The sequence below is a fragment of the Ammospiza nelsoni genome, chromosome 13, assembly GCF_027579445.1.
Source record: "Ammospiza nelsoni isolate bAmmNel1 chromosome 13, bAmmNel1.pri, whole genome shotgun sequence".
Classification (NCBI taxonomy): Eukaryota; Metazoa; Chordata; class Aves; order Passeriformes; family Passerellidae; genus Ammospiza; species Ammospiza nelsoni.
In genome coordinates, this window is record NC_080645.1 from 17,578,598 (window position 1) to 17,818,569 (window position 239,972).

General features: G+C 42.9%; 3 protein-coding genes across 5 annotated transcripts; all 3 read left to right on the forward strand.

The window, feature by feature from the left end:
- The first annotated feature begins 3,280 nt into the window (after positions 1-3,280).
- BCO1 (beta-carotene oxygenase 1) lies at positions 3,281-18,552 on the forward strand. Its single transcript, XM_059481598.1, has 11 exons — positions 3,281-3,396; positions 6,125-6,253; positions 7,543-7,672; positions 8,891-9,038; positions 9,910-10,057; positions 11,004-11,224; positions 12,078-12,335; positions 13,441-13,543; positions 14,150-14,244; positions 15,880-15,991; positions 16,168-18,552. The coding sequence occupies exons 1-11, from the start codon at positions 3,333-3,335 to the stop codon at positions 16,338-16,340; spliced, it is 1,581 nt and encodes a 526-aa protein (XP_059337581.1). The 5' UTR covers positions 3,281-3,332; the 3' UTR covers positions 16,341-18,552.
- A 3,042-nt stretch (positions 18,553-21,594) lies between these two features.
- On the forward strand, positions 21,595-61,761 carry GAN (gigaxonin). Its single transcript, XM_059481449.1, has 12 exons — positions 21,595-21,761; positions 35,180-35,294; positions 36,133-36,483; positions 36,931-37,148; positions 38,015-38,136; positions 38,642-38,754; positions 39,811-39,960; positions 40,307-40,443; positions 40,938-41,066; positions 46,936-47,045; positions 47,779-50,154; positions 61,622-61,761. The coding sequence occupies exons 1-11, from the start codon at positions 21,595-21,597 to the stop codon at positions 47,958-47,960; spliced, it is 1,794 nt and encodes a 597-aa protein (XP_059337432.1). The 3' UTR covers positions 47,961-50,154; positions 61,622-61,761.
- A 21,365-nt stretch (positions 61,762-83,126) lies between these two features.
- On the forward strand, positions 83,127-214,451 carry CMIP (c-Maf inducing protein). Of its 3 annotated transcripts, XM_059481403.1 has the most exons (21): positions 83,127-84,083; positions 151,694-151,819; positions 160,718-160,768; positions 178,909-179,070; positions 180,200-180,241; positions 182,848-182,910; positions 184,285-184,365; positions 187,581-187,684; positions 188,219-188,323; positions 189,081-189,434; positions 196,795-196,860; positions 197,930-197,956; positions 198,406-198,454; positions 199,869-199,976; positions 202,828-202,944; positions 204,377-204,517; positions 205,413-205,460; positions 206,189-206,335; positions 208,403-208,508; positions 209,563-209,633; positions 212,464-214,451. In XM_059481403.1, exons 1-21 carry the CDS (start codon positions 83,787-83,789, stop codon positions 212,515-212,517), a joined length of 2,319 nt encoding a protein of 772 aa, XP_059337386.1. In that variant the 5' UTR covers positions 83,127-83,786; the 3' UTR covers positions 212,518-214,451. The 3 variants fall into 3 exon arrangements, with proteins under 3 accessions (XP_059337386.1, XP_059337387.1, XP_059337388.1); XM_059481404.1 differs by lacking the exons at positions 83,127-84,083; positions 151,694-151,819; positions 160,718-160,768 and adding an exon at positions 169,288-169,433; XM_059481405.1 differs by lacking the exons at positions 83,127-84,083; positions 151,694-151,819; positions 160,718-160,768 and adding an exon at positions 172,270-172,326.
- Positions 214,452-239,972: the final 25,521 nt, after the last annotated feature.

Below are 239,972 nucleotides of genomic sequence, written 5' to 3' on the forward strand. Positions count from 1 at the left end.
TAAGTTGCTTTATGTATTTATTTTAATGAACAATTTGAAATTTCTTGTGGTAGGTATTAAAACTATGACTGCAAAAAGGAAAGCAATACTTTTGTTTATCAAAGAAATGGTGAAATCCCACAAAAAAACTCCCCAAATATAAAATCTTATAAAGGAAATTAAAATCTTACACAACCAATTATTTTTGTCCAAATAATGAGCAAAACAGTGTATGATAAACCAGTTTTGACCCAAATAATATCTAGTCAAAATAATAAAGGGAAACTATTGTTATTTAAATTTGAACAAACTACATAAGTAATCTGTGTTTGCAGTTATATCTGGACAGTGTAAGAGACGTGGTTCTAAACAGTCTGGTGGCAGTTTTGTGAAATGAGATCATGCCAATAAAAGAGTATTTAACAAAGATAAGAACTTGTGTTTCTAGAAAGTGAGATAGCAATCAGTGTGATTTCAGCAAAAACAACTCCTAAGTTCATATCAGTTTTGCTATTGGAGTTTTATTTCTCAGTAATAGATAACTGTTGATAGCTGAAAGTTCTTAGCACAGCTTAAAGTCATATATGTCAAGTCAATTTGACCTTTGTTAATGAGTTTTAATTAGAACTTAATTTCTACAAGCAAAAGACTGAGATTAAAATAAATTAAGAACAATGGAGATAAGGAATTTTATTGGTCTCTTTGTGATTTGTAAGGCAATAACTTGCTTCTTGCTAAATGAACCAAAAGTACAAAGGTAGGCACAAGTCAATGACATTACTGTTGTACTAGAAATGCTGTTAACAGGCTCTGCTGCCTTGGGAGGCTTTGTTTAGATTATTCACAGACATCACATCCAAAATGCAACCTCCAGCCTCCAAAAATGTCTTCATGGCCCTTTTAAATTCTGGGAGAGAAGCTCAGGGCAGGCAGAGACTGGAGGGAAGTGAAAGTGAGAGAGAGCCCAAGAGGAAACTGCTTGTGGCCTTCACCACAGCTGTTTAGAGCAGAGAGAAATCCAGAGAAGCAAATCTGCACGTGGTGGGGAGCTGGGGACTTCAAAAATGTTGTCATGGAGGGTGAATAGAGAGAGGAAATTGTGGAGACAAATGTGAGATTTGGTTGGGGGAAGATTTATATTTGAAGGGTTTTGCCACAAGGAGAAACATTGTGAAATAAAAAAATTAGAAAAGTCACCTAATCCACATCCTCTACTGCTGATAATTACACATTATAATTGTAAATCAATGCTTTGATATTTTGCCATTTCAATGTAAAAAGGGGGGAAAATCACACAGTTGGCAAGAAAATTAATCTCCATGTACTATACTAAACTGCTTATTTCTCATTAGTGTGAGGAAAACAACAAAAAATTATTTTGCTGGTAAATTAAGTATTTTTTACTGACAAGCAGGAAGAACTAACTTCATAAAGCTTTTTTATTTAAGTTTTTATTTTTGTCCAACACATGTGACAAAACTTTCAGTCACAGACACCTAAAATTAGCGACCAGACACATTTAGTTTGATTTCAGAAGCTGTTGGATGTCTGCAGCTCCTTGTTCTTCCATTCAGACAACTTTTTACACAGTTTCCAACTATCTCATCATGGCTGAACCTTAACCTACATGAACACTTGGTGTGGAGGAGGCAAAAGAGGTTTGAATTAATCTTTCTATTGCTTGCTTGCTCAATGGAAATCTTAATGGCACTACAGATTAGACATTTCACAGGTCAGGTAATTAAAACTGCAGCATTAAGAGTGAAGACAAATGGATGAGGATACCCTGAAACAAACATATTAAAGCAAACCAGAACATTGTGGAGAGAGAAATAGTCCCCATGGCTTAGTGAGGGTAGAGTTGGGCAGCTTTGGTTTTATGCCAGATCCTTTTCAGTCCCTAACATTGCTGAAAAATCCCTTCCTTGCTTTGTGTAGGAAGTGAATCAACATCTGAATGCACACACACACTCTCACATATACACAAGGACCCACATGCATATGTACAGTGGATGTGCCTGTCTATGTGTTTGTATCTCCAGATATTTGTGGATTTTGATCCCCTTCATCTCCTACAGCCTTCTGGCTCAATCCTGCTGTTTATTAGTATTACTAATTCAAACCAAGACCTTGTATTTTCTCTTCTAATCTGGCTTTTTATTTTGTTATCATCTGCTTCAGTCAGTGCTTTCCAAAAAGAGACCAAGGCCCGCTGTCCTGATGATCTCCTGGAGTGAAGATCAGCCATCAAACAGACAGGAGGTTTGGAGAAGAGGAACAATATATAATAAATATGTAAGAAGAGTCTGTAGCACAAATTATGTTTTGAATAAAATAGCTGTTATAGTTCTGAGAGATCAGTCAGTCTTAAGAAATGATGTTAAACATTTTGGGAACAATGGTGATTCAGCTGAAAAAAATCGGATTTTAGGGTAACCCCATATGAAATTGCATAATATATAATTGTGCAAAGATTTTCTTTATCCTTCATGGTCAATGGAGCCTAAGATTTACTCTGCAATCACATGCTTTATATTGAAGTAATTCTCTTTCCAGAGGATTTTAAAATTAACAACATTGAACTCAGTTAAGTACCTTATCTAGAAACAAAAGCATGAAGTTAAAAATCTGCCTTAGTCTTATGGAATCCTGCCATACTTTCATGGGTGGATTTGGGTCACATATGGGAGAATATGGTAGAGTGAAAAGATATTTAGTTCAAAGATGTGCCACTCACTTGACTCTGGAACAGCTTGTACATAAAGAAATACATCCCATGATTATTCAGTGGTGATAATTTGTTAATTTACAGAACAGCCCAGTTTAAAACCACAGAATGAAAAGAAAAGGATCATCCCCCTGCTCTGAAGTGTTTGTCATTCCCAAAGTGCTAAATGCAGAACGGTGAGCAGAGATTTCTTTTCTTTTCCTCTCCCTACCAGAAATGGTACAAGCATCCCCAGCAGTGTCTAACCCTGACCGGGAAAGCTTCGGGAGATGTTTCAGGCACTCCCGGTGATGTTTCAGCCACAGCTGTCCCCTGGCTGTGCCTGCCTCCCTCTGCCACGCTCCCCAGGAGCAAACAGCAGAGGCAACGCATTTCTTACTCCCCCTTCGAGCCAGCGAAAGAGTTAATTTTAATACGAATGTGCAAGAATTAGAGTGTATGTTCTAGGGATTAAAGATCAGCTATTATAAATAGTCAATCTATAAGCCAGCGGCCACCAGCTCCCGCTGCACTTTGACCTTATCTTTATATGTAACAGCAAAGAGCCGCTCCGAGCCCAGCCTGGGGGGGACCAGGGCGCTGCGGGAGCGGCCGGCAGAGCGCAGGCACCGGGGCTCCATCGGACATGGACACGCTTTATGGCAGGAATAAGGAAGAGCACCCAGAGCCCATAAAAGCTGAGGTGCAGGGTAAGTGACGGAAAATCTGCTGTAAAGCCACCCGCTATTTTGGTGTTTTCTGATGCGTCAAAATCGTGACTCTTCTTCACCCGAGGCAGCGCTGGAAAGGGAAACTGAGAGAGAGGCGCAAGGGAAATTTGTTTAAAGGACTGATCTCAGATAATATTTGTGCCCCTACTGGGGGATTTTTCTCACTCCATGAGCATTTCTGTGTACTTTTCGACAGTCTGTTTGAACAGGACTCACTGAAGTTGGTGATGAGGGAGAGCCCGGGATTCCATCTCGGCCCCCCCCTCCCCCATGGCTCCGCTCCCACTTTCGCTTTCTCCCCTGTAACCCTTCCCTGCCCTCCGCTCCCCCGGGGCTCCGCAATCATCGGGGCTCTTCACCCCGGGCACTCCTCAGTGCCGAAGCACCACGACAGGATGCCTTAAAAAGAAAATAACCCAGGAGAAACTGCGGAGTATCCACAGTTTAAAGCGGCTCTCTGGGCTAGGGATGACACCCGACCAACCCGTTATTTTTTCCGGTTTCTTTTACTTTACAGAAGACTTTTTTTCCCTACAGCTACAGGAGAGGTTTGTTGCTGGGAACCCCTGCTTAGTAAATCTTGGCCGTGTTGTTCATGATATGTAGTCCAAGAAATGGTAGGAATCTGCCATTCCCAAGTACAAAACTTAAAACTTGCAGGGCTTTGTTGCTGTTCAGTTTCGTAGCTGAATTAGAAAAGATTTTGTGTCAAGTCAGACAAAGTGTTTTGTTTTAATGCCTTTGAATTATTTCATGCTTTTATGGGTTTATACCTTCCAATTGTTTTGTTGGTTTTTTTTTTTCTCAAGATAACAACTTATCAAAACATTTGAAGTGATTTGCAAACAAACAACTTATCAGGCCTGATCTGTATTATGCAATAGTTTATTTGAACAAAGACTGCGTATTTCAGAAGTTAACATTATTATACATACAAGACATTACTTCTTTGATAAAGAAAATAAAAGAGAACCATGACCCCTTTAAGTATTTTGTTAGTCCTGAATTCTGCTAGTATTTTGGCTCCTTATTACTCAATATGTACACTGTAAATATGTGTCACACTTCTAAAATCATCTGCCATTTAACCCATGCTCTGCTACAGGCGTGTGAATTTCTGAGATGCTGTTGCTACCATAGTTAATAAACGTCCAAATATTTGAGGATTTCACTGTGTCACTGATGTGTCCTCACCCATTACAGAAAAGAATAAGGTCCACATTTTTAAAGCTGTATAAGCATTCTTGATTTGGTGCACAGTGTGATTTACAGAAATGCTTAATTCCAGCTAAGATGAATTATCTGAAAACCTCACTAGTTGACCCTTTGCTCCTTGTTTTTCATACTGAAATTATGTCAGAAATTACAAGGAATTGCACCAGAAATTTCAGAAACTAAATTAAGTCCACAATGCTTTAAAAAGATCTTTTTTCCTTTTGTATCTTTCCCAGCAAAATTATCATATATAAAAATATACTAAAGTTATTTCCTTGGAGTTTCTTGTGTTAGAAAGGAAAGTAAGGTTTAGTTTTCTGGGCTCTTCTAGAAAATAACAACAACAATAATGATGCTGGTAATGAAAGTTCCGCCATTGTGTCAGTTTTTTATGTACCTCATGTATTCCAGAGCTGTAACCCTGATGGAGTTATGCCCTAATGATGGTGCCCCATCTCTGGAATTGCTCAGGGCCAGGTTGGATGGGATTTTGAGCAAACTGCTCTCGTGGACCTGCCCACAGCAGGGGTTGGAATGAGTTAATTTTTAAGGTCCATAGGAGAACATTTCTAGCTGTTGTAAAGGGGTTTCAGCAAGAAGCATAATCAATGTGGGATCCCAAACTAAATGATAAGGAGAAATATAAGTTCTGAAGAGCTTTTTATGCAAAGGCAATACCCAGAGCAGGAAATGTGTGGAGAAGAAGTATGTGATCCTAAATGTTCCCTCAGGATTCACAGACACAAAGATGCGAGTCAATGTTTTTATTTAATATCTGATATGCCTTTGTTAATCTCTTTAAACCTATTGACATTCTTTAATTGTTATTATTCTGTGAGTTAAGTGGTAGGTGGTGCATTTCTTGCAAGGATTTGATGAGGAACATTTATGATTCAAGTCTCAACAGCACTTACACCTTTTCAGTACAATATTCATATACTTTATTTGTGTACAAAACACTATATTATGACTAGTGTCACAAAAGCATTTACCAAATTACACTATATTATGCTGTGTAATCTAATTAATGACATTTTAGTGGAATTAATTTAGCCTGAAGTCTAAGCTGATGTGCTGAAAGCCAATGCAAATCATATAACCTATAAAATATGTTTATTTCTGATAAGCTCGAGCTTTTTCTGGCACAAGTAGAAGGGTTTAAATGGATCACTAAATGGAAGGGTTTAAAATATGAATGCAGGAAGGAAAGGTCCAATTTTATTTGCTTCCTGATAATTAACAAATTACATTCCAGCAGTCTCATTTAGTTATAGTAATCCCTGATAGCAATAGTCATGCAGATTGTCACTAGTGCCACATTTTTGAGTAGGGGAAATTTTAGTTAACCCAAACTCCAATATAATTATATGGTACTGCAAATCTCAACACACCTACAGTCTGTGTGACTGCATGAACCCTCTGCCTTTAGGAGAACTATCCTGGAACATTCTCCTTGCCTAAATGAATACTGATAACTCCTTTTTGGTTATAGGGCAGCTGCCTACTTGGTTGCAAGGGATACTGCTCCGAAATGGCCCAGGGATGCACACCATAGGGGACAGCAAGTACAACCACTGGTTTGATGGCCTGGCTCTGCTGCACAGCTTTACATTTAAAAATGGTAAGTTGTTGCACATTGGATTGAAAGGAACTCAACAAGCCACATTTTGGTGCCTTATATTGCTAATTCTGTTTGGAGTTGGGTTGGGGTGCTGTGGGTTTTGTCTGCAGAGTGGTCTGTGAGGGGGGAGCTGCTGTGGGGGAGGTCTCTCCGCACACCCCCTGACACCCCACCCTTGACAGCAGCAGCTGGAATGTCTCTGCAGGGCTGATCCTTCCTTCTGCAGTGCTGAAGTTCAGTGCTGCTGTCAGCCCAGCCCAGCACACACCCAGCCCTGGGCAGGTCACTGCAGGGCAGCCTTCGCCTCCCGCCCCAAGAAAACCTCAGTGGGTTCCAGTGGCTCAGCCACAGGGACTGTGGTGCCCAGAGGCTCTTCTGCTGTGCATGAGCAGCCCAGTTTCAGGGAGGACCAGCACTCCCCTTGTGGGATTTAGTTGCAGCTATAACAGCTGCCAGGAGAGAAACTGGGCCACTGTGTCAAACCTCACTTAGAATATTTGACACCCTACAGTCCCTCCTCCTGCCTGTCATCCTTATGGAGGAAAGACAGGCAGCTCTCCACCCTAAACAATTATATTTCTTTTTTCTTTCAGTTAAAACATTTTTCACCCATTCAGCTGTTACACAGTGAGAGACAGGATGGTTTACACCTGGATTCTTGTGGCAAAAAATATGTATCTATTTTAAAAAATGGGATTTACTCCTGTTATCCTCTAATCCTGGTATTTACTTTTTAGTTCCCATTTCTGTGATTGGAAGCATTTAATGCCATTGCAGGATCTCTAGCCTGTCCAGCTCTACATCCTTAACAAAATAACCTATAAAGAAACAGTCAGTGTTTTTAAAATTGCCAATATATCTTACTTACCTAAAGCAAACAGAGCTCAGTTAGTTCAAGTATCCATTAAACTGTTGATTCCTTCAAGCAATCTGTTACTCCCATAACTCAATTTTGCCAATACAGGAGATTTTTCACCACCTGTAAATTGATTGTATAATTAATCATTTTTGCACACATTGTTTTATCTTCTGGAACAGTTTATCCAAATCCCTTCTTTCCCCTCAAAATTTCCCCAGTATAAGTAGTGGAAGTCAGGAAATCTTGACAAATTCTTACCAATCTCAACAGCCATAAAGCCTTTAAAACAGGCAGTTGGGGACATTTTTGGTTTTATTCCAAATTATAATTGGTTAAAGGACAGCTGCTTGAGAAAACTTGGCTCTACCTGTGCTAATTTTTTGAAGGACTGAGTATAAAATGTGATTGAGATCTGTTTGTTTCTTCTCAGGTGAAGTTTACTACAGAAGTAAATATCTCCGAAGCGACACGTACAACTGTAACATAGAAGCAAACAGAATCATGGTGTCTGAGTTTGGGACTATGGCTTATCCAGATCCATGCAAAAACATATTTGCCAAGTAAGCAATGCTTTTCCCAACAAGATTCTTCTATCTACTTCTCTCTTCAGCACAGATGTCTTTCTGTTTACCTTTGACACATATGTACAAATACAGCAGTTGATTTGTAAATTTACAATTGCTAAATATTGAAAAGGCCAAGAGATATGAACTGCCTATGGGTTAGTCTAAGGCAAATATCTTAAATTCATTTTATCACCAATATTTGCTGCTTTATTCAGTAACACAAGTAGATTATATAAAAAACAAGCATTTTCTTTCTCCAGTTAGTGGAACATTTTGATACTCTGTAAGGAGAAAAAGAAAAACATTTAAAGATGGAGAAGGTATTAATACAAAGTCTATTTAACAAAAAAAAAAAAAAAGAGAAGCATCAATATCTACAAAAAAATTAGAAAAACTTTTTGATTAAAGATGGTTTAACAGAAAGGTGAGGTGTAGGCCATCATGTTATCCTTGGTCTTGTAAAATTGGCTGTAGGGATTCACTAAGAAGTACAAATAGGTCACCCTTCTCTCCTTGCCACTGAGCTTTCTCTGGTGACCTCAAACCTAATGTCTGGTAAGGACACATACACAGACAGTTATTGCAAAAGAGCTGATATGTTGTAAGTTGTTCCCCTGAGATGAGATTTTCTTCCCTCTTCCAATAGCAATAGAGGAACTCTGGCATTTGAGGTTCACAAGGGTTATAGCAACTTTGTCTTGGCTTCTAGTGACTGTGATGAAATCATAGACTGATAAAGGAAACTGTCAAGCCTACATGATGTCCAGTCTTCTTTGAAATCATAACTGTGATATGGAACAACACTGGTAACAAAAATATTCCATTGGGGAGTATATGAATCTGTCTATTTAATAAAGCTGAAAAACCTACCAGCTTTTAGGTAGGAACTGGTAGGCCAAATTTTCCCAAGATAGAACAGGAGAGTGTGTAATTAATCCATGCTGATAAACCAGTGCCTGTCCTAGAGCTGACAGTGAGAATGGGCCTGGATGCCCATTTGTGTGTCTAAACCATTTATTTGCATGTCCTTAACCCTCCCCCAGGCCATGGGCATTGGAGAAGTCCATCTCCTCTGCTTTCCCCCTTTCCAGGGAGCTGGGGGCAGCAGGGACAGGCAGCCCCAGGGCTGTGGCACTGCAGGGTCACTCGTGCTCCAGGTGGGGGAAAGGCAGCTCCAGCTTCTGTGGCTCTAATGAAATTTCCTCTGGACAGGGCATTCTCCTATTTGTCTCACACCATTCCTGAGTTCACAGACAACTGTCTCATCAACATTATGAAAGCTGGGGATGATTTTTATGCTACTGGTGAGACTAACTTCATCAGGAAAATTAATCCACAGACTCTGGAGACATTGGAGAAGGTACAAACCACCATCTGTCATTCTGGTTCTTTGTCTGCTGATGAATAAATTTCAGGCTGACTCATGAGGATGCTTTAACATGTTCAGGACACAAAATGCTTTTCTTCTACTGTTGCCTTATTTTTGAAATCGTGGTAAAGTGAAATAGTGAAGATACCAAAAGATAAAAGAGATCTTTTAAGAACTCCTGAGTTAAAATTTAAATCTCATTTAGTTTGGGAAAAGCTGGGCTTTGAGCAATTTCACTTGCACATAATCTAGGAAGGTTGCAGGAGTAATAGCACAGTTACATGATTATTTTGGGTGATTGCCATTATTATGTATCTGTAGTTATAAAATTATTTACGTCATTAAAAAATCAGTAGGTCAGTTATATGACTACTTTTCAAGGACCTTATGTAAGATTTTATTTAATTATTAAAATGAGAACTTGAAATATTGAAATATATACAATGATTTTTTTTTTCTAGCCCACACTACTAGTTTGAGTCCAATTTCCAAACTTTAGATAAAATAGAAATCTTTTAGCTCCAGCAGATTGCCAGAGAGCTCTGTTAAATAAAGTGCTTTCAGGGTGAAATGGGCATTTGCAGAATAACTTGCTTAGCTAATCCTCCCTGATGTTATGTGGCTTCAAGGGAGAGGTGGCTCTAATTCAGATTCTGTAACTTGATTTAGCCTTGAATAAGGAGCTCATTTGGATACTTACAGAAGTGTTTTGGTTTAATTATTTAAATTTCAAAGCCATTTGTAAATGGAGTGCCAATATAGGGCTGCCAGGGCTAAAAATCTGGTGGGTTTGTGCTGTTAGCTGAGATCAATTTTCATTCTCTTACACATCTCTCAAATCTCTTACTGTATAATTTTCCAGGTTGACTACAACAAATATGTGGCTGTAAATTTGGCAACTTCTCACCCCCACTATGACAGTGCTGGAAATGTTCTCAACATGGGCACTTCAATAGTTGATAAAGGGAAGACAAAATACCTTCTATTTAAGATTCCTTCCACTGTACCAGGTAAGAATAATGTGTTATTGGTATTTTCTAGAAACTTGTTAGCAATTTCTTTTCTTCAAAGGGCAAGGGTGGTGATACAGCTGTTCTAATAACCAATGGTGTTCATTTTCTTAATTTCAACTTATTGTGAACTTCATATTAACTGCTTAGCCTGTCTGGGCAAGTGCTGTTACAAAGGCTCTTCTTGAGTACTGTGTAAACAGGGTGTTTCAGTGGGAACAAACTTACTTTTAGATGAAGATTCTAAAACAATTTTCTCTATAAGGCAGTACATATAATTTGAAGTTGTAAATTTTAATTTCTTTGTAAATGAAAATTCTCTGCAAATGCTCATACTATGATTGCAGTGGAAACATAATACCAAATAAAACCTAATATAGAGTTAATTCCTCTCTAACCTGGCCAATGCTGGCCCTTGCTGAAATGCTGCCCATTGTTCACAGAGCAAATCCCATGCTCTTTTTCCTTCAAGATCTTTTTGTGGTGTGTGTTGTTGAAAGTCAGCTGCTATTGTGTTGCCTGTCCCTTCTTGTACAATTGAGAGGCTTTCCAGAGCCTCCCCAGTTTGCAATTTCTAGCTGGGGCTCAAATTTGGAAACATGTCCTTAGAAGTTAAAAAACACAGGCACATTTGAACCCCTTTGAAAAGCTTCTGATTTAATTAAACTTATTTCTCCTCCATGCTGGAACTTCTGAAGACAGAAATCAGTGGAACCAATCAGGACAAGGGGGCTGCATGAATGGATCCAGCAGTGACTTCACTCCATTGCTTCCTGCATGCAAAGTCCTGTGTTAATTATACAGCAGTAAACAAACACTTTCTTAACAGGAAAATGCAAATAAAACTGAAAGGAACCAGTTCTTCCCTGCCTGGGAGAAATCCAAGCACAAGTTTGGAATGGAATTTATTAGGAATATGATTTTAATTTTTATCATTTAATTTCAGAACACGAGAAGAAGAAATCTTGTTTCAAGCACCTGGAAGTGGTTTGCTCTGTCCCTTCTCGCTCTCTGCTCCACCCCAGCTACTACCACAGCTTTGGAATCACAGAGAACTACATTATCTTCATAGAGCAGCCCTTCAGACTGGATATTCTCAAAATGGCAACTGCTTACATGCGAGGTGTGAGCTGGGCTTCCTGTCTTGCCTTTAACAAGGATGATAAGGTACTTTTCTTACTGCTGAGCAATGGAATCAGGATACCAGTGACCTCTTCCACACTGTTCTGTTTTTCATCTGGTTCATTCATTTCAATAGTCATTTGTTGGGTTTTTTTCAAACCTTGACTTTCACAGTTGCGCAATTTTTTTAGAAGCTGTATGTTTTGGAATATTGTCTCTCATTTCTAGAAATTTCTCAAATAAATATCTGATGCTGAAGCTCTTGAGAGAGATGATAGTTTGGCATTGCTAGAAATATTGTGTGCTAGCAGAGAAATTCCAATCTGGACTAGCATCTGAGACAGATCCAGTTGCTCCTGGTCCAAACAAAATTCTGTCTGTGGTGGGTGAGATCTGCTCCAGGTGCATTGCATGTGCTGGAGAGCCCCACTGGTGGAAAAGCCTGCACTGAACAAAAGAAAAGTCTTTCACTGTGGAAACTGAGGGGAAAACTGTTTTCTGAGGATCTTATTTCCATGTGCTCTGGGCATAAACACATGAAAGTTGTTTAGATACAGGGCACCAGCACCACAGAAACTCTCAACCAAGGCATATTTATTTAACTTAAAAAGAGAGCAGAGGATTTTCCAGATTTTTCTGGAAAACTTCAATTCTCAGCCTAGCCCAAATAGTAATTTGCAACAGTAAAATGAGCTTAAAGCTGTTCCACACTCATTTTACTGCTGTATTTTCTTCAAGTTGGAACCCCTTGTCTGCTAGCAGCAAACCCTGAGTTCTTAATATCCTTCAGTACAAACCCACAGGGATTAGAATGTTGATGGCTGCCATTAGAAAACAGTTTTCTTAATAACTCTTTGCTGATTCTGAATGGCTTTAAATAATGTTTTCTCTCTTTCAGACTTGGTTTCACTTTATAGACAGGAAGACTAAAAAAGAAGTGTCCACCAAGTTTTACACCGATGCTATGGTGTTTTTTCACCATGTAAATGCTTATGAAGAGGATGGCCACATTATTTTTGATGTTATTGCCTATACAGACAATAGCTTGTATGACATGTTTTATTTAAAAAACCTGACTAAAGACTTTGAAGAGAATGTCAAACTTACCTCCATACCAACCTGCAGAAGATTTGTGGTTCCTCTGCAGTGTGACAAGGTAGAAAGAAAATTACTTTTAAACCTGGTTTCTGATTGGTAATTTAAAATACATCAGTGAATAATTGGTGTATTATTAGTTGGTGTATTTTTGGTTGCCAGCCCTTGTGTGTAAATTTCTGATTCTGTGAAACCCAGAGCTTGCAGGAGGTTTGGTTTTTGGATGTCCTGTGGGAAATGGCAGTGGGCAGCTGGACATGGTTCTGTGGGTTGGATCCTGGTGCTGACACCATCCACTCTGGAGAACAGGGCTCTGAAGAACATGTCATTTTCTTCCCAATGAGATTAATTGTTCAATGCCATCAAACAGAAGCAGACAGACCCAGTTGGCTGTTAGCTGCAAGGGCATGCATGAGGTTTTGCACAATCTGTTTCTTACACTTCACTGGAAGCCCACATACAATATACAATACATGCATGCTCCCAACTGGTGCAATGGTTCAATTAAAACTAGAAGGTTTCATTTAAGTGTGATATATAGCAGGAAGAGAAAAGATTTTATCTTTTAGTTTAATTTAAAGCATCACTTTACATCATTGTTTGCAGGGAAGATTTTATACTGCCCAGCAACCTGGGCAAGTTTCTGCCTGACATCTTTGGAATGGATATTACTTTTTCTTTCTACATCCTAGAACATTGCTGCTCTGTTCTTTTCTCAGAAACAGCTCTGCAGCAATGACAAAGGATGTGATGGATCACACCAGCTGTTCTGCAATCTTAAGAATTCAGCAGTAGAACATTATAGAGTATATCACGCCTATTTTTGCACTTGATTTTTAGCAGGTGCAAAATCCTAACCTTGGTGACTTGCAGTGAAAATTTGACACCTTGTTCCTTGACACCCATCTTCATTCATTAAATTCTCAAATTTAGGGTACTTCTGGACCATAGCCATGTGCATCTAAACATTTCTAAGGACTCAGTGTGATTCAAAATAATTATTCTATGTTATAATAAAATACTCTGAGTGTAACAAGATTTCTAATGAAAACCTCAGAATCTAAAATGCCATAAATTGTTAATATTAATACCAAACCTGATGAAAAATCTAACTTAGAAGGATATTTTTAGAGACCCATGACATTTCCAGCATTTTTCTCTTTCAGGATGCTGTAGTGGATTCTAATTTAGTCACACTTCCCTCTACTGCAACTGCTGTAAAGGAGAAAGATGGAAGCATCTATTGCCAGCCTGAAATACTATGTGAAGGTGAGATACATCCTTTAAATATCTGGTGCTATATCAGTTTGTTTATTTATTTATCATTGTATTAATACAGGATTCCAAGTCTCATCTTGCAACTATTAATATGGCTTGCAAATCCACTTGTTAAAAGAGTAATATTAGTTAAATAAGTCTGTTATAAGTAGTACTTCAAGTTTAGCTACATTCTATAAAGATTTCATTTGAAAGAGGATTTTTAACCTTTTATCAGGGGATAATAGCAGGAATATGTAAATACAAAATTACCTAAGGTGAAAGTCATTTCTTAGAATGTTAGCCTCCAATTCTAGCCCAGTTATAAAGAAAGAATAAAAACCCCAAACCAGAAAAACCCTCATAAATTCCAGTCTAATGAATTCCTAAGAATAAAAAATTGTTGCCTTTTGAACTAACATCCCTGGCTTAATTATGGTAGTACCCATCTTCAGATTCTTAGAAATTCAGACATTCAAAGTCTATACAACACCTTTTTCAAGTAGTTCCAAGGTTTTTTGCAGGGCAAAAGTTCCTGAAGATTGGTGTGTCTATATAGATGTACATTTGAGGTTTTCTCTTGTCTTGTTTCTAAGTCTTGAACTTTGTTTTATGCAGGGATAGAACTGCCTCGCATCAACTATGACTACAATGGCAAAAAATACAAATATGTCTTTGCAACACGAGTCCAGTGGAGTCCAGTTCCCACAAAGGTATAATTAACATTTATAAAGTCAGTGTTTTCCTGTTGGTGGGCCATTCACATGCAAAAAAACATGAAATGCCTAAATTCTCCTAAGTTCATGTTGTACCATTTCCTTCATAAAGTATTCATAAACTCAGGCTTCTTACTCCAGCTTTATGTTCCATGAAGTCTCTTGAATAGCTACTGAGACCCTCAGTTTTCTGCTAAATTGGGCTGAACCTTCTGTGATGTGCCAGGAACTAAAAAGAAGAGAGTAGGAAAAAGAAGTATTATTTACATGTATATATTTTTTTTTTTCCCTTTAGGAAACTTAGCAGAAAAATAAGATATTGCAATACTACCTAATACATTTTAAATATTAAAACAATATCTAATTTTTATATTTTGCTGGCTAGTTCTCTATTAGAGGTAGCAAATGCTTTATTTACATATGCATGATTGCCAGGAGACAGCCTGGAGTACAAATATATTTACAGGGAAAGTATTTAATTAAGATTTAAGGATTAAATAAAATTAAGATAAATTAAAGATTTAAATGCATGAGTATTATGTGGACAGACTCACTCTTTATAATTCTTGTTCTGTGACTATAAAGCAGCACACATTGAAGTCATTGTTGGTTCTTGCATATAATTACCACAACTGATTACAAAATAGAGCTGGATTTCTGCATGGTGCAAGAAAATTTATTACAGCACATCTGACAATAACTCAAACAAATCTGCAAGTTCATTATTTACAGTGTAGATAATCTCTGCTTGACTCAAATATAATAAAAAACACTGGTAGGAAGATCTTTTTTCACATCAGTTGCACTTTAATGAATGCAAGCACAACAACTTAATCCTTAGGTAAAGTCTGTCAGTGAAAGTGCTGTCATCTTGGCTAGTAGAGAGAATTCTTTCTAATTCTTCCTCCTGTAATTTGAATAGTTTCACTTTTGTGTAAACATATTTTTTGGTTCAAGATCAAAATGGAAAAGAATAGAACTGCATCTCTATGGGTAGAGAAAAGGTCTTAATGGAATTGAACTGAAAATGCCAGGCATCCCCTCTGGCCACTCAGTGGGATGAAAATCCACACTCTGCTCCTTCAGAAAACACCAGTGTCTGCCTCACTGCTTTGATCTTTACACCTCACTAGGAACAGCCTTTCTTCTGGCATATGTACCCTACTGCACAACAGAAGGCCTTGAGCAATATGGAAGTAGCAACAAAAGGAAAATAACTCACAGGATTAGAAAATGGGAATTTTAAATCCTATTTCCTACTTTACTACAGAATCTCAGTGATTTGGAACAAATCACTTAAATATTCTGTGTCTTGGACTCTCTGCAGTGAGGGCCATTACTTACAGTGAAGGCTCTCTTGTGGCCTGTTAGCATTTGTGAACTATTAAACACCCATAAATGAAAGGTGCAATTGTAATCTAGTGAAATGACATTAAAAGAACATTGTGTGATTATGCAGCCATAAAATGTCACTCCAAAATATAACATTTTCCTGATGTTTTTTCTTGTGATGATACCTGCCTTAACTCTGAGCATTGGTCCCCCCTGCCAGCAGTCTGTTCATGTTGTACCTTTGGAAAAAGCCACTGCCAGGGTCACTGACATTTTTCTTTTCTTGTCACAACCATGTAGATTGCAAAATTTAATACCCAGACAAAGGAAATGCTCCAGTGGGGACAGGATGACTGCTGGCCATCTGAGCCTGTTTTTGTTCCCAGCCCTGATGCAAAAGAAGAGGATGATGGTAAAATAATGACAACCTTCTGAAAGCTGGGGTTACATGAATTTTGTATTAAATCTTACAAGATTCAATATTCTTAGTCAAGAAAGTTGGGTTGATGCTTCCACTTTGAGATGGGGTTATCTTTTCTGCTTAGTGAAACTTCTTTACATTTCTAATTCTTCATTTGTGTGTCACAGGTGTTGTTCTCACCTGTGTTGTGAAGACTGATCCAAAGGATCCACCCTTCCTACTTGTCTTGGATGCTAAAACATTCACAGAGCTGGGTCGAGCCATAGTGAATGTGGAAATGCACATGGACCTGCATGGGGTGTTTATACCACAGCAAGACATGAAAACTGAGACTGAGTAAAATCCATTTGTTGTATTGCACAGACTGACATAACCTTCTACTGAATGTGGGATAATATCCTCCAGGAACAGCCTTCTCTTATTATAAGAAATGACTAATTATAACCACCTCAATATCTACATATAATCTCTTAAAAGAGACAGAAATGACTTTATTACAAATCCTTGTGTGCACAACTGGTGTATCACTATTCCAAAAGAAGAATTATCAATATGAAGTGCTAATGTTGAATACAGCTTATGGGGCAAGGAATAGGAGAGAAAGGTAACAAGAAATGTTTTATTTGAGTACAACAAAGCTTTCTGAGCAAATGAAGTACTGTATTCACAGGGTGACACATGGCATGAGTCACTCATGTCTGCAGGTCATGTAACTTCCATGGGCTGTTGCAAGACTGCAGCTGACAATGAAAGTTGTCTCCTGCCAGAAAAACCTCATGTTAAACTATCTACCATGATACCAATAATTCATGGCAATATAGTCTCTTGGTGCTTGATTTCTTAAACTCTGTCATAACCAAAGTATTATCCTGAGGTGCTACATTTTTCTTGTCCAGAACCTAACCCCTCCCCACAGCTTTTCTAATCATTTCATGGTGTATTTTTAGCTTTTATGTTGACAAAACCAAGTAACTTTATTGAAATAGAGTACATGGTTATTTGTAGCATTCAATTATACTTTAGTTACATTCAATCTTAAGCTGTATTTAAATCAGTTTTCCTTGGCAGAATATCTGCCATGGCATTTCATGTAACTAAATGATTACATTGTGTAAAAAATAAGAATTGTTTGTTATTGCCACTATTCTCTGTTAATAGCAGTATGTATGTGAATGAGGGCAGTGTATTCCTAGCAGAACTCAGACACACGTGTGCAAAAAACAGTTTAGGGAAGAGTGAAAGATCTAATTTAGGCCTCATCTGAACCCCACAGTGGCTGAAACTAGGAGCTGTTATTGCCATAAATAAGCATTTCCTTTATGTCTGCTTAGGAGCACCCATGTTCTCACATGTGTTTATCCTTGCCTGTAGCAGATGCTTCCTAATCAAAGTGCACAACTCTGACTCACAGTCACAATTAAAATGCACATTTCAACATGAAGTTCAAGGTCCAAGCACAGTGTGTCTGGTTGTGTTACAGAAATGGCATTTCTTACCCCCCATTGTATTCCTGATTTGAGTTATTGACGTTTCTTTAAGTGAGAGATTCTTTTGAGTTTTATTTTCTCATTGTGGATATCTTTGCTGTTGGAGGCATCTTTACTGATGGAGAAAACCAGGTGCCCATCCATCCATTTTGGGTGTTCCTCTGGTCTGTCTGTATCACCACACAGCTCAGGTACCTCTCACTTTGACACACACATCCCCTCAGTGCTGCTCACAGTGTTTCACAGGAAGGAAACAGAATGAAATTGTCATTTATTACCTCCCCACCACATGAGAATCTGTGCTTGGTGACCTTTTTGTGATTACTTCATGTGTTTGTGGCAGAGCAGGAACTGAACCAACATCATCCACAGTTCCTATAACAACCAGACCTCTGTTCCTCTGCCTAAGTCTTTGCACTTTGTTAGGATGAAGACATACAGGCTATTTTTAATGTAAAAAAACCCCAACACTGTGGTCAGACCTAGTTAATATATGCAGGTTTGGGCATTCAAATGTTTACTTGTTCCATGAAATGGAAATAAACACTTAGTAAGGTGTGTGCAGAAATAGTCACTTTTAGTGTTTCCAAGGCATATTACCATTAATATTTAATAGCACTTTATCTTCTAAAGAAGAAATTTAATTCCATTTTTGTAAATAATATGGAACCAGTACTGGAAGAGAAGACTAACTTGTGATATTGGCAAAAGACATCAGCTCTGGGGTTGTTTCTTTTAATATTAAAAAGTTTGGATTTAACAAAAGTCCACAAATACATTTCTAGAATTAAAAGGTGGCAATGAATCAAAAGTCTAACCATTGTTATATATTTTCTTCTGAGAGTTTGTCTCTAGAATTTCTTCTGTAGTACTCACAGGGTTGTTTTTGGGTAATCATAGGTTTGGATACAGGAGTTACTTGACTTCTGAGGAGATAATTTTTACTGGTAGAGATGACAGGATAGGGGACACACTCAGCATAAAAACAACCTGTAGTCTAAGCAAGCAAATGTGTTATTTACATTCATGTAGAAATAATGCAGAAAATAAATGATAAGAAATTTTCTTGGGTATGATTTTTTAAATGAGATGTGCCCTATTCCCTTGGTCAGTACTACACAGGATTTGATTAGCATTAAGTTTGCAGTTAACCTGAGGAGAAAACCAGTGATGTAAATCTGCATTTGCTAATCCCAGTATCCTCCTGCAGCAGAGACAATAGGAATAAAACCATACAGCTAATCACAAATTTGTTCAAGAATGTGTTTAGTGGTTGCAATACCAATCTGATGAAACATTTGCCCTGAATATGGTAACACACTATCATTTCAGGCTGACAGAAGCCAGGGGAAATGCAGATATGCTTTGCCAAGTGGCTGCAAGGCTCGTGGGTTTTTTTTGATGTGGTAACGTGGCACGTGGTAATGAGTGTCATTTGGTTTGCTTCTGACACCCTTTGCAGTGAATGGAATCTCAAGGGCCAGAAAGGTTTGATTCTTCTTTTGCATCAATTTAAGTCATAAATTACCCCAACAAAATTAATGGAATGATTATAATAATGGCTTAACAGAAATCTAGATGGAGTGACTGCAAATAAAAATAGTAAAGATAAGTATCTTCATTAAAAGAAAAATACATAGTTGAGTGAGAGAACCAGGCCACGGGTATGCATACATATAATTAATTACCTCAGAGATGCTACAAATGGACCTTGATAGAGTGGTTTGGTTTGTTGTTGTTTTGGTTTGGTGGGGTTTTTTTTGATAATGGTTTCATTAAATGGAACAAATAACAAGGTATAACAATGAATTTGTTCTCTGGAACTGGATATTATCTGTTACACCTTGTCCCATTGCCCCACATGGGCAGCAGGAGGAAGCAGAAACAGTGTTTACGAGGACAGGTTAAAAACCAGAAATGCAACAATGTTTTCCTCTGTACCAATCTGTGCAGGTGCCAGGGAAACACACCAGTGTCTTTCTTTTCAAATAACCAGGCCACTCAATGACATCTTTTGCAATAATTTAAACCACTGCTCCCTTGAGTCTGCAATTACCTGAGCATTAATGACAAGCAAAATACATCTTTCCCCTGCAGCCAAGAAGCAGTGTGCTCTCTGCCTTCATTACCCTCAAAGAGAGCTGAGAATGTGTCCTGTGCATCCTCAACCTACACCTGACATCCTGCATAATTACACCCAAGCAAGAAAAAAAAAGGGGCCTTCTAATATTTGTAAATGGGCATGTATGACAACAAGTGTTGCAGAGCCATTGGTGTTTCATGCACATTGCTGTGGGTTTGGCCTTCTGTCCCACATCCTCTGCTCCTAAACTCCTGCTCAGAGCTGCACAACAGAGCTGCAGCTCAGTGCTGCTCCCTGTGACCCCTCTCCAGTCAGGGAGCACTTCAGCAAGGGCTCAGCTCTAAAGCCTGGCTTTAGTCTGACATGGCAGTATATTTTACAGACCAACTGTGATAAAACTTATCTTTGATCAACAATTCTGAAAACACTGGCCCTTGGCCAGACTCATCTGTTTCTTCAGTTTGAGCTCAATTAGAAGACTCTACTTTTTCATGAACTCTGTCATGAAACAACCCCACAAGCCTTGCAGCCACTTGGCAAAACATATCTGCATTTTCCCTGGCTCCAACAGGGCTGAGCACACTCTTCACCCAGGCCCTGGGTGCAGGCTTTGGAGCTGGGTGATGTGTGAGGATGTCCCAGCTGCAGTCTCCATCTGCACAACAAACCAGCATTGTGAAAGAACAAGGCTGCCTTTGTGAAGGCATTCATTTCCTACAGGGTCCTTTCCAGATACCCTGCTTCATTTTCTGAGTGGAAAAATTATTTGGGGACACCATCAAACTGAGTGAATGATAGAATTTTGTTACATTTCACTGAAATGCAAGTAATAAAAGTAATAAAAGCATGTGACCCACCACAGCTGTAGTAGATCAAACCCTCTGAAGATGCTGTTTTCCCAGTGAAGGAATGGGCAGCAGGACATCCATTTGGGTGTTCCAGAGGCTGGGAGATCCCAGTGCCTGTCAGCACAGGGAGCACAGGGAGCTGCTGTGCTGGTCCCTCCCAGCAGCATCAGCTGGGTGTCTGTTTTACAGCAGATCACAGTTTGTGAAACACTTTCACTCAGTGCAAATAGTTTCACTACTTTAATGTTGGATGCTGTTAAGAAAGCAGATGGAGTCAAGTAATCTCTTAATTTGCAATTGAGCACGATAATAAACAGCCTAAAATTTATCATGTGAACTGTTGTAAAGAAGATCTTTTTTTGCTGGAGAAGGCCGCATTTCCAGTGGGCAGCTGTGGAAAGGGACACTGCCACAATGAGTCTTGCTGTATTTAATTTTCATTCTCTTATTTTTCTTTGTGCCTACACCTGCAACATTCACCTTCAGCTCATATTAGAGAACAAATAAATAAATAAATAAAAGACCAGTTTTACGGGATCACAGAATCAATTAGATTGGAAAAAAACCTCTGGGATCACCGAGTCAAACCTATGACCAAACACCACCGTGTCACCCATGGAGTGCCACTTCCAGCCTTTTCCTTGGACATCTCCACGGGTGGTCATTTCACCACCCCCCTGGGCAGCCCGTTCCGATGTCTGATCACCCTTTCTGGGAAGAAATTTCTCCGAATGTCCACCCTAAACTTCCCCAGGTGCAGCTTAGCGCTGTTTCCTCTTGTCCTGTGTCTCGTTGCCTGGACAAGACTCTGCTCCCCCCGCGGCTCCCTCCTGCTGCCCAGGAGCTGTGCAGAGCCAGAAGGTGCCTCCTGAGCCTCCTTTTCTCCAGGCTGAGCCCCCCCCAGCCCCTTCCCCGGCTCCGTTCCCTTCTCTGGACCTCCTTTAGCGACATTCCAAAGCCGTGAGGAGACCAAGCCGAGATTTCCGCGGGCCGTCCCCGCCCCGCCCGCGGAGGGGCCGCGGTGCCCGAGGCCGCCGGGCCGGGCCGCCCCCGCGGGGCGGCGCGGGGAGATGATGCCGGGAGATGATGTCAGCGGCGGGCGGGCGCTCAGCCATGGTGTGAGGGCAGGGACTGAGCCGGCCCGGCCCGGCCCGGCTCGGCGGCGGCAGCAGCACCATGTCGGGCCCGAGCGCCGTGTCGGACCCGCAGCACCCGGCGCGGCTGCTGCGGGCGCTCAGCTCGTTCCGAGAGGAGACGCGGTTCTGCGACGCGCACCTGGTGCTGGAGGGCGAGGAGATCCCGGTGCAGAAGAACATCCTGGCGGCCGCCAGCCCCTACATCAGGTACGGCCGGGCCCGCGGCCCCCGGGCGGCCGCTCGGAGGGGCCGCGCTGCGGGGAGCGGGGCCGGGGTTATGTAAGGAGCGGGATCCGCCGCGGGTGAGGGCGGAGGAGCCGGGGAGGGCCGGCGGGGCGGTCTGCGGACCCCGGCTGCGCCTCGGCCCGGAGTTGGCCCGGGCGCTCAGGGAGGGTGTGGAGTCTCCCTCACCGGAGGCATTCAGACCCCGGCTGGACGCGTTCCTGTGTCACCTGCTCCAGGTGGGAGCTCCTGTCCTGAGGCAGAGGAGCTGGGCTGGGTGATCTCCAGAGCTCCCTTCCAACACCCGCTGTTCTGTGGGAGCAGCTACTGGGCCACCTCCTCCCCACCTTCCCTCCTTCTTTCCCTCCTTGCTTCCCTCCTTCCTTCCCTCCTTCCCGTGCCGCCGAGTCCCTCCGCAGGAGCTGTCGTGTTCTCGGCATCACAACGCTGCTTTTCCAGCTCTGAGAGGCTGTGTCACCCACCAGGGAAAAAATCCCCCCCCAAACTTCATTGCTGCCAAGCGCCTGGTGTGAAGTAGTGACCCCTAAAGAGAGAAGTGTGAGGATGGTGAGGGAGGTGTCCGGCCGAGGGGCAGCATCCCAGGGGCATTGTGAGGCGCTGGGCTCTGTGTGTCCCTCGGCCGCACCGAGTCAGCACTTCAGCATCATTTTTTTCCTCCTTAATGTCTTTTAGCAAGACAGGGCTCCAGGTGGTGGTCATGGGTTCTGAAGTACACGGGCTTCTAAATTAAAAAAATAAAAATACAGGATTGTCTTCCCATCGCTTGTGCCCCCACAACATCCAAGAGCATCGCTCGGAAATTGCCAGAGGGACAAAGCCTGGCGGTGCCAGGATCGTTGGCAGCTCTTGGCAGGGCTGTCACCAGCATGTGCAGTCAGAACTGTGCCACTGACAGCCAGTGCTGGGGAGGATGAGCTGCATTAGCACAGTCATGGTTTCAGCCTGGCAGGCAGCTGCTCCTGGGCTGTGTGTGCAGGGAAACCCAGGTCATGGAGAGTCCTGCTGACACCGGCCTGAACCCCATCACACTCGGTGCTGACAAGTCCAGTGACAGCAGGTGAAAAGAATATACCCTCCACGAGGTGTTATGGTACATGTCTGCATGTCAGAGCAGGTAAACAAAACATACAAGTGGTTAATTTCAATGGGTTTTAAGTCCACTCATTTGTAGTAATAAAGGCATTTGTTTTGTCTTCATGTGTAAAGTAGGAGCAGACCTTCAGTACCATTTAAACACAGGATTAACATAAATATGTAGCAGACTTTGTGTACTGTTTGGACATTTCTTTCAGCTGCTGCTTCCTGTGAAGTTGTCATAAAATTTGCATTTTTTTGCTAGGTAAGGATGGGAATTCTTTATGCTACAGTCTGAAAAAATTCAGCCTTCTGCAGTGTCATATCATCTGCTTTTAGGCAATACATTATTTTGGGTGACCACTGAAGTACAGTGTAAACATTCTCAAGTACAAAAATAAACTAAAAATAAATAGAATATGAGGCTGGTGAAGAACTTTTAAATAGCAGTGATCATGCACAGACTTAAGTAAACAGTTTTCTGCATCATCTGAGCTAGCAGAGCTGAGATATGAAATAAAATGCACATAGAAGGAAGATCATCGAGAATTTGCAAAAAGGACATGGTGGTGCCTATGTACTACTAATAATTTTTGTCACTGTTTGTCTAGAGAAGCAGGTTTGGAAGACTGTGGTGAAAGAAATCAAAGATGTGAAATAGAAATGAGGCATTGATTCATACTCTTCAAAATGCCTGAATGCTTTTTAGGTCATTGGACATCATATTTTAGATGACCATATGCCTGACATTAGGTTTCAGAAGAGTTGCTGTAGGTGGTAAGAGGTCATGTCCTTGGAAAAACTGCTGTTCTACTGCTACAGCAGGATGAGTTTACAGAAAATGTCAATTTTTTTACTGTGAAGAAAAAATCTTAACTAAAAGATACTGTAGATTATCCTATGGAGAAGTACATTTTCACAGAATTTCATCTTCAAGTTTTGCATTTTGTCAGTCTCTGAAAAGTGTGCTGGGGAAACATGGGTTAATTGTGAGTGAGGAATAAGAGCTCCAGACACAACTACATTAGCAACAAAACTTGTAGTCATTAGAGTTGTGGTTTTTTTAAACTCAGAATTGTTCGGGTTCAAATCTCATGAAGGAACTCATTAGCTATGTGTGAAAGTAGGTTACATGCACTAATATATAAATATGATTAAGTGTGAGCTTTGTGTTTTGTTTTTTTTTTTAAGCTTACTCATGTCTTCTCAGGCTTTCAAGATGTAAAGAACCAAAAATACGTGTACCTAGTTCTTGAATGGCACATTAGGAAACACATCTGTATTACCCACCTCTGCAGAGCCTAATTTTTTCTTGCTGTCTGTCTCTCTTCTTTTTATCACTCCAGGATCAGTCTCTTAGTCCAGCTGGTCCTCACATTGGGTAGGATTGGTCAGGTAGGTTGCCAATGTTGGAGCATTGTGTTTCCAGCCAAGGAAACACAGTGGCTTTTTTGGGAGTTGAAGTTAATCTCCACCTTGTACCTAGTCTGTGCAACTCCTATTTATTTGGAGTGTTGGTTTTTCAAAGAAAATCAGTTTAGGCCTCTAAATAAACAGTTATTGCAGGAGACACAAGAATTTCCTGCCCTGTATTTTAAGGGTAGCTGACTCCAAAGCTCTGGTACCACAGGCTGTTACAGTCTCCAAATGCCAATTGATTCAGATTGCTCTCATTTGAAAAATTCCAATATAAAGCTCTGAAAAATCCATTAAGTACTTTCAGAAGTAAAACTTGGAATAAAAAGAATCGTTTATGTGAACCTTGAAGTGAAGCAGTGGAAGGATGAGTTGATGTGGTGTTTTCAGTGTCTGGCTGTCTCATTGTGTGCTGTGGCTGTGGGCAAGTTGGTGGGCGAGTTCAGAAACTGTAGGGTTTGCATGAATACTTAGTTTAGGGTGTGAGTAGGAAAATAAGTAGGCATGGACTTTGTGAGGGGGTGGTTGGGTGTGAGCAGTCTGTGTGTGCTGAAGGATTTGTGCAGCCATGGAGAGAGGAGCGTTACCTGTTTTTTAGTTTTGCATGGAAGCTGTTTGGCTGACTGGTTATGAGTAGGACTCTTGTAAATTATAGTGATGTGTTTTCCCCCTAGTTATTTGGCAACTGGATTATCCATGCAGCTCAAAGATAGCAGCTTCAGTGGGGAGAGGAAAAAAGGCATGAAGGAGCGCAGAGACACACTGGAAGTGTTATTGGTGTCATGGGCCCCACCTGCCTGTCTGATCCATAGGGTGGCTTCTGCAAGTACAGAAAAATAAAAAAAAAACTGTTTAATTTAAAAATTTTCAGTCTGTGGGACCAGTAAGAATTTTAGTTTTTGTGGTAGTTTCATTCTTGAGGTTTTGCCTCAACTGCTTAATGCCAAGTGGTTTGTAGCTCTCTCAGACCAGAGAGGTCTGGGGTGGTTGTGTGAATTCCTACAGAATTCCTTTATAGGTACAGGCTTATCTAATCCCTCTGTGTGCCCCTGGAGCAAATCCTGCCATGTACAAAGCACAGAAGTCTCCCTGCATATCTCTAACATCTTGTGGTATGTTCCTGAGCCTGAGAAAAGGAGGGTTCCTCAGGAAGAAACCGCCACAGGACAAAGTGTGGTTTGGCTCAAGGTGATGCTGCTGTGCATCCCAGAGCGGTTATATTCAAGCCAGGTTAGCTCTTGGTTTTCTCTTCTGTAACAAATCAGCCAGAAACCTGCCCTTTTTTTTTTAGTAGCACTCTTTGTCCTGGCAATTGCCTTAGTGTAGATCCTTGCCCTTGTTTAATTTATTTCGTTTGAGAGCTTGATGTAAATCACAGTGGCGTGAGAGGGCTTTTCCCTGAGCAAACCATGCTTGCACTAGTAAGTTTGGCCTGACTTGTGGCATAGATCTGCCAACCTTTTATAGGCTAGATTTGGTCCAAGCATTCCTGGTATCCTCAGCAGTAGCAGCAGATGTTCCCGTCCCAACAGATCTGTCACTGTCTGGCATGAGTCGTTCCTGGCCAGCTGAAACTTGCAACTCTTTATATTTTGCTCACCTACTGTCTGCTTGCCTGGAACACAGGGAGCACATGGGAACTACCTCAACAAAGAGGATATTTAAGCCCTTATTCTTGGACAAATTTAATGGTGTTACGCAGGGATTGTGCTGCTGCATTACAAATTGAATTAAGACATTTTTGTTACCTCAGCAAGTTTTTGTCTTTGATTTTCACGCATCTGCGTGAGCAGATTTCAGATGGCTGTATGTGTTCTATACTGTTCCCCAAGGCTTTTGAAACTCAGTAATGGACCAGTAATCATATTTAAATCTTTTTTCAGAGGAGCAGAATATAACTAAACAAGAATGTAAATGTAAGGTTAAGTTCATATTATTTTTATGTACTTATAAATAGCTGCACTGCTTGTAAATGGGTTTTGGTCAGAAATAACCTGACAGCCTTTGCATCTTCTCACTTGTCCTGTTCAACCTTCTGACATCCCTAAAACACTGCAGACCTTGTAGGACCCTGCAGAGCCACAGGCAATGCTGAAATAGATTTCCATGAAGATGTGGGGGGACGTGCCCCCATCACTGACCTGCTGCCCTTTCCTCTGTGTGCTGGCACTTGGAGCATTTGCAGTTGTCACAAGGGGAGCCTGCTGAGGCTCCATCCCTGTGTGAGTGTGTCTGGGAGCATCTGTGAGTGCTGCTGTGGGAGGTGGGCTGGGATGTGCCTCCTGCACCCTGGAGGTGCCACTGGACACTTCTTGTTACACCTGTTGGACAGTGAATATTATAGAGCAGGGTCAAGTAGGAGCCAACACATGCCAGGAGTTTCTGCTGCTTATTTCCTGGTACCTGTTTGGTCTTTAGCGACATTTATAGATATATTTTATAGTGTTTTAAAACTTTCTTCAATTTGAGATGACTATTGAGGTCAGAAACACAAATGGCAGCTGGAGCTGGGAGCTGTTTGGCTGTCAGAACGCCGTGCTCCCAAGTTCTGCTTTAGCCAGATCATGCTGTAATTGTGCCAGGGCTTGTTCCCTCTTCACTGGGTGTGCAGGGTGGTGTTGTGGTAACTGCACTGTCAAGGAGGGCTCTGAAGCCATTGTTGTCTTCAGGATTTCTTTTGAGAAGTTTGTTTCTGGCAGTCTCCTGGGAGCTTTGGAGGCTGCCCTGGCAGTAGGAAGTCAGGAACAGATCAGGCCAGAATTTGCTTGCAGGCTTTTTTTTTTTTTTTTAATTTGACATAATTTTGTTTTGGTTTTGATTTAAAAAAAATAAATTGAAATGCAGCCTGTTATGTTTTAGTGGTAGCTGAGTTGTAAAGTCTCTGTGACTTTGAGATGCTATAAATCAAAATAGTTGCCTTGGCCAGAAACTCTGCCTGGCACAACTCAGAAGTGCCTACATGCATGTTATGTTTGGATAAGTAGTTGAGGGGCAACAGTGATAGAGGTATGTTAAAAGTTTATGGTTTAAAAAGGGATTTAGAAGTCACTATACCAGGCTTGAATGGGGAGTTGTTAATTATATTCCTGCTCTGACAGGCCCCTAGAGATCGCCTGAAGGGAAGAAGCCATAAGGCTTTTACCCAGCCCAAAATAGTAAAAAAAATACAGTTGGGCTGCTGCTACACGTCAGGCAGAGGGAGAACTGGGAATCAGAGCATCTTGTTTACCCAGGAGAAGCAGAGATGAAATTTCTTGTCCTTTCTTTGTACCTGCAGACGCGCAGCTCATCTGCGTGCCTGACGTAAGAGGCGAGCTGGGACAGAAGGTGTGGCAGGATGGGCTGCTTGGGATGTCTGGGTAATTTATACTCTGTGGCTCACCTTTACACTTGTATTAATTGCCTTGTTTGGCAAAACTTTTATTATTAAAAGAACCTTTTTTCTTCTTCTTTTTTCCCCTTGATTTACAATGTATTTTGTGGCTGGAACATGCTGATGTGTCTGGAGCTGATGAGTCAGAAATGCTTCACTTCTGTTTTGGTTTTTTTGGTGGGTTCTTTTTTAATTCTTTGAACCTGTTTTGTTTGTGTTGGTCTCATCTGTAGTTACTAAAGGAACTTTTTTTCTGGCATGGACTGACAAATATGAACAGTAATGAATGGTTTGAAAGGATTTGTTTCCTCCCTCTGTTCAGACTCTTATTCTGCATATTGTACAGAAGTTTCTCTCTGTGCTGGTACTGAGTACCAATGTAGTGCTACCCATGCACAGAGTCTCCACTCCTGTCTTTGCCTTCCATATTTTATGTTTGCCATAGCTTAATATGTCCAAAAAACCAAAATAAATCACTGCTTATGCACAGCCCTGAAAGTCCTGGTCCCTATCAAGGAAGTATGTCCCTAATACCATGTGGTTGGTGGCTGGTTTATGTCCCCAGGCATGTTGGTTTACATCCCCTGGATGATGTGGGCTGCCTGCTGCAGCTCTTGTTTATGGACATGAGGAGTGCTCTGTGTTGGAGACTCCTGTGCTGATGAAATCCATGTTCCTGGTTCCTTTTCCATCTGGCTGTGGCATTGCTTTCCGGGAAAGTCTTGCAGATCTGTGTTTTCCAGCTCTGGGCATATCCAGAATTCCGGTGCTTCCCTCAGTTGGATTCCAAACACATTCCAGCTGTTCCACAACACTACTCATGCACTTATAATTTTGTCCATTTGACTTCATACTTACCATCAATTATGAAAATCTTTCTCCAGCTCTGTTGCTTATTGCTCCCATGTGCTGTAAGGATAAGTGAGGTATAAAAACTTGGTTAATCCAAGTTTTCCCAGCAGATCTATTGGTATTTGTTAAATAATAATATTTACAGGAATAAAATGAAATAAAATTAAATTAATTGAATAATAATAATCAGGAATATTTGGGTTATTAGACACATACATGCTGCACAGCATTGTGTTTCTTAAATATATTTAACAGCAAATTTAGCAGCATGGGTACTGTATAACACTGTACTTGTTTCTTCTAAAAAAGCATTTTTAACAGGTTTAAAAGTGGAGTTAATCTGAAAGAAGACATATTTCAAGTAAGACACTCTTAATTTCTTGGCTTAAAACTCTATTTCAAAAATGTCTTCTCTTGTTTTTCTGAGGAAGTCCTGGTTGTAAACTGCTTCCTAAAAAGTGTGACAGTGCTGGGAATCTGTTCAGTGAGCGGACTTGAGTGTCAGGTGGAGCAGAAGAAAACCAAACCCAAGCCACCTCTCTAAACCCAGCAGGTGTTTCTGTCACAGATGAGCAGTGACTGCTGAACCAGGTGAGCTCCACCACATCAGAGATGAGCCTGAGCTGTGCTTTGTGGCATGCACAGGGTGCAGAACCACAGGTGCCCAGCAGCTGATCTGCACTGCCTGTGTGTCACTTGTTGGCAAGCTCAGCTGGTGCAGTTGCTTGGTTGTTTTCTGTGCTGGCTAAAGAAACCCAAAGTGAAATGAAGCATCAGGTCCTTGGTGCTGCTGAGAGCTGCCAGGGTCCATCCTTGGGCACAGTTTGTTGAGTGTGTGTTCTGTCTACTTAGGGCTAACTCACATGTTTAGGCAAGACACTCTGGTTGAGGGTAGATTTCCAATTTAGATTACAATCTAGCTCTGGATGAGCTCAGTGTAATCAGGGTAATTTCAGATTTTCATGGTAAACAAGCTCTTCATTGAGCAAAGCCCATGAGCCCTGTACAGGTCCCTTGTGCTGCTGTTGAAGGAATTGCCTTGTTCCTTTTCTTATGGAAAGGGAGGAAGCCACATTTTTGCCTGACTTAAACTTTTAAATAGTTGAAAAAAATAAGTTATATATCACAGTTTTTGTTTCTCTTAAAGCAAACAAAGCAACTTTGCAAATTTTTGTGCTGAGCTGTTAAATGGACTCGTTTGCCTTGAGATCTGAAGTTGGACTTGGAGATAATCTTAAGGAGAGAGACACAGGAGAGGCATAGCCAAAATCTTCTGAGAGCTGGCACCCTTTGCAGGGTGTGGTGAAGACTGACTTTTATGTGTGGTGCTAAAGGCCAGGGTGCGACCTCAAAGGAAACCTTCTGATTTGGTTGTAAAATATCTTTTTAGGGGATGGTGGTGGGTGGAGTGAACTGCTGCATCATGTTTTTATGTCTGACCTGTTTAATAATGTGATTATTAAGGAGTTTTTTTGCACGTAGAAGGACCAGCCTGTATGGGAGAAAACATTGCAAGGAGAAAGGCAGACAAATGAAAAACTTCACCATTAAAATGGTCAGTCTTAACTGGGACTTAATTAGATTGACCATGGAAAGCTTGTACTTGAAAGACTAAAACCTACATAAGGAAGCCCAGACCAGGAGACTAAATTGACCTTATGTTTGCATCAAAAGCAGATTTTTTGTTTTCTCCTTACTGATGCAAAATCTCCAAGTACTCACTTGTCATTTTTGGGACTGAGTCATCCTTGTGAGCATGTTTTAGGTTTGGTGCATGTCTTTGCTGGAACAGTTTGTTGGAGGTCCAACTTCATTTTAAAATGCTGATGCTCTCTGGAGAAGGCCAAAACACTAGTGCAGGTAAAGGATAAATCATCAAACCCCAATTTTATTGCCCTTTGGTTTCGAAGGACAGCTTTGCTACGTGAATATTAAAGTTTGCTAGTGTGGCAATACTGGCAAAGCATGTGTAGACCAGCCCTTAATGGCTAATCTGGAGCAAAATCATTAATTTGGGAAGACAGCTCCTTTCCAAAAGAACAAGTGTCTCCCTCTTGTCTGGTTCCTGACACCCTGCAGTGTAAGTAGGTCAGCAAACTGTGTTTGCACCGTGGTGACGTGAGAGCAGGTAAAAGTTTTGTGTTGCAAAGCATTAAACCCAAAGTGTCTGTCTCTTGTTTCCCAGATTTTCTGATGGCTGTTCACTGTAAATATCAACAACCTGCTTGTGGTAGATGTGGTCTGGAGCATTCTGGTAGGCACAGTCTTTGCAGACAGGTGTTTTCTTTGTTTGTTTAGGTTCCAATATACCAGCACTCCAAGGATTAAAGCTTTCCAAGAGTTGTGCTCTTGTTCTCTGTATAACTTATGTGACCATTCTAAAAACACATCAGATTTCTTTTCTTAGTAGTTTACAGATAAGGCAGAGATTTCAAAGATGAAAATATTCCCACACAATTATGTCTGACTCAGGAAAGAAAGTGGTGTTGGTGGTGGCCAAGTTCTGAGTTTGAATTTTCATATTGTTTGTTGTCTTGTCTAGTTGAGTATTTAAAAGTGATTATTCCCCTCCTATAAACTTTCAACTGTAAAATGTAAGAAAACCAAGTTTTCAGACATATGGATTTTTTTTTCAATCTGCATCTTATAAATCTTAACTGTCCCACAACAGTGCTTTCACAGGGGTTGGCTGTAAGGTCAGCAGTATTGGTTGTGCTTTGATTTGTTCTGCTCTTTTAAAATAACAGTAAGTTGGAAGTTCCATCCTAATTTTAATAAGAGCTGTGGACACTCTTATTTTCCTGTTTTGCTTTTTGCTTGTGTTTTTTTTTTTAATTATTTGAATCTGTTTTATGTCATTAGATGTAAATTGTTGTTCCTAGCAGCATCAATATCAGTTCTTGAGCCTGTGTTTTCATTTTGAGGATTCACCTTGCTTGTACTGCTTACCTACACAGAAGAGGTACTGGAGTTTTTATCCTCATTCTGCCTCATGTAGAGCGTTTCAGATGACTCATTAGGATTGTATTCCTTAAGTGATGTGGAACAGCAAATTCTAAATTTGTCACACAGAAAACATCAAAACACAACATCAACCCATTTGTTCTTATGCCACTGGCTCAAGGTGTTGTGTGTGCCAGCAGTTTTCCTGATGAGGCACAGGATGTTGGGGTGGATGCTGAGCATTTATGGAACAGTTTAATGTTACTGGAAGCAATTTCAACTTACAATCATGGTCTTAATTAAAAAATGGAAATTATTGTTTTAAAACATGTATGGAGTTAAGTTGCTCAAAATTAAATTACTTGAGAAAACAGGATGAAGAAGTTGCCTTGTTTCATTTCCTCCAGCTCTGTCTTGCCTGCGCTCTGCTCCCAGCTCATGGGGGTTTTGGTTGGCTGGGAGGGTTATTTCCTTCTAGATCTCGATGTTCTGGTCTTCCATCTGAATTAAGGAAGACTGAGGCAGCCTTTTCAGCTGTAGTTTGGCAGCTTGGAGTGCTTTTAAAGTAATTAGAAATGTTGTCCTCAGTAGGAAGCTGTCACATGCCTGTGTTAGGAGCAGCTGTGCTGCAGCTGGCCCATCTCTGCACCTTGGGCTGCTGGTTGCCACTTCCAGCTCTCAGCCACACAAATCACAGGCTGAATAAATCACCCTGAGGAGGAGCATGGCAGCAAGAAGGCATCCTCCTTCTGGGATGACAGATTGGAAAGCCTCTGCTTAAGCATAGCTGCTAACTTACTTTCTAAAGTGAAATTTGATAGTAGGCAAGGGTTAAGTATTTCTCCATGTGCTGCCCATTGTTTTCTGAGCTGGGAACAAATTTGTTTGGAAACTTTCTCGTTCTGTCTCTGGTGTTATGACAGGGATGCCCAGGCCTCAGTTTGCAGGCGAGGTGTGGGTGCAGGTCACAGCTGGTGCTGGGTGATGCAAGAGGAGATGTGGCTCCTTGCCCTTTGCTCGCACACCTCCTACTTTTCTCTCCTCCTTCAGCTTTCTTTCCATTTGGACTCATGATTTTTTTTTTTAAACTTTTCCAGCCCCAAACCTGGTTATAACATGTCCTTGCATCATATTTTTCCTCCCCTCTTCCCAACAGGCAGTTGCTGTCCTGCAGTTTTGATGTGAGTTACAAGGAGTACCTCCAGCTGCCTTTGGGAATTGCTGTCTTGGCATAGCTCAGAAGTACTTGTACTGAAATAAATAACCTTATATTTTATTAACCAACAAATTAAAATCATGTGACAGATGCATCACTATTGCTTCCCATGACAGATGATAGGAACAAAACTTAATCTGAACTGGGAAGCATTTGCATAAGGTGAATGTTTGCCTAGATACAAGTGTCTGTAACTTTGAAGTAATTTGATTTGTTCTCAAGGCTATTTTTCTGCTTTGGCTTTGTGTTTTGGCTTTGCATTAGGGCCTAGGTAGTTTCTTTAAAGGTCACGAGCTGTTGATGCCTGAAAAAGTACACAGTAATTAGAACATCTACCCTGATAAGACCCAAAAACTCTGAACAACACTTTCTTATTGCTAGGAGGCGTCAGTGTAAAGTCCACGCAATGAGGTGATTTAGCTTGGGTGTGTACAGGTGATGCTAAGATGAAAGTTAGTGATAAATAGCACAAGGCCTTTCCCTAATCTCCCCATTAGTGCTGGCATCAACATGCTTATTATATGCCTTGGACTTGTTTCAAGCCCCTCAGTGTGTTGGACACCCCAGGTTCTGTGTGGATAGTGCTGTGTATTGGATCATAACAGCTACGTACAGGTACCTGACTCTTGTGGGATCCAGAGATCACCCAACTGTCTTTTCTGCTGAAGGAAGCCAGACTCTGTGAAACTTGATACATTTTATGTTAAATTAAAAGAATACACAGTTTCATCCTAGGAATCCAGAAGTGCCTTTTGTTACAAACCAAGAATCCCCGAAATCAGGTGTAAATGGAGGTAGTTTGGATAGATTTGAAAATGTGTGTAAAGAAGCCTTTGCTCTGTTAGAAGTATAAAGGCACGTTGCCCTGTTTGTATATGCTCTGTTTGGAGCTTGTAGACATGGAAAATGCACACTGCACATGGGCAAGGATGGCTCAGGTTGAGGTACAAGTTGTATGTTCTGCTGGAAATGTACATTTGGGGCAGGAGTTTTCAGCTGACAAGCTGTAAATCAGTGCCTGCTATTACAGCATGAGCTTTAATGGGAGTCACATAACTTTCCTAATTTCCTTCCAGGTGTTAGGAAATAAACAATTTCCTAACCCACGCCACGCTGCTGTTGTTATTTGTATTGTGACCTGTGCCAGGGGGAAGCAGCTCCAGCCCTGGTGCATGGGCACCGCTATCTCTGAGTGCTCTGCAGAGTAGAAAAGGAATGTGAAGGCAGGACCACAAGGATGATGAACTAAAGGGCTAAAATTACTGCCCTTATTCACACTTAAAAATAGCTCCTTACAGACTAAGGTTTTATTTGATGTGAGTTACAGCTCAATTTGTGAGAAACTTAATTTATTCCGATATGAGTAAGTGAGGCAGAATCTGCCCTTAGCTAAGACCTATTTATGTATTTGCTTAGCATGAGTATGGATAGCAGGAGGCTGGACACTTTCAGCTTAGCAGAGCCACAGCTTTTCACATTAAGAAACTGATTCTATCTAAGGATATATTCAAATGAATGTTTAAAAGTTGTAAGAGCGTTTATTTTAGAGTGCTGTGGTATAGATGTAGGTCACTATATATACACAGAAGTGGGGAAACAAACTTTCTTGTCTTTATATAATGTATTCTTCATTGACCAAAATGTGGAAAAATATGTTAAAAACTGGTCTTTTATTAGCTCTTGTGTCTGTTTGCACCAAACTGGTGGATGCTGCTCCCTTTTGAACATTAAAGTTGTCTCTCCTGTAAGAAGTGTTTGCACTGACAGCTGGTGGAAAGCAAAGTGTCTGCTGTGCTATTATTACTTCCTCACCTTTTCCCCTAGCCTCCACCATTCTCTTCACAGGCACATCACAGTGCTCCTGGTATGTTTAAAGAAATGGCTTGTAAGTGAAGTGTCCACTGATGTAAATGAATATTTAAAGCTCTGCTGAGCAGCACATGGGCTGTTCCCTTCAACTGTGAGTGCATGGCTTGGTTACAGCCAGGCACAGCATTAGGCTGATAACATCATAAACTACACAAAATGGTAATGCAATCCAAATGTTTGTGCTGCCAGTGAATATTCTGATCACATCTGCTAACTCTAATTATTTCTTCCTTGGTAAAAAAAGTTTTGGTTTTGTTTTGCTTTGGGTTTTTTCCCACCTTTATCAAAGCAAATTCTCGTGTTTCATCTGTCAGCAGAGCTGCTGTTCTGTTGGAAGTCTGAGTGAAGTTTTTGAATGCTTGTGATGAATGAGCTGGGATAAAACATACTTTGGCTCTTTGATGGCCTGGGTAGTTTGCAAGGCTGACAGATTTGTTCAGTTTGGAAAAGTGATGAGCAGTATCAGAGGCCATGCCTATGTGGTAATTCGAGGGACAGTTTTTCCATCACATTGAAAGGTTTTAACATCTCTGTTGTGGCTCAAGACATCCATATTCTGAGATTTCAGATTCTTCAGAAACTGACAGCAACCAGTGCCCAGATTTTGAACTTTGCTCTTTTCCTTTTCTCTTCTCTTAGAACAAAATTGAATTACAATCCTCCAAAGGATGATGGCTCAACGTACAAGATTGAACTCGAAGGGATATCTGTTGATATCATGAAAGAGATATTAGACTACATCTTCAGTGGGCAGGTATGGTGTTCAAACCCCCTAAACCTCACTTGGACTATTTGCCAAAATAACTGGAGTTTTAACACTGCTATCCTGAAAGAAGTTTAAAGCTTTGTGATAAAACTTCTGCAGAGTGGGACTGTGCATATGAAGTAGAGGCAGTAGTCTCTGCAGGAGTTGTCTCCTCTTCTTGTGTAGCAGGGGAGGACTTTAAAATTTAGAGTCAATGTCAAATCCTTGTATTAAAATTGGTGGCTACCTTCAGTAATCTGCTTTAAAACAGGCAGTGTTTGTCAGCTGTGACAGAGGACTGCTTTGGTAGCCACAGAGATGGAGACCCCATCACTGAGGGTTACAGTACACCAGGCACCCTCCCTCCCTGCCCCTTGTTCCCACCTCTGTGGCTCTTGTCACATCTGCCTGCCAGGAGCCTTAGCAGGAATTAAAGTTGGTATGTCCAGTTTATTTGTAACCACACTGAGATTGCTGAACAAGGTTAGCTTTTAGCAGAAAAAAGAAAGGCAGATTTGGCTTGAAATTCATTCCTCATGTGTGTTTAAAAGAATGTATTTATTTATTACAGCAACACTCATTTTAGGTTCCTGGATGAGATGAGCAATTTTATGGTTGGTTACTTCAGGAACTTATCAAAATTTCTGCTCCACACCTTCTGTCAAGCAAATGCCTTTCCAACCCTGTGTTAATTAATTAATGGTTAGCAGTCATATCAGTTTCTCCTGATCCTTACACTGGCATTAATACTCCATTTTTCAGCCACTGAGAATGAGTGTAATGATTGCGGGCATGTCATGGAACAAATGAGTGATAGTAGCTATAACTTCTAAATTAATTCTTGCAGATCAGGCTAAATGAAGAAACTATCCAAGATGTGGTACAGGCAGCTGATCTCCTGCTGCTTACAGACTTAAAAACTCTCTGCTGTGAGTTTTTAGAAGGTTGCATAGCTGCTGAGAACTGTATTGGTATTCGGGACTTTGCACTGCACTATTGTTTGCATCATGTTCACTACCTTGCCTCAGAGTATCTGGAAACTCACTTTCGAGATGTCAGCAGCACAGAGGAATTCTTGGAACTGACTCCTCAAAAACTGAAAGAAGTGCTGTCCATGGAAAAGCTCAATGTTGGAAATGAAAGATACGTCTTTGAAGCGGTGATTAGGTGGATTTCTCATGATTCGGAATCCAGAAAGGTCAGGACATCCAAATGTTTGTATTTTGAGCATGTCACAAATTGGAGTGTTCATTCTAATCAGTGGGAACTTGAAATCTGTTTCTTTCAGGACTAATCTTACAGAATTTATTGAATTTTGCCTGAAATCCAGACCACAGCATTGCAGTAAAAGAGTGAATGCTGTGTAGTTGATATATTATCTGCTGCCTTCATTATTTAATAGGCATTAAGAATAAAAGGCACCATTTTGACGTTTGATTATATAATCTTGTTTAGATGATGAGAAAGCAAGTAGCATGTTTACAGAGAAACTTCGAGGACTTGATGCATTTCCTTACTAACACTCTCTTGTTTAGTTTATTACTCACCAGTATCAAAAACTCTCAAGTATTTACTAAGCACAGAAGCATCTGCATGTCCAGGTGCCTCCGTGCTGGGGGTGACTTTGTGTCTGTCCTGTCCCCAGGTCCACATGAAGGATGTGATGTCGGCAGTGTGGGTGTCGGGGCTGGACGCGGCGTATCTGCGCGAGCAGATGATGAGCGAGCCGCTGGTGCGCGAGATCGTCAAGGAGTGCAACAACATCCCCCTGACACCCCCGCAGCAGGGAGAGGCCATGCTGGCCTCCTTCAAGCCCCGGGGCTACTCCGAGTGCATCGTGACTGTTGGGGGAGAAGAGAGAGTGTAAGTGTGCAGTGGTGTGACAGCTGGTCCCAGTGCCTGCGCTCACCGCTCTGAAAACACAGATGTGGGCACCTATTGCTTGTTACTCTATCATTTGGGTTTGTTTTAGGTTGGTCAGACACACCTGAAATACCTTTGGGGGTGATTCAGCAATAAATAGTTATTTTGTTTCTGACATTCAACATGTAGTAAACTTTGAGTAGGGTTGTTTGTTCAGTAAGTGTTGGTTAGATTTTTTTAAACTGAATAGACTTAAAAACAGAATCCTTTCTGATGATCTGAAAAGCATGTCTAACATAACTTAGGGGTAATGAACATGTGATTTAAACTGTTTTGTTTATAATAGATGTGGTTCCAAAAAATAAAATAGTCATTATTGGTGCATCTGAGATAAGGCGAAAATTCCTGTTCCACACTATAATCCCTTCCTTCTCTAGAGTACCCCCTGCAGCAGAAGGGAGGGTTCAGTCCTGTTTAAATAAATTTAGCATTTAGATGTTAGCTTTTTATAGAAGTGTAGTAAACCACTCAGATAACATTTTGCATGTCAGTTTGTGAATCATTTTACTCAGACATTACTAATACTGTCTATCAGTTCTTCTCAGCTCATTCAAAGTTCATAAAAAAAGTTACAGGCAGATACAGTAGGAATGAAGTGAATCAGCTTTTTTTTGTCTCCAAGTCTGTAAAATACAAACTCAATTGTTTGGTTTGGGGATCTTCTCCTTACCAGGGAAATGCCACGTGATGAATATACAGGAAAACAAGAACAAGCCAGCTTTGGACACGAGCTGTTAACAGTGAACTCGTAAAACTCTGTCTTTGTCTTTCTGTTTCTGTTTGTTCCCTCCCCACCCTGTGTTCAGATCACGGAAACCAACCTCAGTGATGCGGTGTATGTGTCCTCTTTATGATCCCAATAGACAGCTCTGGATTGAACTTGCTCCTATGAGTATTCCAAGGATCAATCATGGAGTATTGTCAGCAGGTAAAGGGGAACTTCATCTTTGTAAAGTCCATGCTATCAAAACTTACCAGTGCCTCAAAATCTGACATACAGTTTATAATAATGTATCTTCTTCAAGACTGACTGCACTGGGGTTATTTCTTGCTTCCCCTTTGTCTGCCCAAAACTGTACTTGATTCTGTGAAAATCCCTGTCATCTAAGTGTCTTAAAATCACTATTCCTGCAACATTTTGTGGGAATCTGCTACGTCTGTCTCTCCAGGAGTATTTCATGTTTTAAGTAAATTGTAGTTGCTGCATCACTGAATTTGTTGAAGGGTATCTGCAGGGGCAGACTTGAGTCAGATGTAAGTATGTGCTTTACCTTCTCCAGTCCAGAGTCTGACCTGTGACTGGTCTGGGGTCTGGATCTCTTGGTGAATTTCAGAATACAGCTCACCAGTCATGTTGTTTTACTCAGTGTGCAGGTGTGAGTCCTCTTCTTGAGAGTCCTTTTCTTAAGATCATGTTACATTTTGTTTTACAGAAGGATTTTTATTTGTGCTTGGTGGTCAGGATGAAAACAAGGGAACGCTAAGCTCTGGAGAGAAATATGATCCAGACACCAATTCATGGAGTTCCTTACCACCAATGCATGAGGCAAGATCTCTATCTAACTGTTGGGATTTAAGTTTTTACTTTGGCAAAATGTTCCTTTTCTTCTGCAAAATTTTATTCTGAATCTCCAGTCGCTTGCATCTTACACATTCAAAATCATGCTGCAGACTGACTTCTGTTTATATCCTGTTGTTCTTGTGGTCTGATGCTGACTGCTGGATCTGGAAAAACTAAACAATTGGTGAAGAGCTTACTATAAGATGAACTACAAAATTTCAGGAATTTCATAATGAATCAGTCCTATAGTATACTTAATGTTCTGCGTGTACTGGCCTTCTAAAACAAGAGACCTCTGAGATGGACAAAGGGATCGGACTGTGCAGAAAAGATGGACAGAGGACTGGCCAACATACAGAACTTGGCTTGCACAGACATATTTAGGTTTGGTTTGAGTTAATGCTTCCTTCTTCATAATTACATTCCATCAAAAAGTAACAGTTTGTTATTTGTAAACATATATCCTCAATACACCTGTGTTTTTATCTTTGTAAATCAGCACAGGGTGTTTATTAAGAAGTTGTTTACCACAGATTTTTCCTCTTTGCAATCTCTGGTTGACAAAGGCATGTAGATTTGACTACAATTTTAGTTATGATGCATTAAATTTCCTGCTTGTGATATGTTTGCTATGAGACTGAGGGGTAGCTGGGCTCATACATACAAAATAGAAGAGCTGCCTTTGCACAGAGAATGAGTTCAGGCTTTGCTGCTAGAGAGACCTGAAAGCAACAGCTTCATTGTAGAGACCACCACTATGGAACTGAAATATGGCCAAGCTCTCTTCCTAGATTTCTCTGTGGTCTCTTTGGCTTGTGCTACTCTGCTTTTTTTTTTTTTCTCCTTTTGATACCCTTTGTTTTGTTTAGTTGATTAAATTAATAATTTTATGCTTATGAAGTTTAGGACTTCACCATTAAAAAAAACCAGGCATAATACCAATAGCACTTCGCAGACACTTAGTCTGAAAAATAAGATTGTGTTCATTTATTCCCAATGGCAGTTATATTTTTCAATGTTGTTTTTATTGATGTTCCTTAGGCACGACATAATTTTGGTGTGGTAGAGATTGATGGGATTCTGTATATTCTGGGAGGTGAGGATGGTGAAAGGGAGCTGATCTCTATGGAGAGCTATGATATTTATAGCCGGACCTGGACCAAGCAGCCAGACTTGACCATGGTTAGAAAGGTAAAAACTATATCTTATATTATTGTATTGCTTCTTGTTAAATAGTCAATGCAGATATATGTATGTGTGTGTGTATGTATATATGTATAAAAATATGTATTTTAATCTTTTGCTTCAAGTAGAAGCTGTAGCAAAAAGTCTCAAAATGAAATGAGAGTGAGCAGCTTCTTCTCTTTTTATACTCCAAAACAAAACTGTGCCTGAGCATTTTTATGCCTCACATTGTTTGCCATGGGGTATAGGCAATCCAAATGCCTCTGTGTGTGTGTACAGACAGCTTTGAGCTCTCAATACTGTGCATTTGTGTGTCATTTCAGATATATTTTTCCCTTTTTTTTCCCATAAGATTGGCTGCTATGCAGCTATGAAGAAGAAAATCTATGCAATGGGTGGAGGCTCCTATGGAAAACTCTTTGAATCTGTGGAGTGTTATGACCCCAGGACTCAGCAGTGGACAGCAATCTGTCCTCTCAAAGAGAGGAGGTGAGGGAAAATGGAAGTGGGGGGACTAGGTTGCTTTTCCAAACCTCTGATGGGAGGAAAGTGTCCTTTTTCTGATGAATCTGAGAAGATGGCCTATGAATCTCACCAGGTCTTTTTGAGTTGTGGTGGCCTGTAGTTAACATGTGGCTGAGTAAAGACAAGAATCCAAGCAATAAATACAAATTTTGTAGAAACATAGCCCTGATGTTACAAGCACTACTTCCCTGATGCAAAGTGAAAGCAAGAAATTACAGTATAGTTCAATTGGAACTTCACAGTATTTTTAGACAGAAATATTTTTACTGTTTTGGGTTTTTTTTTTGTGATCTGAATTAGGTGCTTACAATTAATATCCATGACTCATCTTGTTGGATATTTAAGGCATCTGTGTGTATAAATAAATAAAAGAGTAAAAGATGAAGAAAGTTCAGAGGGGTATGCAAAAGGGTTTTGATACATGGCATTAATATTTTTTTCCTTGTTTGGATTTTCAGATTTGGGGCAGTGGCCTGTGGAGTTGCCTCTGAGCTTTATGTATTTGGTGGGGTCAGGAGTCGTGACGACAGCCAAGCCAGTGAGATGGTGACGTGCAAATCAGAATTTTATCATGATGAGTTTAAAAGGTAACTGCTGCAGCTCTAAACTCAGACAATAACTTGCCATCCAGTCATCTGCCTGCTGCCTCACCCATTGTTCCTGCACTCTGATTCACATGAGGTCTGTGCCATGTGCCTGTGGCTCATTTCACACCCGGTTTGGCTGTTACTGAAGGCCCATCCACTCCACTTTTCCCTCTAACAAGCCCTGGAGCCTCCAGGTCCTGAGTGCCCCTGGACAGGAGAAGCACCTTGGTCACACAGGGAGTTTGTGGTTCTTCCCCTGCAATCTGCAATGCCCCAAGTGCAGGGTCTGCTGCCCCCACCCCTCCTCGTGCCCACAGCTCCCCGTTGAGTGCTCATTACAGGTCTTTTCCAACCTAAATGATGCCATGGTTCTATAGAGGAATGTGTGTATGTACAGGGATATTTCTTCACGATCCAACCCTATCTCCAAAGATTTGTAACTTAGGGAATTCCTAAACTAGAGATAAGAAATTTGATGCATTTCTGTTTCAAGTGTTTATAGTTGATGATCCATGTAGGCTTTTGTCATAGGAAGGACACTAGGGATGCTATACATCCCACAGGCACCTCCCCACACTGCATGGCTCATCTCCTTCTGTTTCTTTTGAATTTGCATCCAATTACTTCATTTCTTATCTCTTGGTTCTGGTAGTGGAATCCACCTTACTATATGTGGTAACCATTCAAAATGTTACCTTACATTGAATTTTTTGTGTAGTCACCTTGTTCTCCAGTCATAACTGGCAAGCTTGGTTCCTCCAGTGACTTTTGTCTTGCATATAATGGTAAATTGAATTATTCTTCTTTCATAAATTAAATTTTAAAAAGACTTTGTGGTCAGATGTTTCAAGGCTTGTTGACAAGTGAAGGAGATTAGCATGTCTTTATTAGAAGATCAAGACTGATTTATGACAGTGACCTGTATAAAAGGACACAAAAATAGAACAGTAGATGTAAATTCATTATATAATTTTCTTGCAAGATATGGCTGTAAAGATACTTTAATTTCTGTATGAAGAGGTCTTCTCTGTTGTTCAAAGTGATGTCTAAACTAGCTATAATCAAATGAAGCTGAAGAAAAACATCCTTTAAATTGGTTAAAAGAAGCAGACAGATCAGAGGGGCTGCTGCTGCTCCCTTAGTGTTTGCTAGCCTTCTGGAGGCTGGGGAAATGGCAGAAATTTATTAATGTTTTGCAAGAGGTCTTTGAAAGGGAAAGAACTGTGGAAAGAAGTGCTCCCCTCTCTCCTACTTGCTATTTTCAGCTGATTTGCTTGAAATATTTCCAGCCTGATTCTGTTCTTCTGAAGGTTCTAGCTCATGGTTCCTCCTGCAGCAGTGGCTGCAGACCTGTTTCACAGGTTGATGCAGGTTGAGTTTCCATGCAGTGAGTGGAGTTTGGGGAGCTGGGAGGGCCCAGCCTGGGTGCTGCCATGGTGCCACCTGCTGACTGTGCCATGGCTTTGTGTCCTTGCTTGGTGGCATCCCCAAGCCTTGCAGGATCCCAGTGGAGCAGTGATGAAGCTGCAGCTGCCCCACTGCTCTGAGTGCTGGCTGTGTGGTGTGAGGCTGTGCTGGCACGGGGCAGGGCAGGCAGCACAGCTGACTGATGGAGATGATGGAGGGGGCACATGGGGAGGGCAGCTGAGATACAGACTTTGCTTTTCTGCTCTGCCACTGCCCAGTCTGAGCTTGGAAATGTAGCTCAGCATGAACCTGCAGGCAGGGCACAGGTTTGGGGTGTTTCTCTGGAGACTGGGGACCAGGGAAGGCTGGGATGGTGGCAGCTGCTCCCAGGGTTTAAAAGGCCCCAGCTCAGGCCAGGGGTGCTGTAGCCAGAAGAGGGTGCAGTGTCTCTGTGTCATGTTCCAGCACTCAGCTCCAGGGTCTGTCAGTTATCCCTGGTTTCAGTACCCTCAGAGCTCTGTGTAGCAGATCAATTCTTGCAGTCTCAAACCAAAATTCACAGTGACTTTTTAAAAAGTTACTTGCCAATACTTTGTAATGAGCTGTGGGCTTTTCCGGCTGTTTTTAAGTAAGTGGAGAGCTCCATTGTGTTCACTTTCTGTGTGGATGCAGAGAACTTTCTGGGCTGTGAGCTCAGCTGTGGATGGTGCTGGTTCTGGGGTACGTGCAGCACGGCACACCTGTGTCATCTGCACAAATTTCCATGTGTGCCTCAGGCCTCATTGCCAGAGGCCAGGCTGCAGCATCCTGCCAGGCACCCAGAGCCCGAGTGTCTGAGTTACAGCTTTTACCCAGAGTGAATGTCTAAGGATGTACTCACATCAGTATATAAACATATTAATTCATGTAAGCTGCCATAATTCTGGCTTGAATTGGATTAAAGGACTGGACTTGTTTAATATTGTTTACTTTGACAGCAACTTACTCTAAAATAACTCACAGTGCAGAGTCTTTCAGAATTGTTATTCTTAACCATTACGCAGACTTTTCAAAGACTGGGGATGTGCTGAGATCTTCACACTAGCAAAAAAATAAACATTGAGACTCCTGTTAAGCTGTGCTGTATAAACAAGTAATAGAATAAATGAAGTGAGACAAAATAGTAGCATCCACATGAAATGTGAGCAGGGTAATGTAGGAAATAATTCTCATACTTGAAGCACTGCTGTAACTGAGATTTTCCAATTAATAAATGTTTTGTCAGGCTGTCTTTAGAGTCATGTGCATGAGTGGATTTAAGTGAACCCAAAGATAGAAAAAGCTGTATGTCAGACTGCAGGGTTTTTGCAGGATGCAGATTTTTTTTCAAAGTCTATAGATTGAGCTTTGTGTCCATTGTATCCTGTTTTTTTAAATATCGATCAAGCTAAAAACAGATTTAATGAATGTGAAAATGGAAGATGGAAATGTGAAGGTATCCTTCACTCAGTGACCCAGTGTTGGTCTACTCCATAAAAAGCAGAAAGTCTTAAATACATCAGGACCTTGATGGGTCAGACTTTCTATCAGAGTTCATAATTTATAATACACTTTTTGCACTGTATAGGTGAGTGGAGAATTGCATGACGTCTGTACTCACTCAGTTTTTTCTTTTCTATGTGGATGGCTGGAAATATTTAATACAGCCCAAGCTGACTTCAGGATTCTTTGCAATATCTGCTGGTGTATGGCCACTGCTGCCTTTTCCTGGTGGTCTGTAAGTGGGGTAGGATTTCTTCCTTCTTCTCATGATTCAAAAAAGAATTATGAAAATTTGCAGGTACTAAGGGGGATAAAAACGAGAGAGAATTTTCAGCAGCAGTACTTTGGTAAAATATCCTTTACAATGTTCTTTTTGCTACTGGACCATCATGGAAATAAGGAAGAGCTTTCAGCAGCATATAACTAGTGAACTAAACAGTCTTGTAACATAGTATGTGTAATTAGCAACGTTCTTCCAGTCAGTGTGCAGGAATTTCATTAAAAGCAAGTGCTTATGCAAATGTAATGAGAACACTGATTGACAGCACTGTCAGATGAGAGGAATGTGGATTTTCATTCATTTCCAAGCTTCCTTTCTCAGCTGGGGTGATCTTGAGGTGACGTGTCTGGAATATGTTGGCTCTGTATCACATCTTTATTTACTTCCCACTTGGAAATAAAGCAGTTACCCCCATCCCACTCGTTATCTACAGCAGCGTGGATGGATCATTTTGTTTCTCTCTCTTTAAGACTGAAAGAAATTAGGCTTCCTTCCCTTCTTTTTTTAAATTGGGTGGAATCCTGTTCCAGTTTCAGAGCCATCACTTCTGCCCCTGGTTGCAGCAGGATTTGCCTCCCCCCTGCTCCTCTTGGACTGGGTTTGAGTGGAGCCAACCCAGGGAAGTACGCAAGAGTTCTGTTCCAAGGACTGTTTTCAGATTCTTGAAGATTGTGAATTTTTGGTCATGGTGTTTTTTCCATACTGTTCAAACAGCAGGCACAACCCACATTAGTTGGAGCTTAGTCAAATTCTGATGAAACGTGACCCCATGCCCTTCCTGTCTTTGTTCCTTCCTAGTTTTAACTGCTAAAGCTGCTGTGAGTGTTCCTGAAAAGTGCTGCCTGTTTTTTAAAGCATACATGTTGAGAAAGCCTGAGGATGAATTTTCACAAGCAGCTACAGAAACTTTAATACTGTCCTTTGGTGATGCACAGTAGGAAAATGCTTGGGTCTCACCCTGTGAGTTTAGGTTTTTTATTTGAACTCCAAAACCCAGAGTATCTAGTGTAGATACTAGATTTGAGTTTTTTCCTTTCCTTAATCTTGTCCTATAGTGAGAATTTAAAAATAATAATAATAATAATCCAGTCTTCCTTCTGCATTTCTCTGCTACTTACTCAGTTTTCAGAATGTTAGGTCACTTGCTGCTAAAAAGCAATGAAAATACTGTGTCCTCCTCCTACAGTAAGGGAAGGAAGCTAATGAAATATGGTGCAAGTTGTTTTGATCTGTGAGAGTTTCTAAACCAGTGTAGAGAACTTCTCCTTTTCTCTTGTTAGTCCATCTATCCTCCTCTGTGACAGCTACAAACCATTTCCTTGCTTTGTGCAGAACGTTAATCCTTCAGTGTACAGCACAGACAAAATAATGGACAGCCAATCCTTTCATTTGCCCTTTAAAAATTGATTTCTGTCTCCAAGATAATTCATATGGAGCAGCATCTCCTTCAGGGCCAGAAGAGTGGTTTACTTCTGAATCAGGAGTTCAAATGATGCAGAATTTTCAAAGATCAGCAGTATCTGGGAGGGCATTTTCTAACTTTTTCCTTCAAATTAACCTGGTATGGCCATGAAAATATATGGGATGATTTTCAGAGGTTTCTCAGACCTTTATGTTCTCTGTAAATCCTTTAATAAGAAGTGTAGGAGCAGTCTCCTGAAATGCCTGGATTTGTACATGTCAGGGTCTGTGTGTGGTAACTGTGACAGCATCTGCAAGGGTGCAGCAGCATTTTGTAGGAATTTGTTCAGAACCACAGAGAGGATGCTGATAACTCTTGGGACCTCTTTATAAACCAGCATCCCACGTGGATGAGGAGTACATCCCTGCCTGTTTTCCAAAGGCTTCAACAAGAAAAACTGCTTTTCACATGGTGGAAAGATCAGGCTGATGTAGTGTTGAAATGAGCCTGAGCTTACAGTGAACACAGGGGAATTGTAAGATTACTGTAGGAGCTGGAAAGGGATTGAAAAGAGCCTGATATGAGATTGGGAAGATCTGTGGCAATTCCAGATAAAGGACATTTCTTTTCCAAATTCCATTACCTCTTTGATTTCCAGTCTTTTATCCCTTGTTTGAAGTTAAGCATTGCCAAGTGCTTCATTCTTCATAGCTGGCAAGGATTTGTTGTCCCTGATAAAGAACTGTTAAAGAAGTTGAAGAATTATATGGGAGAGACACTGCTTAATAACAAGGTTCTGCTATAGCAATTGTTTTTTTCCCTTACTATGGATCATTAAAATTTATATGTGTTTATTTTAAAGACAATTTAAAGACTATTTTTAAGACAAAACTGCCTAAAATTTTCTCTGTAGGGAAGACTGACTGGCATTGCTGTTGTTGGCTCTCTAACATGCCTGCTCCCTTCCAGAAGGTCACACTGTGTGGCTGCAAGAAGAATTTATTAGAGGTAGATTATACAGATGAGTGGAGCAATTCTGAAATTGAGCAACTTTAGGATACAGCAGTCAGCAGTACTAGCTGCTTTTCCTGGCTGGGAGAAACCAGGACTATCCCAAACTATACAATGTTCCCTTTACATAACAAATATGTACACTCTACTTTTGAGTCAAAGATTACAGCTGCAAAAAGACTCAGGATTATTTTTTTAAATGTGTTCACTAAAAATCAAATCCTGTTTTTGAATTGTTATTTTTACAGGTGGATTTATCTAAATGACCAGAACCTATGTATCCCAACTAGCTCTTCTTTTGTGTATGGAGCTGTGCCCATCGGAGCCAGCATATACGTGATTGGAGATCTCGATACAGGTCAGAACCAGACTAAAAACCTCTTTATGCTCATTTCCTTCCAATATTTTCAATACTTGGTATGAAGACTGAATATTTTAAAAATAAGAAGCTGGGATACTTCTGTCACTGTGGCTCAAGGGGATTATGCTGGACATACAAAAACACACAGGTTGGCTTTCGACTCTTCAGTAACAAGTTCAGTGCCATGAACATTGGCTTGATTTGGTTGATTAGTTTGAAGACCACAAGAGGTCAAGACTAAGAGTGTGTTACTGCTTTTATCTAAGTGTAAGAAGACCTGTTAGTGCCTGAGGTTGTAACTCCTGTCTTTGCAGTGGGAAACAGGCAATTCTGCATTCTAGGGGCATCGTCCAGTGGTTCATAAGGATGTGATAGTGACTCTTGGCTCTCAATCCCAACCAAATTGATGTATGCTATCAGACACTCAGTTCGGAGCCACCAGCATCTGGCCACACTCTGTAAAAGAGATTTGGAAGACTTTTGTGGCCATGTGTATGTATATGAGTGTGTAGCAGGGCTTTCTCCAAAATATAAGCAAACAAAATTCCAAGTTTGATGGGTTTAAGTAGATCAGAAATGTCATAGTAGTTCCTTTTTGACAATAATTTCAACCACCCATGCAGACACTGGTTTGTGTTTCTGTGCCTGCTCTCGTTCACATATTTGCCTTACTAATGGTGGCAGGTGCAGTGAGTTTTAAGCATTCCATCTCTTTCTTTCGTTAATTCAGGTACAAACTATGACTATGTTAGGGAATTTAAGAGGAGCACAGGCACCTGGCAGCGCACCAAGCCGCTGTTCCCCTCGGACCTGCGCCGGACGGGCTGCGCGGCGCTGCGCATCGCCAACTGCAAACTCTTCCGGCTGCAGCTGCAGCAGGGATTGTTCCGCATCCGCGTACCTTCTCCGTGAGCCCGTGCTGCCAGGGGACAAGACTGGAAGAGTTCTGTGCAGTCCACCATAATCTAGCTCTATTTAAAGGAAAAGCTGAGAAATTACAGCTGAAAATTACACTGTATGCTGTGCTTTGGTATGGTAACTGTTTTTGTTTTAAATGCTTACAAAGCTTGAGTCTCAGTACTTGTTTCGGGAACAAATAACTTAAGTACACATTAAAGAGAAGGGAAGGGGGAAAATAGAAGGGGGAGATCAAGGAAACACCTTCAGTCGTAACCATTTGGAGTTTAAACCTTGTTATTGAAGGAGGATTTTGGGTCTGAAACTGGTGGGAATCTGTTTCCTTTGGCGAAGCTTATTGAAAAGCAAAAAACAAAAAAAGCTTTCAGGTGCGTTTCCCCTGCGGGGAACTGATACGAATCCATGTGCTATCTGGAACTGGATAGCTGTAATACACAGAAGCTACATGACAACCAACCTCCCTGGTGTGCTGCTGTTGGAGCATGAGGCCACAGGAGTTGTTGGTCATTGCACCTTTTATTTCTAGTCCTTTCTCAAAAGATAAGGTCTGTGCCTAAAAAATGGTGGAGGTATGTACATACGGTTTTTCATTGATTTGCAACAGTTTCATTCTGACAAATATTTTTAATATATATAAAATGGACTAATCTGAAATGGATACACCCCAGAAAATGGATACAGTACACCACAAAGAAGTAAACAGTTTTTTCCTATGCTGTCATTCGAGTAGCCTGATGAACTGGTCTGCAGGTGGGTGGCGTGTGCTTCTGGGTGGGCTTTGGTGGCTGTTTTCCTTCAAGTGAAAAGGAAAGACATGTTTGGAACAGTTAGTGATGATTGCTGCTTTTGGTAAGAGCAAAAGGACAAACTAAATAATGTTCCTTTTTACTTCAGATTGCTTGCAAGCTAAGAATGGTTTTTAAGACTGGGGATTGTAGAAAGGTGTATTTTATGTCTCTTAGAACAAAGGTGAAATATGACAAGGATATATTTATTTTGCAGAAAACATGGGGTTTGGACAAGAGTTAAGAAAAATTTGTACAATGACTTTAAATTGGGATCAAAAGTTGGTTTACTAATGATTACTGTGCTGCAGTACAGTCTTGTTTACTGCTGTCTGACTTTGAAAGCTGGGTTTTATGGTGTGGTTATAGTGAAGAACTTAGTATCTTACGTTTTATTTCTTACTAAGCCTTGTTCACATCAGTAGTGATATTTAATTGACTTTTTATTTGTAGTCAAGATTAGCTGGTAGAACAGTTTTACCTCAATTTTTGATTTTTTTGTTGTTGTGATGGGTGGGACATACCCTGTATTTATTTAAAAGGAATAAAATGGGAGAGATGGAAAATAGAAACAATACCTCCTGCCCTTCAGAAAAAGAGACTTTGTACAACCAGTATTATAACTACATACAAGACTTTCCACTCTGCAACTCTGTGGACCTCAGACAAGCCAAACTCTGCCCTCAGTTGTGTTAGTGTAAACCTTTGTCATCTTTATTGAAATCATCTTACATACGTTGAAATATGATCCCAAGCTAATTCAAAATATTGGTATTTCACTAAATAGTCCTTGAAGAGCCATTCTGAAACTTATTTCTGGTCTGTCCTTCCATAACACTGATGTGGGGTTAGAATTACTCTGATTCCTGAGCAGAGGAGTGTGGGAGAGTGGGGAAAAGGGCAGCAGCCAATCCATTGACCTTTTTTATTTTTATTTTTTACAATGCTGAAGTGCTGCAAAACTTGAAGTATATACATCGATTTTCTGACCTATATTAGTTGGCATATTAAAAAGTTTATATATTTATGCATTGCAGTAACTTGGTGTGTGTATATATATGTCTTTGGATTTTAAATTTATATATAATGCTTTACCACAGAAATGTGAACCACTATTTCCATCCTTGGCTGGCTTGTGAAATAAATCAAGTGCTGTTAGTTTATCTGTTAAACTTCCCTTTTTTAAAAAATCTTACATGGATCAATTTTTTTTTCCTCAGACAAAGTGCCAAGATCCCATATTCAAAAGTGATGAATGTTTCTAAGTATCTGTTTCACTTTGAGCTCAGTTTTCTAAGTGGCTTGGAAAACTTGAGAAAATGTTATTGAGAATATTGCAGCTGCTATCTCCCGAGTCCCTGTAGCTTCCCAGTACACTTGAGGGCATTCAGCATCCAGAAAACGTAAGTGATAAATGCACATGATAAACCCAAGTAAATACTCTAGCAGTGTTTTGCAGTTCAAGTTACTGAACCAAATGTTTACACTTAGAGTAGGATTAACACTAGGCGTTCTTAGTTTGTTTTTTTATTAAAGAAAATATAAATAAAAGAAACAAATCTGCTGGTGATTGGAACATGTTGTGAATGCACTCAGTGAGATTTGACCAAGAAGTTTAAGCCTCTGTACCTGAACCAGTCACAAACTGAATTTCTGAGCACATTGTACTTGTTCAATGTGGCTGGGACCAATTCTCCAGGGATGCTTTCTGGGGTGCTCAAGATTTAGGCACTCCTGAGATCTCAAAACTGGCTTCCTTGGCCTTGCCTAAGGGGATGGGACCATTCCCCTTCTGCATTGTCTGTGGGACTGATCCAGGAGCTGTTCTAGCCTCTGTGTGTTCAGGAGGGAAGGGATGTGTCTTCCTGTCTGTCTGTCTGTCCAGCTCTGATCTGTGAGTGTGTCCCTTGGATTGTGCAATAACCAGGTTCGATTTCCCTCAGAATTTGGAGCAAGGCTTATGGTGTGGTTATAGTGAAGAACTGTAACCGCACCATAAGTGTGGTTTGAAACCAAGGCTCTCCTTTCTGCAGGGATTGTACCAGTGGTGGTGTAGGGGTGAAGAGGCAGAGCTCACCCCTGGCTTCTCTTTCTCTTTTCCAAGGGGTGGTTGCCTTCAGAAGGGAGGCTGTGATGGTACCAGAGGTGCTGAGAGGAGGGAGGTCACCAGTTTGCTGAGTGTTGAATGTGCAAACAGCTCTAGATTGAACTGGGTTCACTGGTAAATGCCACCACTCAGCTGTCCCTGCTCTCCTGGCGCTGTGTATCTCTGCACATGATAGCTGAACAACTCAGGAGTTTTTCTGAGTTGCAGTCCAGGGGTTTAAGGTGATTTGGCAGCTTAGAACCTTGTTTAAGTTGTTCTTGCTTAGCACAGTGGCCTTAATTCCTCCCAGCTCATTGTTGGCACTGACATTGAGCCAGGTCCTCAACAGGTGACAGTTTGAATGTGTGTCCTGGCCAGCTGTTCATGCAGGATGGGGACTGGCTGGGCCACCTTGAGCTTGAGGCACTTGGGCTGGGCCTCTGCATCCATTTTCCTTTCCCTGCTGAGGAACTGGACCAACTTCAGCTACTGAAATCAGAAAATCACCAAATACAGGTAGGAATTGTGGAAGATGGGATGAGTGGTGGCTTTTTTCTTCTCTTATTCCATCCCTTCCCACAATTCCCCCAAGAAAAGTTTCTTCCTTTTTTTCATGTGCCACAGATAATTTTGGAAAAATTTTGGAATTGTCAATTTTAGGGGGAAAAGTGGGGGGAAAATATACTACTGTAAGCACACAGCAGTGTCCTCTGTGCTTGTTTTACACTTGTAGCCTTGTGGCTGCTCTGCACAGCAGAGAGAGATTACAGAAGCAAAGGTGTAAAGTGCTGTTGCTCTCATAAAATAAATCCCTTGAGTTTCTGAGGGAGGCACATGCCTGGCCTGGCTCTGTTCCTTACCTGGCCTTGACAGATGCTCATGTTCCTAAAGAGTCAGGGCTGGATTTCAGATCCTCTCCCTTGCTGGTTTTATAACTTGAATAAGAGGCATTCTGAAAAGTCTTCTGTTTTGCTGTACCATAGCAAGGTCTAGTTGTCCTTAAATATTTTGTCAGCTAATCCTTAAATTTTAGTTATTGTGAAAGTGTCAACCCAGCTGCTTTTGGTCAAGTGAATTTCTGTAGCTTTGAGGGTACTTCATCTTTAAATTGAAGGCAAATTAATACAAAATTACACAAGAGGACAGAGGTGAATCTGAAACCAAAGGAAGCTCAAAATCAGCTCACTGATAGCTGTGGGCAGGCTGTGTCCCTGGTGTTTGCACAGCACGTGCCAGGCACACAGCCTGCCTTCAGGAGCACAGATCTTGATATGAAAATAAGGATTTTATCAAAGCTACTGAACCGCCTGGCTTCTGAGCTCCCCCTCCAGAACACACCAGGCAGCTTGGGTTGCTTTGCAATATTTCTGGTGCCTGCATGACTCAGTAAATGCACAAGTACAGAAAGAGGGGTCTGGGGAGGTTTTCCCCTGTTTTAACTGCAGTTTCTCAGTTTGTTCTGTAAATGCTGTGCAGGGGCTCTGCTACCATGCACGTGCCATGCAGGGTGGAGGATGCAATAACAAATCCAAATTGTTACAAGTGCCAAACTTTTGGGTTCTTCTGTGTATAACAATAATTCAACTGTTCTACTAAAATACAGATATGCTTAAAATTCACTGTGTTCCAAAAAAGAGCAGTGGTTCTTTTTTTTTAAATGAATGCTATTGGAAGCAATGTAAATCTTCTTTTTTTTTTTTTTAATACTGTTCTGCAGGTTTGTGTTACTCTTCACAGCTGCCTTGAGTATCACTCCATGTGATGCAAATGGACACTTTGCTCTTTATTAGAGCACTGGTGCCATGCAAATATATAATAAAAGGCAGCTGACAACAGGCTTTAGTATTTAAAATTATAACTGTTCAGATTAAGTACAATTTGTTTGCATTTATCGACCTGCAGAATGAAACTGTGCCTCGGGAAATGTGGCTGTGCCCAGGGACACGGGCAGACAGCATTGTAACTGAAGTGTGGTTTGGTGCCACTCACAGCAATGCTTTCCAAGGAATTATATTTAATTTAGTGTTAAATGGATCTTTTCTGCCTCTAATTTAGCACTGAGGATTTGGGGGTTGTGTTCTCTTTAGCTCTTTGGAGTACTTAAATGGCTCCTTCAGGTGGGTGGGAGGGGTGTTAATTGCATCCGTGTTTGTAGAAGCTGCTATTTCCATCTTCCCAAAGGAGTATTTCCTGTTCCCGTTCAGGACTGAGTACAGGCCTGTGTTTCAGTCGTCACTGCTGCAGCCTTTTGACATTTGCCATTTTCTGATGCTCTTCCTTGGTTTTTTTTTGAGCTGTGTTTCCAGGGCACATGGTCTGTGAGAGGAAAGCACAGGGCTTGGGAAGGTGAGCCAGTAAAAGCTAAAGGCAGTGGGGTTTGGGGAAACTCTGCTCATTTTCTGTGGGGGTCACCTCTGTGTGCTCTGAAGTTCTTTAATAAGTTTGGCACCTGCTCTCCATCATCCCTATGGGTTTTGGTGTGGGTTTTTTTTTTCTTTTTTTTTTTTCTTTTTTTTTTTTTTCCCGGGGAAATTCCTTGCTGTAGGAAGGATTGCAGCCAGGGTTTAAGGTGACACCTCTGACCAGCCATGCCCAGTGTGACTCTGCAGTCTGACTGCTGCTGTGCTCCAGCAATCAGTTCTCCCAAAATTTTGATTAACATGTTACCTAAAAACAGAGACTAAAGCCATTCATAGTGCCCAGCTTGATAAACATCTGTTTAAAAGGATTAAGGGTAATAAGAGTATTAAACTATGAGCTACCACCAACAGGTGATTATGTTGAAAATTAATTGGTGATACCAAATCTGAATAATATTTTTTAATTACTTATTCTAGGTAGCTGTTTTTTAGTTATAAAACTATTTGCAATACATAAAGGACTGGTATAGAATAATATCTGGAGGTTGTTTGAAATAATCTATTGGAATATCTTGAAAAGTGAGCTGGAAGATTGGAGCTTTTCAATGGAAAAAGGCTAAATCTTGATGCCCAGTAGTTTTGCAGGGTTTGTGAGCAGAGAACACCTGCCAGAGCACTTCAGTCCATGAAGCTGCTCAATGCCACTGCCTACCTGTGCCCTTGAATTTGCATAATGAAGTGAGGTGGTTCTGAGCCCTGGTAAAAGCTGACAGGTCTGATTGCAATAATAGAAAAAAGCATCCCCTGTGTGTAATCAGTGTTATTTTATTGATAAAACATAATTTTTTTTTTTTTTTTAATACTAGGGGTTTTGAATTACCACCTGAGGCACTAATTTAATTTTTTTTTTTCTTAATTTATTTGACTTTCTTCCATTTCTTTTGAGTTTCTTGCTGAGACAACCTCAGTTTTTGTCGAGGTCAAGTTTCTTTCATCTGTAGCTCTAAACCCTGTCAGAGCCTGACTGACCTCCTGCCACCAGCTGTGCACTTGTTTCTCAAGTGTCATTTCTGTGCATTCTGTTATTGGGCTGCCAATTTCAGAACAGGAAAAAAAAGCCCTGTGGAACAAATTTGTACCTGATGAAAGCAAAAGCCATTTTGGAAAGTTTAAATTTCCATCTGCAAAAGGCAGTGTGCTATAAAAACCTGATCCTTGGCTGGGCTTGAGGTTCTCTCCTGAACAACCTCACATGCAAAAGCTTTGGGTTTTATTAATCTGCTTTATTAATTTACACATGATAGCGGGAAAGCTTTATCATCCCTGTCACTTGTTTCGCTGTTTTTATGTATTAAAAAGCAAAGCCTGTTTATTTGTTAGAGTGAATAAAGCAGTGCACAGGGGTATCTGCTGAGGTGATCAAGTTAAACACAGCTGACATTCTGTAAAGCTCTTGCTATAGTTTCTTTCTGAAGGGAAGCCAGGGAGTGCCCTCTTAAGAAATACTTTCAGACCCTTTCAGAGCTGGTCTTAAACTAGTGCAAAGGACTCCTCTGGGTTGCTTAGAGAACATGAAGTCTGTTCTAGCTTTTGTTTGCTTGGGGAAACACCTGCTAAGTCAATTTTTAGCTTGCCTTTTTTTTTTTTTTTTTTTTTTTTTTTTTTTTTTTAAATTCTTGACTTCCAAAACCTGAAGTTTGCTTCTTGCAATTGAAACATGTTAGTGTTTAAGGGTCTGCCTTTTGCAATGCATGGTGAGTATTCTGTCCTATCTTGGCTACATGATGTAGACAGCAAGCTGTGTTCTGGGGGGCTCCTGGATGCTCCTTTGCAGTGCTGAGGGGTGGAGAAGGTTCAGTACAAAATTCTCCTTATACTGCACAAGCCTTGCTGTGAGTGTCAGGGGGGCAAGAGGCTGGGTTTGGTACAGAATCCATGGAATTGCCACCACTGACTGCCCTCAGTGTTTGGACCCCAAAGCCCATCAGGGGCAGGTCCTGGCTGTTCCATGCACACTGTTTCCTCTGGCCTCAGGTGTTTTGCTGTTATTAACAAGATTTTGCTTTCACTCTCCCTCTGAACAGCCAGCCTGTGCCCATGGGCCTGGGAGCACAGCTCCTGTGGGTCAGAGCAGGGTGGCCACACCAACTTGCTCCCTGTGAGAACTCACCCAGGCTTTGCACATCTCTGCACATCAGTGTGTGTGGGGACAGTGCTTAGTACACAATGCAATGACTTTTCATGGAGCTTGTAAAACTGCTGCCAGCAGGTCAGAGATCAGCTGAACCCCTGTGAGCAGAGCTGCAGGCAGAGCAGGTGTAGCCCAGTCCCTCGTGTGTGTCACTGTGGTGGAAGCCTGGCACCCTTGTCCTGGGGGGAAAAGCCCCTATGCCCAGCTACCTCATTTTTTCTTTCTTTGCACTTTGTCAAATATTTTTTGTTTTGTTTTAAATCACATTTTGTCCTTCAATTAAAAAAACCTAAAAGCAGACAAGAAGCAGGACAGAATGGTATCATTGCCCAAGGACAGTTTAATTTCATTTTAAATTAATGTTTCTGTACAAAAAGACCAAGGTTGACCTGCAGCTGCTGTAAAAAGTAAATAAAAATTTCTATTACTTGATAGTAACTATTATACTTGGAAATGAGAGTAGCAATTGAAAGGCTGTCCTGATGATTTCTAAATAGGAAGAGATCTGTTTAAAAAATAGAAGTCTCTGCTCCTTTAAGGAAAGATCAAAAAGTTTTCTCTCTTCCTCTACTCTGTTTTGCCTGTGAACTTGATACATTATCTCAACAGAGAGATTCACTGATTTTTCTGTAATGTCTAATTAGATATTTTTCTGTGGAGTTCCCCATTTAATCATCTGCAGGGGAAAAACTGTTCAAATCAATACCCACCTTCCATACCTGAACTTATGTCATTGCCCATTTCTTTGTGGTCTTCAGGTATGTGGGGTTTTGCTTAGATTGAAAAAGTTTTTTAAAAGATGTCTTTTCTTCTGCTTCTAAAGGTGCTATTTTGACATAGATTTGAATTCCTGACACTGTGCTTGACTTCTAAAAGTACCAATATAAGCTGGTAATCAGCTTGTGTTTGTTCTGTGGAGTTTTTCTTTGAGTATTCAATCTCTATTTTGAAAAGCATCCCTTTTCATAAAGATGGCTTCCAAACTGTCAAAGGCCTTAATAATACAAAATGTAATGGGAAAATGCTACCTTTTTCCTTTCTTTGTAAAAGCAAAGCCAAGAAATGCTTCATGGAGAACATCTTCCTCTAAAATTCTGAGGAGCAGCTCATACTAACTTTGACTTCAATGTAGCAAACATTTTAGTGGCCATGCACAAATAGTAGGGGTGAAACAAGGAGCTATTCATAACTCTGCAGACTGTACCAATTAGCTGCTAATTCCAGAGCCTTCCATTAGCATCATGGTGGCTATTCCATAAATATTAATCTTGCCAGGACGTGGCTGTGTGTCTGGGACAGGCTGACCCATGTGGCTGGCACAGCTGGGATGCTGGGCCTGGAGTGGGGTTTGTCTCAGACCCCTCCTGCTCAGCCCCCAGGGTTTGGGTGCCACAGGTGCTCAAGGAAGGAGGAGGGAAGCTCCAAGTGCTGCCATTGCAGTGACATTGGGCACTCTGAGGAGTGGCTCTTGCAGACACAAGTCATGGAGGAGAGAGCTGAATCTTAGTCCTGCATAGGAGCTGTCTTTATTTTTGTTTGATCTGTATCATCAGTTTGGTTTAGGCATTTGGTTACACTGCTACAGGAAGGTTTTTCTTTCTCTGAAGCACATAAAGTCCTACTCCTGCCCTGTCTGAAGCAGCAGGAAGGATCAAGGGTTGATGTTTGAATTTGTCCCATCTCAGACAGCAGGTTATTTATTGCCTTCTCCTGGGCTCTGCAGTCCCAGTGCTGTAGCATTTCTCAGTTGTGTTACTCTAAGAGCCCTTTAGCCTTTTGAAAAGAGTCCAGAGACTGCCTTGTCCTTCCCCTCCTTCTCACATTGGGTGCTGCCCTCTGGACCATCCAAACTCATCCAGGCTGTCACTGCAGAGGAGCCACCAGTTGGTGGCCTCACAGGAGTATCTGTGTTACCTGCAGTGCTTCTGAAAAACAGCTGATAAATGAGGGGCCATGGAGAAACCTACTGAGCTTGCAAATTCTTGATCCTCTCATTCTAGGGAAGGCTGAGGAGCAGCATCATTCCTTGCCTTGCAGCTGCTCCCTGCTGCACAGGTAAGGATGAGTCCACACTGTTCCTTATGATATAAACATTTATGGGCTGTTATAGGAGATCTACTATTTTGCATTTGTTGTATTTAAATCTGAAACTTCTGGAGCTATGTCTGCAGTGTGGAACCACAGGTACTGGCCTATAGAGCTGGGGAGCTTCTGGCCATCTGTTTTTCCACTGCACTTTTTTCTTTTTTTGAGAAACCAGAGATGTGAAACTGCATCCCACTTTGTATGCCCACTGCTTCATAGTCCAGAGTGGGACCCTGATAAGCTGGAATTGTTTTACCTTCAGGAGGAAAAACTAAAATTTCTTCACATTAGATGCTCTATCTTCAGAGTTTTCCCTTGGTAAATCATATTTATTGAGTCTCATGAATCTTGTGGGATTGGGTTAAAGAATATGAATATGTATTATAAGAATAATAACTAGTGTGCTTAGTCTGACTTTGTACAGTACAAATAGTCTCTTATATCTTAAGAGAATGAAACAGCTATTGAATAATCCAATTATGATATCTGTATTCTATGAACCAAGTAATAGGAGGGTGTTGGAATGTGATGTCACATTGCTGCCACTCTCCTAAAGGTTCAATGTTCTGTCAAATCTAAGGTCTTGATAATTACCAGGATATTGTCAGAATATATTGCCACCTTTTCTACAAAAGGCACATTGGTGTGGTGAGGTAAAAGCACTCACCTTTTCTTTACCATCTGTGGCATGCAGCTGGACAGCAAGGGTTACCCCATCATCCAGCTGTCCTGCTCCGACTCCTCTATTACAGATGTGGTTACTGTTACAGGCTTTTTATGTGTGTACCTGTTCTGTGGGTCCTTCTGTGCTTTGTGTGGGAATGGAGTTTTGCCTTTTATCTGTCCACCCCAAAATCTTTAGAAATTAATTGATTAATCACTCGGGGGCAGGGTTTGGAATGCTCTGATCGGAGTACGTTGAGTTACTTCTGTTTAAAACAGGGAAAAATAAGACATAAATGCTCTTTGACCTCAATCAAACTATGCAATACAGCACACCAGAGAGCTGAATTCCTTGTGGTACAGAAGTGCAGCTCCTGTGTCCTTCCAAACCCAGTCCTTGGTCCAAGGTTAGGAGAGCTTGTACTCAATGGCTGCCCAAGAATCTCGTATCCAGATCAACTCTAGTTCACTGCTTTTGCTCCTGTCCCCTTGCCTGGCCCAGCAGTTTAGCTGGGTCAGGTTGTTGGGTGTTTTGGCTCGGGATGATGTGATCTCCATGTGTGTCCCTCCTGTTGTCCCATGGTGTTGTCAGCTGGAGCTTGTCCTGTAACCCCCCCAGTGCCGCTTTACCACATTTGCACCTCCCGGCCCTAGAGCATGGCAGGTGTTTGGGGTTTGCTGTGCCCCCTGGGTTGGTGTTGTCTTGTTTTCCCTGTGTCAGTCAGTTGTGGATCTGGTGCTTACAGTAAAGAATCCCTGTGATGTCTCCAATCAGTCCAAGTACGTTTTCATTTCTGCTGCTTCTGTGTGAATTTGGTTTTTTTGCTTCTGTGGCAATTCAGTGATAAATGCCCATGTGGTCAGGACTGCTGGTAAAGGTTCTTTGTTCTCCCATTGCTTCGTTTTTCCAATGAAATTTGTTCCTTGTGTTCCTCTTCTCCCCCTGTTAAAAACGGGTACAGTTTTTCCTGGTTCTGCCTCCCGTGAGGAGCTCTCCTCTCCCAGGTGATCCTGAATTCTTCATTTACTTAACCCACCCAGGACCTCGTACAGTTTCTGCCTCCTAACTCCCTTTTCTATTTTGTCTTTCTTTAATTCAGATTGACCTCGATTTCTTTCTCTGATTCCAAGCAGGGATTTTGGTGCATAGCCTGGGAGACCAGCAGGAAAGCTCTCTCTGTGTACATCCATTCCCTCCCCAGCACGTGCAGTGTAAGGGGCTCAGCCTGTTCCATTCCTTCCCCCAGGTTTTTCCTAGTGCTAAGCAGACCACAGGCTGAACCATTTCTTATTTCTTTTGGTAACTGAAAATATTAGGAGATTTTCTTCTTCAGAAATAGCCACTGCAGATGGGCAGCTGGCATGAGAGAGGGTTGTTATGCTTCCATATTCAGTATTTTTAATTGAGGAACAAAGAATTTATTTTGGGGAAAAATGTAAATTTTTTTGTATTTGTACGTCAAAGTGGCCTTTATAGAAAAGCACATAAAATATTTAGATTAAAATTGCTTAGTTGTGTAATTTCAGTGGGGATTTTTGTATTGACAGGCTTTCTATGCATTTTTCAAAATATACTTGCTGTTTTGTGTTAGAATTATTGGAAATCTTTTAAAAAACATATATTACCACATTTTCCATGTTGATCCCTTTACTATCATTCCTTTTGAATACTAAAAAGATTTTAATTAACCCTGTAAATTAATTTTCCCCACAAATATTTGCATTAAGTCAATATAATGAGTTATAGCATGGGTATGTAGCTTTAAGGGAATAAGCCTAGTAGTGCAGCTATATTCTGGAGAGATGTGTTTGCAGAAGGGTGGTACAGCAGCGTTTCAATTGCACTTAAAACACTAAATTAGGAAATTAAGTTTTTGCTGTACTTCACTAGGGTTTTATTAAACATGTCCATCCTGTATTGTTTACACTTGAGCATTATTTAACTATGTATTATTTGTGCAGTTTGCAGTTCTCTGTTCTGTCAGGATTATGTGAACATTAACAGGTAGGAAAAGTTCTGGAGTGTGTGGTGTCCTCATGGGTTTGGTGTGAGTTTGGGGAGGGAGGAGAGAGGAAAGTTAGATACATTAGTGTGCTTTTCCATTTAATTATGTACACATTTTCACATTAGATGAGACTGAATAACTGAAGTTACAATTGAACTGTGAGTAAAATCAGTGGTTTGGGGGTGGGGGAAATGAAGGGGTTGCAGAACTTCAGGCAAAACCCCTTCAGTTGCACTGTGGTACAACTGCCCTGACTGCCTGTGCAAAGCACAGCCCGAGGGGACACATCAGACCCATCCATTTTTCTGGTTTTACTTTCTCTTCTCGAGGTGTTGCTGCAAGGTTTGCTAAGTAGGACCTTCCCAGAAATGTCTATCAACTGAGACTTGAGTTTTATCATTTTATGTTTGTAGTTTTAATTTTTGTTCTTGTTTCTGTTTCATAGGAGATCCCACACGTTCACAGGTTAGTGTAAGTGCAGGCTTTCAGGTGTAGCACCAAACGAGCGTTTCATGCAACCATGCATTCTGTAATTAAAGAAAAATGTGCAATTCTAATGGCACTTTGACCCATTGCTGAAACACTGGGTTTTGCAATTGAACAAACTCAAAATTTGAAAACACTCTGTGTCTTTATTAGATGTCTTGAAGGTGAAGCAAAAGGCAGTTACTCCAGTTGTACCCATGATAATTTGGTATTATTTGTTTTTTTTTTTAAATATAGATTTATGGTCTGTTTTTAGAAAAACACTCATTTCTTGGTTTACTTTAGTTGCCATAAATTGCCCAGTGCAGAGTCTGGTCCACCTCCATTCGTTTATTTTCATGGAATAGTTGCACAAAAACTGGTAACAGCAAAGTAGGAAAGCTCTTTGGTTACTCACCAGTAGCTTCCCTTGCAGAATTGCTTTGTGGCTCACACATGGTATGAAAAGGGACACGGGAATTTTCCTGGATTCAGTAGCACTCGCTTTGTTTACGTTTAGAACATTGGGTGACTAAAAGGAGGCTCCCTTTTTAAAGTATTTGACTTGTGCTTTGAGGACTTAGTTGCCACTGTGCAAATTGTGCTGTAATATTGTACCAAGGATCAGTGAAAGTGTTTTATCTTTTTTAATGTTGTTTGTATTTGACCGGGTTTTATAAATGTAAGAGAACAGAGTGTTGTATTTTGATCTGAAATTTGCGTATGGTAAAAGTAACTTTGCTTTATGTATTGGAGGTTTGTTCAGAACTTGAATCATTTTATAGAAGGGTACAGACCAAAATTAATTGTCTTAAAGGTGTTTAATAAATTAACCAAATAAAACATTGATTGTTTGAAAACTTGTTAACTGCACCTTCGGGTTTTTTTTTTTTTAATTTTAAAAGGAAGAACGTAGATTTCTCTCAAGGTCTTACAAAAAGTAAAAAAAAAAAGAAGTAGATTTTATAAATATCATCTCCCATGAGTTATCTGTTTTATTATTAAACATTTCAGCATGCCAGAAGTTTAATGAAAGGGGAAAACCCAAAGGAAATAAATGGAGGAGGAAAGGCAATGAGGAAATGAGGGGAGGCGGGCTCAGTCCCTCCCTGGCTCTGCCCAGGCAGTAAATGCTCCTCGTTTCTGGGCTGTGGATGTTGTCAACGGCCAGGCCAGGAAAAATGGGAGTGGGAAGGAGCTTCTGCTCACTTGGAAAAGCTCTCATGGTTGTTTCAAGGTGTCCATTCTCCCCAGCAGTCACCTTCACAAATACTGCTCTTCCATGTGACCTTTCAAAGCAGAGGAGAAAAATATGTGAAGCATAACCTCTCCCAAGGGCAGGTACAAACAGCTCCTTCCAGGGCTGCCTGATATCCCGACCCTTGGCTGTGTCACAGCGTGCAGACACAACCCCTGCAAGTTCAGAGACCTGCACATTTTTCAGATGCCAAGCAGCTGCAACTCCAGTTGAGCAATGTTCTACCTCTGTGCTGTGCTGCTCCCTGCACTGGGGTACCGGCCCTTGCCTCTGCTGGGGCTGCCTCCCCTGGGTTTGATCTTCAGGAAAACACCCAGAGCTCTTTCTACCTTCTCCTAAACAAAAGGACTGAGGCAAGGCCAAATGGGAGGTAGGAGTCAAGGAAAAGCTGAGGTTTGGGGCAGCTTGGGCAAGGGGAGTGAGGGGGAAGGCAGTAGCACGGCTTCAAAGCAGAGTGCAGAAACCAGGTGCTGTAAATACATGTTCTGAAAGAGATGGTGGTAACTAGGACAGAAAAATTTACATTTGTCCCATAAATCCCTTTCCTTACTTAGTTCCACAGCCATACCAAGGTCCGGGACTGCCAGCCAGGTTGTTGCAGGGAGCTAGAGGCTTCCAGTGTAAACACAGACTGATGATAGGGAATCTCGTGTTGATTTACCCTTGTTGCTGGTGTTCCTATGGTTATGGCTGTGTAGATGGGCTCTGCCATATCTCCCCTGTCTTACTAAGTCTTGGAAACAAAGACAGGAGGGTGAACTTGGATTTATCTTTATTCCACAGCCTGGAATCCTAACAGAAAAGGAAGAGGGCTGCTGCCTGGTTTCCTTTACCTCTTGTGCACAGAGGTGATATAACTTTTGAAGTTCCCATTTCTGTCTCTTTTTAACCCCTCAATTTTTTTTTTTTTTCCTTAAGTCTCACAGGTAGAATCCAGAACTGGTTTTTCAAACAGGATTTTCAGCTGAAGCTCTTGATGCCTGGGAGCAAGGCCTCTCTGTGCCTCCTTAACTGCAAGATGCTTGCCAAGGAGGCAAAGTTTTAAGTTTACGCAACCTGGACTTGTGACTCTGGTGATTTCTGTTTCACAGGGAGTCACAGTTGTTCACCAGCTTCTACCTCAGCCTGAGAGAGGAGTGTCCCATCAGCTTTCTCCTGGCAGGAATTTGCTAGGAGAGGCATGCAGCTGGCAAAGGATCCCTGCAGGTAGAGGCATCTGGGTGTGTGAGCAGCCCCAGCTTTGCTGAGCCAGGCTCCTCCCAGGGCTGGTGCCTCCTTGGGAAGAGGTGGCATCTGTGTCCTTTGCATAGCCCAAGTTTTGGAGCCATCTTTCAACAGGCCGAGTTTTCCAGGTGGAGAACAGGCTTCTGGCCTTCAGAATCTCAAATCAAGCAGCCAGACCCTGCTGTTCACTAAGGTCCATTTTGCTGAGTTGTCCCTTTGCACAATGATCACTGGAAACAGTAAAATTAACAGAAGAATTTACTGCTGTCCAGAATTCAATACAACCCATAACTTTTTGTCTGGAAGCAGCTGTAAAGTTACAAAATTAATGTGGAGTCCATGGGGTCTTGGTAAAAGCCATTTGAGCTGACTGTTTTTGCCACTCCACAGATTTCTCTGCTCCAGGTGAAGGCAATGGCAGCAGAATCAGAGCTGTTACTTTTGCTTTTTCCTGAGCGCGTTTGGGCGCACATGCCAAGTTCTGTCACGTGTGGCCTCTAAGGAATCGTCAACCCCAACACTGTGGGCTGGGCTGAAGGAGTTGCCTAATGGAGAATTTACGGTAAGAGCAAAATGTATTTTTAACCACCAGGATATGCTTATCGTCAGGAAAGGGCAAGCAGCACTCCTATCTCTCCAGGGAAGGGGAAGTGTTGAGCGTGGCTTTATTTTTTTCCAACTTCTTTTCAGACTCTGAAAGGTTTTTGTTCTTGCTGAGACATGTCGTTGGATTAAATCAGGGAGTTACACAGACATCAATCCTGGGTCACAGGTGAAAAATATTAAATGCCAGGCATGCAGTGTTTTTCCATTGCATGTGATGTACATTCAGGAAAAACCTTTGGAAAGAGTGCTTTGAAACGAGTCAGTTTTGCGTTTTAAAATACACCAAGAGCCCGTCTAGAAGCTTTTAATTTTTTAGGACAGCTTTGATGTTCTCTGTGTCGAAGAGGAAAGCAGATTCCCCTCCTTGTACCCCACCCTGTACCTCTGGAACAAGCAGCACATCAGGTGCCTGCGACCGTGGGCTGCTTTTGGCTCGGGCTGCTTTGCTCAGGAGGGGGCTGGACGGTGTCCCCGTGTTTGTCACTGTGCGTGCCTGGACTCTGCCACTCAGGGGAGCACCCAGAGATGCCTGTCCCCGTGTTTGTCACTGTGCCTGTTCCTTGGACTCTGCCACCCAGGAGAGCACCCAGGGATGCCTGTCCCCGTGTTTGTCACTGTGCCTGTTCCTCGGATTTTGCCACCCAGGAAGGCCTGTCCCCGTGTTTGTCACCGTGCCTCTTTGGACCCTGCCACCCAGGAGAGCACTCAGGGACGCCTCCCGAAGCGAGTCCAGGGTTCACCTTACCAGCAGCAGCAGCAGGGCCCTGACATTTCCCATTTCCCACAGCCGGCGCTGCTCTCTCCCTTTCCATAATCCTGCCCGGCACCAGGAAAGCCTTGGATCAGACACCGCGATTTGCTTGCAGGACACAGCAGCGATGCCTTTTAGGCCACCTAGGCAGGAGGGGCTTGGCTGATCCTGTAAATACCTGCTTGCCTGTTTTAGTCAGCGGTTGGAGTCACAAAGGAAAGAGACGCTTTGAAATGCTAAAAGCTGCCTGACCAAAGAGACGGGCTGAGGGTGTTCCCACCCTGCCTCGTTCCATTCCCACCCCCTCCCAACCAGTCTCGCCTGTCCTCCCGCTGTGTCCTCATCACTGCCGGGCCTCCCTCTCCCCCTTCTCCCGGCTCCCCCCGTGCCCTTCCTCGGGGAAGGTGTTAGGAGTCCCTAGAGCTCAGATTTAAAAGCCCAGGCACAGAAACCATGGCGCAGAGCGACGTGGCCGGGCAGTGGCTCACCACGGGCCCTCCTTGCACCCGCCTCAGTTTTTCCCTCAGCGCTGGAGGAAGGGCCCGGCAGGATGGGGAGGGGAGGCCGGGCTGTGCTGCTGCTCCCCGCGGAGGGGCTGGGTGGGTTTGTGCCGCATTTCTTCCCTTGTGTGGCTGTGTGTGTACGGGTGAATCACGGCAGCCTGGGCACAGCGAGGCGCTCCCGGGCACTGCGCCCTCAGAGCCCTGGGAAGGGCCGCTCTCATCCTCGCCATCAGCAGCCATGGAGCTGAGGGCAGCGCTCTGCTCTGCGGAGGGCTCGGGCCTCAGGTGGGGCGATTCTTTGCCGCGTGCTATCTGTGCTTCAGCAGGTTTCGCTGATTTGCAATTAAATCTCCTTTCATGTTGGTTTTAATTGCCTTCTCAGTTCCCCATACTACAGAGTAATGCTGAAGAATCCATTTTTAGCCTTTCAATTAATCTCCTCCTCATTTCAGCTGCGTCTGTGCTTTTCTGCTTGCTGTAGTAGTGTGAAATATTCAGGGAGAAATGTGAAATTCCCTCATCTGAAAGTCATGTACCACATCTTACAGCTTGGCATGAGGCACGGGAATGTTCCTGGCTCTACCTGCTTTGAAGAGCAAACAAAGGAAAGCTGCAAGCACCACAGTGTCTGGTCTTGGCAGATGCTTTGGAGACCAGCCCGTTTTCATGGAAATTAGGTTGTTGCTATTAGTTTGTTTTTTTTTGTCCGGACCTGAGTGATTCCTCTGAGTGATTCCTCGATCACTTTTCCATTTTCATGAAGCACTTTGTGAATCACATACGTGTAAAATGAAGGAGTTAGCAAATGCTGCTTCCCTTTGATGTATGGTAATCCTGCCTTCTCCTTCTTAACTGCTCCCTGGAATTTTCCATCTTAGTATGAATATTTCAATGAAAGGTAACAAAGAAACCCCCTCACTACCTTGTACTTGTCTAAAGACAACATGAAGGTTGTGAAAGCTAAAATGAAAACAAAACTGGTTTGCAGCTGAATGGTTGTGCAACCCCCATGTTAAGAAATGAGAGAGCAAAGGGCTGAGGAAGAATATTCAGAGACAAACCCTTCAGGTGAAGGTTAACCAGTCCCTGTTTAGAGAGGTGTGCTGGACTCACTCCTTGGTACAGGTGTGACACTGTGCCATTGTAGCAATCTCCTGTGCTGGAAAAGTGGCTTTAAACACAGTCATGTTCCATTTGTCTCCATTCAGAGATGTAGCATCAGGATCAAGTGCACCACAACTCAGTTCAATATTTACACCTTTCCCAACTTTTTTCCTTTATGCTGAATGTATTTTGTATCCTTGAGATGTTAGTCTGGTGGTTGGCATAACCCAAAATCTAACAATTTACCTGCCATCAACTGCTCCAGCTTTCTGGGCTCCTTTTTTCTTTTCCTTAACCTAATCTGTTCCTTGGAGCTGATGTAATTAAAATGGCACCACCCTCAGACCCTGGTCTGAGATGACAGATACTCCTTGGATTTGCTTTTCTTTGTACAAACACATTGTTATAAGGGTCCTAAAGAGTAACTTTTTCTTGCCTAAATAGATGCTGGGAATAACTTGAGTGTAGCACAGCTGTTGCCTACTTTATCCTTGAGTTTGAAAAGAAAGGTATAATATTATTCCAAATTTTTTCATATCTGTAGAAGTGAATTTGAACGAGAAGTCTTCTCTGTTTCCACTTTTTCAGTCTCATTGGTGGTGTGGTGAGAGAACATCTTCCTACAGGATTTCCCTGGTACATTCAGTTCTCTGGATGTGCTTTGAATTTGTGGTTAAATGGTGAGATGTCCTCTCTTTCTCTATGACTCCATTTAACCATTGGGAAAAGACAGTTACTGGGTTGGAGAATGCTAGAATGATGTTGTTTACTAGAGGAAACAGCCACAGGCATCTCTATCCCTTTGTTGGTTTCAGAGAAATTGAGAAGGAATATTCCAGAAGATTTCTTGGGCTCAATCAACACGGTGTTTCCAATGTGCAATGTCAGTGTCACTCTTGGGGCAGACCCTGGATTATGAGCAGCACTAAGATCTCAAAGTAAGGCCCCAATCCAACAAATATTTAGAGCTCTCCTTAGGCTTTTATTTGCAAAGTCTGTGCTCTGACATTGTGAGGCACCTGTGAATGTAGCAGACTGCTAGACAGGGAAGTGTTGCTTGGACCTAGAATGGTGAGTGGTTGAAAGCAGAACAGATTGGGAAATCTGAAAATTCAGAGGACCAAGGGAGTGTGTTCTCAGCAGAGCTTCTCACAGAGTCTTCCTCCACTCCCCCATGGTACCAGCTTATTAAAGAGACCTGAAAAAAAAAATCCCTAGTTTGTGCCAGCCTGGGCGACTCCTATCAGAGCTATGACAGGTTTATTCCATTTGCAAGTCAGAACAAGTTTCTCCTCTCTTTTGAAGGTACATAATTATCAAGATCATCCTTATTGCTACACCCGTTACCATTGCCTGTAATCTTTGAGTGTTTGCACTTTCCTAGCACAGTCCTGATAGGCAAAACAAAGCTTGCATGTGTGATAAGTTTAGTGTAAGAGACTCTTCTCATTAGTCCTGGAAGCCATGAATCAGAGTGATTTAGTGATTTGTCCAAAGCTCAAAGCAGATTTAGTGTTTCTGCGCTGCAGTCCTATTAAATCATGAATGTTATCAAATTTGCAATATTACCCAAAAATACTAAGTCCTTATCTTGTAAATGTGGTCTGTTTCTGTTTATACTGGAGGCCTCAGACCTTAACCATTTGTTTCTTCCTTTTTAAAAAAGAGGTCCTAGTAACTTGAAATTATGATAGTTTAAATTTTCTTCATGCTGAAAAACTTGTTTGGTATCAGAAAAGTGCCTAAAATTTTATCTGTTTCCCTCAGTTAGTGTCCTTGCTTGGCTAGCTGGGGTAACAGTGAGTGAGCTGCAAGTGAGAGTGCTGGAGAGCTGCTGTGAGAAGCTCAGCAGAGGTGAAGACAAATGGTCCAGCAGGAGGATGGAGAATTGGTCCCTGGTGACTCCAGTTCTTGCCCTTTGCACATCTGTGTGACTGGCAGGTGAGAAAGGCAGATCTTTGAATATGCCAGCAAGTTGTTCAGGCTGAGCCTCTGAGCTCTTGGCTTCCAAGTCAGGTCATGCCTTGGAGGAGCTGCTCCTGTCAGGGGAGCACAGAACTGTCCCTCAGTGCTGGCCCTTGGTGACCAAGGCTCTCACCCCTCCTGAACGAGGCTGTTAGAACTCCTGCAGTGGCTCCAGAGGTTTTTTGGGGAGCAGAACCATCTCAATGGTGTGTAGACCAGGGGAAGGGAGAAAAGGCTGCTCAGGGATGTGGCTGACACCATCATGGTTGGGAGGACTTTGCTTGGAGCTTCTGCTGTCAGCTGCCTGTGAGATAAGTGTGATTTTTTGCACCACTCTTGCTCTGAAACTCCCCCACAGCTGCAGGGACAGACGGGTGTCTCCTTTGCCACAGGGCCCAGGATGATGCAAAGAGATCTCACCTTTATTGCCTCAGTGCACAGCAGTACTGCTGGAGGAGGAACAAGAAACTACTCCTGCACCTTTTGGCCTCCCTGCCCACTTTCTTTGCTTTTTTGGTCATCTTAATCCTCTTCAGAAACTTTATTCTCCAGGAAATAGGTTTTTTTCACAGGCATTCTCCTGTGAATGCCCCTGCACTTCTGATGGCAAGAGGAATGAGTTCCTCCCCTTTCTAGGAAAGCCTCTTCAGTAGATTCACATTTCAATTTGCCTTCATGAAGCTGCTTGGTGACAAGTGGCACCATATCCTTCTCTGAGGCTCCCCACCCAACGTTTTATGCAAATTGTATGTAAACTTACTCTCACCATGAGTGGTAACCATGAGATAGGTCGTGCTAGAATGCCATTTTGTTCATGACTGTCCTGGGGCTCACCAGTGCCTACAGTCCTAGCAGGGGCCCCCTGAGGTGTGCACCAAACCTGGAAAATCCCCAAGGGGTAGGGAATGTAGGAGCAGTGGTGATTCATGAAACTTCCTGGGTTCCAGCTTACACTCCCCAAGTCCTCCTGCTGCAGCATCCAGCCCTCCCATGTGGCAGTGGAGCTGTTCTGCCACATCAGCATTATTGTGACTTTTCAGAAAGGAGCTGCCTGCACCCACAGGGAAATGAACCCACAGCGGCCACTCAGTGCAAAGAACTCTGTATGTGGCTGCTGTTCCAGGCAGAAGTGGCCTGGCTCCCAAAATGAGAATGTGGGGTGACTTGGTGAGCAGTGCCAGAGAATCCCACATGCCCCTTCCCTCTGGTGCTGCAGGTGGTGCTGGCCAAGCCCAGCCTGCACCCAGAGCTGACAGAGCCAGGGCCACAGCTTCCCAGAGGTGCCAAGGTGTTAAAAGCACACATGGACTGGGCTATGCACTATGGACTGAGCTCCCCACTGTGCACACAGAGCCAGATCCCACTTCCTCCGCGCTCTTTCAGTATTAGCAAGTCAGGGCCTGTGTCTGATGGGTAAAGGACAGGGAAGTCTGATCAGGGCCTTTAGCTCTGGGTACATCTGGTGGGGTCTGCTCCCTTTCTGTGGCTCCTCCTGGGTGCTATTGTGGTATTTTCTTCTTTCTTTCTTTTTTTTTTCCCTCTTAAAAGGGAGTTGTACCTGCAAACAATAAGCACCCCTGGGACTGCCTCTCTCTTTGCTTTCCCCATGTTTGTGTTGCCATGCTGGAGGAGCAGACTGGGGTGTCACCCAGACACATGACTTTTGGGAATGGTTGGTTGTGATTTGTAGCCTGAGCCCTAAATAATAATGCCTGAATTCATGCTTCATTTGCACCTAGTGGCTTACACAGAGAGATCTGTGCAGGCTTACTTTTGTCTTGCTTTTCCATCCCAGCTTTGGTGTAGCTTTCACACCACTGCGTGTGGTTACACCAGCACAGAGGGGCTGGGGGGTGTGAAGAGCTGAGGAAGGTTGGCTTTTCTACTTCCTGTTACAGAGGCAGTAACTTCTGCAATGAGTGAGGGATCAGGCAATTCTCCAGTCCCTGTGCAAAGTCAGGGTGTCAGGCCACAGGCAGAAGAAAGAAGCAGCTGTGTCACCAAAAAATCACAGGCATTTCTCATGCACTACCCTGAGAAAACCTGGACTATTTGCACCACCATTTTCTGGAAGGGGTTTCCATGCCATGCATTCAAACTTTAGTTTGCTTTGTCTCAACTTCCCTGGGCAGGCAATCCCTAAGTAACCACGTTGGCCAAAATTACTTGCCCACTTGAATTTGGATAAGTACACGTTTTCCCAGCTGGCTCATTGTTCTGCTGCTAAATATTGCTCAGATACCCTAGCCATGCCAAGCCCGATTTTTATCTGTGGATTCTGCAAGGCAAGCTGTGCAATGCAAATTATTCCAGTTTATTTGCAGGTCTGTACTGAGGAGGAGATCCCTGGAGCTTGATCCTTCTGTTTCCCAGTGAGTCATTATTGTTATGGAGGTTGTATTGCCACACCGCTGTGAGATATGAAACGCTGGGGTTTTGCAGGTCACTTGTCTTTTGTAAAAGAACACAGGGTCACAAAATCTCTGTGTGTCTAGCAGGAAACCAGCGTTCCAGTGGTGATCACATTGCTACTTGTATGCAAACCATTCTTCCAAAATCTCACCCAAAATCTCTCTCTAGGCAAAGGCGGGGGTCCCCTCAAGGCTTCACAGTGCTCAAGTGCTTAAGGAAGGAACTCTGAGTGCAGACAGGGACTGTTAGCATAGCAAAGTCTAAGGACAGGCAGCAGCTTTCTGCAGGCCCTTTTGTCTCAGGGAGCACTTTAAACCTTTGCTTTCACTTAATAACCACAACAACCAAGAAAAGCTGGGGGAATCTTTTGATAATTATATGTTCATTTCATAGAGTGCACATAAATCTGCTTGAAAATTTTATTAACTCTTGCAGTTAACATTCCAGTTGCTCTGGTTAGGTGTCCTTTCTAGACAGAGGAGAGAACTTTATCAGCTGCCTCTGTGTGAGAGAGTTTGTGGCTTCCTAACACGGAACAAGGCAAGAACAGGTTAAAAACTCTTCCCCCACATAGTACTCAGCTATCTCTCTGCAGTCAGGCTGGGTGGATTAGCTGCTGTGCCAGGAAAGAATGATGATCCTCCTGCACCCACTCGCCTGTGGGGAGGGCTGACCCAGAAGGGAGCTGTGAGAGGGTGCGGAGTGCTCAGTGAGAGGAGGCACTTCTGCCTTGGGAGCAAATTAGAGCGTGTTTGATCACCCAGTGGATGTAGGACATCTCCACAGCTCAGTTCTGCCTGAGAGGTCTTATGGATTAAATGAATGTCTGGATCCAGAGATCTGAATGCTTATGGCTGCCTCTTGCTTGTTTTGAGTTTGCTCTGAGCTGACACACACTGTCACAGTGACATCTGGGCCTGTTTTGTCACAGGCTTGGGTTTTTGCAAGGAAAGCCCTGAGTTTCCTCTGTTTGCCCCTGCCTTGTGCAACTTGCCCTGTCCACAGCTGCTGCAGTGGGGATGATGTGGGCACTGATAAGGCACAGCAGGATGTGTGCTGTGCCACAGCTGCAGTGAGCTGGCAGGACAACGGACACAGGTTTGGAGTTTGCCATGAATAATCCATTGCATTGGGTGAGGGGTTTCCAGGCTGTTCTGGAGATCCAAACCAGGCCCTTTAAGTGATTTCAGCAGAATGTGGGCCAAGATTTGACTTTAAGTACCTTTCCTTGTATTTAAAACTAGTTTAAAAAACATGCTGGCAATAAACAGAAAAATGTTGCTCACTTTAGCAAATGCAAGAATACAGACTCTTCTATTTTCTCTATTTTTGTGCTTTATTTGACAGTGGTTTTTGACTTGACTTCCAGCAAGGCAATAGTCAACCTGACTAGTATTTGTCACCTCCTATGAGCTAAATATAATTTGGATTTTATTTACCTCATAGTATTTCTTTAACAAGATGTGTAACTCATTCTCTGATGTGAGTTTTTCCTGGAAAAAAGAACTCACCACATTGCTGTCCTGTAAAATCTTTCTGTCTTCTTGCCACATTTAGATCTATATATATCCCTGGTACACAGAGGAGATATCAGCTTGGGAATTGGCACACCAAGGGAAAATAAATGAATTTACAGTAAGGCCTGGTTATTGTTTTTAAAGACCTATTGAAAGGAGAAGACTGTTCTTAATTTTCTCTTATAATCTCATTTCAAGATGTTTAGCTCATAAAGTTCTGTCAGAACCTGGGGCCTGGCCTTTTATCTTTGCTCTCCAGTTGAAAGCCTGGAGGACACTCTGGTTTTTCACTCCTGCCTGTGGTCACGAGGAGAAGCCATAGCCAATACGGGACAGGATCCTGTGGGCCACCAATTCCTTGTCCAGAAGTGAAAAGAGCTCTTAATCCTGCCTTGTTTGCTTTGCACACCACACCCCTGCTTATTGCCTACAATCTAAATTACAGAGGCGGCCAAACTTGCTTCCTGTTCCAAACAATGGCCCTGGCTGACACATCCCCTGTAGTGCAGGGAGCAAAGTGCTGGAACGGCCTGGGCTTGGTGGGCTGGGGCTGTGGGCACAGCTGGACCCTGCAGAAGGGCCACCACCTGCACCCCAGACAGGATGGAGAAAAACCTAGGGGCTGGAGAAAAGTGTAGGGGCTGCTGTAGTGTGCTCTGGAAAGAAATTACTTCATGGAAGATAAAGAGGAAAGATGACTGGAAATATGGGGAAAACTTCCTGGAAAGAACAAGTGTGAACAAGATTGTCAAAGGCTTATGAATTTAGTAGGAATTCCTTTTATGAATTTAGTAGGACTTCCTCTTATGAATTTAGTAGGAACTCCTATTATTAATTTAGTAGGAATTAATTTTGCAAGTGTCCAAGTGTCTCACGGTCTGAGTCATGCTTTTCTCTGTAAGAAAGATATTATTTTGTTGCAGATAATATTTTCATTTGGTAGTTTTTGTTTGAAGGATCATACATGGGAATGTAAGTTCTAATTTCCTCAGTTTGTTTTACCTCTTCTAGGAAATGTATGCAACAATCAGAGCTGATGCTACTCATGTTTAACAGCACTACAGGGAAGAGTTGTGCTGTGTGGGAGGGCCTCTGCAAACAAAAGATATATAGAGAACTTCCCAGCTATTTCTCAGGAACTGTACTGGATCACAGCCAGATGTCATTGAGAACATAGGTAACAATCCCAGTATTGTCATGTACAAAAATGTTGTGTTCACAGTGTCTTCCTGACAAAGGCCACTCCAAGGTGGCATGGGCACGTTGCTGTCCTCTGAATACCTGGCTACCAATGCTGAAAACTTCTCATTCTGGTGTATCATGATGGTATCTGTGGTCTTGGGTGTGTAACAGCTTCCAAAACAGGAATTACCTTCCTCTTGCTTGAAACAGAGAATGTCACAGTGCGTGGACAGGGCCACTGCTGCTTCCCTGTGTTTTCCCATGTGAGGTGCTGCTGGTTCAGTTGTTTACACTGCAGCTGAACTGGGAGAATAGTGAATAGTGCAGAGAAGGGCTGGTGAGTCAGGCCATGATTAAGTGCAGGAAAACAAGCTGTGTGTGCAAAGTGATCTGGGCACCGGAGCTGGAAAATCCATCCAACCCCTTGTGCTGCTGCTTTGAGGAGACTCCTGTTATGAAAGTGTTCCTGGGCCATTATTCAGACTTTTTTTTTCAGGGGATGTTGGCATGTTGGGAAACTTTGCATTTACTTCCATTTTAATGTTCTTTTGTTCTGTGTTCTGACTCAGAATAATACCTTGCCCTGTGAGCAGGAATTACAGCTGGAACCAGGGTACAGGATACCAGATACCTTAATCTGCTATCTTAGAAATCTGCCTTACTGATAGCAGTTAGAAATCATTTTCCCTGTCTCTACCCACAGTTTCTCAGGGAATCCTGGGCAAATCTTGTGGAGGTTCTCTCTCCCTGCTTTTATCCTTGCTGGGATCAGATGACGTCTGGCTCCATTGCTTTCTGAGCCTTTGGATAATTTAGTCTTTCCATTTCTCTTCCAGCATGATCTATACGATCCTCCCCTGAGACATTTTAATGTCTGGAATGAACTCCCCCATCTCCTCCAGAGAAGACTGAGGCAGATGATTAACTGTAGCCAAATCTGCCCCTGTTTCTCTCTGAATTATCCCTTACTGTCTCCTCCTTCCTTCCCTTGATTTTAACGAACAACTTCATGAAACATCTGACTTCTTGTTTTTTCTAGGGAAAAATTTTAAACAAAACCACATTCAGACACACAGACACACACACACAAGGCAGACAATGAATGCTCAGAGACAACCAGCAGCATGCTCACAGAGGCAGGCTTATATACAGATACAATGACGTAAATCAACACCCAGAAGCATTTATTAAATTACCCAGATATATACACAGAGGGACAGGCAGATGGGTTAAGGCTGTGTTTTTATTGGTGGATAAATGAAAACATCACTTTAATGCCCACAGGAGAGTATTTTGGAAAAGCAGTGGCAGCAGCAGCAGATTTTAAAGGTGATAATATCTCTTTATTCACTCTTGCAGACTAATTGGCTTGTCCTAGGAAAGGTCAACTACTGCTGCATAGCAAGTGTGAGCCCATTCACATTCATAATCAAAAATCACTGTGAAAACAGCATAGCAGTCAATCCCCAAATCATCTCCTGTTTCCAGGCAAGGAATGGTTCCTGGAATTTACATCCCCAAACTCCCACTTTTAATTGTTCTGGACAGCCATGACTTCCTTTTCTCTTGCTCAATGATATGAGAACAAACTGAATCCCTGTGCACAGTCACGGGAAGGATTACTCCCAGAACCCAGAACCCAGCTTCACAGCTCTTAATGTATTAAATGCACTTTTCCCTGAATTCCCATCATCCTCCAGGTATGGAGCATAAGCTCCCACACCCAATTAAGGAGGCATTTTAGCCACAGATGTAAGTTAACTGAAACTGCTGCATGAATTAAAGTGGACAAATATCTCTCTTTTCAGGTTCACATGCAGGATTTCTCATTAAACACTACTGCTGAGCTAACTGTAATTTCCCGAGATGACCTTGAACCAAGGGACTCACCTGTGTCTCCATTATGGTTACAGTGAGGTGTAAGTTATTTACTATGAGGCCTCTAAACATGACAATTCAGCCCCATCATCCCTGCTTACATCTTCCTAACCACTGTCCCAGTCCTGCTAACTTCACCCAACATTTTCTGTGGTTCTTGTTTCTCTGTTTAATTCAGAAAGTGTTTAGGACTGTCATGATCTTTGCTCTTGACTGCAGGACAAACAAGAGGCCAAACCCCAGCTGCCTGCACTCACAAACAAGGCCTGGAACACACAGAATGCCTTTATTCTCCTGCTGTTGATAATGATAACCCAACCCTGCTCCACACTGCCCACGTTGCATCCACTCCCTTTGCTCCCATCACCTGTGTGGCTGTGGTAAACAGATGTAAATTGATATCTGCTCTGGTGCAATTTGCTGGTGGAGTTAACCAATCCACAAGATGTTTTGCAGCAACAGCTGTACCATCCCTAATGCTCTCAAGGTCCTAGTAAAGGCTCAAGAGCTGGTGCTGGATAGCTGGTGTTTCCCTGCAATGTCTCATTCTGCAGTTTTATCTTAAAGCTTTCTATAGCATTAGTGAAGAGCTTAATCCAAATGTACTCTTTTCAGCTTATCTTTTTCATGTTCTGAAAAAAATAGTCTTATATACTGGAAGAAATTTATATATCATAGAAAACACCTCCATAATGCACGGTTGTAGTAGCTCAGAAACTCTGATTTTAATGGTCAGCTTCAGCCTTGGATGCTATTAAAGTTACAGGCATAAATTGTTTCTTTTTTAATGATTTTTTCTTTGCTTATGATGTGTGATACATTCCTTCTATGCATATGGTACAGTCTGTCTATTACTGACCACCTGTTCTTTTCAGAGAATTCACTTGATTTATCATCTTGTTCCTCTGTTGCATTTCATCTTGGAACTGTCCTAAGCAAATTACTTTATTTTTCTATTTTCTGTTGCCTTTTTTAAGGCCTTCAAGGATATTATACTTTCAAGAAATAATCTATGCTGTGCTGATGGGCAGGTAAAAATGACAAGGTATGTAATGACAAAGTGTTCCTTTAGCTGTATCTGTGAGTCCATAACCATGAAAGATAACCACATGAAATTGATGCACCTCCCTGTCCTTTGTATCTGTTTGTTTAGACTTCTTGGTCCAGGGTCTGTGTTAGATGTATTTACAATGTTCTTAGAACAACAAAGCCTCAGCACTGGATGATGTGCATTATCATCAGATGGGAGGTGACTTTACAGCCCAGCTCATATTAAGGTGAGGAAAGCACTGTGGAAAGGAAGGAGAGTTTCAGCTGCCTTTTGTGTAACGTTGTTTTGAAGGGATTGTAACACACAAATTTCATTATAAAAGCATCAATTAAGGATGTTTTATCTTCTCTTTCTATGGCACCTCTTCACTGGAGAACCTGTGATACTAACCTTGCTAATACTTGATGCTTTTTCTCTATTCTGCTTTTTTTCCTCCCCTTGGTCTTTAAAAAAATAATCCAAGCCTTTCAGCGGTTCATCCACTTCTAATTTCACTTCCCCATTTATTGCTTCAGTGAGAGAAGATACACTTCCCTAATCTGGGGACTACATTTTTCTTTCTTAGCTGTTCTTCCTCTGTTTTGGGGAAACTTCACCTTATTGTGACAAGCTTAGAGCTCTGCATCATACCCCATACTTCCCTTTGAATTTTTATGCTTGGTTGTCTTACTGTGATGTTTTATGTGTGTCAAGAGCTAATAGAGCATTTCAAACTGATTAGCACCTGCAGCTTGGAATGACTAGTAGGGTGTAATGTATTGATGAAATAGGAAATGTTAGCTGGAGGTGGGAACAGTAATGCAGTGTAATGGAAATGGTGACTTTTCACTGCATCCTGCCAAATGATAATTTTTATACACATCCTGATGGCAGTAAGCATGAAAGTAAATGGAGATGGCAGCCTGATGAGAGCTCACCTTTTCCAGGGATTTTTTCATGCCTGGACATGTGGGTGGCCCTGGAAGAAGGCCATAAGGGAGTTTAGAACTGCTGTAAGTTGGAAGGGTGAAGGTGAGGGATACCTTAGCTGTACTGCCTGTTTGGGAGAAGCAAAGCAAGAAAAGAAATTTCAGGCTCTTTCCTCTCTGTATCTTTATCTCTTTCCTACTGACTAATTGGTTTTATTTGCCTCTTTATTTCTATTTGTCCAATTCAGATTTAGATCTGATATTGTAAGAGTTGGGACTTCCTCTTTCCACTTAAATGAATCCCTTTACCACAGAAACTCTGTTAATTCTGCTTCATTTCAGATATATTTAACCTACTTTGTACAGTGCTTCATCCCACTAAATCAGATCTGGGAAAAGTCAGACTGGAGTGCTGCTCAGATCAGCAGATGGCAGGCTCCTTCTAGCAATTGGTACCACCAGCTTCATCCTACATCCCCCTACTTCAGAGCATCTGATGATGACAGCAGAAAAAAAAGTAATTCTGCATCATGCACTCAAGAGTGTGCTTTATGTCAGTGAGGAATCACAGATATATTTGTCCCCAGGGTCTGCACTGCTCACAGTCAGCCCTGTGCTGTAATGTGCATCCACTGGGAAAGCAAGAACCCAGAGACTGAGTAATTTGGAGAAGAGTAGAAATGTGAATGCCAGAGATGTCAGAGAATTGCAAGCTCACAGCAGAGTCTGATTTCCCACTTACTACTCCTCTGTGAGGTGTCTTTCAGAATTACTGTTAGTCTCAGGAGTGGGTAAGGAGAAATTTGGGAAAAAGAAAGAGCTCCTTGCAAATGTAATCTTTATTTTATGCACCTGTGATCAATGGTGCCCTAATCTAGGCCTTCCTTTCCTCAGGGGCAGCTACTTCTTGCAGGGTGGGTTCCTTTAATCTTTATCTATTTAGGTTTAAATGTCGGTCACCCCTTTTGGGAAGCAATTCAGTTGCCCAGAGTTTTATGACTTACTGAATCCTCTTAACACCATCACACTGATTAATTTAAACACACTTCAAATGCAGGACTTCTGGCATTACTGAGACTTCATCTCTTTGATGTTTTAGGCATTTGCTTGAATGTGTTGTATTCCCCAGTTTCTCTAAAGAGTGGCTTAAAAGTATTTTTTAACAATACAGCATTGTTATGAAAATGAGCTGACTAGTGAGTCCATAGCAGGAATTTGCTCTGAGTCAACAGTGGCAATTTGCAAGCATTGACTAATGAATTCCATAATCCAGGCAGCACCTCTGTGAATAAGGGAAGAAAGCTCCATTATCTCTAATATGCATCAAGGATCCAAACATGAGAGGAGCAGCTGCTGTGTAAGAGTCTAAACGGATATTGAATACAATTTGGGAATTCCTGCTCCTTGTTGCTCTGCTTGGAAAAGCCATAATCTCACATCTTTGAACAGACAACTCCCAGGGATGTGCTCAGCAAACAAGGGAAGTGGGTTTTTATTTGTTACAGAAAGCATGACTGTGGTAGGCCCTTACAGCCTCTGACAGAAAATTTCAGTGAGAGACAGTAAAAGGAGATTGATCTTTTCTTCCCTCTTTGAGAAAAGAGTTTGCCAAGTCATGTATTAATGTTGCAACAATGTCAAAGGAACCAGGAGTAATTAATAGTGTAGTAAGTGATTATGATTCCTTTTTCTTGTTTTCTCTTTTAGAACATACAACAAACCTGCAGAGCCCCTGTGGGGACAGTGGTCAGCACGTCCCCTGTTGAGGTATCTAATTGTGTGTATCTGGCCCTTGCCACAGCTGCTCTGTCACAGCTTGACAGGTATCCACTGCATGGGTTTACACTCAGACGAGGTGACTTTAGTCAATATATTTTTTCTGCAAAGGTTTTGGCATCTCAAGTGTTTTTTCATGAATGTTCCAAGCCCCTCACCACTCTGAAACCTGTGCTAGTGGCACTGAGCACTTGACACAAATTGCTGCTTTCTTTTCCTTCAGAATATCACATTTCTTTTGTTTCTAAGACATGGTTGTAGGTGGGTGTTACTAAGCTTAAGAAGGTATTTCAGGAGACTGCTTCTGTGTGAGCAACCAGAAATGACCTGTGCAGAACACCTGATGGAACTGGGTGTAGATCTCCAAAACACCAAATGCTGGAACTGCATAAAAAGTAGCAGTTTTTTCCTAAGACTAGAATCCCAGGTATTTGCAAATGATTGTGTTAATGCTCTTTCCTGGCTTTACAGACATACAACTGAGCAGAAGAATATTCTGAATAATATATGTCACAACTGAATTGGTTTTGGAAAAGGGGGGAAAAAAGTCTGTTGCTGACCCAGAAGCCTTATCTGCTCTGACCTGGTAGGTTTAGCTCCAGTGGGTGTATCCATGGTGGATATCCCAGGTTTCCAGGCTACAGTGTCTTTCAGGAAGCCATGCTTCTGTTTACAAAGCCTATTATGAAATGGCAGTGAATAATAAAAAGAGGGCAAGATACAAAGAAGTGCAAATGAAAGGGCAGAGTCCAGGAGTAGGGTACAGAACTGGCAGGTGGGTCTGAATTGCCCTTCTGTCAATCTCCTGTCTTCTGGAGAAAATCTTTATCTCTGCTCACTTCCTTGCCAGCCCCACTTTTTACTTTTGGTCCAATTGCCCTGATATTTCTGCAGAGTAGAACAAATCTCTCTCTATCTCCTTCCCTATTCAAATCTGATCTGTACCTAGAGGCCCTGACTTAAAGTAGCTGCTACTTGGTAGTAGTATCAAAAATAATGAATAAACTATTCAATTTTCACTTTCAGAGGTTGTGTTTCCCTTGTAGCAGAGAAATGAAGTATTTCATTGAAAACCTCACAAATTCTTGAATTATTCAAAACTGGTATCATGCCCAGAAGCACCTTATGAGTAGCTAGAAGTATATTTTCACTGATATGCTTTTTATTGTGAATTATTTGCTCAGTGTTTATTATTTAAATGAATGATTGTCTCATATTCACAAGAAATTTCTGGTTTGATTTGCACATTTGGGGGGAAAAAAAACCCACACAGCAATTCCCCAAACACCACCTTGAAATACTGCCAAGCATGTATACCTGAGATGTCTGTTGTGCTGCATGGAGCCAGAAGAGGAAGTCTGGAAGAACAAAAAAGCCAGGATTGCAACTGATCCAACTTCTGTTTGCTATAATTGATAGGAGAGATGAGGAAGGGTGTTAATTTTAACGTGCTCAGCCCTGGGTCACACACTGGCTATTTATTGCAGGTTGGATGGCTGATGTGCATTTTGGTGAGCTGGGCAGCCAGCAGCCTGTTTCAATTTCACCTGTCTAGACAGGGTTTTGGGTTGCCCTGTTCTGGCAGGCAATGTGAGATTTCGTGCCTTGATCTTATCGTGCTGTGCTGAGTTTACTTCAGAGAGAAGAACACCTGCAGCCTGAGAGTGGGGACTCAGGGGGAGCTGCAAATGCACACCATTTGGATCTCTGTCCTTGACAGGTGTTTCTAGGAGTCGCTTTTGCAGTGTCTCAGTGGGTTTCAACACTTTGGAATGGTGGATTTCCAGACTTGGATCCTTTCAGGTAACTCGTGGGTCGATCGCTACAGACCAGCCTTTATTTTTCGCTGCTTTCTGTGGAACACAAGTGGAAAACAACTGCTCTAATTTGCCAGGAAATTCACTTAAGGACACCAGACTCTTACATAATGTCCTCCCATTGTTGAGCAGCTCTCAGAGAGGACAACTGTGGTAGATTCAAAGCAGTGGCTTGAGCAGGTGGCTCATTTGCACAGACTCTCACTGGAATAGTCCCACTGGTTTTATTTCTGAGTGAGGTGCTGGTGCAGGTGAGTGGATGAGAACAGTCCTACTATCAACACGATTATCATTTGTACCAGAACAGTGCCTGGGGTCAAACAAGAACAGGTCTCCCTTGTACCAGGCGCCCTATGAACTCCTGGAAACAGACAGTTCCTGCACTGAAAACTTGCATCTAAACAAAGCTTAGATGTCCTTTTCTACTTTGGTTGCAAGTATTTTTTATTATGGTTTTTATGGCATACATATTTATAGGTATGAGTAGGTCTGGGTTTGTTTCATGGTAAATGCCTGTGTCATTCACCCCTTGCAGTATATGGTGTACAGAGCTCTGTGGGAACTGCCTGTGATGTTTGCTGCACAATGACCAGTCACTTTGTTTAAGTTCAGGAGGTAGGTGGTTACCAGGACTATGAGATACTGATAATTTGAACCTCTATAAAAGAGATTTTTGTCTTCCTGTTGGTTGTATTATGTCATTAAATGAGTAGCTTTCTTCTAACCTTTGCCAAGTTGCATAATTCTGCATTGTTTTATCAACTGGTACTTGGGAGTACTCTGGATACTTCCTTGGTTTTTATAAATAATTTTGATGCTGACATGCAACAAAAGCCTCCCTCAAATTTGCTAGTAATTGATAGGTTAAAAAACCTTCCTTTCTGAAAGTGTTTAGGCAGCAATTCTCCTGTCAGATGCAATCCTATTTCAACAGAACAGCGCTGTAACAACACACATGATGGACACGCTCGCTGTAATTGTGTCCAGCCAGTCATGTATTGTCTTTGACAGCAGCCACTACAAAAGGTTTTATGGCAAAGGCTCCCAAGCCCTTCCAGTAGCAGCTTGCCTGTCCAACAGATAATCCGTGTGTGACTCGTGATGCAAATGGATCAGATGAAAGAGCTTTCTCTGGGGTGGGCTGGTGACACTGCCCGCAACTGCTGGCACCTCTCTTGCCATGGTGACCTATCTGAGAGCTATTGCACGGGGACATGCCACTAGACACAAAGTCAGGGCACACACACACTGGAAAAATTGTCTCACCACAGAGCAAACCCTCTCTCAACCTCCCTCAGTCAGAAGTGAGCTTATACTTTTCAGTATTTCAAGTATAAAGGTTTATACTTTCTCTGAATATGTCGCAAGCACAATCTAAAACAGCCCTGTAAATTCCTTCTACATTCTGGAGCTTGGTAATACTCATTGTGAGGGGTCCTGCAGTTCAATGGCATCTGCATGTGTTAGATAAAATGTATTTTTCTTAAATTGGTCCCAACCTGGTTGTGCAAATGAGGATATTGGAAACAAGATCTGAGTTCTACCACTGAGAAAAAAAAAGCAAGAACCGATGGTATCATTTCTCTGGGCACAGCATCCATATTGCACACAGCATCCCTCAGCTGTTAAGCCGTTTGGAGGGGCTTAGAAGGGAGTTGGATTTTTCAATGCCCTTTTTTTCTTTTTAAATAAAGGATTGTGCTGCTTTGCCGACGATCAGAGGACACTCCACACCCTGATCAGCACAGAGAAGGTGCTGCTCTCTCCGGGCTTCCCAGGGCTGCTGCACTGGGGAGCGCAGCCGTTCCCAGTTTCCCCACAAAGGCAGAGGAAAGGGAATGTCACTGCTGAAGTGCCAGCAGCCTGGCACGGGCTTCCTTGGCCGTTCTCTGCAGGGGTTGTACAAGAGCTTAACGCTGGAGCGAGGATGCTCAAAACTCAGCCTGCGATGATTTGTCACCCTCAAGGAGAGGTGGTGACAACCCCTGCTCCCTGCCCGGCTCCTGCGGGGGCTGCGGGAAGGGGACACGGACCGCACGGAGTCTCCCCCTTCCCGCAGCTTCCACCGGGGCTTCCCCGCAGGATGGAGGGGCCTGGGGTGCCGCGCACCTCCAGTCCTGCCCAGCCTCATGCCCCGCGCTAGGCGAGGTTTAGCTTGGACCTTAGAAGGGATTTCTTCACAAAAAGGGTGACTGGGCATCGGAACGGGCTGCCCAGGGAGCTGCTGGCACCACCGTCCCTGGAGGTGTTTAAGGAAAAGACAGGACACGGCGCTCGGGCTGACGAGGCGGCGTTCGCTCGCAGGTCGGAGCCGATGATCTCAGAGGTCTTTTCCAGCCCGAACGATCCCGCGGCTCCGTGAGGGGCGCGGCGCTTCCCGCGCACCTCCCGCGGCCGCCGCTGCCCGGAGCGGCTCCGCGGCCATTGACGTCAGGCAGGGCGGCACGTGACGGCGGCGGGGCCAATCGCGGCGCGCGGAGCCGCTCCGGCAGAGGGGCTGTGTCGGCAGCGCCCGCCGCTCCCGCCGCCTCCTCCTCCTCCTCCTCCTGCCGCGGCGGCGGCGGCGCGCGTGGGGACCCGCACACACAGACACGCACACACAGAGGCAGGCACGCTCACACACACACACACACACACACACACACACACACACACTCACACCCGCTCTCACGGGCGCGCACCCGCACACACATACATACATACATACATGCACGCGCGCCGCCGCACGCTCCCGCGCACACGCCCCGGGGGGAAGGAAGGAGCCGCTGCCGGACGCCCCGCAGCCCCCATCGCCGCCACCGCCGCCGTCAGGAGCCCCCCGCGCCGCCACCGCCGCCACCACCGCCGGCTTTTGTCCGCCGCCCCCGCGGGAGCCGACCCTCCGCTCGGCCGGCGCCCGCCCGGCAGCATGGACACGGCGCTGTGACCCGCCGGGGGCGGATTGGGAAGTTTGAATAAGGATTTTATCGCTTCCCTTTCCCCCTTCTCGCCTCGGTGCGGCTCAGTCCCTACCCCCATCTTCCCCGACAGATTTTGTTGTTTTGTTTTTATTTTTTTCTTCAGCGTGCATTTTTTTTTTTCCATCGACCGCGTGGGGTTGGATTTTTTTTTTGTTTTAGTTTTTTTTTTAATTTTATTTTCTTTGGTCGTACCCGTCTCTACCCGCCGTAGAGACCGTTCCCCGCGGGCGGCCGAGCGCCACCCCCGACCCGGCCCGCGGGGCTGCCATGGATCGCACCGGCGGCTCCGGCGGGGGCAGCGACCGCAGGCAGCCCGAGGAGAGCAAGCCGCTGCTGGGCGAGATGTCCGCTCCCGAGGGGAATAAAATGGGTGCCGCGCCGTGCCGGAGAGCCCTGCTCCACTGCAACGGCATGAGGTACAAGCTGCTGCAGGAGGGGGACATCCAGGTGTGTGTCATCCGGCACCCCCGGACGTTTCTCAGCAAGATCCTCACCTCCAAGTTCCTGCGGCGGTGGGAGCCGCACCACTTGACCCTGGCGGACAACAGCGTCGCCTCGGCCACGGTAAGAGCCCGCCCGGCTCCGGCGGCCCCGCCGCGGGGCATCCGCGGGGCCCGGGGGATGCCCGAGCCCTCAGTCCCCGGGCGGCCGGGCCGGGCTGGAACCGCCGGTGGGCGAGGGGGGGATCGGCCCCACTGGGTTCCGGAATGCCGGCGAAAATCCTGAAAGGATTTTTTTTTCTCCTTGTTCGTAAGCCTGTGGATGTTTATTTTTTGCAGTTTCGGTGTTGGGTTTTTTTTGTTATTATTTTCAGAGCAAGGCTACTATTGCTGTTATTATTGTTGTTGAATTTTTGCTCATTTATTAAAAAAAAAAAAATCCTTCCCTCTCAACACGACCCCAACATACAGTCACCATTCCGAGCCCTTTGTATCCGAAACCAAAGTCGGCAGATACCTGCTGGCACCTTGGCCAAGTTGGAGGTGAGGGAGGTGGAGGATGCTTTAAATTCGAGAGCCGAGGCTCGGGTTGTGCGCGGACTTTGCTGTGGTTCAGGCCTGCTCTGGGGACTCTGCTTTGGCGGTCACATAACCTGCCCGGATACAGGCAGTGTGATTGGAAAATATGGAGATTCCTTCAGGGTTTTTCTTCCTGCTGGAAAATGATGCAAGAGAAAAAATGCGAGGTGGTGATAGCAGCGTTACAGAAGATGTACTATAGACGGATGCAGTCTTGAAAAATATGATTTATATTTTCATATCCGACTTTAAATTTAATGGCCAATGTTATTTGAATATTTGTGGAGTATATAGAGTGATTACACAGATTTTATCTAATAAGCGATTAACAAAATATATTTTACACTGATCTTTAATCAGTCGGCACTTGGATTCTGTCTTTTTTTGATTTATATGTAAATGTCTCATTTTTCTCAATGGCTTCATTCTGGCCTTCCTATAGGACACTGATAGGAGAGAGTGGATTGGCTTTTGTGTAGATTTCTGTTAATGGTGAATTTCAATGGATTTCATCCAGCCTGTGCTGTGCTCGGAGGTTGGGTTTTTTCACACCTTGGTACACAGACATAGTGTGTGTAAATGTCTCTTCTGCATCATGCTCTGCTCTGAAGTATTCAGAGCAGGTTTTCAGTGGGAGCTACTTTAACCTTCAGGTAGGCCAGCTGCCTGTTCTCACAGAGCTCTCCTTTGTGCCACAATGACATCTCTGCTTGCTGTTTCCACTGGGCTCTCGAGGATGTTTCAAAGGGAATATTTTCTTTCTTTGATAGAACTGCTGCTTAAAGGGAGAAGTGAGATTTGGTCGAGCGCTGTTGGAGAAAGCTCCTGAGAGACGCAAGCACGAGGAGTTTTTGCAGTTCTTCATTTTGTTGAGATACCATCATTGTGGAGGGGGAGTTGAATATTAGTGGGGATGAGGCATTTTCCTGGCAGTATCCATAGCTGATTATTTCCAAGCCGAGGAGGAGGATAGGGGTAGAGAGAGGCATGATCACACTTCAGATGTTGTTCTCTGCAATGTGGCAGTACCAGGCATGAAGTTGTGTTTTTACAGGACACGTCAAACTCTGCTCGCTGGCAAAGCTGTCACCAGAGAAACCATCTCTGAAAAGATTTCTGAAGTCCTGTGGAGCTGTGCTTTAATTAATGTTGAGGTGTTCTCATTCCTAATTATTTTATGTGTATAAATAGCAGGAAGATAGCAAAGCATTGTGCGTAGCATTGCAGGCTCCATTTTGTTGAGCAGTGCTCTTCGTGCTTGGTCTTGTGCCTTATCATTTTTTCCCAGTGCTAACTCACCCTACAAATAGGGTTGATCACAGAAATACCTGTGCTTTATTGTTTAAAGTAGTGTCTTTGGTTTCCAGGGGGTAATTAGGGCACAAGGATAAGATCTGCATTCACTTGTTGCCTGACTGTGGGTAGGTTTAGCAGGTATCTTTCAGACCTTGGTTCTGTGATACACCTACATTTTAATCTTTTTCATTTCAAGCTGGAAATGCGTGATTTAAGCAAAATCTCTGGTAGTTTAACACCCACCCCCTACAGAAGTGGGGTACAGGCACAATGCCAAAACCTCCTCAAACTGGAGGTAGATATTTGAATGCAACTAATTTGGTTTTCAAGAGCTGCAGAAAAATATCCATTCTGCCCATTGAGAGTGGCCGTTGGGAGCACTCAACAGCTTTGATAACAAGGTCATTTTTACACATGGGGCTTTCGACAGGCAGGATGCTTTATGAGCAGCCAGTAATTAACCTTCACATCATCCCTTTGCAAATCCTCTGGCATGACGAGTTTTACTGCATTCTATATAACACGAATAAAATTGAACAGGAAAATAACATCACTTTGTTTTGCATTTGAAAGCAAAAGTTGTAATGACAGCTAAATCCAGATCTGGCAAATTATGTCCTTGAGTACAGAGGATAAGTTATTTGTTGATTCTAGGCACTTTATGTCCTTTTTATTGTCACTTGAGACATACATTAGAATTAAATTCTTCTCCCCACAAGCTCTTACTTGTCAGTCCCTGGGCTGCAATATAGAAGTTAGCATTAGTTTGTGTATGGATTATTCATCTATAGTTTATTCCATGAGTAGACATGGTATGTGCCCACATATATAAGTCTGAATAATGATACTCAACCTACTTTTTTTTGAGAGATAACCAGTTTTGTTGTTTATTTAGGCAGCTACAATTTTTGTGCTGACAAGATAGTTTTTGGTAGCAAAAGTGCTATGTAAGAATGCAATGGAGCAACTGTTAGGCCATCTTACTTTAGCAAAAGTGGCTGGAAAAAAATGATGTTCTCTATAAAGTGCATTTTTTGACATGATGACAAGTGACTGTTACAATTAAAATAATGTTAATAAAATAATAATAATAAAATTAGTGTATTCTGAATTGGCATATACACCCAGTTAACAAATGTAGAAAGGTATTAATTGTGGGCAGTCCCATAACTGTAGGTGTTAGGACTTCATCTGATTTGTGTGTGTTTCCATTGTTTGTGCCATGTTTTCATTTCTCAAAGAATTGCTTAAATATAGCACAGTGTCACCATTACAGTTTCACTCGCATCATGTCCAGGGTTTCATTCTGGTTAAAGGTTTTTTGGAGAAAGTGAATACAGATCTGTAGCTTTTTTTCTGTTATGTTTTGTTACTGTAAATGCTAAAGTCCCAGTAGGAAATTTTGACACTTAAAAACTTTGTTTGTCAGACAGCAGCTTGCCTGGGGATGAATTTGACTTTCTCCCCCATGGGAGGAATAATGTTTATTTTATAAACACCTACCAAACTCAAATGTAGCACCCTTACTAATTTTTTTTTTCACCAGTGAGACCTGTCCTTGCACAGCTTGAGGGGCAGTGATAGTAAAAACAAATACAGAAACAAAGTGAAATGTAATATTTCTTACTTTTTTTCTTTTTTGGGAGGGGCAGGGTGGGGTTAGGAGTAACCCTTCCTTCAGGAGAAATGTGCAGTTTGATTTTCAGTAGTTTAAACATAGGTGTCGTGACTGTTCTGTCTCTTTCATGTCCCTTTCATTCTTTCCCTTGCGCAGGTGGGTTGTAGATGTTGAGGGCAGTGAGTTTTAAAGTCCTGGGCTGCAGGCAGGACTTGTGATACATATGTATGTGCAGCAGACAGGGAAAGAATAAATAAGTGATTCATTGTCTCTGCCTAGGGATGACCTCTCTAATTCCCATCTGGGAAGATAAGGCTTTATTGAAACCTTGAAGTTACTCATTAATATCCCTCAAGGAGGTGGAAGCTTTGTCTTTTCATGCCCATTTCACATTTCTCGGTGTTGCCTTGGCAGGTGGGTTGGGTGTAATGTAAATGTTTTGTTCAAAGCTGGTGGCAATCCTGAACAGACTTGAGTTTCTTTTAAACATTTTGCTGTACAGACATGATGTGTGAGGACAGTGGTTTATTGACAGGCTGGCTAATTGTAAATGCATTTGAAACAAGAATGTAAGTGGATTAGGGAACTGCATTTGTGTTTTCTTCTAGAGACAAGAACATATCCAGTTAATATTAAATGAGGCAGGGCAGAATGATCTGTTTCAAAGAGGAGAAGTGGAGTAGAAAATTGTCTTCTAATTGTTTTTTAAAATTCAACAATTCTGCTACTGCATTTGTTTCAGCATGCTATTACATGTCTTTCCTTCCTTATTTTGGTAAAGATAGAGCAAAAATTCCTATCAAGCTGGACTCATTGTTTACTTTAGCACAGATTCCCATTAGTTAGAAAAACACACTTTTAAAAATTAAATTTCCCTTTAAAAACAATTAGCTCAAGTGGGAGGTATTATGCAGAGCTCAAAAGTTTCAAAACAATCTCACAAGAAAAATTTTTTAAAGCTTTCCTGAAAAAGGAGTATTGTGGTATTATCCAGATTGCAAGTAGAATTAATATGAATTTATAATAGTAATAAACAATTCAGTAAACCAAGTGCTGTCTTCAAGTCCTGCACTATTGATGAGGCTCTGCATATGTGACTTCAAACTAGATTGGTGTGTCTGCCATCATTACATGTATAAATAATATGTATAAATAACAAATTTTAGATTTTTAAATTTGTTATAATAATGGAAGGATAAATTAACATTTATATTGAATATATTTTATGGTTTACTGTTACAGGTGCTGGCTTTCATTTCATGAGAAGTGGCACCTATAGGTTTTGTGTGTACATATATTTGCTTGTTCTGGGTTGCTGCTGTCTCCCAGGTATTTGGCTCAAGTGCATCAGAAAGAGCACTGAGTGCCATAATTTGCATAAAAGCCATGACAATTTAGAATTCTCTGCAAATTGAGAACAAATTGCTCCATGTTATCCGTACTGATGAAATTGAGATTCTCTTTCACAAGTGAAGGCAGGCCTGTGCCTGCATTAACAAACCCCAAATTTTTCTGAAGACCTGGTGATTTAATGGAATATTGCTTTGCTGTGACAAACTTATTTTATTGCTGTATTAGTTAGCAGTTCGACATATGAAAACCTAAAATGATATTTCTTTAAAGTTGTTTAATGCCTATCAAACATACCTTTGCATATATAGTTCCTGCAGTGGTTAAAAAGCATATTTATAAGTCAGTAGCGTTAAGGTATGTGTTTATGTGTCACAGAGCATATATAAAATATGAAAACAGAAGCTATATTCATTGACAGAGTGAGAGCTCTCAGGGCTATTAGTGTTAGCAGCCAGCCAGTAAATTTTACATGTTCAGGAACATAAATAAAAAGGATACTCAGAAATACTTGTGCCTCATTTTTCCTTTTGGCTGGGGAGTAAAGATGTGGTGCTAGTAACTAGGTGGTGGTAATAGTCCCCATGGGAGAGGCTCTAAATTGCCTCTGCTCCTCACTGGGACCTGATCCTGCAGCAAAGCAGGGCCTGCAGGAGCTCACATCCCTCACGGGGCTGGGCCTTTCTGGAGCTCTGAGTAATACTTTATGTATTTTTTTGTAGCGGAACATCATAACTGTGGTTATAGTAGTGATGGGAAGAGTCTGCTGGATCCTCCAAGGTGGGGTGAAGTCCTTCTAGGAAGGGCTGTGCTGCCCAGAGAGGCTGGGCTGCCCCTGGGTCCCCGGCAGTGTGCAAGGCCAGCTTGGACAGGGCTTGGAACAACCTGGACTTGTGGAAGGTGTCCCTGCCCGTGGCAGGGCATGGAATCCTTAAAGGATTCTTGAAGGTCCCTTCCAACCCAAACCACTTCATGATTCTGTGAAGCTCAACAAGATTGTTTGGTTTTTCAGAGGTAAAAGGCTGAGTCCCATCTGCATCGATGTTCCAGTGTGCTGGGTTGGGTTTGCTTTGTTAGCTGCTCTGGGAGAACAGAGGCTGAAGGTCTCGCCAAAAATCATTCACAGAATTGTGTGCACTGAGGGGCCTTTTTGGAGGAAAAAGCTGTTAGATTTAGTACGTAGAAAAGAGTGATTGTTGGGGAACTGTTCAATTTATTGCATATGATTTGTTGATACTTTTGAAGTTCCTAGGTAACAGATGAGTTTAACATGATACAATTTCCTTCTACGTTAATAAGTGTGGCTAACCTAATAGGGTTTTAGTCATCTCCTCATATAGGATTTATGAGAAAAGAGACCTACCTCAAATAGTTCAAGCCTTTTGGAGTCTTTAGAAGTAATTAGATTGTGGCTTGCATGGGTAGATTGTGGCTTGTCTGTTGGTGTTTTGAGCAGTGCTAGTTGCATCAGTTTGGTTCTGTGTGTTCACAGATAACATAGTGCTTGATTCCACAAACAGCCAGGTGTTGGAGGATGATTGATACTTCAGCATGTATAATCCATTCAGAGAGCTTGTGCATGTATGTGCACTCAATAAAATAACTTTTTTTGCACCGTCTGCCGATGCAGTGTCATTGGCAGCAGTGCTGGCTGAGTCAGCCCTGGCCTGTGCCGTTCATTTCTCCATCTGTGCCATACCCTGTCAATCCATCCTTGGTAAATGCTTAACAGTTTGCAGGGTCAGGTTGAGAAAAATCTCTGTGAGCTGGCTGGGGAGCACTCTCTCTGTTTGAACCTTTTGCAGGTTTGTTGTGTGCCTTTTCACTGGATCAGGCAGGTGATGTGTTTCAGTGCACAGCCCGCCAGACTGCTGAGGAAGAGGAGAGCGGGAAACATGGCAGGCTGGAATCTGTGCCAAAAAAAATGTATTATTAAATCATTGCGTAAAATTTTCCTGTTTTGCACAATATGTAATAATGCAGGGACAACACCAGGAAAGGGAAAAGACAATTGAAAAGCATACATTATAACTGATCACGTCAGTGGTGAATGAAGTTTTAGCTCTTGTGGTTGTGGAGGAAAACACGAAGTCAGATGCTAAGTTAAAAGGCCTTTACTTCATAGGCTTAAAAATCAGGAGCTTTAACAATACTCTCTAGGTTTTGGGAGAGGGGGACTCGTGTTCCAGGATTTGTGGTGTTACCAGTGCTGCCATTTCCAGTACTTAAAGTGATTTGTTGACTTTGCCCCTTGGGCTGTCCCATGACTGATGGGACAGGGCCGATAGAATGGGAAATACAAGCAGGTAACCTGCCAGGCACAGACTGTGGTGTCCAGGCCACGAGGGTATGGTGAAGGCTGTGTTCTTCTGCTTTAATCTGAGTTTTTAGTAAGCTTTTAAATAACATTAAGTATTTTTCCTTTTTTGAGAAACTTAATAAAAAGGCATATGTTTTTTCTGGATTTGAGTGCTTCTGCTAGATGTGTGCCATTACTAACTGAGCTTAAGAAACTCGTCAAGTTGCAATTACTTAAATCTGAACTGGAAGTACACTCAGTCACGTACATTCTTGGTCTCGCTCTGCTGAAATCAGGAGGGTAATTTGAGGAGAGGGATTACCATTCATTGCCTGTGCTGTGAATGGCAGGATGTGCTGTTCAGAGAGCCAGGAAGGTTCAGGGAGGGATCACGGTGCAGCTCACTCTTGGCTGCTGGCTGGGGGCATGGCTGACTCTCCTCTCAGCCTTGTCCAGCTCTCAGAGCCCCATTTTCTCCCTCTGCTTGGCAGATCTCAAGGTGCTGAGTGACCTGCAGTGGCTGGAATGGCTCTGCCATGAGCCAGAGGGTTGCTGGAAAATTCCCTCTTATTCCTGGTTAGAACTGGTAGAGAAGCTGTTGCTCTGTCACCCGTTTTATGCCAACGCTGTCCTGGTGGAAAGTGAGTTTGTGACATTCATCTATGGGGGAAAAAAAACCTCACTCAGAATCCTCCAGCCATCACTGCTGCTCTGTGCCAGCTCTGTCCTGTCTCCCTTCCTCAGACAATAGAGTTTTATTAAGGAAAAAATGCTGCTTGCTGCAAGTAGCTCTCTTTTCCCCCATTTGGACTCAAAATTTGCTGAAGTGCTGCTGTGGTCTGTGGTTGTGGCTGGAGTTTGCAGGAGGGTGGATCCTCTGCAGGAGCAGCTGCTCCCAATTCCTGGAAGGGGTAGGAAGATGGTGCTGCTGCCTCTGCTGTTACCTTGCTGGATATTTGCACCTGTGGCCATTTTCACTTCTGAGGCCGTGGCAAAGTGAGAGGTTTAAAATGGAGCAAGGCTCTCCCATGTCTGCTCAGAATATCAGCTTGTTTCAGGGGTAAGAGTTCTTGTAATATTCAAAATATGCTGCAGCTTCCCTAAAGTTTTATTCCTGTGTCTGAAGGATTGCGTGATTTTCTCAATGGAAGAAAAATTTTAAAGGAATCATTGCTTTCATTGATTAAAAGAGTAATTACCAGGACTTCAGAAAAGATGACTGAAAAATGGTTATCTAATGATTCTTAAACTCCAGATCACTAATTTCTTGATGTTAAGAATAGGAATGTCGAATGCTTGGCACTGTCACTAAAGAACTTTTCTTTCTTGGATTTCTAGTGCTTAAAGAAAGGCTAAATAAAATATTTTTCTCCTTTTGAAAAATTTAAAGCTCAGACCTTATTAGCACACAGAAATGGATTTAGGTTTTGTAAGGTTTTGTTTTCAAAGATGCCACATGTGGTACAGTAAGTGTTGCCTTAGAAGAAAGCTGAGATGAAGCTAAATCAGAGAGCTTTGTTCAGAATGCAACATTGTATTCCCAAATACAATTATTTTACATTTATATTTTGCATAATGTCTTTCTTAGACCTAAAGAGAAACTGTATCAGCAGATCAGAATCAGAGATAGTATTTTTTTCTTAGAAATAAGTTCTACATCTTTTGAAGTGTATGAATGTCCATGCATATTTTATGGATAAGATTTCTGATGATGTAAGGCATCAGAAGGTAAGGCAAGAATTGTGAAAACAAAAAAGTGGCCTCATTTTTGATTTATGTAGGGACAATTAACATCAACTGAGCAACATTAGGTAATTGCATTTGCAGTGAGAGATTTCTAACAATTTTTTAAAGAACACCTTTTATTACCCAAAAAATCTAAAGATTCCCCATGGTGTGTTCCCTGCAGTACATTTCAAACAATACTGAGCAGGTGTTTCTCAATGGTGAAGCTGTGATATTGCTTTTTTTGTTTCTTCCCAGTGTTTTGGCTATTTGTTTTGGCTATTTGAATATAAGTGTTTGGGATTGGCAGGTGTCTCTTACCATGCTGTTCCTGCTGTAGTGGAAATCTGTTGTACCACCAGAGTTTCTTGTTTGCTACTGTAATAAAACTAGTGAGTATTGTGAGCAGTCTGGTTTTGCTGTCTGGAATAAAACTGAATGACTCTGTTATCCATTTCTAGGGATGGGCATTATTAACAGTAAAGTAGAGACTGCTTTAAAAAAAAGGTTTTGAAACTTGCCAAGTGGACTCCAACTTTTTAATCAAAATACTAAGGGTGTGTAGATTTTTTCCATAAATATAAATGTCTGTTTGACCTGTGAACAAAAAAGAACAGGGATTATTTTTGGCCTTTAAAACAGGGATAAGAAATTATTTTTGGATGACAGTGTATCTTCATTCTAGTAATCTTTGGGTTTCAACCATCTCCAAGTGCTTTATGGTCAGTGTTTTTGTATGTGGGGAAAACAAAGAAATAAATGTAGATCTGACATGTTTGCCACTGTTGGTTCACATTTACTTTGCAGTTTCTTAGTTGGTGTATGGATCTGTGGTTCACCTGGGAGGCCCCTAAGGTTGGACACCAAGGACCAGCAGGGCCTTGCCCTAATACTCCTGATAAATCACTGGTGGGAGCTGGAGCAGAAATGATTTTCCTTTGCTTTGTCTGCTAGGCTGCATCTTCCCTCCTGATTTTGATGGCTATTAATTTTGTTAATGGTTGTAAATGTCATTAAAAATGAGTGGAAGCGTGGGAGAGTGAGTGACAGCAGAGCGTGGCCCAGAGCGTCGCGCTCTTCTCGCTACCCTTCAATCTTCCTGCACAGAAAATACCTGCCAGGGAGCCAGGTGCCAATCAGTTCAAGTCTCTGCTTTCTGCAGCATGTGTGCTTTGTGTGTTCTCCTAATAGTCACTTCTGACAGCCTACCACTTTGCTCTTGCTTCAGAGGCTGTTAAGACTGAATTCGGAAATAAAGAGTAAGTCAGGGAAACCTTGACTGCACTGAAATGTTCAGGATGAGAATGAGCTTGCAAAATTGTTAAAGAAAAGCAGGATGCTGTGATTCCTCTTGGTGGAAAGATTGACAGTTCTCTCTCCCTTCTCAAACCTTGGATTTACTATACAGACTTCTTGATGTTGAGCTCATAAATTTAGGAATCCCTTGAGAAGATTATGACTGCAGAGGCATCTTAAAACACCTTGTTTCTCTCTGGTACAACGTGAGCTGTAAGAAGGTAGGAAACTGAAAGTAGAACTTCACATGGACCCTTAAATCGAGGATCTGTGTGAGATGATGCAGTTCTTCAGCTGTTTTTTCCTGGTGGCCCTGCAGTAGCTGTGGCTGGGGATGTGAGTGGTGTTTGCTGCTGGCAGCTCCCAGGGGTGCTTGCACATTGAGAGGTTTCTGGGTGTCACTGATGGGAGCGTGAGCCTGCCTGCCTCCAAAGGCTCTGGGGATGGCTCTGGTGTTCTGTCATCTGAGCACTTTGCTCAGTAACCTGGCTCTGAGAAAAAGGTGGGAGGAGGGAAACGAAACTGTGAAAGGCCCAGTGGTTCTTGAAGAACAGCATTTACTTTCTCAGCAGAGATTTGCATCTCCTTCCATGGACTGTGTGGAATGAGGTCTGTCTGTGTCCTTGTCTTGCTGCTCAGCAGTGAAATGCATGCCTGTAGTTTGGGTACCTGTTGATTCCTTGTGGAAGATTAATCATTTTCCATGGAGCAGTTGTGTTCCTTATCCACAGGAGCGTGGAACAGAGAGGTTTATTTGGGTGTCTGGAGGAAGAGAAAACAACGTCATGTCACAGATGTCATTCAGTCATCGTTTAAACCAGAAGAAAATCTATGTAATTGCTGTAAACTTCTGCCTTTAGTAAATAGGTTATAGTAGCACAATTATTGAATTTGAAATGGAGCTTCAGCTTATTCTTTCAGTGCAGGAACACAAATAATTCTTCAGATATTCCATACTAAAGGAATAGCCACAGCAGCTGTGTAATGAGGGCTTGAAGAAGTATTCCCTATCATGTTTGGTATGAAAATGCAACCCCTATATGGAAGGGAAGAGCATTGATGAAAGATAGTATTCAAGTGCAAATTATGCAGCATTATTTTAGTTTTTATTTCTGTTCCTTGTGTTTCTTTCAGTTCCTCTAAGTTTTTTCTTTCTTGTTTGTTTTGGTGTTTTTGCTTTTCTTTCTTCAATGCTGACTTTTGAGGAAAGATTTTAAATTTTTAACTAAAAATTAGCCTGACATCCAGAGCCATGGAACAGGCTCATCCTCTCCCAGAGGAGCAAATGGTTGGAGTGGAGTCTTGGCACTGAAAATCCTGTCTGCTTTGCAATCAAATAATGTGGACATTGAAGCAAAAATAAAACTTGTGTTGGCACACAACTTTGTTACTGAAGGTGAAAGCAGAGACACGGTCAACATGTCTTGTCTGAATGGAAACACATTTCCTAAGGTTGGGTAATTAATCTTTTGTGATTGCTGTGAACGAAACAGGAAATAAGTCTGGAAAATCTTGAAATTAAATGAAATGTGCAGGACCAGACATGCACTTTGGTATTAAATATTGACATACCCCTTCCAGGTAACCACTTTGCCTTTGCAGCCCAGCATTTGCCCTGAAGACTGCAATGTCTTCTTTCTGTGATGTTTATAGTGAAAAATTTGTTGACACTGGGAGATGTTTCTAGTGGCTTCTTGACTAAACCAGTATATACTTCTTTTGCTGTCTCTGCCTCCCTTGATATTAATCTCCTGATTTATTGTAAGTGATTTCAAATGTCCCTGGTGACTTGTGTTGACTAATTTACTTTAAATATGGTGAAATCATATCATCTGTTGTGGGAGTTGATTGTGGATCAGGCTGCTCCCTCTGGCAGACAGACAGCATGGGAAACCACCCAGCCCTTGGTGGTGCTTACCCAAAACCAGGAGCAGGTCCCTGATGCCCTGTGCCTGTGGGCTGGAGTGTAGGTTGGTCAGTTTTAAACCTGGGATGGGTTGGGATTGAGGCAGCACTAATTATCTGCATTATCTGTGTATTGCTCATGGTACTCTAGCATAGCCTGAGTGGGCTTGAAGGAGGGGGGGAAAGGAAGGATGTGATGGAAGGAAAGAATTAAAGCAGCTTCAGGGTAGGGGTTGGATGGATCTGTGTGCTCCAGCTGGAAAGGGATCTCTCTGGGTTGGTGGCTGCAGCGTGCCTGTGACTGGAGCATTTTTGGCTCATCTCCAAGGGATGTTGTGCCCAGGGCAGCTTCTTCACACGGGCAGTGCCAGCCCACAGTGTGTGAGGCCTGAGCCTTTGTACCTTCCCTTGTGAGTACAGCTGAAAAATGGAGGGAATGTTTACATTTGGTGGCTTGTGTGTTTCCTAATGCCTCTTCATTTATCATGCCCTCTTTAATTGAGATAAAGATGCAGTGCTGTGTGGCATTATCTGGGTTTAACGTCAACCCTTCGGGAGGTTGTGTCTCTGCTTGTTAGATTTTCTTAGCAGGAATAAGAGAACAAACCCTGTGCATCTTCTTGCTGTACAGTCTGTACCTGGAGATCTTCAGAGTGCTTCTGTCTTGAGACCTTTGTGTCTGATCTAAGGCTCTTGCTGTGCTCAGATTTCACGTTACCCGTTTTGTTATTTTGGAATTGTAAGAAAAACGTGTGCAAACAATGCTCTGCTGTTTCCAAACACTGTGAAGTTTCCCCCCTTGGCTTCCTGTTTTTGTAGCCTGTTTGTGAAAAGACCTTGTCTGCTTTGCACTGGAGTTAGGATTAATGTGAATGCATTCTGCATCAGCTACTGTGTGTTCCAGCATGCAGGGACCCGAGCTGCTCTTCTGCAAGCGTCATTACTCTTTATTTATGGGAAGAATAGATTAAAAAAGACTGGTGCATGTAAAAGTGAAAGCAGAGGCACTGTTAAATTGTGCAGTCATGAGCTTATTTCCCTTCCCCCCCAGTATGCAAGCCAGTTAGTAACCTAGTGATCTATACATGAGGCTTTAATTGGATATATGCCCAGAGTGCAGATTAATATGGAAAAGCTGTAAAGGCATGGGTTCACAAACTTTGTTTGACCACATGAGCACTGTCTGTGTGATCCCATGTGGAATGTGTGAGGGATTCTCAAAACAAAGAAATACCTCAATGTATTTGGGCAGATCTGTGTGTAAACCACGGGATACAAAGGTGATATCTCTGCCTTAAAGTCAGTGGACTGTTCATTAAATAGGACTTCTGCAGCCTTAGGTGGGGCTTAGTTGCCTCTGTGGCCTCTGTGTTACTTGACTGCTTAAATTTTAGTTTTGATAATTGCTGGAGGTTTCTCTTTACAATTGGATATAATCTTGGCTGCCTTTGGAGATAAGGGGGGGTGTGAATCTCTCTGTAGTGAAATAAAAACAAGCAGATGTCTGACTGCAGCTGGCTAGAGATAAATTATTTCATATAAACTTGCCTGGAGAACATGATTTTACTCTTCTATAAACCTACACTCTAGAGGGAAGGGAGAACCCCCATTAGTCAATGACACCCTCCTGGCCTAAAATTCCAGTGTTTCTAGTTTGCAAATCACATGAAACACAGACTACTAGCTGTATTCAGCAAAGGCTTTCTCAATTTTGAAAACACTTGTAACACAGATTTTGTGTCTCTTCTGGGGATTTTTTTTTTATTTTTAATTAAAATTGCAGTATTCCTAAATGTGTAAAACCAGCCACAGTCGTGTCCCTGTATTCTCCAAGCTAGTTTAGTATTGGTAAAATATCTTTTACATTGGCATGGTATTGCTGTAAAGAGTTTGGTGGCTTGGGAGAGCCAGTGAAGAGTTGCAGATGAAGCTGATTTTCCGGACCCATCATATCATGGGGAGCAGTAAGGCATTCCACCTATCTCAGAACTCTGTTTTTCCTCTCTACCCTGCTCTGCATGGCTGTTTGGCACATTATTCAGTTGCTCCCTGAAGGTGATGGGTGGAAGTGTTACCTCCTGTAGCATGAGCCCTAATCAGCATGAGGAGAGGGGAGCTGGTGGTAAATATACCCCCATAGTTTCAGAAAATCTGGTAACCTTAATTAAAGTTCTGTGCAAGTGGTTTCAGCGTTTGAGTCCAGCCATTTGCCTGAGGAAGGCAGGGAATAGTCCTGAGCTCTCTGCCTGCAGCAAGAATGTGGGAATTGCAGTGACTCATTCCCAGGGACGCAGCGATGGGAATGAGGCACTGCTGTGGCTGCAGATAATTCCCTGGAAGTCTCCGTTGTGCAGAATGCATTAATTGAAGAGATTCATGAGCTGCTTAATGTCACATCACTTCATTTCCTCATCAGGGAACTGAAAGTCTCATCTGTGTAGGAAAAAAACCAGGATCTCTCTGGTTGTCAGTAAATCTTGACCTTTGTAGAAGGAGTTTGTTTGTGTTGCCCATCATGTTTGCCCTGTTGCTGTGTAGCTCGAATTTTCTCTTGCCCTATTACCTATCAGCTCTGGGGACAAAGTCAGCTGTGTAAAAATGTTCATTTCTGAGTGCCCAGAAATGTGAGCAGTGGAGGTGAGGAGGGAGCTGCTGGGCTCTTGAGTGCAGTGCAGCAGGAGGATGGGTGGTTCCTGCTTGTAGCTGATCACCATCTGCAGCCATTGCATTGGCCACAGCAGCAGGAGGACATATTTCTATTTAATAGAGAGAGGGTGTATCATAGGATAGCCCTGCAGAGACCTGGAAATACAATGATTTTGTGTGGTCTGTTCTGGAATGGATGGGTGCTCGTCTCCTGCAGACAGTGATGTGTTCCCAGTGGGTACATCTGATGCCATGTGTAGGCAGCAGAACATAAACACTGCAGCCCGCCATCTGCAGATTTAAACTGGAGAAGAGAATGTGCTACACTTATGGAAATCAGTCTTGCTGTGTGTGATAGATATCACACAGAATCGGCTGTACTGTGATTCTGGTTTTGCCCAAGTGCCTGTTTTTCTGACTCTTTTGCCCACTGCAGGCTTAGGTGAGAGCTAGCACAGAGTGGGTCCTGTCGTATTTACCATAATTTATCATATGACCTCTTAGGCTGTGCTTCAGACTGAGTTTTTCTTGGTTTTATGGCATGGCAAACACTGCACAGAAAAATACAGTTTGCCACTTACATAGCTGCTTGTTGAAAAGAAAGGATGCACTTTTCTTTTGACTAGAAATTAGCCAAAATCAAGAGTACTGCATCTTTGTTGAATTTTTAAATCTTAAGGTTGTATCTTACATCTTTTGATTTGATCGTTGGCCAAGCAGAGCTGGTCAGTGAAAGGAAATGCCCATTTTTGTGGCTTTATGTGCCACTGCTATCTAGGGTTTTGGTAGTTTCAGTGAGACCTTAGGGCTGGACTTAGACATTTTCTGTCTCTCTACCATCTAATGCCACCAGGAACTCTGAGAGGTTTCATTGCATGACTCAAGCTCACACCTGCCATGAACAGCCATAACCTGATAGCTGTGCTCTTCTTCTGTGCCAGGTACCTTTTATATCCACTAATCACTGAGTTTTCATTCATCTGTGCCTTTGGGAACATTTCAGTACTTTGCCTGGCAGTGTATCTCTGCTCTGAATTGTGTGTGGAAAAATGTCTGAAGCAAATTAAACAAGATGACTTGTGAGTAAAAGATCAAGTCAAAACACTGCAGAGATGAAAATCATTGAGTTGATGAGTACAGTCTAGCTGTGACTGGGAAACCTTGAAGGATGCCAGGAGGAAGGACTGACCATAGTAGACAAAGTTGCACTTGAGGTTTCTATGACCCAAAAAAAGAAAAATCAGTCTCTTTATTCCTGTAATTTATTATTTCTGTGATCACATAGCTCTAGGTGTTGCAAACAGGTGGGGTCTTAGCAGAAGCCACAGAAGGTTCCCTATCTCAACAAAGTCCAGCCTGAGACTGAATCTCAAAAAATTAAGGTGGAGTGAAGGAGAGGAAAAAAAAAGGAATTATTTTTTTGGCATTATATTTGTGGCTTGGCATGTCTAGATCCTGGGAGCCCATTCCATTGTTTTTACTCATAACCTCTTTCTCTCTTGTTGGGAATCACTGAGAGTGATTTGGCATCTGTGCCATACTAGTAAAAACAATCCTGACTACTTACAATTAATGAATTGTGTAAGCTGCCAGTGAGAGATTTGAGGGGATGCAATAACAACCATAAAGACAATATGAATTCTGCATGGCAGCATGTATCAGAGAAAGTGCTGCTTTATTCTTCTGACACTGAGTTAGTTTAGTGTGTGGACTTCTAAATAAGTTTTGCTTTAAGAAAGTGTATTAGCAGCTTGAGCTGAAGCCCATGTCTAGGATGGCTTAAAGCAAAAAGCCATATTGAGGTCCAGCAAGGGAAAAGAGCATGTTTTTCAAATGGTGAAGCTTGTTCTTCTAGGAGAGAAAATGGTACTTCTAATTTTTCTTATCAAGAGTTAACCCAAAGCTGGAGATTTAAACAAAACAAGCTACTTGGACTCATTATTAAAGAGGTGATTTTTTGGGGGGAAACATTTTTACAGGCTTTTAGGTCCTTCTTTGAACTGTGTCTTTAGAATGTATTTGAATGTCTAGCTCAGTTGAGAACTGATAGGACAGTACTTCCTTTGCTTTGATTCTTTTATTCTTTGAGCATTCCTCCTCACATGGAAATCTTACAAAATGCTTCTGTTTCCCTATGGAAAGAGGCCCAGTTTAGGGGAGGGTGGATGTTCTGGGCATTATGTCCAAGATAGCTATAGGTGCTAGAGGAAAAGAAAGCAGCCTCAGGAACAATAGGATTTTAAAAAGATGTTTAATTTGTGCCAAGCTGGTGGTGTTTTTGGTTTTTTTTTTTTTTTTTTTTGGGTTTTTTTTTTTTTTTTTTTGGCTTTTTTTTTTTTGGGTTGTCATAGAAATGTGCCAGCCCGTGTCTCTCAGAGATGAGCTCACTAAATGAATGGCTGTGCAGGATGAGTCTGGTTTCAATGAAGATGTTTATACTTGAGGAACACAGATGGACTTAAACCACAGCCCAGAATCTAAACACCCCTGAGCTCCTGGGGGAGGGGAGCGATAGGAAATGAAATCTGGATTTTATAGCTCAGGCCTGCATCTGTCCTCCTTGATTTGGCTTTATGAGTTATTACGGGGAAGAAGGAGAGGAATATTATCTGCAGCAAAAAGGGTTTGTTTGTTGTTGGATGATGGGGGAAGATGATTTTGTATTTGGCCCAACTCCATTGGGTTGGAAGGGCTTTTCTGCCTTGGTGTTGTTGCATGACCATCGCAGCTGGGGTTAATTGGTAGCAGAGATGAGATGTTACTCTAAAGTACAATCTTTAGCAGGTATTTGTTTCTGTTCTTTCTGTACTCCTGTTCTTTCTGTGCTCCTGTACTTTATCTTTTGAAATAAAATGTTTTGAATGAGAGCTGCCAATTCTGTCTCCTGTCCTGCATGTGAAATGCTGTGGTATGGGTTTGGTGGGAGTTTAGAAGTTGGTGCAAATGACAAATGATAGGAGCAACATCAGAGCCATCAAATACCAAAGAATTTGCAGATGACACAACTGATAGTCTTCAGTGAGGTGTGTCATTGAGCACTGAACAAAGGGGGTGCAGTCATCAAACAGAGTGTGTTGTGTTGAATGGGGCAGTTTTCAGTGTGGGCAGAAATATCCTTTGCAGGATTTAGTCTCTGGATTGTTTGCTTTGCTTACAAGCACAATTCTGTGAATTCTTTTCGCTTCCAAGAAGCCCATTAATTCTTTACTTTCATCTACATTTGGCACTGTCAGAATGCCTCAGAGGAGCTTGGGTGTAAATGACAATAGCTACAGTATCTCCAGGGTTTTCAGGTATCCCAGTGATTTGTTTATCTGCCTGTCTTGCTTCCCTTGGTTTTCTATTCCTGGAGCTGGGCTGCCGGAAATGATGCACGGTGCTGAATGCAGAATAGTCCTTGCTCTGCCAAGGCATGTACTTGGAAGAATGGGATACCATGTCCTATTAATTGGTAAAAATAATCAAGAATATGGCATAAATGAAGTGCTGGCTGATTTAAAAAAAAAAAAAATTAAAGTGTATCCCTGACAAGTGGTAGGTACTATGTTTTTAGATTAAATCCACCCTTACCAGAAGTTTTCACTATTGGAGAATAATTTAAGGACCTGCCACTCAAACCTGCTTGAGTAATACTTGAGCCTCAGCTTTGGTCGTAGTCCTGAATTCAGCTGTGCACACTCTTCTCTTGGTACTCTGGTTTTGCTTGTTATTTGCTCATAACTGTCCTGCTTGAACTTGCATTGGAAGACAGGTTAGGCTAGAATTGCCTTGCCTTTTAAGGAGAATTATTTTTTTAAGCTAAAATGGATTCTTCGCATGCTGCAAGCTTTGGGAAATGCCATTTCTGTGCAGAGAAATTCCTTTTCTGCCGGCCTGACCCGTGTTTTGTGAGATCTTCAAAGGTCTCGGGGTTGTTAAAGACCTTGGTCTGTCAAAAGTCATTCTCAGAGAGGGAAAAGGGAAAAAGGGACTCTGCAGAGAGTGCACATCATGTGCTGTGGACCCCAGCACCTCACTGGCACTGCTGTCAGGCAGCTCCACTTGGGGACAGCTGCAGGTGAGGAAAGTGTTGAATAAAAGCAAAATAGTTGATTATTTACCTGGGGCCAGGGCTGCAGTGTGGGGACTCCTGTGCTCCTCCAGCCCCCCAGGCAAAGGGCTGGGGAGCCCTGTCTGCTCCCACTCGGAGATTTATTTCAAGGCTTAATCAATTAGGCAGCATCAATTGGAATTTTTGAGACAAATCCATTTATAAAACCACTTGGCTTTCTGATAAAGCTCTGTGAATGATTTGTGCTGTATTTCTCCTACTACCAAACATTGACAATAGCTGTTTCTTTTCCCAAATGCATCTCCTTCCATTCATTTTTGTAAGGGCCTTCCTGGAAAGGGAGTGCACAACTGATTCCATTGCATTTAAGGAACTATGAAGTGATCAGCATGACTGCTGCCAAATACGTGAAATTAAGATGGAAACAATTAAATGACCATTGAAAAATATTTTTCCCAGTTACATCCCAGAACCCAGACCACAAGAAGATTTTTGGGTAATGCCACTGTTTTCAGTGTGCCTTGGATAGGCTAAAATAGTGTCAAAGCAGAAATATTAAATAATCAGAGAGGCTGTGTTTTTATAGGACACATTTGCTGTCCTACTTGCGTGAGAAGTTTGCAGTGATGCAATAATATTGAAAATTATCACTTTCACTGTAGGAGCATTGATGCACTGCTATTGGGAATTACTGCTTTCACTGCAGGAGTGTTCATTTTTCTTCTGAGGTCATTAAAATAATCTTGTTTTTACTTTTGTAATTGGCTTATTTTGCTCTTCGTGGGGGAGGGGAGGCTTTGGGTTTTTGTTGGTGTTGTTTGGGGGTTTTTTTTCCCTTTTAATTTGAAACACAGTTTTAACATTTGAATTGTTTGAAACAAAAACAAGAGTAGTCCCAACATGAGCAGTGAATATTTTTAAGGGACTTTATGGCTCTAAGTTTCTAACACAGTCCAGATGTCTCCTATCTCTGCTCTTTCCGTAGCATTTTCTGGCACGGTGTCATTGGGTTTTGAGCTTGGTCCAAGCTGTGTGCCAAGTCCTGAAATAAAGTAAATCAGTGAGTTGTTCTTGGACATTTCTCCTTAATCCAAACCAACCCAAATCAAACTTCAGCTCTGACCTCAGGACTGCACATTCAAATATTTTCCTTTGCCTCCTCAGTTTCAAAGTAGCAAAAGCAGGAGATTACCACTTTGCAGTATTTAAACAGAGGCTTGTGTGACATCCGTGCAGCTGAAGCAACTGCTTTCCTTGGGCCCTGGTGCCTGTTAAAACACCAGGGATGTTCTCCAGCACTGGGATTCTTCTCTGGGATTCCTTTTGTTGGGTCAGGATGCACAACCACGCTGGAGCAGGATTTATTTGGTAGCAACCAAAGGAAATATTCCATGGTGCTTTTCTGCAAATACTTCTGCCTAGATGTCTTGGAGAAATTATTGATAGGACAAACCTGGTAGCCCCAAAACCAGCATCAGGACTAAGTTTTGGGATAAAGGACTGTCTTTTGTCTTTCCTTATGCCAGCACTGGTCTCCTTTGTCTTGAAGCACTCCATTGAAGCTGGACCCCTGTCACTGGATGGGCAACCCACCTCTTGTCATTGGGCATTCTGATGGCACTACAGCTTAGGTGGGGAGAAAAGTATTATCAAGGTGGTGTTATTTTTAACAACAGTTTATTTGCTGGACCAAGGGAGACTCAGTGGTATGTGACACAAATTCTTTGCAGAATATCAGTGGGTTTGAGGCCTGCTGGTTGAATTTTTTTGACTGGCCAAGTTCAGATAAGTTTAATTAAACTGTATCTGTTGTCCAACCCTTCTTTAGACCAACTTCCACGAAATTGATATGAAGCTTTCCTTTGGCTTATCAGGCTTTGCAGTGGGCCCTTGAAATGTGTGATCTGGGTGTTCTGGTGTAGCTGATCACCCTTGGCACAGACAGTGACCAAAGCAGGTGGGATGCCTGAGTCTGGAGGCATTTCAGGCAGTGCTGCCTTACAGAGGGGAGTGGGAGTTTTCAGTGTGCTCTGTGTTGGCCTCAGTTCAGGTTTTTGGGATCCCCACTGCAGTTGTATGTGCATATTTGCCCACCCAGGGAGTACTTTTCTGTAGAGTAAAAGAAAGCTCCTTTTTAAACTAGGGAGTAGCATATTGCCTCTTATCAAGGCTGGTAGGATTATTTTATTTTCATTAATCACTTTTGTTTCCCTCTGGTCTTTCAGCCAGTGTGTGTCTTTCTGTCTGGATTCTATATAAACATGAAATGGGTAACTAATGGATCCTGCCCTGGGGCCAGAGAGCAGAAAATTTACCTTTCAGAAGTAGCCAAAACATGAAGCCATGTGCATAAAATTAACTTCAGTTTTCATATTGAATTCTCTCACTTGAGCTGGTTGTTTACCGGCACATTCATGCGCTCTGGTAGCAGTGGGACATGCAATTACCAAGTTGTTATGCAGCAGTGAATACCAGGGGCATCAAGTAAATGAGTTCTTTTGCAGAGAAATGCCATTAAATAAAGATTTCAGCCCTTGTTTTGTAACTCTTTCATTGCTTAACAGAGCTTTGGTGTACAGATGACTGATGCCTCCTGTGAGAGGTTGTGTTTGTGGGTGTTCAGGGATGTTTTGCTCTGTGTGGAACACCAGGCCAGGACTGAGCAGTCACCCTGAGCTCCCCTTGCTTGTGCTCTGGCCAGGGCTGTTTCCCCCAAGCCTGGACCTGGTCTGAGCTCCATGACAGAGTCTCCCAGCTCTGTCTGTTGGCTCCTTGCACAAGGGCTGCACCTGGTTTTTGTATAGAGTGACCTTTCCATCACGGCTGACCTGCTGAGCTCGCTGGCATGGGTTCAGAAAACCAATTTCTGACTCACTCTGGTCTTCTGCTGCTGAATTGTTGTAACACCCTCACCCTTAAACATTGAGCTCTCCACCATATACCCCACACCAGAAATCACTGGATATAACAGAGTTCCCTTCTTTGTCGTGTCAGGAAGGACCTGAAGCTGTTCTCTGCCTTGGAGGAGCTGGGAGTGAGTTTGCCAGAGCAGGAGGTATTTGTAGGTTGTGGGAGGTTTTCTTTCTATCAGTGCTACTCAGAGCTTGTCACTGGAAACAGTTCAGCCAAGGTGCTGGGAGAAAGGCTGCAGTGGGCACAGCCTTCGTGTGTGTGTTTGCAGATAGATAAAAACTGCTCAGGAGATCTTATGGCTTTCACAAAGGGATGATTTGAGATAAAGCTCTGTCAGGGAGCTATGATAAAAGAACTGAAGCTGAAAATGAAAGAGCTGTTGGGTGATAAGAGGAAACTCCTGTGTTTTGAAAGCTGGTCTTCAGTTAGATAAAAATCTTAAAAGCCCTATGCAGATCAGCAGAGTATTGGTCTTGCCCAGGTTTTGCTTAATTTTCTGTCAGCCGCCCAGCCTGGAGGAAGCAGTTTTCATGCTTCCCTGGCAGCAAGATTTTTTGAATGTGGGAAACCTGATAGCGTGTCTGCTTAACTACCAGACTTTGGCCTGGTGCCCTTTCTGGTTTCCTTATGGAGTCAGTGCAGTGATGGGAAGAATGTGCTTCTTACACATGCAGTCATCGTGGTGATAGTAAACTGTGACACCGATACCCCGTTAGCCTCCCCTGCCTGCAGAGCCACTGCCACGGGCTGGGGTCACTGGCAGCATAGCAGCAGCTCTGCTGTGGGTTTGGAGTGCAAAACAGAAACTGGAAGTGAAATTTTATTATCTTTTTTTTGGTCTGATTTGTTTTTTTGAGAAACCGTAGAGGTTTGTTCTAAACTGTCAAACGAACGCACGTTAAATCGAATTTGCTCCGTTGAGACTTTAGCAGTGACTGCTGATGTGCGAACAGAAAGTGTTCAATGTGTGCTAGCAGCAGTTTTCTCAAATTAGTCCATTTTAGCTGTACTTAATATGGCCAGGGTCCCATATTGAGTACATAAAATAAAAATATTTAAATAAAAAATAAAATATTTGCTTGGGTGTTTAAAAAGCTCTGCTACAACCATTTGAATATCTCTGAGTAGATACAAAAAGACCTTTGTGAATTTTGGCTGGTTCTCCTTATAATTTTACATCTGTAAAATGGCTTTAGTATCATTTTGTGTGATGTTCAGGTCAGTGGAAGGGAATCTAAGTAATGCAAGCAGGAACAGCCACCCTCCAGGAAGCCCCAGCCTGGATGTGACTGATGGCTTGCTGAATTGCACGTGTAAAGCTTGCCAAACAAAAGCAACATGTTTTGAATTATAAAAATGTAAACTGAAAATATTAAGGCGATTAATTTGTCCTGCAGACAGAAGGCTCCTAAGATTATGAGAAAATAGTTTTATTAGTTTATTTGAATTGTAGTGTTTGCATTTTGTTTGTTTTTATTTGGGGTATGTGTTTAGAAAATCAGCTTGCTGAGGATGTCGCTCATTTCAGACTTTGCTTTCTGGCAGTCCCAAGTGGAAATGAAACTGTAGGTGTCACGCACATTAAAAATGAATTTAAGATCCTGGGAAATCAACAGCCAGGGCTTGTAGATCTTGATGCTGCAAAATACTGCATACCCTGAAATGCTGCTGGCAGTGGAGTGCTCTGCAGTGGGCAGGGTGGGAGCCAAAAAGCAATCAGGGCAGGTAGATGTGCACTGGGAGGTGATTTGGCAAACACTCATTTCATCATGTCAGAGCTGTCTGTGGTGGGAAATGCTCACAGGATCCTTAGGAGCTGGTGCTGAGCTGCAGCCACACACAACTGCAGTGCAGGAGCTGGATGCAATCCTAATTAAAGTGGGGGATGTTTGGATTTGCCACAGTGGCCTTTGGATTAAACTGTAAGACTTTAGGACTTGTACTTGGTGTGTAAGTGATGTGTACTGAGGAGCATGATTTCTAAAAGTTGTTATTATTGGAGAGGGCTTTGTTTTTCTGCTGGGAAGTGTAAGTTACAAGGAAGAATATTTCTGGAGTATTTTAGAAGCTTTGTATATATTACGTGTCAGATGGCACATTGTTTATTGGTATGGGGTCACACAAAGGGGCATTTCCTAGCACTCATTATGACTGTCTGGTACAGTTCTGCCACTCCTTGAGTTACCTGTTGTGGACTGTGATCCCAGTAAAGCTGATAAATCATGGTGTGGTTTCTCATTATACACTTTTTAATTAGTCAGTATTATCTGTGTATCTTTGGTGGGGAAGTGGAGCCATGTACTGTTATCCAAAACCAAATCCAAACTCTCTGTCTGATGAAGAAGAACTTCAGAAGTTCAAGTTAAACAAAGGAACTGAATGAATATTTAAAAAATATGTTTTGAATACAGACATTTCTAACCCTGATACCACTTTCTCTTAAAATAGCAAGCTAGTTGTTACAGACACTTTTGGCAATTAAAGGTTTTTCAAATCAAATTGTGTTCAAGTCATACAAAGATTTAAAGAGAGAAGTAACTGATGAGCTGTTCTTAAAGGCATATTCCCTTATGGAAGTGCTCAAGAAATTGGACACCCCCTACATCATTAAGGTTTTTTGAGAAATAATGTTTCTAATACTTGGTGACAGGTTTATATCTTTAGATCCTTGTACAAACATGGAATAAAGCATTTAACTATGTGCTACTGGAAAATAAGGTTTAATGTTCAACTGTAGTGCCTCATTCAGCTTTTTCTCTTTTCAGTTTCATTCACCAAGAAATTTCTAATGAAAGGATATTTCTTAAGTTATGAGTGAAGGTGTTTTTGGTCCCCTGTCTGTCTCTTACATGTCATTATTAATCTGTTTTCCTAGTCACATGTAAATGGATAATAAAGGCCAGGAAACCAGGTCAGCATCAGTCAGCATCTCTATCTCCTGTGCTGCTAAAACACCTCACTTGTCAGACCTGTGTTTTACTATTTTCTTGTTGCTGCTTGTTTGTAGTGTCTGTCTTTGAAGGTCAGAGGATTTTAGAAAGCAGGTTTTCAGCTTGTCTGATGAATGTGTTGTTAATTTCCATATGGTACCACACAAGTGTCTTTTCCATTTCATGAGCGTTGTTATAGGCAGTTTCCTAAAGAGTTGTATGGGTAGGTTTCCGTTTCTGCAGGGGAATTACTTGGAAACTCCCTAGTTACAGCTATGGAAAAATTAATAGTGCACCTTCCAATGTCAGAGGGAGGCTAAGAAAGCAAGATTTACCTGAAATTACCTGGTTAGGAAGGACCTCCACTGAGAATGAAAACAGTAATTCTGGTGGGAAAAGTTCCTTTAACTCATGGGATGAATGTGATATCAGGTGTGATGTTTTCTCCATTTCACTGAGCCAGATTTTTGTTCTCTTTCTCTGGGCTTTTACAAACAGCAGCAGAGGAGTAAAAACAATGAGACTGGAACCTTCTGAAAACGAATGCATTTTTTCCTCACTAAGAGTTTTACTGCACATGAGGAACTGGCTCTGACCAGAACTGCAGACTTTCATTGGTGCTGTATTATTTAAAGAATTGAGGGCATTCATTCTCTTTCACCCTGAACAGGCTTTTGCTGTACTTGTGGTCATCCTGACCAAATCCCTGTGTCTTTATTTGTGTGGCTTTTTTACTGTATTAGGCCAGTAGCTTTCAATAAACAATGTTAACTTCATGTAGCTGTTAAGTACACTGACCTTTAGTATTGGTTTGCACAAGCCATGCACAATGAGAGTCCCACTGAAATACCACGGCTGATTTAAGCAAATTGCTGTCCTGCAATCAAAATATGACATTTCTATTACTGAACAAACGCCTCATCAGCAAGAGCACTGCTATTTCCCACAGCTTGTTCTCTCTTTCTGTCTTTTGATGCTCTTTCAGTCTTGGTTTCCTCACCTGAAAAACAGAAATAAAAGTTGTGTCCTGGGGAGTAACCAGGTTAATATTTGCTGAGCGTGTTGGCGCTCATGGTCCCATGATACGCTGTGCGGGGTCAACGTGACTATTGCTAAATCACACTCCAGTCAGAATTACAGTCATTAATAGCTCTGGGTCTGGGGAAAGAGTCACTGCAAATACTCCAACAGCTACTTTAACTGTTTCCTTTTAAGCAAACAAAACCTCTTGACGTTTCTGCTGAGCAAGTCATAATGGCTTAACTTATTAAAATGCTGCAGAGTGTCTTGTTCCTCACTGGCCACAGTAGCCTTTTTTCTTCTCACTGAACCAACTGATTAGGGAAATTCCACCAAAAATGATGGCAGTTCTTCAGCTCAGTGGATTTAGAGAATGGCTTCCTTGCTGTTACTCAAGTTTGTGTCCTGGGAACGTGCAAGCTACAGCAGTTCAGCAGCAAGAGAAAAGGGGAACCCAGAGCCACTGACGCACTTCTCTAATTCTACTTCCCATTCTCAGTGTCTTGGCTTTGGGTTTTCAGCACATGAATCAGCTTTGTGGAGAGGGGGAATGCCTTGTTTTAACAAAGGTTTAACTCTCTATTTCCCAGTGGGTTGTTGCAGATATCCTTTGAGGGACCAGGAGCAGGGAGAGGCTGCTTTCTGGATATATTCAGGCAGTTATTCTGGGGGCTCACAGTTTCACCATGACAAATACTGTAGAAAAACTTGGGGGTCTTTTGGCTTCCAGACCTCCCTGTGCAATATGCATTGAGATGAAAAGAGTGTGACTACATGTACATTAACATTTTGCAAGGTGAGTGAAAAAAATGGGAGGGGGAATCCACGAGATTCAAAGAGTTCTTGGCTATAAAATTAACATGAAGTAACTTTTTAAATATCTTGGATTTGCCATCTGTAAAATGAAAGGAATATCTCCATGCTTAATCTCCTAATAAATAGTGATCAAATAGCAGAAAAAGCACACAACCATCACCAGAAAGAAATAGTAGAGCAAAATAAAGTTGGAGAAGCTATTAAACTTTTTCTCAGATATGAACTGGTTAGAAATTCTGTCAGTTCTTTCCTTTGTTTCATTTACAAAACAGAAAGTATTTTCATAGAGGAGTGAAAATATTGCAAATAAAAATCACTAGGAGAGAGAGCTGAAATGTTCTAATATAGTTAAGAAATACTCTCATATAGTTAAAATCTGTGAGAAAGTGTGGGATTGTGTTCTCCTCTGTTGACAGCTAAAAAAAGGGGACTGATTACCAGCTGAATGTATGTTTGGATGAGTGTGTGCTTGCAGATGTTACAGATGTCAGGAGAGGGAAGTGGGGTTATTCCTTTCATATAACTCATTTTGTGGGTCTTGGCTTTCTGCTTTTTGAAGTCTTGTGAGATATGTGCAAGGTGAAAGGTTTATTAGTCAGAAGAGTCAGGAAGTAGATTGAAACTGAAAGATTACCAGTAACCTCATTCACAGCCATCTCTTTCCCACTGACTTAAAAAAAAAAAAAAAAAAGAAGAAAAATCCCCCATCAACCACACCTCCTACTTAGTGTTCACTGGGATGGACTGCAGTGGGCAGCCCTGTTGTGTTTTGCTTTTGCTCTGAACTGGAGCTGGGATGTTGCTCAGGCCTTTAATTAGAAGGGCACCACTCCAGATTCAAACTGGGACTAAGATGAGCTTGGAACAGAGGGGTGAATTTTATCTCATTAATCTCAGTAGTTGACCATAACCAGGCCCAAATACATTATTTCTAGCAGCAGTGCTGCCTTCTTTTTTATTCTTTTTCTCTTATTTTGTGGATTTTTCTCTTATTGTTAGTATTCTGACTCAGTAGGCAAATAAAAACAAGCAGAAATAACAAATGGGGAGTTACTGGTACTGAGCTGAACATTTACAGCTGAGGCGTGGTTTCTCTCACATGTCAAGGGCTGAGAACTGGGAATTTCATGGTTGGTTTTAAGCCTGTTACACTACACTGTAAACAACAGAGTTCTGTCCCCCCAAAATTGCCACCCAGTCCCATCACTCTCTGCACCTGCTTGGTTTGTGCAGTCACGTATTTTGATTAAGCATGTGATCAACCTGCAGATCTTCTATAACATAATTTTATTTACTGTATGGTTAATTTTAGCTCTTGGTTCTCAGTTTAAATTGGAAAATTTATGCATCTCATATTCCCTTGTGAATGGGTAGGAGTTGAGGGTGCTCAGCCCTTACAGGAAGCCCTTGGCATTTTGCAGGATTAGACCACAAAGTGCTGTGCTGCTTAGCACAGTGTGTATATTTAGAATCACCCTGAGATATTTTTGGGTGGAAGATTATTTGGGGAAAACTGGGGGAGTTCCTGCTTTTCTGGTGCAGAAAAAAGATTTAAATAATCCTCATAACTCCAGGCTGAGAAGGTTTTGTTTTAGCAGTGTGCCTGTGATGGGCGTAGCCTGAGAGGGAAGAAATGGTGTTTATCTAAGATGGGAGGCAGTGAATGACAGGACAAAGGTTAGGTGTGTGTTGAAAAGGCTGGGCATTGATTTCCTAAAGATGTTTTTTTCCAAGCTGTAGGTATCAGGGAGCAGAGACCTCCCTCTACACAGTTGGAAATGTTTTGATCAAAAATCAGTGAAAAAGATATGTCAGTCTCACTCTTAATCTCCTATGCAGAGATGATAGTGCTGTCATCTCTCTCATACTTCACTGGAAAAAGGTGATGTTGAAGTCTGGCTCAGTGACTTTGCACGGACTTCACCCCATATTTAAGATAATTGCTGCAATACATTTCTGCCTGAGAATAAATTGATTTCTGAATGGCATAATTATTTCTTCACTGCTTATCAAACTGGTCTCTCCAGGCAGTTTGTTTAAGGATCAGATTCTTTATGCTCATGGGAGCACTGCAGGAAGGTTTGTTAATGGATTGGCAAACAGTTTTTAAAAAATCCCAAATCAGAAAACACTGGGTTTCATGAAACAGATCCTGATAGCTGCTTGACTGTCAGGTTTAATTAAGCTTCATATTCCCTTAATTTTTAAGAATAATGCATGGTATTAAATGGTAACTTCAGAGGGTTTAAGGTGTCTTTAGAAGTTGTGTTCTCAGCATGGAAAGTGATGCTTCATTCTTGCAGAAAGCCCCAGTATCCCCTTGCCCAGTGCCTGCATGTTTCCTTTCAGCCTCAGATAAAAACAAAAGCAAGGGAGAAGCAAGAAGTGGATCTGTTGACAGCTATGACAGAGATCAAATTCCAAACCAGGCCATGGGATTCCTGAGAAGGGGCTACTTAAACAGAACTCTCCTTTGATTAATTGGAGATAGGGTGACACCTTGGACGTCAGAACTGTATTTGAGCTTGGAATCAGACGCAGAGGGTCAAAGAGATGAGATGCTCAAGGGCTGAAATGTGATCCCTGCTGCTTCCCTCCCTCCTTTCTCCCCTTCCTGGCTGTGGTACAAATCTGCAGGTCCTGCTCGTGTGGCTTCGTTTTACGTTCACTCTGCTGACCACGAGTTCAGGAGCTTGCAGCTGAATTTTGGTGCCTTTTCTGCACTGCATGGTCTTCTCTAGCACTGGCAGCCTGGAAATCAAACATTTTAGTAACATTGCAGCCCTCTTGGTTCAGGCTTTGGAAACTTCCACCCATTGCCCAACTAGCCTCTGAAAATTTGCTTATTTTGCCTCAAGCATGTTTCTCAACAAGGACAATATTTTTTCAGTGGTTAATCACTTTCCTTTATCTTCTTTGATAGTAGGTCTTCTACTTGTGGGGTTTTGTTTTGGTTTTTTTGGTTTTTTTTTAACAAGTGCAGATATTAAAAATACAACAAAGCAAGGTCTTGAAACTCAAGATTTACTATCTTCAGTGCCTTGTTGGTGGATGCTGTGAAGAAATGCAAGGACATAGCCTAGAATGTATGTAAAACTAGCTTTAAAAATACAGATTTCCTCAGCAGCAGACCAATAACTTCTCTGATGAATTTTCTCCTGGGCAGATCTCATAAATGTTGATAGGGGCACTGTGAGATGATGACAGTGCTTTGGCAGGTGTTTTCCCCATGGCTTCTGGGTGGACTCCTTTTTGAGTGCAGTTTTTGCAAGTTCAAATTAGTAATATCTAAAACATCCTATAGAATTTCTCATAGGCAAACATTGGAAGGCTGGCTGTGGGGGAGCATAAATTACTACATGGTATGTTTTGGAGCAGTGTCCTGGGAGTCTTGGCTATGTTTTTGTTAACAGAATTATAAATACAGTTCTGCCCTAAACTTTGTCAAAATGCTGGGAAGTGATTTAGTGAAGTGAATTAGTGCTGCTCCCATTAAAGAGAGGTGCTTGCAGTATACATACCAGTGTCCCGCTTTTAAAGCTTTTTTTTCTTATTTGAGGTGATCCTGCATTAAAAGCTGTCAAAGAGGAACCACCTCTTTGGAAAAAAGAGGCAAGTGGTGTTTGTGTTCTGGCCAGAAGGGCTCTCTGTGGTAGTGCTGTCTTTACCAAAGAAATAATTATGTGAAAACACATGCTAAGAATAACATGGTTGAGGCATTTGATTTACTATCTGAGCATAGTGACCAAAGTTTGAACCCAACATGCAACCGAGAGGCCATTTAAAACAATTATGTACTTTAAATGGGGAGACATAAAAGGCAGCAGAAGTGTAGCTTTGCTTGTAGTTTACCTGTGGCCACAGACGTTTCACCCTTGTGTGTGCTGTAAATGAGGGATCTCCCACAGGCTTCTCCCAGCCAGTGCCAATCTCTGAAAGCCTGTGCCAAGCCCCCAGGGGTTTATCTGCCAGCCTTCATTTCAGTGGGGTTTGACTCTGAGCGGCAGAAGGATCCGGTCCTGCCCCTTGTGTGGTGCTCTCCTCCTGCTGCTGCTGCTGTTCTCAGATGTGTCACAGATGACCAGAACCCTAGCAGGAGGCTCTGTCGGTGTGTATTGACCATGAGAAGATATTATTAACTCTAAAAGCCTGTTTGTTCTTACAGTTTTCACTGGTGATGCCAAGCAATAGGAAGTTTTCTGGTCCTGGACTTAGCTGGTTTTCTTTTGCTCTTTTTTCTCTTTCTTTTCCTTCATGGCTTTTCAGACTGGCCTTAGCATAAGCCTTGAGTGGATGCTCTTTTTGTGGCTTTTTGGATCATTTTTTGTAAAAATGAGCAGAACTGCAGAGTTACCATGGAAGCCATGCAAATGGGATTTTTGGAGCACAAGTCAAAATGACAGGAAGACAGGACTTTTTAAAAATAAAAACCTCTTTTTAGCTGCTCTTGTTTGTTTTAAACATATGTTTTTTGTTTACATATATGATCTCCATAAATAATCCATTTTTGTATGTTCTGTACACTGAACAATCTTATTTTACAGACAATTGAAAAAAATCTAACATTCATTACATGTTTTTTTTGGACTGTTGGGAACATCTCAGAACTGGAGTAGTTTCATAACCCCTCAGCCTCCCACAAAATTATTTTGCTAAAACTTTGGCTCTCTCTAATGTGTGGTGTTCAGGTTTGGCAGCACAGTGGTGCTTTTGTTGCAGATTAAAGTGAGGCAGACCTGCATGCTGGAAATAACTAATTCAGTTTTCCTGGAGCCTTTGAGATTTTCATACAATTCTGGATAGGGTCACTTGTTTTCAGTGCAGTACATGAGAATGTTTCAGCAGTTTCTGTTTGTATTCCCTGTATCACAGGGTGAGCCCCACTGTGGTGCAGAGCACCAAGGTGCCTCTGCCAGGATTTTTGCAGGCAGTGGGGAAAGTGATGCTGTGCTCAGTTGCAGTGAGGTTTCTTAAGCTCTTGTAATGGTCAGGAGCCACTACAAAGGACCTCCTAGTGTTTTACTATTATTTTAATCCTGCTGCTTCTTCCCACTGCACATTTTGGCACCATTGACCCCACCTTTTGTCCAGCTGCTCACACTCCCTCCCAGGCCTTGTCTGAATGCACATCCTTGGTTTTAGGTGCTGTATTTATGGTAAGGCATGAGAAAAGTGTGAAGGATGGTGGTGCTGGTGGAAGAATGTGCTGCTCTTTTGTTCCCTTCATCTTGGAACAGCAACAGACCTTGAGTGGGTGTCCTCCCTTAATTAGGTGAGGTGTCGTGGTAATTGCACAATTTAGGTGTATCCCAGATGAAAATATCACATCACCTAATTTAGAACAGGTCAGGAAACAATATGATGCTGACATTGCATTTTTTCCGCTTGAGTTTTGACGTTGGCTGTTTCCTTCTAGAAGAATCTGTGTCCTGGGATAAGGTTGTTTGTGTCACATAAATAACTGTGTTTCAACTTCTTGGGCAGTTCTCTGATCAGAATAGAAGATAGTCCAGATTATTCCTATTTTACTGGAAAAGCCACACTAACTTAGCATCTCTGTAGGATACAGTTATAATTAGTAAACCAGCCTGTGAACTGAAAACACAGTAGGGTTCTTTTTGTTCATGAGAATTGAACACAAACCTGTTCAATCCTTTTGAGGCATGCTGTATTCCTGTATTGTATTGATTTCTGACCAGGTTTTACCTGACATCTCAGAATATGATGCATTGCTATTGGTCTGCATGAAAACTTGACAGGTGGTTGAAAAGCAAATGAGCAGCGTTGTCTGGACCCCCACCCCATGTATTGTCTCAGATTTGACTCTCTACCACCCAAATCCTGACGTCTTCATGGGTCTGGCACTCACTGAATTGGGTGGTTTCCTCTTGAATTAGCCTTTTGTACGAGCGATGCTCATACAGGATGGAATTGGATCCCAAAAAGCTCCAACCTTGGTGATTGCTTTTAACTCCAGCTGTGCTCCTCAGGCTCTGAGGGGTCTGCTACAGACACGCATGTTCATTATTTCCTGTTTGATTTCATTTTAGATGAACCAGGATTGGGGTATGATTCCAATAAAAAGCTATGCCAGAGGGATGAAGGAGGGCTCTTGAGGTGCACAAGGAAATATCAAGTCCTCAGGACGTAAGAAGAATTAGTCACAGTTCCTCAGAAATTGGCAGCAATGCTGTTCACCTTTCTTATTAATCAGTATTAAGTTAATCAGTTATTAATTCTTCTTGATCATGAAGCCTTTGAGTGGGTGTTTACTTTTGTCCCTTGCAGTTGATCTCTAAGGACATAAGTCATGTTTGCATGTCTTATGGTAATAGCTGTGTGTGGCTGAGTGATAGGCCAGGAATTTCTGATTTACAGCTGACCCCGTGCGTAGTTGTCAGAATGGTATTTATTTTCCCTTTCCACCTTTATTTCATCTCCTGTAAAACATCATTAATCTTTAACTCTTTGCACAATAGATTGTGGAAGTATTACTCACCCAGTGTTGTTGCACTGGGCTTGTCTTCAGTGCAAGAGTCACTAAAATTGAGCACACACGTGGAGAGAGGAGTGACTGTGCTGTGAGACATCAGGAGCCATGAGAGGGAACTGCCTGAGCTGAGGCTGCTTCAGCAGGAAGTGGTTGATGAGTTATTCTGGTGTTACAGGGTGAAGATGAAACCTGAGTTATGGTTTGAGCTCACAAAGGCAACAAGGAAAAGTTTTTACAGGTGGAACCTGTAGCATTACTTGTTTTTACTCCACAGAAACTGGCTTGTTCCTGTGTCCAAAAAGAGACCTTACCTAAAATGTAACAATGCCGTCAGCTGGAATTTCAGGGAGGAAAAACTAATTAAAAACAGCAACAAAAAAAGCACCAATTAATGATGCCTTGTATTAAATCCTGACCAATCCCGGTCAGTATTGACATATTCATTTGAGATCTGCCACATCAAACACCAAGCCCCATGCTGGGAGTGGAAATATAAAATCAAAATGGTCCTTTTCCAGGAGTTGTCTAAACTCCTTCAGTAGCTGTAGCCTGTTCTTTGAATTTGTGGTACATACACAGTTTCCAGGTTTGTCTCTGGATGGGATTACTGTAGTTCTGGCCTTGAAAATCATTTTGGAACAGAAGGAGGAATAAGGGCCTTACAGCTGGAGTGTGGTAAAAGTCCCTTCAGAGCTGAAAGCTTACTTTTTGGGCCTTGTTTTTTATTGTCTAGTTCTTTTTTGAATTTTGTTTTTATTTGAATGTAGTTTATGGGGTTTTGTAGTGGAACTAACCTACATGGTATTTCTTTCTCCCAGAAGAGCTGTGAATTGCTGGAGGCTGGAAAATTATTGCAGGGGAAATCAGTGTGTTTGTGTTTCTGAGATGCTTTGCTAGAGATGCACTGATGGACATTTGAGCTCACCAGTAGGAGTTTCTTTTATTCCCTCTCTGCCAGAGGGCAAATCTAGCAGTCTGGATGCTGGGAAAAATGTCATCTAAAAAAAAGGTATTTAGTTTGGTCAGGGTATTCTTGTGGACTGAGGGAGGCTGAGTCTGGAGTCTGTGCATGAGGACATTTCTACATGACTAAGTTATTGCAAGGTAAGCAGCAGAGAGAAAGTGCAGTTAATTAGTTCCTCCTGTATGACCTCATTTGTACACTGTTGAGAACTTTTATAAAAGGTAGGAAATGGGACAGAGCAAAGCTTGGACCAGAAGCTCCATGTTTAAACTTTAAAAACCTGGCTTTAGAGCTGTGCAGGGCTTGCTTTTGTTCTTTTCATCCCTGTCTGGTTGAGGGCAACCTACATTGCGTGTTTGTTTGCTTTTCTTTTTATCTTGTTTTATTTATATTTATTTGGAACACTAAAAGGTTGCCACAGAATAGTTTAAAAATGAAAAGTGGGATGGTTTGCGGTGAAAATAATATTACTTGTGCCTCTGAGTTAAATTTCTTGGTTGAATCAAAATTCTCCTGCAGGATAAGAACAAGAAACAAACAAACAAATCCTTGGTTAAGTGCTGTGGTTGTACAGGAAGGAGAAAGGAGAATTAGAGGGAGGTTCTGGCTCATAACTCAAAATTCACTTGTAACTTGGAGATTTTTCTGCTAGTAAAACAGTGGCCAAACTTTTGATCCAGATGGAGTCCTGACAGTAATTGCTTGTACGTGTGCTGCAGTCATGGCTGCTGCTCTCACAGCTATTCTTGAAGAGACTTGGGTAGTTTTGTGTTAGATATCCCTTCCTGCTCCCTCTGCTTTCTAGGCACAGCACAACACTATTTTGTGGGAGTATTGATCTCTGCTGGCATTGATACTGCCTGTCTGGTGTATCTCAGAACCCAGTAAAGTTGGGGTTTATTTTTGTGCTTCTTTCAGAATTTTTTTTCTTTGTCTTATTTTTAGCTTCCCCTCTAACTACCCAGAAAATGTTAAAAAAATCAAGTGAATAAACTGATTTCACAGGAAAAAAACCGAGTGTGTTCTCACATCTTTGTAGCTCAGGTTGCATCTGATGCAGGTTTTTCTCTCTGGAAATACCTCTTATTCTCATGAGCACCTTTTGGTGGGAGGTGACTGTGCTGTGACCAGGTGGCGAAGCCTGGCCTGCTGCTGGGTGTATTTTATGGGGATATGTGTGCCTGGAAGTTCAGTACTGCACAGTTGTATCACCTCTGTCCCTTTGTGAATATGTCCCCAGGTATTTGTGCCATCTAAAAATTCAAAGAGCACATCAGATAATCATGGTTCCGCAGCAGTTATCACTGTTCTTGGAGGACTTAGATCAGAGGCCAAAGAACAAAGTGGTGATGGAGGTTCAAATATCACTTCTGGGGTGCAAGACTGAGTCCAGATGGGACTGAGGATGTCAGCTGGATTTTCTGTGGGCAGGGGCAGTCCTGTGGTGAAATAGGGTGGTGACCTCATCGTGACGCCTTTCACCTGCCCATATCTGCTCAAGTTCACCTTTGAAACAAGTCACCAGTCTGAATTGTGTTGTGACAACCAGAGTGCAAACAGGCTTTGTCAGTCTGTGTTCCACAGGGATGCCAGGCTTCTCCTGGCCAAAGTGATTGTTTAACAGCTTCTCTCTGACTTTGTCACAACATGGCACAGGTCGAACACAGCAGAGTTAATAAGTAGTTCAGCAGCTGAGGAGACCAGAAGAAGCATCCATGTGACAAGTGTGGCAAGTGTTTCAGATGCCCTCTGTGCCCAGGGTTACCAGCAGAGCTTGTCCTAATGGAGAGGGTATCAGGATCTTGCCTTGGACTGAGTGGGTGAACATTTGGGCGAGGAGCTGCTAAGCTCAAAGGTGGGGATGCAGCAGTGCCAGCCAGAGAATGTGAAAGAAAAGCAGTAGTTGGGAAAAAAATATATTCCAGAAACAGAGTTGAGAGCTCTTCCCTTTCCTCCCTCTTTCTTGCTGTCAGAGAAGAAACGTGGAGGAGTTCATGCAACCGTGGGACAAAATGCACTTTGAAAAACCTGTCACTAATTTTAAAAGTATTTAATTTGATGCTGTGCTGAGTGATGTGCTGAAATTGACCCGTTTTGATTGGAACCACAAAATACCAGAATTATAGATGGACCTGTAGAAGACTGGTTATGTTGTAGATGTTCAAGCGATGCCAAACTGTGTTGCCACTGAAATTGATTGCAGAAGTTCCTTTAAATTTCATTGAATGTCCTGACACATAAAATTTTATGAGGGTATCAGAACTGCCACACTCCATGCAGTTTCCCATATTGTGCTTGTGCTCTGCCTTCCTGTAACCCACCCTTCAGCTTGTGGCCTGCAAGGTCTTTTACCATCTTGAACTCAAAACATGATATTTGAGTTCATTTTACAGCTGGGGTTAAAATACACAGAACTCTGCATTCATTGCCAGTTCATCTTGATCATCATAAACAGTAAAATGTGTGCAAATGTGTGCTCTCTGACAGCTCTTTATATGTATGTCTGAGGTTTATGTCTGTAAGTGCTGCCACTGAAATCAGGCACATCCTTTTTAATAACTGGGGTTCTCATTGCTTTGGGTTGATTTGCACAGCATGACCACTGGAATGTTTTATTCTTTCGCTTCTTTACATTGTAGGCTTGCAGTGGATATCAGATTTCTGATATTTGGGTACTGTGGAGACAGAACTGTCTTCTAGTACAACGTATTTAGTCTTTTATTGTTGGATATAAAAATGTGAAACTGATAATTGCACTAGCAATTGAACTTATAGTTCAGATTTAAAATAAGAGATCTTAAAAATACTCCTAATCTCTCCCTCTTCCTATATATCTTTCTTTTGGGAAGATATTTCTAAGTATCATATCTGATTTATGCTGTGGAGAGGTTGCTTGTTTTAAATCTGTTCACTGAACTGAGTTTATGGAGTTATGTGCCAGCAGAAATTGAAACTCTGGTTTGCTGCTGCTGTGGTATTTGCAGCTAATTGAATTGTGGATACTAAGAAATGAGTAGCTCAGCTTGACTTCTTGGCACTGCAGAATTTTTACCCTGGTTAGTAATTTTGAAGACTTGCTTTCAAACAATGGTTGAATGGGCGCCTTCACAAAATTGTGTGGGTAGTGATGTCAGAAAAATTTACCAGCTGTATGTTACCCAAAAGCCTAAAATCTTCTGCCTGAGAAATGTGAGGAGAATGACAATGAGAACTGATCTATGGGCTTTGTAAGAATGCCAGTTAGCAGAAACTGAAGGAAATACTCACTTGACTTCTTGCTAACAAAAAGCTAATGGAGAAAATGGAGTGACTAGATTGATTTTTAATAGTTCTGTAAATCTTGACCAGTGCATTATATTCCATGAAAGGGACATTTGAAATTATTTGGCTTGCCATAATATTCTATAAATTTGAGTAAATACACTACCAGTTAGTTAACACAAATAAAATAGATAATATAAGAGTCTGGTCTAGTAAAAGCATTGCCAGAGGAAAAAGAGAAGAAAAAGGAAAAATTGCAGGTAAATATATTTAAAGGCACTAGGAGCTATTTTCTTCAAACTTCATTAACTGCTTTCTTTTTCCCCCTATTTAGAAGTATGTTACCTGAAAGGTAATTTGTTTCATGCTCATCTGACATTAATGTTATTAATTTTTAATTAATCTAACAGTAGCATTGTCCATCTGTCAGTGCAAACCTAATCTGTTAAACAGATAAAATCAACATGTCTACAAGTTCATTGTAGGTTGGCAGGCAATGGTTGCATGTGTGCATTCAGGGCTCTCTGTTAAATAATGCAAAGACTTTATACAAATACACAAGTGCAGGGGCTTTTGAAACCAGATGTGCTAATACAGAACAACTGATAAAGTGTCCTAGCTTGTGGTTCTAGTGTGCTAAAGCTGGTGATCTTCTTGGCCAAAAGCTGAAGTTGTTCTCCCACAAACATCCATTTTTTTGGTGTATTGAAGCCCTTGGGACATGCTGATGAAGAACACTGCAGAATGCTTGATGTTTCTCAAATTTGGCCTCTATTTTGACATCCTTATTTGGAAACCTCATCTCCTCCATGTGCACCACCCCCAAATTTGGATCACAAAAGGCATTTTGAATGGAAACAATTGCTGGATGTGCTTTGCTTTCACACTCTTTAAATTTGGCTGGCTGGTTGTGAGCAGAGCAGCGTGTGTGTGTGTGTGGGAACACTGAGCAGCTTATGGAAGTCTTACTTGTGCTGCTAGGGCCTGAGAACTGCTCTCTGTTAAAAGAGAAAGACAAGTGTTTTAAAACTCTTCCAGTTTCCTGTTTGGATGCTAAAATGTGCTTTTGAGCAACAGTTAAGTTTAACACTGTGTTTTTGGTTTGGACAGAGATAAGCATCAGCGATAGGAGGAGAGCAGCTCCCTTGGCTGCACTTGAAACAGTGTCTGAATGGCCTTTATGAAATTGCAGGTACTGTGCCTGCTTTGTGCACAGGTACCTGGCTGGTGGGAGCCAGAGCAGTGCTGTCTCTAAAAAGTGGGCAGGTGTGGGCTTGGATTCCTCTGGGATTTTTAGTTTTGCAATGAGCTGCTCCAGCAGCAGTTTTAAGCAGGCTCTTACATCTACACTGCTCCAGGTTTGAACTGGGTTGACTAACCCAGCAGTATTTCATTAGACTTTACTCATCTTTTATCACTTGAGTAACACAGGTCCTGTGTTTTCAGCTCTTTCTGGTTTGGAGAGGACAAAGCACTGAATCTGGTCACTGCTGCTTGAAATTGTTTCCCAGCCAGGCCTGACCATAGAGGAAAACAGCTGCTTTTCCACATTGTGTGTGGAGGTTTTTGGCTGGAATCTCTGATCTTAGAGGTCTTTTCCAACCTAAATGGTTCTGTGATTCTGTACTCTGATTTCAGCTTTAGCTCCCTTTTCATCATCCACTTAAGCAAAGCTCTTCACAGCTGTGCAGGGGAGCACATTGCCAATGCTGAATCAAGTTTTAGGAAAGAAAATGTGTGTTTCAGGGCATTTCTGAGCTGCTGGAAAAGGCCATTGCTGCACTGACAAGGGCTGTCAGCTGGGAAGTTGTCTCTGCAAGGCAGAGCTGGCTGGAGCTCCTCACACCTCCTGTCCTGCCATTCCCACCCCCACGCCGTCCTTGCTTGGGTGGTCCAGCTGTGTACAGGCAGCCTGGGGAGAGAGGTGCAGAAATTCATCAGTGCTGGGAAAAACGAGGAGAGGGGATTGTTTTTGGCCTGGATCAGTTCCCTGATCACCCTCACCTTCCAGGCCTGCAAATGGTTGAAGTAGCCCAGCTGAGGGGGCAGTGGTAAAGCAGAAATGGGGTAGGTCACAGCTTTGCCCAGGAGAAGGAGTCCATTTTCACTGACTGTAGGTTAAATAAAGAACTTCAAGGGTCAGAGGTTTATTTCATGTTGTGCTGGCTCACAGAAGCTATAAGAAGGGACCTTACCACATTCATTTTTCAAGCACCAAATTCTCTTTAAAAACAAACCTGATTTGATAGCCCAGTGAATCTCAGTGCTTTTGGCAGGGATGGGGGCTTTGGTTACCTCATGTTCATCCAGTTCTGGCTGCATTAGGACAAATTCATCTGTATGAACTTCATTATAGGTGCATGTTCTTGCCACACTGTTCCTGTAAAGATTATAGATTAACTAGAGTTCTTTGATAACCACAGTTTATTATTGCGAATTTTTAGAACTAAAGCTCTGCTTGAATTCTCTTCTTTAAAAAAAAAAAAAAAAAAAGAAAGTTTAACCAAGGATGACTGGAAAATGAAACGGGGGCTTTCTGCTCTGTCACTTATCCATTGGTCCTCAAATAGCAAGGACAGATGTAGAACTGCCAAACCACCTACCAGTGTGCTCCAGAAAGACAGGACTCTTCAATTGCATGCTGAAACACCAGGTACATTAAAATGCTCATCTCCTCCCAGCTGCTGGGAAAGGTGTGGTGCAATCTGTGTGCGTGTGAGAAGGCTTCTTGGATTTTTTTTTTCCCCTTCATCAGGTAATATATTAAATTTTGAAGGCAACACTGCAATTAGAGAAGATTAAGTTGTTGATGTCAGATCTGCTTTCAGGGTTGCTGTTCTGTCAAGCCTTGAGTTATGAAAGTAAAATGTAAAGGTGGGTCTGTGACCTTGCATCCCAGGGAACATCTCCCTGCATGTCAGGATAAGGGTTTTTCTCTGGGCTGGAGTGGAGAAAAGCAGATTTTGGCAGACTCTGTAGCTACAAGTTGTAATGATAGTTGTAGATTCACCCTAGAATACCCTACACAATGCCCAGGACCACCTGGCAGGTTGTATTAGCCTTTTAGATAAAAAGGTAACATTTTGATTTTTAAATCTTAATTTTTTTTTAACAGGGTTATTGCCAGACACTGCTAACCAGCTCTACTTCTTTGCAAAAGTGAAATGTACTTGCTGTTTCTGGAGTGATGATAACTGTTACAGAACTCAGGAGGAGTTGCTTCCTACCATTCTTTGGAAACTAATTGCTAATTGTTGCAATCTCCAGTGAGAGCACCTACACTGAGATCAGCAAAGTTTCACTATTATCTGAGTCTAACACAAAAATTACCAGATTTGAGCTCACTGACTTGTTAACATGGATGCTGCATTGCCTTTCCAAGCTTGATGCCATGTGTACCACAAAAGGGTTTTTACCATAAGCAGGTAAATGCTTGGCCAGTAAAAGCACATTGAGAAGGGAGATCTTTTTTTGTTGTTTTGTTGCCTTTCCTCAAATGGCTGTTCTGAGTCATTTGGGAAGAACTGGCAGATATTTGCAGGGTTTAGGCCCCAAATATTCCTCATCAGCCAATCTAAATGTCTGCAGTCATGTGGAAGGGGAATGTGTGGTGGATCTCTGCCTGGCTGAGTGTCTGTGATGAGGCAATACTATAAAGTTTATTCCACAGAGAAGTGCTTTTATTTATTTTCCAGAAGGGCTCTGCTGAGGGGAAATGGTTTGCCTGGTGGCAGCAGACCTGTGCTGGTAGGAGACCTTGCAGGGGAACATCCAGAGAAAGACAGCTCAATTTATCTGGCTCTCTCACCGTCTTTCACTGAGCTGAGAAATTGGCATCTGGATGATTTGCTTTCAGTGCCAGCACTGGCTGCCAGGAACTGCTGCCTGGCTGGGTAGGGCTCTCTGATGAGTGGAAAACCAAAGGGGCACAGAAGAGCTGTTAATTACTGCAGATAGACAAACGGGCTCCTGAAGGGCCACCCATGGCCCAGGCACACCAGTAAAATGTGAGCACATTACTGTGTCTTTGGCCTGATCTAGGTACACAAACAAACCTTTTGGGCTTTTTTGACACAGGAGTGTACATGTCTGATTGTGCCACCCATCTACAAGAATGGCCAGAAAGGGGATTAAGGGAACTGCAGGCCTGTCAGCCTGACCTTGGTGCTGGGGATGCTCATGGAGCAGCACATCCCCAGTGCCATCACCCAGCAGGCACAGGACAGCAGGTGAATGAAGCTAAATCCACTTGGGGCAGGTCACTAGTGGTGCTCTCCAGGGTTCTCTGGTGTTTGGGCCAGGTCTCTTTGGTATTTTTATCCATCACCTGGTTGGGGGAATCAAGTGCACCCTCAGTAAGCTGGACAGGTGGTGGTCAATCTCCCAGTTAACCAGTAATAGGACAGGAGGAAATGGCTTCAAGTTGTGCCAGGGGAGGTTTGGGTTTGAAATTAGGAAAGATTTCTTTGACTGAAAGAGTTGTCAAGCAGTGGAACAGACTGCCTAGGGAAAAGGTGAAGCCATCATTTCTGGAGGAATTTAAATGATGTGTTGATGTGGCACCTGATGACACGGCTTAGTGGTGGCGTTGGCAATGCTGAGTTAATGGGTTTACTCAGTGATCTTGAAGGTCTTTGCCAACTTAAATGATTCTATGTTTCTGTCTTCTGAGAACTCTGGGAACCTTTTCCTGGAAATAGGAACAAAAAAATTTGTTTTCTGTATTCCTGTGCGTGCTGGACTATAGATGTATTCATAGTCCTTTCAGCACTGTCTGAAGTTTCAGTTTTTGAGAGAGCGAGAGCGGTAAAGAGAACGGACTTGATGTGAACGCTGCAATGTGGTGTGGCATTCTGACATTCTCATAAAATGGTTTTTGATAAAAGTCCAGGCTGATGAAGGTCACAACCTGCGTAATAGATCTCCCAGCAAACTCCTGTCCTGGGACTGTTCAGCTCCTCAGTCAGCCTTGCTCAAAATGCTGCATTGCTCCCAGTCCAGTCCCCTCCTCCTGCTCCATGGCACACACCATTAACCTCTTCAGGGCAGATGGAGATGAATTTGGCCATTGCACTGTGTGCCCATGTCTAGGGGAGGTCCTTGGATTGGCACAAAGATTATACATAACCACCATAACCTCTGTTTTGGTGTGTGGATTATGTTCGACTCCAGCAAATGCTGGTGTGGATGATGCGCCAAGCAAGGAGTAGGGAAGATGGAAGGGCATTAACAGAAATGCATGATGTTCTCTACAGTTGCCAAAGATGTAATTTGCTCAAGTTTATCAGGAAATTTGGGGAGTGTAACTTCTGTTGGTCATTAAAATAAAGTGTTAGTGTTTTTGAAGTAGGCATGTTTTCCAGTAAATGTAATGGTAAAGTACATTTGCCATGCGAGAAAAAATACTTCATGATAGTTAGGGGCATACTGAATTGAGTCCTTTGAAGTCCAGCAAATTGTCACGACATGTCAGTACAAAATTAGAGTTATTTAATAGTTTATTTTCACATAACTCTCCAGTGGTGAGTTTTGTTAATAATACTTTGTATGCCTCTGATTCAAAAGAATGTCCATATATAAACCATTTCCACTAAATTTTATCCAGTTCTGTACATTGGCTCTGGGTGAAGTATAATAGAAATAAATTTGGGGAAGAATTACTCACTGTTTCCCAAACACCTGGGGTGTGTGGCCTTTATTATGAGGTGCTTTACCAGTACAGGAGTTGGGTGGAGGCTGTAATCATTTTACTGTTTGGTGTGGAACTTGAGCATCTAGTAGTTTCTAACCATATTTGACTAAGAGTAATCTGTGCTTTTATGATTGCAAGGATGCAAATCGTGAAGAAAATCCTTTCTTTTTTCAGAATCCTTTGTGTACATATATTTGTGCATATATGTAAGTATATGTATGCATGAGTACTTGGCCTGTGTAAATAGGAGAGAAAATTGCTTGCTGAAGTCTAATCTTATATTCCTGATGTAAATATTCTCATATGCTCTATTCCCTCATTGTTTTTCTAACAGCTGCCATCCTCTGAAAAGAGAGCACTGGAGCATGAAGGGAGCTGGGAGGAGGGGGGAATCTCCCATGCTGTGTGCAAATGTACCATAATTGTTTATGTTCATTTTTGGTTTGGTTGTGAACGCAAATCTTGTAACTCCTCACATCTGTTTTGGGCATTTTCATCCAAGGATGTGACAAAACTTTAATGAATAGCTCCTTTTACAGTTAGGTTTTAATGGCCTGGTTTAATTGAGGGGAAACTGATACTCTGGAAGATAAGCACTGGAAGCCACAGGCGGGTTGGGTGACTCCAGGGCTGGGTTAAGATACTTAGGAGCTGTTCTCAGAGGAGCCACTGTGACGGGGATTTCAGGAGTCTGTATCCTACATGGCTGGGTTGTGTTGACTGAACTAAGCATGAATGTCTGGTCACCAAGAAGTGGGAAATCCCAGAAATGTTTGACTGCAAGAAACTTGGTCATATCTCAAGTATTTGTTAGATCTAAGTGGAACATGGCTCTGTGCATTAAGTACAGATGAGTCTTTTGCTTTCTTTCTGACTCTGTTTTGCAAGATTGAATGAGCCAGGCACTCAGTTTAACTGGCTGTTGCCATGAAGTAGCTTCCTTATTCTTCTCTACTTCCCTTTTACCCCCTTTTCTTCTTTCACAGGCTGAAAGGTTTTCTGACCAAAGTTGATTTAGGAGTTGTGATGACATTTTGCTTAATTGCAGGCCTTAGAAATCTGATATCCTGAAATGTCTCATCTGTCACACTTGTTGCTTATTTGATTGTTCTTAGTCAACATCTTGCTGTTCCTATGACACCTAGAATTCAAACTCGTTTATGTTTTGCACAGAAAAGTTAGTAAACATTTTGCTAGAGGCTGACAGCAAGGACAACAACACTAATCTCCAATCAACAACTTTTACCACAGGTTGGGCAGGAAGCAACACCCATGCTGTGCATTTGCTGTCTGTCCCTCAGAGCAGGCATGTGGCTGTTTCCAATCACACAGCAATCGATTTTTGTTGGAGGCAGCAGCTGTGCATGAGAGGGAACCCTGAGATGTCTCTTCCTCCTGGTCTGTGTCTCTCTGCCTTTGTTTGCTCACTGCCAGTGCTGACCTTCAGATCATTTCTCTCATCTTAGCGCTGGCCTCCTGAGCCAGCAGTGATTCCTAACACAAGCATCCCAAAAATACAGAGCTAGATGGAAAAGTGCATCACCCATGTCTCAGGCCTGAATTTTTACTGGGATAATTGGTGATTTGTCAGGGAATCAGTGGGATTTGGTGGCTCACCTGCCCATCTCTGTTCAAGGCACACTGCAGTGCCTGTTTTCATCAGTGAAGTGAAAGACTCCTTGGTGAGTCTTCTCTTTAGGTTTCTATTTATTTATTTAATTTATCTTCGCTCTGGTGCTCCTCTCTGCAGGTACTTCGTACTTTTAAAAACAGAAGCAAACATGCTGTGTTAGCTACAGCAGATAAAGCAACTGTGTAAACACACAGTGACCACACTTTGGAGCCCCTTTGTTGGAACAGCCACTTTATGAGTGATTCCACTGTTCCTCAGCAACCAGCCTTGGTGCAAGAGTTCTGCTTTTCAGTTCTGCATATGGGCTCACCCTTTTCTTTCTGACTCAGCTGGAGGAGAAAATGTGTCTGTCATCTGATTTTTTTTCTCCTTTCTCAGACAAAAGGATTTCTTTGGGATAGCCTTATTGGTAACAGATATTTGTAGATCAGAATTGCACAAAAGGGAAGTGCCCATCTTTGTTGTGTTCACCACTGAACATGCTAATTCAGATATGTGTGGGGATGGTCAGCTGGTTCCTCACTGCAACTGTTGGCTCACATGCTGGTGCTTCCCAATTTTGTAGTTTTGCCTTCCAGATTTGCCTTTTTGCTACAGTAAAAGTCTGGCAGAGACAGGAGTCCTGGGTGTAGGCTCTGATGTGAGGATTTGCATGAATTCAAGAAGCCTTTTACTGATATATCCTTTTCCTTGAATTAAAATCAGTGTTGAGGACATCAGGTAGCTTTCTTAAGTTATGACTCAGAGTGTGACCACAGGATTCCTGCAGCCTTCCCTGACATCCCTCCTGATGCTGTGCCTCCCTCCAGGCCATCCAGTTGCTGGCGTAAATGGCAGCAGATCAATCAGCAATCCTCACCTTGCCCTGAGTCAAGAGGGAGGCATTGAGAGAGCCCTGGTTTGGCTGTGTGTGAAGCAGAGAACCACTTTTATTGCCTGCTGGCTCCTGGGACCAAGCCACAGTGGGCTGCACCACAGGCTCCAGCACTCAGGGAAGCTGCTGGGACAGCGCAGACCTCTTGATGTTGGAGCTCCTCAGAGGAGCTGGTTTGGTGTGGTGCTTTCAGCAGCCTGGTGCCCTTTCATCTCCTCCACAAGGAATGTGGAAGTGCACCACAGTTGCACACATGATAATGTGTGGGTTAGCCTTGTTTGCAAGAGCTGCAAATTTTTTGTTGTTCTTTCTCATATAAATGCTAGCAGATGTAAGCAGCGGTCTCCTTGAAAGACTGGCATGAGGAAGGGAGCCTTTGCATTTGCAACACATCTAAATATATAAATTGAAATAAACATTTTAACAAGAGGCAGGCCATAAACAGTCTTGGGAGAGTGCTCTGTCCTTTAAAGACTGAGCTTTTTTATTTTCCTCATTTTATTCTCTGACAGATGCCAGACACACAAAAGGAGGATTTCAGTGATGGCATGTGGAGCTGCTGGTGTATATGATTGCTCCTCAAACAGGTTGTTTCTGATTTCCCCAGTGCCAGCTCTTTGGGGAAAACTCTGTTCTGTCATTTTGATTTTAATGTCTTTTGAAATAGGGAGCAAAAAAAGAGTGGCATGCAGTCTTAGTTGCAAAACTTTTTGTGCAAAACTTTTTGTGGAACAGTTGTTACAAAGGATGTGATTCAGTTACCAGTAGAGGTAAGAGTTGAGGGATTTATATTCTCCCATTTATGTACTTAGAGATACCTAGGGCATACACAGGCTGACAGATTCAACAACCTCTAGCAGACCTGAGCCTTCTGCAAAGGCCACTGTATCCTGTTGTGTCCCAAATGGCACTGGACATCTGGGCTCTTGGGGACAAAACATTTTGGGAAGAGCTCTTGAAGCACCTTGGGAACCTGTGGGCAAGCCATTTTTTTAACCTTCTTAATGATTTGGTCTGTAAGAAGAGATGATTTGTGTCTTGCCTTAGTTTTCCTGAAGAAAGAGTGGGGATGGTACCATAACCCATTAGAGTTGCTACCAGGAACATTTGTGTGGATCAGAAGCAAAACAGGCCTTTTCAGTTTCTTCTAGATTTATATACTCTTTGTCCTTTCAGGGAGGGGAAATTAGGTTTGATTTGATTGTTTAAAGTGGTTGGCAGGATTTGCACCTCGTTGCAAATCATAAAATAAATTCCCTTGTGGTTATGTTGCTACTTCTTACTTAAATGGTCTCTGTAGCCATTTAACCAATAAATTTCAGTAACAGCTGACATGTTTGAGATAGAGGAGAAAAAAAAAACCCTTAATATTTAGGGCTTCAACAGAGACTTTGCCTTTTCATTTTGTGTTTATCATCTTGGTGCAATTGGAGGTCATCCAGACTAGCATTAACCCTTTGGGTAGAAGGAAACACGATGCACTTACCTGTGTCCTTTTCCTACATTTTTATCACATTGCCAGTCTATAAAATGTCCCTTATCTGTATTTTCTCTGTGTAACAGACATGGTAAAAGAGCTCTGGCTGGGTGTTGCTTCACAGTTTGGTGTGTGTATTTCACCCAGTAAATCCAACCTACTGGAATTAATAATTTCCCAGAGGATTCACTGAGATTTACTTACCTTCTTTGTGTTTTAAATTGTTGTCTAGAAACATAGTTTGTACTACGCCTCAAGTACTACGACCAGCTTTACAAAAAGATAGTAACATCAGTTTCTGCTCCATTTGTTGTGTCCTGTCCTTCTGGAATCTGGGGAGCTGGGGGGGAGGAACAGATGGGGAGACCATCTCTTCTGCAGAAGCGTGGGTGAAGGAACATTTGCCTCTGTGAGCGGCCACATTTCTTGGCCACTTCCTGAACGAGAGCTGCCAGCCCCTGTTGTACCTCCAAGGAGCAACCAGAGCCCTCAGGAAACACACCAGCTCCCTGTGTGCAAAGGCATGCGAGAAGGGGAGACCTCAGCTGAGCTGAGTCAAACATGAGACCTCCCCAGCTATGCACTGCTTCCCTCATTCCTCTCCCCTCTTCCAGGAAACCAAGGCTGCTGCCTCTGTTTATCCGCACCCTCATCACACAGTCAAAGAGCCCTGGGCTTCAGTTTCCACTTCAAAGGCGGCGCTGGCTGCTGTGTTGGAGATGGAGCCTGATAATTTTGGTTCTGGGTGGCTGGTATGTTCCTCCGGCTGGAATTCCGGCTGGCAGCCCTGCCATGAGCTCATCCGAGGGCACAGGACTGGAAAAAAAGGTTCCTTGCAGTGCTCTGCCCTTGTGGTGAGACCACCTCTAAGAGATCCCGTGCCAGTCATTTCTGGCTCTCTCCACAGATGCCCTTTGAAAAGGTGCTGGCTGCTGCCAGCTGTCATGATGGTTTTTGTGCTGTGTCTACTAGGAATTGAAATCAGGGAAACCTGTGGGGTTTGTAAGGAGAGAAAAGAAGAAAATGTGTGTGTTGCATTGCACTGCACACCATGGAAAGCCAATAGATTGTGTATATCTTTCAAGAGAAAACATTTGGCCTGGTCTAACTGGTACGTGCAACCATATTTTTAGATGTACAGCAAGGTAGCACTGGAAGAAACCAACTTGGGATTTGGGTTTTAGGTGCTGTGTGCAGTGGCTTGTGCAATAGTACAGCTGCTCAGAGGATCTCTTGAAGTGTAACTGTGCTTGCTCATTCAGTGGTCAGAGTACAGGAAGTTCATGTTGGTGTGTGGTGTGTTTTTTTTTTTAAAGGTTTTGGTAAAGTAATAGATACATCATAGGAAATGACGTGGCTTCTAGCTAATCCCTGGATTTGTCCTCTGCTTTCTTCTAAAATGCTGCATTTACTTTAAAAAGTTGTTATGCAGCTATATAAACCAAAGTGCACACGTGTGTCTTACATTTTGGAATCAAACCCACCCTGTCTTATTTTGAACCTTTGAGAAAAGCAATTAGAGTTTTAATTACACTTTCCAGCCATGTAAATCGCAGAGTTAATTGTGTACATCAGCATTGTCTGACCTAGTTCTGCTACCCTGCCTTTCATCTGTGAATCTCCAAGTGCCTTGCAAAGAAAATTCCTTCATATGAGGAGATGGGGCACCTGGGACACAGAGAAATAAAGCAAATACCCAGCCTGACAGTGACTGAGCCCCAGGAGGAAGCAAGGGTTTCTGAGTCTCAGTGGGCTGAGTAGTCCTTACCTTTTGTAGAAGTGCCCACCATTGCTGAATTCTTGCCCGCCCTTTCCCTTCATGCTGTGAAACTGCAAACCCATCTTTTTCTAGAAGATTTGTCTTGCATTTCTTATCCTAACTGAATGGATGTTGTATTGTCATTTCCTTCTAAGCCATTCAGATTTTGTTACAATATGTAGTTCTGGAGATTGCTATTGCATGTAAATTAGGTTTGTGTTTTCTGTTGGGTTTTGTATTTCCTTTGATGCTGTGACACCTCCCATTTTCTCTAGGGCTGGCAGTAGGATAGTAGGGAAACACAGAGCAGTCATGTTGCATTTCATTTTTGGCCTTTTTTTCCTGAAATTGATTGGTGAAATAGTGGCTTGCTGACACACAGATCTGTGACGTAGGTAAATAATCCCACATATGGTTAGCCAAGGCTTTGCCTGAGTGGAGGGCGGTTATTATTATTTTGCAATGTGTAAGCTGATCTTTTCTCTGAAATTGAAATCTAAAGGTAGCTTTCTGATAGGGATCAGTGGCAGTTGCACATTGCTCTGAAATGTATCTGTTTTAGCCCTGATGAAAGATGTTTGCTTATCTGCTTCCAGAATCAGGTGTTTCTGTTTATCTACAGAGCTGGAGTATCAACAATACAGACTCCCACTACTACACACCCCATCCCTTGCTCGCTGGGGACAGCCTGTGAGGTCAGAGGTGCTTCAGCACTCCTGCCCCAATTTTTCCTTTGGCCTTCATTCTGACTTTGCTCGTGTCACTCCATGCCAAGCATGGTTGTGCCAGACTGTTGTTTTTACCAGGCTTTTTCCTACAGAAGCAAACAGAAAGCAAAGCTTTCTATTTGATGTGTTCCAAGATTTTAGAATAAAGAAATTAAGTGGGATAGACAACGAGATTTGGAGGCTGAATGACGTTGCTCTCCTTCTGTTCGTTGATAACCAGCTGTCCCTTTGCAAAGCCCCAGTGCTGTGTTCACAACGAGAGCTTTCATATCAAGAGCAGGAGTGTGAATGCTGTCCCCTGGCCTAGGGGAACATGTTCCTCCTGAATTGTTCCACTGGATGTAATTCACAGGGATACATCCTGCATGCTCTTGCTGTGTGAAGCGCCCACTGTCCGTATTGATGGGCATGCTGGTGCTTGGGATGTGCATCTTCTGTTGTCCCAGGGTGTTGCCTGTGCTTTGCCTAAAGCTCACACCAGTACAGTTCATGGACTGATTGAGCTAAATGAGCTGTTAACATTGTTTCAACTTAAAACTTGTCAAAACAAGGGGTTCTGCTTGCTGGCATTAGCAGGCTACAGGAATATTGGCAGTAGTGGTGAGCAGGGTCTGTGTGTGAGCTGGTTGCTCTGTGTTCAGGATAGTTCTGGTATCTGCCCTTTACTACCCTGGCTGTGCTGTGACAGCATCCCAGGAGCCTCTGATTTATTAGGAAAAGATTCTCTTTGCTGGTAAGGAGACAATGTTAAACGAGAATCTTGAGCTTGGTTGTGCCTGCAAGGATGTGGAAGTCACAGGCTGAATGGTTGCTTTGTAAAACTGGCACGTAGTGTGAGCTTGTACCAAACCACGTTGTAAGCAGTGCTGTCCTTGCTTTTGCCAAGCTAATTTAGGCAGTTTGAGAAAATAAGCTCAGCTGTTGTGTGCTGCTTTGTGATAAGGCATCTTATGTGTGAGATGATTTTAGTTTGACAGATTCTTCAAGTTTGGGGCTGTGCCTTTTTTGCTACTCTACAGAAAATGAAGTGAAGCAGCTAGTTCTCTGTGGCAGCAAATGGGTTTGGGTAATTCAGGTTTTTTTTTTTTACATACTTGACTTCCTTTGGGCAAAAATAAAAGAAACTCTTTGATGACAAAGGGCAGATTCTGAGTACAAAATATTTCAAAATGAGCTAAACAAGAAATTCTGCAGGTAGACAGTGATACATTACCAGGCTTAAGGCACGGCCTAAAGGAAGGTGCATGAAACCTAGAAACCTTCAAGAGCCTTAAAGGTCAAAGCAGCCTGTTGAAATCATCAGAACAGATTTCTGGAAGCTGGGGCAAAGTTGCTGGAAGGGCAGTAACATGCTGGTCAGCTTAGGAGCTGATGAGCTCCCCTCCCTCATTGTGCAATTATAGCAGTTCTGATTTTTCAGATGGGATTCCTTGGAAGATGTGCCTGCCTCCCTGGGACGAGTTGAGCTGCAGATGAGTGAGATGACAGAAGACTCCTGGAGTCCCCCTTGCTGAGCCCTGGTCAGGGAGCACCATTGGAGCACGCAGGGTCAGCCTTCATCTCCCTGCAGGGCTGCCCAAAACCAGGCTTTTAACACCAAACCTGCGCTCAGGGCTTGCTCCCTGCAGGTTTTTCTCTGCTTTCTCAGGGAATAAGGAGCAGAAAGTCCACTTGCTGACGTCTTTGAGCTTCTGCTGAAGCAATTAGGGAGTGCTGGTGGCAGAGTGCAGCTCGGGAAGGCCGTGTGAGGGAGGAAGCTCTGGGCTTGAGAGTGGTTTCGTAATCTTGGGGGGGAAGGCAGAGCGCGTCACTGCAGACAAAGGGCTTCAAGAGTGGCACATCCCAGCACTGATACAGAGCAGTAAATACAGCTCTCCCCGCACTCCTGGCTGCTCTGCTGGCCCAGCAGCTGATACTGCTGGAATGTGGAGAGTTGGTGGGTGTGTGAAAAGTGCAGGATTTCTCCCTGGAGGGGGACTTGGCTGCAGGGCTGAGCGGTGGCCGGAGTTGTGAGGCTGGGCTGTGACAGCTCTCTCCTCTCTGGGATGCTTTCTCTGGTTCCCTGGCACCTGAGCTTGCTGAGAAGGGCAAAAGCTGAATGAACAAAGCTGCTGTTAACACCCCAAACACAGAGGGTCTCTTGTCCCCAACCAGAGTGCCAACCATATAAGCATCATTTGTTGTCCAGGCTTTGTCTGATGTTCACTGGGTAATGATAAAACTCATCTTGCCTGCAGGAGGAGATGGATTGTAGCCATCAGAAATACAGAGGAAGAGAAATATATTTCCATTCAGAAATATATAGGAATTATCTGACTTCTTTTTTTTTTTATCCCCCTCAATCTAAGAATTGGAGGGAAAAGCGGTTCTTTTTGATGACACATTGTTATGTATTTGGTTATCTCATATGATCTCTTTTTGGTTATGTGTTCCTTATCTAAGCTTTTTTCTTTGTAGTTTGGAGTCTCCAACATATATGTGTTGTAAGAGCTCACAGTCCAAAGATTAACATTATGCTGCCTGCTGTCATTGCTTTTGTGACAGCACAAAAAGCTGAGGAATAACATGAATGAAAGTTAGTGAATCAAAGTGGTAAAGACAAGGTACTACTCCTAAGAATGATTTGTGTCACTTGTAAAAAATAATTTTTCTCTCAGGCTGAAAGGGAGAAATAGATGTTAGAATTCAGGAAAAAAAAATCTTTTATTTAACAAAAATAAAGCTACTGTTTAAGTGTTAGTTTTAAATGGGAAGCAAAGCATAAAACCACAGGCAATTTGTGTGTGTGCAGTGTTGCAAAAGACACAAAAGAGACTGCCAAGCACAGCAAACCCGAATTTGAGGGGCGAGTGTTCAGAATGGGTGTCCAGAAATGCGCAGCAAAGTCTGGCAGGAATGCTGTGCTTTTCTCCTTGTTCTTTTTAAGCATGCAGAGAATGGATGTTAAGCTCCCCTTGTGTGTATTTAAGGTCACTATCTCTAACTCACACCCTTGTGTGCAGGCACATTCTGGGTAGGAGCGGAAGCATTTGCTGGAACACATTCAGAGAGCCCAGATCCTGACTGGGTGTTGCTGAAATTTCCATGCTGATTTTTAAATAGTTTCTCATCTGCACAAATCAAGTTCTGTCGTTACTTGTCTTTTGACATTGTAGACATCAAACTTCAAAGGCTTTCTTTGACTGCCAGGTAAAATATTGGCATCCTCTAATTTCTAATAGTTGCTAAAATGAAAGAGTGTTACAGGTTCTGAGCTGGAAGGAGTAAGTTTTGATTGTGTTAGAATACAACTGGAATGAGAAATCTGATTTGTTCTTTGAGAATAATTTACAAAGAATTTGGGTAGAGCAGGAAGACTTGAATTTTCTGTTTGCAGTATTGAATTAGGAACCTGATTCTGCAGACACATAATTTGTTATTTAGCATTATAGAAACACATTGTTTTCACAAAAGGGAATTAAACCACCAAGAAATAAACAATTTTCAATTCTGCTTCTTCTCACCATATGGTGGTTTTACTCTTAGGTTTCTGTGAATGAGTTATGCACAAATTATAAAGTGCAGTGTTGTAGAATGAGAGCACAAAGACCTGCCATTATGTTTGCCAGATCAGTGCTTTCAGTTTTTCAGTGTTCTTGCCCTATTCAGGAATTTAAGGCTTATATTTGAACATTGGCTGTAGAAAGCTGTCCTAGATTTCCTTCTTCCTGTAGCAGAGATATTGTTGCATGTTGTGGATGAGCTCTTGCCAGCATCTGAGAAGATGTAATTTCTGATCAGTCTCACTGGGTTTGCAAATTTACTGTTCTGTTAGCAGAGATTTTGCTAGAAATTAAAAGAACGAGATAGCAATTTTTCTATTTGACTGGGGGAGTTTGTGCTTTTTCAACCTCTGCTTTTACCATTTCTGATGGATGGTGGTAAACTCATCTCTAAATACTGTTTTAGATAAACAGTAGTGAAAGAAGAGACTTGTAAAAACTGACAGGTTCACATAGTAAGGTTCCATATTTGGTGACAGCAGGAGAGTGACTGTGTCCCCTCAGCTGTGATTGCCATTAGCTCTGGGTTCCTGGTGCATTATACAGCACTAATTAATGCTAAAGCAAACTAAAAAAAAAATAAAAAAACCACAAAAAAGCCCCCAAAAAACAAACAGGCAAAAAACCTTCTAAGGAAAACCTGTAATATTTCTAACCTATAGAAATATTTCTAACAAAGTTTATTGGAGACTTTAGCAAGGAGTTAGTTTTGTCTCAGGCACTGCAGTGAACCTGGGTTCTAGGGAGAGAGCAGGACTCCTGTTAACACTGGGAGAGATTGCTGCTGCTGCTGTCTGCCAGTTCTGCAATCCCCATTTTAAATTCTGCTAAAACCCACTTGATGTCAACACTTTGGGATCCTGCATTCCCAAAGCTTTTTCTGTTAGAACCAAAACAGGAGCATAGAGGAACCTGTGCCTGGCTGACACTGAATGTTAGCACGATGTGCTCGAGCCTGGCCAGATGAACAAGTTAGATCAGAAGTGCAGCTTTTGCCACAGGGATGTCTGTTTTCTGGGCAGTGAACTGTCTGGGTTTGGCTCTGGTGTCATGCTGAAATGCCAGAACTGCAATACAGAAAGCAGGACACCTGATTTGAGTCTTAGCATTTGACTCACTGAGAGCTGGATTTTCCTGGGCTTGATTTGGAATTGGAATTGGAGAAGCCAAGACTCAGATTTATGAAATTCTTTGGTTTCATGTATGTTTTTAATGATATCCCCGGAGCATTTTGGGGCCATTCAGAAGAAAAAGGAAGAGATGCAGGAGTGTGTACTTCTTACTTTCCATAAGGCAGTTGCATATGGCTGTACTACATTTACTTTATTATTTGTGTAACTCAGAGGGACATGTTTCAGCCTCTTGAATTCTGTCTGTAGTCTGAATTCACACCTTTGATGCTTTCCTTTGTGGAGAGCATTAGACTTGGTTATAGGTCAATACAAAACTGTCATATAGCATCACCTGAATCATCTCCATCCTCAGCCTGGTTCAGTCTCAGCCTTCTTAAAGATATGCTGATGGTTCAGCTGCTGATTTCTGTCTCCAGATAATGTCAGTCCATACTAATGAATGTCATTAATTGATTAAAATGGTTCATGAGATGACTCAAGGAGTCCAAACCTCAAGTATAATGGCAGAGAAGCTGCTGATCATGTGTGTCTGACAAGGCTGGAGTAATTTCTGGGAATGGTCTGATGACTTGCATCCAAGATTCCTGTAGAATTGTCATTTTGAAGGCATTTTAATTAGATGTTGTGGAGGGCAATTGTGTGATGTGGATTATTAGGGAGAAAAGTAAATTCCATAAAGCTTTGGTCACTATGGGTTTTCTTTTTTTCCTTAAACCTTCAGCATGTGCAAACTGCAGATGCTCAGAGCAGGTTTGAATGCTGGAAACTGGACCAATAGGATCAAGGGTTGTATTCATCCTGCTTGTGAAATGGATGAACTTTTGCACCTGTGTATATGCCTTAAACATTTTTTGGCACCAGAAGTGTCATCTTCATCTCTTCTCATCCAACATTTTAATGGTCTGCCATGGCTCTTTATGTTTTTGTAATGTTGATGGATAGTTCTCATAACGCGCCTTGTCAATAGCTCTGTTTATTTGTCGTGGCAGAGTTGCAAGCCTGTGCTACTTCATTCTCAGCAAGGACAATACAGTTGCCATTCTTCTTTGTTCTAGGATGCTTTTTTCCTGCTAGGAAAACTGAATGGGTGCAGCATTAGTCAGGGACCGTAGTTTTTAACGCCTGAGAAGAAACATTGTGATTGTCTAGTCTGACGTCTTCAAAACCTCATCCAGCAAGTTGTGCATTGACTTCTAATTTGCAGCTCACAGGCTTTTCATTCTGTTCATGAATGTGTGAGGGAACAAATGACTAGTTTAGGGGTTGAGTCTCAGTTCTTTACTCATATGATAAAGGTTGTTGCAGCCTTGTTGCTTGTAGAAGTACCTGGGCTTCTAAACTGAGTTCACCAAGTTTTCCTAATGACTTGCCCAAGGTGCTTGTAGTTATTGAAGGACAGAGTTATATTTCCTTTTCTTCACATGAGTAAAACCTAGTGCAGCTACTGAAATAACCAGTTTGAGTCCTCACGATGAAGCCTTGTTCTTGAAAGTATCAGGACTCTTCATCCTGAAGAGAGTTTTCTCTCTGCAGTGTGGTTGACTCCTGTGTGCATCTGCAGCTGTATTTTTAGAGCTGGATGTAATATTTCTAGAGACGATAATATATTTAATCTACTACTAGGTTACTGCCAGGATTACATGTGGAGGGCTGTGTTTTCAGAAGTGCTGTTAGAATTCAGTGGCATCTACATTTTCCATCTCCATGTCACAACCTCACAAATGAACAACATACTGGAAAGAAATGGAAACAATTTTGTTAAAATATTAATAAAAATAAAAGAATAGAGAGGCTGATGACTAGGTATACCTTCCTGGTGAGCAGGCATGTAGAGACAGTGAGCTTAGATGAGATAAAAAAGCAAATGGGAGACAAGACAAGAATTTCAGAGGTGTGGTTTATCTGGCACTGGTGTCGTGGCTGAGCTGGTAATGCTCTGATATGCACCAGATACACTCACAGGCAGTTGCACCTTTGAAAATGAGATTGTCCTTCTTCATGCCTAATCCTTGCATCACAGGAATGGCTCCAAATGTACAGCAAAACCTTTGATCTGTGCTTCGAGAGTGGTGCTGGCAGAAAATCATGAGGATTGGCTGCGGAGGCGTTGGGATGTGGGTCAGACTGAAACTTTCTATCGGCACTTTGGATCTGAGTCTGACTTTTTTTGGTTTTTTTGCTTTCCAAAGAGCAAGATTTGAGGTTAAGTTTCTGAACTTAAATCTGAAGCAGAGAAGCATTTTCCTCAGTTGTTCTCTGAAATTTTGAGTTGAATTTAGGGATCCAAAATCTTGAAAATGTTGGAGTATTTGAAAATAATGTGTGATGCTGTTTACAGTGTTGAATTTGGTTTTGGTTTCCGTTTTATTAGTTTCCAGTAAGACCTGGTAATTTGTTGCAAGAAAACAAGAACAGAATCTGATTTGATATTCAAAGATCTGTATTTTAAAATTATATATTTTTCAGAAACAGACAGCAAAAAGGTCATTTTTAGCAGGATGCAGGATACAGAAAAAAACAGGTTATTTTATTTTGCAAGCTTTGTATTTCCTTTCCAATAATAATACTTCCCTAAAATGACTTGATAACATCTACTTGAAGCTTGCAGAGCACTTGGGCCTTTTTCAGAGGTTAAACACGGATGCTGTGCCTTATTTTAGGAGGCTTTATATTTATTTGACCTGTTTCTTTGTCTCTGGGGAAATTAATAAACAAATCTCTATATAAAGCATTATTCCGTAAAAAGTACCTGGAAAGGTGTAAGTAGGAAAAGGATGCTAGTTATTCTTGATTTTCAACCCTTCATACTCATTCTGCTGAGGTTAATTGCTGGTAAGCCACATTTTTCAACATATTAGTGCCATGAGAGGCTGTTAGTGCTGTAGGAACATGTAGCCAAGGCAATTCCAAGGTCACTGTTAGGATTGTGAGCTATGCAGCAGTGGTGTCATACAGTGACTTGGTGGCATTTGTGGATTTTAATTACACAGTGGAGGGCAGGAACACTTATCCCTTTTTTCCATTCCTGCTTTGAGTAAAGCTGATGCAAGCAGCAGTGGGCAAAATGCAGGATGTGTGTTCAGGTGTAGAGTTCAAACACGCATCTAATTTGGAAGCTTCTGTATTCTGCTGAAATCAAAATTTCACCAAGGGGAAGCAACTCATGTTTTCATCTGTGTTTAGAGTCCACATCACAACACTGATGATGGATTTAATTCAGATTTACCATGAAATGCTAATGTGCTTCAGTAGTATTGACTTCCTGTTAGAAAATCTGTGGCCAGTTTAATTTTGGGCAAGCAGTTCACTCATGACATTGAGATTTCCTTGGTGGAAATTTCCTAGGCTCATAGTAGGAACTGTTCATTGAGGTCAAAGCCATGAACTTTCTTCCCTGACTGGAAAACTCAGTCTTACAAACTTGTGTTTGCAATATTGAAGGTTTTACAGAAATGAGGTATTTCCTTTAGAGATAGTAAATAAATTAATACAGTAATCCTGATAGAAGACAAGGGTGTTGCTGCAGAATTATGCACAGACCTGACAGTGTAATTGAGTTTGAAAACCAAAACATTGTTGCCAAAGGTGGGAGTGAAACTTGCAGCCTTTGTGCTGACACAACCTGAAAGTTCAGCTTGTCTTAAAGGCTGGAGTTATTTAAAATCAGATTTTTCATGTGAAACTGGAAGGGGCTGGGAGGGGAAATCACCCTAATCTAGTATGCAAAATGCTGGTTTGGGAGGGTGTTTTTCACTGAATGTGTCACTCTCAAGTGCATAAGCCATCTCTGTGTTGATTGATTGTGTGCTATACAATTTTTCCCACCAGCATTGTGGCTTCTGTATGGTCTGGGAATATAAGTAAGGCCAAGTAGACAGGCACAGGAACTCCAGAAAGCTGATTTTTCCTGCAGCCTGGGCAGCACTTGTATTTATTTTCTTCAGGTGTGCATCACTAGCTGCTGGCTGGGCAAGTATCTGGGTTTTTCCCAAAATTGCATCCCCAGAGATGGATCTGGATGGTCTGGTGTGCTGTGGGAGCCCCTGGCTGGTCTCTCAGGCAGTACCAGGGAGGGCAGGTGCTTCTGTTTCTGTTTCTTTGTGTCAGAGCATGCAGAGGAAACAAGTGAGTGTGTCTTGTTGAGGGCTGAATCATCCTGTTGGAACAGAAAATGCTGTTGGAGGACTGAGGTGGCTTAGTTTTCCAAAACACACTGTGAGACAGACGAGCAGTGCATGATGCATTAGCTCCTGATAAACTGGATTTCTCTGGAAGGCATCTCTTCAAAGCTGTGTGCTCTGGGATCCCTGGGGGAACTATTGCAATTCCTTGGAATTCTTCTCCAGCCTTTCAGGAGCCACCCAGATGAAAGGGCTTGCCAGTTTCATAGTGCCTAATTGTAGGGCTGTTCTCTGTTCTGCTTTTCAAAGTGTGTCTCTGGAGATGATGATAAGGACACCTTTCTTGAAAAAGGAGCTTGCTAGACTATTAAATGTTGTATTGTAACAAAAAGTCTGCTAGTTGGGTATGCCAGTTTCATACCACTTCATTCTCCATGAGTACAATGCCTTTGTGATTTTAGCTAAATATCATTACTTTTTTTCTTAAACCGAAGTGCCACTTTGCTTTGCATAGTATTCTTTCATTGTATCTTTTTTTGCACAGTAAGAGAACTTAAAAAAGTAATTTAGGTTCTAGCTGGTGCTCTGTGTCCTCTCCATTATTCGTTTCCCAGTCGACTGACACTTTTCTCCAGTATTTCCTCTGGTATTTCACTGCAGTTGCCCTCTCCTTCCCCAGTCCCTCACTTTCTCCCTTCCTCAGAGGATTTGCACATACTTCAGCCAGCTCTGTTTGAACAGCAGCACTCCCTGCAGTACAAACAGCCAGTCAGATGTTAAGCAATGAGGAGAGCAGCACTGGAGGAGGTACCGGGTGGTTCCAGGCTCTGCAGGAGGGAAGGAAAGGGCACTTTCCATTCCTGTCCTTCTGTAGTGCTGAGAGACACAGAATCAGGGGAAATCACTGCTGCAGACACGAGGGATGAATATCACTTGAAATTAAATAGACCTGTCCAAGTTATTGTGGGAGGTAAGACAGGGCAGACAAAGCACTGTCACTTTAAGCACGTTTTCCCACCTCCTCCTGTAGCAGAAGGTGATTCCAAATGGCTCTGACTCATCCCCAGGAGGTGCCTGTTGTTTTTTTTTCCTAATAACAGTGTGAGTTTAGTGAGACTGTCATTAGCAGGATATCTATAGCTTTTTTGAAGGCTTTGCTGCATGTCCTTTCTCTTCTCTACATACAGCACAGAGCTGTGTTAATATTTTTCCTGGGAACTCAAGACCTGCTCATATTTTCTCAAAAAACTATGAGATAAGAGCATTCCCTATGGGGAATTCAGAAGCTTAGTTGGGTTACTGCACTCCATGTTCTGTACTTGTTCATCAAATTGAGATTGGATGTGGTTTCCTGGGAATTGCAGGGTTAAGGGTACGTTGAAAAGAAAAGGGAAAATTTGTAATGGAAATTGTTTGATTATTACAGTGTCTAATGGATTCACTGTTCTACAGGTAGAAGACATGGGCATGATAAGTTATGTTGGAGAATGCGTCTTGAAATGAAAAACAGAATTTATTGTATATTTTATTTATGCTATGTTTAGTTTTGTAAAAATTTAATTTCTGTAAATAAAGTGTAGTAAGAAATGAGCTGGTATGAGCATTGAGGAGGTGGTGAGAACTGTCAATACTGCAGAGTCCATGATTCAGACTCTGTATTTCTAATGGGACCTGAGATCCTGGATAGCTCAGCTTCTTACAAATTCAGTAATTTACACTTGGATGGCCTTTCAGGTTCAGTTCATATTCCCAGGTGACAGAGGTGAATGTGTTGCTTCCCTCACAGCTGCCTTCAGCCTTTCTGTTTTGTAAAGCCCAAAAATTTTCCATGGGAGGAGCAGATCCTTGCACAGCGGATGTGACCCCACTGATAACAAATGTGGTTTCCTTCTTCACCTTTTGTTGACCCAACAGAGATAGTGAACAGCAGGCTTTGGGGATCTGCAAACCAGAAGTAAAAACCACTGCAAGTGCAAGGATGATCTGCAATAGGAACAGTACCTAAACCTGAGGAACCCAGCTGCACAGAGATCTCCTGTTCACAGCACACACCAGCTTCCAGTTACTCAACAGACTGATTATCCAGGTGCCACCTTTGTGTTTGAAACCAGCTAATGACCTTTCACTCCCAGCTCTCAGGGCTGCCCCTGCTTAAAGCAGTCATTAAAGGGTGGCATTTTAATCCAGCATGCATTGTGTCTGCTTGGGCTGAAATCCTTACATGGAACCCTCTCTCCTCTCTGATTTAGCCGCACTCGATGCATTTCATGGAGTGTGACACAGCTGATTTGTTGAAAAGAGAATTGGTAATAGGGAGCAGCCTTGAACAAGGTTGTGGTTTTGTTTTCTGTTAAATCATGGTTGCTATAGTGACCCAAGATCTATTTAGCACTCTGTAGGTATATCATATTCTGGGCAAAAGTTAGGGATTTTTCAATATTCCTCTAACAATGGTCTTACAGAAGTAGGTGTGTGTGTAGTCTTTCTGAAAGAAGTCCCAGGATCTCTTACTGCTGCTCCTGTGAGTACCTGCTGTATTTTGGCTGGTGGTGTCCCTTCTTGGCTGAAGTAATTTCAAGGAAGTTGGATAAATAACTTACCCATCTTGTCAAGGTTGGGGAGTGTTTCTTCCCAAAGGAGAGTTTCATGGACTGCAGTGATAAATGCAAAAATATGGAGGACACGAACCCTGCTAAGGAGTGGTCATTCTTATGAATCTGTGACCCAGTTTTGGAGGAGGAGGATGTTTTTGAAGCTGATTCACTTGGTTGGAGTCAGGAAGTCTGAGTTCTTCTCCCACATCTCTTGGGCTTCTCATGTTCCCTCAGGTGTGATCCAAGAGCATGGTGCAGCTACAGCCTCAACTGAGATTTTCTTCTTCTCAGCTGGAAAGTGGGGGATAGTAATTCTGCTCTCTGAGTTCTTCACATTCCCTGGGAGGTGCTGAAGTCTTCAGTGCACACTTGGAGAGCTGCTGCTCCAAGCAGAGATGCTCCACCAGCAGGGCAGTCAGGCCAGTGGCTGTGGAAGTCTCATTGTCTGGCACGCTGTGTCAAACACAACTCCTCCCTTTCCTCATTTCTGGCCTGGGACCAATTCCTGCCCCTTGGCAATGGCTTGGCAGATTTGGGCACTATCTCAGTGGTAAGCTGTGGTCACCTGGCAGCAGAGGTCTGAAAGCAGGAGATAAGGTCTCTTAGATGAACTTCACCTTAGAGCTTTTTGGGCATCAGCATGGCAACCAATTTAACATTTAGTGCTACTGGAAGTCTCAGGAGGAATTACCTTTGTCTTTTCAAGCTGGCCAGAGAGAAAGGGTTGATTTCTTACAGGCTGCTTAGACAAGGTCATATTGATAATGGGCCTCTTTGGAAAGTCTTCAAGATATGTCTTATTTTACTCCCAGGAATTCAAATCAGTGAACCTTCAGAAGTGCTTCTTCACCTGGGTTTGACAGTAAAATAGAAGAATGTCCTTGTTAAAAAAAAAAAAAAATCTATGTGAATTTCAGCTAAATAATACATTTTTCCTTCTTACTTGACTCCTCTGTCATGGTACATATTCCATTATATGACCTGAATTTCCCTTTTTCTTAATAATGAACTTCCGTGCTTTTAACTTGCTTCAGATCTGAATTAATTTTGAAGCTCTTCCCACTGCTGGTGTCTGCTGCACAGGTTTTACATATTTTAAGCTCATGTGTCCTAATATTGAGAGCAGTTTTTTCTTGTCAGCTCTTTGATGGACAGTTTTGGTCTGTCCCTTTGCTGAAGCTCCACAGAACTGATATTTCAGCCCCACTCCTGACTGGGAGGGATTTTTTTTTTCTGCACAGTGTGGGGTAAGCTGTTTCTTACTGGCAGCTCTTATATTTTTATCAGTTTTGTAAGGTTAATTAATGCAACAGCCTCCAGTCTTGGTTGTCTTAAATATTTAGAGGGAGGAAGAGATTTATGCACATTTTTCCTGCCGAGCTAGATTTGGTTGAACTTCTGTTGGATTTCTGAGTAACGATTCCCAGCTTGGATAAATCAGTGAAGTTCCACTGATTTATTTTGGATGGCCAGCTCTGTGGAGGATCTGGTCTTCCTCAATGAAATCTTGTCACTGCACCTGAGCTGCTTTGCACTGAGCCAATGACAGTTGCTGCTGTATTTTTGTGTAGAGAATGTGGGATATATTTCTGCTGTCTTTTACCACTGTGTAGCTATAAAGGAAGGCAGATGTGTGTGTGCATTTATGCACACATAGACATGCATGGCTGTTTATACACAGTCTCCCACACACAGAGAATTGTGCTGGAAAACCCCCTCCCTCTTTTTCTTACCATCACCATTGAACTAATACACCTTCAACTTTGACTGACATAGGTCACTGAAGATTTGGGTCACAGTGTCCCAACTGATTTCCATTTACCAAAACTTTTCATACCCAACCAACCAAAATCCCACCAAGCATCCATACCCAACTTGGAGATACTTAGGGACAGTGCAACTCCAAGCAGAAATAATTTAGATTTGCCCCATGGGAGACCCCATGGAGCCTTGGATTGAGCACCCATCTCGCTACACAGAGCAGGTGGAATCTTTTCTTATGGTCCAACACATAAAATCACCTACTTACCTGGAGGAGTGGGGAGGGAATGGTTATAACGGGCAGGCTGGGGGACCACAAAGTCTGCTGGATTAGATGAGAATGTTGTTCCAAGAAAGCTGAGAAATACATTTGTGTAGTTTTGGGGCAGAGTTGGGTGTCTCCTTGCTGTTAGTCTTTTTGTCTGTTTTGTTATCAGGTTAATCTCCATGAGATTAACATTGACTCTCTCAAGTCAATGACAAGTGAGCGTGGCAGTAAATTCTTCCATGTCAAGAAAAAGACAAATTGTACTGTACTGCATATTGTGGTATAGTACTGCTAATTGCTGAATTTGATAAATGTCTTCTGATAGGTTCTGTAGTTAATGAGCAAAGATGTTAATTGCCCTTATCTGAAATATCTGTAGTTGCAGGGACGTTCTGTGGAGCCGTGGATGTCTTCTAACAGAGATTTATTTCAAATCTGCCATTGTTTTCAGCAGTTTCAGAGTCCATTACCCTTCAGTATCAACTGAATAGTCTCCACCTCCATCAAAGTTTTGAGAGCTCTTCCTGTGTGTTATTTAGCAGGTCTGAATCTTATTTGGGTATGGAAAACTTACATGTGGCACAGCATGCTCAGCATCCTGGGCTGCAGCAGGAGCATGGCTCATTCTCAAGAGCAGCCAAGAGAGAAATAAGCACCTGACAGCAGAAGAGAGAGGGTCTGGAACAGCCCCATTTCCCCCCCACCATCTGGAGTATTTAATTGGGAAAATCATTCTCCCTTGTTGTTGTGTTGGTGGGAGTTGTCAGACTAAGTATGTTTTAGTGCAAATAACCATCCCTATTTGTAGAATTCATCTTTTCTGGGTGCCTTCTTTAGAAAATATGCAGCTGAAGATTTAGTGCATTATTATATGAGTAAGTGCATACAAGCCTCATATTAACAATGGACGTCATGTTTATTCTTTCCCTTTTAGAATTTCCCATGGAAACAAGTGGGCAGATTTTTGCATTATTGAGTAGTTTGCTGCTGCTGACTTTTCCCAGAAACACAAGAGAAAACCAGGCTTACGCAGGAACCTACATGTTCTTCCAGTTTTGGGAGCACTGGATTCCCCTAAGATTTGATTTGTAGTAGGTTTTGGTGTGTACCTATTCTGGTGCAAAGTTTCAGAGCTGTATGATTAATTAATCTTTGTGGAATTGAAAAAAGACCAAGTTAAAACATACCTGATTTCCCAGCAGAGAAGTTGCATATTTTGTTAGGGGGCTAAAGGTTACTGGGAAGAGAAAAATGTTTCCTTATGAGGTTTTTGTTTGTTGTAAGAAATTGCATTTTCATTTATGAATCTCTTAGAGTTTTTCAGAACATATTCAACAGCAAACAGCCAGAAGTTCAAACTGTAACTGTAAATCTGTAAGCTGACATGTGTAGATTCTGTGGCCAAACTTTCTTAAGCCAAGATTATTTTTGTAGAGTGAAGTAGAAAAGTCCATTATCTTGCTTCGTTTCACAGATATCAGACTTTGCCAGTAAATATAAATCTCCTTTCAAAAATGACAACTATAAAAATAAGAATTAATGTTTTCTTAAATAAAGGCATTTTCTACTGAACTTGACATACTGCTTCTCAAGATGCTGTGGCTTTAGACTGTCTGATACCAATAATTAAACTGAGGTATTCAGGTCCTCAGCTCCCCCTTCCAAATGATGTGCTGCCCCTAAGTTATGTCAACATATTATTTTCTGTTTCATGTTAGAAATGGGGCTGAAGGAGCTCAGAAGTAATCTGGCACAAGCTGGATGGGTTCCCTGATCTGCCTGACGCCACAGCCAGACAAATATTTGTATGGGCAGAGACAAAGTGGGTGGATGGAGGTGGGAATGCTGCTTAAGGCTGGTATTCATGCCAGATCCTTCTCAGCGGTGACCCACTGAGGATCTAGCTCATTATTGGTGTTTTCAAACCTCTGAATCCACATTTCTGGCCTGGTGTGTTGTGATTTGGCTTTCCCATGGAGAGGGGGTGAGGATGCAGTTCTGGGGGTGGGTGCAGGCAGGAGCAGCTGCAGCATGAGAATGTGCAGCACTGGCACTGCTCATTCATCAACCACAATGATTCACTGTGATTGACGTTCACATACCTGAATGTCAGAATAACCTGTGTTTTAAGAGAAACCAGTGACTCAGGCTGTGGTTTTACCTCAGGCCACTTCCTGATAAATGGCTGAACTGTGCTTGGTCTTGAGAAAACACTGCTGAGGAGCACAGCTCTGTCCTTGTATCTGTTTAGGAGCTGGCCCTGTGTGTGGAGAGATGAGGGAAAGGACACCTTTGTGTGGGACTGACCTTCCCCTTGTGGGTGCCGTGGTCTCTGTGAGGAGCACCACAGCTCTGTGAGCTCAGCTCTGGTGACAGCTCTGTTTTGGGGCTTCCTCAGGGCATTTCTGCCCAGCCCTGATGTTGGAGTATGGTCCTCAGTGTTGGACAGCAAAATTTTAAGGGGCTTTGTACAGTCATAAATTACTGTGCTTTAGATGCTCTCCATTGTGAAATAGAGGTGAAGCTGCCTATAACTTGTGTTTTCAGAACTGAAAATATTTCTTTTTTTAAAAGATTGTGTTTTAGTGAAATGAGAAGCAATGCATGTGATGATGCTTACAGGGATTGAAGTATATTTAGGCTAATAATATTTTGAGTAAGACAGCAAACAACAGTGTGTAATATGGCTAGATGGAAGGTGTGGACATGGGATCATATGAGTGCTACATAAAGTACCTCATTGGCTTTCATTTAGACTGATTGACCATTTTATGGTTTAGGTAGTCTTCCCATCGTTGGCAAACTGCAGAACTCGGCTCTTCCATTCTCCTAGAGGAGAAGAACTGTCCTGTGAGAAGAGATCTATGCCTGGGATGAAATCCTTGTCTATGGCTGCAGACCTGTGCTTCAACTGGCTCAGTTGTCTTTAATACTGTTTAAGTGGATGATTTAAGGTATAGGAGGAACTTCTCTTGGAAACAGCTTCTGTGAGAATTCCTCCAATCCTCTTTGAAGTTAATAGAGGGTATTAAGGCCAGTCAGCACCTTCTTAAAAGAGAAATTTAAATTCCTTTGATTCATTTCATTTTGATTTGCATTAACTGGTTCTGGATCTCTCCCTTCTCCAGTCTTTCAGAGCATGTTTTTGATAACTTTGCCCCCTGAGCATACTAGATTTTATGTTGGCTGTTTTGATATTTTTCCCTGAGTGTTGTAATGCTGATTACCAGAGGATCTTGGGCCTTTGGCTTCCTGTGAGAACGAGATAATTACTCTCCAGTAGGCAACTCATGACGTACAGTATCAGTATTAAGCCACTGGGATTCCAGTCACCAGCGTAGAACAATATTGTGGGTAAATGAATAAGCAGAAGTTTATCATACTTCCTGCATAACAAGGTTTTCGTTAAAGAGACAGTGAAAATTGTTTTCACCCAGGGCCGGTGCAAAGTGAGCGCTGCAGCAACAACCGTTAGGGAGAGAGGTACTGAGGTTGGGTTCTGTGGCTGGCTGGGTTTTTCTTGCTGAAAAGACAGCTGAATTCTTGTGGCAGCAAAGGTGGGTGACAGGGCTGTCGCTGCATTTCTGGTGGATGACGTTCATGGGCTTAGAAACATGTATGAAGTGTGGAACTCCAAAGGACGGTTTCCAGATGCACCACCTACTTAACTTATGGAAGAAAGTTGTACCAATTAGAAGTAGAGACGTTCCAAATGCACTTTGCTTATTTCACACTCGCCCCCAGGAATCCTGTGTTGTGATTTTTAGGAGTTGGCCTTGTTTGACCCCGAAATAGATGTGGTTGCCTCCCTTGCCTTCGTTATTTCAAGACTGTCAGTTAAAAATAACTTATGCATTGGGCACAGTGGGAGTGAGTTTGAGAAGTTGAAGTTATATGTAAATCAGTAATAGTGAGAAAATAATTCATAAATGTAATGAGCTTTATTCTCTTGAAAGACATGGTCAAGTCTATGGTTTATCCATGAGGTGGGATTAATTATTTTTTTATGAAAATACTTTCTCTGCCACAGCAGTACTGATCAGTTCACGTATGCTGTAGCACAGCAAAGTAAATGATGTCTTTGGAGGACCTCTGTTAAATATTCAATTACTTTAAAAATGACTTGCATAAAGTACAGAGTATGTATGCATACTCAATAGGTACATAGCTATAGCACTGTGTATTTACTCAGTTTAAGATATAATTTCATGTGTGCTTGCATAGATACATTCATATTTCATCTTATCTTAGAGATAATTGTACTTCTGTAATGCCTAAGAATTAAAGGGATACTAACAAGTAGTTTCATGTTTAAGTCTGTCTTCCTGCAACTACTAGTTTGTATTGTATATTTAAGTGCAAAATGCAGTTACTTACTTGTGTTTTAGTTGTGACTTTCATTTTAAACTGGACATCATCACTCTCTTCAGGAAACCACTGCTTATCTATAGGCCAAGATGAGAACATTGGTTGCTTTGCTTTTGCTTGAGACTGAAACTTGAGGGCTGCATCTTTGGAGCCCCAAGAACCACTGTCAAATGAAGGAATCTGGATCTTGGTGATGTGGTTGATCAAAATTGCAGCTGGGGAATGTGTGGAATAAAGCAACCTTGCAATGGGACAGTGCTGATCTGTCTGTGTGATTGAGGTGCTTCTGCATGGACAGACCCTTCACAGCTCAATTCAACCTGAAATTAGGTGCCATTGATTTTTGGGTCCAGGACAGGTTGACATTTGTGTATTTTAGGCACCTTTGACTGGCTGGTTTTGTTTTTATGTGGGTGATCTTAACACTTGAATGAGTTGGAGGAAGGTGGCTGGATGGGTCTCTCTTGAATGATCTAGGAAGGAAGTTTGCTTTTCAATTTGATTTTGCAGATATTTTCAACACCAAGTGTAATTTTCATAGTGCTGTTCTTACTTGGAAATTGTGAAACTTGTGATGGCTAAGTAAACTTCTTTTTTTCTCTTCTCCTTTGTTTTCTTGCAGCCAACTGGGTACATGGAAAACTCCATTTCCTACAGTGCTATTGAAGATGTTCAACTGCTCTCCTGGGAGAATGCCCCTAAGTACTGTTTACAGCTCACAATCCCGGGGGGTACTGTCCTACTGCAGGTACAGTAAACATAAAAGTACAACTTCATTTCTCTCTTACTCTGAATCTCCTTCAACTTCTTTCTGTTTCCCTTGCATGAAATCTTAATTAGATGGACTCAGAAAAGGCAGAGAACTTGCTGCTGTCAAGTTATCTAACCACCAGAAAATTTGCTCAGGGTGATAGCTCTGAAGTTCTTTGTGGTGTTCAACAGTCAGAATGGAAATTTTGGGCCATAGTGATTAAACCTTCTTGCTGAATTTCTGCAGCAAAGTGGTGGTCTTTGTAAAGGCACATTGATATGGGCCTGGAATGGTTGTATTTTTACATACAGTCCTATTCCTGCATGAAAAAAAGTTAAGTTTCATCCTTGAATTAATATAGGAAACCCAGAATTGCACTGGAACTGACAGATACCTTTTAAAAAAAATTCAATCATCACTGAAATATTTCAGTATATTTGTATTTATGTCTATATATGCTGGTTCTCTGAAGTGTTGTTTTCAAAAAGAAGACACTGTGTTTACATTATTCCAGATTTCTTCATCCACTTGAGGCTTTATAGGCCCCCTTAGGTCACTGCAAGTTTTTAGTGACAGAAAAGCACTCCACAGCACTGAGCTTTGGAAATACTCTGGAGTAAGGCGGAAAAGCTGCATTGCCCCCAAAGAGCTTTGAAAAGTCATAACTTAAAAATACCAAACTGGCTTCAGCTTAACTCTTGCATGGTTCTCTCTCATGTTTCTGTACATTGTTTTGTGAAGATAGTTTATCTGTTACCCTTTGGATTTTACTTTTTCAGTGGATTATACAGCCATGACTATGGTGTATGTGTATTTCATCCAGGTGGGAAGACAAGCCATGATTTCCCAACAGCTAGATTAGGGCCCTCATTATTGTTAAAATCTTCCTTGCCTAATGCATTAGTGGAATTAATTAGACAGAAAGTTGTCTAAATTTCTCAAGTTGGATGATTTTCTCATGATAATTTAATTCTGCTTTTTCTATTAATTTCCTTAGTGGTGCTAGCATTTAAGTTTATATCTATTTCAACAGATGAAATAGTTGCACCTGCCTTTCCAAATTCTGTTTCCAAGTCTTTATTCTGTAGTTTATGGCAGCTGCCTTTTTGGGTCTATACAAGATAAAACTTGAACTCACAGCTTCCTGCTGAGTGGAAAGGAAACTGGTAGGGTAGACAGGCTGTAATCTGGAGCAGCCTGACATTTGTCTCTTAAAAAAAAGAAAAAGACAAAAACAACAAACCAAACACATAAATAATTGTGTTTGTGAAACAGCAACATCTTAGCATGGATACTTTGGTATTTTCTTCAAAAAGACTGGTGTCTTTATGTAATCTCATAGGAACTCATAAAGAAGTGGACTGAGCTGGACTTGTGTTTGTTGCTGCCTGGCTGAGCACTCTGGATCAGATTACATTGTAACTATGGGAATTTCAGCGTAATTCGAAATACAAACTTTAAAAAATGTTTTTAATATGACTTGGTCCTTGGTAGTATCTTGATTCATCAAGTGTGGTCAGATTGGAGGGAGTATAAAATTAGATTTCCCTTATACAGTTGTAATGTGTATTCAGAAATCCAAAATAGTTATGTTTAGTCTGCTGAAGAAATCAAGTTGAAAAAGCTGAATTTATGAAGTAGTTGAAATTTTCTAGTATATGTAACAAAGAGTAGAGGTACCCAAAAGACACTCCAGCTGAGGAGCTGAGAAAGCAGCCCTTGCATAGCTCAGTTATTTCCAGATTTGTGAGAGACCTCAGTACATCTCTGGGAAATTGTGACTTCCAGCTTTTTATGAAATCATTCTGCTCTGCTGATCTGAGCAGCAGCATGCTCTGAGGTAATGCCCAGCTCTAGTATCAGGAAGTGTATGATAGTGGAACAAGTCAAACTAGTCCAAAACGTGTTCCCAGTGCTGTTTCTTCTGAAGTACACTATTGGTGAAATCTGTATATTTATTTTTTCTCCAAAGCCTTTAGACAAAGTGTGTGTGCGTACATATGTAAAAATGCCTGAATGAACTGTTTTGACTACCCCAAATTTATTTAATATTTCTGATTAATATAAATTTTACATTTTGATCTATGTTTTTGCACATGCTGCATTGTAAATTCTTTAAAACCATAATAAATAAATAGATTTTATAAATATAAGGCTAAAAGAAAGGACACCACAGGAAAGCAAGGCAGTACTATCATGACTGAAATAAATAATATTATATAAATTTTATATTCTATATAAAAATAAAATATTAATATGTGTTTTAATTTATACATTAAAATAATAATATAACATTTAATGTTAATATAAATTTTATATTTTGATCTGTGCTTTTGAACATGCTACATTGTAAATTCTTTAAAACCATGGGATATGTTGACATGATCTGACATAAAATGAAGCAGTTCAGTAAATCACAGGCTTTCCCAATTTTTCATTTTTGAGAAGAATTTAAGATTCCAATTTCTGCTTAACTGAAGGCAGTGTGGATTTATGAAAGGCTGGTCCTGCTTGACCAAGCTGACCTCCTGGTGTGACAAGGTGACCTGCTGAGTGGGTGAGGGAAAGGCTGTGAGGTTTAGATTGGCCATTAGGAAAAAATTCTTCACCCAGAGTGTTCTCAGGGCCCAGGCTGCCCAGGGAAGTGACTGAGTCACCATCTCTGGAGGTATTTAAAAGATGTAGATGTGGCACCTGGGAACATGGCTTGGTGATGAGCTTGGCAGTGCTGGATTTGATCTTGGAGGTATTTTCTAACCCAGACAATTCTGTGTGAGATGCCACAGGAGAGCCCCTGTCCATGTTCAAGTTTTCATCCCCTCTGTCTGCTGTCACCAGGGTCTATTTCTGGCTTATTAGTGCACAGTAATGAGTCAGAGAGGGAAGAGTGCCATTACCTTTCCTTACATCATCCCAAGCCCTCCCATGGCAACACTGACCCATCCCAAGCTATTTTAGCCCATGAAATCTGACAGGCAGTGCCGGAGGTGATGCAGCTCCCCGTGGGAAATCAGATCACCAGAGCAGGACGTGGCTACCTGCCTTTCAGAGGAGGACCTGCTCTCAGGCAGCTTAACCCAGGCTGGGTTCACATCTAAAAGTCATTTTTGTGTGTGGAGCTCTTCCCACTCAGTGTTTGTTGAATAAGCACAGCTATCTGAGCGTTTGACTGCCTGGCATTTGGGGATTCCCATTGTCCCACGTGGGCAGTCAGGTTTCTGGGGATCATGGGCTCTCAGTTTTCTAGACATGCTCAGGGCTTGTGTTTTATTTCCCCCTGCCAGATGATGGGATCCCTGGTTCTTTCCATGAGCAGCAATCAAAATCTCAGATTATTTTTTTTCTTCCCTGCAGTTGGAGGGAAGGTGTTGTTGAAGCTGGCTCATTAGGCCACTAGCTCTTCAGGCCGGGAAATAGGAGCTAAATTTAACTTTTGATGAAGTGTGAGCTCTTCAGTATCAGGAATAGCAGAGCCTCCTTGAGCTGGGCTAGGCTCCTGCTCTTCTGCTTTCTCTTTGTAAAGCACAAGGTGTGGAGGATGATTATGAGGAGGATGCTACCCTTTATAGTGAAATAACTGGAAGAACCTTTTGAAAAAGATTGATAAAAAAACCTTATAGTATAATTTCATGAGCTGCTGAGCACCAAATGTAGGAAGAGTCCCAGGAAATAAGGCTTTGGTATTTCAGTCACAACAGTACTGCCTGGCTTTCCTGTGCTGTCCTTTCTTTCAGCCTTAAAGCCACCACTTCCACCCCTGTTGCTCGTGTTGTTTTATTCATTTCTTGGCAATCGAGTGCAGTCAGAAGGAAAAACAAACAGAGCAGGAAGCCTTGACAAGCACAACAGTCACACGTTCAGCTCGGTGCTTGACCACGCTGTTTGTGCCAGGGAGTCCCCGTGGTAAATGTTTCCATTGGGTTTTCAGTAATATTTTATTTTAGTCTCCTTGGAGAACCTGCCTTTTGTTTTAAGTGCCAGTCCAGCCAATGCTATCAGTGTGGAGAGGTCATATAAGGACCACAACCCAGCAGAGGCAGGGAATATTTTAAGGAGGAAAAGGGCATTTCTAGCAATTCCCAGCAAGTCTGTCTGTACCCTGGGTTGAGGCAGGTTTCCCTTGCAGGTCTGCCCAAGTCAGAGGTGCAGCAGTGGGGTTTGCATCAGCAACGTGAAGGTTTTGTACAGCTGTGTGGGGTTTGGCTCCATGCAGCCCTGGGACACTCCTCTGTTCTTGTGGCTGATAATAAATGAGGACAGAGAAGTCAATGGTGTTTTATGAGTCCCAGTAATGAATATCAGCTGGGAAAAAAGCACAGCAAAACCCCTGTCCTGCTGACCAGAAAGCAAGTGAGGGAGAGAGAGAATCACAGAATAAACTCAGGAGGAAGCAAAGCCAAAATCTGGGTCATCAAATCCTATTTATTGCCACATCCATTCAGATGCCAAAATCCCCATGAAGCACATGTGTGAAGGATGCTGTTGCAAGGAGAAACTCAGGAACAGTTTGCTACATGGACAAGCCTGTTCTTGTACTCTTTTTAATAACACACATGCCAGTAGCAAAGGATGTTCTAGTGGTAATTTACTGCTCAAGGAATGGCAGAGATCTTCACCATAATTTTTAGGGTGGTCTGTTTCTTGCAGAGTTTCAGGTGTTTGTTTGTCAATAACACACAGTACTATTTAGTCTCCTCCTTGCCTGGGTACAAATTATTGCAGGGGCTGTAACACTGGCATGAAACAAGTGTTCTGTTTTCTATTTTTGTGAACAAAAAGGAAAACATGCCTTTAAAACATTCATTGTTTTTTAATAATAAACTTGTATTCCTACTCACTGACTAAGAAATGAAGTAGTTGGGGTGCAGAGCAAATGCTTCCTTTTTCAGCAGAGGCATAAATTCACTCATGTTGACCAGAGCTTTGCATATGCAGGCATTTAATCTCTTGCACAGTTTTTCTCCTGTGATCTGTCTTTTTGAAACAGGAGACTTTAATCCTATGAGTAAAGTTTGTACTACAGCGGATCCCAAGTGGATTTTCCTCTCTGATTGAACCTTTACACCCCAAAAATAAGAATATAAAATCCTTCAGAACACAGTTCCAGGTTCAGTTAATCTTAAAAAAAATACTGCCAGCAGTAGATGTTCTTAAAGTAGATATTCTTCTTCCCCATTGGAATAATAAATAAGCTTCAAGTAGTTTAATCTTCTTGCACCTTTTAAGTTTTACTCCCACATTTTCCTGTTTTCTAAAGTATTTTTCTACTATGTTGTGGTTGTACAAAAATAATGTGAGGTCTTGACTATACAGGAAGCTCAGATACCATGTGTCACCCACTATCCTGTTAAAACCACTGCATTTGAGAACAAAATTATTTGCAGAATTGGGGCCTGAACATACTAAACACACAAGGGGCCTAAACTATTATTTTGCATACCTCTATATGTAGAATTGTATTGAAGTACAGTGAAGAATTATAGAATCTTCATTGTACTTCAGTCCTGTCTCATTTACTGTTTGTGACAACAGCAGGCAAAACATTTCCAGCTGAATTTTAAGTAGGAAAGGTAGATGTTGAAAGAGTGAAATAGAACTGGGCTCACTGCAAGGATAAGGCTGAAAGTAAAAAACAAACTTTCCTTGTGTGGTCAGAATGCCTAAGGAAAGCCTGGTTTGAAGTATTTTCTGTCTCATTTTCTCCTTTTTATTGTACCCTAGAGCTGAACAAATATAGTAAACTATGCCCTTGGCTGCAGTAAAAAACTGTAGGTGTCAGTTCCCAAAGTGATGACTTCAGTGCAGAAAGCCTTGGTTCTGTCCATGCACATCCGATAAACTGTGAATGTCTCTGTGCAGCCCCATAAAGGAACTGTGGTTCCCTTCACTACTTTACACTTTGGTGCATTTTGTCAGAAATGTTTCTCACAATAACCCAAATGCTCGAGCCAGTGAGTGCCTGCAGAGCTGCCTGGGCAGCTGAGCACCCACAAGAACCTGGTGGCTCTTTTTGCATCCTTGCTATGAACTCTCTGTTCCCTTGGTGAGAAAGAAGTGCTCCCTGTGGTGCCTTCTCAGAGTGAGCCTGAAGGGAGGAGGTCCTGGAGGAGGAGGACCAGGGGATGCTGTGCGAGGGGGGACCTTTGTTTTCCTGTGCAGGAGATGCAGCGTTTCCTGCACGCTGCTGTGGTTTTGCTGGGCTTGGGTGGCCGGAAGGGTGCAGGGCAGGATTAGTCCCTGCAGCCTGTGAGCGAGGGGGATTCTGATGTCAGCTTCCCTCAGGATAAGGGGGCTGGGGTGTAAAGCATTCGGTGTGTGCTGAGCATGGTGTAAAGACACTGCTGAAATGGCCCTTGGCCTTCCGGGCTTCTCTTACCACTGAGTCCTGATCACTAGCACAAGTGTGGGGATTCTCTAAAGGTTTGTTTTTCTGTTTTCTGTTCACTTTGTCTTCTTTGTCTTGATTTTCCTGGGAAGTGGTCCTTAATAACAGCCTGAGCTCTGAGTGTTTGGAGTGTAGACTCCTAACCTAGAGCCAGGTCCCAATTTGCTTGGTCACTTCTCTACAATAACTAACTCTGTGTACACAGTGCTTGCCCCCACACTTGGAACTTGGTTATTTTGCTAATTTTACTTCTAAAATGCTTTTTGTGTATTGCTGCCATGGAGTTGTACTTCCTTTGCCAGTTGTGTCTTGCAGCATTCTTAATTTCTTTTCTCCCTGTGTATTTGGAGTCCACTTGTGCCTCCTGCTCTGCAGGATGCTGTTGTCCTCACTAATAGTTCAGGCTCCAGTCACTTCCAGAATCTATCTACACATGATATTCTCTAAGTATTTGCAGTGGTCTTACATTCTGTACTACTGACATCATTAAAGTAGGAGAATAATTAACAAATCTCAATTTAGGGCTTCAGCATTTGTTCTTACTTTCAGACCAGGGACTGAATCAGGTTGACATTTTGCCTGTTTGAGTGAAGTACTTCCTTCCCCTAGAATAATTTTGATTATATTGATTTAAATAACAGTATCTTAGTTTGTATAGTTCCTGTAAACTCAATCTTATTGATACAATTGCTAAGTATACATGAAGCCTACAAAAACCTTCAGTTTTACTTATTCTTTAGAGGGCTTTGATGCTAGAATTTGGAAAGGAGTTTTTTTGTTCTCCTGCATGAACCAGTTGTCTCCTTGTAAAAAGGTTCAGTTTGATATGAAATTTTTCAGATAAGTCTGGTGAGGTTTTAGGGCATTCTCTCTGGGCACAGATAAGAAATATCTAAGTATATTTCCTTCATGTCTTTTTAATTATGTTAAAAACAGTCTTATGCCTTTTGGTGGCAAATTGTTTTTGACCTTTTAATTGTATTAAAATATAGTATAAAGTTTATTGAAATGAAATTTAATTCTATATATACAGGTTAAAAGTCTGTCTGGTGTTACAATGCCCACATATACATAAAATACAGTGTAAATAACAGAAAATCATTAAATATTGTCTGACTGAAATGTCCTGGAGATCTGCACTCCAAATGTTTTTACAGTTTTTCATTGCATACAAAAAGAAGAAAATAGAAAAGGAAGTTTTTTAATTGCATTTGTGGCAATTTCATATTCTGATATGTCAGCATTCTTCTTGAAATTGAAGGTTTTTGATAAATTCTGTGGTCAGCCAAGATTATTTATAATATATTTATTCCTGCTTTATTGCCTCAACATCTACTGGAGGAGCAATTGATTCTCATTAAGATATAAATAATATGTAATGCATATATAAAAGGATATTACTCCATTTAATTCAGAGTAATCAGTCCAAATTTGTGTCACTGAACCATCATTATCTGACCTTGAGATTAAACACATTTTTTTGTAACCATACAGCATTTTTACCTCTCATATTCCTGCCATTATCAGTGAACTGAATGAGTGTTGGGAGATTAAATACATTCTGTAGTGTGGATTTTGAATACTTACCTGAAACGTGTTGGGGAGTGAAACTTGATAAGTGATGCTCTAATTTGCAAGAAGTATGTGCTTTTTGACTGGCAAAGAACCTCGCCTTTTTTTTTTTTTTTTAACATGGATTTACAGGCTAACCTGTAATTTTCAGTGTTTTTGTAAAACATTTTGAAACCTGGGTAAAAATTGCCCATAGGCAGCATTAAGGGGGAGCTGGAAAAGCCAAAGGGCATCTCTGCCCACTCAAATATTTCAGACTCATGTCACCTTGTTAAGGCATGCATATTTACGTCACTCTACATGCCTTTATATTTTTTGATACCAAGCCTTTTGACCTTTGGGAGTGTTGAACTGTTCCTCCATTGGCTACGACCTGACTTCACACTGGGAATTTCTGGCAGCTGTGCTGAAAATGGCCAAAAATGGGTGATGGCTGGGAGTGATGATTGCAACATTTCTGCTCTTGCTGCAAACAGTCTGTGCATGTATCTGCACGTCTGTGTGTGCTGGGCTTTTCACTGGTTTAATATCACTGAAAGAGCTAAGACATTATTTGAATTGCTTTGGGGCCACTGAGGACAGGAGCAGGACAAGAAAAGAAATGGAGTATGGAAAATCCCCAACCCTCCTATTAAAATGTCAGCTCATCTTCCTCCTCTCCTTCCAGTGATTGATGGCAGAGACAAATGCCCCCTGACATTAAAGATCTGACCCACACCCGATTCAATTCACTGAGGATTTTCCACAGTTTTTGAGCTGGACAGCATTTCATAGGGGCTTAATATTTTGTAAGGTTTTGGTTCAATATTTTATAATGCAGCAAGGTCTTTGTATCACTGGTTTATGTGAAAACAAACTGGTTATAATATAAAGTGCCTGGGTTACCTGAAGCACTGGTAGAAACTAATGGTTCTGTCTGTAACTTTTCTTTATTGCAGGCTGCAAACAGTTACCTGAGGGATCAGTGGTTCCATTCTTTGCAGTGGAAGGTAAGTTCTGTACTTCATCTTCTTCATTCTCTGCCTCCAAGATTACTTTTTAGAATTCCCTGTTTGTTCATTGTCAAAGCCTTGAATGGATAAAGTCTCTTCTTGCAGAAACCCTAGATCAGAACATGTCTGCAGTTTTAACATGTCTGTGTCACTAATGAAGTGGACAAATTAACTTGTTACACAACCCAGCTTTATCAACATGTGCCTGTGGTAGGCAGTTAATTCACGTTTCAACAGAACAGAGATGGGATGGTTTTAGTTTTGTAGTGTGAAGTGTGATATTGCTATAGTGAGTACACCTCATCTTATCCTCAGGACTGTTGGGATATTTTGAGGTTTTTTGTTTGTTTGGTTTTGATTTTTCTGAGAAGCTAGGGAGAAAAAGTGTTTTTAGAGTTGTTTATTGTATGTGCAACATCAATCAGTGATGCATCAGTCTGTGTTTATACTTTGGGATGATTTGGAATTAAAGGCAGTTTCCATTTCAGAGGCCTCAAGCCCTTTCTCATTTTCAGTGGAACAATGGACTGGTTGCCCTGAGTAGGGACAGTGGATCACAGTGACAGCATTGTCTCTCCAAAGCAGCACGTTCCTCATCAAAAACCGTAGCTGGTGACCTTTGGATGGAATCTGTGTGGATCTTTGATGCAGTTAGAAATGGGGTTTGGCCAGATGCTGAGGTTGGTTGTCCTCCCTTGCCTTGCAGTGGGAAACACAAGCAGAAGTTTTCAGCTCAGGGCTTGTCTTCAGCAGGGTTTCAGTGGAGTCAGCCAAGTTGCCTGTGCAGCTTATCAAGATTTCAGCCTCCTGACAGCAACCACATGGAAAAATATACGGAAGTCCCTCCCACCAAACTGGTTTTGTTGTAGGTGTGTTTGATAGTTGCAAAATAGTTGTGTGGCAAAACTACAGTGTTGGTGTGCTTTGTGTGGCCATCAGTGTCTGGCAGAATCGTGTTCCAGGCTCTTATCAGCAGAAGCCAAGTGTTGAGATCTCCTTTCCCAGACCACTGGCAAATTCTCCAGGCTGTCACCCTGATTGCCCAAACGAGAGTGGGGCAGCAGTGCTGATAGCAGAAGGCTGGGTTGTGCTGTAGCACTTTTATTTTGGCCTCCTGACAGTATCATTAACACAATACCCAGCCAGCCTTGATTTCTTTGCAACTCCTGAGGATAACAAAGCACTTAAAGCATGCAGAGGCATTATCTCCATGTGGCCATTATTTTCTCTGCTGCTTTGGCAGGCAGGGATGATCAGAGAAAGCATGGATAGGAATGATGATGGAATTCCTTTTTCCCCTCACCCCCAGGCAGGATGGTTGTGGTACCAAAGTGCTGGTGGCTCATGCCTACTTAGTTCCTGCAGTGAGGAGAGAATTGTGGTTGGAGGTGCAACTCTGGAAAACATCAAGTAAGATGTGGTGAAGATACAACATGGCCCTACCATTCAACCCACCAAATAAATTCTTAAAAAAAACCAAACAAACAAAAAACAAACAAGCAAACAAAACAAAACAAAAAAAGAAACAAAAAACAAAACAAAACAAAAAAAAAAAAAAAAAGGAAAAGGAAAAGAAAGAAAGCAAGCCAGGCTAGACAGAGTGACCTGGCTTGCTTACATGCCTTTCAGTCATGGAGAAGGAGCTTTGCTCTGTGGGAGTTGTTTTTAAAGGAGCATTTCTTAAACTTTCCAGTGCTTCTGACCCAAGCCTCTCATTTTGGGAAACTCTGAGTAATTTAACTTGGTGCAAAGTAGAATTTATTTTTGCTTCCCTGTTTCCCTCCCCACCCCCATTAAATTTGTTTCTGAAAAACAAGTGAAACATTATCTTGATTTGAAAGCCCTTTCCTTTACCAAGAATAGCAAATAGTGTTTTCCCATAAGAACAGTGACAGGGTTTAGTCACTGCCCAGGTACTTGGCACTAAGAAATTCCTCTTTGCTAAAATGGAGGTAATTTAGGTTTTGTTTTTTTGTTGCTTAATAGTTCAGAGGAAGAGCACCTGGTAGCTCTCTGCTCTTTGGCAGGCTTAAGTGAGATCCCAATGGGCTGGAGAGCCAGGACAAGCTGTCAGTGTAGGAGGGGAGTGAGGGAGTGCAGTTGTGTCTCTGCCTTCGTGAAGTTTATCACTTTACTGGCACTGGAGCCTGTGACTTTAAGAGCCAGGTGCCAAGGTTCATCTCACTCCATGATTTGTATGGTTTGATGATTAAGCAGGTAGTGAGGGAACCCACAAAAAACAGGAAACCTATTCTTCTGCAGTGGGGCATTTACACAAAGCACCAGGTGGCAGAGAGATCACCACAGCTGTATTATAATTGGGTGGTTGTGCTGATGAATGATATATTTGTCCAGTGGTCTTACAAATAATGGGTCAAAACATTTCTGTGGGATGTAGAACACAGATGCAAACCAGTGCAGATAGCTGTAACAGTTGTTCAGGGGAAAACATTCAACAGAGATGATCTTGCTATTGTTTGTACTTGTGTGGTGGGAGCATTTAGGGAGCCCAGCTGAGCCCCAGTGTACTTGGCACTAGATTTAAGTTTAATTTTCTCCTGCCTTGCCCAAACAAGGCTGGAGGAATCCACTGTACAAACAGCAAACTGATATTCTGAGAATTTCCAGCAGTGGGGAATTGCCCTCTCTTAAATTACAGCTATGGGAGCAGATTCATATTCTGTCAGTGTCCTTTTGACTCTTTTTCCTCTGCATGAAGCCTTGGGAATCAGATGCTGCATGTACCCTGAGCTACATGGGAAATGGGAAGGAACAGTGAATAGCTCTGTCTCAAATATCTGGGGAAGCTCTTTAGGTTCAGGCACACACTTTGGTTTTGTAGGAAGGTGCTAAGGTCTGTGAGAGAGCTTTGATGTGGTGCAGTTTTAAGGTTTAACATGCTGTGGGAATTCAATTTGCCATCCGGCACCGTGGAAATTATTTTTGTTGTAGAGACAAACACGGAAATAAAAATCAAGAATAATTTCTTCCTGCGACCCAGAGAATAATAAAAGAGGTGGTACAGATTAACAGAAATAAAAGAGAACCAAACATGTAATTATCCATGCTTTAGATCCAGCTCCAAGGGGTTTTATGTGTCGTCCAGCTAACTAGCTGTCAAGATGCTTACAGAGCTTTTTAGTTGTGTCTTTTTCCTTGAATATTGAAGTCAGCAGGGTGTAGGGACAGCACAAGTGTTCCTTTTGTGGTCATCTTCTTCTCTTTGGGTTTTCCATTTCAAACCCTCCCACTAAGGGTTACTCATAATTCCTCATTTAATCTGGATATCAGTGAGTATCACAACTCCTAAAGGATTATTGGCCATCTCAGCCTATTTTTAGAAATCCTGATTTCATTCAGCTTGTGGCTAAGCCAAACCATCTTTGTCCAGAGAATAAACAGAACATGTTAACAACTCTCCAGCTCTTCAAACATAAATCATTAATCCATTGTGTAAGGAAAGTTCCTCTCAACCAAGGAGATTGGATTGAAACCATGATACATAATCTTTGGTATGTGGAAGCTGATAAGTCATAACAGCATATCAATAAAGATAACAACACTTTCTGTGGTTGTACAAAAGAGAATAACACATGCAGTTCATTGCCCTGACTGCATCCAGGGCAGATACAGTGGTAACCAACCACTTCTGCAGGGGATGATGGATACAGCTAAACTTGGCTTTGAGAGATACTGGGAATAGTAATTTTGGGAGACACACAAATAAGCAAATACATACTCTTGGTATTTTCCAGCCAGCATCCATCTACTTAGTTGCTTGTTTATGTGTTGCTCTCTTTGCAATTTGTGTGCATTTGTAGTGCTAAGCACTGAGAGGTCCCATCCTCTGTAGAAAACCTGCAGCCCCATCACACCCCATGCTAAAAGCATTAATCATTAAAAGGTACACTTGACTAATTCAGTACCATGTTGCATTTCAGTTAGAAAGACATCAGTGAGGTTTTTTTTTTCCCCAGGAGTACAGGTATAGATTTACATTTTTTAGTGGGAATTCACCTAAGCTCGTGCAGGGCATGTTGCATTTTTTATTGTGCTTGATAGTAAGCCCTGAACACTGCCCTCATTGTGGGGTGAGTTGCTCGTGTTTTCTGGTCAGCTGGGTGATGCAGCAGTCAAACATGTCAGTTGACAGCCTTTGGGGGAATGTCCTGAGTTGACACAGCACTGAAAGAACAGAGCCAGGTCTGCAGGAAGGCATGAAGCATGACTCAAACTGAGCTCTGTGTGCCTCTGACCTGGATCTTACAGAAAGGCTTGCCTGCACCTTGTCTTTCCCACTGATGCTTTTTAGCAGTGCCCATGTGTCCCCTAATGAGCACTGCTGCTTGGGCAGGGAGTTTACACATCTCTTAGCAGGGACAGTGCAAATGTGTTAATTGTGGGATTGTTTGGGTTGGAAGGGACCTTTGAACATCATCTGGTCCTCTCTCCACCCTTGCCACGCTTGTCCTCTGGCAGTGCAGGGTTTATTTGAGGTGGTGGAGGCTGCAGAGAGCCTGTGGAGCCCCAACCCAGGCACATGAACCCAGCAGTGCTGGGCTGAGGGCAGCAGCCCCTTCCCCATCCTGTTCATACAGCCCAGCACACCCCTGACCTGCAGTCACATTACCTTTTGTTTTAAAATCCATTTTCAACCCAGACTCCATGTTTTGAATCCCATGAATTAGGAAACTGGAACAATGTTGTCATTTGGGATTTGCAAACGTTTTGCATTGAGTACTAAAACGAGCGATGTTGGCCTTCGTTCAAAAACTTTAATTTTGGATTAATACTTCCCTGGTTCTCACAGGGATTGTTCTGTCTGTGTCTTCAGGAAACAGATACTTCCATGCACAGGCAGCCCTTTAAATTGCAAAGGGATTGACTGTCAAATGCAGTCGTGGTATGCTCTCTGGTCTTTACTGTGACCAGGTTATGAATTTCTTGGTAATTAGTATTTTTTATGCAATAGCCATGGGTGAGTATCAGTTTTTGTATCAGATGGTGAATGTTCAGAGTGAGTTACTCTTCTTTGAAATTTAAAACCGCAAAATAGTAAGTTAAGAGCAACTGTTCTTGAAAGTGTGGTAAAGCCTTGCTTGTGTAAAGCACCTTTACGGCTTTGTCACCATGGCAATGATTAAAAATAGTGCTGATACAGGAGTGGGGGTTATATAGAATTTAAATGATGACATTAAAGAAATTTACAGCCTTAAATCTCAGTAAATCTTGCCTTAAAACTGTGAGATCTGGGAAAAAATCACATTGGGTATAGTTAAAAGGGCCAGTGTGTTTAGTGACCTAATTTATGGTCTGAGAGAGGAAGATTTGGTACCCTGTGACAATTCCATAGCCCTGTGCTCTACTGCATAGTGAAAATTCTATTTGAAGAGCTCAGCAGTTCTTTGGAGTGGTAGTTCTGGACTTCAGGCCTCTCCTTGGTGGTTACTCAGCTCACAAAACCATAACTCTCTTGACTGTTTCTTTGCTTTCTTTAGCTGAAACACTGAGGTATTTTCACAGAACAGAGAAGTTTACATTTTTTTTTACTTTGAGGTAAAACAGTAAATAATTATGATACAATTAGGCAACAATGGCCATATTTTTCCTTTTGTGTCTGTGTGCAAGTCAGTAATAGAATGATAGGAACCAAAGATGTGGAATTAGGTTTGCCTTTCACAGCCCCAGGGTTTTGGGAGCATTGTGGGCTTTGATGACACACTGGTTTTGGACAAACAGGTTTATTGTAGGACAGATAAAAGGCAGCCCACAAGTTTTTGGCTGATAGTTGTTCTGTTCCTCTGAAATGGTTGGGTACCCGTTATGGGAGACCATGAACAGTTTTTTTAAGATATCCTGCCTTTCCTCTGCATCATGGTGCTGTTGTAGGCCAGACTTTGTAGGGAAGAGATGTGGGGTCCAAGGGTGTGTAAATGGGTCTGTGTTGCCAAGAAGTGAGACTGGTACCAATTGGTGCTTTCTGGTGAACATAGTGAGACCTTTTCTCAAGTTTTTGATGACTTTTTCATGGTGAAGTTGATGTTTGCTGTCATGGTTTGTTCTTTTCTATATGAAAGGTAACATAAAATGCAGCTGTATGTGCCTGCTGTTCATCTGGTGATTGATAAGACCACCCTGTTTCTTATCTGAACAACCTCATTGCAAATTCAGGAACAACATAATGGAAATCTTGTCGTACTTAGCAGCCTTTTATTTCCATAACATTTATTTTTTGTAGTTAAGTTGGGGACATATCTTTTTTGTCTTCTTTTTTGCTTTCTTTTTGGCTTGAGATATCTTCATGAGCACATGAAGTCTGTTGCCTCTCTCATTTTCCAGCACAAGTTTGACAGTCTCAGGCCATCTGTTATCAGAAGTCACTTGAAAATTCTTGGCCTTGTTTTCTGTTTCTGGGATCTCATTTTGTAGAGGTAGCTGTGCTGCCATAGCAGAAAGGCACAGATCTCACTTGGGAGGTGGAAACGAAGAGATGAAAAACAGACAAGATGTTGACAGAAAGTTTTTTCTTCTATTCATTTTATGAAATGATGGTAATGTTTTAAGAACTGGAACAGGTGGAGTGGCTAGATTTTATTTTTTTTTAAGCTTCACTGGGAGAATACCTCACTCTTTCTGGAGTGCCACTGGAGCAGTTTCCTCCCTGAAGGAACATCTGCAGCTGTGGCAGCTGAGCACGGGCTGTGCTCTGTGTTGGCCTCACATGAACCACTTCAAATCTGGGAGCTGCCTGTCCATGTCAGCACAGCACTTTGTCCAGCCCAAGGAGGCTCTCAGCAGCACTGGGATGCCAGCCTGGAGCTGAGCTGCTGCTCTGAGCTGCCCTGCCCTCATCCAGCCACAGGCACACGAGCTTTGTGCACCCCTAGCTGCCTCCTGGATTGCCAAAATGGCCTTTTTTAAGGAGGCAGAACTCTGGCCAATTCATGGCTTGGTAGTGAAATTTGAGTAGAAACTAGATAGTTATTTTCTATCTTGCTTTAGCTAAGTCAGGACCAGCGCTAAATTTTCCCCTCTAGACTTGGATGCTATCCTATTCAAACTGATATTAGGTCTGAAGATAGAGGGGTGTCAAAAACAGCTGAATAAACAGGTCAGCTTGTTATTGTGTGCCTAGGTCTCAGCTCTTAAGAGGAGCAGATACAATTGCTGGAATATGTTGTTTCTCAGGAATGCTGAGCTGCTGGCCAAGAGGGAGCCTCGGGTTTTGTGCTAGTGAATTGCTCCTCTGCATTATTCCAGCGCTGACCTTATGACTAATTCTTTGCAATTCAGGATTTTGAGGTCATGGTGACCAAGAATTTCACCAAATTACAACTTCTTATCTATAGATGCCATAATATAGAGCTGCACCAAAATTATTCTCTTGTTTGGGTTTCTGGCTGCAGAAAAGTCTGGTTTTGGGAGATCTCTTGTGGAGACAGGACAAGACTGGTAGGCTTTCCCAGGAGTGTAATTATCCTCCTTGCATGATGCATTGGGTGTGAAAACCTAACTCTGGGAGATGACACATGCTAAGTGCCTTGTTAAGCTGCTGCCGTGGGGCCCAGTTCTGCATTCTGGCTCTTCTGAGAACTCTTGGTGTCACAAGACCTCCTTGACCCTGAAGGAGCAAAGGGGATCTAGGTGTTGTTTTAAATTTCTCTTTCATTTCCTGCACAGTTTTGTCCTTACATTATAGTATACATCATGTATTAGGGGATTATAAAACTGCTGCTAATACCCAAAGAAAACTGTAAAGCAGTGTATTGCAAGTGTCACATCTGTATCATCTACCCTAGCTCTTGCTGTTAGCCTCATGTTCATCTTGTCTGTCTCAGCTCCTTGTCTTTTTCCCTAGAACACTGGTGATTTTAAAATTAGGAAAAAAAAAAAGTATCCAAAAGCCAATATGTCTTTCCTTCCCCTCTCTTTATTCAGAAGCCATTGCATTGCAGCTATTCCCCATCTCCTGGTTTCTGGTGCTCTTTGCTGTTTTATTTAAGATGGGAATACTGGATTAAGGGAGATCCATCAAGAGCAACAGGGATGTTGTGAGTGATTCTGAGCATGAGGTGGGCAGTGGTTCTGGGAGCACCCCAGTGATCTCTGTTCTCAGCAAGGATGCGACTCTTGGGATCAGAAAACTGTGAGTCTTCGTTCAGTCTTGCACATCACACAGCACTTCTGCAAAGGAGAAAGAAAACAAAGACATTGCAGAGATCCAGGGGCATTTTGGTAGGCTGAAGAGTTGCAGGAGGTTTGGGGATTTGTGCTGAGGTAGCATAATAAAATGCAATATGAAAACATGGAACAAAGTGATGGGAATGTTTCAGATGCAAATGCTGCTCTGAAATTGGGCATCTCCCTGTAAGAAACTGGAAACTTCAGTGCTCCAAAGCCCATAAAGAAATACCCTGCTTTTCTGAAGTCCCTTTTAAGATGCTTGCAAACATCTCATCAGCATCCAGTCCCTGCTCTCCCTGAGGCTCTGCAGCAGCTTTCTGACACAAACATGTTCCTCGAGCCGTGCACATCTCTCTTGCTGACGACATTGATGATGCAGGTGCACAAGAGAGAAGCCAATTTCAAAGCCATTTATGGTGTTGAGGAGCTGGAAAATCAGCAAAATAATACATTTGCCAAGGAGGAGAAAGTGAAACAGGTGGGTAAACGTCCATTTGGAAGGTTTTGCTGACTGGTGAGAGGGGAGGAGAGCAGAAAAAGCTGAGGGTGTCCACTGCCAGCAGTAGAGAGCAGTAAGGAAAAGGGATGACGTGGCTTTTTAATACATTTTGCATATCTGAGAAGAAATAATTGCTTTGTGTACTACTTGGTGCTACCTCAGCTTACTGGAATTTCCCAGAAAATGAAAGGGGGATAGATTATCTTCCTGAGGTTATCTTTTGTTAGCAGTTACTACAATGTGTAGCGATAGTAGCTGCTTACTCGCAGTTGGAGGTGGTTTCTCAGGTGGCCAGTTCTTCCCATCAGGGCTCTCACATGCCTGAGATTTCTGGCATGTGCTGAGCAGCCTTGCAGGTGAGGCCATCACCTGAGTCCTGTTTTGCTGTGTATCTCCAGCTCTCTCATGCCTGAGTGGGATCTGAAGGGTGCAGTGCCAGAGCAGGGGGGCTCTGCACAGCAGGTATGCCTGGCTCTGCTCCATGGTGGCCTTGTGCACAGCTCTGTGCTTTGCCAGACCTGGTCAAAGTGCAGTGATGATAAGATTGTGCCTGCTCCTTTTTTTTTTTTTTTTTTTTTCTTTCCTACCCAGTATCTTTTCTCTGCAGTGGCCAAGTCATTTATTCCCACCATGGGCTGAGAGCTGGTGGATGCCAAGGCTGCACAGACACAGCCAGTGTGTGTAGAACATAAAGGGCATGAAAATAAAAGGAATTAGGAACCTGGATCAGGGTGTCAGAGGCATTTTATAATGTAGTCAGTAACTGTGGGTCTCTGCACAGAAAAGCACACAGCAAGGACCACACCTAGATGGCATTTATTGTCACAGTGCCTTGTGGCATCTGTGCTCTGTTTGCTGCATGTCAAAATCCACAGTCACACCGTGTCTGCTGTGCTTTAGTTATTCAATACTACTTTTTTGCCTCCATGGACTCAATGCAGTTAGTCCAGTGAAGGCTTCAGAAAGTGTGGAGTGTGTATAGTACACACTTTTTTCTAGTAGTCTGCTTTAATTTTTTTATTTTTATTTGAATTGGACATTATTTTTCTGACTCTGGGTCATATTGCAGATACAGGAGCAGGTCAGACTCACACCTCTGGATGTCAGAACACTGAGATCCTGATGTGCAGACAGTGGCCGTGTGGGGCATTTGCTGCTCTGGAGAAAAGGGCCAGAGCTGCTGCAGGGAGCAGTGAGGTCCTGCAAGAGGAGGAGGCAGCTGTGTCTGAGCATGTTTGAAACCTTCCCTCTGCTAGTGAGTCAGAGGGTGTTTGAGTCCTGTAGCTCGAGCAGGGTGTCTGGCTCCTGCCCTGTTGAGTGAGGCCAGCAAACTCTCTATGAAAATTTTTCTCTCTCATTCTGCAGAAGATATTCAGGTAACTCAGGAGGGTTTGTAAACTTCCTCCTCACCAGCCTGCAGTTAGGGCAAACCTTTCCTGTATGTGTGGGACAATTGTGTTGATAAACTGTTTGGAAGTTGGTTCTCCTGCCCAAGATAAGGAGGAAAAAAGGTTGTGTAGTAAAAAAAAATCCAAACCAAAACACCCAAATGCTCATGGGCAAGATATTTCAGAATATTTCTTCATTTGGGGAGAAGTCACATGGAATTTTCAACCCAAGATACCAGTGCTTTTTGCAAGCAGGGAGTGGCTTGTGCTTCTGCTGGAGTATCTGCAGTCATAGTGAAATTCCGCATAGCCAAAGCAACATTAAAAACAAACCCCAACTTGGCTCTGCTACGAAAAACACGGAACAGCAGTTGCTGTGTGCAGGATGAAAGCTGATGTTTTGCCAACCTGAAGTGTAAAGCTGGTGCTGGAACTGGGGCCTGAAGAATGGGAATGTTTGCCAAAAGGAAATGGAAGCAGGGATGGAGGGTTTCGGGGAATGCATCAGCGTCAGCCATGCCAAAAAACATCTCCCCTGTGGACAGGTCTGATTACAGGAGAAACCACATTAGCCCAGGCAAAGTGCAGCTGGAGCCACCGCTGGCTTTTTGCGTTTTCTGGCTGGGTTTAGGGCATCTCAGATGCAGGAATGAGGTGGAGCTGGGTTTGGCTCCACCAGCTGTGTTCTGCATCTTACAGAGACTTGAGGGCTGTGCAGGGATTCAAGGGAAGACAAGGCAGCAGCAGAAACAAAGCCCAGTTGCTTTGCTTGGTAGTGGGGAGGTCTGCCAAGGATGACCTCCTCCCTAGAAGGATGCCACAATTTTTGAGTTTCTTTCAGTTTTTGGAGATATACACACTGCATTTGCATGCAGGTTTGTCTTCAGTGGAGCTCATGAATTTCATGGTTTAATTTTTCTTCCTTTCCCTTGGGTAAAATAACCTACTGTTCCATCCTCTTATCCTCTGTTGTTACTGAAGGATCTCTTTGCAGCAGTGTTGAGCACATCAGAGAGCAGAAGCCCAGAAGGATGGGCAGTCAGTTGACAGCTGTGTGCAAAGGAGGAGGAGATATATATATGTAGATATATAATATGCTTTGGGAGCAAGTTCTTCAGTGCATTAGTGTTGCAGCTGCCCAGTGTCATGCTGAGAGGTGACTGAGGAGCTGCCCTCTCACCCCCCTGTGTCCCGTGTCCACTTTGCACTTCTCCTGGTTCCAGCAGGAATGCGTTCCGTCTCTGTTGCACGCTTTTAAAATTGTGTTTATTTCAGCATTCCTTTCCTTTGCAGTGGTGCTGTCCCAGTGGTACCTGAGCAAAGGACAAACGCTGTGCCTGGGGGAAGGGTCTGTGTGGTTGTTCCAGCTCGTGCATCAGTAACAGCTGAACCCACGTCACCGCTTGCTGAACCCATTGAACTCTGGCAGCCCTGGAATGGAGCTGACCTGGGCCTTGGGGGGTTCTGGCAGCCCTGGAATGGAGGTGATCTGAGCTTTGGGGGGGTTCTGGCAGCCCTGGAATGGAGGTGATCTGAGCTTTGGGGGGTTCTGGCAGCCCTGGAATGGAGCTGATCTGAGCTTTGGGGGGGTTCTGCCACCTCTGGAACGATGCTGACCTGAGCCTTGGGGGTTTTGGCAGCTCTGGGACAGATCTGACCTGAGCCTTGGAGGGTTCTTGCCTGGCTTAGTGAGATCTGGAGACACTGGTGAAAAAAGCCAGGTGAATCAGGGTAGACTGAAAACTGTGGTGGTGAGATGGGGAAGCACAGCAACAGGGTATCAGCATTCAAGTTGCTGCAGGCACGGTGCCTGCCAGTGGTGTGTCACCTTGGGGCACCAGGATCCAGCAATTGCCTTGGAGGCCTGAGGGTCAGAACACTTCAGTTCTGCGCTGTTCCTGGCTTGCCATATGACATCAAGGAAATCACCTTGGTTTTCGTGCTCTTTCTCTCCTTCTTGCTTTTAATCATGTAGACTGTGAGCTGTTCAGGGCAGAGAATGTCACTGGGTGAATTTACTCAGGTCACAGATTCACAGGTGCCAGTCTCTGTAATAAATAATGGTGATTTTACCAAGATTTTTTTTATATGAGTTGGCGAAAAACAAAGTGTTATTTAGACTTTACTAAGTGAGAATCAGAAGAGCTTATCCTGTAATATTTCCCTCCATATTTCCCTCAATTTCTCTGGCCTGTGGCAAGGAATTTTTGGGGAACTGAGCCTTGACCAAGGCAATTGCATTCAGAGAAGCAACTGAAGCAGAGAACTTGATGCACTTCAGCATTTTGCACCAGGTCGAATGAAATATGCAAAAAATGCTGTGACCTGAAAACATGGTGGTGAGCAAAAGGTTGCTGCTGCTGTTTCACAGCATATCTCTATTTTAGAGAGCAGCACATCTTTCTGTACAGAACTTTCAGGAGGTCAGGAAGAGTTTGATTACTGCAGCATGGGCAGTTTGAAGTCCCTGATTTAGAAAAGTTTCCATAATCTCATCCCAGTCCTTTGGCTGGATTGGGACTTTCTATGACTTAGTCCTTTCAGGTAAGTTTCTTTTTTTTTTTAATATTGGTAGATGTTGCAGGCAGGAACATAGTTCCAAAAGCTTTCAGTGGATTCAACTGGTGATTTAAGTTCATCTCTGACTAGCAGAGAAAATTCTATTAGCAGCAACTTAACGTTAGGTATTTTTCAGAATACTGTGAAGTGATACCTGCTAATATTAAAAGCAGAATATGGGTGTGGCCAACTTTTGGGATGCCATGCCCTCTTTGATTGCATGAAGATAATGAGTTAAAGATCATACTAGCAGGTGATGCTGCAGAATGCATGGTGCACCTGGGCTTTGTAGGACAGGCCAACATGTGTGTTGGACATCACCAGCAGCTCTTCCTGTTCCTTGTTTGAACAAAATGTTCTGCTGCAGCGGAGAAAACCTTTCCAGAGTCTGCTCTTGATGTTTTTATCTCTGCAGATTTGCATCTAGCAGGAGGCACCTCCATTTTACATAAGCACTGTCAACATCCAGTGTAACACTAGCCCATGTCACCGTCCCCGCAATGAGCTGGGGGGACCTTTGTGCGGGAGCCTGACCTTTTCCCTCTTGTGGAGCTGCTCTCGTTGCTCAGCAAGAAATAAACAATTGCTGGCACCCATAGCCCTCCAGGGCAGTGCCTGTTCCTGCAGGAGCTGCAGCCTTGACCTGTTCCTGCAGGAGCTCCAGCCTGTCCCATCCTGCAGGAGCTCCAGCCTGTCCCATCCTGCAGGAGCCCCAGCCTGTCCTGTTCCTGCAGGAGCTGCAGCCTGTCCCATCCTGCAGGAGCCCCAGCCTGTCCCATCCTGCAGGAGCTGCAGCCTGTCCCATCCTGCAGGAGCCCCAGCCTGTCCCATCCTGCAGGAGATCCAACCTGTCCCATCCTGCAGGATCTCCAGCCTTGTCCCATCCTGCAGGAGCCCCAGCCTGTCCCATCCTGCAGGAGCCCCAGCCTGTCCTGTTCCTGCAGGAGCTGCAGCCTTGACCTGTTCCTGCAGGAGCCCCAGCCTGTCACATCCTGCAGGATCTCCAGCCTTGTCCCATCCTGCAGGAGCTGCAGCCTGTCCTGTTCCTGCAGGAGCCCCAGCCTGTCCTGTTCCTGCAGGATCTCCAGCCTGTCCCATTCCTGCAGGAGCTCCAGCCTGTCCCATCCTGCAGGATCTCCAGCCTTGTCCCATCCTGCAGGAGCCCCAGCCTGTCACATCCTGCAGGAGCCGCAGCCTTGACCTGTTCCTGCAGGAGCCCCAGCCTTGTCCCATCCTGCAGCAGCTGCAGCCTGTCCTGTTCCTTCAGGAGCCCCAGCCTGTCTGTTCCTGCAGGATCTCCAGCCTGTCCCATTCCTGCAGGAGCCCCAGCCTGTCCCATCCTGCAGGAGATCCAGCCTGTCCCATCCTGCAGGAGATCCAGCCTGTCCCATCCTGCAGGAGATCCAACCTGTCCCATCCTGCAGGAGATTCAGCCTGTCCCATTCCTGCAGGATCTCCAGCCTTGTCCCATCCTGCAGGAGCTCCAGTCTGTCCCATTCTGCAGGAGCCTCCCTGCTAAAGACTCAAGTGATCCTTTGCAGGCTGCATGTGGTGAAAAAGGGGAAGACAGCTAGAATTTAGCAGGCTCTTCAGCATTAGGGATGGCCATTAATTTTCTTTATGTAATGAAATAGTATTTGCTGATGGGATGACAGGTTCCCGAGAGTACAGAACGTTCTCTGGCTGGCAGTGGCAAAGCAAGGATGAAATTTTGTCATCAGAAAAGCTAACTTCATTTTTTCCCTTTTTGGATCAGGTGTGGTCACTGCTTTAAGATGTTCCTAACATGAAAGGTCTTGCTAGGGCTGAACAAGCTAAATGTTCCATGCTGGCTGATTTTGTGCATTAGAGTCCATTTTTCTTAGCTGTTGACTACATCAGTATTATCATTCTTGTCCAAGAAAGTGGTGTATGAGCAAGGGCTACAAGATGAGGCTATTATAGGATAGAAAAATATAGGAAGATCTTACTTTAAAAAGCTGAAAGTTTCCTAGGCTCTCTTGAAGTTTCTGTTCACAGCAGTGTTCAAAGGCTTTTGATCACTGATGGCAAAAATGGCTTCTTATAGATTTTTGTCACATTTCCTAGCTTAATAACTCTAGAAAAGTAATTTTTCATACATGGACTTCAGTTCCTCCTCCTGTAAAAGAGGATTGAGACTTAGGTCTTGGAGTTTCTGCAAGACTTAATTAATTAGAGTGATTTGGGAATGAAGGATGCCCTGTCAGTGTCACTTATTCTCCTCATTCTGCTTCTTCTGGGTACTTAATAAATTCAGTGGTTTTGCATTTAAAGTCAGCATGGCAAGATTTTGGAGTGACACTGGCTGTGTGGCTCTGGCTGGTCAGTAACTAGGAGGGTCAAATTCCAAGTTGGCATATCTTATTTTCACTCACATAAATTTTCACAGGAGCTGCTGCTTTTAGTGAAATCCCCCTAGAAACTGGCTTCCTACCCTGGTATTTTACTTGTTCAGGCTGTTAATGATAAATGTGTTAATTTTTTCAGCAACTTGGAGGCATCTTTTACACCTGCATCTGGGGGGAGTGAACCCCTGGACTGACATCCTTGTTCTCCATGTGGGTCTTTAGCAGGCAGCTTTGTTTTTCAGCTTGTGAGTGATTGTTGCTCCCTGCTCTGGAGCCAGCACAGGTAGAATGGAGCAGATGGCTCAGTGTTGCCTAAGTGCTTGCTGAGACACAGCAAATTGCTTCTGTAACCCACTGATAGGTTTCAGGCTTTAATTGAGGCTTTCAGCAAGGCGCTCAACAGTGAAAAGCATTCTGCTGAGAAAAACAGCACTGTAACCATGGCCAAAGGTTCAGGACAGCAGAGATCAACCCTCCTGGGGATGGCTCCTCTATTTATTTATTTATTTGCTGCTGCTTTCCCACCATCATTCAAGACTCCTGTAATGCTGTTTGCAGGCTGCAGCTCAGCCTGTCAGTGCCAGTCAATCCGTTGTGCTGGAAACGTGGAGCACACACTGATAAACTTGGATTCTGTGCTTGCAGCAGGCTTGGTGTGTCTGCAGAGGTGGCTGTCCCCTGATGCTCCCCTTGAGTCCCTGCCTGCCCTGAGCAGGAGCTTTGGCTGGTCCTCCCTGCATGGCAGTGGGTAAAGCTCCTGCTGTCTTCCCTCTGATGTACGTCAGCATCATCAGCATTCTGACTTTTAATGGACATCTCTGAAAGGGAAAGAAAACCTCCCTTCCTCCTCCCTCTCTCCAAGCAAGGCTGGATTTGACAGCAAAAGAAGGATATTTGTGGTGGAGTTGTCTGAGCAGTGTCCTGTTGGGCAAGAGTTCCCTTCAGCAGCTTCCCCTTGGGCTGGAGGAGCTGCTCTAAAATGAGTTGTAACTCACCCAAAAAGGGGCAGCCCAGAGAGGCAGGGGTGCAAGAACCCAGTGGTCTAACTCTCATCCTCCCCCTGTCCCCACGTTTTGTCAGCTTCTAATTCTGCTTTGACTTCTTCACAGTGCAGGACCAAGGAATAGGTTTCAGCATTGGAAATGGTATCTCTTGAGCCAGCTTGGTTTAATGTCCTCAATTAATCAGAAAGGAGTTGCTTCCAGTTTAAAAACTGTCTAATAAGTCAGAAAGGAGTTGTTTCCAGTTAAAAAACCATCTGGGTGACTTTAAATTTAGTGCTGGAGTAAGTCTAACAAAAAGACCCTAAATAAAGGCACTACATGAATAAGAGAAATTAAATTCTATGGTTGAAGTTTCCTAAAGAGTCCAAGAAATCTCTGATCTAGAAGTAGTGCTGGTAGCTTAAAATCACTGTTGGATTCTCTCTGTCCCAAGGAGCTCAGAAGAACAAAGATTTTTGTGCAGTTTTGAAATCCCAGCCACATTTGATAATGTCTGCAGCATGTTTTTATGTTCCTTCAGCTTTTCAGTGGCTTAAAATGCATTGGAAGTGTGAACTAGACTGCCAATGTGCTTTTGTACTTGGCATGAATTTAATTAAAAAGATAATTGGATTGCTTTATCAGCCTTGACATGTCAGCCTAGTGCCACTCTCCTCTCCCCGCTCTAACAGTGCTGACAAACCCAGTGCCTATGAAATCTGCATTTTTCTGCATTGTTCTCCTCTGCTGTGTTTCAGGTGGGGTTCAGAGGTGCCTGTTGGCTGCAGAGCAGTAGATCTGCTCCAGGCTGGGAAGGAAGTGGCTGATAAGCAGAGAGCTCAGATGGTTCCTGTTGGGCTGCCCTGGGCCAGCGCGGGGGAAATGCCAGGAGCCACAGAGCTCCACAGCCAGACAGAGCACACGGGCCCTGTGCAGAGTGTTACACTTGTGTACAGCCCAAAACGTGCAGCTGGAATCTGCAGAGCTGCACAAAATGGGCAGTTTATGTGATTTTCATGGAAATGCTGATGAGGAATGTAAGATCCGTTTTTAGTGCAAAACTCTGATGTTTTCATGTAAACATGAGTGCCCAACCAGTGCTGTTAAATAAACCTGAGCATGTGTGCAGACTTCTCAACATCCTAGGCTCATGCAGAGAGGGGAGTGGAAGGGAATGTGAACTAAACACAAGTTGGGGTCCTGGCAGTTGCTGTCCCTCAGTGCAGAGCTCCTTCCCTGCCTCTGGCACTGCCTCCACGCTCTTTGGAGCCCCTCCTGGCTCTCATGTGCCCCTCATGTTGTTTTCAGACGTGATGTTTGAACCCTCATCATCATTTCCTTGAACTTGTAGAGTGCCACCAAGCCACCTCTGGGAATTTGGGTGGGCTTTCTCCAAAGATTGCTTTTCATAGTATAAAGCAGCCTCTGTTGCAGTGGTTTGTCGTCACGTGGCTGCTGAGGAGTAAGAGTTGTCCTCTGCTTGTCCAGCTGGTCTGTGGATGGGGCAGTTGATGAAATAGCTTGGACGTGGTCAGGGACATGCAGGGAACTGGGGCACATGGGATTAGACAATCAGGCATGCTGTTCTTGAGGGTGGAAATGCTGTTCTGTGGAAGATTTGGTGACTTACAGGTTGACTTCTCTTACAGCTGGAAGGTGCCATCATGACTTTTCAGGCTTCTTCAAGACTGTCTATGAGATTTTTTTTTTTTGCTTTGGTAAAATTGAAATGAATGTGAATTCATATTCAGAATAAAGGATCTAGAAGTGTGATGTTTTGATGGCCTCCCTCTCTCTACCCTTGCTTAATGAGTCTCTCAAAAAGAACTTAAGCTTTAGAAACAATTAAATAGCAAGTATCTGTTGTTAGCCTGAGGAAGGTGTTTGTGAGAGGAGATGATGAAAAGAAAGAGGCTCTGGAGTTAAAAAACTCATTTTGAAATGAAAAGAATTATGGTTTCTCATTGCTTCCACAGAAGAAACTGGTTTAGACATAAAAGGTTTTATTTTTCATTTAAATATTTCAAGTACAGTGTTTCAGCCACCAGAAAAGGCAAAACTCAGCATACAAAGCAGCCCCCTTGGGCAGTGGGAAGCACAGCTGCATTCAGGGTGTTTATGGTGGTGTCAGTGTGGCCTCTGACGTGTCTTGCAGAAGAAGATTTACAAGTACAAGAAGGTGCTGAGCAACCCCAGCCGCTGGGAGGTGGTGCTGAAGGAGATCCGGACGCTGGTGGACATGGCCCTGACGTCCCCGCTGCAGGACGACTCCATCCACCAGGCACCCCTGGAGATCGTCTCCAAGCTGCTCTCAGAGGTACCTCAGCAGGGCTCCTGCTGCTCTCACATGACAGACAAACAGTTAAAAGTTTGGGGGTGGGTTTTACTTTAACTTGGGCTGTCAAAATTCTGCCTGCGAGTCTGCTCGTGACTTCTGCTCACTTGAGTGGAGTTTGCACTTGCTGGGGAGAGGGAAAATTTGACCCATCTTATGTGGATTTCTGGAAACAAAACAAGCCCCATTTATCTTGTGTTTGTTGGTTTGGTTTTTGTGGTTGGTTGGTTTTTTGTTTCTTTGGTTTTTTAATTATCTACGGTAAATTTACATGGGTTTAACTCATGCCCTGAGTCAGTGGTAAAGCTCCCTTTGACTTCTATTCCATTGGCCTTGCTTCCCTGACCAGTAATTTTTGTATCAATATATATACACACGCCAATAAATTAATTGTGTAGCTATTTTATTTTTATTAATTCTGATAAAGAAAAGAGTTGTTCATCTTTCTCCTATAACATTTGTTTCAAATATTTAACTTTTCATGGACAGGAATTGTAATGCCAAGCAGGCTTTTCTTGTCTTAATTCTATGTGATAGCAGAAGGATTTGATATTGTACAAAAAGTCCACTCTTGTTTCTTGCAGTAGTCAAAAATCTTAGCAACTCACACCATTGTAACCTCTGGATGGATCATGCTGCTGGAAAAGCACAGAGCAGACTGTTCTGCATAGGTGGTAGCATAGGTGACTTCCAGTCAATTGATTGGCTTTTCCTGGTACTGTGTTCAAAGAAAGAATTTTGGGAAAACTGGCCACAAAAAAATCCCAGCACAACAATCCTTTTAATAATTTTTCTAAAGACATAGAGCTTGTCCTAAGAAAACATTTTAAAGAAATGTATTGCTGGCTTTACTTTCTCAGCTGATTGAGACCTCTGGCATCCTGGTGTTTGTGCTGAGCTGAAGGAGCAATGAGGGCTTGCTCCAGTCCTCACAGCAGGCACTGTACCACTTCCTTTAGGAGAATGATTTTAATGCCATGGCTTTTATTCAGGAAATAAGCAATTGAGCCTTTCTTCTTGTGTCTGGTGGTAGCTGAGGACTGTGTGTGCTGATGTACCAGCTCAAGGGTGCTCTTGGCTCACTCATCTTTCTTCTATTCAACTCTTTCAGAACAACAACTTAACCACTCAAGACCATGAGAGCATTATTGTGGTGAGTACCTTTCTGTCAAAAGCTGAGGACAAATCTATATTGTTTGATAACAGTTCTCTCAGTGCCTGTCTGCCCCAGTGAAGTAGGGCAAATGTGAAAGCCTTTCCACCAATGCTGCTGAGCTTAGGCAGGAATGAAAACCATTTGTCTATTTTTTGTGTGGCTTTGTCATTTCTCTATTCTTGTTTCATAGATGAATGACAATAAAGCTTTCTCATCAGCCTGTGTGAGAGAGCACAGCAGGCTGAGTGTTAACAGTCTCTCCAAATGGCCTCCTTAGGAGGCTACACAGCAATACCCATATCTGTATCTGTACTTTAAATAGTCCAATCCCATCATTTCCAGATGTGCCCTATAAAACCCTTAGGCTGAGTAGTTTCCTGAGGGGCTAATGCTACCATATACAGAATGTCTCCATTGCTGAGGGGATGTGAGCAAGGGATTGCTCTTGTGTCATTCCAGTTTAACTCCCTGCTAACTTATTTTCAAAAATATCCTCTTCAACTTTTTTTCTTTTTTGTAGGTCACATTTATTTAGCCATAGAAATAAGTGAATCAAATGCAGCTCTGCTGCTTGTGAAACAAAGTATTAGAGAGGTGGAACTTGGTTCCTCATCACTGTGATTTAATTTAATTTTCTGGCAATTTCCAGGAGATTTTCACAGTAATCTAATCTAGAGCCTCCCCACCACCTGATTGTATCACATCTCTGTGACTCTATCTGCAAAATGACAAGGTGGCAGGTAGCTCCTAGTAGGTGTTAATTGTGTTTAACTGCTGTTTAAGGTGCCCTTCTAGCTGGAATCAACCACTGACATAAATCTCTGAAGTAGCATTTACTTTTCTTTGCCATAACTTCCATGTAACTCCAGTGCTGAGGGTAGTTCAGGCACCAAGTTACAACTACGAGAATGATTTTTAAATAAAATATGAGAGGGGGCCCTGCTGTGAGCAGGGAAGGTGAACCTGGTGGCCTCCAAAGGTCCTTTCAGCTCTGTTCTTGCTCTGTTCTGGGTGATGGCTTCTCCTGCCCTCGTGTAGGTTTGATTCCAAGCCATTAAGGAGCTGGCAGTTCCTGGGCATTCAGAGCTCACTGCCATTACCCAGATAACCTGGGCTATTCCTGGAAAGAATTGCTAATAGTGTGTGTTTATGCAGCATGTGGAAAGTACACAGTGCTTGGCCATGCAGATGGGACCAGCTTTCCTTGCCGGGATGGTGCTGGGGCAGATCAATACCCCAATATCCCCGCCAATCCCCTCCTGCTCAGGATGGGACACACGTGTCACCACGGCTGGCCAACGTGGCACAGCACAAGGTGGCACAGCACAAGGCGGCTGCTTCTGGCCAGTAACTCATGAGGAGAACCCTGGAAAGGTCCTGTCAGTCTGCCACACTGACCACAGAAGCACAGAACCATGATCTCTGCCTGTCTCTGTTGTCATCCTGAAGCAAACAATCCCAAAGATGGGTTCAGGAAAGATCTTGAGCTCAGGTGTTGGATGGGGAGCAAGGATGTTCTGAGCTCTCCCAGCTGGATGGGGTTGTGTTCTCTTTCAATCCCCTGTGGCTGGGCCACCACCAGAGGAGGAGGAGTGACCAGTTGCACATGATAATGAGTATCATAGTTCTGACATGTAACCAAACAGAGCCTTGCGGTTTGCTTGGGTTTTGTTGTTAAAATTCACACTGATCTTGACCTCTGTGAAAACACAGCGGCTGCAAGCAGACTCAGAGCTGAGTAAGGAGATGAGAGGGAGAGCAAAAACCAAAGCAAAGCCTTAGTAAAATCCCAGGTGCCATCCAGATAAAATATCTGGTGTTCAGTTGCTTAATACAGAATGTCCTGGCTGCTGTGTTTAGTGTTTGACATGGAAGTGGGTACTGGGAATCCCTGTAACTGAAGAGTGGAAAGGCCTGAAGGCACCACCACATAGAATATGTTATTCTGGTACCATTTTCTAGTTTACAAAGGAAGCAACAGCAGCATAAGTTCATTACCCCCTCAGTGGCAGGTATGACCTCCAATGTGTTTACCCAGCATAAGCACATTGGTTTGTGCAGCAACAGAGGAATGGTTGATCTCAGCTTTTACAAAGTTAGATGCTTGATTTTGATAAATAGGTTCTTCCCAGGTAAGAGCAGTACTAGGTTGCTTTTAGTGAGCTCTTTCTCACAAAAAATGTGCTTGAACTCATTCACAAAGGATATGTGTGTGTGGTGGTGTTCAGTTTTTTTCTTTTAGGGAGATGTTCTAGCTGAAAAAGTGAGCCAGATTCATCCTTGCTTTATTACATCCTAAAGCAAAAAGTTCTGCTCCCGTTTCCATTTAAACCATTATAAATAGTGCACTCCATTGCCTGTTTTACATATTTACGCTGATGTAGTTAAAAGCAGAGTTTTCCTGAGGATTCATAGCAGAGGTATGCTTGAGCTTACTTATAAAATAAACACATGGCCCACCTCTAATTTATCTTTTGATGCTTTTATCCTTTTCTAAAAGTGAGATTTTATGCCCCCAAGAAAAATACTTCCCTGCAATATGCTTTCTTCACTTGCTGCTTTGAAATTTAATTTTTCTCCCTTTTCTCCCTTTCTTTTTAAAGGCAATTGCACCTTTGCTGGAAAACAACCATCCTCCTCCTGACCTCTGTGAATTCTTCTGCAAGGTATCAGAACAGCTTTGCTTTCTGAAATCTCATAGTTGTATATGGCTGCTGTTCTTTGAGTGGGGGGTTGTATTTTTTCTGTAACTTCTTACCTCCTGCCCAGATTTTGGTCAGCAAGCAATGATACTGGAATGGTGAACAGCACCATTATGATAAATACCATCATATGCTTAGTATATCAAGAGTGTTTTGTCCTGATACTGTGTGAGAGTTAAAATTTTGAGACTCCCACACCTCAGTCTGGGTACAAGAGGTGTCTCCTAGTGCATGCTGTGTTGAGCTAATGCAGAAATCACTGCAGCCCCTGTGTTCAGGTGTGTGTAACTCAGCCCTTATGGGTAATGGCAGTGGGAAGATCATAAGGACTCATCCTCTTCTCTGGTAAATCCATGCTTGTGCTGCGTTTTGTATCCTTTATCCATAAACTTCAGGGTACTTTGGATTGCAGACCTTGTGGATTTAAAAATACTGCTGTTCCTCAAGGCCTGTTTGTGTCTCGGTTTTGAGTCTGCTTGGATTTGCTTGCTGATGACTGGGTATGGATTTGTCAAACATTCTGGATGCTGCTTGTAATTCCCATCCAGAGTTATTCGTCAGCTGCTTCTTCCTACAGAAAATGCAAGAAATGAGTCTTGCATTTTTATAAGCACTCTTAGGTCATCAGTAGCCTCAGACTTGATGCATTTTTATTCCTGATTTGGGATTTTTTGATCTTTCCCAGAGATGGGCACCCAGTTGTCTGTAAATGTGTGCAATTTGGATGTGTATAGTTGAAGGAAGGGAAACAGGTTATGGACTTCCCAGAACAGAAGTGGACAGGGTACTGAGAAGGAGAATTTATCTTCAAAATCGGCCCTTTCTTGAGCAGGAGGTTGGACCAGATGACTTTCAGAAGTCTTTCCCAACCTAAATGACTCTGTCTGATATATTATTATGATTATATATTTCATCCTGTGATGGGAGAGTGGGTTGTTGGTACCTCCCAAGATCCACCACAGGTTTTCAGGCTGGATCCCCAAGAAAGGAGGTTTGTGGCATTACAGTGCCTGTGTGGTCATATCTTCCTACCCCCAGCCTCTTTCCTTTTAAAACTGTTGGCAATAAGACCCCAAAATGGTACTTTGCAGTGACTTTTGGGAAGGATGGGGGAAAAGGAAGGGAATTTGCAGTTTGTGAGCTCCCATGGGAATCTTCTACTGGATGCCAGCAAATCCATAGGAACGAGCAGCGTTACGAGTGCCTTAATCTCAGGAAAGATTAATTTAGCCCCTGAATCTTGCTAATCTTGGGGTAATCCATGCCTGGGTGTGGAGCCAGGGGGTGCCCATCCCCGGGGTTCCTGCAGCTCACAGCATGTCCTGTTGCTCCTTGCAGCACTGCCGAGAGCGCCCGCGGTCCATGGTGGTGATCGAGGTGTTCACCCCGGTGGTGCAGAGGATCCTCAAACACAACATGGTGAGTGCTCAGGGGGGCTCCAGCAGTCTGGGGAGGTTTGACTGCCACCCCTTCTCTGATCCTCTGCCTGTCATGCCTGTTGTATCTAAATCTGCCCCCCAAAGTGTGAGTGCTGTGTGTAATTGTGTGTCACTTCATCAGTGCAGAGCTAGCAAGCTTTCTGTGGGATCCTCAAAAGCATCTGAGCAAAGCCATGCTTTGAAGGATGTTTCTTTTGGCAGCATATGCAGCTCCAGCTCTTTCCCACCTGGCCCTTGGCTCCTTATTTATTCCCTGCATGCCATCCTTGCAGTCAAAACAGTTTAAAATCAAATAAATAACAAAAACAGAATGAGGACTTTGTTCATTTTGAGCTGAGCCCTCAACACTTTTTCTGTAAGACACCACCAGCCCTCTTGGTTTCCATTTTTGTTTAGGCCGTGTCCAGCAAGTTCTTACTTTGGTTTCCTGAATATCCTTATACTTTTCTACTGCTTTTCTACTGCTATTCTTCCTTCTCATTACAGGATTTAGGTACTCTGTCCTTTTATGGCTGTTCTTACCCAGACTTTCTCTCTTCTCATTGCTGATCAATTCCTTGTCAGTATTTGAAATAAATGCCCTGCTTTGCTTTCCACCCTGTAGACCAGATTCCCCTCCCCCAAACTCTGAAAATGTTCTTACATGATCCATATTCCTTTCCTAATAGAGTTATTAGTATCTGGGGTATTTACCAGCTCTCCAGCTTTTGTGGCATATTAAGTTTCCTGCCAATATTTTTAAGTTACGTGAAGAAATCTTACTTCACAATGCAGTGGCAAAGAATAACAAATAAGTAAACTAAAATATTTAAGGCAGTTGGTTTGGCTGTGATCTCAAGGATGAACCTCTGTAACTTCATAATCAACTTCTTTTCACTAACATATAATTTTAGAGACCATCTGTTATCATGCTGTGATTAGCATGAACCAGTAGAAAACAGTTCATATTTCTTATTTTTCCAATCACATTATTTAACTCCCCGAGTTTACAGAACTAGGTAGAGAGCCCAAGATGGCAAAAAGGTCATATTCCTGGCTCTGTGCCAGCACTGTGCAGACATGTAAACATTTTTGAATATTCTGTAGTGTTCAGTGAAATATTCTGTAAATGTTATTCTTGGAAACTAGACTGATTTTTTTAAAGCATCCAGAGCTCTTGACGGGTCTCAAATAAAATCTAAATGCATAGTGTAATGCTTGTATTTGGTTAGCTTCAGAGAATTGGGTATATTTACCATACTTAACATTTGCAGATTGAAAATCAACATGTCTGCACCGCAGTGTGTAGTTGGAGAATTTATGGTGTCAGGTATTAATTGGAGTGGATTTGGGCACTTTACCACTCTCTGGGGACTTCTGTACTGAATAGTGCTTTAGAGAATGTGTGTGTGTGTGTGCACATAAATAAAGTTATTCTTCAGGGGGACACTAAACTCCATCCCCTGAGGAGGCCCCGTGCAGTCCCTGGGGCAGAGACTGAGCTGGCTCTTCCCACCTTTGCCTCCAGTTTGTTATGTGGCCTTTGAAAATTCCCAACAAGTTTTGCTCCACAGTTTTCTACCTATAGAATGGGGAAAGAGTGTCTGATTTATCTCTGATTTAAACATCTCAAAAGAACCAGGATAGGTTTTTGTTTTGGTGATAATACTGGAGGAGTGGAGACAGTTGTGTGCTGAGTTATTTGAGGAGTGCTCAGCAGCTTCCCAAACCTTGGGGTTTTAGCTGTTTGTAGGCTGAGCCAAAATGTTTATATGAATATAAACCCTTCTCTTTTTTTTATTTTTATTTTTTTGAGCAAACAGTATTGGTGATGTGTATTGTTCTGTGCTTGGTATGTGACAGGGCATTATATTAAATTTTATTTTACAGAGGTCAGTGATGACATCCTCTTTATGATCTCTTGGACTTTGATTCCAACTTCAGTTAGGACACCTGGACAGGCTGAAAACTTTCATAAGCAAATTGCAATTGCAAAAGTTATCTTGCGTGGCATGTTCATGAAATTAATCAAATGTTCTGTGAAGCACACATGGTCTCCTGCTCTTGGATCAGGTTGCCAGAAGGAGCTGTTAAAAGTTTAATGATGCTAATTGTAATGATGTGGAATTGCCCACAGTCCCTTTGCTGGGTGAGGTTACCAGGCAGCCATTCAGTACCAGCAGTGACATTTAGGGCTTGAAGGAAACATTGTTCAGTCTGAGCTTGTTTTCAAGTTTTTGGTCAAAAACCTACCAGGTATTAATACAGGTTGTGCTACAGAAGTGCCTGAAACCAAAATGAGCTAACAGAAGGTTTCAGTGCTCTGGGGGGTTATCATCCCTTTTACAGACCACCACTAGTTCATTACCATTTGTGGCATTTCTTTAACATTTCAGCTGCCATGTATTTTTTCTAGGATAACATCCACAGGCAGCTGGTGGAGGAATAGCTGGGAGTGTTTGTTTGTCCTCAGTGGACCTTGTTCCCCCCTTGGAAATTCAGCTCTGTAGTTCTGCAACACCTGTGTAATAAGGTTACACCTGTGTAAATGTGAGGAAATGTGCTGTGGAATAACACTCTCCAGACAGCAGAATTTACTCCTTTCACATCTAAAAATAGCAGGTGATGTGAGGAGATGCAGGATTTCAGTTAGCAGGTGCCTCTCTGACTGCAGGATTTAAAGAAAGTGACTCTTGAGTTCACCTGTCAAATTCACAGCATAGCTGGAGTAAAATCCATGGAGAAAAAACTGATCTCTGGTTTTGTACTTGATTGCTTATTGATAGCGTGTCAAAATTATTTTCTCTAAAACCAGAATAGATATTCATGCCAGACATGGAAATACAATATTGTTTGAGTTTTATTTCTAAAAAACTGCAGTTAGGGGTGGAAGCAAAGCACCAAACAAAAAATGTATTTCAAAATTCAAAATACTAAGTGAAAAGTGCAAAACAAATGTAAGTATAGGTGAGGTTTTTTTAGTTTTTAGTTGTTTGTTTCATTATACAGAACTTTGTTTTCAAAGTGGGTACAAAGAAAAGATTGGAAACGCTGTCATTATTAGTGGGAAGAACATTATTTCATTGTGCAGAGATGCTTTTCTCCTGAAGCTTGTCAGCATAATAGCAGTGTGAATTCAGTTGTGTTTGAGCTGGCTTCTTTTGAAAACCCACAGTTTTGATGTACATCTTCACCGAGTCTCTCCTTCTTGGGCAGGATTTTGGGAAGTGCCCTCGGTTGCGGCTCTTTACTCAGGAGTACATTCTGTCTTTGAATGAGCTGAATGCTGGAATGGAGGTGGTGAAGAAGTTCATTCACAGGTTAGTTACATTTCATTTATGGTATATTTCCAATCCTGTGTCCATGCTTTGGTGTGTTCCTTCTCCCAACCCTCACTGTTAACAGTAGCTGGTGCTCTTTCGTACTGGCAAACAGCAAATCAAAGCAAATTAATCAGGTCCATCCAGCAGTGTTGCTGAAGTCGCTTTTTCAAAATGCTAGTTCTCAGATAGGTCTGGGGTTTTCTGCCTACTTCCACACTGCATGTATTCTTCATATACATTTAGACTCAAAGCCTCTGCAGAATAATTCAAATTAACTTTCAAGCTTACGCTCACTCAAGTGTGAGATTTTGGGAGGACTTTAGGGATACCACATCAATTAAATTGATGATTCAGCTTACCTTGTTCATAAGTAGGGCCATTGGATGTAGAGGGTTAAAGTATCTCTCTGTTATGGCCCTTCTGAAGATCCCCCAAGGATGCCTTTTCAGGTCTGTCACCTCATTCTGCCTGACTGGTTTTGCCCACAGAAACCTTCTTCACAATGAGATCATCTTATTTTTTGTTTTCCAGCATGCATGGTCCAACAGGACAATGCCCACATCCCAGGGTCCTGCCAAATCTTGTAGCTGTCTGCTTAGCTGCCATTTATTCCTGTTACGAGGAATTCATCAACAGGTCAGTGTGAATCCCCAGCTGGCCACGTGTTCTTCACAAACAGGATCAGTGTGAGATGGGTGTGCTGGAAAACCTGAGAGAAGCTGAACCTTCCTTCCCTGGTACTCACCAAGGGAGTGAGGAAGGGCAGGGGTGAGACCTTGAAGAAGGGGTTGTGTGTAAATCCCTGTGTATCTGCAGCTTTGAACTCGAGCTGGTTTCACAACTCTGTCTCGGTTATTGTGGAAAATCTGATTCCTCACACGCCGCAGTTCTTGACACACGAGCCGGTTTCCAGTAGACAGTGAGGGTTCCCCTCTGCTAGGTTTCCTGTTTGTTTATGCCTATCTGACTTTCCTCATGGTAGAGCACGGACAGAGGCTGCTCAGTGTCCAACACAAATTCCAGACACCAGGGCTGCAGACAAATGTCTGGGCATGTACTATAGCCAGATACATACTTGGGCATGGATTCTGTTACAGCTTTGCACAACTTGGACAGGAAAGTTCACCTTTAGACTAAACTGGTCTGTCAATTGGAGTAATGAAAAGCTCAAGTCTTTGTCAGACAGGGGCTGCAGAACAGTCTTATTGGAGCCTTTTAATGTTTTTAATTGATTTCAGTAATCTGATTGCACAGAGGAAAGCCATCCGCTGGGCTGGGGTGAAATGTAGTGGGAAATTGCAAAAAATTGTGGCTTTTCAGTGTTGCACTCTCTCTCCTGCTCCCTGCTGGTATGTCTGCCTACTGAAATGATTTGTTTCTTTCTGAAATCCAGTCGGGACAACTCGCCAAGCCTGAAGGAAATTCGGAACGGCTGCCAGCAGCAGTGCGACCGAAAGCCCAACCTCCCCCTCCGCCTTCTCCACACGAGCCCTGACCTGGTCTCTCAGGAGGCCACCCTGACTGAATCCCGCCTCAAACCAGTCATTGTCACCTCCAACGAGATCCACGTGGAGGTGGAGCGCAACAACACGGCCAACCAGAAGATGACGGCCGGCGTTGGCAACGACAGCGAGCCCAACCTCATCGACTGCCTGATGGTCAGCCCCACCTGCAGCACCATCAGCATCGAGCTGAGCCCCCAGGCTGACAGGATCCTGGGCTGCTACGTGGAGATCCTCAAGATGCTGTGAGTGACTGTTCTGAGCAGCTTTTACAACAATGTCATCCTAACAATGCTGAGGGGGGGGAGCTTTTCCCACAGGCCTGTTGTCTTCACAACATCTGTGGTGAGCCAGCACGTGGCTGTAAATCTTAACTCCAGCTCTGGAGAGTCCAGCCTTTGAAAGAGGCATCTGGCACTGCCAAGATGTTCTAAAAATAGCAGTAGGAAGATGAAAATGGAAAGCTTATTTGTACATTGAGCCTCAGGCATTTTACAGAAGACGGGATGTTGGTGCCAGTGGTTTCTGTTTTTGTTCTTGCCCACCAAAAATAAATAAAGAAAACCCATTTGTCTCCTCCAGGGCTCTTGGGATTGCCTGAGACAGAACTAGAAAAGGCAGGTCTGTGGTAGGTTCAGTGCTTGTGCAGTGATAGGCAGCACCACTGCCCTGATGTTAGCAGGAGTTGGATATTGTCATTGTTTTTCACTTATTCTCCCTTCTTGTGCTTGTAGAAGTTTTATGACTTACTCAGATTTGCTTGTATTAGAGTGGAGTCTCTGTCCTGTTGCTTTGGAACAGTAGACCTGTATTAGGCCCCAGGTGTTCAAATAGTCTTTCCACCACAAAATGGTGGCAAGGTGGTTCCTGGCAGGCAGATCTCCTGAATATCTTAAATATATCTTAAATACAAAGGAGAATGTTCTTCAGGAAAAGCTTGGTTTTCTCTGGAGGAATGAATGAAAAGGAATAACAGAAATAGTGGACTGCAGAATAGGAGCTTGTAGTAGAAGTGCAGTAAAACAACTTTGTGGACTTTGACAATTAACTCTGATACTGAGTTGCAGTATGTTTTGTGGCAAACTGTTAAACTTCTACATTAATTATTTTTAAACAGTGTAAGGCCTAATGAAGTTATAGTTGAACTTTCTAGAATCCAAGACATGGGTGAAATCTGGACTCTGCTGTAAGCCATTAGCATATGCCTACACTGTGCACAAATGCACATCTAGGGATGTGCATTTGTTTGGTACATTCCCAAGGAATAAAATGAAGTCAAACTGCTGTGGTGGATGATTTTGTGAAGGTTTTTGTCCCACATTTTCATTATTTTTCAAAATACATGGTACAAATTTGCAGCATCACTCTTCCACTCACTACACAGCTGACTTGCAATTACTTAAGCACTCATTCAAAACTGAGGACAGTTCGAGTGAATACCAGATACTGTTCCCATTAGATCCTTGAGCAGGAAGCTGCTGTGAAGGCTGATTTTGTATATTTTTTTTTTCCCCGTGGCCTAGGTTCTTCTGCCTTTAAAAATGATTGCATTAAAAAAAGCACAGCATCTGGGTTTGCTTCATCTGGGGGCTTTTGAGTCTGCACTCACCCAGGTGCTCCATCAAACACGTCGTGTATTTATTCCTGTCCCCTTGACTCTCCCTGTTTTCCATAAACACTGAGCACTCTCCCAGTCCTGATGCTGGTTTGGATGCTGACTCACTAAGCATTGACGGTTTTGGTTTCATCATGCAGCTGACACACACTTATAAACAAATTCACAAATGGGCATGTTCTTCCTCACAGTCTCTCCACTTTTAAACATTCGATGTGCCAGCTCCCAATTCCCATTGAATTTGCTATGCAAAGAATTCATTTCACTCTGTATCTTAAAATAATCTATTTTTTGGGTGCATTTCCTGTCTTTTTAAAAATCAAGTTGTTCAACAGCAGCAGTGAAAATGGGAATGTGTTACTGTTAGAGGTGTTGTAGGTGTGGGGCAGCTTTGGGCCCTTTTTCTGCTTGTACAGGAGGGATCTGAAAGGTGAAAATTCCAGAGGATGTGCACAGTGAGGGACCAGTGAAAACACAAAACTGGTGCAGCTCTCCTCGGAGTGCCCTGCCAGAGCCCACACCCTGCCTGGGAAATCACAGCCTGTGAGAATACAGGGCAGCTCCTAAGGCAGAGCTCTGGCTGCAGCTCCACTCATTGGAGTTCCCTTCCATTCCTGTTCGTCCCCTGATTTTTTGGGTGCCTGGAAGCAGTAATCCAGAATCTGCTTGCTCCTCATTCTGCCACTGGCTCACTGGGAGGTCTCAGATAAGTCACTTTTAGGTGCCTAATTTTCCTTATTTGTAAAATACAGGTAAAGATTTTCAATATTGTTTTTTTTTAAATGCTGAAACCAGTGATGGAAAAGCATTTTAAAAGGACTTGTAGTTATTACCCAAAATAGAAGATAATGCTGTTGTGATGCTGATTACTTTCATGCTCTGACTCTTCCTGAACAAAGGGTTTCTGTTGCATGAAATACTATTACTGTACTTTGAAAATGTGAGAATATGAAGAAAGAGAGTTGAAGAACATGCCAGTAGGAAGAAAACATTAATTATAAAACAACTGCTATCCAGGAGCTGAGCTCTCAGCGGGCTTTCAGTAAAATAATGTTCTTATTAGTAACAATGGTAAGCCAAACATAAATAAGTTGCTTAGCATTGAGTTTGATTGTTCTTTTAGGTGTCTGACTCAGTATCATCATCAAAACAGGAGAGTCACCAGCAATGATATCTTTTTTACATAATTAACTTAGGGCAGCAGGGAGTAATTTATTTAAGCAAATTTTAATTATTGGAAGTCTAGCAAATAAGAATTCTCAACAGTAGCTTCAACAGAGGACATTTGATTGTTCACCTGACTCTTACACAGTGCTTGCTTTTTGGGGGAAACCCTCACTTCTAATATTGATGAAGATCTGATTTAACAATCACTGTAATGCTTCACTTTTTGCACAGAAAGCTAAAAGGGCAGTTTGGAAAGTTTGTCTGTGGGGCTCTTACAGCACCTAGAACATCTTTGACCTTTTTTCTGATGTAGTTGAGTAACAAAACACAACTGTTGTGTACTAAAGGAAAATAGAAAATCGTGATTTTGAAGATGCTGGCAGATGACCCAAAGTCTGGGCAGATTTTAAAGGAGACACAGTCTCTAGGGTAACATAGTGTTTTGGTCCTGCACTCAAAAGTGGATCAAACTTCTGTGTCAATATTCTGTAACTCCTTCTGGACTCTGATAGTGTTACTGACACCAGACGGTGCCTCCTGAGTGCTACAAGTCTTGAACTTGTGTGTAGAAAATGCACTAAATTAACTGAAAATTTTCTGTTCATCATATTAAATTAGAGGCTTTGAGAATGGCTCAGCATTGCCCAGCTCCTGTTTGCATGTTAATGTTTTCATGCATTTGGGAATGTCTTGTACAGCCAGACTTGTGCTTGGACAACCATGGTTAAACAAAGTTGCAGTAGAAGGGGCTGTGTGTCCGCTCCTTGGGCTGGAGAACTTCAAAGTTTTCTTTCACCTGGAGGATCCCACTGGTTCCAGGGGATGGGACACATTTAAACTGTCTGCAGTGAAATCTAGGTCAATTGGTTGTGGGAACAGACCCCTCTTGGGGAGGCTCTGTTGGTGTTGTATCATAAACTGTTACCCTTTGTCTGTGTTATTTTTTGTTTCCATGGCTGCCTCCAGTGGCAAGGGTCTGTCCAGATGTCCAGACACTTGTACCCCTCTCTGGGGCCAGTGTCACAACCTGTTTTGGGCAACCTTGTGTTGCTGTTTCCTGGTGCTTCCATGCCAACTGTGAGCAGTGCAGCCCATTTCTGTTCTTAGCAGTCAGGGCAGAACCTTTCTAGGGTCTTTCAATGGTGCTGAATTTTCTTCTTTAGAAAAAGCCAAGCAAGTCCATCTCATAAGAAGGCTGAGCATGAAAAGGCACCTCACTCTTTTGCAGATAGCAGGTTTGTGCCTTGTATTGACAAGGGGTGTGAAGAGGCTTTTTCTCAGCCTGTCCTGACACCCTGAGCTAAACTTGATGTCATGCAATTCAGGGAATTGAACCTAAAATCAAGGGAAGAAGGGATCATGTCTGGGGTATGGTCATATTATCTGATAAACAGAGGTTACCTTGTCAATCTGCTCAGTCTGGAGAACAAGCTGCTTCCAAGTAGTTGCTCTTGTCTCTTCACTACCCCCAAACCCCAAGGACCTGGGGCTTGCAGTGTCTCAGAGATGAGAGCCACAGCTTTCCAAACACGAGCACCCACTGGAGCTTCCCCTGGCTGCTCTGCATTCCCCAATAGGTCAGTGGCATGCTCTGAATATCCCAAGTGGATTATCCTGTGTCATGTTTATCGAGGTTGCCCCGGGCTGCTCGTGTGTTTTGGATTGTTTGTGCCGCACATGACGCGCGGGCAGGTTTTCATTTTGGTGAAAGGTGATCCCGGGGAAGGAAAATGTATTATGTTGGCAGGCCAGGAGCGATGATGGCCCAGAGGCAAAGTCACTGCAGTGGGGGATTATTTCATTAATATGGTTGTTCTGTGTCCTGGGCAGTCCCCTGGGACAGGGTCAGGGAGGCTGTGTGCAGTGGCAGGTGATGGCTCTGCTCTGTCACCTGGGCGCCCCCAGGTCGGGCTGCAGCCTGGCTGCTCACCTAGAACTGCAAATCCTGCAAAAATCAGAGCCAGGGAGCCATTCTCCCCCTTTTATCAGGCCAGTCCTGGGAATTGGGCTGTGTGATGAGTGTTGAGCCCAGCAGCCTTGGGAGAGCTGGGAAGGGAGTTTGTCCCAGGCTGTCCCAGGATCTCCCTCCTTCTCCTGGCCCAGCCTCTTTGTCTGGCTCGTTGCAGTGGTTGTTCACTGCAGCCAGAACTAATCCATCTCCCTTTCTTTCCCTGCTTCAAACACTTGTCTTGTGTTAGAGCTTTGAATGGATTGAAAAAAAAGAAAAAGGAAAAAAAAAGAAAAAGCAACTGTCTGAACTGAAAGAAGAGTGCAGATGAGATGAGCACAGACAGAAGGAAAATGTTTTTGAAAAGGGAATAGGTGGGAGGAGGAGAAACACTGTAGGCTTTTAATAAGTAGTTTAGTTTTATTCTTGTGCTGTGTTTGTTTCATGTTTCCTAGCTCACATTGAAGGGATTACAGGCTGTGCAGATTTTATGTTCAGGTCCCACTCATGCGACCAAATTTTATATATTTCAATAGGAGATGATTTCCTTCCTTCCTTTCTTTCTTCCTCCTCCTGCTGGGGAAGCAGACTGATTTCTTTTCTCTGCCCTGTCACAGACCTGCCCTGCTCCCCAGCTCTGAGAAAAGCCAGTGACACTGTCCCATTCTGTCTGCAGTTTCATTCCAAAACAATTTTTTTCTTACTCTTACTCCTTTGAAGCTCAGCCATGAAAAATTGATTTGTTCATATTATTAGTAATCACAGCTCTCCGGATTGCTCAAGAAGCAGCTTCAGTGGTGTAACACTTAGCCTGAGATGTCACAGGAGCTAAGCCTCAAAGTGGCTCTCAGCTGTTAACTTTCTGTTAGAAAAGATTTGTAGGTGGTGTATCTCATGTGATGTGAAGCACCTTTAGCACCTCTGGATTTTCTAACTCAGCTTTTTGACTTCTGAGTCTCCCCTGCTCAAAAAATCTGCTTTTAGTACTGTTTGTATCTACCAATAAAAATGTTTTGTTTTTAGAATAAAATCAGCTAGGAGTTTCTAAAGGGTGTGCATATTTAAATAACACAAAATGTCTGAACTGTGTTCTCACACCTGACAAACATGGTGAGACCTGTGGCACTTCTCAGGGCTGCAGCTACAGAAAGGTGACATCAGCTGTCTCCTACTGAGACCTGGTGTTTTAACAAGAGATTTTGAGCTGAACCTGAACACAGGCCAGAATTCTGTGTCACCAACCCATTCAATGTGTCTGTGGGTCAGAAACAAAGAATAATCTCATAGATAGCTTTAATTAATCAAAGCTTTGTTGAAAGAACCCAGAAAGCTCATCCTGGAGATGCTGTGTCAGAGGTTTCCTTGCATAATTTCAGTTTATGTGACAAGCCCCATCCTCAGGTGTGTCATGATATTCACTTTACACTGACTAAATGGAAAAACAACCCCTGTAATGAAGTCCTGCTTCGTGTCTTGCTGTTGTTCTGAGACATTAAACAGAGTTGATCATCTTCCTTATTTGTTCAGTGGCTAAGCAGGTGAGGGACTTTTTGTCTCTGGAAAGAACCTGATGAATAGGGGATCACAAAGGGCTCTTGCTGCCACTGACTCACACTCACTTCAGGTTTGTGAGACACCCCTTGTCTCAGAGCTGGCTCTACTTTAGACCTGAGAACAGAATTTTTCATGTAGGAGAAAATTAGGTTCAGTGGCTTCCAGCACAACTGACATGGGCACGAGGTTTCTTTTTTGGATTACTTTAACTTCACATGTGCTCTTCTGGCTTTTAATGCACTAAACCACTTTCAGTGGTCCTCATGGGTTGGTTGCTTGCATGACATAGCACACATTTTTGTAACCTGAACTCACACTGCTCTTGAGCAAAAGATAACTGCTTCCCTGGTTGGTTTTTACATCATAATTCTCCATTCAGGTAAAGCTTCTCTGCATGTTGCTTCTTATGAGTACCCTACTCATGCATTTAAATTTTCTTTTTTTTGTGAACACATCTTTGTGGATTGTCCAACATCATGTGTGGTATTAGTTTATGGACATTTCTGGTTTTTGTGGTTCAAAAGATGGATGAGACTTTTGGAAATGCATCCATCTTCAATTTCTCTGAGCCAGAAGTTTCCCTCTGGAAAACTGCATTCTTTTGGAACAGTTCCTGTGCATATGTTGTCTGTCTGTAATGCTATCAGTAGATACTGTCCATTTGAGAACATTACACCTTGTTCCTTCCCAAAGACACACCACACTTTTGTGCCAAGTTTCCAGTAAGCTGCAGCCAATACTCTGGTTTTTAACTCTGAAATCCAAAAGGTAGCAGCACTAAGAGGAGGTGGCAGGCTCTTCTAGGTTGTTTCTACAGATATCCCCAGGTGCTTCAGCCCTTGTGAGATTCACTTCTGTGTGTACTCATTGTTACCAATGGCACTGGGAGCCAGGGTCTGGGCTTTGTGTCAGAAATGGATTTGGGGCTTTCTTGGGCTTATGTCTTATAGCAAAGAAAATTTCCAGTTAAATGTAGAGGAGAGCTTTAAATAGCAGTGGCCTGGTAATTGCTCTACCAACTTAGATGAAAGTATTACTTAGTGATTAAATGTCAACAGGTTTCATAAACAGTAAATGTCTTTAAGTTGACATAAAGAAGGCCTCTCTGGAGGTCACTGTAAATACCAGATTTATTGTGCTTCAATGGAGAATGTGCTGGAAATGGAAAGGGAAATGTCACTGTAGATTTTGAGAGTGCTTCAGTAAACCAGAAAGGTTGTTGGTGCCCACAGTAAAAAGCTTTTAACTCCTTGAACTAGCTGTTGGCAAACCATACTTAAAACCTGGTGACGTTAACATTAACAAAATGTTCATTTTGCAGGTCAGACTATGATGACTGGAGACCAGCCCTGGCCAGCTTGCTTCAGCCTATCCCATTTCCCAAGGAGTGAGTTTGCACTGCTTGAGTATTTACTGCCTTGTTCTTGTTACTGCTTTTTTATGGTGAAATATACGTCAAGTGAAAAGGGGTGGCAGCAGGAGCTTTGTGCCTCTAGCATTGATTTAGAAACTGAAGCTGATTTTGGCTGATGCTGAGGGATGTGAAGACCTCCCCACGTTCAGCTTCCTTCCCCATTTCTCTCAGATGATCCTGAACAGAAATCTGGTTAGCTAGAGCCAGGCAGACAGGAAGGGAGGAAAGCTGGTGAGGAGGAGAGCAGAGTGAGAGATTCAGTGGGGGAGGAAGCTTCGCTGGCGTCACAGACTCCTGTCATTGGGATTTTGCATTCAATGAAGGAGCTGCCCTACGGATCAGCCCAGCTCCCCTGGTAACCTATTAATGAGCAGTGGTGTTTATAAAGTGCAGACCTCCATGGACAAAAATTACAACCTGTAATTGTACAATTTGCTGGCTTATCACATCCCCTGATGACCTGATGTCTTGAATCACAGAGGTCTAATCCTCCATGCCAGGTTACCTGGGCTACAGTGAGAGCTTGGAGATGGGTAACAGAGACATCATTACCTAAGTCTAACCTGAGTCTTGGGGGACCTGTAAACCATACCATGATCCAAGGCACTTCACAAAATGGCCATTAATTGCTTTACTGATGTATGATGCTAATTAGCTGCGACCATAGCCTAATTGCCTTGCAATTAAGGAATACACCTGGCTGTTGGAGAGAGGCAAAACCCTGTAATTATATAATGGTACTGTAAGTCTTTTACTTTCTTCTGACCCAAAGCTCCCACTGATATTAGTCAGAGCCTTGTCTAAGACAGACTCAAGAAAAGCTACAAGTTTTGTTCCAAGTAATTTTCCCCTCTAGGTTAATGAAAGAGGCTTTATCTGATTTTTTTGAAACTTTTTTTTTGTCTTATTTGCTGCAGTTGCTTAGCAAGTCCTTTTATTATCTGGAAAGAACTGAAAAGTGCTTGTTTGGTTTTTTGGGCTCTTTTTTTACCCCCCTTCTCCTTTCTCTCAGATGCTCATACTCTTCTGTTTTCCATTTCAGGGCTCTCGCACATGAGAAATTCACAAAGTAAGTTTCTGGGGCTCCTTTGTTTTATTGAATAAATTCTTGTATTAGTCAATAATAGCAGTGATGCATTATTCAGTATTGTATCTGTAATGGCTTTTATCTGTGAAGGGCTGTAGGCATGTTCTGTTAGCAATAAAAAGTTCTCTTTGTAATTTATTGTGCTAGCAGGAGCCCAAGGACTAAAGCCACTGGGTGCTGATAGACTTTACAAAGGAGTTTGTCAATGCACATCTCAGAAACATTTTCTAGGCTATTGTGAGCAGACACTGTCCTTGGTAATAACTTTTAGGCATCATGTTTCCTTTCTGTGGAAGGAGTTCAACTTGTTTCTCTCTAAATTGCATTAATATATATAATTTTAGGTGTCGTTCAAGAGAAATGTGATATTTGTGGAAATACTGCAACCAGCAACTGCTTATTCTTGTCCTTCTCATTCTTATTTTTTTCAGGGAGCTGAAATATGTGATTCAGAGATTTGCAGAAGACCCGAGGCAAGAAGTGAGTTTGTTGGCAGTTTACACAGAGCATTAGCTGGAGGGATTGGAACTGCACTTGTTCAGATCTCTCCTTAAGTAGCTTGTTCCAAAACACAGTGTGGTTTTACTCTGCCTAGGTCTCTAAGCAGTAGTGGCCTCTCAGGGTGTTTTATGTGTAAGGTTTATGTGTTGTCACCTCCTTGTCTGGCCTCAGTTGATGTCCTTGTTCTAAACTGCAACCAGAAAGATTTTTCTGGGGGGTCACTCAGAGCTTTTCATCTTCTGTACAAAAAAAATGGAAGCAAAATCCATGGGTCCACACAGCTTACAAAAGAAGAGATTTTGTGTAGCTGTGTTTCAGCTCTGTTGTGTGCAAATGCCTGTAATTCTCATGAATTGGCAGCAGGAAGGGGGTGGGAGTGTTGCTGCAGCCTCGTGGTGCCTCAGAGCTGCACTCAGAGCCTGCTCAGCATCATCAGCTTTGGCTGAGTCACAGGGAACCTCTCATCCACAGTGACTCTTGCTTTTGGCATGAAGGCAGGAAAGCTCCCTCAAACTGTGGGTGAAGCTGTATCATCACTGCCCAGGACTCCTCATTTCCATGGGTTTTGCTCTTGTGAGCAGTAGTTACCCTTGTCAGAAGAGACCTAGAATGGCACCAGGATTTCATCTGTCTCCAGAGTTCTGTGACCTAAGGAAAGAATTTACCTCCCTCCCCCCCCCCCCCACCCCTCTCAAAAATTGAAATGGAACATCTGTTTCTTCAAGTGAGGGGGGGGGGAAAAGAAAAGGAAAAAATAAAGCCTAATTATGACTTCTCTATTAAATTGTGGGACTAAATATAGTAATCTCTACAGTGGGCCAAATTTAGACTAATGGTTCCTCACTGGTGCCAGTTTTCCAGTGCAGCTTCCGTGCTCTGTATCCCTGTTGAGTTTTCCCTGTGGATTTCCTTCACCCTGACTCTGGTTGAATTTTATTAGAGCAGGAGTAATAAGAATTGTTAATTATTGGAATGAGCAAGGCATCAGCCATTTGGTATGCAGATCACATCAGATGTATAGACACACATGCTGGGAGGACAGGGGGGAAATGACAGAAGCTGAGAAATTTGTGGGGTTTTTCTGTTTGGATTTTTGGTGGTGGCTTTTTTTCCAAGTGAAAGGAGCTGTTCTAGATTAGAGCCATTTTGTGTTTCATTTATGTAAAGGGAATTAAAAGGGCCATGCAATAAGGGATGGTGCAGCTTCCCTCTTGGTTATACTGAAAAAATGGATTCTGAGAGGGGAAACTGGCCTGCAGCTCTGCAGATTGGAATATTAACCATGGGATTTCCAGCAGTCCCTGGTTCTGCAGTTCCCTTTGGCCCAGTGTGGGAGATGCTGGTGGTTATTGGCAGGAGCTGTAACCTTCCCAATGTGTTCACTTCTTGGCAGGTGCACTCGTGTTTGCTGAGTGTGAGGGCTGGCAAGGACGGCTGGTTCCAGCTCTACAGCCCTGGGGGAGTGGCCTGTGATGATGATGGAGAGCTCTTTGCCAGTATGGTAGGTGTCTGCAGCAATGGGACTTTACAAACTTTGCAATAAGTAACTAGTGCCTAGTCAGCAGTAACAGGATTTACTTGTTTTTGTCAAAAAATAAATTATCAAAATCACTGTTTTGTTGACCATGAGTGTTCATCAGAAAATCCAGATCTTTCTGCCCCCAAATCCATTGACCTCCCTTGCAGTCACAGCTTGGTTATTAGCACGTTACTGTTCTCTTTTTGAACCTTGGCATGTTTTCTCACTGGTAGTGTAATACACAAACCAAGTTTGTGCATATGTATGTATTTCTGTACTTATAAATATCTGTCTTTGTATTAAAAAACTCTCACAGAGAACATGGAAAAGTGGGAGACAGACTGTTCTGTACATCCACACCTATAGTTTACATTTGTAGGCTACCCTGGAATTTAAAACCAACAGTTACATTGGTTTAATCAAGGGATGGATGGATGGATAGATATAAAAAGGTGTTACCAGTGTCTCTGCATTGTTGTGAAGAGGTGTAATTAGAAACCAGCATTCCATTTCCAGCAGTTATTTCTTTTGTAACTCTGAGAAGGGCTAGACAGAAAATAACAGGTTTTAATCAGCGATGTGATTTAAGCACATCACTGTTTTCCTGTGCAGCCTGGGTCAAGCCACTCTCTCTATGAATTCTCCATATACCAAGTAAGATGGAAATTATATTACTGCCTTTCCCTGGTGAGGGGGAAAACATTTGTTGAAGTTGGCTTTGTGAAGTGACTTTCTGCACTTTGTGCATCTCCCACATGCTGAACATTTTGGGACTTACAGAACATCAGTGTCTGTCTATACCCTGAAATTCAGATGGATCAGTTACCTCTGAAACTGATAATGGAAGAAGAGTGTTTACAAAAGGTTTCACCCCTCTTCACTGTTCATCTGTCTTTTATCTTTGAAAAGCGAATTTCTTCAGAACTGTATCATTTCTCCTGAGAGTCATTCAGGATATTTATGAGCATCAGGAGATGGCGTGCATGAGAAAGCACAATGCTAACACACATTAATATGCAGCACTCTGTGCCCTTTGCAAGGATGTTGATAAATACTTAAAGAGCTGCTAACGACTAACCATAAAGCTGGAAAAACACCCTGTTCTGAGATGCACCTAATGTTACTTTACTGTCAGTGTCAGTATTTTCCATTTCTCAAGAAAACCTCTAAAAAACTTAATGAAAACTGCATGAAATGAAATCTCTTTTGGCTTGGAGGTTCACATTTTTAAAGGCCACCTGAGCTGATGGATGCTTAAGGAAAAAAATATTTTCTGTTTTTCTAAAGAGGTTGCTGATAATGAAGCCATGATTCACATAGAATTGACCTCATCATGGCATGGTTGTGATATTTTAGCAGTATTGAACATAGTGCAGGCAATGCCATGAGCCAGGGGTGCCACAGAATGCATTTACAAGGTTATTGTAGGGTAGTGCTCATGTTGAGTCCACATAATGGAGCTCTTCCTGCCTAGGCTGTTGGAAAATGCAACTTCTCACATAGTGCTTTTCAGCAAATGGTGAATCGGCCATCTGGGTTATGAAATAAGACTTTCTTCTATGAGCCCAGCATTTAATCTCTAAGGGATTTTCATTGGAAATAATATGACCAACTTATTTTCTGAGAAGAGACATATTTGATTTGTACGAGTGGCTTTGCATTTCTGCCGTAGGCATTGCTATGTGATATCACATGGTGCTTTCTGGAGCTTTCAGAGAGTCTGCACAACAGTTTGTCAGCTCAAGGACTCAAAGGAGTGCCACTCATGGCATGTTCTCAGCAGTTCTTTCCTTTCAGGGAAAACTGAGCAAAAGAGAAAGCAGGATAAGAGCATGAAAACCCATGAAGTCATCTCTGACTTAGTGCTCAGGACTGCTGGATTTTCTTAAAGCCGCCCTTCCTTCCTTCCTTCCTTCCTTCCTTCCTTCCTTCCTTCCTTCCTTCCTTCCTTCCTTCCGCCACTTCCGCCACTTCCGCCACTTCCGCCACTTCCGCCACTTCCGCCACTTCCGCCACTTCCGCCACTTCCGCCACTTCCGCCACTTCCGCCACTTCCTTCCGCCACTTCCTTCCGCCACTTCCTTCCGCCACTTCCTTCCGCCACTTCCTTCCGCCACTTCTTTCCGCCACTTCCTTCCGCCACTTCCGCCACTTCCTTCCTTCCGCCACTTCCTTCCTTCCGCCACTTCCTTCCTTCCGCCACTTCCTTCCTTCCGCCACTTCCGCCACTTCCTTCCGCCACTTCCTTCCTTCCTTCCGCCACTTCCGCCACTTCCTTCCGCCACTTCCTTCCTTCCTCCCTCCCCAGTCAGGTCCTGTGTGTTCATCCTGAACAGGTGAATTTGTCTGTCAGCAGCCCTTATCCAGGGCCAGCAGGTTGCCAGCAGCAGTGCCTTTTACCTAGACACCCATCCCACCGAGCCCCTGCTCCCCAGCTGGCATTTCCAGAGACCCCCAAGCGCAAACAGATGCGAGAGCAAAGCCCCCGGTGCTTCCCCCGGGGCTGGGGCCATCGGTTACTGGGAATGGGGGCAATTGCACAGCTGCTCTGATGGTTCCTGGGGAGCCTCTGTCAGGCTGTCAGCTGGGCTCCTTTATGGGGTAAAACTTCCCATTCCCTCAGATCTCACTGGGCATCACCTTCTTCGAAAAGTCACTTCCATTCAGCAGCAAAGCTGTTGAGACACTGCAACCCTAACTATAAGGAGAGCCTTCATTCCTTTAGGTTTATTGCAAATAAGTAACACTTTTTGACTGTTCAACAATATTCCTTCCAGAGGTATATGTGTTTCTTAGGCCTACACCCCTAATTTTACCTCTGTTTCTTGCATAGGTTCATATTTTAATGGGATCCTGCTATAAAACAAAGAAATTCCTGCTTTCACTGGCTGAAAACAAACTGGGACCTTGCATGCTGCTGGCTTTGAGGGGTAACCAGACGATGGTAGAGGTAAGCCCTAAAAATGTGTTGTCATGAGCAGTGTTCAGGTTCCCAGTGCCTTTCCCAGAACTGGCTCTAGCAGGGGTCAGGTTTGTGTTGTGTCAAACACCAGTGGCTGGTTGTTGTTCTGTGAATTAAGGGGAACAGAATATTGTTGTTCTGTAGATTTGAGTGTGAATTAAATGAAAGGTGGGTGCATGAATTTTTGGAGAAAGAGGTTTTTTGCTGTAATGCAGCTGCAGAGGTTAGGATGGGAAATAAATGGCCATGGTGCTGTAGGCTGTGGTGAGAGATCACAATTCACAACCACAAGGATTTTCCATGATGAAATGCCTGATTCTTGTCTTGCCACCTGCAAAATGAGCAGTGCACAGGAAGTGCCTTTATAAAACCTTATTTGCTTGCATTAATACACTTTTTTTATGCTTATGATTTGTTATTTTTGTTGTGCTAATAGTTTATATATATATTTCTGGGCTTCATAAGAGGAGTTTCTTGATAAATGTCATTATCAGCAGAAAGAGAGTGGATAAATAGATGGAAAGAGTTAGTTTTTCATTGACTTAGATTTATGCATGTTAATTTAATCCAGTAAATAAAGGAGCGTGCTGCATGCATTTGAATATAATGTTGCTGGATTTTTTTTTTCTTCATTAAAAATAATTGAAATTGTGGAGGGAATAAAAGCTTTGCATTTTAATTGCAATGGCATGATACATAGCTGAAAAGGAAAAGCAGTGTGGGGAGACAGCTTGTGTCCTAAATCTTGTGACCCACTGGACTCATCCCTTGGGATCTGCCTTGCTCCTGGCTTCCCCAGGGTGAGCTGGGGGTGTTCCCAGTGAGGTGGGGATGTCCTGGCCACAGCAGAGAGCTCCCAGCAGCTTCTCTTGGTGCCCTTCACCTATCCTGCCTCGTGGGCTGGGTGCACCTCACACGTGTTCTGCTTGCAGGGAAACCCCCCATTAGGGATGGAAAATCCCTGGTGTGCAGTGTCCCAGCTCTGCCAATGCCCAGCCCAGCCCCTGGACCTGGGAAATGCTGGATGGATTGTACCTGTTCTGGAGAGGGCTGTGGCATGGAGCCATCTCCCAGCTCTGAGGCAAATAATTGCATGTCTCAGAAGGAATGAGCACTAATGGGGAGCAGGATAGACAGGCTGGCTTTTGGAGATTACACTTCATTCTTTACAAATAAAAAATTAATTTTGTCTGTCGGAAGTGGCATAAATATTGCTATGATATCCTCTACTCTAACCTCCTTATTGCATGCTCTAAAAACTTAGCCAGGAATTTAAACTGCCATGCCCAGTGTAATTAGGATATTTGAAAGAAATGGAATGAAAGCCCTGCACTGACCACTCTCCTTTTGTTCTGCTGCTAGATGTGTTTGATGCTGGAATACAACATCATTGACCATTCTCCTTTTGTTCTGTTGTTAGATTTTGTGTTTGATGCTGGAATACAACATCATTGACAATAATGACACCCAGCTCCAGATCATCTCCACCCTGGAAAGCACAGACGTGGGAAAGAGAATGTATGAACAGCTGTGTGAGAGGCAGAGGGAGTTAAAGGAGCTGGTATGTCACCCTGCACACATTGCCATAGCACACTGGGCTCTGTGCTCTCCACAAATGGAGGTACAAAAGAAAGACAAGCAGGGTGTGAAATTCCCAGTTAACAACAGGATGGGAGCAGTCCTCAGAGGGTTTCACTCTGAATATATATACTGTGTGATATTTACTGATGTGACTAATCCCATACTATGTTTATGAATGATATCCAATAACCTGCTTAGGATCCCTGTGAAGGAATAAAGGTGAAACCCTGCTGTCTCAAGATCTTAGAAGTCAGCTTGTCAAATTCTGCCACCTTTTGACATATGAGTAGCAAATGGTTCTGGTGCTGGCCAGCATTTCTGAATGCTCTGGCATTCACAGCATTTCACTGAGATGGTCTTTAGGTCTAGTTCTCAGAGCTAGAGCCCACAGAAAAAGATTCTTCCTGATTTTAAAGAGAGGCCATACAGATTTAAAATGGCCCTGCTCGCATGAGCACTTTTTCACCTAGGCAAACATACCCACAAACTTCCTCTTCCCTCTTGCACATTTATATTTGTCTTTAACCCCTTCTTGCAGCGTGAAAAGTAGATGCTTTTTTTTGAAGTCAAGCAAATTATTTTATCAGCTGGGCTATCTTAACCCCTTTGCTCACTTTACCCTGCATTTTAAAGCTGTTTCCTTTTAAGTGAAGTTAGCCAAATGCTGGCAGGCTGAAGCAGACAAAGGGCATGAAGACCCACTTAGCTGTGTCCCCAGGGATACAAGAGGCTCACTCAGGGCAGGGGAAGCAGGGATGAGGTGGAAGAGCTGGCAGGAAGCTTTGAAATGGGAGCAGTGAGGAGCTTGCTGTACTTTAGTGAGTCTGAAATGCAGAATGGCAGCTTGTTTGACCAAAATATCTTCTCTTTTACAGCAAAGAAAAGGTGGCCCCACAAGGTTAACACTGCCATCCAAGTCCACAGTAAGTTAATCATGTCAATAGAAAAACACCTTTGTCTTTCCATATTTAAACACTTGATTTGTGTTTGCCATGTGGCACAGTGGTTTTGGGCAGTTAGTGGGGAGCCATTGCACTCGCTCTGTCAACACAACTGGAGTTTACACAACTAGGGCACATTTCTGCTCTTGGGTCTGTGCAGCAGTTTCCAACCCCAGCAGCAGGCTGTCACATTTATAGTGCTGCTCAGATTTGGAATGGCAGCTCTGGGGACAGAGCTTTGCATTACAAAGGCAAACTTCACTATGTCCAGTTCTGGATTTTAGTCATGGAAGTCTCAAAGAGACCCAGCACTATTGCATTTAAGCTTGGTGCAAACCCAGACTAACTTCACTGAGGCCAGGTAATGTTTCTGAGCACAGGTGGGACCTGGACCTCATGGTTAAATCTTCATGATGTTTAAAGACCCATCTTCAGCATTTGCTCTGACACTGAGGCCTCTGTGTCTCACAAGGATACACAAGCAAAGGACATTTTTGTCCTGATGTTTGGACAGATTTTTCCCAGGGTGTGTGAAGCAACGCTGCCACAAGAGCCCAGCTGCTTGCCAAACAAACAGAAACTGCTCTGTGTGGTTCTCTGTTACTGTAAACAAGTGGAGCAGTTGTGCAACTCGCTCTGGTTACCAGTATCGGTGACACTTCCAGGCTGGGCACCCACAACCTCCCTCACCAATCCCTGTCCTCCTTCAGGATGCAGACCTGGCCCGCCTGCTGAGCTCGGGCTCTTTTGGGAACCTGGAAAACCTCAGCCTGGCCTTCACCAATGTGACAAGTGCTTGTGCTGAGCACCTCATCAAACTGCCTTCGCTCAAGCAGCTGAACCTGTGGTCAACTCAGGTGAGTGCTCTGCAGCTGAGGCTCAGGGCAGGAACCAGTGCTGACTAATTCTGAAATTCCACACTACGTCAGCACAAGAAGAGTGTGTGTAGAGGCTTGCTTAGATGACTTTGTCCTCCTGCTGTTTTTACAGGGCCTTCCTGTGGTTTAGCTCATCTTGGCAGCTGATTTTTTTTTCTCTTCACCCCTTTTTTTTCTCAGATTTTTAATTTTTGTTTTATTTTTAGTTATAAATTGTTGCTGCTGTCTTGGGTTGAATGTTCCATTTTGGCATAGTTGCTGCTGTGTGCTGAGTAGAACCTGTGCTGCTGTTCATCTGGGAAATGCTTCTGCTTTCACCCAGTTAGGGTAAAAAAATGATGCTGCAGCTCGCATGGTCAAGCAAAGCACAGTCTGCAGTTTAGGCAGTGAATCGCTTGAAAACTGATCAACCCAACAGCAACAAAAAGAAACTCAGATAATGAATAAATAGAAGGAAATTATCATGAGAATGTGATTATTTTCTAAGCAAAAAAAAACCCCAAGTTAACTGAACAAATTACTCAGCTGTTGACTGAAGGAACTTCTAAAATTAAATTTTTTCTTCTATGTTTCCCTGCTGGTTTTGCTCTCTGAGGTTCTCCACTGAATAGGTTTTCCCCATTTTCTGTTAGCACCTATTTATAGTGCTGACTGAAAATGCAATTATTGTCAGTGCAACCACAGAAAGCAGCATTTTTTTACCGAAATGTCATGTAAATATTTTGTTTTGTTTTCTTAACTACTTTGTATCCCAGAAATATCCCTTTTCTTTTTTTATGGGGAATATGAAGTAGAAACTGATTGCTTGCTTGTTTTAACTGTTTATATGTCCTCCAGATTTGTCTTAACAATGTAACTTTTGCATCTGAGAAACTTAGATGCTTTTTGTTCAAAATGAGTTTGATTTTACTGAACAAAGAGCCTGCTTTTTGTGAAGGGTTTTTTTTTTATTAAAAAGGAAAAGAAAAGGGTTTAGATTCCATTTTATTTTGCGATATCCTGGTTTCCATTAATCTAGAATTTAGAAACAGCAGAAACCAAGTGGGTCAATAGAACAATTACCAATCAATAGTGCATTGTTCTTGAGACCAAAATAGCTAATTAATACCACTTGCACTGTGCTTTTTTTGTGTGATGTGGTTGGGAACTGGCTGAGGCTGCCATAACCATCGTGTATAGCCTGGGTGGGAGCCCACTCGTACAAAGTCCAGGCTTCAAAGGCACCAGTCTAATTAAGAGATGGCCTGTGGTTAAGTGCACACAAGTCACTGCATTTCTCTGTTCCCTGCCTGCGAGACAGAGATCACAGAATCACATAATGAGAATAATGAGGTTGGAAGAGACCTCTAAGATCATCAAGCCCAACCTATGCCCTAACACCTCAACTAGACTATAGCACCAAGTGCCATGTCCTGGCTTTTTTTAAACACATCCAGAGATGGTGATTCTGCCACTTCCCTGGGAAGAGCATTCCAGTACTTTATTATTCTTTTGGTGAAAAATTTCTTCCTAATATCCAACCTATACCTTCCCTGACATAGCTTGAGACCGTTCTCTGGTTCTGTCAGAGACTGACCCCACCTGTCTGCAACCTCCCTTCAGGAAGGTGTAGAGAGCAATAAGGTCACCTTTAAGCCTCCTCTACTCCAGGCTAAACAGCCCCAGCTCCTTCAAACGTTCCTCACAGGGCTTGTGTTCCAAACCCCTCACCAGCCTTGTTGTAAATAAAACTCTTTGCTTTCTCTGCTGTCATTGGTGATGGCGGTGAGCGTTGGAGGGCTTGGTCCAACCCAATATCCACAGCCCTGTTTGCACTGAGGTTCTTGCAGAGGGGTGGGTGGCCCAGCTTGTGCCTGACCCAGCTGTGCTTGTGCCTCAGTTCATGTCTGACCCAGCTGTGCTTGTGCCTCAGTTCATGTCTGACCCAGCTGAGTTTGTACCCCCGTTCATGTCTGACCCAGCTGTGTTTGTGCCCCCGTTCATGTCTGACCCAGCTGTGTTTGTGCCCCAGTTCATGTCTGACCCAGCTGTGTTTGTGCCCCACAGTTCGGCGACGCGGGGCTGCGGCTCCTGTCCGAGCACCTCACCATGCTGCAAGTGCTCAACCTGTGTGAGACCCCCGTGACGGACGCTGGGCTGCTGGCACTGAGCTGTGAGTGACAAACGGGGGCTCTGTGGGACACTTGGGTGGCTTCTGAGGAGTTCATGTGTATTCGGGCAGGGGCTGGATCTCTCAGTGCTTCTGCAGGGGTTTAGGACAGGCTGTGGCTGTGTTTGGGTTTGGTCTCCCCTCCTCACTGCCCAGTCCTGCAGCTGTCCAGCTGTGGGATGGTGACCTGAGCCTGATGGCACTGGGTGGCCTCGTGTGGGCTTTGTCCTCCTGAGCCATACTCCAGATCTTGCCTCTGGCTTCACTGATGGCTCCTGTCCCCATCTCACGTGGTCACCTGTTGCCCACGGACTTCCCAGATTTCTTCCTGTGGGTACCCCTCTGGGTGGGACCTGCCTTTGTGCTGCAGGAGGTGAAGATTGCAAAGCCACCTGGCAGCTTCTCTGTGCAGCAGGTTCCCTACTCCTCCTGGCATTTTTTGTTCCTTACTCTGCCTGTTCTTGGTTTAAACAAGGCAAGGCAGAGCGAGGCATGCAGGATTACCTGAGCACTGGAGGAGCTCAGTGTGCTGGAGTGAAACTCCCTCCTGCTCCCAGCAGTGCATTACAAACCTCTCTGCTGGGTTTGGAGGGCTGCTTTAATAGGCTTGATCCTACGCAGACGTGCCAGACAGGCCAGTAGTTATGGCTCATCTTAGGAAACTATTCTGCTAAGTACTGGAGCCTAAAATGGGAATGGGGGGAGGGAGAGGGAGGACTGCCAGATCAGCATGGCCCCTGTGAGCCCATGCAGAGCAGTGAGAACGGGCACTATTCAGAATAATGTGCAGGAAACCGATTATGAGAAGTTGACTGAACTCCTTTGAAGTCAGCAGTCTTAAGCATATGCTTAATGGCCCTTCCTAAATAGGGACTTTTTCCTGGATGAGGGCCCAAACAGCTGTTTATCCATTTGTATTTCTATATTTTATGCTATTCAGCTTTTTCCTGGGAGTGCTGCACATAGTCATGTCTTGTTTATGCTTTGGCCTACTGCAAGCATGATATTTTAAGAAAATGCAGCATGATCATAAATATATGTGTGTTTTCTGTTTCAGCCATGAAGAGCCTGTGTAGTTTAAATATGAACAGCACCAAACTTTCAGCGGATACCTATGAAGATCTCAAGGTATTTGTGAATTGCATCCTCTAAAGATGAGAAGTGTCTCTAGCAAGAGATGTAGGGAGAAATGACCCTGTGGAGTGGGTAGCATGAAAGTTATCTGAAGAGGGTGAAGTGGGTTATTTTGTGGATATAATGATTGAAAGCAGCATTGTGAGGTTGCTGGACCCAGGAAACATTTAATATACTGAATGGAGAAGTATGAGATAGAATCAGCAGCTCAATCTTTTCACCTGTGCTATCAACAGTAAAGGCTTTATCAGTAAAAGTTTCATAAATTGATTGTTTCTGATGAGGATACAGAGACAGGTACAATCTAGTGCACACCATATCCTGTACTATTAACAGGACCAAACTAACTTGGGTGAACAGTATTGTCCAGCTTTGATTTGGAAAGCCAAGTGAGAACTGAAAGCATCAAGGAAGATGCAAATTTATCTTGACACCTCTAGGACTGGAAATGGGCTCTGAGCAGAAATGTCTGCACAGATGCCCAGTTCTGAAATTTGGCATGTAATGTCTGGTTTTGCTGTGAGTTTATAACCACTTAGGCAAAATGGTGTAAAGAACCAGGATGCAGCCCCAGGTGGTTTCAGAGCTTGCCTGAGATGTGTTGGCTTTCATGACTTCACGTGGACTTGCTTTCATTCTGATGGTGTGTGAGCTGCATCTCCCAGAATCTTACCTTAGAGACCCAAGGACTCAAGATGAAACTTGACATTTGCTTGTCTTAGATGTTGAAACAGATTGGGCCACGTTTACTTAAAAGGTCACAACCTTGGGTTGAGTTTGGAACTTGAAGCAAGTCCTGTAACTGCTCTGCTTTCAAAATTCACTGCAAACATCTATCTTTGGTTCTGGCTGTGGAGCCAGGGCTCCCCCAGGGACTCAGCTGCAATGCTGCTTGCATGGAGTTTTCAAGATCAAATTTTAAAAACTTGTGTCACAATTGTATATGCAAAGAAGTCCTTGGAATTAACAGCTGGCTTGCAGATGGGTTCACACAATGGAGCTTGTATCAGGCCCCAGGCATTTACAAACAATCAAGGTCAATGCTGTATTTGGCCCAGGGCTCTGAAATTGCATCCATGAAAGGCTCCCCTGGTCCCACCCCTGCTTCTGAGCCCCCTTGCCACTCACTTCTTACTGAAACTCACATTTTCCTAACTGGTTCCCTCTGCTCTGGTATGGCATTAATAGTCCTTAGCAGCCACAAAAGAAAGTGACTTGACAGGGCAAACAGCAAAATTGCCTGTGAGCAAAGTCCTGATGATTGCAGAGAATTCAGAAAGCTGACAAAACAGGCAGGCATCACTTTTTCCCCTTTCCCCTCTTTCATTGAAATTTATCTTGGTGGCCATTATTTTAGGGCTCTGTGTGTGTTCAAAGGTTGTAGTTTCTCTCCCTGGGGCACATGGTTGTAGGTTTGTTAAGAGCAGCTCAGACTTCAAAGAACCTATTTTTGATACAGATCTTTCCTTCTTCTCACGTTGGTCTGCCAGAGCATTTGGGGCACAAGCCAGTGATGACATTTCCTCTCAGCTCCATCCCCCAGCCCACTAAACACACTTGCACACACACAGACACCCACATATGTACCAGGCAGGCTGAACCAGACAATAAATAAACACCCACTACTGAAGTCATTATTGCCTAACTGAAAAATTATTTGCTGGCAGTGTCTGTAGGATTATGAATAGCTCTTATCAAAATACGCGCGCACATAAATCAAGGAGTGAGGTAATAATGACTCCTAGAAACTTCCAAGTCCTCAATTATGCCCTGGCCTAATTAAATGTGTTTATTTGTTTTGAGAGAATTAGCCATGCAGTTATGGTCAGGGAGCATGGAAAGGAGATCGATGAGTAGGAACAAACAGCTGATCCCTGTGTGCCTTGTGTGGGGTGATCCAGACATGATATGGCCAAAAGCAATGGAGTTGTGGAAGGGAGACCACAAAGACACCAAAAGTTGCTAATGTTCCATGAGTTGTGTTAGTACGTGGAGGGTAAAATCAGCAATGTGGAGGCTGAAGGAGGAACGTGTCTCTCTCTGATGCAGATGGAGTGTGCTGCCTTCATGGCGAAAGTTGGACAGACACGTTTTGCTAAGCATTTGCATAAAAAAATGAAGATGGGGGTTTGATCTGGACCTGGTGGCTGGTGAATGGGTTTTAGATCAGGTGGAACTTAGTTCCATGTGTCTGTAAGGGCTGGGCATCCTGTTCCTTTGCCACACCCACATCCAGCTCACTGCTGAGCTCAGCACTGGGCCCAGGGTCTCACGCCTCTTCCTGCAGCTGGTGGTTGACAGATCAACCCTCCCAGTTTGCTGGGAGGTGCTTTGTCCCTTTAGCCCTCCTCCAGATTTGGATATGACCTCTGAATTGAGTAAGTCCAGGGGTTGTTTCCACACAGGAGCTCCCAGGCCAGGGAGCCGTGTCTGCCCTTTACCTCTCCTGGGCTGCCTGTCATCCTCACCACCAGTGGGGCTCTGTGCTTTCCTAGCCAAGAGGAGGAGGTGCTTTCATCCTCTTTTGGGAGCCCACATTCAAAATACAAGTACAGTATTCAGAGCTGCACAGGTCCCAGGCTTGCTGTCTCACAAAAAGTCACAGGACACAAGGTTTTTCACAATCATCACCAACAACAGTGAGGCAAGGTGCTCTCCTTCCCCAGGAAGTTCTTTCACCCCTCCCTTCTCTATTCCTCCTCCAGATTTGGATACCACTGCTCTGTTGGATAAGCACAGGGAATGATCCCACACAAGAGATTTGACAGGACTTTTTACCTGAGCCCTGAACCCGTTGTTAATTCTGACCTTTCCTTCCTCACAGGCTAAACTCCCCAACCTAAAGGAGGTGGACGTCCGCTACACCGAAGCCTGGTGAACTCTCCCTGCCTCCCACTCTTCTCTTTTGCTTCTTGTGAGAAGGAAAAGATTTTTAAAACAGACAGATTAAAACAAACCTGAAAATAACTTTTGGCCAATTCCTGTAGAGCAGTGAGTCTGGGGACTTGGTGGCAGGAGTTGTGGTTGTGGGGTAGCAGAGTGGAGTTGTGTGTGTTGGGAGGATGGGGCAAGCCTGGACCCCATTGGATTCTTTCAGCTTTGTGATTTCAGAATCAACATAATTTAAATTGAAAAGGAAGGAAACAAACAAACAAACAAAAAAAGGACTTTGTAGCAGCAAGAGGATTATAAAGAGGAAAAAAACACCTTTGTGGATTTTATTTGCCTTTGTGTTTTATGCCGTGTGGAGAAAAAAACATATATTCCTTTGTCCTTACTTACCTGGGTTTCCTTGGCTGGCACCCAGCCAGCCAGAACTCCTGTTTCACCAGTTTTGCTCCAGAAAATCAAACTTCAAAAATCTCAAGAGAAGAAAACCAAAACCAATATGATTTTCACCTCCCCTCATGTTCTTGCAGTTGTTATGCAAAGTAATTTTGTTGTACATAAGATTTACATAATGCACCTATTTAAGAAAATGGTTCACAAATAACAGGTCTGGGACCTGTCTTTTATTTATGAATTGTTAATTCTTTTACCCTTTTTTTGCGTATAGTACTGTATAAACTAGTTTGCTGTCTTGTTGTTATTATTATTTTTTTTAAGGAAATGTCCTCCTTGAAGAATTGCCTTTTAGTAATGCAAACTGTATTATACTCCCTCTTTGTCAACATTCATCGCGTTGTCTTTTTGATTTCAAAATGCCTCAAATGTTATCAAATAGGAAGGAAAATCTTTATCAAGGGGGGCGTGGTTGTTGGGGAAGGGGGTGCAGGGATTAATAAAAGTCACAATTCCTTCCAAAGTCTGAAAATTTTCTTTAGTCTTTTAAGCCATGCCAGGTTTAAACACGGGAGATGGGGACAAGGCGTTTCTTTTGCCAATGGGGTGTTTGCAAACTGCAGATTTTACAAGTTGCCTCCGTTGTTCTCTGTTTACGTCCGATATTTCAAAATGAGGAAAAAAAGCTCTCCTTCCACTTTGTGCATCAGCTTTTTCTGGTTTGGTTTTTTTTTTTCCCCCCCTCCCCTCATTCCCTCCCCTGTCCTGTGCCCCCTCCCTGCCCTGTTCTGTGCACGCATTGTTCTGCATGTTCCTCTGGGGAGACTGAGGAAATCGCGGTGTTGCTGATCCGATAGCTCTGACCTGTCTGTAAATGTGACTGCTACATTTTTCAAATTCCACAGTTGCTTAGAAGATGATTTTTTAAAAATTGCGGTTTCTTTTATAACTATGCTGTTGACTTTTTTTTTTTTCATAATGAGCCTTCATTGTACAGAGCTGCTTATTTTAAAAAAAATCAAAGGAAAACAAAACAAAAAAGTTTTTTCCTCTGTTTAACACTTTTATTTTATTCTTCAGCACCTCAAGGTTTCACATACAGCCAATGTAATTTTTTATATAAATATATATATATATATATTTAATCTTATTCAGTGGAAAGCCAAGCTTTTTTGTTCAGGTTTTTTTGTTGTTTTCTTTTTTTTAAGTTTGTTGCTATGTAGACAACCCCATTCCAAATGATGTTGTTTTTCTCTTTTTTTTTCTTTTTTTTTTAAATAATGAAACAGAAATTGAGTCTTAACTCATGTAGTGTGTCAGGTTTTTTCCCCCCCTTCAAATCCCACACTGTATGAAGATGCAGTCTGGGAAGGAAGAAGAAGAAGAAAAAAAAAAAGAAGAAAAAATATGCCGACATTTTCCTTAGCACTGTTGCTTTTACCAGTGGTTTACTACTACTGTTCTGTAGCTGTGTACAAAGAGATGTGAAATAATTTCAGGCAAAAATAAACTGTAAGTGAATATCTTTTAGCTGCGTGCTTTGTGGTTTTTTTTGAAGGAGCCTTTGGCTGGCCGGTGATGTGGGGATGCTCTGGGAGAGGTGCAGGCTCCAGAGCAGGGGACCAGCAGGCAGCCAGGGTGTTTGCCACCCCTCCCCAGGCTCCAGGAACCACCATGGAGAAGGAGGAGAACAGCTGAGCTCTGTATGTCCTGTTTTGCATCCCTCCCCAGGCCTGTTTTGTGCACTGTCCCCAGTCCTCGGAAGGCTTAAGGGGTCCTTGCAGTGGCCATCAAAAGAGCTGCACTGGTGAGGGGGTTTCTTGCACTGTCGCCTGATGTAGGCAATGAGGGAAGCACTGGGGCATCTCCAGGCTCGAGAGGGGTTTTTGTACATTAAGGTGTATTTTAGGGTTGCCTCCAAAAGCAGGGATGTGCTGTGTTTGTGTTCTCCTGCTGTCCTGGATGAAGCCCTGCAGGGTGTGGGCTGGATGCCAACAGGAGACCCAGCTGGTGCTCCACATCTCTGCCTCCATGGTCTGCACAGCTCCTGAGCTTCAGCTTTCAAACAAATGAGCCCCACTTGAAACCAATTCCTGCAGGTGTTCTGAGAGCTGCCTTTATCACCTGTGTTACCTGGCTCCTGTACTCTCACTTTTATCTGTATTTCTGTCCTGTTCCACAAAAGAGACTTCAGGACATGGAGAAACACAAGGGTTTGTACCATGCTTCCAGCCAAGCTAAGAAGTGCTCACAGGATGGCCCTTGATAAAGAGAATATCCTGCCTTATTTTTTTTTTCTTTCACTGAAATCAGGCAGCTGTAGCTGAGTCTGTTGGACTTTTTGGGTGTTTCCCCATGAGCAGGCACCACTGCGTATGGGCTGTCCTACCCTGGCAACAGCAAGGACTTCACAAAACCTTTCTGGACCCAGAAGAGCCAGAAATATTCCTGGGATGTTGTGTGAGGGACTGAAAAACGGCCCAAGGAAGGAGATCATTAGGCCTTGGTGAGATGAAGGCATATGTTGGATACAGCTTTTCTTCCTGCTGTGGACAATGACCCATCCCTGAGCTCCCCAGGCTTTGCTGCCTTTGGGGGAAGTGGTGACAATGTTTGGGTTCTGCAGCCTCACCTGGATTATCAGCCCTGGAGAAGCCACAGAGCTTTGCTGAGATGCTACGTGGGTGACCTGGAGTGAGCAGGGAATGGGAGTGTGTGAGATCCCCCTTCAACACCTGCCCTGCTCCTCCTTCTGCTGCAGCCTCCAAGGAACTCCTCCTTTGTGCTTCCTCCCTGCTCCTGACTCCTGAAACAGCAGAATCTCCCCCTGCCATGGCAGCAGACTGAACAAAGTGAGATTGGAGGTGGTGAGAGTGGAGTTAAGTGAAATGGGGCTTGGCTGGAGTCACCACTGTGCCAGGCAGCTTCCCTGGGTCTCAGGCCTGTGGCAGTGACAGAGCAGCCTGGTGAGGCTGTCTCAGGATTGTGTCCTAGTGAGGATTCTCTCTTGGTTACAGGTGAGGATTAGACGTGCTGTAATAGAGATGGTGTGTCTGAGCTTGCACTCTGCATTTCCTGAGCTTTTTGCAGCAGAGCACTGGGCCTCGTGGCTGGCTGTTGGTTTCCCTGGATAATGATGCCTTTCTGCCTGTGCCCAGCTGCTGTTTGCTGATAATGGAGCTGTTCAGAAGCTGCCTGGTTCCATCTGGGAGGTGCCTGCAGCCCTCCTTCCCAGGGACTGGGAATGCCAGGGGCTGGTCTGACCCGCAGCTCTCGCCTTTCAACCCGAACTCATGCAGCAGCTCTGATGCAAGTCCAAAGAGCACAAAGCCTCAGCACTGCTGAGTTTTGGGAGCAATTTTCTCCTGTCCTCATTAAAAGCCTGTGGTTGTCCTGCCTTCCTACTGCTGCTTCCACTGCTCACAGCTACCTTTTGAGTTTCAGAAGCTCAAACACAGAGATGAATCTCACAAAATACCTTTGCCTCCGGTTTCCCGGCTGTGTGGGCTCAGCTTATTTGTTGCTCAGAGAGTGAAATAGATACCTAAAATCCTGAGAATTCAGCATGGATTTGCTTGTAGGGGAGTGCTGAAACAGCTGCTGAAGCTTTGTCTGGTGGGATTTTTCCCAGGTAAGAGCTTGGGGTGTTTTGTTAATGGGGTCCAGGTGGAGGCCAGGTTATCCACAAGTCCCATCCCTGGTGACCTGAGGCTCCTTGCCCAGTACTGGCTGAGGGATCTCTTGGGGAGTTGTGGGAGATGGTGGCACTGGGCAGGTGTGGGGGATCTGCAGCGTCCCTGGGGCTCATCGGCACCTTCCTCAGGTCCTGATCTGTCCCCAGAGCGGGTGGGCCTTGTCCTGGGGCTGTGGCCTGGCCTGGTCCCCAAGGCCTGGAGAGGCTCCGTCTCTGAGGCCTCCAGCACTGAGCACAAGAAGTGTCTCTGACACTCCTGATGCTTCCCAGAGAGCATCAAACCTCTGTTCAGGTGAAGTCATTTTGGGAATAAATTGGGCTCTGGACTGGCAATCCCTAAATGCAGCAAAGGAATCAAATACTGATGAGCTAAAAGCAAAGCAGGGATGCCAGCTCCACCCAGCACTGCTGGCTCTGGAAAACAGCAGCAGCTGGGCCTGTTCCCTTCTTTGGGATTTCCACTGCCCTGCTGGCTGGGAGCCGCAGTACCCACCTCCCTCATGTGTACAAGGATTTTTAATCCTTGAAACTTTACAAGCATCTGTAAGCAGTAGGGCAGTAAGTGCTGCTGAGGGCAGTGCTGACCTCTCCCAGCCCCTGTAACACAGAGCAGCTGTGCCCATTAGAACACATCACTCACTAATAGTGCTGCCTCTTGAATTTGTAATGAGTTTTTCCAACTAAATGGAGTACACATATCAAAATATTTCTTTTAAGTAGAGGCTACAATGCATTTTTTTTCCATTTTCATTTCTATTGATGGGGAAAAGCTTAAGTGAGTATTTGAGATTAGCCGTTTTTATTAATAACAGATCTTGGAATATCCTTTTTGCCAATAACATCAAACATGCTGGTATTTTTCCTGCTAGCCTGATATCTGCTTTTTTTTCCCCAGGTAATCTCACTTTCATGTTTTTCACCAGCCAGCTAGAACAAGTACTGTAATACCTTTCTAATGTTCCAGTGGGCCCTATCAAATTTAAAATACATACATACCCAAACCTCACAGACCTGCTGGCCATGGATGAACCTTGTTATGTAAATATCTTTTTCCTACTAATCTCTACAAAGATCCAAGGAGAGCTCTGTGTAGAACAGAGCTCCCAGTTTGTGTTCAGACCATTAAATTGGTCTCAGCACCTAAATCCACCAGTTTGCTTTGCAGATCTGGCAGTTGATATAGTAACCACTTTCTTGTTAATTTTTCTTCCAGCTGGGATAGGATATCAAGCATTAATTCTTTAATTCTTATGCAGCATACATTTGAGGTTGAGTTGTTCACAGTAGATACTGAGATACTTTTAAATCATAGCAGGCTCTCCCACCCAGAATCTCCCATTTTTAAATAAGCCTTTGCTATGAAATCCTTGCCTTTGCATTAAATTACGAAAAGGTCCTTTTAAAAAGTGAACTTTGCTTTGAATATGTGGTCAGAGACCCACTGACTGTCTCACTTTAATAGAAGCCTTGCTGCTTTCTTTGGTATGTGCTGTACCTCCTTATATTGAAATACTGAAACCTTGGCTTAGGGACACTTTTCTTTCTATATTTTACCTATTATGATGGCATTAAGGATAATTAATGTTAGTGACTCATTTGCCAGGTGCTTTATGATCTTGGGGCTGGGTTTGTTATTTACTGCTGCAGAGGGGCAGAGTGTGATCCCTAAAGGTTGCAAAAACACATTTATCAAGAACACTTCAAATTTCAGTTTGGGCCATAATGTTAGAAACACACAATCTGTGGTTGATTGTTGTTTATGAAAGAGAAAAGGTATTGTAAACCTGTCTATTGACCAGGGTTTTATGTTCTCTGACTCTGTTTTACCAGCTGTCTCCCTTCCATGTGGTTCTCTCCAGGCCTGACAGATGGGATGAGCAGTGGCAGGGCTGGGGGAACATCCCTGTGCCTGGATGGGGCCCATCAAGATACCCTTCATGGTAAGGAAAAGAGATTCTACTGTGCACATGGCCTAGAGTAGGGGCAGGATTTGTCCATTGTAGTAACAAAAAAATAAATCAGAACTTTATAAAAACCCCAGGTACAGCTGGAACAAACCTCCCTGTGACTCAGGCCAAGGGCTGTGTGAGGGGCAGCAGGGACAGCTGAGCTCAGACACAGCATTGCTCCTGCCCTCACTGAGGTGAAATTCTTGTTTTAACATTGCAGTGAACTTGGTAAAGAGTATTTTTGGCTGGAACAGTCTGACCCAGGCTTCTGCAACAGTCCACTATTAACTGATAAGTTAAAGGAGGCTCTGGGGGAATTGTGGATGTGGCTAACGGGATGAAATCCATCCCTGGAATGGAGGCTGGCAGGGGGCTGGGTCTCCTTGCTCAAGCCTGGTAAAGATACCAGGTTCTGCTCCTTCACAACTCTTTTCTTCAGAAAATGTGCTGGGTGTCATTGTCAGAGGGATTTTTGGTTTAGAGCTCGGGAGAACCTCTCCTGAGCACCGAGGGCAAAGCTGCACTGCGCAGCCAGAGCTGTGTGTGGCCATGGGATGCTCACACAGGATCCCATGCTACATGGAGATGTGGAATTCCCTCTTTTGGGGGTCTGTCTGGCTCCTCCTGACAGGAGAGTGAGTGGTGGTGGTTCTGCCTTAGTGCCTGTGACAGTGACCTTGTGTTCCTGCACAGTGAGAGCTGCAGGACCCCAGAGTGCCAAATGCCCAGGTCACCTCCTTCATATTTGAGAGCTTCCAAGTGACCTTTCTTGGAAATGCAGCTGATTTATGAGGACAGGGAAAGTGGGGCAGTGCACAGAGGGCAGAGCACGGTCCTGATGGGTGTTTCCAAAAAGCAGCCCCATCCCACTGCAACCAGTGAGGGGCTCCCCAACACCCCCAGATGACGTGACCTGGTGGACATCCCTGGATGTTTTGGCAGGCCCAGCACCAGGGCCATCTCCTGTGAGAAACTCTCAAATAAATAAATAAAAACCCCAAAGCAGGGGGGGAAGAAAAGGAGAAAAAAGTTGCAGCGAAGGTTGAGGCTGCTGCAGAGCTGATGACATCAATGTTTCCATGGTGACAAAATCTTCACTTAGGTATGGTGAGTGCCCTGAGCTTGCGGCTGCCAAGGAAACCCGCCCGAGCTCCAGCACAGCCACTGCGGTCCCGGGCCTTCCTCCCCCTCCTCCTCCTTCTCCTCCTGCTCTTCTCCCTGCCCTGCTGCCCAGGGGCTCTGAGCTGCACCCTGCTCCCTGTCCCATGTGGAAGTTAGTTGGTGGAATTGTCCATTTTTGCTCCCACTGCTGTGCCAGCTCATCCTGGGAATGATGAGGGAGAGCTGCCATCGTCAGGGACATGGGGACATGGTGGCTCTGTGACATTGCCACACCACAAGTCACCTGCTGTCCATTGATGGGCTCCAATGTCTTCATGGCGGCCAAACAGAGCTCTTGGCTTCCTGCAGCTCATGAGTGAAGTTGCTTTGGGTTTTGGGGTCTGGTTTGGGGTGACACCAGGTGCTCCGGGAGCCCAGCCTGGTGTGGGGACCCTCCCTTTCCTGGGACATGGTGTGGTGTGGCCTCAAGGCCACAAGTGGCTGGAGGGGTGACTGTGGAGGAGTAGGTGGGTGGGATATTTTACATTCCTCCATGCCTTAAAATGCAGCATGAAACAAACCCATCTGTGGCCACTCCTTTGCTGGGAGGGTGTCCCAGCACAGCCTGAGTTGGGTCTGGGTAATTTTTTTTCCTATGATTCAGGTTAAAATCCTTTGAGTACCCACAGCGTCAGAGACCACCCCCAAGGAGAATTAGGGATATTGATGACATGACAACAGTGTTTATCCTCCTCCACCATCACGTTTTCCCTCCTCTTCGTTAGTACAAATGGGAAGCTTCTCCTGAAGTTTGGTTATTCTCTAGAAATGCACTGAATTCAGACAAGAGCAGTCATTAGTCACCAGGGTGAACCCAGGGCTAACAAGCAGTGAGTAAAGTGATGAAAAATAATTGGCAAGAGGTTTGGGTCTGAATGAAGTCCTGATTTTAGTGCTGTGCTCAGCTGAAGCCATGCCATTGTTGGCCAAGTGTGAGCACCCTGACCAGTGCTCCCACAGCAGCCCTGACAGCCCAGAAGGACCCCACAGGCCTCTGCACATGGTGGCAGCCAGGTTGGTGGCCAAGGGCTCTGTCCTGCTGTGAATTCATTTCCAGCAAAAAAGCATAACCAAATTCCACGAAAGCTGATGGAAAATGTTCTTTGCTAGCTCATTTTAAGGCAGACTCCAGTGATTAAACAGCAGTCTGAGAATGTTTGTTTGGTTTTGTGTTTTTAAAGGTATTGAATACAGGCCTAATGGCTCCAGTGATGGATTGTGTCACATGATGCCACTGCATCACTCCATGTGTGACCATGGCCAGCCCTGTGCCACCCCGCCAGGGACTGTCTCCTTGCCTGTCTGCACTCTGAGGTACAGCCCTGGCTTTGATTTTAGAAGCTGGGAGTTTAGGTCTTGGTCAAGCTGTTGTTATTTCAGGAAAAGAAAACAAAAAAAAAAAGCAGCAATGTGTCTAAAAGAGAAACATCTGGCATGTGAGACACTGCTGGCGCTCAGGCTGCGGGGTCTGTGATCCATCAGGCTCCGAGCCACGCCGTGCCTGAGCCCAGCCAGCTGCTGGGAAGGGAAGGAAAGGAAGGGAAAAGCAGAGCTGCCAAATCCCAATGGCACGAGGCAGCCAGCCTGGTGCTCCCAACCAGGGCACTGAGGTGGCAGTAGAGCAGGTAACCAGGGGTTACAGATAACCAGGGGTTATCTCCTCATGCCACTTCTATTCTGGGGGAAAAAGGCACAATTTACCAGGAGGCAGAACTGTGGTCCAAGGAAAGCCCAACCTGCTGCTTGAGTCTTTAAAGGAAGTCCAACAGTTTTGCAGTAAAATGGCTTAATTAAATCCCACAGCTGTGGTAGGAGCAAAGGCGATTAACTAATAGAAAATCTCTTGAGAAAATGAAGGATTTTTTTAGGCCTGATTTTTGAGAATAATTATCAATTTATTGATATCCCTTCAAAATAATTATGAATTTTACAAAATACCAGACCTCCACTACCCGATTTCTGGTCACAGAGAGGAGTGTAGTCAAAGGGAAATGACTCACAGCTGCCTGTGGTTGAAATTAATGAGATATTTATCTGGAAATGTTCTTGTCAGTGGCTTTTCCTTGTATTTTCAATCAGGACAACAACATGGAAAACATCGCTGAGACAGTGGTGTCCTCACTGTGGTGGATGCAGGAACAGGAGGATCAGCTCTGGTAAGTGGAGAATCAGAGGAGCGATGGGGTGTAAGGCCAAGAAAACCCTGTCTGAATGTTCCAGCTGACTTGCTGCAGTAAGCAGCCCACGATAACCCCACACATGGTATTTAATGAGGACAGAAGGGAGAAAGGAGATGATGGGGAAAACCTGAAATCAGCTGTGAGACCTTGGGATGGGACTTGTTCTTTTTAAAAAAATTTTTCTTTGCCCATCCCTAGAAAGCCCTTTCACATCCTGCATCATCTTTCCTGTAAGCAGCAAGCAGCTCTTCCAGGAGATTTAAATAGATGTGCAAGAGAAATCCTTCCCCTGCCTGTGCCTGGGGTTACCCCGCGCGTCATCTTCCCGGAGAGGAGCAGCAGTGGCCCTGTGAGCAGGGAGCTGAGCTTTCTGCATTGCTTCAAAGCCCTGCTCTGCCAACCAGATTATTGATCAAGAGGAAACGTCGGCGTTTCAGAAGCTTCCCCAAAAAGGCACGGAGCCTACTCGGCTCCTGTGCGTCACTGGGGATTTTTTTATCCGCGGATTTTCCGGCGCGTTTAACACAGCCGGGTCGTCCAGGAGGGACCCTGGCAGAATCTCCCTGCTGAGTGACTCACACTCGCACATCATGGGAATATGGGTTGACTTCAACATACTGCACTTTTCAACTCTGATTCATGCCACCCCAGGAGAGTAAATAAGGCAGCTCCACACACATCGCGGCCGTGACGAGCTGCCTTCCCACTGAAAAGGTGTCAGGACGAATGACACTGCCAGGGAATGCTGTCACCTATAGCTTAGCCAGCAATTTCCCAAATAGGACAAAATGTCTCTTTGCATGTACACCACAAGTCCCCTTGCAGCCTGGGGTACCTGCCCTCTTTCATGTTGCAGGTCTTTACTAAACCAAAGGAGCTGTGCTAAGTCCAGTGAATTTTTGGCAGGTTTGCTAAAGCCTGGGGACATTTATTAGCAATGTGGGGTTGTCACTTTCCAGGCAGATAATTTCTCTGCAGATCAATTCAGAAGGGTGGCTCAAAAAAGCAGAGAGCCTCACTTGCCTGGATGATTCCCAAATCCAGGGTAAGCCAGGTCACTGCTGCAGAAGGCATTACGTGATGTGTTTAGCACCATAGAGACAAAAATCAGGAGTATATTTTTTTTAACAAGATCTAAATGAATTATGTATCTGAAATCAGTTGTTTGGGGAAAAACTCCAACTGTCATTACTGGTACCTGGATGGTGGTGAGTCACCAAATTACATCCTTGGGTTAGGGAAACAGGGATCTGAATAAGTGAATGTCTAGTAGCCTGTTAAGCCAGTGAAGCAATCCAGCTAAAGCAACTCCTGTACCAGTCAGATGATTTCTTCAGTACATTTGCACTCCAATCCTGGCTTGCAGCTTTGCCAGGAAAGCCCAAGGAAAATGCCCAGGTACTCTTTACAGCTCCTTACAGCTGTAGGGAGCAGCAGCCCCTGGGTCAGCTCTGGCAGCTCCCTCCAGCACATGGCTCTGCAAACCCAGTGACTCAGCAGGAATATCTTGGCAGAAATCATCAAAAGAAGGAAGCCTTAGCCGTCTCCTGATAGCAGATTGTGGATTTGTGCTTTTTATTTAGCCTGATCTGTCATGGAGACTGTGTAACTATCGGTCTGTGCCTGGAGGGAGCTGGATTACAGGTGATTTTTCTGATTGCAGGTTGCTGATGTGAAGAAGTGAATGTGTTCTTAGGCAGGTTAGCCAAATGGAAGGGCAGAAGCTATTGAATAAGCTTTAAGTGAATTGGGGGCTTAATTCCCAGCGAATGCCAGCTCCTCCAGTTCTTTTCTCCCTTAGGCTTTAATAAAAATCTGTCTTATCCTGAAGCCTGCAAGAGAAATATCCCCAGCAGCACAATTAGTGCACGCTATGCCACCTCTTACGGTGCTGTAATATTGTCTTTCTTTCAAAGTAAATAAAGAAAGAAAGAACCCCCCTCATTTGATTACATGTTCTGTTCTTTCCTCCAGCCTTGTCAACGTGAAGCACAGGGATTGCCTAATCTGCTCTCATTATTTAATTATGTGACTGCACTGGCTTCTGGCCCTAACCCATCACGACTGGCACTGCATTCCTGCCCAGCCTGCAGGCACCTCCAGCTCTGGTGGCTATGGGAAGTGTGTCCTCACATTCTCTGCCTATTGGGAGTGTGAGTGGGCAGCCAGCACAGGGTAAGGACATGGCTTGGGTCCAGCTGAGGAGCGAAGCACTGGGTCCCCAGCATCCGGGCCTGTGGTCCCCAGGGGACATCAGCCAAGCCCTTGAGGAGGAGGCAAGTGGAGGCACTGGGTGTCCACACCCTTCCTGGCATGCCCACTCCCCGGGAGTGCCAATGGGATGTGTGTGGTGGTGTTGTCCCCGTGCTCCCAGGATTCCTGCTGGTCCCGGGGTGTACCAGGGCTCGGTCCAGCTGCAGGGCAGTGCCAGCTCCTGGTGGGAGCTGAGCCCCAGCCCTGGCACAAGCCCTCCTCTGGCCATCCAATCTCTCCTGCCCTCAGGGGACAGCTGCAGCCTGCTTATGTCTGGGGGTGGTGTCTTAATCCAGCTACTTAAAAAACCCAGTGAAAAAGTCCTTCTGCTAAAATGCTGCTGTAGGAAGGGCAGAGGAGCCCCAGCTGCATGGCTCAACAGCATGGATGAGAGTTGAGCTTCAGTGATGTTATACCAGATGAATTTATCCTCTCACCCTTAATCAAAATGTCTGCATACCTGGTCTCTAAATCATTGTTTTCATTATCTTGTTATTTATCTCTCTCCCTCACAGAGCTATTAAAGTCCTGGGATTAAGAACATAAAATGTGTCTCCAACACAGAGTCCGTGCCCTCTGCTGTTGGCAGTTTCCCCACGTGAGGCCCTCAGCAGTGTAGCTGTGTGGGCCAGAGAAAGAAATGAGGAGAATTTGGTCCCCCCAGCTTGAGCCTTGAGGCACATGGTGCTTTTCTTCCTCTGCCACTTGCAGGGAAATGAGTCACTGTTGGGACGGCATCTTCTGCGTGAGGTTGGTGCAGCTCTGAGATGGACCCTGGCTGAGTGATGGAGGTTTGATGGCAGGTAAGGAGGTGAGAAAGAGCCACTTCTGTCACTAGCTTTGCACAAGCACTTTGGCTCTCTACAGTTTTCATTAGGTGAGCAGCTGCAGAGGCACAGGGTGATGGATTTTCCACTGTCAGTCCCCTTTGCCTGTGTCTGAGCAGCTTTGCCTTGGGGGATGGACCTTGTGGGGCTCCTGCACTGAGGCCAAATTCTTCCAGCACCAGGATGGTAACACATATGTGGGATACCTATGGAAAAAAAAGGATTTCAATGAAATTTGGTGCTAGTGTTTCTTAGACTTTGAGCATCCCCACCTAAATTCACAAGGTGCTGAAGGATGAGGCGCCTGTTTTCCTCTGTTCTCATTTCATTTTGTTTCCTTTGTTTGGTCCCCATCATAGCAGCACTTGGTCCCAGGCCCAGCACTTAGCAGCAGTAGCACAGGAATTGATTTCAGCAGAAGCAGACAATTTCCTAAATTATTAATGTTAATAGTGGACAAATCACAGGACACAAGCAAAAATATACAGAACAAAGAGCTGGAGAAAAGCAAGAGGATGGCAGCCGGAATCATCAGGGTGATGAGAGACAGAGCAGGGATAGAAAGAGATATGTCCTGCATAAATGGGACCAAAATGGAGCACACAGAGAAGGTTTTGGGAAAATCCAAAAGCAAAGCAGTGCACCCCTTGGAGAGATTCCCAATTGCTATGGATACATGCACTGTTATTATCAGGGTTTTATAACAAGCAGCTCACACGCAGAAATTCCTACATAATGAAATATCACTATCCCATGCCTGCATTAGAAACATGCTGGGGGGGTAGAGGAGACCCCTGTGCTGTCCCCATCCTGTGCCCTGCCTCAGGGGTGGTCCCTGAGGTTGCCCAGTGCCTATGGCACAGGGTAGCTCGCTGCCAGCCTGCCTGGCATGCCCTAGTTGTGTTTCTCAGAACCCCTCCGTGTTTTCAGCTGATTTGCTTTGACATCAGCAGCCGGCAAGAAGTTCTCTGTGTCGGGGTGCGTGGGAGTGCTATGTGACACCTTAATCATGCTAAACAGGAACACACATTCAGATTTCCTAGGCATTTCAAAGAAATGTGATTTCCTTTGTGCTGCAAAGAAAGAGCCGACTTGATTGCGACTCTCTGTGGAGATCAGCTCTGGTGCCTGTGAATTAGGGTGCCAGGATCTCATTCTGGGAAAAAAAGGGAGATAAAACACACCAGGCTTTTGAGCTGCAGCTATTAGGTTTAAGTTTCTTGCTAGTAACTGGGGTTAATTTTGAGGAGATCTGTTTAATTTAATTGGCCAATGTATCAAGAAATCAGATTTTGTTAAAAAATTAAAATTTGCATACAGTCAAAGTACCATATCATACTGAAATATATATACTGAAATATCATACTGAATCCCAACTTTGGAAACAGTTATTAGTTGTTTAGCGCAGGCATGGGAAACTAATGCAAAGTCCAAATGTGTGATTCACTTGTTAACTTATTTCTCCTCTCTGTATGAGTGACAAAATGCTTAAAATCTCAGGGAAGACTCAACTAGGGATGAATATAAATGAGTACAGATATAAGTGAGCATTTGCTGACCCCGATGAAATGAAATGGTAGGGAGGAATCATGAGACACCTGCTAGCACAGGGCCCAGTGAAGAGTGATGGTGGTGTAGGGTGGGATTTCATAGCTGGTGTTATTTGTGCTATCTGGCAAGGCCATTGGGAAAGCTGGATGTGCTGGTGTGTTCATTCTGCTGACAGCCTCACTTGCTCAGCTTTGCTCATCTGGATGCACAGGACTGCTTGGATGCTCAACATGAAAATGCTTTTCATTTTTTGTGATTTAAGAGATAACCTTAAAAACAGCACATTAGGTAAACTACCACCCATGGTAACAAGCAAAACTCCAGTTGGATCTGATAAATGAATTTGAAAGATTATGCTCAATTTAGCAAAGCACTGTGCTCCTGCTGCATATGTTCCCAAAGCATGGGACTGAAATGTACTGCCCAGGAGCCCCTGCCAGGGGCACTGAGGTTTGCCATGGCATTTACCACACACGTGGTAATTGTTGCTACCCAAATGTTTCAGTTTTCAGTTCCAAATTAACTGTTGCCTAACCCTATTCACATAGCGTGCAAAAAAAAGTAGGTCACTCAAGGCAGCAGGTATTGCTGGGCTTGGAAATCCACTTCTGTACATTCACAGTTCAGCAGCTCCTCTAGAGGAGGGATCACATCTGCTGTCACCAGCTCCTACCGAGCTGCTGCCTCAAAAGAGCAGTGACGTGCATTCCTCTCCCCAGTGGAATGTCAGAGTGCTTTTCCTTTCACAGGTGGGCTGCTCTGAGACAGGGAATGTCCCCTCCCATCTTCAGTGGCAATGATCTTCCTGTTTTAATTGAGAGCTAATAATAATCTCCTCTTGCTCTCTGAATCGGGGTCTGGATTTCCGGTCTCAGACTAGAAAATGACATCTCTGCTCCAGGGGAAGCTGGAAGGAGGATGAATTTCTCTTCCCATGCCTTGTTCTCCTGTTCCTCTATGATGCTGCAAAAGCCAGGAGCTGCTCAGGATCAGGATAAGCCCTGCTCCCTGTGGCTGCCAGGGGCTGCTGGGCTGCACAGTGCTGTCCCCATGGAGTGGCCCAGGAGCTGGCTGCTGCTGGAGCAGCCCTGTCCTGGAAAACAGGACAGAACACAGTGGCAGAAGCAGGGTGGGCTTGTCCTGTGAGCCTCCAAAGAGGAGTTCAGCATTGGATTGACAACACTGGATGTTTGTCCACAATGAGCTGCTCTTTCCCACGGTGCTCAGGCATTCTCCTCAGGGGGATTAAGGAAGTTTGCATGATCAGTTCTTGGCACCCAACCTCTAATAGTTTGTGTTCTGAATCCTGCCTGCTGGCCTGGGGTTACCTGCCCTGGTCATCTGCAGCAAAGCAGACCCAGGCAGGACCTTTCTGCAGCTCCCTCACTGCATTGCCACACAGTCCCACACCTGAACTGGTTTCTCTCATCTCATTCTCTTGCTGTATTTAAGTCTCCACATTTTGTGCCTGGCTGGCTGGAGGCAGACCTGTGATGGCGCTTGGAAAAAGCAAAGGGTTCTTAGACCCTCAGTTACAACACATCCACTTGCAACGTGGTACGGGTTGGGTTGGAAGGCAGCCACTGCTCCTTCTCCCTGGGTGGAGTAAGGGGCTCTCCCCCACCCATTTGTCAAATCAATGTTGTTTTAGAGCTGGGGTTAAGCAGTCACATAGAATTACCTGTGTAAAAATACAGTGCAGGGAATGTTAGCTAAGCTCCACTTAGATCACTGCAGATGTGTTATTTTGGGACACATTCATACTGTGCAGTCCTTATTCAGACAAAACTGCAATTGACGTAATTTTTTCCATAATGTTGCTTTTATTTGAAATCATATCTATACATCTTGTACAAATCAAACTAATAATAAGCATTTCCATGTCAGACTCTACTTATGGATTCATTTTGGAATTTAGTTTATAGACGTGATTTGACTTCAGTGGGATTTATGTCCCTAAAAGGACTGCAGCAACAGGGAACAAATGCTAGAAAGTGGCTTTTTGTCTATAATTCAACATATTTGTTTGTGGAACCCTGAACAGTGTTCTAATCTTCCATCTGAAAACTGCCTTGTCACCTCTTGATTTACAGTATTTTCCTTTGCCTTGCCTCTCTACAACTCAGTATTTCTTACAAGGCAGATATTGTCAAATCTCTTTCTTGAAACATATAATAACCACCTTTTGTATTGAACAGGCATATAAATTACTCAGCTTATATGACAGAACAGAAAATAAAGAGTTGAGTATCTGGCAGAGATGGTGAAGAGTGATGTTATTATAACCTTATTGTGAAAGATTTGCCAGCAGAAAGTTACATATCTGTGAGGTAATCAACGACAATATTCCCTTTATTACAGCAAATACCAGAAAAGATTATTGTAGGATGAATTTCCAGATAAATCACTACTCTCTTTTTGGGATGTTCAGTAGCCATTCTTGTGTAGCACAGATGGGATTCAGAGCTTAAATAGACCCCAGGCAATGAAAGCCTCATGATCACAGGGGTTGCCTATCAGTGTTACAGATGTATTATTCAGATCTTCTTGGGAATTTTCCCAAGATGTTTGTTTTTCAGTGGGAAATAGCGTTCCTGCAGAATTAATATCTCACAGATTTTCAAATTTTCCTTCATGAAAATTACACCAGGAATGGAACAGCTATTTCAATGTGGAATTTGGTCCAGATGAAACCAAATCACAGTGCTTGCCTTGGAGCAGTTTCAAACAACCATCCATCCTTGCCTTAGCTGCCGACAGACCTATGGGATTTGTGTTTGAATGCTTTGTCCCTCCAGCTCCTGCAAACAGGCTTGGCTCATCTTGTGGCTGAAGAAGGGCATCCACCCTGGCAGCCACCACGGCCCTGGGCAAAGAGCTGCAAGGAAGCAGAAAGAAAAACTGAAGAATTCAGTTGAAATCAGGGGAAAAAATTATCAGGTCTAGAGGCAGCTTAGAGAAAAGCATCTGTATCAGCCTCTCCGTGCCCTGCCAGTGATTCAAACTGCTTGGCCCTCTTTAAGCCTCTGAATCGAGCAAGGGTAATCAGGACAGCCCAACACAGACACGGAGGAGAAGCCCAAAGCATCGTCTCACCAGCTCCATCCTTGGTGCCTGACTGTATCCCTATTATCCAGGGCATGGTGGGAATGGCCAGCCCTCCCCTAAACATCACCTGCAGCACCCGATCAATAACGAGCAGCATTACCATCAGCGCTTTCTGCTTGATTTATCGCTGCTTGGAAACATCAGCTGACTTTGGATGGAGCCTTAGGATCAACCTGGCTGAAGTGGAAGAATAAAGAGCTAAAAGCCCTTGGTCGCCGTTTATTCGCGGCTGGGATTGGGTGCACGGCTCCATCTCTTGGCGACTGCACGGCAGCGCTGGGGTTTGTCCCCGCAGGGTGGGAACGACAGCGTTTCCTTCGCTGAGTGTCACCAAATCAAACAGGCTTTGATTTGGAAATCAGAGTCAGGTGCAGCCCAATCTCGGTGTTGAGTTTTTTTGTGCTTAAGGCTGAAAGTCGCTCACAGGCTTTGGCTGCTCGGTATCCTTTCCCCTCTCTGCATTGTAGGTGGATTAGCTTCCTGATAACCTCGGAGTTATCAGGAATATCCTGGTATCAGCTTGGAAAAGCCTTCTAAGATCCTCGAGTCCAAGCATTAGCCCAGCCCAGCCCTGCCAAGCCCACCGCTGCAGCACGTCCCCAAGAGCCGCATCTGCGCATCTTGTAAATCCCCCCAGGGATGGTGACTCCATCGCAAAAGTTTAAAAGTGTTATCACCTCAAGAGAGACTTATTTATGGTCTGATTCTCCGAACACAGGTTCCTCTCAGGCTCCCGTGGGATGTCCGGGACGGATGGCAGGGTCCCTGTGGTTGCAGGCAGGGGCCGGGACACTCGGGGACTGCTCCCGACGTGTCCCCGCAGAGCCCGCACACGCTCCCGTCCCGCAATCTCTGCTGCCCTCGCATGGCGCCTCTCGGAAAGGAAACGAGCCGGGTTTGGGCACATTGGGGTTTGAAAAGGACGTGTGCCATCAGTGATCGCCACTGCGGGCTCGCAGGCACTTTGACAGGTGCTGATGGTCATGACCCTTTCCGCGGTAATAACACTGAAAATTGATCGTCGCTGGACTTTGTCACATTCAAAGCCGTGTTCAATAATAAACCTGAGCTTCTCTAGCAACGGTCTTGAAATACAGACCTAACAATCCAAGCCATCAAATTGCACGTGTCCAGGCAGGGAGTCCTTGTCTGCTCTTTGGTAAGTGGTTTCTTTCTTTATAATGTCATTTTGTTCTTCACTAATGCTCTCCATCCAAGGTTATCAGGAAGCTAATCAGCTAGACTTCCCAAGAAGAAATCATTACCTGGCAAAATACTACTCATCCTGAAGAGCAAACACAGCCTCGAGCCCTGCCTTGAATAGGTATTAAAGAAGGCTGTTCCAACCTGATGGTAAGAATAAAAATTTCATTTGCATTAGGGTCTTACTGCAGTTACTAGTAATAATTATATTTTATACAGTATCAAATTATAGCTCTAGCTGTCAAGAAAGTCTGAATAGACTCTGCTCCTCAGCTATGAGGAACTCCAGTGCTCTGAGTTTCTCATACTCAGTACCATTTCTAGATATAAATTTTGCTTTCATTTTGTTTAAGCTTAATTTTAATACAAGACTGTTCTTACTGTTCACTCCCAGTGGGTAAATCCCATGGTGATATCTGCAGTGTTTTGCACACCTGTGTGCCTGCTCTCATGGCAGTTACCAAACCCCAAGTAAGCTCATTGTACAAGGGACAGTAACTACAGCATGCAAAGGACTGAACGTGCTGTCCCATGGGATGTGTGCCACATGCAAATATGGGTCACATATGCAAGAGCAGATTTGAGAAGATAAGCTGCTAAACTGGCCTATCTCTGGGAGAAAGTCAGGCTGGCAGACTGAAACAGCTGAGCTAACAGCTAAACTGATCTTTAATCCATCTTTGCTGTAAACTATCTAGAAAGAGATCACCAGGCACTAAGTAGCCTGTGTGGATGAGGTAAATGATAAAACCTGAGAAAAATCATTGGGAAACTGGGAAAGTAATAATTTTGAAACATCAAAACTAGTGGAATTGTATAACTGTATCCAGTGCAAGGCATATGGCAGTTGGCATGTCTGGAGGTGACTTTGCTGATGCAGTTAGACTTAGTTGCTCACTTATGAATCCCCTTTCAAAGACACCAGTTGAAAAGACCCAGTTGGTGTGTAGCATGAAGAAGCAGCGCTTCAGAGCCAAGCCAGAAACTTGTACAATTTCACTGAGCAACATTTCTCCTAAATGAATCCTGAGCAGAAATTCTGCTAGTACTGGATGTGGGCAGTGAGTGGCATCGTGGTATCACAGAAGCAGCAGCAGAGCAACAAACTAAGAGGATTAGACACAGCAGAGGAACAGATAAGAGGCTGAGGAGGGGTAATTTTCAGGATGGGGATCCTACCTGTGTTTAGTGCTCTGTTCATATGCCCACACATGATAAGTTTTATAATACAATGCAGCTTATGGAAATTAGTACCATTGACCAGTGAATCTTGTGCTGCTCCTTCATCTCTGCAGGAAAGCAGGCATCTCTCCTCTTTCCCCGTGGACTGATGTGCCTTCTGCAGGGTTTGTAGAAATGCAGTGCACAAGGTCCTAGTGAAGGAAACACCTGGTACCTTTGGACTCACTGAACCATCACTAGTTTGTCATTAAAAAGGAGGATGGCATAAATGGTCCTAGAAGAATGCACACAAACCTGGTATGAATAACAAAGCAAGTGCCAGAGTAGCATGGTTGGTAGGAAAGGAGAATTTTAGGAATCTGAACCATGCAAAGATGCTTGCTGGTGTTCCTGGGTCACTGGCTTGGAACCACAGCAGCCAGGAGCTCCTGGAAGGTTTGCTGAGGGCTCCAGGTGGGAGGAGTGGAATTGGAACTGGAGCAAGTTCCTGACTGAGACTCACAGTCCACATACCACACCCTTCTAGCTTGAGGAAGTGTAGTAGAAGGGATATATAAATGTAATGTGACATATATAAATAGGAATATTACTTTGCCAGTCTCTTTCTGTGTTATATGCTCAGTGGCAGCACCTAAAAGTCATCAGTTCTGTTATCTGTAAGTACAGGATAGGGCCAGTTTTGTTTTAAAATTCAGTTTATCAAGCTAATTTCAAACCTCAGTGCTGTAATATTGACTTTCTTTTTATTACATAATCCTTTGCCTTTGGGAAAGGAGTATAGAAGGTGTTTAAGTTGTCATCAACAACTAATGCTATAAAATATATTTCTTTTTTACCAACATGATTGTATCATATCGTAGCTGAAAAAACAGAGATATGAATAAATATGGTTGGCATATTGGCCTCAGAATTACAAATTGTTTTTTCAGTGCTACACTCATGCAGATTTAGTTTTAAAGTATGGCAAGATAACTTCTGATAGCAGAGATTCCATCTGGAGTAAAACAATAGCAATGTTAGTTGTAATAATGCTGCACTGGTGGTGGAGCCTTGTTGATAAATAGTGTACCACAAATACTGCATCCCAAACACTGCCACCTGTATTCCTGATCCAAAATCCCAGCAAAGTGAAGGATCCTCCTGCCCATTTTGCACCTGGGGAAGGTGAGGCACAGTGACTTGCCTGAGCAAGTTGCAGGGCTGGGGAGAGCAGAGTGTGGCTGTGATCCCAGCAGGAACTGTGTCCTGCCATGCCAGCCCTGGGCTGGGCAGAGCAGCTGCTGCCATGCAGAGACTCTGGGGAGGATTGGGAAGCTCCCATTGCAACGAGGTGTTCTGATCCCTTGAAAAAACTCAGTGTTTTGGAATGCTGCTGCTCTCTCGAGATGCCTGTGCAGTGCTTTCTGCACAAAGTTGTCCCTGTCCCCTTTGTGACACCAACCTCCACCGTATTTACAGTCCAAACAACCTGAGTGCAAACGAGGAAGGAAAACAAGCAGGCAGCTGCTTTCCATTGAGTTCATGGGTTTCTCCTGGATGCTTTGCAAGAGTTTTGTTTAGCCCAGCTCCGCTTTCTGCCCGCAGTGATGTGAACAAGCAGAGGAGCCACGGCCTCTCTGGTGTCAGTGCAGGTGGCCCAGCTGTGGTCACACAACAGCAGCAGCTCAGGTGGGAGGGTTTGAGATGTGACCTGGTGCTACAAAACCACAGCACAGCCTCGGTGATGTCCTTTGGTTTGTTATTCTGCTCTTTGTTCTCAAGGGCCTGCAACAAGCCCTACAGAATAAAGAGGACCTGTTTGCTGTGTTCGGGATTTTAGGGTATCTTTTTGAACAAATTGTTGCAAATCAGCTGCTAAAAATGTGTCTGCCATTTCTTTAAAAAGGTATTTCCTGTAAAATCAGCTGGGATTGTCACTCTGCTCTCTTCTCATCTGCACTAACTCAGCACTTTGGTACAAGAAGTATGGCCATTTCTTCCTTGTTCTTTTCTCAGCTAAAACATATCCAGAAAGACTGCTGGTTTCCTTCAGTCAGAGGGAAGTCTAATTAAAAACCATATTTATTATGATGGCAGGACCAGCCTACCCCTCAAACATTCATCTTTCCTTTGAACAGTAAAAATAAAAAGGAGATAGTGTTGAACCAATGTGTTGCAGGGACTCCACACACACTGAGAAGCAACTGCAGCTTTTTTTATCTTCAGCTGATCCAAATTTTTCTGCAGAGCCTGATTTTTGACAGAGTGATTAAAAACATTTTTGATCAAGCCTGGGAAGGCAGCAAATTTGTTCTCAGCACACACATAAATAATGCCATGTCTGAAGGTCTAAAAAATATCTATGAAATATATGTCAGCAAGAAATAGCATTTCCAAGGCAGCTCTGCTCTCAACTTTTCCGTTGGAATATTGAAACAGAGATTATTAGTGTGAATTTTTAAATAATCATGGAGGTTTTAGAAAAACATGTGCTTGGTGATTCTTTTCCTGTTTGCAAAATGTTTTTTTTTCTTTCAAGTGAATAATTAACAAATTTCTTACTCTATTTTTTTTGTCACATCAACTTAATATAGAGATATATATCTTAATGTATTTAAAGTTGTTCATAGACGTCTTGGCACAACAGATTTTTCCTTCTCTCTTTGTCAACACAAGAATCAGTTCTTTGCTGGCTGGTTGGATTTTTCATTAACGAATTTCAAAACACACAGTGCTTTGCCTAATTACAGAGTGTCTATTTTCAGCTTCCTCATCAGAAGGTAGATGTAACTGTGTAACATGCAGATTGAATTCCAGGTATTTCAGCCAATTATGCTTTTCAAGGACTACTCTTGCGAGCTTCTGAGTGGTTCTGTTGCATTAATTTTCCATGCCCTTTTACAGCAGTAAAGATTATCAGCTTGTTTACTGCTAATAAGTAACAACCACAAAAGGCCAAATTAAAAGCAGTTTTGTAACTTAAAGAGACATATCTCCAGTTGATCCTCTATTTTCCATTACCTTCAACATTCACAGTGTTAGTTTTGGATTTGTGTTTTCAGATTTTTCTTATCTCCATGGGCTGAGCTGGGGCAGAGGTGGCAAGAGGCAGATGAGGACAGCAGGAGCAGGGATTGCCTTTTTCCACAGCAAGTGCTGGATGAATATGTGTGTGAAGCTTCAGCTTGAAACCAATTATGCCTCAGCTCTTCTCTGGTGGGAATCGAGTTAAAATAATCTCTCATTGTCTTCCTGTCCTCCTTCTGCTATTGTCTGTGCTGCAATCCAAAGGAGCACTGGTTTTAGCTATTTAGCATTTCTGTAATAACTGCAGCCACAGATGCAAAGTATTCCCCTTAAAGTGGTATTCTTCAGAGTGAAACATGATGTTGATGCTTCAGCTAGCTGTAGGTGAACTCAAAGTTTGCATTTTTTAGCCAAAAAAAGTTTTCTTGCATGCTTTTTCTGTCTGAGAGAACCACAAAACAAAAATGCCTGTCTTTTAAATTCTCAGCCCCACATTTCCTGACTGACCCAATAAGAACCACTGCTGCTCTGCACACATTATTTCCTCTCTTTGAAAAACAAAAGAAAAAAATAGCCACAGTCTGGCAATACCTTGCATTTCCATTGACCTTATGTCTCATCTTTTGGGGGTAGCAAGCTGCTCTTGACATGAAGGGAGCTAAAAGCAGAGCAGGGCAGAGGCAGATATGGGGTTGGAGACATCACCTCCTCCAGCCCTGCCCTTTCTGTTTCTGCTGACTGATCTCCTCCCTGACATCAAAGCACCTCACCAGTGTCCACTGTCGTGGGAGGCTGGAAATATTTTGTTATATTCTTTCTGCCGTATCAAGGATATTTTTTGCTGCCTTTTTTGTCTGGCAATTTTCTTAGCAAAACCTCCTGCTGCAGCACTGCTGCTATTGCACTGCCCGCTGCTAAACCTGGCTGTTGTCACGCTGCAAAAATCATCAAAAAGCACCTTTAGCTCTTGTCTTTGCTGTGTAACTGAGGGTTTCCTGCCACAGCAGTGGCCAAGGTCTTCTCAGCCCACTGAAGATGTCTGTCACCAAGTCAGCATCTCTGTGTGTTCCCTCCCTCTGTGCTGCCAGACCAGGGCAAAGCTGCTGACTGGCACGCACTGGGAACAGGATTTTCTTTCTCTTTTTTAGAGGTCCTATAAGGGGCTTCTTCTCCAGTTATATTTCTGCATGGCTTTTTATTTTTAGTTTTCTGTATTTTCTTTTGCATCAAAGAGTGTCATGTTTTGTTTTGTTTTCATAAAATGTCTCAAAAATGAACTCTGTTTTGCCGTATTCAAACTCTGCTTTGATATAAATATTTGTGTTGCATTTCAATCTGTTAAAATCGTATTGATTTCAAAATAGATTTATCTACAGATCTCATTATAAATTCTGATTATTATTTGCATATAAATAAATTGAAAACCTGTATTATTCATCTTCAACATATTTGCTATTTTAAAAATTAAAAAATGACTGTCAATTATCAGTTGTTAACAAAGTGAACCTGCTCCTAGTCTATTTCCTTCAGGGTAACAAACCAAGAGTTCTTTTCTGGTCTAGCTTTTAAATCCTAAGTTCCATACTTAAACGATTTTTTCCTGACAGCACGTGGGTAAACACAAGCTGAATATTTGCATATATATTATAAATGCGTATCTCAAAACAGATGTGAATTTTTTAAATTCTCAGGGTTTTGATTTTTTTTTCCTAAGAATTAAAGATATTTGACATTTTCCTAAAAGCTCAATGAGCAGAGTCACTGAGACTCTTTTTTTCATGTTTGTAAAAAAAGTAATTTATAAACCCCTTGGATGCAGAAAAAACTTAGAAAGAAAAAGCATTCCAAAAGGTTAGAAACCAGAAGGCAAATCATGTGAAATTTGCCTAAGACAATCAGAAACTGTTAGAATTGCTGATCTCAGGTGGGGGCATCGTTAACACATTGCCATGCTGCAAGTGAGTGTGAAAAGGGCTCAGCCCAATCGGGGGCTGTCAGAGGGGAGAGTTCTGCTGGCTGGGAGGGATATGGTTCAGAATTAGTGTTACACTTCTTTCTTAGAACTTTTTTTGCTTTTATTTTTTCCCCCCACTGCTAGCAGCAGCCGTAACACAACCTGTCCTTGCAAAGAAGTGTGACATCAAATGTGACAACTTTTTTTTCTTTTAAATTTTAAATTAGCTAAAAGGCCCAGGCTGTTGAGAACTTGATTAGAGATTTTGTATGCTTAAGGGGTCTTAACAGTGTGCTTTTACCCAGGTGGAGTCAGAGTACAAAGAGGAAGAAACCTCGGTTTGACACTGCCTCACTAATCTCAGCAGTGTATCGCTCATTATTCTGCACGGGATTAAAGGTAAGCTCTGTATTGCTGCCTTTGAGGCTCAGCAGGGCAGTTATCCTTTGCAAAAATGGGGTTAAATAATTCCCCATGTGTGGCAGAGAGGTTCTGGAGAGAACACAGTTGGGTTTAAATTACCTGGCAAAGCCTCTAGTGTGGCAGCCTTTGTCTTCTCTCCTGTAAAATATTCTGTAGCTTAGTTTAGTTCCAGGATAAAAGGACTTTCTTAATCATAAAGGAAATTTTAAAAGCTTTTTTTTTTTTTTTTTGAAAGAGAGGGTGGTATTTGAAAATTATTAGTCCAGTCCAAGAAGAAAAGAGGAAACAGTTTTTGTAAGTGTGTGTGACACTTTTACAAGCACACACAAGTCCTGGATGGCCAGCTGAAGTTAACCAAGATATTTTAAATTGGAGATCAGGCCAAATAAGCACTTTTAAATTCACTTTGCTGGGTTCTTTATTCTAGATATTGTCCCCTGATAAATGAAGAGCATGTTAGAAATTTTCCATGGAAAGAAAGTTGGTTGTTTTTTGTTGTTTTTTCTCTGTAGAATTCAAATCTTGTGTCTATTTTTAAAGTATTTCATAGCGTGTCTAAGTTCAGATTTTTAGTCAAATGTTAGCGATCGAGAGGTGTTGTAGCTAGTACAACAAACATATTGTGTAGTTTCTGAATTTTGCACAAATATAATCTGTTTGGAGATGTGAAAGGATTATTTTTTAATGTAATAAGCGAAACAATGGGATTCTACCTATATTCATTTTTATACACCCACACACACATATGTATTTGAGATCAGGAGCCATATGGGGTTGTTGATATCTGCCTGCATTTCTGAAAAATGGTCCTTTGCTCTTCTAAGCTGAGGCTCTTCTGGAGCTACAAAGGTAAATTTGCTCCCCATGGTACTCAGAAGTCTCTTAGCAAAAATCATGATTGTAGATCACCCCATACCAGCTCCCACCTTGATCTGTTGGCAAACAGGATCTCTAACACTGCATGCTGAAAAGATGCTTATCACAAAAAGTGGAACAGAAGGTTTTGACCCTTTAACATGACTCACTCAGTTATGACTACAGTGCAGAAAGATAACAGCAGTTGCAGGAGTGATTTGCATTCTATACAAATATGCTGATCCTGGAGATATAACCAGATGGATGCTTTTCCAAGGCACAGGCATCTGGAAGGCGTATCCCTGTAGAGCCTCTCTCATTCTATCCCTGTTCAGAAATTATCACTCAAGGATATCATTAATTTTTCAATCATATTTTGATTTTAGCGACATTTTGACACATATCTTTACATTACTACATGCTTATCTGCATTAGGACCAGTGTGCTCTCACCATCCCCAGAGAATTCTTGTGCTTTGATTAACTGGAGGGCTCTTCTAAACTTTTCTGATGTAGCATGTGTCAGATTAAAGCTGATCTATGCGTGAGTGAGCACAGATGCAAGGAACTTCTCCTCCCTTCCTGTGTGCCCTGAGGGAAGGCCTTGCACAATAATAAATCCCTGCAATCAGCCATGAAGAAAGTAGAGAAAAACCTGGCCTATCTCAGTTTTATGATCCCAGAAAAGCTTCTACTAGCAGTAGCAAGATCGATGCTAAGAAGAGTTCAGCAGAATGGGAGGAAAGAGGAAAATGCCCATGGAGAGGAGCCTTGGTGGTGCTCTGCTCACACTGAATCCTCCCTGGGACGAGCTCAGCCCTGCTCCTTGTGCCCAGCCTGCCTGAAGATCCCTTTCCTAAACCTCTCTGGGCTCACAGGGATAACGAGTGAGAGCAGGAGGCTGAAGCAGATGGTAACAGAGCCTTTTCTCTCCCCAACTCACCCATGGTGCTACTCTGCAGTGGGAAAGAATTGAAAGGCTGAAAGTTACCTAGGGGGGAGAAATGGACTGTTTTTTGCTGAGTTACAACTCGCTTAATTCGAAACTATTGTCAAATGCTGTTTTTTTTCCAGTCCTTCCCACTCAAAGGCACATTATTTTTATGAAATATTTTAATGTAATTGGCTTAAAAAGCACAGGAGAAAATTTTCTCTGGTTCCCTGCAGAGTCTTCTGCAGTTTTCCTTTTTTGCTGAAGCCTTGTAACATCGGTATCAACTCACTGTTGATAATAGTGGTAATGAGCTGCTGGCCTTTTATCACTGTGGATGTAGTGACTGTAATATTTAACTCTTCATCTGAAGGTGGGATTGCAAGCCCTTTAAACATATTGGTGTTTTCTGTGGTCAAAGTTGGCTCAAGATGCTGAGTAAATAACTTGTTAGTGTATGTCTAAAAAATGCACTTTGACATTTATTTCAAATATTTTCACATGTATTTTTAAAAGGTTTTTATTGAGCATCCCAAACCACACAGCAGAGTTTTCACTTGACTGAAACTTTTGAAAGTATAATTCTGATAAATGAAAAGGTTTCTCCTGGCACAACGAGCTTTGCTATGAGGAAATGCCATTCCAAAGTCAGGACATTAGGATAAAACCTGGAAGCAATGTTCTGCCCAAGGCCTGTAACTGCTGTGAGATCTTTGGCAAACCTCCTCACCCTCTGGGCCTGATGCCTTTGAAAATGTGATAGAATGATTTCCCT

Bases quoted from the DNA above. Each gene is read 5' to 3' on its own strand.
- BCO1 (XM_059481598.1), top strand. From the start codon at position 3,333: ATGGACACGCTTTATGGCAGGAATAAGGAAGAGCACCCAGAGCCCATA. The intron at 11,225-12,077 runs GTACTTTTCTTA...TCTCTCTTTCAG, and splicing joins CCTTTAACAAGGATGATAAG to ACTTGGTTTCACTTTATAGA. The intron at 15,992-16,167 runs GTAAAATAATGA...TGTGTGTCACAG, and splicing joins TGCAAAAGAAGAGGATGATG to GTGTTGTTCTCACCTGTGTT.
- GAN (XM_059481449.1), top strand. From the start codon at position 21,595: ATGTCGGGCCCGAGCGCCGTGTCGGACCCGCAGCACCCGGCGCGGCTG. The intron at 21,762-35,179 runs GTACGGCCGGGC...CTCTTCTCTTAG, and splicing joins GCCGCCAGCCCCTACATCAG to AACAAAATTGAATTACAATC. The intron at 39,961-40,306 runs GTAAAAACTATA...TTTTCCCATAAG, and splicing joins ACTTGACCATGGTTAGAAAG to ATTGGCTGCTATGCAGCTAT.
- CMIP (XM_059481403.1), top strand. From the start codon at position 83,787: ATGGATCGCACCGGCGGCTCCGGCGGGGGCAGCGACCGCAGGCAGCCC. The intron at 197,957-198,405 runs GTAAGTTTCTGG...TATTTTTTTCAG, and splicing joins GCACATGAGAAATTCACAAA to GGAGCTGAAATATGTGATTC. The intron at 204,518-205,412 runs GTATGTCACCCT...TCTCTTTTACAG, and splicing joins AGAGGGAGTTAAAGGAGCTG to CAAAGAAAAGGTGGCCCCAC.